The 212,951-nt window shown below is 39.6% G+C and overlaps 9 protein-coding genes and 2 long non-coding RNA genes across 17 annotated transcripts in view; 5 read left to right on the forward strand and 6 right to left on the reverse strand.

Moving 5' to 3' along the window:
- Nucleotides 1-1,686, reverse strand: part of ncbp1 (nuclear cap binding protein subunit 1) — a 14,171-nt gene extending 12,485 nt beyond the window's left edge. Inside the window, exons 1-3 of the mRNA XM_088344561.1 lie at nt 1,313-1,686; nt 255-343; nt 1-40 (exon numbers count right to left, since the gene is read on the reverse strand). The exon at nt 1-40 is cut by the window's left edge and continues 61 nt beyond it. Of these exons, the coding sequence (XP_088200687.1) occupies nt 1-40; nt 255-343; nt 1,313-1,346 (163 nt within the window). The 5' untranslated portion in view covers nt 1,347-1,686. The remainder of the gene's footprint in view (nt 41-254; nt 344-1,312) is intronic.
- Nucleotides 1,488-13,605, forward strand: tstd2 (thiosulfate sulfurtransferase like domain containing 2). Its single transcript, XM_088344563.1, has 9 exons — nt 1,488-2,261; nt 5,188-5,480; nt 5,552-5,660; nt 7,054-7,173; nt 7,488-7,593; nt 9,078-9,193; nt 9,267-9,425; nt 11,838-11,976; nt 12,048-13,605. Exons 1-9 carry the CDS (start codon nt 2,133-2,135, stop codon nt 12,278-12,280), a joined length of 1,404 nt encoding a protein of 467 aa, XP_088200689.1. The 5' UTR covers nt 1,488-2,132; the 3' UTR covers nt 12,281-13,605.
- A 5,445-nt stretch (nt 13,606-19,050) lies between these two features.
- Nucleotides 19,051-91,431, forward strand: fgfrl1a (fibroblast growth factor receptor like 1a). Its single transcript, XM_088343993.1, has 7 exons — nt 19,051-19,130; nt 43,895-44,167; nt 80,632-80,691; nt 85,404-85,697; nt 87,034-87,206; nt 89,262-89,442; nt 89,519-91,431. Exons 1-7 carry the CDS (start codon nt 19,052-19,054, stop codon nt 89,941-89,943), a joined length of 1,485 nt encoding a protein of 494 aa, XP_088200119.1. The 5' UTR covers nt 19,051; the 3' UTR covers nt 89,944-91,431.
- A 9,416-nt stretch (nt 91,432-100,847) lies between these two features.
- rnf212 (ring finger protein 212) lies at nt 100,848-108,457 on the reverse strand. Of its 2 annotated transcripts, none has more exons than XM_088344578.1 (14): nt 108,418-108,457; nt 107,767-107,892; nt 107,469-107,591; nt 105,527-105,588; nt 105,380-105,454; nt 104,920-104,976; nt 104,778-104,836; nt 104,650-104,703; nt 103,156-103,226; nt 102,710-102,770; nt 102,088-102,130; nt 101,946-102,000; nt 101,221-101,272; nt 100,848-101,134 (listed from the first exon to the last, which is right to left on the reverse strand). In XM_088344578.1, exons 3-14 carry the CDS (start codon nt 107,575-107,577, stop codon nt 100,999-101,001), a joined length of 834 nt encoding a protein of 277 aa, XP_088200704.1. In that variant the 5' UTR covers nt 107,578-107,591; nt 107,767-107,892; nt 108,418-108,457; the 3' UTR covers nt 100,848-100,998. The 2 variants fall into 2 exon arrangements, with proteins under 2 accessions (XP_088200704.1, XP_088200703.1); XM_088344577.1 differs by lacking the exon at nt 108,418-108,457 and adding an exon at nt 108,016-108,368.
- LOC148359340 (uncharacterized) lies at nt 107,579-166,173 on the forward strand. Of its 3 annotated transcripts, none has more exons than XR_015851412.1 (6): nt 107,579-107,703; nt 110,275-110,389; nt 110,855-110,946; nt 112,091-112,177; nt 112,293-112,390; nt 165,841-166,173. It is a non-coding gene; the product is annotated as an uncharacterized LOC148359340 (long non-coding RNA). The 3 variants fall into 3 exon arrangements; XR_015851411.1 differs by lacking the exon at nt 107,579-107,703 and adding an exon at nt 107,853-108,089; XR_015851413.1 differs by lacking the exons at nt 107,579-107,703; nt 165,841-166,173 and adding exons at nt 107,853-108,089; nt 113,710-113,936.
- On the reverse strand, nt 109,269-112,551 carry LOC148359341 (transmembrane emp24 domain-containing protein 11). The gene is made up of 5 exons (XM_088344579.1): nt 112,300-112,551; nt 112,080-112,171; nt 110,862-110,987; nt 110,635-110,781; nt 109,269-110,431 (listed from the first exon to the last, which is right to left on the reverse strand). Exons 1-5 carry the CDS (start codon nt 112,427-112,429, stop codon nt 110,282-110,284), a joined length of 645 nt encoding a protein of 214 aa, XP_088200705.1. The 5' UTR covers nt 112,430-112,551; the 3' UTR covers nt 109,269-110,281.
- Nucleotides 119,580-126,534, reverse strand: spon2b (spondin 2b, extracellular matrix protein). The gene is made up of 6 exons (XM_088343994.1): nt 126,458-126,534; nt 125,670-125,938; nt 123,943-124,166; nt 123,566-123,757; nt 122,791-122,977; nt 119,580-120,055 (listed from the first exon to the last, which is right to left on the reverse strand). Exons 2-6 carry the CDS (start codon nt 125,911-125,913, stop codon nt 119,877-119,879), a joined length of 1,026 nt encoding a protein of 341 aa, XP_088200120.1. The 5' UTR covers nt 125,914-125,938; nt 126,458-126,534; the 3' UTR covers nt 119,580-119,876.
- On the reverse strand, nt 155,128-180,472 carry LOC148359343 (C-terminal-binding protein 1). The gene is made up of 11 exons (XM_088344576.1): nt 180,327-180,472; nt 176,399-176,553; nt 168,108-168,252; nt 166,027-166,130; nt 165,858-165,960; nt 164,730-164,854; nt 160,099-160,188; nt 159,893-160,023; nt 159,541-159,668; nt 159,355-159,469; nt 155,128-158,397 (listed from the first exon to the last, which is right to left on the reverse strand). Exons 1-11 carry the CDS (start codon nt 180,364-180,366, stop codon nt 158,202-158,204), a joined length of 1,332 nt encoding a protein of 443 aa, XP_088200702.1. The 5' UTR covers nt 180,367-180,472; the 3' UTR covers nt 155,128-158,201.
- Nucleotides 180,473-184,213: 3,741 nt separating this feature from the next.
- On the reverse strand, nt 184,214-187,603 carry LOC148359344 (uncharacterized). 2 transcript variants are annotated; one of them, XR_015851408.1, is made up of 3 exons: nt 187,287-187,603; nt 185,641-185,767; nt 184,214-184,272 (listed from the first exon to the last, which is right to left on the reverse strand). It is a non-coding gene; the product is annotated as an uncharacterized LOC148359344 (long non-coding RNA). The 2 variants fall into 2 exon arrangements; XR_015851407.1 differs by lacking the exon at nt 187,287-187,603 and adding an exon at nt 185,878-186,380.
- maea (macrophage erythroblast attacher, E3 ubiquitin ligase) lies at nt 187,359-200,690 on the forward strand. 2 transcript variants are annotated; one of them, XM_088344564.1, is made up of 9 exons: nt 187,359-187,488; nt 192,571-192,753; nt 193,648-193,851; nt 193,922-194,044; nt 195,571-195,647; nt 195,709-195,817; nt 195,884-196,017; nt 197,481-197,676; nt 198,646-200,690. In XM_088344564.1, exons 1-9 carry the CDS (start codon nt 187,420-187,422, stop codon nt 198,739-198,741), a joined length of 1,191 nt encoding a protein of 396 aa, XP_088200690.1. In that variant the 5' UTR covers nt 187,359-187,419; the 3' UTR covers nt 198,742-200,690. The 2 variants fall into 2 exon arrangements, with proteins under 2 accessions (XP_088200690.1, XP_088200691.1); XM_088344565.1 differs by lacking the exon at nt 187,359-187,488 and adding an exon at nt 187,844-188,174.
- Nucleotides 200,691-208,301: 7,611 nt separating this feature from the next.
- Nucleotides 208,302-211,357, forward strand: LOC148359346 (heterogeneous nuclear ribonucleoprotein A0-like). 2 transcript variants are annotated; one of them, XM_088344568.1, is made up of 3 exons: nt 208,302-209,418; nt 210,528-210,605; nt 211,276-211,357. In XM_088344568.1, the coding sequence occupies exon 1, from the start codon at nt 208,379-208,381 to the stop codon at nt 209,291-209,293; it is 915 nt and encodes a 304-aa protein (XP_088200694.1). In that variant the 5' UTR covers nt 208,302-208,378; the 3' UTR covers nt 209,294-209,418; nt 210,528-210,605; nt 211,276-211,357. The 2 variants fall into 2 exon arrangements, with proteins under 2 accessions (XP_088200694.1, XP_088200693.1); XM_088344567.1 differs by having other exon boundaries at nt 210,528-211,357.
- Nucleotides 211,358-212,951: the final 1,594 nt, after the last annotated feature.

A 212,951-nucleotide genomic window follows, 5' to 3' on the forward strand; every position in this document is an offset into this window, starting at 1 on the left:
CAGCAAGACCCTCCAGGTTGCTTTCCAACGATGACTTGCTCTGACAAATCACATTTATCACAAAGATTTAGTGTTTACCACTTAGTCCACTAAACCTTATTTAAGTTGTACTCAACACTTTTCTCTTATCGCAGTTAGTTTTTGAAATGCAACTTCTGTGCACAACAAAAAAAAAATCAATAGCACAAGTCTGTGTTGGAGGCTACTGTATATGACCTTAGTTAGTATTAGGAACCTTAGCCCCAAATAGTTACCTTTTCTCCCACATTGCAAATCAAAGACTCTAGGCTGTCTTCTATCTCAGTGGGCTCGGAGGTTCTTCTCCTCTTGTGATCCTGGCCTCCTGGTAGTTTCACATAGGAAAAGCAACATTAAAAAACAAAACAAAAAAACATTGTACCGATCTTCTGGTTTAGGTTGGCAGGTTTTGAAAACAACTATCTACATGACTGTCACAGAAAATTGTAATTCTGTGATGAAGTTGTTAATACTTTGTACTGCAATTAAACAAAAATGCACAAATTCAACAGAAAACATAAACTGGATTAAATATCAATCAATCAGTTGCAATATTACTATTTTGATGTTTAGATATTGCTGACAAGTTGAATAGCCTACTTGTTTACTTTTTCTTGATATTCTAATATTTTAAGATAGGATATTTGAGTGTATGCCATAATAAGTAATATTGTAGCAATAAAAGACTTTTAATATTTCAGTTGAGTGAAAATGAATCTCGATTGTATAGCATTTGTGTTTAAAATACATTGCAGAAGATAAGGACATTTTTCGCAATATTCAGATTTTTAGAGACAGCCCGGTATACTGAATTGAAGAATGGACGTAACGACATGCTACCATATAATGACTTGAAGAGAAAATCAGTGCATTACTTCATTTGTTTCACTGCCATGTGCATAATACCCTTACTGGAAAAATCAACCGTAGTGATGATTTATTTGCAATCGGAGTATCAGCAAACTCCTGTTAGCAGGTCCTTATGCAATATAAGAACAAATATTATTTTTACTGGTGCTTATGCGATTATATGGACCAATAACCGGTTTCGTTTTCGGCTTGCAACTGACTCAAGGGCTAAAAACATTGATCGCAAACACAAGTGGGCCAGCATTCTGGCGACGTGTGTAGAGCTGTGGCCTAGAACAAGACGTAAAAGGACCTTTTTATTATTATTCTATTGTCATAAAAATGGAATAGGCACACATGGTTAGCGGGAAGAAGAGTTACAATAAATCCAAGTGGCTACTTGCTAATAGCTTCTAATCATTTACCCCGAACGAGTCAAACTTACCGTCGTAGGAGTCGCTATGTCGTCTCCTAGACATGATTTAATCCGTTGTTATAATTATTGAATGTGGTGAAATTCAAATTTGTTGTAGAGTTCAACTTGAAAATGCGCCGTTTACGAGGAAGCGCAGCGATAATAGCCTAGCTTAATTTAATTTTGCCAGCCCATTCAAATGATACACACTTCCGGTATCGAGAACGTGGAACGGCTTTTTTGTCTGCCTCGTTGCCCACAGAAACCCGAATTTAGTGGCAGGGACTTGTAAAAGAATACTCAGTTTGTGTTCGGCATCAAAAAAAATTAAAATATGTTTGTGACATTTTTAATGTTCGTAAAATAGCGCTTAAGAAGAAAATACAAATCGCGCGTAGAAGGCTTATTTCAGTGATACACGAGTGTAACTTTCACAGTGCAACTGCTTATTCTTTCCGATCTAGGCCATATGTTGTCAGTAAGCTACGAAAAATATAAAAAATGTAAATACTTTTGTAACCATTGACTATTTGAGTTTATTTATTCACTACTTAATTTTAATTTTCAAGTTATGATTCATCTTATTTAATAAAAAAACATCACGTGTAGCTTTAGTTAGTCAATATAGTACGGAATATACTTAATATATTTTAAAATCATTGGTCTTTTTAAATTATGTGTACATTATTGTAGATAAAATGTAAATTAAAAAAAATAATTCGACTCATCAAGTGAGACTACTGTACAGGGATTGCAGTGCAACCATCCATTCACTCCGCCCCTTCCTCGATGCAGTTTCCCTCGAGCGAAAACAAATGACAGTACAATATCTGCTTTAAAAAAAATAAACATGAATTTGGTTTGTTCAGAGTTTCTGGACTGCGAGCTAGGTAACTCGTGTTCTCCGATAAACGGAATAAAAGAGGAAAAACAGCTGTCTGCGTCTCTCAGAAGGTTCTACAGTCTTAACAAGAGGAAGGTAAGAAGAGAAACTCACAGAAAATCCAGCTAAGACTGGTCATTTGTAAATCAAATTATTCTGTCTTGATCATTCACAACGAATGTTATTTTCACTTAGCACCAGTACTGTTGAATTAACACCTTAGATTACAGAAGGGTTTTTAAGGGACAGTGTGTATTCAGGGTTGGGTAGGGTTACTTTAACTGGATTACTTTCAATTACTTTTGGATTACTCCAATACTAAATTTGCTAATGAAAGACAAAATAAACTAAATATGAATACAATTACTAAATTTTGTGCAGGCTTGGGGAGTAACAGAATACATGGAACGGCAAAAAATGATGTTAGCAAGCTGTTTGGATTTATTTTCATTTTGTTTCTGTCGCATTTTATGTTAGTTTTGCTGGAGATCAAAGCCAGGAGAGGAGGCTTACCACGTGTTGTGAGTCATAATTTTATTCATGTTTAGTTTCCTTTGTCTGCCATTAGCATATTTGGTATTGGAGTAATCCAAAAGTAATTGAAAGTAATCCAGTTAAAGTAACCCTACCCATCCCTGTGTGTATTATACTGCGCCCATTAGTCGTCGAAACAACAACCTGCATTCATTGAAAAACAACAAAAATACTTTGGTTTGAAAAAACAAATTACAAAAGAATTACAACCATATATGCACACACTCATAGGTTGGGAGATCTGGATTTACTTTACCCAACATGAGCCTGTACCTGCCAGCCTCAGCCAATTCCTCCCCTTATTAAAGATTGCCATTCTCCTTATTAAAAATAAACTATACAAACACAACACAGTATCAGTTTACTCACAGCAAGACACACTATTTAGAGTAAACACAAATGTAATGCAAACAAGTTCATTTAATTTACCAAATAAATAACACCAACAATTATTTCAGCATTTGTCTTAGTTCTTTCCACACTGATACTAAGGCAATCCGGATTAGAGACAAAATGTGCAAGACTAGATCAGTTTAACAAAAAACGGTATGAAATGTTCAAAACACGTACAAAATTCAGGGAGAACGTATAAGTTGACGGGATTGTGAGGCTCACCTAAAGGGAGCTGACATAATTGTGCTACGGGTGTCCAAAACCTGGCGAAAGTCTGGGCAAAAAGAGACATTGTGCGTTTTGATGACTTTGAGTTTCCTTTTCATTTTTAGCACCTATTTTCATTTGCACTACACAATACAGAGACATCTAGTGGTCAAAGGATACACACTGTACAAGGGAAGATTCCGCAAGTGTTTGATTTTCTATTTTCAGTGTAACACACACCACCTGACTCTGAAACTGAAATATCCTTTTAAACGCGGGCTTTACTCAGTTCCCAACATATTCATCTATCAAATAAGGAATGTATCACTTTAATTCCCTTGGCAATTTAATTCCCTGTAATCAATTAACCCATTGCCACTAGCCATCAACACCAATTTGTATTTTTCAACTACTGTATTTTCGGCACTATAAGGCACACCGTGTTATAAGGCGCACCTTCAACGAATGATATATTTTTAAACTTTTTCCATACATAAGGCGCACCCCATTATAAAGCGCTATAAGTGCATGCTGTTATAAGATCAGGTAATTGTGCAATTTTGTAATTGTAATCCTGTGCAGTCCTTCGAGACATTTTTGTGATTAAGGGCGTCATAAATAAATGTGACTTAACTTGACCTGGCTACAGTAGAGGATGTAGTTACGTTATGCAACCGTTAGATGGTGCCGCGCTAAAGGGAATGTCAACAAAACAGTCAGATAGGTCAGTCAAACTTTATTAATAGATAACAAGCAAGCTTTCCACAACTCCATTCACTCCCAAAATGAATAAACAGCCGTTTTATTATTTTCTCTGAGGTAAAGCATTTTCGTGACACATCTTAACATAACATTTTACTTTTCCTCCATTTAGTCAACATGCAAAAAAACGTCTGATACTGTTATGGTAAATTAAACGTTAGCGCAATCGCAATATAGTGACACTCGTAATGTGCAAAAACAACAAGTGCAAAACAATAACAGTAAAGCAATAACATAATAACTGTAAAATGTAAAACGTAATGGGTTTTACATAATTCACCCATGGAACCATTGTTCAGTTAGCGAGTTCCTAGGGGGTCTCTTAATTCTGCCGGCTCGAGCCACTCTCGTGTTTTTTTTTTTTTTGTAAGTTTCGATTGCAAGTTTAAATGTCATTAAAGGAGCTTTCGTTGGCACCTTTGTTTGACACTCCGCCTATGACTCCCGTCTCTGCCCGCTACAACGTAAACACACACCAAGTAGGACCACCTCTGAATTCTTTAATGTTAAGTTCCCGTGCCAGCCCTGTTGCCTTCCTTCGAATAGTTATTGTACTGACACTTCTACTTGCTGCTCTTTGTTCAACAACCCACTGTTGAAGTGTGTCCTCTAACTGTGGACATCTCGCTTTATTGCCACGGAAACTTTTTTTAGTCTTCCTTACTTGGCCATCGATTCATTAATGTTGAATTCTCTCACTGCTGCTCTATTCCCGTGTTCTACTGCGTGACTGATCGCCTTGAGTTTAAACTCTGCGTTGTAAGCGTGTCTCTTAATAGGAGCCATTTCAGGGTCTTTATACAAACGCACAAATAAAAGAGAATCGTTGTTTGATATTTCCCAGTATGCACAGCGCACTTCTTCTTCTACGCAAAAAATGGAGTCGGTGGCTGCTTACCGTAAGTTGGGAGACCTTGTAATTTAATATTGATCCATATATAAAGCGCACCGGATTATAAGGCGCATAGTCAGCTTTTTTAAAAAAAATCAGATTTTGTGTGCGCCTTATAATGCGGAAAATACGGAAACTGGAATGTTCCACCTTACTCAGGATACATTTCACAGACCTAAGTATACATTTTAATCATCAAACAGTGTTTGATGTTTGTTATGTTTCCCTTTTCAGTCGTTTTCAGTATTCGTGGCATCCAAACAGGAAGCAAATCCCGAGGGAAGAGGAAGTCTAACGTGGCGATGCTGTGGCAGCAGCTTCGCTGAGCATGCTGCCATTCACAAGCACGTTGCCAGGACGCATGCTGGGGAAATCCAACAACTGGCACGAGCCCAATATGAGCACATGCTAAGGCAACAACAAGACAAGGAAGAAAATGTTGCCAAATTTTATAATAAAAGTTTAGCGGTGGATGTCTCAATGTGGATACCAGATGTTAGTCACATCCCTGAGGAGAATTTTGAGAAGTACCCTCATTTTCAGTTTAGATGAAAATGTCACTCAGTGTGATTGCTAATTGCTATTTTTTATAATACAGAGGCCCTGGAGAGGTTCTGCTTTACTATCACTACTGCTGCTTGGAGGAGCCAGGGGTCATTTCTGCTTGGCAGCAAGAATTATGCCAGCGTCTATGTTTAACTGGCAAGGTATGAAGCCCTATTCAATTTATATTAATGATATATTCAAGTGTAAATACACTGCCCCTAAAAAATTTGGGGTCTTTTAGAAATTTCCCCATTTTTAAAGGATAGACCTGTTTTTTAATGAAGATAACATGAAACTAATCAGAACCACATACATTGTTAACATGGTAATTCACTGTTTTTGTATTGCAATATTTATATAGCTCTATAGAAGCCCTTATCCAGCAACCGGCAATCCAGTGTTCTAATAGTACATTTTGCTTGCTGTTTGCATTAGAGGCTGATTGATGATTCAAAAAAACCTTGTGCAATGATGTTAGCACAGCTTAAAACAATTGTGTTGGTTAGAGAAGCTATAGAACTGACGTCTCTTTTAGCTATGTTGTTGGGTATATAGCATCATAATGGTGGGTGTGATTAAACTTTCAGAATGGCCAGGAAAATAGAACTTTCGTGTAAATCTGGACATTCTATTCTTGTTCTAAAAATGAAGGCTATTTCATGTGAGAAATTGCCAAGAAACTAATCAAATCAAATTTATTTGTAAAGTACTTTTCTGGCAAAAAAAGCCACTCAAAGTGCTGTATAAAAATAGCATACAACATCCCCGTGGAGAAGCATATACAGATTAAAAATTAATAGACTTAAAAATAAACCTTGGGGAACCCCACATGTAATTTCATGGGTTCTAGAGGAACGTGCATCCATACCTACAAAGAAATGTCGGTCTGTGAGATAGGCAAAAAAAATAGTTAAAAACAGTACCAGCGATGCCCACCAGGTTTTTAAATATGTTTACTAAAATGTGGTGATCTACAAGGTCAAAGGCAGCACTGAGATCCAGTAGCACCAGAACTGTGTTTGTTAAAATTAATAAACAAAAGACCTCCCAAAATGGTCTGTAATACTTCTTTCAATTAATTGCACTAACAGAGTAAAAAGAGAGGTAGTCTGGCTGCATAACCAAGCAATAGGATAAGTACATTAGAGTCTATAGATAGAGAAATAGACATGTTACAGGTCCTCACCCAGCAGCTTGCTTTAATAGTCCCCAAAAAACACTAGTGTCAACATCTACAGTGAAGAGGAGACTCCGAGTTGCTAGCCTTAAAGGCAGAGTAGCAAATAAAAATCCATATCTGAGACTCAGCTACAAGTGAAAGGAAATCAACATGGGCAAAAGAACACAGACATTGACAACACATTTGATAAATGAAAATGTGACTTTTTCATGGAAAACACCAAATTGTCTGGGTAACCCCAAACTTTTGAACGGTTGTTTATAATGGAAGTCTTTTTTTCCTTATTTAACTATACTGTACTAAATTTGTAACAAAACTAGTACTAGATAAATGAAATTTCCTTTCATTTTAATTTACCAAGTATTATCTTTCAGGTGAGGGTAGCCAGAGAGGGCATTAATGGAACAGTGGGCGGCGCCCGCATCGCCACTGAGCTTTACATGAAAGCAATGTGTTCACATCCTCTCTTTCACATGGTCAAAGAAGATTTTAAGGTAAGGTATTTATCTACCTTCCAAAAAAATCAAAAACAATCAAGCAAACATGGTTTATTGTGTCAATGTTTTAAATAGTTATTTACTTGTGACAATTTCCAAGGTCGGTAAAGGGGCTATCTTTGCTTTTTACGAAGGTACTGTAGTAGGAACTGCCACCCATGGCCAGACCGTGTATGGTTTAATATATCTTTTTCCTTATTATGGTTGCCTTGATATATGAATTTACTGCATTCCTAACCTTTTTATCTACTCCTATCATTTATTCACTGCTGATTGTGCGTGTGTCCCTGTGCGTGCATGTGTGTAATCAGAGAAGCAGTGGTGGTCCTGAGTGTTTTACAGATCTGAAGGTAGGGGTTTTTAAGGAAATTGTCCCCATGGGATTAGACCCCGATGTCCTCTCCTACCAACTGGCAGGTACTATTAATATATCTTGGTAACCTGAGACGTTTTGATTGTATAATGTTGGCCTGTCTTACATTTGAACTCATAAGCACCAATTCCAATCAAGGTGGGATGATTTTTAAATCGCATGTAAACAGACTTCAATAATTTGCAAGTTTCGTGCAATTTTGTTCAAACGGAACAGGAATTTTGTTGTTTTGTTTTTGTACATATAATATATGTTGCCTGAAATATTTTAAAGATGAAAGCTGAGACTACTACTACTAGGAGTCACCCAATAACACACACTGTTCCTTTAAGTGTAATTTCCCTCAACTTTAAGGTATTTTGTCGGTTTCTATATTCAAATTGATTTTAAAAATTCGTGCTAAAAGCCATTTTTATCCAATATGGCAGATAATAGATAGGGTTGCTCATTTTACTGATTATTGTCTTCTAAAATTATGAAAATGATACTCTAAACAAAACCCTTTGACAGTAAACATGTTTGCTTATTTTAAGTATGTTTCTTATTTTATTTGAAAAGCAAGTGCAAAATGCAGTCAAATCAAATTTGAAAATCCCGCTTCAGTTTGGCAAAATGTGGTCCACAGTAAATCTAATAATGTGTCGTTTGTTAGGATAAATTTCTACTTACATTTGAATCATAATGTGTTTGTGATGGAAAAACTCCGTCACTGCAAGACATACTACAGCATATGCGTAGTGCCTTGAAAGGGACTTTGTATATTTATTGTGGAAAAAAAGGTCTACTGATGTAAATTTATATAGCGCTTTTCAAGTCAATGATGACCTCCCAAAGCGCTTTACAATTTGCTTCACACTTTTCCCTTTTACACACTAACTAACCGACAGCAGCGTCAGCCATACAAGGGAACTACCTGCTATCGGGGGCATCAGGGATTCACTGTCTTGCCCAAGGACACTTTGACATATAACTCGGAGGAACCGGGAAGCAAACTTGCGATCTCTTGATCCTAAGACGAGCGCTCTACCTCCTGAGCTAATACCGTCCCAACTGGTTTAAGTGATAAGCAAAAACACATGAACTATCATATACACGTGTATTTTTTTTGATACTCATAGGTCGAGAATTTTGTATTTATTTTACATTACATGAGGCTCACCTCGAGGGAACTGAGATGATTGTCGACTAGCTTGCTTCTAAGCGTAATTCCAAAAACCTTGATAAAGGCTTGGCAAAAAGATGAGAAAATAGTGCAACTTGGCCACTTGGAGTCTCCGTATTTTGTAATCTTCCTTGTGGTCTGTAACACTCGATTTTGGTGTGCGACACACTACAGCGACAAATAGCGGTCAAATATTACAAAGTGTCCTTTTTTGAATGAAGTAACGCATGTCATAAGAGATTTGCGGTCCTGACCAGACCTTAAACAGCAAATAGTCTTACCGTCTTGAAATATAAATCAATAATATTAAACTGATATTCCAACTTGTGGAAAGCTTTTATGTCCTGAACTTGTGCTGCCACGCAGGAATTCACCTGGAGCCTGAAGAGTTTCACAAAGAGGTGAAAGACTTGTTGGCTAATGAGGGTTTGCACGAGGACACCATCCTGCTGGACTGCCGCAACTTTTACGAGAGTAAAATTGTATGCGGCAACCTCAATTTACCCTTTCTGCCATTTGTATGTCTTTTTTTTGAAAACACTCTTCCCGGAACAGGGTCAGTTCTCGCACTGTCTGGCCCCAGACATCCGCAAGTTCAGCTATTTCCCAGACTACGTGGACCAGAACCTGGAGCTCTTCCGAGACAAGAAGGTGCTCATGTATTGCACAGGGGGCATCCGATGTGAGCGAGGATCTGCTTACCTCCGATCTAAAGTGAGTTGATCTTATTTACAATTATGGAATATCATGAGTATGAGGTAAATCCAAGCAGGTTAGTTGGGCTTATCTATGATTTTTATTTATTTTTCCCCCTTAAAGTGAAAGATCATTTTAACTGGGTCATATGTTTATTGTCTCATCTCATCTCATCAGCCGTACCGCTTATCCTCATTAGGGTCGCGGGGGGGCTGGAGCCCATCCCAGCCATCTCCGGGCAGTGGGCAGGGGACACCCTGAATTGGTTGCCAGCCAATTGCAGGGATGTTTATTGTAGTTTGCTTTATTTATTTAGTTTATTAATAATTTCCAATATTAGAATATATATACCTATCCCATAGGTTAACAGTTGAGTGCTTGTTTTTAGTGGAGTAATAAAAATGGGTTCTGACACACTGTTGAAGTTATGCCTTGTTTCTTGTTAAAGTGACATTGTGTATTATTTAGCGCTTCCTAATGGTTAAAAAAACTTAATACATTTGAAAAAATATGTACACACATATACAGGGAGTGCAGAATTATTAGGCAAATGAGTATTTTGACCACATCATCCTCTTTATGCATGTTGTCTTACTCCAAGCTGTATAGGCTCGAAAGCCTACTACCAATTAAGCATATCAGGTGATGTGCATCTCTGTAATGAGAAGGGGTGTGGTCTAATGACATCAACACCCTATATCAGGTGTGCATAATTATTAGGCAACTTCCTTTCCTTTGGCAAAATGGGTCAGAAGAGGGACTTGACAGGCTCTGAAAAGTCAAAAATAGTGAGATATCTTGCAGAGGGATGCAGCACTCTTAAAATTGCCAAGCTTCTGAAGCGTGATCATCGAACAATCAAGTGTTACATTCAAAATAGTCAACAGGGTCGCAAGAAGCGTGTAGAAAAACCAAGGCGCAAAATAACTGCCCGTGAACTGAGAAAAGTCAAGCGTACAGCTGCCAAGATGCCACTTGCCACCAGTTTTGCCATATTTCAGAGCTGCAACATCACTGGAGTGCCCAAAAGCACAAGGTGTGCAATACTCAGAGACATGGCCAAGGTAAGAAAGGCTGAAAAACGACCACCACTGAACAAGACACACAAGCTGAAACGTCACGACTGGGCCAAGAAAAATCTCAAGACGGATTTTTTAAGGTTTTATGGACTGATGAAATGAGAGTGAGTCTTGATGGGCCAGATGGATGGGCCCGTGGCTGGATCGGTAAAGGGCAGAGAGCTCCAGTCCGCCTCAGACGCCAGCAAGGTGGAGGTGGGGTACTGGTATGGGCTGGTATCATCAAAGATGAGCTTGTGGGGCCTTTTCGGGTTGAGGATGGACTCAAGCTCAACTCCCAGTCCTACTGCCAGTTTCTGGAAGACACCTTCTTCAAGCAGTGGTACAGGAAGAAGTCCGCATCCTTCAAGAAAAACATGATTTTCATGCAGGACAACGCTCCATCACACGCATCCAAGTACTCCACAGCGTGGCTGGCAAGAAAGGGTCTAAAAGAAGAAAAACTAATGACATGGCCTCCTTGTTCACCTGATCTGAACCCCATAGAGAACCTGTGGTCCCTCATCAAATGTGAGATTTACAAGGAGGGAAAACAGTACACCTCTCTGAACAGTGTCTGGGAGGCTGTGGTTGCTGCTGCACGCAATGTTGAGCGTGAACAGATCAAAGCACTGACAGAATCCATGGATGGCAGGCTTTTGAGTGTCCTTGCAAAGAAAGGTGGCTATATTGGTCACTGATTTGTTTTTGTTTTGTTTTTGAATGTCAGAAATGTATATTTGTGAATGTTGAGCTGTTATATTGGTTTCCCTGATGAAAATAAATAATTGAAATGGGTATACATTTGTTTTTTGTTAAGTTGCCTAATAATTATGCACAGTAATAGTCACCTGCACACACAGATATCCTCCTAAAATAGCTAAAACTAAAAAAACCCACTCCAACTTCCAAAATATTTAGCTTTGATATTAATGAGACTTTTGGGTTCATTAAGAACATGGTTGTTGTTCAATAATAAAATTAATCCTCAAAAATACAACTTGCCTAATAATTCTGCACTCCCTGTATATATATATATATATATATATATATATATATATATATACACATAAACTATCATATGAATGTGCATAATTTTCATAAATACCTGTACGGTAAGAAATTAGTATTTCTTTTACATAACATGAGGTTTTAGAGCACAAGTTAGCCCCCTAAAATCACTCTTCTTCCCCCTTGTCCCCCTTCCCTGCTTCCTAATGTGTTGTGAGTCCCGAACAGTCCTGATGAAAGTAAGATAAAAGCAGATGGGCGCTGCCCCAATAAAGGCTTTTTGAACTCAGTTACTTTTAACTTTTTAAGGACACATCAATACACACAACATGTTTAACAAACTGTATTTCTGTTTATTTAGAATGTATGCAAAGAAGTTTACCAGCTGAAAGGTGGAATCCACAAATACTTGGAACGTTTCCCAGACGGCTTCTACCGTGGGAAGCTCTTTGTTTTTGACGAGCGCTACGCTATCTCCTTCAATGATGACGTCATCGCCGGTGAGCGGCGCCATGTTTCCCTCACCCGGCCCGACGTGTTTTGGTACTGCTCAACCCATATCTGTCTTTAGTTTGCAGGTATTGCGGACACCCTTGGGATTGCTACCAGTTGTGCACGACACACTTTTGCTGCCAGCTTGTGCTCTCCTGTCCCTCTTGCCGCTCTAAAGGACAAACCACCTGTTGTCCCGGTTGCCTCACCGGTGACACGCAGCGCAAAGAGGGGTGCGATTGCACCGACGGACGTCCCAGGATCCCTCAAGACGTCACTCGTAATGACGAGCAAGTTCACAAGGAACTCTAGGTAGAAAATAGCCCATCTGTTGTGCAATTTAAGGGAATTTTGAAAGTTTTTTTTGCTGAAGTGAGTCATAACGGCCGAGGACTTTCAGATCCAAACAACTAAGATGTGGTTTGTAGTTTCTGTGGAAAACACAAGGAAAAATGGCAAAACAATAACCCTCGTAAAACCCCTCAGGTTAAACCACAGCACAGACTGCGAACCATTTATGATGGGAAGGAGTTGCTGACACAAGAAGTGAGCACAGTGTGGTTCCTCTGATGCTGTGCTTGTTTTTCCAAAAAAACAAGGTTGTTAAATAAAGAACAAAACAAACGAAAAAAGAGGAAATTGTTGCTTTAGTTCAGAAGGAAATGTGTACAGTAAGATGAAAACGATCTCACTGGGCCCAAAAAGTGTTGATTACTGAGAACAAGACATCTATACGTGTTTATGCTGATTACAGTTTTCAGTTCCTGTGAAAGGGACTGTGTGTATTATTTAGCGACTCCTATTGGTTAAAAAAACTATTCATCCCCAAAAAATGATATTTCTAAAAATTCATTAACTATCATATAAACGTGCTTGTTTTAAATAGTCGTAGGTTGAGACATTTGTATTTTACCTAATGTGATCTTCACCTTCAGCAGGGGTCGGCAACAGGCAGTTCTATAGTCGCATGTTGCTCTTTGGCTTCCCTAGTTGCTCCCTGGTGCCTTTTCCAAAATATTTATTAATGGAAAATGTTTTGGGTTATTTTGGTCAAAAACATGACGCAAACATTTTTCACATTTTCCATACTCTAAGGTCAGTATGTATTGTTTTTTTTTTTGCAGTTTAAAACCTTTTTCTTTTTAATTTTTTTTAATTTTGGTCCAATATGGCTCTTTCAACATTTTGGATTGCCAATCCCTGAAATAGCTTGCACGATTGTCCGCTTTCTCGCTGCTACAGGAACCCCCAAAAACCTTGCGAAAGGCTAGGCAAAAATATTTAAAAATAAATCTTGCTGTTTAGTAACTCGGAGTCTCTGTAGTATGGATTCTTCCTTGTGCGTTTTAGCACTCATTTTTGATTGCACACACAATACGGCAACATTTACGGGTCAAATAATACACACTGTGCCTTTAAGTTATCTGAATTTTTTTTGTGCAACATCCCAACATTTACTGTTTGGAGTACTTTAATGTACAGAGTATGACAACTATTCTATCCACAGGTGAAACTCTAGAAAGCTACAAGCCTGTGTTATGTGTTGTACGAATTGAAATGGCATGTGGCCTCATTGGTTTTCACAAAGATTTTAGAAAATAAATTACATTGGGGTATTTTTACAATAAATTACTCAATTTGAAGGCAAAATGTATGTTTTGATTTGTGTTGTTTTTGTCTGACCTCCTGGTAGACTGAAAGGCTGGGGAAAAAAGCACCTTTGTGAGCTTCTGATTACTTTCATTCATGAATTTCCCTTCTGAATGTTCTACAAATCGAATCCAAATATATTTATATAGCACTTTTGGGTGTTTGGGCAATTGGGTGTGTTTTTTTTTTTTGCTATTTATTTCCCTTTTATTTTCTGTGTTATTGTATGTGTGTGTGTCTTGCTGTCGGTCACCCCTCTTGAGGGATATGACCAAGGTAGATAGATAGATAGATAGATAGATAGATAGATAAGAATGCAACTCAATGTGCTGTATGATAACATTTGATATATAATAAGAAACCTCACCACTCCCCAGCCAACATGACAGAACGTCAACCACTTAGACACGCACGCAAAATGGGTAAAGAAATCAAATAAAACATGAAGAGGGTAAGAACATGACTTGAGACTCACAAAACACTCCAATGCCCCCTGAGATTCGATCTGCAGCTTCGGTGGAACTGTTTAAATCTAGGCTTAAAAAACAACTTCTATAGCTTATGAATGACCCATATTTCATGTTTATGCAACATTCATTGCAGCCTGGTCATCCTGGAAGGGGTATTACTTTATGTACGGTCCCTTCTGAAGGTTTCTTCATTTTCTCCATGTTGAGGTTTTTGAGTTTTTCCTTGCCCTCGCATAGGTTTTAGATCAGGGCATGGTGCAATAATAGTCTGTGGTTTGCAATCATCTATGGTCTGTGCAGCCCTTTGAGACTCCGTGTGATTAAGGGCTTTACAAATAAACATGACTTGACTTGAGTACTTTTTCAGAAATTAGTACAAAAAGAAAAAGAAGAAGGAAAAACAAAGTCAAATCAATTGTTACATGTGATCATCTTTTTTTCATTGGATTCTTAAAATGTAAGATATTTTGAGTGGATATTTGCGCTATTAGTCATTACATCACATTTGGGAATATTCCTTGACACCAGGCTTCCTGCGGATCCTTGAAATGTCTTAAAAAGCATTAAATTCGTATTTCTAAAAAATAAGGCCTTAAGTGGCATTAAATGTCTTAAATCCAAATTTCAAAAGTCTTACAAATGTGAACCTATTAATGGATTTATTATTTGTTTGAACTAAAAAGATTTAGTAAAAATGTAACTTTTTCAGGCATGATATAAATGCTAATGAAAGTAGCAGAATAGTTCTATGGACTTAGTTGGTATCTGACAGTTTTGACTAAGGATCCATGATGTACTGTAAAAATCATTTTTATTTATTGTTTTCCATGTCAAAAACTGGATGTTAAGAGGGGACTGTATGAGAGTGTGATTGTGCTGACTGTGTTGTATGGTGCAGAGACTGAACGCAGATTTGAGAAGGAAATTGAAGGTTTTTGAGATGAAGTGTTTGAGGAGTATGTTAGGAGTGACAAGATTGGATAGATTGAGAAAGGAAATTGTGAGAGACAGAACTGGAGTAGTAGTGGAACTGAGCAAGCGTGTGGATACGAGAGTACTCCGTTGGTTTGGACACATGGACATGATGGATGAGGAGCGAATGTTGAAGAGGATCTACAGAGCTGAAGTAAATGGAAGGAGACCAAGAGGAAGGCCGCGATTGACGTGGATGGATGGTGTTATGTGTGCACTGCAGGAAAGAGGTCTAAATATAATGGAAGCTAGAGCTCTTGTTGGTGATAGGCAACAACACCTGGAGAGGTGTTGTAAAAGGATAGTGGAATTGTGGACGCGTTCTAAAGGATGGGTTGGGCACCCGTATGATGCGGCAAGGGTAAACCAGTGAAAGCTTTCGGGCCCTGCTGTTGAACAGAATAGTGTGTTGTGTCACCCTGACCCGAGTGACACGGCCGCTTTCTTGTGTCCCGTTTCATCTGGACGGACGAAACCATGACCAACTTAGGTGCCGAGGTGCCTAACTTGTTTGGGTGTTTCTGCATTTGGGTTGGCCATGGTCCAAAAATGTTTGTGTGTTTTTTTCCCTTTTATTTTCCTTGTCTTTGTATGTTTGTCTTGCTGTCGGTCACCCCTCTTGAGGGATATGACCAAGGTAGATAGATAGATAGATAGATAGATATAGTTGTAGGAACACTGGAAACGTCACCGTGTTTCTTATTAATGACACAAGATGGCGACATTTGCGCTTTCATTTGTGAGATTTTGAACGCGTCCAGTGATATTCATACAGTACTATACTAGTATCACTAGTACATAGTATACAGATTGTTCAATTATTGCATCTTGAAAATGTAATCATTTTCTCATTTTTTTAGAACCCATGCAATCTGCAGTTGAGCGAATATGTACCTCCCGTATTTAGGAACATTGATTTTTCTAAACTGTTTAACAAGAACTTAATTTCTCGACAAAAAAATAAATATATAAAATATGATGTTGTAAGGACCATTGTATAGAAATTGCACATGGTTGAGTGTCGGAATGAAACGAAGTACAAATCTGTCCCTTACGCGCCTGCATCCTAATTGGCCAAAAAGGTGATTTGCCTTACCTCTGATTGGCTGAAAGTTCCGTGTGTGGGTGGAGTCGCCTTCTCCAGAATACTCCTCTGTTTTCCTGCCTGCGGCTCAAAGTTTCAAGACATCGAGTTGTGCACCCGGGGCGTTTTTTAATGTAGTATTCCCTTTGTTATTATTATTATTTTTCTTCATATAGATGCTCAACATATTTCCAAGGAAAAGGACCAACGCTATTGCTGGATTAAACCACTGACGTCATTATTTTTTTCCGTTCATCTTTTTATGGCAAATTGGATTAGTTGATTTTATCACCTATCGCAGGAATACGCAATTTAAAAAAGTAAGTGTCATATATGTATATACACACAAACGTTTTTTGCAAGTGTCACGTCTTACTCGCATGCTGCATGCCATTTTCAAACAGGTGGTCCAGATACAAAATGTCACGTATTACATCGTTAAAATCAAAACAAAAGTAGGATTCCCTTGTCATTAGTCAATTCTTTTTCTCTTTCACTGATATTACTGAGAAGATGTGTGAACATATAAAGATGAAACCAGATTTCGTTGTGTCAAATTTAGACTAATGTGATACCGTGACAGGTTGAGTCATGGTATTACGACTTTCAAATAGTTGTATTACTGTATATTTGTGAAAAGAAAAATTTAAGCCGAAAAGTGTGCTTTAAATAGGTGAGAAATAATCCTAATTATCAGCTATTTTATGTAAATGAAGAAGAAATCAGTCAAAAGCATCAAGTGAGTTTTACACCTGAACTATGACTGTTGTGGCAGATTTCCACTAACTTCTATGTTTAATGAGCAGAAATAAAAACCACTCTCCCCCAAATTTATTGGTGTGCTGTAAACCTTACAAAGTACCCTGATAAGAAAACAAGTCATGAGGAAAAGAGACTGTCTCTCTAGACAGGTGGATGCCATAAATCTTGCAATACATCATAAATGTTGTCATTGTCGGATGTGTCAGCTGAATTTGACAGCTTTATATACACGCAGTCTCTTCAGACGCATGCAATTTGCTTATAAAGCTCTAGAAACAGACATAAGGTGTATCCTGATGTTCCCTCTCTTGCTTTTTAACTGTCTTTGACTTCTAAGGCCATGTTTACAGAGAGTGGTAATTGCCGGAATCTTTGGTTTATATGAAAAACTGGTGGATAAAAAATGTTGTCATAAAATATCTATGGAAACGTACTAATAAGACACTCAAAAAGTCACAATATGGTCTGTTTTAAATTATAATCATGTCGGTATAAAGTTAAGGAACAAATTATTAAAGTGGGAACCTGCACACTCTTGCTGAAAGAAAATATTATTAGAATAATAACAGTTCTAAGCAGTTATATTTAATCTGTTCTATTTACAGAAATGGTCAAGTTAGAGGAATTAAGTAATTCCATAAAAGTGACAGTCTGTATTTATTGACCACTAGATGTCGGTGACTGTGTAGTGCAACCGAAAATGAATGCTTAAAAGGGCAATAAGTGACCAAAATGTACCATTATTTATTCTAACCTGTAATATTTACAGAAATTAGTCAAAGAATGAAGTGATTGCATCAAAAGGTCAGTGTGTATTATTTGACCATTAGATGCTACTAAACTGTGTAGTGCAACTGAAAAAAGCACATGGAAGTATACAAACTAGAAAGACTAAAGGTGACTAGAAATCACCTCTTTTATGTACTTTTTCGCTCTGATTTTCACAAAATCTTGTGGGTACTCTGAGGACCAAGATGGCGAAAAATTATGTCAGCACACTGTAGGCGAGGCTCCATCCATGATTATCCATCCATTATTAGCACCACTTATAATAATAATAATAATAATAATTTCCTTTGTATTGTCATTCTTTGTAACAATGTACACAGAACGAAATGTCGATACACCTGACCCGTTGTAGCGAGTCGATGCAGCCGCAGCCAGAGGGCGCCGCCATTATACCAATTAGGTATGTCTCGGTCGAGGCGCGAACCAGCGACCTCCCAGTCTCAAAGCGGGCACACTACCATCTAGGCTACTGAGCTGGTATCCTCAGTAGCGTCGCGGGGAGGCTGGCGCCCATCCCAGTCATCTTTGGGCAGTGGGCAGGGGACACTCTCAACTGGTTGCCTGCCGGTCGCAGGGCACACAGAGACCGACAAGTCACTCGCTCATTCACACCTAGGGACAATTTGTACCGGCCAATTAATCTGACATAGAAGTTTTTGGAATGTGGGAGGAAACCGGAATGCCCGGAGCAAACCCACGCAAGCACGGGGAGAACAAGCAAACTCCGCACAGGAAGGCTGGTAGCTGGATTTGATCTCAAGACCTTAGAACTGTGCCGCCGACGCGCTAACCACTCATAGGCGAGACTCATCTTATGTTAAAAAAAATCTAAAAAATGTTTAGACCTGCAAATATTTTCTAAAATGCACATTTTAATGTTTATTCATTTAGTTTTTAATCTATCATTTCTTTTACCACCAGGAGGGGCTAAATGATACACACTGTCCCTGTAAGAGAAAACATGCTTACCGCTATAATGATAATAAAACAACAATAGAGCTGCAATATTAACATATGCAGTCACATTTTGCACAATAAATGTGGAATACACAAATACTGATTTTAGAGGTTCCTGAGAAAATAATTCCACAAGAATGATAACACTCCAGCGCTTCCACAACACGTTATCATGCTACCAAGTGCCACTGAACTTGCTAACCTAAGTTAGCGACTGACACAAGCGGATTGCCTCTAGTAAGTAAAACAAACATGACTTGCAATTTACTGTTGTTCTTCTTATAAAAAGGCTGAAAAAGGTAAAAAGAAATACACGATTGAAGAGAACCTTTCCATTTACAAAGAGTAGAAAATGATGAACACAATCACATCAAAGCACATATTTCTTCTAGGCTGAAGATGTGTAAGACTTCTGTGGTGACATCACTGTTCCACCTGCTGCTGCTGGACTCCATCTTGATGTGCAATGCGGCCCGAGGTCAGTAAGGTTAAAAACTCAGATATGTGCATCAACATTTTGGCCTTTCATTGTGTCACCATATGCCATACAGTACGTGTGACACTGCCTGTGTGGTCTTGTTAAATGAGAGGTGGGTGGGCAGCGAAGATACCACAGCTGTGGTCCCTAGATTAGGCTTCCTTAAAAAGTTTGGCAAGGGGGCAAGTACACAAAATAATGATAATTTGTTATAAATTGTTTGTATGCGATGTCGTGATTTTAAGTGTCGTATATGCAGACTGGTGAAAATGATGACATTCATCATCAGTGTTTCTTAGTGGGAATTAACCAGCAGCCCACTACATAATGTTAAAATGATGGTTAAAAAAACAGTGGCCCTGTAGGAAGGTTAGATCTTTGCATTTTGTGGATGCATGGAATCCCTACGTCAAGAATCAAACAAGAAGTGCACAGAGACCACGCCAACACACTTTTTGTGAAAGTCTGTTTACTTGGTGTGTTTTCATTATTTTTTCCTTCACTGAACACTGTTTCTGTACTTACCCACCATTCAACTTAGTATACGTAATCTGCACAATGACCTGTTCGCACAATCTCATATCTTGGTAGATATCTACCTACCTACCTACCTACCTACCTACCTACCTACCTACCTACCTACATACTTACCTACCTACCCACCTTCTTAGTCGGTCAACAACCTACAAACCTTTACACCTGCCTACCCATATTCTTCCTACATACCTTTCTAAATACCTACCTTCTAAGTCTGTCAGCAATCTACAAATCTTTCCACCTGTTACCTACCTACCTACTAAATCTCTCAGCTACCTACCTACTGAACTACCTATATAGTTACTGTACGTGCCTTCCTGCCTACATACCCACCCTCAAAATCTTTTGGCAACTAACGTACCAACATAGTTACTGAACAAACAGACCTACCTACCTACCCACCTACCTACCTACCTACCTACCTACCTACCTACCTACCTACCTACCTACCTACCTACCTACCTACCTACCTACCTACCTACCTACCTACCTACCTATCTACCTACTTACCTACCTACCTACCTACCTACCTACCTACCTACCTTAGTTATACTGTACACTGTTCTTAGTTTCCTATTGAAACACATTAACAAAATAAACCATTCCTGTTACACATCTGAAATTATTAGCTACCTACCTATTGACCTACCTATATAGTTACCGTACGTGCCTTCCTGCCTACATAGCCACCCTCAAAATCTCTCGGCAGCTAACGTACCGAATAGTTACTGAACAAACAGACCTACCTACCTACCTACCTACCTACCTACCTACCTACCTACCTACCTACCTACCTACCTACCTACCTACCTACCTACCTACCTACCTACCTACCTACCTACCTACCTACCTTCTTAGTTATACTGTATACTGTTCTTAGTTTCCTATTGAAACACATTAACAAAATAAACTATTCCTGTTACACATCTGAAATTATTTTGATTACCGGTATTTAATTATTTCCTGGTGTTTTCTAAATTATTTTATTTTACTTATTGATCAATTATATAGCATTGGCAATGAAAACATTTCTCCACTGGAATCACTGTTTGAAAAAAGCTATAAGGGCGACAGTAGCTCAGGAGGTAGAGCGCTCGTCTTGGGATCAAGAGATCCCAGTTCGAATCCCGGCTTGTCCGTGTTACATGTCAAAGTGTCCTTGGGTAAGACACTGAACCCCTAATACCCCCAATAAGCAGGTTAGCGTCTTACATGGCTGCAATACAAGGCCGTTATTGGGAAATGTGAAGCACACTGTAAAGCGCTTTGGGAAGTTATTGACTTGAAAAGCGCTATAGAAATGCAGATCATTTCAGATCATTTCATTTCATATGAGCCCCTAAAAACAAAACAAAATAAAAACCACACAAGGGCACCTCGTTCAGCTGAGAAGACGCTTAGTATTGGGCGGAAGCCACCAATGATTGCGCCGCTGGTGATTTTTCTCACCGCAACAAAGGGGCATTCAGCCAGGCGGTGTGCAGCCACGGGACTAAAAGTAAACACAGGGTCATAGATGAGCAGATCAGATTAGGTTGTTTGCAGGGCATTTCCTCCTCTTTCGTGGAAGCCAAGCAGGGAGGAAGTGACGCCGGAGGCCAGGAAGGACGCAGGGCAGTGGGAGAAAGCAAACAGGAGGCCAAATGACCAGGAAAGCCCCTTTCACACCGGCTTCTCAGCTGGGTTGATGTCCAATATTTAAGGGAATTAGCCTTTTGTTTACGGTGATTCATCCCTAATAACGATTAAGGGAGCCCAGAGCTGTAATAAAAACTACAAGAAGCACTGCTATCCACATTTCCGTGGCAGGTTAGAGAAAGGTTTGGAAAATGTGTTAAGCAGGAAAGGAAGTAGAAAGAACAAATTGTGTAAAAAAATCACTCAAAATGAAAAATCATCCCGTCCACGACCTTTAAAGTCAGTGGGCGTCTTGCTCGGAATGTTAATAGACGTCAAGTGGTGGCAAATGGGATGCGTTTTAAAGGATTCCAAATTGTGCGGCAGACATTTGGATGGCAGGTGTGCGGCCCCAAAAGGCCCACGTTTGCTTTTTACATCAGGGTCTAATGAGAGCAGCTCTGCCCCCTTTTGAAGTTTGCTGAAGTTTTGCTGCTTCGGGTTCGTTTCACTTCCATATGACGGAGGTGCAGTGTATCTTTGAAGTAGATAACGCTGAGATCTAGTGAGTGGCAGTGTTATGTCAACTATGCGCATAAGATTGGGTTGCTGTGTATTTTGAATAGAAGAGGACCCAACCTAATAAGTCAAACTATATGCAGGTCCACCTTCTAATACCCCCGTAACAGTTTCATCAGTATGCTTGCAACTCCCTATTGTGTTGCTCAATTAAAATCAATGGTGCGCGCATCGATCCAAAGTACTTTGATCCGATCGATTGTCTTAAAATCGATACTGTGTTTCCATTCTAACTATCACTATTTTGCGAAGACCCTTGCAGTTAAGGGATCCATGAACTGTGAATTGTGATAACAATGTTGTTAGTGGGTCATATGATTATACATACATTATAACTTTCAAATTCTATCCCATTGCGGCTCCCCTTTTTTGCACTTCTGGTTTTAATTTAAAAATATTGTGGACCTACAAAAATACCCCCTTATATATATGGCGAATCAAATTATAAGGCACTTGCGATCAAAACTAGTTAAAAATCGTATCTCATAGAACATAAATATAAGAGATCTGGATTCACAACTTGAATGAATTGATTTATTCATACATAGTTACCGTATGTAGAAGGATTTTGTTGGAATTATGCATTTCCGAATTTATTTACCATATTTCTTGCTTTAAAGGCGCACTGCAAATTCTTGGTTTTTGGGTGCAGGAAAATATGGTATTTTGGTTATCTTGTTGAAATTGATATCCAGTATTTGTATTTTTGTTACAGTGCTTCTTTTTTGGTTTGACTCTTGACTTTTGTTCTCAAGCAGTTATTGTCATCGAAGTATTATTTCTATTTTGCTAAAGATATTTACATCGTATTGTTTACACTTTTACCTCATTTTCAAAGTATTCTCTTACATTGCTGCTTTTTCTTTTTTTGACTCTCTTGACTTTTGTTCCGAAACAGTTGTAATTGATGTCCAAGCCAACGTATTGGTATCAGATCAGCATCAATCAATACTTCCCTGTATTTACTTGGATCAGATCGACAACAACAATCCCAGTTTCGCCCACCCCTACTGACAACCCAAGAAACCCCAATTTCAGAAAGTTTGACAGACGTTCCATAAATTCATCCATCCTTGTCTATGCACACTTGAGTAGAAATAGCAGTACAAAGGTGGTTATATTACTCTGGCTGACTGGTTAATTTCATTGTTGAAAATGTTTGGTTTTGGTATTTTGTATGGATGTATTACATACCTTCAGAATCTGTAAAAACGTATAACATTCCTGATATTGGGTGTACTTACTCTTTAACTTAAACAATACAATTTGTTTAAGTTAAATTCCAAATTACTGCAGGAAGTCTTCAATCTTGCTTCCGTAAGAGTTGTAATACAACCCAATTGATTCCCTAATTGATTAAGAGCCCTATTTCATTGTTTTTCCCTTTCTGTGCTTCTTGTGTGGGTTTGTTTGTCGCTTGGGAGTCACGCTGCCTTCCGGATGGGTTCCCGTAAAAGCCCGACCTCAAGTCAAATATAGGATGTGGCAGACAGAATTAGAAGCTGTCTGTCATTGTTGTGGTACAGCATGGCTGACATGTGCTAGCTTCCGTCGCGATCCAAGCCATTACCCCCACAAAATCCAACCTCAAATCCTCAAATCCTCACCCTCGCCGCCTCAGTGCCAGCTGCTGATGTGGAATCCACACCACCGGAGAATGTGAGAGGAGTGTGAGAGATGTGGGGGTGGTTGTATGTTGGTGGGCCCACAGAGACCGCAGCTCTCAAGGCGTCGTACCAGGCCCACCAAACTTTTTTTAAAGTCACCCCCCCACCATGTAATGGATAGAATTCTTTTCCCATGTTTAGGTACTGTATTTTCCGGATTATAATATGCAACTAAAAAACAAAAATTGGCCAGAAATGAAAAAATGTGACTTATGACCCAGTACAATTTATATACAGCAAAAATACAATGGATAAGATCGTAAATGCATACAGTATTCATATGTTTTTGGTATTTTTGCAATGATTGATGAATCAAAACGCATTGCTCATCAAAATTGCAAATTACTGGAAGCAACAGCAATCAAACCTGGGTTGCTGCGGTGCGAGTGCTTACACTTTACCAATAGACCACCAGTGATACAGATGACGCAAAACAGCACAATGAGGAAAAAAACTTTGGTGTATCTGATGATGAATCGGACTTTGCGTTACTTATATCTATCAGGACTTTCTATTTTCTCCATTCTTTAGCATCGGTTTTTGTAACAATGAAAAAAAAATAGTGTGATAAAAAGTAAGATAAAAATGTAATGCCTTTTAATAGTTCATCTGTATCACTAGTGGTCTAGTGATTAGGTTACGGACCTTTCACCGCCGAGACCTGGGTTTGATTTCTCGTTTCATACGTTTTGTCGACTGATCAAACATTGCACCAATACAGATGCTACTTACAAACAAGATATGTACCGGACGATTGTTTTTAAATTGAATTTGTTCTTAAGTTGCTTCAGTGCTGTTTAAGGTTTGTATAAGTGTGTTTAGGGCTTGTATAAGTAACCTGTATTGTTTTGTACTAAAAAATGAAAATCTCATGAAATAATGTGCTCTATAAAGATAAATAAAGTTAAGTTACTTACATTTGGAAGATGGGCTTCCAGAAGTCTTACTCCGTGGTAGAGAGTGGACGAAAAAAAAAGCGGTCCAACCATTTTCTCAACCGCATCAAGCTTTCTTATTCCACTTTAGTTTCAAAAGAAACAGCTCACCTCTTCTTTACACTTTACAATAACCATATTAAGATGGATGCACGAGGTATTGAACAATAAAAATGTCAATGTTCTTAGCGCACTGGAGATACAGTTTGTTTACACACAAACTAAGAAGAGGAAGCGGATTTCTTCTTCAGGGTGGATGCTGGGTGACCTCTCATATCGCCACCACATGCCGGTAGCGGCGGAAACAAGCACTACAGTAATGTCCTGTACTCGGAAAAAGGTGCACACAATACAGAATTTAACTTACAGCAATGTCCGGATATTTTTTGTCATCCTGAAAAAATTGTTCATATGTACCGTTTTTCGTAAGTCTAAGTAGGTGAGCGTATGTATATATACCGCAAGTGTACAATTAGCGCAACAGTGTGCCTTTCAATCCGGTGCGCCTTATTGTGCGGAATATACGGTACATTGCTTTGGTTGATCCATCAACCATTCTAATCATTATGGATGTCATTCCAATCTGAATGCAATATTTTAGGACAAAATACTTTTATCTGGAACTGGATGTTAAATGGGGGCTACACGACTTAGTGTCGAATTCTGCAGAACTTAGCCAAACTACTAAGGAAGTCTCAAACAATGTAGGAAGAAAGCATTTGAACGAAAAAAAAATGATAATGAGGTACTGTTAGAATGAGTTTTAATTCTAAAGGTTATGGATGGATCGTAAATTGGTTTGGTCTGTCAGCTAGCTGGTTGTTTGGATATTTGGTGTTATTTGCTGTCAGTCAGTAAGTAGTTTGGTTTGTTTTTCGGTGTTTAAGTTGTTTCGTCAGTGTTTGTATTTGTTGTTTGGTCAGATGGATTCTCTGAATTGGTTACTCTCTCTATTGAAAGTATTTTTGGATTTATGGTTGGCTAATCTGGTACATTTTTGCTTTGTTTATTACCTGTTTGAGTATTTACTGGGTTCTGTTTTACTGGTACCAGACAAATGGGTTGTTAGTACTATTAGGTAGTTGGTTTGTTGGTCTGTTGGTGACCTTGGTCAGTTAGTGGCTTGTTTTTGACATTAATATTGGTCAATTAGTAACTTAGTTGGTGAGTTATATTTTATTTCATAGGTTGAGTTCCATTCATCCATCCATTATCTGCACCCCTTATCCTCAGTAGGGTTGCGGGGGTGCTGGAGCCCATCCCAGCTATCTTCGGGCAGTGGGCAGGGGACACCCTGAACTGGTTGCCAGCCAGTTGCAGGGCACACAGAGACAGACAACTCACTCGCTCGCCCATTCACACCTAGGGAAAATATTGAACCGGCCAATTAACCTAACACGGATGTTTTTGGGATGTGGGAGGGAACCCGAGTGCCCGGAGGAAACCCACGCAAGCACGGAGAGAACATGCAAACTCCACACAGGAGGTTTGATCTTACGACCTCAGAACTGTGCTGCACATGCGCTAACCACTGCGCCGCCGTGCTGCCCAAAGGGTGGGTTCCTTAATTCTGAAATTCTGTCTTAGTTGAGTTGTTTAGTAGATATATGGTTAGCTTGTTACCTATTTTTTGTTACTTTGTAATCTGGTTATATCATTAGATGTTGATCACTTTGAGCCAAAATGCTAAAGATGGGGTGCATCGTTTGAGGTGACCTCAAAAAAACGTTTTTTAAAGTCTTTTGGGGCAGCACACTTCAGGTAGGAGGAATGGGGCGAGGAATGCTGGTGGTGAGAGACGTTATGTCCGTCCTTGCGTTTTTTTTCTTTCGTTAGTGTAGCATGGTAATGGCAAAGTAAGAAAAGGCCTTTTTTGAGTACAGTAAAGCAAACCGAAACCGCCAAGAAAGATGAAAAAAAGAGTTTGCTTAAGCGCGTCTAACAAATGCAAGCACTTGCACGCACATTATAAACAAGCTGATGGAGGTTAGGATACAGTGATGACACAAAAACAGCAAAGATAATACTTAAAATTAGAAAAAATATATGGCAGTTGAATAACCACCCCAAAATCTTTCCCAGATTGAATTTTTTTCCCCAACAAAATAGAAAAATAATCATTAAAATAAGCATAACTGTGTCTTTGTAAAATGAAATGAAATGATCTGCATTTATATAGCGCTTTTCAAGTCAATGACTTCCCAAAGCGCTTTACAGTGCGCTTCACATTTCCCAATAGCGGCCTTGTATTGCAGCCATGTAAAGCGCTAACCTGCTTATTGGGGGTATTAGGGGTTCAGTGTCTTACCCAAGGACACTTCGACATGTAACACGGACAAGCCGGGATTCGAACTGGGATCCCTTGATCCCAAGACGAGCGCTCTACCTCCTGAGCTACTGCTGCTATCTTTTAACTATTTTATGCAGCATAATCTTTAACAGCCTAATCAAACAGGTTATAAATTATATTTCCCCGAATAGTAAAACGAAATCCAGATAATAAACAATGTTATACTTTTTTGCAAAGAAAAAAATAATCAATATCCTCTGGCATACTTGACAAGGTCTCACGGCTTACTAGTGAACCCCGGCACACTGGTTGAAAAACACTGGGTTAGCTTATTTAATGTATTGAAAGCGTTTATTTCGTTTGGTTGGTCAGTTGTTTGGTTTGCTGTTACTTGGTTGGGTAGTCAGTTGGATAGTTTTATACATGGCTGGCTAAAAGTTATTTAATGGATGGGCTCTTTTATTTACATGGCTGGTTGTCTGCCAGTCAATTAATGACTGTGTCTGAAAGATGTGCAGAAAAAGCAGCATGCGTGTAATTGCGGAAGCCTCTGGCTTGAGCTGTGTTAATAATTCCTGATCAGCATGTGCTCAGTTTATTATTATGTGCCTGTAATCCTTGTGTTGTACTGGCCGCGTTGTAGTCTCCGCAGGACACAATGGCTCCATTCTTTATCCAGTCTTCAGTCATTCTTCTGCCAATGTAATCCCCATGGCCACTTATGCGCATTAGCGCGCTCTGTGCATCAACTTTTAGTGAAAGGGGTGGAGGTGGGGCTATCAGCGGAGCTGCCTTGTCCAATTCATACATCCGAAAAACAGCGCTAAGCGCCAGCCACCATTGTTAGAGTATCCATTTATCACAAGCGGAGCAAATATGGAGGCCAAACAACAACAGAGAGCGACTCCTCAGTCGATTTTGCTGATAGCATTGCCGTATCATTCCTCAAAAGTCAGTAGAAAAGGGTCTCAATTATGATATGCATGGCATCAACCTTGTGAGGGTGGATGCGAAATGTTGGCGATCTATGAGGAAGTCAGAAGCTCCATACCAACTACACATAGAAAATGTAAAGCAGGGTATGTACACTTTATTGTTTATTGTGAAATTACAACATTTTTATTTTTAACGAAAAATGAAAGAAAGGTTTTGTTACTGTTGACATTCATTATATTACCATAGTCATTGTGTGCTATTGTTCGGACTCACAATTTTCTGGGTGGGAAATTTGTTTAAAATTTACAGGTGCAGAACTTTCACAATCTGCAAAACTTGAGCACCAGAACATTGTTACCCTGGGCTGGATTTATCAGATTTAAGTTAGTATAATGAAGCTATCATGAAATTGAAGAAAAAAAACTTTCATTTTTATCTCCAAATAACACATTCTGAGTCAGAGATCTCGAACTCGTGGGCCAGGGGCCAATTGCAGCCCCCAGGTGATAGTTTAAGGCCCCCACCTTAATATGCAAGTTAAATGGACAGTTTGTTATATTTTTCCACTAGATGTCGCTGTATTCTTTTGTGCCACTGGAGACGAATGCTAAAAGCACAACGGAAAGAGACAAAATATAGAGACTATAAGAGACCAAAATTTACCTTATTACCCTCAAAAAGAGGATAAATAAGAAAAGGAAAAATAAAAAAAGAAAAGCATGAAAATAAATAAGACAAAAAAGAGAACATTAAAAAATAAAGTAATAAGACAAAAAGTAAAACTCAAGCAAAAACGGAAAATACATTTCAAAAAAAGATAAAAGTAAAAAATGAAAAAAAAACCAGGAGAGAAAATGCATTTTTTGTCTTTTTTACTCTAATTTCTTTCTTTTTATCCTTTTTAAATTTTAGCTCTCTTTTCTCCTACTTTTCTTTTTATTCATTTTCCTTTTTTGTCCATTTTTAAATGTCTTCTTAAACAAATATTTTTCCCTTCTTTTCCTTCTTTGAGAAAGGGTAGAAATGTAAAGGGCGCTTTTTGGACCCTAGCTTCAGCGGCCCCCAACTCAATTGAGTTTGAGACCCTTGCTCTAAGCTCTTAAAATGTTTTTTCTTAAATGTTTTTTTTAAATCTTGGTCTTACAGGGTTAAGGTTGTCAAAAGGCATGTGCCAATAATGTGAAAAAATGCTCACGACTTTAAGATATGTGGTGCATAGCACAGTGGGGGGTAAATGTGAAAAAAAAACATCTTCTGATGTGACAGGTCACTAAGCGGGAGAGCCGCTCTTTGTTTGGATGCTTTTAACTCTGGCGAGACGCTAAGTGAGCCGAGAAGTTTGGGCTCGACCACAGATTAGGACAAGACACACGCAGATCAACAGTCACAGCTCAGGATTTTCAAGGAATGCGGGAGGTGGGCACGGTGTGTGTTTGTAGGTTTGTGTGCATGTATGTGTTGGGTGCAGGATTGGAATGTCCATCTCCACACCCAGACAACCAGAAAACCCACACTCAGACACTCGCGTACACTCACACATAGACACACATATGCAGGTGGAGGATGAGGGAGTCAGAAGATTTAGTGCTAAATCATCATTAAATCTAAATAAAGGTTTCAAAAAAAGGTGCGAGCAGAGTCCTCTTGTAAAAATGTCACAAAATACTGCAAACAAGAAGGATAGGGATGCATTTTGGGTAGTGCGTTATGCGTGCAGAGATCCGCCCACCCCTACCGCTCACCCGATCAAACTGCTCTGGGTGCTTGGCTGGCGTTGTCGGTTGTTTACAGTTGTTCTGTTGGTTTTTATCATAAAGTGTCTCAACAGTGAAAATAGATTGTTTACTGAGCTTCCATCTAAAGAATCCCATAGAGACGTAGAGCCAAAAGAGGTATGTCGGTGTAAACTGTTGTTGAATTTTTGCTCTATATAACTTTGCAGAACAAAAGGCTTATTATGGTGCTTCAGCTTCACATACACTGAAATAGGAAAATTACAGAGAAGATTATTTTGGCCCTTTTTCTATCTCCCAACCAGATGTACTGTCACGATTTGGCAATTGCCCTCACCTGCGCTCACTCGTTCAGCCCCAGCTGCCAATCTTTCCCGAATTGGTCCCCCTCTTATTTAAACTCGTCTCGTTCACTCCTGGACAGTCCGTCTGCGAACTTCAGCACATGCAAGACAAGCACTTTTGACTCCGGCTCCCGTTTTGATCCCGACCTGTTTCCTGTATCAATCCCCGATCCAAGCTGCGTTCTCCTGTCCCAGCTACCCGTATCCTGATTCTTTTTCCTGTATCAATCCCCGATCCCAGCTCCGTTCTCCTGTCCCGGCTACCCGTATCCCGCCTGATTCTGTTTCCTATAAGGATCCCCTATCTCTGGCTTCCCGCTTGTCCCGGCTGCCTGACTTGTTCCAATCTCCGACCATGCTTCGTTTGCGAGGGGTTTCCCTAGCGAGCACCAGATTGCTGTCTTTTTCCTCCCGCGCTGACTTCCCCGATCTCTTAATAAAGCATTGTGTGAAACGTAACGCATTTGGGTCCCCTGCTTGTACAGGTCGTGACATGTACTCAAAAAAAGAGCCATATCTGGCTCACAAGCCATAAGTTACCAACCCCTGACTTAATGGGACAATGTGTATTAATTGAATACTAGATATCTTTCTATTGTATTGTGCAACCATAAACGACCGATAAAACGCACAAGGAAGACTACAACCTACGGGGACTCAAAGTTACCAAAAATCTAATTTTTTTTCTTATCCTTATTTTTGCCAGCCTTTCGGAGGTTGTTGGATTTTAGGCACCCGTAGCAGCAAGTTGGCTTGCAGTTATGTGGGCTCATGTAAAGTAAATGCAATTTTCTTCGACTTACAGGTTTTTTTTTAAATCCACGTTTATATGATAGCTTATGTATTTTTGCTTATCATTTAAATCATTATAGTTTTTTTTTTGATTGCTGAAAGTTTTGTTTTTACCACTGGGAGATGCAAAATAAATACACTGTCCCTTTAAAACAAGCAAACAATAATGGCAACTCTAGTAAATTATTTGGCCCAATAGCTTTAGTCCTGTCAAGGGTTGGAGATAGAAAAAACTATTGACGCTCCCATTAAACATATTTAGTATTAATGCAATTCTTCAGTCAAAGTGAAGATGAATTATAGAAGTAATATATTTCAAAACTTCCCAAGCATCGCAAGCATTGAGGTTAACGATACCATGACAACAACAGCGTATGTGGATATGAGCTTTTGCGTATTTGTGTCCATTTATAGCTGTGTGAAGTGTGTCACGATGTATGTTTTACTGAGTAGTTGGAAGAGCCTGTGCCCCTGTGTAGAACTAAGTGTGTGTGCTATCACTTGTGTTAATGAGTAATAGCATCTGACTCCAGAGAAACTGATAAACCTCAGGTCGAGGACATGAACATACACACTCCCTTGGTCCAAATGCAAAAGGCTGGAAGGGTGAAATTGTCTTGTAGAGTTACTCCTGGCTTGACCCAATTTACATTTCACTGACTCACTCACTCACTCACTCACTCACTCACTCACTCACTCACTCACTCACTCACTCACTCACTCACTCACTCACTCACTCACTCACTCACTCACTCACTCACTCACTCACTCACTCGCTCACTCACTCACTCACTCACTCACTCACTCACTCACTCACTCACTCACTCACTCACTCACTCACTCACTCACTGGAAGTTTGGCTCTTACTCTGATGCAATTGGAAGTTGAAGGTCGCCGTGACCGCCACAAACTCGTTCTTGGCTCTAACATTGGTTTGAGGAACTAACCAGGGGTCTGAAGCTCGCAGCCCGGGCGCCAATTGCGGCCCCAGCATGATTTTTTGAGGCCCCACCTTAATGTGAAAGTTAAAGGGACAGTGCATACTATTTTCCCAAAAGATGTAGCTGTATTCTGTCGTGCCACCGGAAACAAATGCTGAAAGCACAACGGAAAAAGACAGAAATGCGGGGATTAAAGTGACCAAAACGCACCTTACTACTTTTGAGAAGAGGAAATATACAAAAAGAAAAAGGAAATAAAGTAAGGAAAGGAAAAGACATAAAGATAACAAAAAGAAAGGACAGGAAAAAGAGGAAAAATGAAAGAGGAAAAATACAAGACAACGAGTAAAATCCAAGCAAAAATGGAAAAAAAAATGGAATACAAAAAATTAATTATTTTTCTTCCTTTTTGTTTTATTTTCCCCTACTTTGCTTTTTATTCTCACGTTCCTTTTTTGCCTCGTTGTCTAATTTTTTTGTCCTTTTTTATTCCTTAATTTAAAAAAAGTTCTCCCTTCTCTTTGTCTTTCTTTGTGAAAGGATGGGCAAAAACATGAAGTAAAAGGATGCTTTTTGCTCGTGTTCAGTCTCTGTAGTTTGTATTCTTCCATGGACTCATTTTTGGTTGTACTACACATTATATCGACATCTAATAGACAAATATTAAACACTGTCCCTTTAAGAACAGAGGAATGTTTTTATGAGTGCTGTTTTTGTGGAAAACCACATTTGGCCCAACCTCACCCGTACCCAAGCTTCAGCGTCCCCCAACTCAATTGAGTTCAAGACCCCTAAACTAAACTAATCTTAATACTGCAACTAAGTCAAGGATGCTTCTATGAAGGACACACCAAGTCAAGTCATGTTTATTTGTATAGCCCTTAATCACAGAGAGCCTCAAAGGGCTGCACAGACCACAGATTATTGCAAACCACAGACTATTATTACAGCATTTAACTTGATAAAGCTTGTGTGACAAAGTTACGCGTCTGGGTCCACCGTCTGTTCAGGTTCTGACAAATGGTTATTGAATGTGTACATAATAAAGATGAATCTATTTGGCCCATGGGCAGTAGTTTGCCCGCCCCTTATCTTAACACAACCTTCCGTAAGCTTCTATATAACGTGCATGTTAGAGTACGTTACAGAAATTTGATATGCGCAGTTCTGCACTTTAATTATATTAAATTATGACTCTTGGTCATGTGTATGTTTTCTCACAATGTTTTTCACTACTAAATTGTTTTTAGTAATATATGGTAATGCGTTTGCACATGCTTGCATGTATACTGGTTACGGGTGGACGATACTGGGAACCTCTGTATAGATCCGATCCTAGTAAATACATGGTAGCATCTCATCTCATTAGCTGCAGCACTTATCCTCGAAAGGGCCGCGGGGGTGCTGGAGCCCATCCCAGCAATCATCAGGCAGTGGGCAGGGGACACCCTGAACTGGTTACCAGCCTATCACAGGACACACAGGGACAGACAACTCACTCGCTCAGTCACACCTAGGGACAATTTGGACCGGCCAATTCGCCTGAAATGCATGTTTTTGGAATGTGGGAGGAAACCGGAGTGCCCGGAGGAAACCCACGCAAGGACGGGGAGAACATACAAACTCCGCACAGTAAGGCCGGGAGCCGGTTTCCTCCCTCATTCCAAAGACATGCATTTCAGGTGGATTGGCCGGTCCAAATTGTCCCTAGATGTGAATAAGCGAGCGAGTTGTCTGTGCTTGTGTGCCCTGCGATTGGCTGGCAACCAGTTCAGGGTGTCCCCTGCCCACTGCCCGATGATTGCTGGGATGGGCTCCAGCCCCCCCGCGACCCTACTAAGGATAAGCGGTGCAGCTAATGAGATGAGATCAGAAAAATAATTTAAAAAAATATATATCTCATCTCATCAGCCGTACCGCTTATCCTCATTAGGGTCGCGGGGGGGCTGGAGCCCATCCCAGCCATCTCCGGGCAGTGGGCAGGGGACACCCTGAACTGGTTGCCAGCCAATCGCAGGGCACACAGGGACAGACAACTCATTCGCTCATTCACACCTAGGGACAATTTGGACCGGCCAATTATATATATATATATATATATATACTGTATATAAAACCCAAAATTTTCCTTTCGTGGTGGCCCTGGGGAAGAAGCTGTCCATGAGCCCATCGATTTATGCAGCAAATCACAAACTTGGTTAGTTTATCCGAGGGGTCGGCCAGTTTGCCAGCTGCAGTCGACTGAAATGACATCATTGTTTTTAATTGCTGTTTGGAACCAAGTGAAGAGATTTAAGGAAGGACTGATTGACTCTGAAGGAAATGCGCTACAGTAATCTGAGTTGTAAAAAGAAAGACGCCGATAACTAGCCGACTGTAATAATACAGTACAGCGTTAACACAGGCAAGGGACTGCGTAGTTTTTTCGTTATCCATCCTTGTGAAACTACACCCCCCTATCTCCCTGGCTTCCCCAGTAACGAGGGAAGTGTGGCCGTTTTGCACTCCACAAGCTGCTAATAAAAGCGGAAACGGCTTTTGGACATGTGTGTGAGCCTGGTGTGACCCATTAAGGTTGTATGTTCGAGTGCAGGCATAATGACAACTCGCCTACGTGCACAAACACACACAATCACCCTCAAAGCCTAATGTTAGCTGTCACATTTTACTAATAGGTAGCAGTTAACCTGCGTGTGTTTATGTGTGTGTGTGCATGAGTAGGTATGTATTTTGAAAGACAACTTAATGCAGGGCTGTCGCTTCAGGAGAATGAGTGTGCGCAATGCATGCATGCGCATGCGTAGATTTTACGAGACAACCTAAAGCGTAGCCGTCACTCAACTAAGATAATTACCTTTGCGTGTACTTAAATGCGCTTCATACAGACTAGACTAGGGGTCGGCAAGCTTTCCTACTTAAAGAGCCATATAAAAGAAAAATATTTAAATTTTTTTGGAGGGGGGGGAAGAGCCACACCATATATTTTGAGACAGAATTCAACAGAACCGCTTAACCCGCTCTCCAGACAAAAGCTTATCCTTCAGCACATTTTATGTCACTGTGTGACATTTGATGATTTGATGAAATGAATGAAATAAGAATGATGCTAGAGGCTGTGTCCCAAATATCAACAAATATACCACTTTGAACTTGCCTCCCTCACGCAATTGCTTAATATCGTTGAGGTTCGTTTTGACCTTCATTTTTTTCATCAATAATGGTTTCAAAATTAGGTGCATGGAGAGTTCACCAGTCTGGCAAGTGCGGCTGTGGTTTGAGCTATTCTGACCCTTACCTATCTGTAGAGCCCCTAATGCTGACTTTACCTTCATGTTGGTCCAGGGCTTCATTAATGATCCCCTCCAGGAAGATGTTAAACAAATTTGGAGATAGAAGGCAGCCTTGTCTCACACCAACTGTGGTCTAAAACCACTGCCATTCACGTACATCTGTTCAATGGTCTGAACCAGTTTCTGGCCCATGTTGTATTTCCACATAGTGGCCCACAAGGCAGCTTGCCATACTCTGTCAATTTTCTTCTTGACATCCACAGAGATGTATTAGAGGTTTCTTTGGTGTTTTTGAAACTTTTCAAATAGGATGTGCATATTAAAATTCTCTGTTACTCCTTCCTTCCTTAAAATGGGCCTGGATCCTTGGAAATGATGTTTTCAGCCCGTGGTTTCAGTCTGTTCAGTAGGACCCTGAAAATAACTTGTGGCTGGTGAGACTTGATATGTTGTTAACAGGTGGTTTCATGTCAATCTCCTAAATTATTTGGTCAAAATGACTAGAGGCCTGGTACCAGAGACTACTGAGATCACATGGAAACACATCCCCAATTGTGCCGGTAGCTAATTTTTTTTTGCATTTCTTAATGTCCCACTTTGTCAGTTGCACTTTTTCCCTCTCATACGCGCACGCATAGACAAAACTCCCCGTCTGCCTTTGCAGCCAAGAACAACAATAGCGATATGATGGAGCCTCCAGAACCTTCCAAGTCTCCTGGTTGCTTAATTCGGTACAGCAAATTGGCAACATTTGATACAAATTTCTTCCCATCTATGGCACTTTGCTCCACACACAGACTAAGAGCTACAAGATCATTTGTTCAGAGGGACGGCCATGGCGGCACAATTGACTCACTATGGGATGGCAAAAAAATGCACTCATATAAGGAACCTATCAGAAACTAATGCAAGTATAAAGCAATGTTGAACTATAGTTCATTGATGAATGCCTTTTACTTTAAAAGTTTTTATTTGTTTGGTCACTTGTTCTCAGGCTCACATTTGTGAGTTAAAAATCTTACAATACAATATTTTTGGTCACTGCTCAACAGCTCACCTGTCAGAACCTTAACAGACAGAGGACCCAGACGCGTAACCTTTTTTTACACAAGCTTTATTTCATGGGAATGGGGCAGTCATGCACGCAAACACCTGCTTATTGGGGTATTAGGGATTCAGTGTCGCGAACACAAAAGCCAGTGATTCGGCGATCGCTGGGCGGGAGAAGTGAGACAGAGAAGCCAGGCGCCGGGAAACAGGAAGCCAGAGGCAGACGAGATTGAAACTGGACAGGACAGACGGGATCGATACCAGATACATGATACATGAGAATATACCGGACAGGACGTGACAGACGGAATCGATACCGGATACCAAGATACTGGACAGGACGTGGTACAATGCATATGGAAAAATACAAACTAGGGAGCCTTAATATTGACCAAACCATTGACCAAACTTATTTGGTTTGTTGATATTTTCATTCCATTTAACTTTGACATGTCTGCAATTAAGATAACAAAATACAAAGGGAAAAATTAGCCCAACTCCAGTCCTCTCGTCTTCGGTCTGCACAGTAACGCATTAAAACAGATGTACACGTGCAATACTCTCACACAAAAATAACACTTGTGCATGCTCACAGGGGCTCAGGGTGACACAAAAACATCTTTCAAGGTGCTGGAGGATGTCACATGGAAAAGGAATAAGAGCCAAATGGACTCAACAGATTGGAAAGTTGTAAAAGGCAACCACAACAGACTTCCATTTCCTGCACACACACATGCACGGAAAACGTTTAGGCAAAAAGATGACTGGAAAAAATGCACGACGTTTGGGGGAAGAAAAGAGTATATTAAAAAAATATTTATATACAATGAAGGCGTTGGCGTCTAGCATCTTACATTATGGAAAATTATATTCAAAAAACATTTCATGAATTATATAGATTCACCTCAATAAATCCAATATGAATTAATTAGGTTTAAATGTGGTGTCCTTAATGTAAAAACATTTACCTGCTTATGCCATCTTCTACCTTAAATCATCATTGTAGCTTCTATAAAGCCGCTTGTTTGCACGTGCAAGTACTTGACTCGCTTAGAGGCGCTCGAACACACTCTTTTTTTCGACTTTTTGGGGGTTTGGGTTGGCATTTGGACTTTATCTTAAAGAGTCCTTTTCTTACTTTCAACATTTTCATTCTAGATCAGGGGTCAGCAACCTTTTTGGTGTGTAGTGCCACTTGTTCTCTCCGTACTTGCGTGGGTTTCCTCCGGGCACTCCGGTTTCCTCCCACATTCCAAAAACATGCCTTTTCCGTTAACTGGCCGGTCCAAATTGTCCCTAGGTGTTAATGAGCGAGTTAATTTTCTGTCCCTGTGGGCCCTGCGACTGGCTGGCTACCAGTTCGGGTGTCCCCTGCCCACTGCCCGAAGATAGCTGGGATGCGCTCCAGCACCCCCGCGGAGCTACTGAGGATAAGCGGTGCAGATAATGGATGGATGGATGGATGAATGGTAACAACATTTGGAAAGGCCTGTAGCCATTATGACTTCAACTTTTTACCACACAAATTAACCAGAATCAACGATTCTTCATCAACTATAAACAATCAAAGAACAAGTAAAATGGTCAGCTACTATACCATTCATCAATGATATCTTGTTGCGGAAAATATCAAACCTTGAAATAACAGCAGCAATGGAGAAGGCATGCATGCGTGCACACGCACACACACGCGCGCGCACACACATGCTTTAGAATATTCGCCATCAGTCAATGGTTTTCCGTGCTTTGCTATTCAGTGAGCAATTTGTTAGGTAGCTTCAGTGGTGGTGTTTTTAGCAGTGACAAATGTTTTCAGGGTCTGTGTTTGTTTGCCGCCTTGAATTCGTGTCCATGTTTCGTTTCGTAATGATGCGCGAGGTACAACTCTCTCGAGGCATAATGCACAAAACAGCACGGCCATTTTTGGCACAAAGCCTCATTCGCCTGTCCACGCTGGCTGGAAAGAACGAGATGTTTTGAGGAGCCGTCATAATACGTTCATTTATCGTGTACGTGTGTTTCGTTGGCTGGGTTAAAACACGGATCTCTCCTCTGCGTGGCGCCGCGCAAACACGCACTGACACACGGAGGGGTGCTAACGTAAATGGTCTGCATTTATATAGCGCTTTTCAAGTAAAGCTTCTAAATAACACGGTGCGCAACTGAAAATGTCTAAATTTTAGGTAAATGCGCTAGAAAAAAAAAATTAAAATTATTATTTTGCTGTACGCTCGCGTGCCACTGGTTAACCCCTCACGTGCTACTGCTGGCACGCGTGTCATAGGTTGCTGACCCCTGTCCTAGAATAAAAGAAACCGTGGGCACATGCGTGAAATCACAGCTTTTATTAGTACTCTCCAGACCCAGTCTAAACAAAGGGCTGGTTAAAATAGGGATTTTTCCACTACCGCTCAAGTTTTTGTCATAGACAGCCCCTGTTAGACTGTGCACTTCTGAATCAAACAGCTATGTTCTGTACCTCATTTGTGCCTGGAATATTCTGTAATAAAACCTTCAACGGAACTGCTCAGCTCCAGCGCTTGTTTTACCTGTCTCACAACCAGAATGTCAAACAAACATGCGGATGAAGAAAAGTTATTATTTTTCAGGATATAACATATTTATGGAAAATACATTCTTTAATGTCATGAAAGCATATAATATTCCAAATGTTAATTTTTCTCAAAGGTTGTCACGAAGCCGGACCAGGGAGGCAGGAAGGGTGAACTCAATTGCGTAACGATCAGTTACTTTTATTTAGAAAATAAAAGTTGTCCAACACGCAGGGACAAAAACAAAACAAAAACAGACTTACAGGCAATCAGAAACTTAGAATAGGAAATACTCACAAAACAAACTTAAAGGCACTAACTCAAACAAACGGGCATGACAGGTCTTCCTCGAGTCAAACAAAACAGAACAGAGCAAAACAGAGCAATGCAATGCAATGAACCAGCACCCGGCAGTCCCCAAACCAGCCCTTAAGAATCCCAAACGTAATTAGGACAATCTGTGTCAGCTGGTGTCAAGGGGCGGGACCAGCTGGTTGTCATGGCGACCATGCAGGACATGACAAAGGTTTTAATTCTTTTTTTAAATAAACAAAATGAACATATTTGAAAATTTCTGAATCGTCAAATATTTGAAAATTCATGTGTAATAAAAATTGATGGTCAAAATATCATTGACATCACATGATTCAGAACTTTTTTAGGCCAGCAAAGGAAGGCATTGCAGGCTCTCGCAGTCTACCGCTGATTAAAAAATGTATTTCTTTTGGAATCATATTGCTTGTAAATGTCATTGCACTATTGTTCTGGTGCACTTGAATGGAATTGTCTTTATTATCATTGATATCAACGTTGTAAAACATTGTACGCAACATGATTAGCCATGGTACACTAGGGTAAACATGTATTAAAGACTTTAAAAACAAAATAGAGAGAAAAGACTGCCAAGATACAAAGCAAAAAAAAATATTTACAACATAGCATTTGGAGCCTAAGTTGTGATTGTGCAATGTTTCTGAATGAAAAAGAATAGTGCATTGTAACAATGGTCACAAGGTATATATTTTTCACAGTTTCATGCAATAACAATTAGCAGCAACAAAAAAACAAAAAAATAACCCAAATAAGTCACAGGATAAGTTTTCACAGTTTCGTGCGCTCATTTAGGATGGTGATGGCCCTCCTGAGCCTCTTTTTCTTCTTTTGAGGGACCTGTGGAGTCTACCAGAGAGCAACAGGTCAAAGTGGTGATAGCCGGAGTGGAACGCACCTTTTATTATTTGTATTACAAATAATTCAGCCACTTTGGCCCTCACCTACAGAACGGTCTGCCAAAGACCATCAGGTCTGCGGGGACCCTTGATAGTTTTACAAGGAGGCTCAAGACCCATCTTTTTAATATTGTTTTGAATTGATCATTTTTGTTTAGCTTTGATTTGCTCAACTTCTAATCTTTTACAGTATCATACCTAAATTTTACTTTAATTTTTTATGTTTTGTTCTGCTGTTTTTTTACTTATATTTTTATGTTTCAGTGTTTCCTCATTCCAGAGGCCCACACTGGTAAAGTGTGGTTAAATGGCTCAAATCCCGCAGCCATCTGCCGTCCCTATCAGTGTAGATAAGCCTCCCTCAGGTCCCTCTCCTCACATGGCTAGTCTGTGCCTTGCCATGATTATATTTTATCTCTATCACTATTTATTTTGTTCTTATTGTTTTTTAACCGGGCAGCATGGCAGCGCAGTGATTAGCTCGTGTGCGGCACAGTTCTGTGGTCATGAGATCGAACCTTCCTGTGTGGAGTTTGCATGTTCTCCCCGTGCTTGCGTGGGTTTCCTCCGGGCACTCCGGTTTCCTCCCACATTCCAAAAAAATTCATGTTACGTTAATTGGCTGGTCCAAATTGTCTCTAAGTGTGAATGAGCGAGTGAATTGTCTGTCCCTGTGTGTCCTGCGACTGACTGGCTACCAGTTCAGTGAGAAGAATAATGCTAATTGTAATTCACCCTGGTCAATCCTGGAGGGGGGATTGCCACGTGTGAGGTCCTTTTTTGGGGTTTCTCTTTTTTCCTCACGCTGAGGTTTTTGAGTTGTTCCTTGCCCGCATGCTGGTTTGAGATCAGGTAATTGTGCAATTTTGTAATTGTAATCATGTGCAGTCCTTCGAGACATTTTTGTGATTAAGGGCTATATAAATAAATGTGACTTAACTTGTCCCCTGCCCAATGCCCGAAGATAGCTGGGATGGGCTCCAGCATCCCCGCAACCCTACTGAGGATAAGCGGTGCAGATAATGAATTAATGAATGCATTTTACCATTTTGTGTGCCCTTATTACATGTTTTGTGTTGTTCGGATTTGATAATGTTAATTGTATTGCAAGGATCACTCAGATCTTAGGCCAATCTTCAAATACTACCTTTGAAATATTTTTTCCTATTCATTCTGAAATTCTTTTTATCTTATTTCCACTTTTCAGTTTTTTTATTTATCCCAGGGTGCTACGTCTAATGTGGTTGTAAACAATGTTCACTACATAGTGAAGGAAAATCTAGTTTTAATTCACTTCTTATGATACTTATAGTAGGGGAATAGTTGCACTATCCAAAAAGATGACGGATGTACTCTCTGTGAAATGGTGTTCATCGTGTGTTCGAACACACAAAAAAAAAATGAATGCAAAACTGAGATGGCATGAGTTTTGTTTAAGGAGGTTGCGGCCTTTCCTTCTTCTCACTGTCGAGAGGTTAACTGTCCAAAAGTGAACGGTTCACTCAGAGGTCCTGCTCCTACCAAGCATTCGAGTATGTGAGTGAGTGCGAGAGAGTGCGTGTATTAGGATAAATCACTCCGGAGCGATAAAGCGAGGATATACGACGAGTCCGGAGAGGGAGAGTGTGAATGAGCATGACGAGGGGAGTGATGTCGAGCCAAAGTCTCATGAGGGTCATCTTGTTGAAGGGGGGCTGCTTAAGGCATGTTTGGGGGGCTGTCGTAGGGAATGAGATTTCAATCTGTTGGGAAAAAGAAGCAGAGGAAACGGGAGTAATATGTGGAACACTACCAAAAAAAAAGCAGGAAAGTGGTGAATGATAATATACATTTAGCTAGTAGTTACGCTTTTTTACTCTCGCCTGACATAGTGTACTTTTATTTCGAGTGCAAAATTGGGCTCAGTTTCAGTCTGCTACCTTCACAGAACATCTATTTTTTTAATTCTCTATGTTGGGAAACATTTTGATTAAATGAGGAAAAAATGTAAAATACTGAACAACCCACTTAATACGAAGTCACATCACATTGTGTCAGGAATGCCCATGCATCCATCCATCCATCCATCCATCCATCCATCCATCCATCCATCCATCCATCTATCCATCCATCCATCCATCAGATAAGATTTCAATTGGTTGGAAAATAAATGGCAAAGGAAACGGGAGTAACATGTGGAGCATTTACATGAAAAAGCAGGAAAGTAAAAAGTAATGTAATGTACTTTTAGCTAGTGGTTAGGCTTTTTCTCTCTTGTCCAACGAAGTGCACTTTTATTTCGAGTGCACACTTGGGTTCAGTTTCAGTCCTCTAACTTGACATAGCATCTATTTTCTTTATGTCGTTTAAGGGAAAAGATAATGTGTAGAAAAAATATGAAAATACTTCACAAACCACTCAATGGATGAATTCATCCATCTATTCATCCATCCATCCATCCATCCATTTTCTTGCACTTATCTTGGGCTGGGTTGCTGGAGCAGCAAGTGGAGCAGAAAACAGAAGATAGTTTACTAAAACCAAAAATTAAAATGTTAGGTACAATTTTCAAAAGTAAACCAAAAACATGTCTACAATATATGTAAAAGTAACACAAAGCCCTACTTCACACAGTTTCATATAAAACATAAAATATAAGTCTTTATATTTGAAATAAACCCAAATTATTTAAACATATAATTCAAATGGGAAAAAAACGCTGAAAACATTTATTTGACTTTTTTTTTTTTTTTGACATTACCTCACCTTGATTTGGCTGACATTATTGTCCCCCATCCTTCTGCTCCGAGTACCCCAGAACACTAAAAATCTTGTGAAAGACTTAGCGATAAAATAAAAAGAAAAATGGTAGGGTTTAGTCTTTTTGACTTTCGGTATTTTGTATTCTTTCTTGTGCACTCTTTTTTCTGTTGCATGACCCAATATAGTGACATCTTGTCCTCAAATATTAAAGTGTCCTTTTAACAAGCTTGATCCAACACCGCACTGCAAGTCCAATTTAGGAGCAAATTAAGAATCCTTTACAAAGAACAGGTAATCAAACCTGTAAACTTTTTACCAATGGGCAATCAAATCTATTGTGTCGGCTATAAGCCACCCTGCTGAGAAAACACATCACATTGGGACAAACTGAAACCCAAGTGAGATATTTTAGATCATTTTATCAGGACATAAAGATGTCTCAAACCCACACCAAGCTTTTTTTGGAGAGCAATAAGAGTTTGGTGACAATTTTTCCGACAAACCTGTTTTTTCCACATGCTCGTGTGTGTCAGCGTGGTCGGCCATTGTTGAAGGAGTCGTGAGAAGACGCCAGCAAGCCTCCCCTGCTCCCTTCTCTTCCTGTCCTGCACTTCTTTGCTGTATTTCATCTCAACTCCGTCCACCCCCTGTTTTTCCCAACCCCGCACTCTCACTCCCTAAAGTTCCACCATCTTCGGTCAGTTCTGCTGGATTTTTTTTTAATATAGCAATGTTTAACAATCATTTTTGCATTTCCCTAACGGTTATGTACAAATAAATAAAATAAGCTGATTTTCCAACATTTTGGAGGTTAGTCAGTAAAACACTTTATGGCTGCAGTAAAATCTTGGTGATTTATATGGCCATGATTACTTTTGGATGCTTGTGGTTGTTCTTGGATTCTACCATTTTACACCGACACTTTTATTCAGTATTTAATCATATTAGTTTCATTGGCTTGATCATGCTCACTTTCTCCCTGAAACAGAAAAACACACGCACGCACATTTGGATGGGAAAAATAAAACAAATGCAATACTGCTCCAAATCCAAGAGTCCCTCAGCTTGACTGCAATTACATGAACAGATGAAGACAAAGCTTGATTTGGACTAATATTCATTCAATTTACTTCTCAGCTTGTTAAAACATAAGAGAAGAAACAAGGTAAACATATTTTGAGAAAAATATAAAAAGAAGGAAAAGAGGTAACTTTTGGGGTAGTAGGATTTGAATATCTACATTGTATCGATTTGAAAAGGATATCGAAATCTCGAAAGATCATTGGAGCATTATACTATAATTTTGATTTAAAAAGTAGGAAAAAATACAATATAATCTGGTGCACATTATTGTGCAGAGAATATGGTAATGTCTGGGTGAAAAGTCTTCTTCACAGTTTTCTAAACTCTTGACAAAGCAAGGTTTATACAGTTAGTTCATCAAGTGATGGAATGCGGCAGCCCACAATTTTATGTGCTTTGATCTACTCTCTGATTTTGAATTTCTTTGCCTTCATCCCAATGTTACAGGCCCTCCCAGGGTATCTGAGCGCGTGATCCACCGGCAGAGCGCGCGCCTAGGCCGCACCGTCAAGCTGCCGTGCCCGGTCGAGGGCGACCCTCCGCCACTCATCATGTGGACCAAGGGCGGGCGCAACATCCACAGCGGCTGGACACGATTTCGGGTGCTGCAACACGCATTGCGCATCAAAGAGGTGGAGGCGGACGACGGAGGCGCTTACGTCTGCAAGGCCACCAACGGATTTGGTAGCGTCAGCGTCAACTACACGCTCATTATCATCGGTGAGTTGAATTGCATTTTGGGAATTTGGATTTTATTCTACAATATTAAATGTTAAAACAGCTTCCAGGTGCTTCACCTGGACAGCATTTGTTCCCAGTTTGCTTTTTGTAGTCAGCAGGTTTCATCCGGCAGTGCATCTTGACATTATAATCTTTGAAAACAGCCACAGTCTCGTGGCAAATTAGGCAGACACAGGCAAATTAGGCAGACACAGTTGTTTCAGATTTTTTCCGAGTCATACCTAAGATGGTAGGTGGTCCTTGAGGAAGAACATTATTTATAAAATACAGAGGTTGCCAAACTTTTTGAATCTGAGAGCAATTTTTTGTTACTGATTAGTTTAAGGGCTACCAGTTTTACATGCATTTCTAAAATAGCAACTTATGTTATTACTATGTAGTTACAATTTTATTTTTATGTTATTACCGGATTTTAGTTACTATAAGTAGGAATAAAATAAGCACAGCCAACAATTAAAGCATTTTTTTAAGACATTGTTCATGTCAATGAGTTTTTATGCCAGTTAGAAATCAAATTTTCCTAGAAAATCACTTTGACCTATCACTGATGACTAAATTTCAGAAACAGTTTGCAGGCTACTCTGGTCCTCTCAGGACGCTACTGGTTGGCCACGGCTACCACGTTGGAGACCCCTGATATAATATATACACTGTACTCACAATATTTCAACTTTTTCACCCACAAATCAATGCATTCAAATTGAACAGCAGTGGAAGTTATTTAGCAAAAACACTACACATCTCCTTGTGTATCATTGGCGTTAATGTCAGGTGGCTGAAGTTTCCTTTAATTCTCGAGGCCGATACCAAGTGAATGCATTTTGCTTGATTACTGAGCCAACCACCAATGACAAGATCATAAAAATATCAACACAGATGTGTCGCGATCTGGCACGCTTCTCCACAGTATAGTTGCCTTGGAAATATACGGGTTATATTACGCCAAGCAGCTCTCATTTTTTAATTTTTTTTTATGCAATAGTAAATATGTGCTTGTCTTTGTCATTGCTATCTTAAATAGTCACATGCTCTTGCAGTTTGCCCTTATATGTGCCCCGCCTAAAATATAAGAAATGGACGCAAATTAGTTCATTTATATGACTGTTTATGTGTTGGGCTTTAAATCCGGTGCGGCTCGAACAAAGGCAAAATTGCGTTTCATTCTTAAATTTGAGCTTGAAGCTTTTAATTTGGTGCGCTGTAGTCCGGAACTTACGGTAGGTGGTCCTTGAGGAAAAACTGTGTGTAAACAACAATGACAACATTGCTTTGGCTTCATTCAACTTTTGCGGTTGTGCTGGCGGGACAGTAGCATTGCGTAATGTCATGTTGTGAGCGCTCCCCAGAGGTGATGTCACCACCAAGCAAATGTCTTGTCTCACATGTTTAATTACTGTGTGTGACACAACACGCACACAAACAGTTATGTACTGTGAAGTGTGGATGAAAAAAGTCCACTCACACCTTGTTAAATGAGTTCTGTAAGATACTGAACTACTGGAGTGTCCCTACGCTGGGTGGAGCCAGGCAGAGGGGCTAGTTTTTACCTGAAGTCACTGGAGCGACTTACTGCAGGGCTGTCCAAACTTTTCAGAAAGCGGGCCAGATTTGGTAAGCTGAAAATGCGTGAGAGCCGACTATTCAGCCTTGCATTCTTTAAACAGTCTTTAATAAATTCACCTCCCCGAGAAGGGTTTGCAATGATTGGCGATTAGAGCCGCAACCTCGTAGCTCGCCTTTTTAGCATTTTCATTTGACTCACAGTGTCTCGCAAAAGTGCTACTGTGATGTTAAAACAGCTTCCAGTTGCTTTACCATTTAACAGCATTCGTTTCCAGTTTGCTTTTTGTAGTCAGCATGTTTTATCTGGCAGTGCCTCTTGACATTATATTCTTTGAAAAAAGCCTCAGTCTCTTGGCAAATTAGGCAGACACAGTTGTTTCAGATTTTTGTGGGGAAAAATATTCCAATTTCCACCTGTTCTCAGAGCAGCAGCCCTCACAGTCAACTTTCCTTTTATTATTTACAGTCGGTCTTATATTGTTTGACCAGCCTTGGGGGTAGGGCGTCTGTCGAGACTGGGAGGTCTCTGGTTTGAGCCTCGGTCGAGTCATACCTAAGACTTACTACATTGGTACCCGTTGCCTCCCTGCTTGGCGCTCGGCATTAGGGGTTGAAATTGAGGGGTTTGGTCACCTAATGACTCCCATCGACGCGTGTTGCAACACATCAGTTGGGTTGAGCGAGGAGGCTGGGAATTCTCTCCTCTGTATCAATCTCACAAAAAGAGTCAAGAATGCAAGAATGTGAGTGTGTTCTTGACACTAGCCACCTCCCATTAGGAGGATATGGCTCCGTTATATACATACATACATTTACAGTCGCCATGAGAATGTGGTGGGCTAAAATTCTGGTAGCCGAGGTTTCAGCCAAAATCACCCTTCCTCCTCGCGCGTCCTCACAAATGAAATATGAAAATTCGGGTTTGCTTCGGCCTTGGTCCCATAACCCCTTGGATGCTGACTGGTTGTGTACACAGTAGGTAATGGTCACTGTTCTCTTGCGTGTGAATTGATTTTTTTTTAACATTTGACCAAGAACACGTTCTTTTGTTGCTAAATTTTGCAAGCTTTGATAAATTACGTAAATTATTTGTAGTACTTTCTAACTGTGACTATTTAATGGAATTGTTGCAAATGGCACAGCACATTCACACATGCAGTTCATGCCTGAGGGAATTTTGGGGGCAACAGCTGCCATGTTGGACATCCAGGCACGCAGCTGCCGTCTGTCCGTCTTGACTGCTCTTTGGTTATCCTCTTTTCACTTAAAATCCAAAACTGAAAAAAGTTAGATCAGCATAATTTACGTGACTCGCATTATGTTGTGTTTGGAATTTGTTGTAGTTATCGACTCTTCACGGCTATTGAAACAATTTATGTGAATTATTGGTGAATAATTAAAGAAAAAAAAATTGCATTTCTTGAAGTACATTTAGTGGTCAACTGCAGTTATTTTTAACATTTCAACAACTAACAGTTGTTCTTTGAACTGCTTGTTTTTAACTTCAAATAAGTTTGTCAGACACAGTCTGGATTAATGCTCAAGCTCTCCATTTATAGCAAAATATATACATAAAAATGTACAATGCGTGGCATCAAAACTATATTGGCTTGAATGTTACTTGAAGCTCATCAAAATGAGTAACACTACGTTTCTTACAATTGTCCAACGTGCTCTTGCTATGTTCTTGCGTCACCGATCTACTGCCTTGATACGCAAGGTATACTTTGCAAACCTTGCAAGTATTCTTTTTATCTGCAATATTCAGGCTAAAATAATGTACATAATTTTGACTCTGTCATTCCTGTATGTTAACTCTCAAGACAGAGACGCTATTGCGCATAAGAGTTTCTGGCGACAAATCAACAATGAATTTCATTTTTTCTATTTTGTCGACTTTATCGTTGCAGCACTAGTTAATAATATTTATTAAATATTCGTCATGAACTCTCGCCTGCGTTGTATTCACTCCTCCAAATATATTTTCTCCCTCCTTCGTTACCTTGACTTTCTCTATACGCCATTGGTTCCATCAACATTATCTTAGTTTTCCATCTCAACTTCTACTGTTGCATTGAAAGGCATTTTTCTTGGCCAAGCGAGTGCAGACGAATGCATAGCCGACCTGAGTTCTGTGAAAGCTGTAGAAAAATTATAGGACATATGAGGCCACATTCACAAAACTTTTTCACACCATTCCACGTTTTCCATTTAAAATAAATGAAGTTCTTCATTTTTGCGATTCAAACAACTCAAAACTGCGCATCCCATTCAGAGAGCTTTGGATAAAATACAAACTAAAGTCTACTGTTGGTGCCTGAATATTACTGGCTTCTTTCATTTTATTTACAGGTTTTATATTGTTGTAGTTGTTTTTTTACAAAAGAAATACATCTCTTTTTGCCTGTTGTAATTGAAGATGACTGACAAAGCCATAAGAAAATATAGCTTTATTTATCTGATCATGTTGAAGTAAATTTCGTTAGGTTTTCAATAGGTTTAATTAGGTTTACCAGACGAGTGGTTCTCAACTGGTTTGACTTGAGGAACCACCATTCCACCCTTATGACAAGCTGTGACTCAAGCCAACAAAACAATTCCACTTCTCAAATATATCAAATGAAAGGAATGTGCAGTTTAACCCCTTAATGTTCTTGTGAAAATCCCAATCCAAGACGTGCCAAAGTCAAATGAATGCTCTTCTTGAACCTTTTAGAGAATATGGACGGTTTTGGTCTCTTTTGAAAAGTAAGACTCTAAAGTTTTTTCCCAGACTAAAATAATTGCTGAAAGTGCATTGAGTAATCAGAGTTGGAACTCACATAAATGGAAGGTTTTTATTCTCACCTGAATTTATTTTTGCAATTAAATGCCTACGATTGAGTATAACATGGGTATCTTAGCTTGAAAACAGATGAGACCTGGCACCTTGTCAAATTTGATCACAACCTGGAAAACCAAATATTGTATTTCCAAAGGTGGCCATTTGGAGACAAGCAGTTTACAAAACTAAAACCTTTGCAAGTTTATATTTTACTTTGGCCAATTTAAAAAAATGTTTTTAATGTAAAAGAGTTGTAAATGTTTGACTTCTCTTTCCAGGAGTCAGATCAATAAATGTGCACACTTGCGCGTAATAATGGTGCGTAAAAATGAATCACTGATTGCCTTGTGCACGATGTTTTCAGCTGTGATTTGAATACACCCCCGGAAAATGGCACAAAAATATGTTTGGATTTTCATTGGCCAACCAATGTGTCAATCATCGTCACTTTGGTTACTACTGGCTGAAGATATTTGGAACTACAATGGGTGATCTTCCTTTTATCAAACAAGCCCATATAGGCTAATGCGGGCTGAGGACCATGTAAAAAAGCCTGCCATTGGCCGAGAGAGTAGTCAATCAAAAGGTCAGAGTCTGACGGAAAAGAAGTGTATTTTTAAAGGGGAGTTTTAGAACAAAACAAACTAATTACAAAAATGAACATCGGACGAAGCAGACATGCTTTTAGGCGGATATTTTTTTGTCTGTCGGCATTATCGTATGTTTTGGAGTAAATATTTTACACGGTTGGATTCACTAGACTTTTGCAGATGTAAAGCCATGGTTGCGTACATTTAACAAATATTATGACGGGCAGGGGAAGTAATTGTTGAGTTACGCCAGCTTTATAGTTTTTGGGTATCTTGTTTTAGACTGATCTGGATGTTTCTGTAATGAGCATTTTTGGAAATAGCCATCGTACCTTGAATCTCAAGAGTTTAAGCTTTCCAAGGATATTTGGAATGACGAATTATCGTGACTAATGACATCGTACGGACAAGTATTTGTTTATCATTCGGCATTATCGCCATTTACTGTTTAATTGACCCTCCTTTTTTGACTTATTATTAGCATTATTTTACCAGGGCAAAGGCCAGCAACCCACTGAAAAGAGGCCCGTGATCCACTGTTGAGTCCCAACCCACCCGTTGAGAAACCCTGCACTAAATTGTACGTGTCATTCAAACACTTTTCAACATTCAGTCTAGCCTTCAGTTTACAGCCATTTTTATATATGGCCCTTGGTCCATTTAACGATGACACGCCTGGATTAAGAGTAAGTATTCTCCAAATTCCATTCCTTCTTGTGAGATAAAATTATTTAAAGTGAGAGATAATCTACAAAGCTTGCATTACTACTCCTTTCTTTTTTCTCAACAACTTTAAACTATATCATCCTCAAAAAGTCTATCGTTTTTCACTTTCTGGGAGTAAGTCTCACTGGCATTGTATTAATAAATATAGCTTGTCAAGTAGTTGAGTGATGCAAACCAAAGCAGATGTGCTGATAATAGTGAAGTGTGCCGAGATCAGGCAATGGAAAACGGTGACGGGGAAAAAAAAGGAAGTTAACAGCTTGGCGCGTGTGTGGCGTGCGATGATTTAGAAGCTGGCCTGTAACATATGACATGTGCTTTTAATCGGCGCTACATGAACGCTAAAATTCGACATCCTTACTTAAAGAACGTATTTCATCAGTAGAACTGGGAGGTTTTCGCAGAACTCTTTTGAGAATATTTTGTATTGTCCCAGCCTAAATGGGATGTCCTTTGTCAAACCTTGAAAGTGAGATGAGTCATTTTATGTGTCTTTTAAGTATTGTCTCTATCAAGTATGTGGTAGCAATGCCCAACTGAGTTCTAAACCCGTATACTTTTTTACTTCTGCGCCTAGATGCCTTTTTCTTACTTTTAGCAACGTTTTTCGGTGCAGAACAATTAGATAGGTGAAATTGCGAGACAGGGCTGTGTAGAGAGTGAGAACATTATCGTTTCCGCATTTTCTTTGGTTTCTATTTGTTAGTGTCTGATGGATCATTCACCGTTTATTCTATGACCGCTTAAAAGGTAAGGTGTTTTGAAACATTAAACATTAGAAAAAAATGAAAAATACATCAACTGTAGGCAATCCAATGGCAGTTGTGTACAGTCTGGCAGTTTGCCGTACAAAAACAGTCAATTTGAGAAACATAATACGGTTTCTCCAAAAAGTTCATTGCTGCAAGCACTACCTAACAAACCATGTATCCCAGCACTGCAGTTACACGCTCTGTATTACTTTTGGTACATGCACAACAGCACTGAGTGGTAATGACAATAAAAAATACGGTGGTTTTATTTCAAGAATATCAGGTGCCTTATTTTTTCAATAGGAAATGAAATATCCATAAAATGCAGTGCTTAATTCCAACTGACCTTGTATTTCAGTATCAATCCTGCTAGTTGCCCCAAACATGCCCACATTTAGCCCAAATTTCATCAATAAGCCCTTCGCCAATTTACTAGATCAATGCCTGTTTGGTTGGGCAATACAGTTTCCCTGTTGAATTCATTAGAATATGAATCCCTCATGAGGCGTTTTTTTATGCTCTCGCATCCCTGTCTACTGTCCCAGTTTTGTTCTAATTTTTCAATCGAGTTCAAGTCCGTCAACATTCACGTATTTGCAAGCGCATCACGATCGAGCGACAGAAGCTCAACGATACAGTCAGTGGTGGCGGCTTCGGGTAAAATAGTTCCAAATTCCGTACAGCTCCTTTAAGGATGAAATTATTTATTTAGTTTCGCAATCTGGCTGTACAAAAATAAAACAAGCCCAGGTGCGCCATCAAACTTTTGCTTTGGTCTACAAGGGGCGCTTTTTTTTCCAGCAGACGTTGATCCAAGTGATACTGCAGCTGTTTACAGGACAAAATCCGCCATGTTGGATCAGGTTGCAGATGAAGATCAGAGTTTCATACCATCATTATTTGTAAATCTTTCTATTCCTTTAGGTTTAGGTCCAAACTACCTCCCTTTTGAAATGATCTTCAGTTATTTTTTCCATCAATCCATCTTTGTCCCACCTCCTTCTATCCATGTCCCTGAACCTTCCTTCCCCGTTTTTAAAAAAAGAATTATAAGAGGTAAGATCAAGTTCCAATTCCAACCGCCCACCCTCTCCAAGCAATCATCTTCTGGTTCTATAGGCTCTTTGGTCTTACATTCCTTAATACCTCTGGTGATGTCGCACTTGGGTCCCACAGGTGTCCTTTACCCCCACATCATTGAGGTTTTTCCATGCTTTTTTCCACTAATCTAGTGCTTCTCAGCCTTTTATGGTGATCTACCTCCTGCAAATCGTTATCCAGTACCACTAGCCGTAATTCTTTGTTAGGGATGAAATAAAATAAACACTAATAAACAAGTAATCTCATATCACTATTTAAATTTCCGACGTTTTTTTTACCAAAAAGCAATGCTGGAATCTGGAAAAACTCATGTCAAGGTGGAGTTTGGGCTGGCTTGATGGGAAAAATAATTTTAACATGTATATATCACTTGCACTAACAAAACTTGCATTCATTCTCTAAAAAGCTATTTGGCCGCATTCAGCGCAACAGATGACCACCACTCTTCAGTAGCGGTCAAATGAACAGAAAACGGCAAGAATGATATGAGGCAAGTTTAATGGAGGGCAGAAAGGTGGTAGCTGGCGACAAAAAAACAGGAAAAGAAAAAGAAATGTGTTAAACAAGGACTGTTATAATTCACTTCACTCATCTTGCACTTTTTGCCTGTCATCTGTGTGTCCCTGGTTGTGTGTTGTGTTACGTGCTTGCAGAATTTAGCAGTTAAATGCCTTTAACGAGTAGCTCCTCACACTCAAATAAGCTCGTACTATGGGAATTCTGTTTCTTTTTCGAGAAACGTCTCTTTCAGCTCGGCTCGCTAAAATGAGACAACTCTTTCAGCTCCCAGAAGCCTCTTCAGATCCTTTGCGTTGCGTCTATCTATATTTTAAAAACTATTATGTAACATTACGCACATAATTACTTTTGGGGGACAAATCTAGCTAAAAAATAGAAAAAAGACAACAATGAAAAATGAAACAAGAGAAAAACAAAAAAATAAAGACAAAAAGGGAGACAAAAGAAGAAACAATAATAAAGGGGGAAAAGGAAGTAAAAGGCTAGAAGACTCAAAATAATATAAGGAAAATGAAAAAAGGAAGGAAAAGCAGGAAAAAATAAGAGAAAAATAGGAAAAATGCTGGAAAAAGAAAACATTATTGTCTTGCATGAAGGCAGAGGGCGATGGTGAGACCAAGGATTCTGATTTGGTGCGCAATTTAGCCCCAAAGGATAGAATTAGTGGTAGTATTAGCAAATCAAGCTATTCAGTATTTTTTTCTTATTACATGGACTTTTTTTCATAATGAAAGATTACCTGCCTAATGAGGTTTGACGACAAAAGATCAGCACATAGACTCGATTTATAAGTTAAGGTAAGATAAAACTTTTTTTCAATGTTACAGTTAATATATTGCTTTCTTGCTTTACAAATTAAATGATGAAGAACATATTGGTTATTTTGGTTGGAAATCTGACTGCGACTCACAAGACACGAACCTCACCCTGCTTCTTAATATATTTATTGTATTGGTATCATCCTGAATTTGGCAATATTGTTAAATAATTTTGCAATTATTTATATTTATTTAAAACTCTATCCCCTAGAGTCCTTTTTTATATCCTTTTTTGAGAACCACTGCTTTGATTACGTTTACAACAGTGATATAGTGCCCTCCCAAAAGACTGTTCCTTCCCAAAATATTTTCTCTCATTCTTATCAATACCTGAGGATTTAATCCCGATTGTTTATTCCCCTTTCTTTGGTTCTCCATCATTTCAGTCTACAGTTCCTTTGTCTCTATCAACGCTTACTTAAATTCTCATTCGTCCAGTTTGTTCACCAAACCCTCCAAGCAAGCATTTCCTGATTCTTCAGGGTCTCAATCCTTTGGAGCCCAGTCCTTATAAACCTTTTTCCACATGAGTCAAACTATAACCCGGCCATTGTCCATATGTTAGGATCTACCGTCTGTCCCTTTGTCTCCAGTTGCTTATTACATGATTTGTCCACCTCCTTCATCGCTTTTACTGTTGGCCCCACTCTCATGTTTCTTCAATTTAATTGAGGTATCTGATGCCTGTCTGGAAAGGATGTAAAGGTGGCCAAGGTTTGCAAGTTAATTGCTTTGAGTCACATGCATGCGCACACGCAGGCATACAAACACACATTTTTTATGAAATGATGCTCCCAAATGTATAAGTGTATGTAATTGCCTTGTGTGTAGAAAGGAGCTCAAATGACCTCACTTTCTCACAAACTCAGTTTGTAACAAGTGGAGTGGACCATCTGGACCACTCTTGACTAACTGTGCGTGCGCATGAGTGCAAGTGAACGTGAATGCGAGTCTAGCAGGATTCTTGTGCTCAGGTTACATGCAGTGTTGCCTCGCTAATGGCAAAAAAATGCAGCGGGCTATCGCGTTTGTTCAACTGCTGTCGGCACGCACGCCTTTACCTACGTTCACATGAACACCAAATGTTGCCAACAAATGTGCACAACCTTTTTTATTGTTTCAGTATGAGCGGGCGTTGGTTGTCAGTACCTGAGGTAAGATCATTTTTTCATGGTTTATCAAAGTGTGGTTTTGTATTAGTTAGCACCCCCTAGTGGTCAAACACCTTCATTTGTTGATAGAAAATCATTATTGATTTGAAAAAAAAAAATCAAAAATAAAAGAACTATCATATAAACTTACTTTTTTTAAAATACTGTTAGGTCGAGAAATTTGTATTTGTTTGACGTAACATGAGGCTCACTGAGGGAGCTGACATGATTGTCTTGCATCTTGCTGCTAAAGCCTGGCACAAACCTCACGCCAACCGCAGAATTTACCGTTCAGACTTTTGGCTGCAGAACCCCAACTGCGTCGCGCCCTCGCTGACCTGAAGACTTTTTCATCTGCGCCATTTTCAGATCTACTTTAAAATGTTTACATCACGTGTTTTCTGATTGGATCTGACCATTCAAGATGACAATTACCACAGAGTCATAGCAATTAGGAAGACGGGCAAATATTTACTACTGTTTCGAAAAAAAAAGGAAAAAAAAATGAATCAGGGCTGCATCGCGTAAAATATGAGCCCTATAATAATAGAAGACAGCACCAGGGCAACCATACTGTAGAGTATAGTGCCAGATTGCAACGCTATACGTGAAAAGTTCTCTATTTGTGTTGTCTTTGGTGCTTGCCACAGTAACAGACCATATTGCATTAGCCTTTCATCATTCCTCGCGGATAAAAGGAGACTTCAGTGACTAGACAATGATTCAGATAATACAGAAATAAATATAAATCTTGTCGCTGTTCAGTTCTGATGTATAAATTAATGACTATAATTGTGGGTGAAAATAAATACGGTGAGTACATAGTAAATGTAATTTGAGACACATAATACGGTATGTATTATATGAAAAATGTTGGCAAAAACATTAACAAATTTCTCCCCAAGAAGGCCGTCATTAATGTTCTAGGCGTTTTTTGTGTATGGAGCACACACGCTGTGGAAAAGGGCAGCTCACCTTTTCCTTGGTGCCATACACGCTTGAGGATTTTGGCGACCGACTGCCAAAATGAATCATGATCAAACATGTTTTATATTTGACGCCATTGGTGCTGCACTTTTTTGCTTAAAAAAAAACAAAAGTGAAATGCCGATCGCCAGGTCTGTGCAGAGCTTAAGGGTACTTTAAAAACAAAAAAGTGGTAAAAGGCCAGTCAAAAAATGAGAGGAAAAATGGTGCAGTTTATTCACTCTGAGTGTCCGTAGTGTACATTATTTTTTGCTCTTTGTAGCACTCGTTTTCAGTTGTACTACGCAACTCAACGACATCCAGTGGTCACATATTTCACAGTGTCCTTTTAGTCACTGTAGTTATTTAGTCATACCCTGCTGAAGCACACTACAAGAAAAGACTACTGGTACTCTAGGTTTTGACTGTAATTTTGCCTTGGTTAGAGACCTGGTCCTTGATTTCCCTTTGTAGTTGTTCTCTGATTGGTTCTTTGCTGATTGTTGCAGTTCCCAATTCATAGTCTGTTTCGAAAGACAATTTATTTCTGGGGAGCATTATTATACATTTTTTGAGCTGGTTGTTTTTTTTTTGTTAATTGGGGAGATTTGATCTGCAGCCTTAGTTGAACTCTTTAATTCTGGGCTTGAAACACTCATATTCTATATCTGATGAAGAACCTATATTTCAGGTTGATAATGTCTGTGTATTGTTTGTTGATGCAACATCCATTGCAGCTTGGTCATCCTAGAATGGGTAATACCTCACTTGTGGCCGCTTCTCAAGATTTCTGATTTACTTCATGCTGGGGTTTTTAAGTTTTTCGTTGCCTGCATGCAGGTATCAAATCAGGAGGTGTTGTAATAGTAGTCTGTCAGCCCTTTCAAATTCCATGTGTATAACAGCTTTACAAAAAAATAAGAATTTTGTTTGTGGTTACATGGATTCGGGCTTTTTTTCTTACTTTTTTGTTCGTTTGAGCGCTGGTTATCATTTTTGCCTTGATTTTGACTGGTATGTTATATGTTTTTGGTTCTGGTTTATTTGTTTTTTGACGATTTCGTGTTTTTTCCCTTGGAGTTTATGTGGTTTTAAACAAGCCCTGCATTTTTTGCTTTGTTTTATTTTTTGCTTTTTGTGTTCTTGATGCAGTTTTGGACCATTTTAATTATTTACTTTTTATGGTTAGTTTTTGGCTTGGATTGTAGACTATATTTTGCTTGGTTCTTTGGCTTTTCTACTTGATTCTTTCACTCGGTTCTATTTGGTCGTGTTGATTTATTAGCCTTGGCTATCAACCTTTTTTTGTTTGTAGTTGTTGATAGAAGTTTGACCAAATTCTACATATTTTTTTATGAATTTGTTGTCTTGATTTGTGATTGTTTCTAGTCTTGACCAGCACATAATTGCTGGCAATTATTTAATGAGTTGACAAGTGTTTCTTGTGCCATAATTTACCTATGTCGTGACTAACACAGGTGATCTGAAATTCCTTCCTACCCATTAAGATGTCCTGCCATTGCTCAGTGCACATGCGCACGCAGATGCAGAAAGCTGTGATGTTTGCTTTTAAAAGCGGTGAGCACTTACGAATTTTGCTTTTATTCAGTCTTATTTGACTCTCTCACTGCTTCAGAATTCTGTATAATAGTCACAAAGCTTTTAAGCCTGGTGTGTTTTTCTGTGTTAGCTTTCAAGAATGTTTGTTGACTATTCTAATCACGCAGTAGATGTATGTATGCCAACCCTCGTTTTATATCATCAGTCTCAGTTCTGTTTCCAATAATTCTGAGCTACAGTTTAGCGGGTTTTACTTGGTTATAAAGAAATCAAAATTGATGCAGTAAGAGGTTGGACGTCTCGAGAAGGTAGAATGTTTTGGCCGAACACTGGCACCAGTTCAGTCTAAGTTTTGTCAAATTAGCACAGTTTCTATCCTCTCGTCAAAACTGACAGAAGCTTCCATTATGGGTCAGATGGAGCGGAAATCCTGCAGCCACGGTGACGACGGTGAGAGGTAAACATGCTGGCTCCTACGAAACAAAGTGTGCTGGCCAAGTCACATTTCAAAAAATGTTTTTGAGAGTGTGATGGAGGCAAAGCTGTATGTCAGCACATACACGCACACACATGCGGATGCTTTGACTCAACACGCCTCTACGGGTGGACGGGGGGTCAGGCCTGCATTTCACGCATGTCTGTCCCACATCCTCTGGTTCTGCCTCGTTTCACATCCGCTAAAAGAGACGCTAGGCATTGCATGGAGAAAAGAAGAAAAGAAGTCAAGAATGGATTTTTTTTTCTCTCGGCGCTTCCGCAGGAGATGTCATCAGGTAAACTGCACAAAGCATGGACGGTTCGAGCTGGAACACGTTTGGGACATCAAGATACTGTCACTATCCAAACATTTGCTTAATCAGCACTGCAAATGCAGTAAAATATATTACAGTGGAAATCGCTTAAATGTTATGCTGAAGAGACAACTATAGAATAAATTATCAGAAAAATCCTTTCGTTAATTTGAAGGGGGTGTTCATTAGGCTGAGTGTGGCATCATCCTCCTCCAACTCCTCCCCTTCTTTTCTGAGAGGAAGATGCTTGAAGATGAGTTGCATTCCTTCCAGTCCTTAAGAAGCTTGTTTGTTGCCATGCATGTTTTTTTTTCTTAGCCCAGCCAAAAAAGTTGATTACATGAAGAGGAGTGCTATACATGCAAATGAAGACTTTTGATGAATTTTCCCTCTAAGCTGCGCACATGCTGAATTGCGCACTGCCCAGAACTTCTGAGCGCACAAGAAAATCTATCTGGTGCATAAAAATTCATTATAAAATAGAAAGGCAAAATTTGGTCAGAATTACAGTGCATGCGGCGTTTTGAAGTCAATATCAACACAAAATTGAAAAAAAATGAAAGTAAGCACGCGTGTCGGCCCGAGCCGGAGAGAGAATGCTTACAGTGTGTGATTGCTCAGACCCTTGGAAGCTTAGAGGGAACATTGCTCCGGGTTCCGTTTTTTTCCCTTTTATGAGCAGTTTTACGTCATGATTTAAGTAGAAAATTCCATTTTTGAAAGGGAACACCCTGCAAGATACTGTAATCCTGTAAACCATTGACTGGATTTTCCATCTTAACAAATGGTTTCCTTTTATGTATTAGCCACCTTATTTCTTAAATTCACATTGGATCAAGTAAGAAAATGTAAACTAGGGCACAATATTTTAGGTTGACATTTTCGCAGTAAAAGAAAATGATGTATCAAGAGATGGGACATTGCTATAGTTGTAAGACTTCCGTGGAAAGTCTAGTCCATCACTAAAACACCTAACTGCAATATTTTAAAATAAGTGGCCTTTCTTATATTTGTTTAGTTTGGCAATTATCTTTATATATCTGTGTTTTGCCAAGAATCCTTTGAAATAATTTTATAAAGGAGATAATGCTGTGGTCTATTTGCTGCCTTGAAGGTTATTATTACTGATTTATTAGCAAAACTACCATGCGTTGCCAAAATTCCCAAGTCATGAAGCCAATGTACAGCTTTAAAATGTTTTTTTTTAAACCAGCTTGTGTAATTTAACACACGGTCTTTTATGAGTAGATCTACAAAAAGTTTCAAAAATAGCAAGGGCTCAAAAAAGTCAGCAATTTGACAACGTTTTCGAACTTAACTGTGTTTCTAGCGAATTGTTGAATTGAACCACAACTACAGAAATTCAAGACCTCAAATTAGGTTTGAACTTTTGTCATTGTGTGTGGTCGGAGCATGGAGACACAGTTTGATGGTCACATTTGTACTGTGTTCAGTGGCGCTTTGTTTTTATGCTCGGGTTAGAAATGTTCTACAGATGTTTGGGAGTAGGCTACTTCATTTCTTTCTTCTTTGCCTGAAAACGAAATATGGGCTGCAGAAAGAAGGGAAAACAATATATGTGCAAAAGAAAGGAGGGAAAAGTGGAACGGGGCTGTGAGTCTTATCGGAGCATGTACAAGTGAATGAGGAAGCTTAGTGGCTATTATGCAGCTTGAAGGATTAGATGTGCTAAGCTATTGTTAGTGATGTGCACACACACACAAACACACGCACGCATGCACAAAAACCCCTCACTAGAACTTCTTGTGTGGAAAACCCCTCTGGTCGTACATTTTGGGGCAAATAAGCACAAAGTGAGATCTCAGACTTTACTGTTACACTAAAAGATTTGCAAATTATTTTATAAATATACGGTATTCGTGTATAACGCACACCCTACATTTTTGACGGAAAACCGGTACAACATTTTGTTTCTCTTTCTTTAGGTCAAATTAAGAACTGTAGGTCACAAATATTGTGATGAGAAGTATTGCAATGAGATTTGAACCCGGATAACGGGGGTGAGCGAGCTGATTCTTAATTCCGAGACCACTAAGGTTATACTGTCGATGATACAGGAAAAAGGCATTCAATTTGATCTCATCATCAGACTGTTTTTACAGTACCACGTTGCTAAATATGGGGGCCAGCATTTATTGGCATTTATTGGACTTTGAAAAACATGAAACAAATACATAATGAATTTTATTTTGGCATTGTGTTCATAGTTTACGTTGTCAAAAAAAATATTTTAATCATGGCCCCACTTATTCAACAACATTGTACCGTGAGTAAAAAATATTGTAAGTATAAGATAAAACCTAAATCATTTTCCAATGTCGCCTAGAACCGTAGTAGTCTAGTGGTTTTAAGAATTTTACTTTAACCACTGCGATCCGGGTTTGGGTTCCATTGCATCAAATATAGTGCAAATGTGGTCAGCGATATTTTTTGACTTATCAATCATTGCTCAAATATGGTTGTATAAATAATTTTTTAATAAAAGGTGTACCCAGTTATTTTATTGGATACAAAAAATACATGTTATACATGATTATATCTCAATTGTATGTTAATATTACATGTTTTAAATTAAACATGTCTGTAGTTAGATATGAGATAAATTTATCTGTATTTTTTGTTTTTGATTTTTTCATATCACAACTAAATGGTCTGCATTTACAAAGTGCTTTTCAAGTCAATGAAGACCTTACAAAGCGCTTTACAATGTGCTTCACACTTACCTATTCACACACACGCACACACTGATAGTAGCGTCAGCCATGCAAGGCAACTTTCTGCTTATAGGGAGCATTAGGGACTCAAAGTCTTGCCCAACCTGCAACTTCTAGATCTCAAAACGAGCACTTTGCCTCCTGCGCTCCTGCTGCCCTTAATTGAATTAAAATGTATGAGCTAATTAAATATTGTTTCATTGAAAGCAATTGTAAATGCAATAAAAAATAAAAAATGTGGGTGTGTGTTGAACACAAGGTTTTACAGTATTATTGTGCATCATTGGTTACAATGGGATTTTGTGTCAGAATGTGAACAGACAGAGGACCCAGACGCGTAACGTTCTCATATTAGCTTTATTTTATGGAAATGGGGAAGTCATGCGCGTGATCACAAACGCCAGTGATTCGGCGATCATATGGTGGAGAAGTCAGGCGCGGGAAAACAGGAAGCCAAAGGCTGAAGAGATCGAAACCGGACAGGACAGACGGAATCGATACCAGATACAGGATATTGGACAGGAAGGAACAGACGGGATTGATACCTGATACCGGAGCAAGGTACCGAACAGGACGTGAGGGACAAGATCGATACTGTATACTGGATACAACAGCAAGATACCGGACAGGACAGGACAGACGGGATCGATATCGGATACTGGTTACACGAGCAAGATACCGGACAGGACGGGACTGAGACGGATACTGGATACTGGAGCAAGATACCGGACAGGACTTGACAGACGGGATCGATACCGGATACTGGATACTGTAGCAAGATACAGGACAGGACGGGTCAGATTGGATCGATATCGGATACTGGATACTGGAGCAAGATACAGGACTTTCTTTAGTCATGGTGCCAGACACAAATGTTAATTTTGATGTGCATATCACATGTTACAATAACAATGAATTTGTCACTACAATGCTTCAAGTGGAATAGAAGAATGAAATTAAATTTATTGTAATTGTAACGTGTGAAACAAATATAATAAGTTAACATTTGTCTCTGCTACTGTGACTAACAATAGTGTGATAATGTGATAAAATCTACTGCTTTTTCTGATGTCTTGTGGTTAAACTTTGGTGCACTCACCACTGCGATCTGGCTTTGATTCCTGTTGCAATTACTTGCAAAATTTGAGCAGAGAAAAAGTAAAACAAAATGTTATATCAATTTATAATCAAAGATTTGGGTTGCACAATAACACACAAATAAATCCGTTATCGTTTAGCTGTAAAATGAATCATGTTATCAATAATACAATGAGTGGGTTCACACACATAGTTCACATACCACACACAGAGTACCACAGCACACACAGAGACGCAAACTCACAATCAATGGGGTCATCTCTTGACAGAGTTTCTCGTCCTCTTGAGTAGTTTTCGTCCTCATTAGTGCAGGGATCGAGTGTTCTTCTCGTATTGTGTTCGGAGGTCGCCAGGCTCCTTCACCGAGACAGTTGGAATGGACAATTAGCCAAGAAGATGAAGCCTGAGAAAGGGGTGAAGATTGCAGTGTGCCGCAAGAAAAGACCGTTTGAAGTTTTACAAACTTTTGTCGGCATGCATCAAAGAGAACAAACCCCCTCCTTTATTCAGCTTCTTCTCCATTGCCACCGACTGAGGAATCTATTTGTCTTTTAACGACGTTTGGGGGCTAATTGTTGCAGTACACGCTCTGCTTCAAATAAAGGATGATGCAACTCTCTCTCTCTCTCTCTCTCTCTCTCTCTCTCTCTCTCTCTCTCTCTATATATATATATATATATATATATATATATATATATATATATATATATATATATATATATATATATATATATATATATATATATATATATATATATATATATATATATATATATATATATATATGCAACAAAAAGCTAGATATTCGTGACACATAATACATGTGTGCCTGTTCACAGTGGCAGTTGTGCATCTCATTGTGCTCATGGACACTTTGAATGGGAGTTCAGGAAAGTCATAGCTCTTGGGAAAAAGCTGTTCCTCATTCCGTTTTGCTTTGATGCACCTGTAGCCCCTTCCCAAAGGCAGCAGGTCAAACAGCTGGGCACCTGGATGCAACCTGTCAACTAGTGATCCAAAAAAGAAATCCGCAGGTTTGAGAGTGTTCTCCATTCGAGCCCTGGTGCTGTGGAAAGCTCTGCCCTCTGAGATTTCATCTTCAGTCTCAGTTAAACTGTTTAAATCTGGATTTGAAACACACGTATATTCTTAAATTTATGAATAACATTACATTGATGATGTCTGATTATTGCTTCTTAATAAAACGTCTATTGCAGCCTGGTCATCCTGAAAGGTGGATTACCTTATGTGTGGCACCTTCGCAAGGTTTATTATTTTCTTCAGGCTGAGTTTTTCCTTGCCCCCATGTAGGTTTTAGATCAGGGAATGGTGTACGAATATTTTGTAGTCTGTACAGCCCTTTGAGACTTCTTGTGATTAAGGGCTATACAAATGAATATGACTTGACATAGTGTTTTGGGCTCTTTTGAGGCACCCAGTGGATGAGATGTCCATAAAGGAGGGGAGAGGATAGGCAATGATGCGCTGTGCTGCTTTGACTGTCCTCTGCAGCCTCCTGTCCACTTTAGTGCAGCTCCCGTACTAGAAAGAAATGCAGTATGTCAGCAGCAGGCTCTCAATATGAGTTCTTATGTATTGTTTATCAGGGAAGAGCATAGGACAATGCACTTTTAAACAAAATGTATAACAAAAAATAATAATTTAATTAAACAACCAGCTCAGTGGTGCTGGGGAAGGGCGCCCCCGGGGCTGGGAAGCCGCTGGTTTTGTGCCTTGGCCAAGCCTTGCCTACGACTTACCACCTTGGTACCCGTTCCCTCCCTGCTTGGCACTCGGTGTTAGGGGATGGAATTGGGGGCTTTGGTTACTTAATGACTCCCAACGACAGATGTTGCGAGACATCGTTTGGGTAGAACTATTGTCGCATCATTTACTGTACACAATTGTGTGCCGGCCGCTGATTAATCGGGGATAGGGTGAGGAAAAAGAAGAAGGAAGAAATATATTCTAATTTAGCAAACATTTTTTTCGAATGTAAAGAATTCTAATAATTCTTAAAAACGATGTTTTGAGGAAAAAAAAAACAATCTAGAGCAGGGGTCTTAAATTCAGTTACGCTTAAGAGGCAGAGCTGGAATCTGGGTGAGGTAAGGCTACATTGGGTTTCCCTCAAGATAACTTCTGATTAAAAAAATTCCACTGTTCTCAAATATATTTAAAATAAAAATAAAACATCAAGAATTAATATGAACACAGATCTATTGATCAGTTGTAAATTAATCCATAATTTACATTAAAAGGACATAAAACATAACGACAGTGTGTATTGACCACTGGATGCCGCGGTATTGTGTAGTGCAACCGAAAACGAGTACTAAAAAGCACAAGGAAGAATACAAACTATGGAGACTCAAAAGTGACAATTTTTTTGCCCAGCCTATTCAATGTTTTTTTGGGGGGTACCCGTAGCAGCAAGATGGCTGAAATATGTCTGCTCCCTCTAGGTGAGCCTCATCTTATGTAAAATAAACACAAATTTCTCAACCTACGAGTATTCTAAAACATGTAAGTTCATATCATAGTTTATGTGTTAGTTTTGTTTTTTTCTTACCACCAGGATCCGCTTAAAGATACACACTGTCCTTTTAAACTTTCATCATAAGGTGGGGGCCTCAGACTACCATCCTGCGGTCCGCAATTGGCCCCTGGGCTCCGATTCGAGACCCATGCTCTCGAGTAAGAAACCCAACGTAATCCATGTGGGGGTTGCCAGGAGGCCTTTGCTGAAATTGGAGGTGATAAAGATCTTTCTGCCAAGCAGTGAAAAACAATCTCTCAGATCCCTATTATAATTAGCTTTTAGTTTTACTTGGTTGGGATACGTTTTAGGATTTTATTTCATCGTAATCAAAAAGAGCTCTTGCTTCACTGAAAAAAAGGAAAGCTAAAATGTAATCTACCATCGTTATTATGGAAAAGTGATCAGAAAAGCAGCCAACACATGAGAACAGAGACTTCTTGTGCGTATTGGCAATCTCTGGTGAAAAATTCCCCCAAGCGCTGGTTGGTGTCATCTTAACAGGGGTCCGTTTTACTGAGGAGGTTCAACAAGTGTAGAATCTAACTTTGACTTGTGAGGTAGATAGCTTTTGTTTCCAGGTCTGCATATTTGAGTCGGTTAATTCAATTAAGAGTAGTTTTAACTTGATCCATAAGGAAAATCAGAATTCTGATCTCAATCTGAATTTTCATTGCATAAGACCGAACTTGGGAGGGATTGGTGCTGCTAGGCTGTACTTGCCCAAGACACACAACAGGAAGTGGACTCTGACGACCCAGCGGTTAAGAAATCCCTCAACCTTTCAAAAAATGCACCCACTGGTACTATGGCAACGGGTCAAGATCTCAAGTGATCTCTCTTTGCAAAACTGTTATAATCACTCCTCTTTCTGTGTTTTTGAGTGTTTGGGGCGGCAGTAGCTCAGGAGGTAGAGCACTTGTCTTGGGATCAAGGGATCCCAGTTCGAATCTCGGCTCGTCCGTGTTACATGTCGAAGTGTCCTTGGGTAAGACACTGAACCCCTAATACCCCCAATAAGCAGGTTAGCGTCTTACATGGCTGCAATACAAGGCCCCTATTGGGAAATGTGGAGCACATTGTAAAGCGCTTTGGGAAGTCATTGACTTGAAAAGCGCTGTATAAATGCAGATCATTTCATTTCATTTTTCATTATGACACCATCCCCTGATCTAAAACCTACAAATAATACACAGATGTTGTCAACATTAAATATAGGTTACTCATATGCTATAGAATAGAAGTGTGTTTTAAGCTTGGATTTAAAGATTTCCACTGAGGTTGCAGATCGAATCTCAGGGGGCAGAGCATTCCACAGCACCGGGGCCCGAATGGAGAACGCTCTCGAACCTGCGGATCTCTTCTTGGCTCTTGGGATTACTAGTAGACCAGCATTTTCAGAGCGAAGGCTCTAGACCGGAACATAGGGGAAAACTGTACTGTTATTAAGGCTGGATGATTAACCAAAATCGAATCAAGGCGCCGGCCTATCAGAAGCAGGTTTTAATGGCACTAGCCAATAAAGACCAGGCAAAGTTTGCAAGATTTGTGAGCGCGACTATGATAGGCTGGTGTAAGTGATCAATTGAGCAGCCTGGCACACAAGTGGCCACCATAACAAACGCCACAGCTCATACCTTTAGTGGCCCGCTACATGGAATAGATTCATTATTTAAATCGGACTCTGAGGAAAGTGAGAAAAGCGCACAGAAAAACTAATCACTACTGGGTGTCGCTTGGATATGTATCGCGTCCGGGAATCGACTGAGGCGGTGTCGGGAAGGAAAGCTAACAGCTAGGCTAACAACTTCTTAAACCGCCACTGCGGAACCTGGCTAGTCACCAAGGCCAGATCCATTACCCATGAAACGGATGACTTGGAGCTAGCACTTGTAGAAAACCGCTACATTTGTGACTCTTGTATTTTATTCATCATAAAGACCTTGCAGAAGTCCAGGTTTTCCAACGCTGGCATCCCTAAATAGCTTTCTTACACTGAAAGAAGTAGCTGTTTAATGTTATTGTACTTTTGTATGATGACAATAAAGACTATTTATTCAACTGCAATTCTGTTTTATTTTGTAGATCTGTAGTTATTGTTACAATTGTATACTCTCAATACAGAAGGACATCAACTCAAGGTGAGTTTGCGTGTCACTATTTTCAAGTTCACCCCAAAAACAAAACAAGCACAGAAAATGCCCTTTTCTTGTAAAATCGAAAATCGCATCGAAATTGCAATACTGATCTGAAAAATCGCAATTAGTTTTCTTTCCAAAATCGTGCAGCCCAGTTTCCATCAGACCATAACAGCAACTGCCCGTCTTCTTCAAGCAATATAGAAAACCCTACAGAGCAATGGAAAGAAACTTTTTGCCTGAGTATCACATGACAACTATTTCCCATATTTATCATCTAGGTATCATTGGTGAGGGTCTCTGCCAAGACAAGTAGCTGTAGTAGTGTTTGCGTGTCGAGTTGCCGTGTTGTGGTGATGAGCGGCTGTTTTTTTATTTGACATCGTTGTAAAGAACCGCTGATCAAAGAAAAGTTGTCAGCATGACGCCTCACACGCTAGCGTGCCGATTGGTCTTTGAAGTTAAAAACGAGGGCCGCACGTTCCCAAAGAGAGACCCACACACACTCCGTTCATGCAAAGTACGCACGCAATCACGGAAACCGGCATACTCACTTGCAAACACACTTGTGTTATGTTGACACTCGGGAAGCTTTGAAATGTGCTTCAGTGTGCCATGTTTAGGTTGGACAAATGCCCACTTCCCACCGTTCTAGACTTTTTGAAGTGCCACTCGGGACCCGGTTATGGCAAACTTGGTGATGGGTCAGGTGATTGTGCGACATGGGCAGATCTAATATGTATTGGCTTATTCATAAATTTGCATTCTTATGTATTGAACTTATTGTATTGATCCAAATAATACTTGGCAGCATCGATCGATACTGATCCAATATTTTTTGCTCAGAAATTTCATGATTATTGAATGATGAAACCCTCTCCCCTTGAGTTAGTATTTAGTTACGCTAAAAACAGTAAAATTACTTTAGGCACTAAAAATGTTTAATTTTTATTAAATACAAGTAAACTTTAACAGTATAAAACAGTAAATATGAATGTTTCTATTACAAATATTTTAAAACAAAACCAAGAGAGTTAAACCCAAAAAAGCAGCAATGTAACAAAAATACAAATGCTGTGCAACATGGGTGTCAGAACTTTTCAGGCGGGGCAGATTTGGTAAGCTGTTAATGTGTGAGGGCTGACTATTCAGCCTGGCATTCTTTGAATACTATTAATTAATACTACATTAATACTAAAACCCAACACATGAATGAGAAGCAAATTGGACACTATAAATTTTCCATGGGTGTGAACATGAGAGTTAATGGTTGTCTGTCTTTGTGTGGCTCTGTGGTGAACTGGCGACTCACGCAGCGCGTACCCCGCCTCTGCCCAGAAAATGCTGGGATATCCTCCAGCAGACCACGTGGCCCGAAGCCAGTGTTTCTCAATTATTTTCTCTTACTCCGCCCCCTCGGAAGAAGACATTTTCTCGCATACTTGCCCCTATAATACTCCAATTTCCACTTTTCCTAGAAGCGGCGGCCCTCACAGTCAACTTTCCTTTTTTAAAAAAAAAGAAAATTGTACAAATGTATTTTATACTGCGATCAACATTACTGGCAGGCCACAAATTATTTATTTTCTGGTGAAGGCCACCGGCCTCTAGGACTTAAGATTTTGGTTTGGAACTCACCTCAGCCCCAAACAATAGAAATAGCTATACTAATTGCAAGCTTACAACAAGTCAAGTCTTTTCTCGTTGCGTTTTTTTTTTTTTTTTTTTTTCATAAAGGAGGGTTACTTATCTACTGATGTTTTTATTCAAAAAGAGCAGCACATAGACGTCATTAATAAGTTAAGGTAAAAGTTTTTTTAATGTCTAATTGCTTAATTGCTAAAGTTGATTTATTGTTTTTTTAGGGATTGTAGCTTTGATTTTGAAAATAATTAGGATTGAAACGAATTTGCCTCTAGGTGTTGCTTGCGTTCCACCATAAATCTTTTTCTCTGAAGGATGCTAGAATTTCCTACACATATAAGAAAATTAAATTACGTTATTACTTTGAGTTTTTTGAGTTATGATATGAATTAGTAATCCGAAGAAAATAAATTCAATGAACCAGGCCGATTGAAATAGAACACACAATTTATCAACACAGAGAATTAATGATAGAGGGAAAAAGGGGAAAGGAAGCGCCGGAGATTATGGGAGTTATCAACTGCTAAAAGTCTGGAAGTTATTAGCACAAAAAGAAAGTTTAAGCTATAATGCTCGTTAATTTGGGGGAGATGCCCTTGTACAGAAAAAAGCACTTATTCCTTATGGGCCACGTGCTGAGCTCAAGGCCGCAGCGCAGGCCCGCAACGCTGCACCACGCGGCTGTCGGGAGAGACGAACAAGCCAGGCAGGCAGGTAGGAGAAAAAAGAGGACGAGCAATCGACCAACTACTCTCTTTATATGGACCAGAGATGCTTGACGAGATCATGCCTCTTTGGACATGGCCCCAGATATCTGAGTCCACCAGGATTGGATGACGGTGTTTGAATTTGCTAAACTTGTTAGAAAGCCAATGAAGTGAGAAATTAGCGCCATGTTCTGTGCTTGAGTATGTCCCTCCAATCGACATACTCAGGTACAGTGAGAGCATTATCTTATTAATACGTTGCCTTTAAAGTTTTAATTACGTTCAAAACTTCATGTTATCAGATTTTATTATGGTACATGGTGAATTGGTACGCCAGGGAACTGTCCAAAAGGGGACCCAGTCATTCCATTTATTCCAAAGTGAGTTATTTGAAACAAAGAATGTGGAATTCATTTTTGTGCTTGGCTTATTTGCTCTAAACCTTCTTGTTTTGCCATTAATTCATGAATAAGATGTAGGCTCATTTATTTGTAAATCTGACTGTGCCTCACCGCACGTCACCGCTTATCCGCTATCACTACTCGCCTATCCGTTACTGTAAATATATTCTAGTGCTACTACAGTCTCCTATACATTTTAAAGTATTGTGGATAAAATAGTGGTAACCTGCAAAAAGAACTTTGGAATCATTGCATTCGCTGACATTTCTAACATATATTGGCTAGCTTCCTACACATGCCAACAATTGTCCATTATTTTTCCTTCAGTAAAATATGATTACTGCCAAAGAATTTCTGCTCTGTACATCACAAAGAAAAGTCATCGGGGAGGCTTCTAAAAGGCCAATGTCAACATTGAAAGCTTTGAGGGAATTTCTGGCAGGTACTGGCGGTCTCCTAAACATGACAACAATCCCTATATTTCACTAAGAGTTTAAGATATAAGAGAGCTCTGGCAACTTAAAGTTGGATGTATATTTGCCAAGTATTAATTAGCGATGCATACTCAAGAGCTTAGAACAACATCGGAGCCGAACCGGCGAGAGGAATGTGACGTTGATTAGGGGTTAAAAGCGGCGAGCGGTCTTTGTGCTCGGCGGCAACCGTGAAAGATTGTTTGATTCATCTGAGCACGGCGCTGCCTTGATGTGCTCTTGAGTTACACACGCAGCAGCTGGCACACATACAAAAGAGAAAACGCACACTTTCATAAGACAAATGGCATATTTGCAAAAGTGGAAATAGAAACAAAACATGCAATCACTCACTGAAAATCAAGTGCACCACATTTCCACGCATACAGATGTTTGAGTGAGATGTGAAATGTTTTCAAGTTGGCACTAATTCATCAAAAGACAGCAGGCGGTGCTGCTCTGGTTAGCAACAGTTTTCGAGCGGGCCTAGCGGAGCGTTGCTATTTTCTGGCTTTGTGGCTATTTGGAAGTGATGCATAAGTAACTTCTTCTGAGAGACACTTTACTAGTGTTTGCAGGAATTACAGAGTTGATATAATTCAGATGTCCAATTATTTATAGTTCATCTGACAGTTCAAGTTTCTATGTGCGCCTTTGTGACTTCAAAGTTCAAAATAACAACGCAATCATGTCCATGCAACGATAACATTGCTTGAATTGTGTATTTGGACCAATCTGAATAATGTTTTTTTTCATGACTAGTCACCAGAGTTGATAAGTAGTGTCTTCATTGTCATTGGTAACAACGTAGTAAATATTGTTTACGAATTGACTAGATGTGGAAATCCAGGATGAACTCAGAATTGAAAAAAAAAGAACAACACATATTATTAAGATAGGCAATACATAAGAGATTACGGTACGTCGTTTTTGGATCAAGCTCATATCTGAAATTTCTCATACTGTATGGCAAATACTTTTCCCCATAAAAAAATAACTGAATCCAATAAGTCTGTTCCCGAACTCCTAAAATATGTTCCAGTCAACCGTAAATAACAAAGTAGGCCGTGCATTTCCCATCCCTCAGTAGTGCTACGTCTGAATCAATCCAACCATTCAGAACTATTTTAAGGCTATAAAACCATCACTGAAGCTCCAGCTGCACATCATATAAAAAGCATCGATAATAACCTCATAAAATGGCAATTTTATTTAGTAGTAAAGCCATTTTACTCACCCCAAAACATTTTTATTTTTACACAAATCCATGATCCTTTCTTCACTTAATAGTGGACAGGTGGTAATATAATTTTGTTTTTCTCTCAGTCATGTAATAAAGAAGCTCCACAGTTTCCTTTATTTTTGGATTCAGCGCTTTCATTATGCCCCCAAAATGAATACCTGCTCAGCCCCCATTTCCCAGCTGTGAATAGCTTGCTAGCTTTGGAGCAGTCCGACCTTTCCTAGCGATGTCCTGATTTCTGTTAATACTTGGCTTGACAGTAAATCTCTATCTCAAATCTCTATCTCAAAAACGCTATTATCAACAAAACAATATATTTTCATGTGCAGCTCATTCTCTTCAAGTTTAACCATGGTTAATGGCGCGATCACTTTAGTGCATTAACGCCCCTCTAGCCAATCATAGTTTGTTAAAACACTGACGTTTCTCAAGGCCAAATAGCAGGACCTGGCTGTGCCAATTCAAAATCCAATTAACTGCAGCGACAGGTTTATTGATACTTATTGAATGGGAAAGGGTCTGCAGAACTGATTGTGAAGACCTTTGGATAGATTGCTTACCCTGGCAGCAAATAATGGCTGAAATGTGATTGGTTAGAGTCTTAAATATAAAAGCAAAAATCTGGGAGAAAACAACTAGGAGAAAAGCAATGCAAGGAAGCTGATAGATGATTGGAATTATTGGATAAGTATTTATAAAATATCATAACATCACATGATCCAGATATTTTTTAAGCCAGCAGAGTAGGCCTTGCAGGTCCTGACGGCTCAACACTGATCAATGACAATCTAAATAAGAGTATATTCAGATTACTGTGCACGTTTACAAGGCTTAACAAGACCAAGGTAATCAGAATATTCCCTGCATGTAAACGTCCTAAATGGTGCTGCTATTTTCATTAGCAACATATCTGCAATGGGTTCAGCTTTCAAGTCTTTGATGCCCCTGTGTGAATGAGTGTTTGAACTGATAATAACGCATACCGATGGCTTTTAAAAAAATACCCGATATGGGAAGAGCAAGGCATCCCTTTGAGCGCGCATCTCCACTTTGATCTAAGCGACGTGATCTATTTTTGGGCTGTGACTTGAGTGTTTATAGTGCCGGATGGTTTGAAGTTGGAGCGAAAATCTAAATATAAAAACATAAAATCGGCGTGTCCTTATACCCTCCACTGGGAGATACATGGGCAAGCAGGGAAAACATTTTGCACCACCATAAAAAATGCTGAGAAACTATGTTGACTTTCATAGGACAACACTCCGAATCCCTTTTTAAAGCAACCATAAAGCATTTTTAAAGATGTTTATGACCACCCTGATAAGTCAGTAGAATGTTTGCCTTCCTTCAGACAGTTGCGTCCACCTTCACCCGTCTGAGAAATATTGCAGTACAATTGCAGGTTTGATTCAACTCCATAATAGGTACTGTAGTGGCAGTGATGGGTTTATTACTAAAAAAAAAGTAATTAGTTACAGCTATTAGTTACTCCATTTAAAGAGTAATTCAGTTAACCCCCAGATTACTTACAAAAAGTAGCGCGTAACTATGAATGTAACTATCCAGGTACAAATTACAGTAATATACTCACATACAGTGGAAGCCGGCACCCTTAAACTACTTTAAAATAGCCACATAATACAAGAAAGAGAAGAACACGTGTAATCCAACATGCGGAAAAAGTTAACCCTTCATAACACTTGGCCGAGACACTCCATATCAATTTTGTCTTTAGACCACTGAAAGATCTCGTTCTCCATTTCCCATTACTCTCCAAGACATTTTGTCTTTCTCCAGGTATGGGGTATTGCAAAAATAATTTTACAAATAAAAAGACCAAAATTCAGCATATGTTTACCATATATTAATTTCTCACGTTTTCCCCACTCATTTCCCATTAGTTGGTTGCCCCTGTATAAGACACGGCCCCTACAACAACCAAACAACCAAATGTACGCGTATAAGCAGACTTTCTCTTTTGAGTATTTTTCTAGTTGTGAATTAGTAAATTAGAGTATCTACGTACGTTTGGGAAAAAATCTACAGCAGGAGAAATTCAGTGTTCTCGTAATCTGCATGAAACGGTGCCACCATAACTGGACTTAGTTGTACTTTGTCGTAAAATATAAACCTCTTCAGAGATTGTTTCTAACAGATGATGGAATAAATGTGACAATGTAAGTGAAGCAAGAGTACTTAAGAATCAGAGGAGATTATAACTATTGATCTGCATTTATAGAGTCTCGGAGTAACACCAAGTGGTAACAACACTAGTAATAAAATGTTATGAATGAAGTGTAACAGTACTTGTTTACCAAGAAAAGTAATTGTGTTCCAGGAATGTGTTCCTTTGTTACTCGTTAAATGCTAGTAAGTAAAAGAACAATAAAATTTTCCTTTGTGATACGGTCAATGTACCCAGAAGACTATCATCGTAATTCTATTCGAGATCTCTTTCCTAACTAGTACACAAATTGTCAAAATTGATATAAACGTTTCAACAAGGTAGCATTCTTGTACAGGTTTTCAGCCAGATGTCGGTACATAACCTTGGGGAACATCTGGAATTTAAACTGTATGAAGTGGGTCAAAGTATACACACAAATTGTCTCCATATTTTCTGAATTTTAAACAAATGGTGAAGCCACAACTTAGTGTTATATTAACTCTCTGGTTCCCCACCAATTGCTTACGCAGATATTCATTATGTACAACTCTCTGAGAACATTTGTAAAATTTCAATCGGAATACAAAAATAATAGCGGTAAACATGTTATTTGTTAACATTTATTAATGCCTAGTAACGTTTGCCAATAATGACATACTGTAATAAGCATGTGAGACACACATGTAGTCTCATCACCTTCAAGTCATCCTAACTAGCGGATGTGAAGTAATGGGATGACGTCTTTATTCCTGTTATGCGTCCTCTTGGAACAGGTTTTTATTATTATTCTTGTAATAAATGATTCACCTCTTTAGGAGGTCTTCAATATGCCAAATGAGTATCCAATTTTTAGTGTTTTCACTCAGTAGCATACATGAAAAAGTTAAACAAATTAAGGGTAACGATTTTTACCAAGTAAGAAACTGTGTGGACATGTTTATTGGCATATGAGTTCCAAAAAACGTCTACTAAACGGCTTGGAGAGTAACGGAATACATATAACGGCGTTACCAAATCAGGATACAAACAAAAAGTAATTGTGTTTGTTAAAGTTGCAGAAAAAAAAGACCTAATCAAGTTACCGGTATAATCTGTAAAAATAATGATTGATTTGCACACCACAGGGGATAATATTGAAGTCCGGTGTACTTAAGTTTTAACTCTTTGTATTCTTTTCCTCATGCACATTTGTTTTTTTTACATTTGCCATGTCAGGTTGCGCTGCTCTCTCTCTTCCATCTCATTCAATTCACACATGCGCAGCACACTCAGGACCACCTCCACCTGGGGAGCTGCTCAAGGTGCCTGACTACAAAACACATACAAACAAAAACGTTGCAAAACTAACAGAAAAGTGCTTTGTAATTAAAGTGCAACTAACAAGACAACATCAACAAACACATAAAATAACATGATTTTAAACGATGAATGCAATTCAATGCCTAGAAGCATGTGCCCTCTTCCACAGCATCCGTTGGGCATCCATTGATTCACTTCATGCACTCATTTACACGTGTCTCTTAATTTGACATATTCATAATGCGCTCATAGACGTTTGTGTCAATCATAATTTCAATTACTGACTCCAGAAAGACAGAAAAAGATGACGAGATGTCCCAAGAGTGTGTTGGAAATTGAAAAAGTGAACTCTTCGTGTTCAAAACAATATAGGGTTCTTGATGTGCTCTAAATTGTCACAGTTGCCCATTGCCCTCAATTGGCCCCGCCCGTTTGGCGCCAGCTGCGGCTCATTGCCTGATTAGCTTTCCTCCTATTTAAGCTCAGTGCTCTCACTCACCCTTTGTCAGTCCGTCAACGAATCTTTGCACCCGCAAGACGTGTATTTTGACTCTGTCCTGTATCCTGCTTGTGTATCCTGCCTGGTATCGATCCTGTCTGCCCCGTCCTGTCCGGTATCGATCCCGTCTGTCCAGTATCGGCTCGTGTATCTGTTACCGATCCCGTCTGTGTCATCCTGTCTAATATCTGACTCCAATATCTTGTAGCGTTCCCGTCTATCTTGTCCTGTCTGATATCTTCCTCCAGTCTCCAGTATCCGGTATCGATCCTGCCTGTCTCTTCCTGTCTGATATCTTGCGCCAGTCTCCATTATCCGGTATTATCCCGTCTGTCTTGTCCTGTCTTATATCTGACACCAGTCTCCAGTATCTGGTATCGATCCAGTCTATTTTGTCTTGTCTGATATCTCGCTCCAGTCTCCAGTGTCCGGTATCGATCCCGCCTGTCTCACCCTGTCCGATATCTTGCGCCAGGATCCAGTATCGATCATGTCTGTCTCGTCCTGTCTGGTATCTGCTCGTGTATCTGGTATCAATCACGTCTGCCTCTCGCTTCCCGTTTTTCCACGCCGGTCTTCTGTCTCATTTCTTCCGCCTAGCGATCGCCGAATCACTGGCACTCTAAAATAAAGCTTGTGTAAAAACGTTACACGTCTGGGTCCTCCGTCTGTTCTGGTTCTGACATAAATGGGAACTAAAAGAAAGCATATTTTATCCGCTATGTGAAAGAGAAAGTTTTATCTTTGCTCAATACACTATACCATACACTATATACTATGCTCGAAAATGTCATGATCAAAAAGTTACTGAACCTTTCCCCAAACACACTACCATATAAGATTTTAGGCACTAAACAAGTTCAGTTTTCCTTTTAAATACATTTTCATCAGTATAAAAAATGAATACAAAATATTTCTCTACAACTGTTTCAGAACAAAGTCAAGAAACTCAAACCAAAAAAGCAGAAACGTAACGAAAATACAAATATAACAATATTTACACTGACAACCATAATAACCCTAACCCATTGCCCCAAATTTTAAAAAAAGTAGTCAAACTACAAATAGTGTATACAATACTATATTAGAAACCCTTAAAAATACCCACTAAAAATATTATCATAGTAATGGTTGTAATGGGTCCACAGTATGTATCCCAAGACAATAGTATAATTCCCAAGTACCTGCTCAATATCGATAACATCGATATTTGCATTGATCTGGCCACCTTTAGTCCCGACACTGATCCTGATACTTCTAATACTCTCAAATAAATGTAATGTCAGTGTGTAATTTTACTTTTATAGATGTTTAAGCAAAAGTCCGAGTGATTTTCGAATCGTGCCCCAGTAAACATGGTTGGAGGTCTGGAAAAAAGACTTCAAGACCATAATAACGGATCATTTATGTGCCTTTGTTTTCCCTCTATTCTTTTACGCAATCCGCAAATGTGATTATATGCACATTACAGTACGGGGTTACACACAGCTCCTGCACACACAGACTCGCAAATATTATCGCTACGTCCCGGCTTCCCGTAGTCGGGCCGAGTTGGCCACAACGAGACCAGTAAATGATGGAAAACAGATCCAACGTCTGCCATAAAAGTGTCACTCGTTAATCACACACGTAGATTTGCACACTCTCTAGTATAAAATAAAAGGTTTGTCGCACGGAAACAATGCAAGTCTTCCTCTCATCGCACTTTTTTTCCAGGAATGGCCGTTGGAACACGAGCACTCGGTAACAGAGTAGGATACTTCGTCCTTCCATGAGAATGAATATTTTCTTTTCATGCCTTGTTATGGGTAGGCCGCGGAAAAGTAGACTTGAATTGATATAGTATAGTTTTACTCAAAATAGTCTGGGTTTTTTTCACGGAATTCCTCAAAATCATCAAAGTTTGACCTCGGGCTCTCCACACTTTTTAAGGTTCGGTAAAAGAAACAAGTGTTTTGTGGTCTGGTGTTGGATTCGAGTTCCTAAATCGAGGGCACAGTTGCAGTCAGGAAGATATTTCAGATATTAGGTTCCGAGGCCACATGGATGCACACAGGGATCTGAGTATGCTCTTATTCGGACTGCAAATAGTCCAATTAATAGGGTTTGGTTCATCTGTTCATGACTGTCGTACTAATTCATGTACTGTAATCCGTCATTTTTTGCAAACGTTAGCAACACACAAAATATACAAATAAATATTTGTATAATAATACAAATAGTATTACAACTGTTTCAGAAGAAAAGTCAAGCGAGTCACCTTTAATGGTGAGTGCCTAGCACTGTCACGGACCAGGAAGGGAGACGGGACCCAATTGCGTTCGTTTTACTCAGCTTTATTTAGAATAAGGAAAGGGCTTGCACCCACGATCCGGTGATCGTCGGTCACGGGTAGCAGATCGCTGGGGACGCGGAAGTGGCACCTCCGTGTCGAGCGAAGGCAATGTCATGAGCGAGAAAAAACAGGTCGATGGCTGGGACGGAGGAGCAAAAACATAAAGGGGTCCAGAAAAGAGGTTGGCAACGGGAATCAGACGGAAAACAGGGCCGGATAGAGTCAGGAGTCACAAAAGCTTCCCTAGCGTGTAGCGTAGGTTTGCAGACGATCCGACAAATGATGACAGGAAGGTTGGGGTTTAAAAAGAGGCAGGGAGCCAGTCACCGCCCAGGGCTGTTGGCGCCAAGGAACAGGCACAGGTGCCTTGCATCAGTAATCATGACAAGCACGGAGGGATTGAACCCCTGACTTCCCAGTTTTTGGCCAAACACTTCACAAAGCCCACGTAGCTGATCCACAAGGCCTCTTGAGCTGAGGGTCCTTAAGACTTTAGACATGTCGGATCTAATGTTGTCCTGATTGGTAAAACCAGTGCTTGTTTTTTTTTCTAACTTTCCTGGGATCCTGTAGCGCAGAGCAACAACCCTTCCGAATACGAAAGTGGTGAACTTGCCATTACATTTCAGAAACCGATGAGGGTTTGGAGTGAGTGGGGAATTTTAGATCTCATGCATCACAATCACAGTCTTGCTGGCGCTTGATACCGTGTCAATGATGTCATACATATATGTTCACTCACCTACGCGCACAACACTTGCACGTTCGCATGCAAAAACATGCACACAAACGCACACAGACACGCACACACACATGGGTGTAATTAGTACATTGAGTCCATTCATGGCATCCGATCAAAGATTGGTAAAACCGGCTTTATGAAACACATAACTCCTTCAAGTTATAAGCACATTCGAATACAGTTTACACGCACACACACCTTCAGTGTATCTTCTAAAGCTTATTATTTAGTCTGGTTGGAGTGGGCTCACACAACTAAGAAAAATGTGTGTACATTGATTAGATGGAGATTTATAAGATCATGTCAGGGTCTGTTCACCTCAGAGGAGACATACGCCCACACAGATGAACACCCACACACACACACGCTCAAAATGCTTACCAAGCAGAAGTTTGCATAGTAAAAGCTTTTATGCAAGGAAAACCTGACCACATCTTACTGCTCAACACAGCTTTGTCATTTTCTTGGTTCCTACATGTAAAAATGTTCAATAATACATCCAACACGTTCTTGAACTTATTAACAAGCTCAAAGTTTCATCTTTTTTCTTTAATCGGATTCAATCTAAAGAATCTCTTGTCATTAATTCATGTAACTGGTGTTTTCATTTCGCACCAGGGATAAGAATTAAATACTTTTGTTTCTTGGTCAACCATGACCTGATTTCAAATGTTTATTGTTATTTGAGAACAAATATTTGAAAAAAAAATCATATCGGAACAATTACATCACTCTTTTCTTAAGGACCGTGTGCAAAAACCTTTTTGAAAAGCTTTTTACCTGATAGAAAAAAGAAAGACTATTTTGACTATATGGCGGCTACCCACTGACCTACCTACCTACCTACCTATCTATCTTACTACCTACCTACCTACCTACCTTTTTTAATATGGCGCATCTAGTCTTGTTAACCTAATTGGACCTTTAAATACTGTACATCCCAATATGATTAGATAAATAAGGCAGTATTTTTTAATGGCTCCATTAACCTTCTTTAGTTTTAAACTGGCACAAAAGGCAAGTTTCCTTTATAAGAACTCCTCATAACATCAACATTAAATGAAAGAAGCCAGTATTATTCAGGCACCATCTATAACCTGTAGTTTGTATTTTAGAAAATCACAAAGTTCTCTTTCAGTCAACTAAAATATCTTTCAAAATTGACTTGGATTGAAATACTTTCACTTAGAATGCTTTCATAGATAGATAGATAGATAGATAGATAGATAGATAGATAGATAGATAGATAGATAGATAGATACTTTATTCATCCCCGAAGGGAAATTCACATTTCCAGCAGCATCCCTGAGCTGAGAACAGTACAATAATAAAGTCAAAAGAATACAATATACAAATACCCAGTGTGACGTGCAAATGCCCACTGTAGCGTGTTATATAGAGTAACTAAATAGTGCTACACAGAATACATATTGCAGTAAGATTTGGTAATATCCAATGTAGGTGGTGTGGTTTAATGTGGGCCTTTACTCTGCCGGGTGGAGTTAAAGAGCCTTATGGCATGAGGAAGAAAAGATCTCTTCAGTCTGTCCGTAGTACAAGACAGTGACAGCAGTCTGTCGCTGCAACTGCTCTTCTGTCTGGAGATAATGATGTGTAGTGGATGCGATGGATTGTCCATGATTGACCTCAGCTTTTTCAGTGCTCGTCTCTCAGCTACTGTTGTTAGGCTTCATATATCAGAGAGTGGAAGCAAGGCCGTTACTGTCCTGAGTAGGCTGCATTTTTTTAAAGTTTCCTCCTTCAAAATTTTAGGGTTGTTGGTCCTTTTGCAGACATTTGAATCAACAAAAGAGCTCGTAACAAAATCAAGAAAGAGGGGAATGGGAGAAGAAGTACATACCCCATACCGCACATCTTCTTAGTGACTAAAAATAATAAAACATTTTTAACAGCATTCGACTAGACAAGTGTTGATGTTTCATCAGTGTACTTGTGAAAATGAGTAATAAAGGTGCTTCCTTAAATCTATTTTGCTCACGTTTTTTTGGGTGTCTAAGATGCTGTGCTGAAAACTTTACAAGTGTCATTGTCAACACTATTAAGGCCTGAGTAAATGGTCTGCATTTATATAGCACTTTTCAGGTCAATGAAGACCTCCCTAAGCGCTTTACAATGTGCTTCACACTCACCCATTAACACACACACTCACACACCAATGGGGAGTCAGCCACGCAAGGCACCTGCTGATTGGGGGCAGTAGGCATTGCTGGCTCATTGCAATACATTTTATGAGCCATAATTATTATCAATTACAAAATAAAACCTCATTTTATCTACCAAGTATGTATTGTCAATGCACCATTGATAGTCCGGAAAATATGGTACATTAATTACACCTGCCAGTAGTGTAGGACAAAATGATTGAGATTAGACACTTCGAAATATAACACGGAGGAGCCGGGAATCAAACCTGCGACCTCTTGACCCCAAGACGAGCGCTCTACCTCCTGAGTTAATACCGCCTCACACAAGTTCTCTTGAAATCACGGCATTTTGAGGTTTACATGTAAGAATCTTAAAGAACACGTCCGAAGGTTTCCAATGTCTGCGGTCTGGTGGTTCCAGTGTGGTAAGAGGGCAGCTAAGTCAAGTCATGGTGGCTGCTTTTGAGTACGACTCTGTGACCAAAGACACAAATACACAAAGACACACACATGTACACACAAAGACACGCACACATGCATACAGAGGTTGTATCCACATATCCAATGTCTCTAATATTAAATCCTGCAAGGACATGACCCTTTAGGAAAATACTGGCCCCCCTGAGACGAACTCGCACGCACACACTCTCACATACTGAAGTCTGGAGAAACGGTATTCATATTTTCAGACTTGTGAACAGTTGCTAGACGTTTTGTGGATGTGTTTTTGTGAGTATTCCTAGTAGCTGATAATTCTTTAAAAGCCGCCTATTTAAGTGTGGTTTAATCCGTTAAAAAACGTCTCTCATCCCTCATTTCATCTCATTATCATTATGTTTTTAAACTTAAATATTTTATACTTTTGTTCAAGATGTTTTTTATGTGTTTTCATTCTAGATGATTCCCAAGCTGGATCAGCCAACTCAGACCACAATCCAGAACTTGCTGCGAAGCTGGGTAAGGACACCACCCAAAAATGTCGAAAAATATCCATATTTCACTTTATTTATTTAATATAAATTAAGTAAAATAATCATGTTTTTATGTACATTCTGCCCCACTTGCAGCTTATATTGCTTATTTTGAATGATAATTTGTGTATATATATATATATATATATATATATATATATATATATATATATATATATATATATATACATACATATATATACATATATATATATACATATATATATACATATATATATATATATATATACATATATATATATATATATATATATATATATATATATATATATATATATACATATACATATATATATACATATATATATATATATATATATATATATATATATACATATATATATATATATATATATATATATACATATATATATACATATATATATATATACATATATGGTAGTGTGCACGCTTTGAGACTGGGAGGTCGCTGGTTCGCGCCTCGACCGAGACATACCTAATTGGTATAATGGCGGCGCCCTCTGGCTGCGGCTGCATCGACTCGCTACAACGGGTCAGGTGTATCGACATTTCGTTCTGTGTACATTGTTACAAAGAATGACAATACAAAGGAAATTATTATTATTATTATTATTATTATTATATATATATATATATATATATATATATACATAAAATGTATGAAAAAATACCTTGAATACCTGCAGTTAGATACGGAAATAATACAATTTTCAAATAAATCTACCAATTGAATATTTTACCCATGTATTGCCATGATTACTCATTACACTCACCTGTGCCCGCTCATTTGGCGCCAGCTGCTGCTAGTTACTTGATTGGTTCCCCGTCCTATTTAAGCTCAGTCCTTTCACTCGCCTGTTGTCAGTCTGTCAGCGAACCTCTGTTTTCACAATGCGAGCATTTTTGACTCAATCTCCCATCGGTCCCGTTTTGTCACCCGTATTCCTCTCGTCTGTTCCTGATTTCCCTGTTTGTCTTCTGCTACGACCCGTTTTTTGACCCTGAACACGTTCTGATCTCCCGTCCCGGCTAACGTCCTATTTTTCCGTCTAACTACGCTATGATCTTCCACTCCGGAAGATCCACTTCCGCATTCAGAACACGCGCCAATCCTGTGAGCGGCTTGCTTCCCGCGTCATGCGAGCACGAGATCGCTGGCGCTGACTTTCCTCTATATTTCAATAAACCTGTGAGTAACGTTACGCATCTGGGTCCTCCTTCTGTTCTGGTCTTGACATGTATATTTTTCATCTTCCTATTTCATTGCATATAAACTAGTTTGTAATGCTTTTGGATGCTTGATTTTTATTGCCCACTTAACATAAAAATCAGGAAACAAACTTTTGATTATTTTACTATGTGAGATGTTCATATGCCCACCCCAAAATGCAGTGAGGTCAGGAGTAACATCATACCCAAGTACAGTACGTCAAACACAAAAACTCTTTTAGTATCAGATTCTGTCTTGAGTTTCACACAGCTCACTTGCTTGGCTGATTTGTTTTTAGTGCTGATTGACATTTATGTGATTGAGCGGAAACACCAAAAATATATTTTCCGCAATCCTCATCAACTCATGCAGCAAATTAAAGGCCGTGACGAATGCTTTCTGGACGTGTAAATTTTGATGGCATGCGCCTTCTTATGATGACGTAATAAGTAGAAACCACATGTTTTTATTCTGACCTGACTGTGAACCTCACATTCCATATCACCCCCTTTTGATTTAATTCACGTTCTACAACATCAATCTGTTGCTCGTTGCCATGTTTTGTTTATATTTGAATCGTTTGCAGCTCTATTTCTCATGTTTCGGATTAATTTCCAAACACGCTGCTCCCTTCTGGTTAAGATCATTTCGGGACGTCCAGTAGCGTTCTTCTGCGATCCGACAGGGACAAAGAGGGTCAGACTTGAAAGCCTTTTTGGGAATGTTTGTTGTGGGATCCAGCCCGGTGGAGAGCCAGTTCTAAGAAAGTGTCACATAATTCTTTTCGCCAGTTTGTTTACGCGGCGCTGCAGTAACACAAAGTTTCAATGATTCGCTGCTGGAGGCTGCAAACGGACGGCATTCTGGACTGTGGGCACAGTGAATTGAGCGTTTGTGGCTTAGTTTCCAAATTATTAATAAAAAATACTTCAAAACTGTTTTAAAATCTTTAAAAACATCCTATTTTAACATAATCCGTATTTCCTCATTTTAGCTCAATCTGGGAACAAAAAAATCTCGTATGTAAAAGAGCCACAGTACTTTTGAAAAACACAATAATTTAAATACATGACCCCCTTAGATCAGTTCCATAGTTGGGCGTGTTGGTGTGGGGTTAAGTCATGTCTGCACCCTTGGGGTGTCTGACCAGGAAAAATCGATAAAAGCAACGTGGGTCCCATCTCCAAAGGGGTCAGGATGTCTAGGGTCTCTTTAGCACGGGAGTTAAAATTGAACACGGTTGCCAAACCTGATCTCTAGACAAAAAGCTAAGTCTTCAGTGCATTTTATTTCGCTGCGGGACATTTGATGACTTCATAAAATGTATGAAAAAAATAATGCTAGATCCTGTGTACCATTTCAACAATAATCCCACCTAAAATGTGTCTCTTTCCCGCCGTTACTTAAGATCATTGAGGTTCATATTTACTGTTGTTTTTGTCGTGAATGATTGTTTCAAAACAAAGTACAAGCAGAGTTCTTTCGTAAAAATGTCTCAAAATACTGAAAACTAAAAGGATACAGATGTATGATCAGGTCACAGTTATAACCATGGGAATCGAGAGGATGTTATTCCTCCTTCATTCTATTTCATAGATGCAAATCTTCGAAATGTTTAATTTTTGGATAAATTTGTGCAAACTACAGACTTAAAACAATATTTAGAAAATGGTAGAAAGCCAACGGCACACTTGCACATGTATTCTGATGCATGTCATTGGATAAAATCTTACCAGCCTTGAAGGCACAACATTGCTGGATTGCTCCCGCCACAAATAAATGTAAATGTAAATGGTATGCATTTACATAGCGCTTTTCAACTCACCGAAGACCTCCCGAAGCACTTTACAATGTGCTTCACACTTACCCATTCACACACTGATAGCAGCGTCAACCATGCAAGGAAACTACCTGCTTATCGAGGGCCTTAGGAGTTCAGTGTTTTGCCCAAAGACACGTTATCATATAAAACAGAGTAGCCGGTAATCGAACTTGCAAGCTCTTAAACTCAAGACGAGCGCTTAACCTCCTGCAGTGGAAACATTGTGTTACACTCCAGGCCTAAATGAAATAAATGTCAAATATTGATTCATCTAGGTTGGCTAGCTGGCTATGAATACATATTGATTCAAGTCCAATCACATTTATTTGTATAGCCATTAATCCCCAAAAACCTCTAAGAGCATCACAAACGACCGTTACATCATCCCCTGATCTAAAACCTAAACAAGGGCAAGGAAAAACTCCAACAACCTCGGCATGAGGAAAATTAAGAACCCATGAGAATTGGTCGCGCATGAGGTAATTCAATTTCCAGGATGACCATGCTGCAATGAATCACGTAAGGCGCGTCAACAGACAATACACAGTCAACATCAACATTAAATCTATCTATCTATCTATCTGTCTGTCTGTCTGTCTGTCTGTCTGTCTGTCTGTCTGTCTGTCTGTCTGTCTGTCTGTCTGTCTGTCTGTCTGTCTGTCTGTCTGTCTGTCTGTCTATCTATCTATCTATCTATCTATCTATCTTTCTATCTATCTATCTATCTATCTATCTATCTTGGTCATATCCCTCAAGAGGGGTGACCGACAGCAAGACACACAGATACAATAACAAAGAAAATAAAAGGGAAATAAATAACAAAAACAAAACACACAAATTTTTTTAGACCATGGCCAGCCCAATTGCCCAAACACCCAAACAAGTAAGGCACCTCGGCACCCAAGTTGGTCATGCTTTCGTCCCTCCAAATGAAACGGGACACCAGAAAGCGGCCATGTCACTCGGGTCAGGGTGACACAACACACTCTTTTGTTTAACAGAAGGGCCCGACAGCTTTCACTGGTTTATCCCTGCCGCATTATACGGGTGCCCAGCCCATCCTTAAGAACGCGTCCACAATCCCACTATCCTTTCAACATTAAATCTAATGACTGAAATATTCCAATTTACAACATCGAGAAGCTTTCTGTTTCAAAATTTTGACCTATACAGCAAGCTCTAGATAATGCCATGCATCGGGTCCAGGCTCCAGTCTAATGGCTTAGAACGCATGCACCATGTTATATCCAGGCTCATCCTTCTCCCTCAAGGACATTAAAACAACAGTATGAGGTCACCATCACCCATAAGCTCTAGAATACAAGTGAGCCTTAGGTCTAGATTCAAACACTTTTACTGAGGTTGAGGATCTTATCTCTGAAGGAAGAGCATTGCACAGCACCAGGGCCCGAATGGAGAACGCCCTTGAGTCTACAGATTTCTTCTTGGATCTTGCAATCACTTGTCGACCAGCATTTTCCAAGCGCAGGAGCTGAGCACGAGCATAGGGCTCACTCAAATCAGAAATATTCGATGCAAACTTGAATGTGTATGTTAGCAAAAGGAAGCTTAACATCACTTCTTAAACTGACAGGGAGCCAGTGCAGGTAAACTTAAATTGGGGTGATATGAACATGTTTAATTCTGTGTTTGCCCCGCACAGTGCGTCCTCGCTTCACTCAGCCGGCCAAAATGAGGAAGCGTGTCATCGCCCGGCCTGTGGGCAGCTCCGTTCGACTCAAGTGTGCAGCCAGCGGCAACCCTCGGCCCGACATCGTGTGGCTGAAAGACGGCCGGCCGCTGACCCGTGTTGAAAACAGCGATACAGAGGAGAACCGGAAGAAGAAGTGGACTCTGAGTCTAAAGAGTTTGACGCCGGAGCATAGTGGCAAGTACACGTGCCACGTGTCCAACCGAGCAGGGCACATCAACGCAACCTATAAAGTCGAAGTCATACGTGAGTGCTACCACACGAAAACACAGAAAAATAATTTAACGTATTTTCAGGAAGACAAGGTGCACCTCAAAAGCCTAATTTGCTCAAAATTTGAACATGCAGTTTATAATCCAGTGTGCCTTATGAATGGACAAAATTGGAAATTTGTTATCATTTTTGTGTAATTATTAATGAGTCGATAAATGTTATGGTTGGCCACAATTGCATAACAATGGTGGCCACGGGGATCGAACCGGAGAGCAGTGGTAAGAGCACTGAATCCTGACCACCATGGGAAATAGATAGTTGCACACAATTGTTTCATATCGGAATCGTACAGGAATCGTACCTGGATCACAGAGGGGAGAGTGCCAGATCTTATCTACTGGATCACTATGGACACAGATGACATATGAAAAGGCATTTGGTCTTATCTCATTATCGCACTGTAGTCATGGTACCAGATATGTTATAGATATGAGAAAAAAAATTGGTTGACAATTTTGTTTCACTCTTCTTACCTCAATCTAAGCATTTTAAATGACAAAAGGTTTGAATACGTGCGGCCATGCGTTTTTTTAAATTAATTTTTAGGACAACTTTCCAAAATGTTTTTCCATTTGTTCAGTTTAGAATAACCAAATCACTTCCCATAATAACGTTCTTTTTAATCAGTTTAGAATCGGTTGCGACTTCTAAAGACTGCGAGTTGCCGAAAGAATACTGTATTTAAGCGGTCCGCCACCTTTTCTGTACCATGGACTGATTTAATTTCTGACAATATTCTTGCAGCCCAGCCCAATAAAAACAACAGCGTGGTGATGTGACTATCAATAATGTGATGATGAAATAAGACCTAGCACCTTTTCATGTGTCATCTATATCCCTAGTGGGCTAGTGGATAGGATCTATTGCACTACCCGCAGTGATCCGTGTTTGATTCCCGTTGTATCCAATGTAATGCAATTGTGAACAGTGATGTATCAGTATATACTGACTGATCGATCAACACACTAAAACGATACTTTGTTTATTCCGGGCAACCATTTTTAGTGGTTTTAATTCTATGCGCTTTATTGTCTGGTGCACCTTATGTATGGAAAAAACATATCACAAAAGACTATATGTAATATATGTAATAGTCTGTAAAAATAGTTTGTGGTTTACAATAACCTGTGCAGCCCTTTGAGACTCTTTGTGATTAAGGGCTATACAAATAAAAATGACATGACTATCTTTGGGGTGTGTGCTTTAAAATCTAGTGTGCCTTATAGTACGGAAAATACAGTAATTACTCAAAACATGCTTTTTTTCCCCTCCACATATGTCAATAAACACTTTATATACATCGACACAGAACGCACCAACTCCAAGCCCATCCTGACTGGCACACACCCAGTCAACACAACAGTGGACTATGGTGGCAGCACATCTTTCCAGTGCAAAGTGCGAAGTGACGTCAAGCCCGTCATCCAGTGGCTCAAGCGGGTGGAGGCCGGTGACGAGAGCAAGTTCAACTCTACCCTCGAGGTGCACCCCTGATGCTGCATTACATTGCTGAAATCTGATCAGAAAATTTGGTGTAACAATTCACAGCATATTAAGGCTCGAATGCACGGGTGTCAAACTCATTTTCACCAAAGGCCACATCAGTGATTACTCTTCCCTCAGAGGGTCAACCTGGAAGCGGTTTTACCACTTGTGGGGCCCCTTCTAAAGGTTTTTATTTTCCTCATGTTGAGGTTGTTGAGTTTTTCCTTGCCATCATGTTGGTTTAAGATCAGGGGATGGTGCAATTGTGGCCTGTGTAGTCCTTTGAGACATTTTGTGAATAAGGGCTATACAAATAAATGTGACTTGGGTTGACTGTTGTACCTTATAAATGTAACTACATTAATTTATGATCTGTAAAATACATGTAACTTCACTCTAGTGAAAAATAACTTACACTAATAAATGTATTACTTCAAGCCACAAATATTACAGTTGCATCAAAAAAAACTTTAGTCACTCATACAGGTACAATCTTCCTGGACATGTTTAGGATGATTTCTTAATCCAACTCATTGGCATTGAAATAGAAACCGTGTAGTGGCGCTGAGCCCTCACTTGGCAGCCATTTTAGTCAACATGCATGATGGGAGATGTATTTTTTCGACACATTTATTTATTTTTTCATAAAAGAAAAAAAAAGACAAAAAAAAAATCTAATGACGAAATCAAATGATTTGTTCAAATGCAAAAATAAATAAAAGAAAATCAAATGTACTGCCTGACCAATGTTAAAAACAACAAGGAATAATTACAGTTAAAACAAATAAGAACACTTATTTCACTTTCAATGTTTGATGAAAGCAAGGATAAATATACAGTTTTAGTGACTGAACAATGAGTATCAAATAGGATTAGACTAAGTACTTCAATATTAAATAATTCATGACAATATTGTTTCAATACTAACACTTTCTATATAATTCTTAGTTAATATTTAATGATAAAACATTTTTAAATATGTCTGAAATTAATTGATATAAAGGGACAATAAATACATGTAAAACTTGTATAAAAATATGTATCTATATATATACAGTATTTGGAGCTAAAGAAATGTATAGAAAAAAATAGAAATATATTTTAAGTAGCTTTTTGGGTGAACATTGGGGAAAAAAACAAGTAAAAGTATAAACAAGATACAATCATAACATTAAAGGGACAGTGTGGAACATTAGTGTCTCCTAGTGGTACAAAAAAACCTAAATTATATGCAAATTAAGGAATGGACTGGTTCCGACTTTGCCACGACCCAAGAACAGGCCAGGGACCATCAACCATGGTGAAGGCTGTCACGAATTGCGTCCTCATTGGTGCTTCGACGTCCCATGCGGTTAAGGGATCCGTGAACTGTGAACAAGTACCTTATGCGGGAAAGAGATACACAGTTGCTTCAGGCTTCCAGAGCTCTCTCTTATTAGAAAAGGGAATACGTTTGTGCTATGGGTGCTTTGGTCAAAAGACAGAGTTGCGTGGAATAGGATTCATCATTGAGACGTTTTTTGGCGCATATGGTATGAGGGTCTTTGAAATGTTTTGCGGTTGCGGCGTGGTGGCGCTTGTGGTGCTGGGTCCCAGAACAGAGAGCGAGGAGGTCATCAACTACCAAAGCGTGTCATTCGAACCTATGAACTGACTTTCACTAAAGGCGAGGTACTTGCAGTTTTATTCAAACGCCAAAATGAGGCCGATCGCATCAAACACGCACCAATAAAATACTCATAAATCATAAATCATCACACACAATAAAATCACCAATCTTTTGGTTACAATCTTATTATAATTCTATCTAGGTATATCATTGTCCTGAAAATGTAACTTTTTCTGAGGCAACCTTGTGGATGCCGAGTAGGGACTTCAATAATATGAGAGAAGGGGTGTCGTTCAAAGTTCCTTAGTTTTTACATTGTCTTTAGCTTGAACGCCGGGTGGAGGTTGTATCCGTAGCAAGGGCATCATCACCATATGTATAGTTCCGAATATCTATAGATATCGCTGGCCGCTAGATCCTAACTTTGTCTTTCCATCATTCAGGTGGGGGACCATCGCTACGTGGTCCTACCCACAGGTGACGTCTGGTCGCGGCCTGACGGTTCATACCTCAACAAACTCCTAATCACCCGTGCCAAGAAGGAAGATGCTGGCATGTATATCTGCTTGGGTGCTAACACAATGGGATACAGCTTCAGGAGCGCCTACCTCACTGTGTTGCCAGGTGAGAGACAAATCAAATCTCCTGTTTCCATAACCTTAAGTGTCCATGTGTTGAAATTCTAATTGCGTCTTTGCAGATGTGACACCTCAAAAGAACCTAGTCCTGACCGCGGCCTCTCCCAGCTTGCCATGGCCTGTCATCATTGGGATACCTGCAGGCGTGGCTTTTGTCCTGGGCACCGCCCTCCTCTGGTTTTGCCAATCCAAACGCACTTGCCCTTCCTCTTCCTCTTCTTCTACTTCCTCTTCTTCGTCTTCACAAGTCTCCTCCACCCTCCCTGTGTCGCAGCGCTTACCGGTGGCAGGGCGCGAGCGAGCGTGTCCCAGTGCGGACAAGGAAAGCCTGTCCTACGAGGACTATGTGGGCCATCAAAACCAACCTCTGACGTCCTCCAAGCTGTACCCTAAAATCTACACGCATGACATTCATACACACACGCATTCACACTCCCACATGGATGGGAAAGTGCACCAACACCAGCACATTCACTACCAGTGTTAGCAGAAGAGGAACAGATGACAGCCATGACACTTTAGTGCAGTAGTCTCAAACATGTGACCCGAGGGCCAGTTGCAGCCCATGGGATGATATTGTTTGTTCCCTACATTAATATGTAAGTTTAATGTAGGAGTTCGTTATGGGTGTTTCCTTTAGAGAGTAGATCGTCACCGCGGTTGAACTGAAGCTTCAAGGACGGTGGGTGCACCATACAAATTAGTTTGGGTGAGTTTCTGCCTTGCATTAAACACGTTTTATCTGCTTGACCGTCGTCATAAAACACAACGTTGTGGTGTTTGCTTTGACCCACGTCACAGAAGCTAAATGTTGGGATAAATTATTTGGCAAAAAGCCATGTTCAGAGCAGTTAGTGTTCAGAAAATTAAAGGCTAAAGACATCAATTGGAATCTGAATTATAATAATTCAATTTTCAACTCACATATAAAGTCTTTCCTGATTGATATTCCCACAAATTTTCTTTATATATTTTTTTATTTTTGAAAGTTATGATTTTTTTTCTAAAATATATTTGAGAGTGGTATATTTTTAGCAAACCTGATGCAGCCCGACCTCACCCAGACCAAAGTTCTGGCGGGTCCCACGAAAATCTGGTTTTTGACCGCTGCTTTAGCACATTTTAGAACACAATGAAGATTGTAAAGGCAGAGTTAAAAAAAACTTTGCGATCAAAAGTTCCTCAAAGTATTTTTGGAAAAGCTAACTTCCGGTACATAGGAATAAACAGTTCAGTCCATCATACATTTGTGTTTCCTGTATATAGTAAGATATGATTATATAGCATTTAGCATGCTTGTTAACCCCCATGGGGGGCTTGTACATATGTTTAATAATGCGATTCTGATAAATCAGTTTCATGCCAGCGTAGTACAAGAAACACACCAACTAGATTTGCTTCACCAGGAGGAGGCAAAAAAGCTGCTAAATATTGTAAAGCACTCTGTAGCGATTCATTGAGTACAACGCCACTAAATTTGTCGTTTTGATCAAATTGCCGTTCTTTTCACGTGTGGAAACCGTAAAAGTTCATGTCCTGGCCACAGAGTGCGTGCAATCACATAGAGCTCAACACATATTGAGTTCACATCATTTAAAACCTGTGAATAGATTTCTATTACCATCTGTTGTTATTTCTTTTCATGTTGTTTGAAGCTAACCAACTGCCATAACTACGGACCATTGCAACGTGTTAATACTGTATGCACTTACCGCTGGTATGTTTGTGAAAACATATATTTCAGAATTGGAAAAAAAGGTCAACGAAAGAATAAATACATTTCTAATTTATTTTGTTTGGGCATTACTGCACAAGTTCATCTTGTGCTTAAGCGCAAAAGGTCACTGTAAGATAATGTATTTATACCTTGTTGGCAGATGTATGTGGCAATGGATACTCATATGGACAATCCTGTACAGTTGATCTTTTATTGAATATAAATGTTGCCATTAATAAAAAAATATGTTGCATTCTTGATCCGAGTTGTTTGGTATTCCCCAATACCAGCCATGGTTTAGGATTCCTAATTCCAAACCCTAACTTGAAACAGTAGTGCTGTCTGAAATTCTCCCCACTCTTGAAACCTTGATTTAAATGTAACCCATTCTTAATATTTGCTTGTCACTTCAATGGAAAACCTTAAGACACTTCAGCCAAAATACTAACTTTACCCAGTCCTTCACTTTTTTGAAATTACCGTCCGTCTAGAAAGTAACTTGGTCTTAAAACCCTACACCTAATAATTCATTCAAAAGCCAGCTTTGAAGCTTCAGCCAAAATACAAACTTTAACCACTCTAAATTCTGAGACCTCTCTTGAAAATGTTTCTAGAAAGTAACCTAGTCTTAAATCCCAACTCGTACTTCTTAGTTTAAAACCCAGCTGTGACAATTCAGCCAAAATATTAACTCTACCCAGTCTTAAGTCCTTCATTTTTCTTGAAATGATGTCAAGAAAGTAACTCAGTTATAAAACCCTACTCCGAATCCTTTATAAAACCCAGCTGTGACACTTCAGCCGAAATACAAACTACCCAGTCTAAAGTCCAACACCACAACTGTGTATAGAAAGTAACCCATTCTTAAACCCTCCACCTAACCTTTGACTCAAAACCCAGTCGAGACACTTCAGCCAAAACACAAACTACTGTATCTGTGACGCAAACCCCTACTTAAAACTAATCACTGCTGCAACTTGGTGTTTGCATTCGTACCCTTTCACGTATTCTTTCCACGACTGTCCTTCATTTTTCCTGTTGTTGTTCTCCAGATGAAGACCTCTCATTGATCATGAGTGATCCTGGCTGATCTTTTGTCCATTGAGGTTTTGCGCACATCATCTGCAACCTGTCACTGATGATTATTCCCCGTCACACACAAATCAAAGCCAAACTTTTCCACTCTCGCTCCACTCTGCAAATCATTTTCTGTTCAACTTGAGAAGTTAGGCCTTCTCGTTTATCTTGCACATCTGCCTTCCGGAGGAGTCGGACAAAGATTCTGCTGAGCTTAGGACGTAAAAGGCGTCGACACTTCCGCAAAATCATCGCTCCACGCGTGACTTTTGGTCTTTCGCTGGTCTGGTTCTTTTTCTTTCTCCTGGGGTGATTCATGACTTTCCACAGTTGAATTATGACTGCTGCTGGCTCCGCCGTCATTTTGGAGAGCGTGACATCATCCAGTCACAGCGCTGAGGTGCTTTAGACTGGTTTCAATTATGTTTGTTATTTTTCAAAGGAAGAGGACGGTTATCTTCCAATGTCAGTGACATTAAAACAAAAGCAAATTGACAAACCAGTAAAAACACCCAATTTTCCAAGGATCAGTTAAGTTAAATACCGAGCAATGACTTGTCCAAAAACAGAAATAAATTTCACTAGCAAACAAAAAAATCTGTCTTAAGTTATATTTTCTTACAAGATGCTGCATTTCAAAACCATATTGAATGGAAACAATCTAGCGGAATCCTGATTCAAAACCTGATCTCATGCTTGATTATTGAAACCTGACTTAAGGAGATTATAAAAGACCCTTTTTTTCAATTATGCACAGAATGTGTAGTCTTCTTCCCACAATCATGCAGATATGTTGGAACATATTCCACACGCCAGGGGACTTGAAGTAGCTCGATTTGGCATTTTTCTTTTATAGCTGTGACGTCACCAGACAAAAACAAGCCTCTTAGCAATGGCAAGTCTCTTTGAAATTACAGATGACACACGTCCAAACGGCGATTGTTGTGAACAGCGATTGCATATAGCTCATTTTTGCTTGGACATCATGTAACTTTGCCTACCATGCCACTCGGGGACTTGTGACTGTTTTGTCCGAGTTGCTTTCTTCTTTCTCCAAAAGCTGCATAAGTTAAATTTTACTGCTGTCATTACAGTGTTCCTTCCTTTTTCCCTTCTCTGCCGTTTAGGGTTGGCAATTGTGGCCTTTGTGGTTTTCCCCGCACATCTTGGTATAATATTGTCCGGAGAGCTTACTGTTAGGTCGGGCTGCTGTTAGCCATGTTGGCAGTCGGTTAGCTGGCTAGCCTGCTGTGTCCAATTTTCTTTTTCCCCGGCTAGGATTATATCGGTTGCTGCATCCGTTTTTCATTGTTGGTTCCCTGCTAGTCTGGCTGCTTACTGCATGGTTTTGGTCAGCTAGCCTTATGATTTTCTGCCGATCGGTCCAAGTTAGCCTTCTTTAGCAGCCAGCTAGCCTGGTGTGTTCATTTGGTTTATTTCCAGCTGGGTTCATGTTTGTTGCTGTCGCCATTTTTTGTTTTTGGTTCCTAGGTAGACTAGCTGCTTACTGCCCACCGATTGTTACCGGATAGCTCTTTAAAGCAGCCGGCTAGCCTGCCGTGTGCAGGCTGGGTTAGTCCCCGTTTGCTCTATGTGTGTTAATTTTTTTCAGTTTGCCCCATTTTGGCTGCTCACCATTTGTTATACCATTTCTGCACCCAGCAGCGACACAACAGCTAGTCATTCCAGACAAAAATTACCAAAACAACCGTACCCTATTTGACTAATTAACACGTAAACCAATATGGCGACTGCCTTGCGAGGGTGCCGGTGTTACACAGATGACGTCACAGCTCACAAAGTCAAAGACGAGACAGGCTGCCTTCAAAATGCATTATTTTATCTTATGCCCTTTAAAGCAAACATTTGGAACAATGTTTAAAGCCCAGCGTTCAACCCTCTCAAAACCAACAAAAAAACACAAACAACTGATATGATATTCAAAGCCTTAGTAAGTATCACTTTACTTAACTCTGACTTGAAAAAACGTTTTATAACCCTAATTTCAGACCACAAGTTGGCACTGTAACTCTCGTTAAGTCAAAAAGCAGCTACCATACTTCGATGCCCCTAAACAGGTTTGAAAGAAAATAAAGGCACTGTCTAAACTATGGCTTGAGGGCCATTTGTGGCCCACAAAGCCGAAAGTTCTACTTGCTTTTAAAACATATTTATACACTGTAAAGCTTGTTTTAACATTTATAGACACACCTTGCAATATTTGACCACTAGATGGAGCTGTAATGAGTAGTGAAATTGAAAATGAGCGCTACAAAGCACAAAGAAGGATACAAACTATGCAGACTAAAAATGACCTTTTTTGGGTATAATTGGGTACCAGTAGCAGCAAGATGGCGGACAATCATGTCAGCTCCCTTTATGTGGGCCTCATGTTTTGTAAAATAAAAACACATTTCTAGACCTGTGAGTATTTATAAAAGAGTTCGTGTATTTTTGCTTATCATTCAAATCAAGTTTGTTTTAAATGAAGCTTTTGACCACTAGTACGTGCTAAAAATACACAATGTTCCTTTATAGATGTAAATGAACAATGAAAGTAACATTTTTTTATAATTAAAATGGAAACATTTAAAGTGACTTTAAAGAAAGCTATTAGAGTTTCTGTTTTTCTAACAAACCAAAAAAAAGCACATATCACATTTTTTTGTTTTTTTTTGTTAAAGTTGGCCTTGAATTGTTTATGTTATGTTTAACACCTCCGGCCCAGAGGAATTTGACTAAACCCTAATCCGATCGACATTGCCAGAATCTTATTGTAATTAAAACCAATACTCTGACTTAAATTATAATTTTTTTAAACCAAAAACGTCATGTAAAATCCTGTTTAAATCTCTCATCTCATCTCATTAGCCATACCGCTTATCCTCAGTAGGGTCGCGGGGGGCTGGAGCCCATCCCAGCAATCATCGGGCAGTAGGCAGGGGACACCCTGAACTGGTTGCCAGCCAATCGCAGGGCACACAGGGACAGACAACTCATTCGCTCATTCATACCTAGGGACAATTTGGACCGGCCAATTCACCTGAAATGCATGTCTTTGGAATGTGGGGGGAAACCGGAGTGCCCGGAGGAAACCCACGCAAGCACGGGGAGAACATACAAACTCCGCACAGAAAGTCTGGAGCTGGATTTGAACCCACGACAGGTTCCCATGACATGAACTGTGCCGCACAAGCGCTAACCACTGCGCCGCCGTGCTGCCCCCTGTTTAAATCAATAACTGGAAATCAAAACCTGACATTCTTAAAAACACAAACTCAGGTGTCAGCAAGGTAATGTCTATAGGCACCATGAAGCTTGTTATAAAATTACATGATGGCTTCCAAGACATGTTGTAAAACTAATATTTCCAAACATGTTCATAGAAAATGAAAAAAACCCATCTCTTATGAGAAATCCCAACCTAACTCCCAATTTTATTGACATCTTAATACTTGCCCACTTAGATAGGACGTCTCTGGTGTGAGTGTGTTATTGTAAAAACAAGCGTGCTTATGTGTGCCGTCATGGAGGAGATTCTTGTGTGTTTGAGTCAACAGCAGCTGTGGTCGCTAAAGAAAAGGAGCTGTCTAAAGAGCTTATTTCACAGCAAAGAAAAAGACCGTGGCTCAGGTGCTCAATGGAGGCAGTCACCATGACCGACTGGCACGCACACACGCACTGAGACAAAAAGAATGCCCTGCAAGGAAGGACAAGTCCAGTAAATGCTGGGGGAAAAGCTGTGCCCTCCACTTGGTTCTACTGGGGACCGCTGTAAACTTGTGCAAGCACTAATACTAAAGACTCAATGCATTCACATCGACATACACACACCTGGCTGCGGTTGCACTGAATCCTTCACTGGGCTACAAAGCAGACAGAACAGAAGCAGCAAAACAAAAACGACAAAGAAGCGGCTGACTTCCATCTTTCTTGCACCGCCGCTGACTGTTCCCCCCTGTCGTTCTGCCCTCGTGTGAAAGGGAAGGCTGGCAGAGAAAATGACTTTCAAGTCTGTCACAGGAGACATGACAACAGCATCTCTTAAGCTCACCGATTTGTCCCACCAAAACTTTTGACAGACAGTCATTCAGGAAAGCACGCATTCACAAGCACACCTGGTCAAAACACAAAGTAGTCAGAGAAATAACTCAAGTGTGGGAAAAGGAATTAAACACAGTAAAACTCAGTTAATCCGGATTCAGTCTATTAAAAATTTGGTTTGAATGATTTCTAATGTAATCTATGCATATTCCGGATTTTATAATCCGGATCTTCGGTTATTTCGATCCATTTCTATGTATTTTGCCGTGTCTATTCCGAAGTCCTATTCCAAGTCGACATGCCGTCCTTGTCGTCTTCTTACTGGAAGAGGCTAAATGGCGCACCTTTCCCGAAAAGTGTATGCCATCCGTTTGTCCATAGACAAACTAATTTCTCAATGCACTTGTCTTCGTGGGACGTCTTCCCGGTTATCACTGACGGAATCTATCTCATTGTGCTTCTATTAGAGTTGTGATCCATTCGTGCAAAACGACACTGAAGGAGACTATGCTGAGTGTCACATTTTAGTGTATCTTCTTCCGGTTAGATAGCAATGTGCTATTGTTGTTGTGCCCTGTTTTGAAGAGCTATGTCAATAAAGCTCCCATTTTATATGTGTGAATATAAACGCGTGAATTCTTGTTCAATCGAAACCAGATGTATTTTCAACTAAACATCGTTTTGAGGTCAGGGAATCTGAGAATACCAGACATCGGCTAGTCCGGATACTTGTATTATCCGGATAATTTTTCGCGGTTCATTTGAATCCGGATTAACCAAGTTTTACTGTACAGTACAGTAAACCATTGAAAATAAAATTTGGCTTCATACATTTTGTATGAGGCTTGGTTTGTCTCAACCTCTTAACCCCACTTGACCAGGGATTGGCAATCTAATATGTTGGAAGAGCCACATTAAACCCCCCCAAAAATGTCTTTGGAGCCGCAAAAAAAAAGGTTTTATACAACTCCTAGCAAAAAGTATGGAATCATCAGTCTTGGACAAGTACTCACTCCGACCTTTAATTCTGTAGAAGAAACTCAGATAAAAAGCATGAAAAAAATTATAAAGTTTTTCAAAAGTGCAACTCCTTTCCATTCAGAAACACTAAAATAAATTAATTTTAAAAACGTTGTGGTGGTCAGTAAATGCTATTTTATAGACAGAGCACAGGGAAAAATTATGGAATCACTCCATTCTGAAATAACAATCAAAACATGACTAGTATTTAGTTGCACCACCTTTGGCTTTCATGACAGCTTGCAGTCTGAGGAATGGAATGGATCAGTGACAAACAGTATCTGGTGCCAACTCTCTTTGTTTCCAGTTGCCAGATCATCTTTGGAGGTCGGAGCCATGCTGTGGACATATCTTTTCAAATTCCACCACAGGTTTTCAATTGGGTTGAGATCTGGGCTATTTGCAGGCCATTACATTGACTAGATGTGTCTCTCTCCAAGGAATGCTTGCACAGTTTTTGCATGGACCTGGTTTTTGGCATGATGCATTGTCATCTTGGAAAATGAGTTCATCATCCCCAAACATTTTTCAATTGAAGGAATACGAAAGATGTCCAAAATGAAAATGTAAACTTGTGCATTTATTGCAGATTTGACCACAGCCATCTCCCCAGTACCTTTGCCTGACACCCAGCCCTATATCAATAAGGACTGTGGGAATTTTGAAGTTTTCTTTAGGCAGTCCTCTTTGTAAATCTTATTGAAACGGCACTAAACAAAAGTTCCAGGAGTGAGTGATTGGATAAACGATAGGGATAATTTAGAGAAATTCTTGCTTCGCTGTCCGGTCAAAAAATCGGAGTTCGAACGCTGGTAATGCGTGAGTGCGTACGCTAGGGTGCGATGCTGAGCGGCATACGGGTGTAGATCGCTCTTTGCCTGACCAACTGTTATCGCGTGCGGACGTGCTTCGTTTTGCTTTCGCTTTTAATATAGGTGTACAAAGTGTTTTAGCCCCTAATTAAACCTCCGGAGAAAGTCAGTGCAAGCAGCAAAGTTGCAACAGGTGAAAAAAGAAAAGTAGTGCGTACAACTATTGCATTTAAGAAAGAAATAATAGCACCACCGTACTGCTGACCACCACAAAGGTAAGAAATCCTATTCATAATTATTTTCTTTTACCTTTTTTTTATTCCTACACGTTCATGCTAGCGTAATCTTTCGTACGGAAGATTACGATAACGCCAACGTACGATTAGCCTGGATTAGCTTTATGTTTACGTTAAACCTTCAAGGTAAACATTCAGGGTGTTGGAACAGAGCCCAACATTCAGGGTGTTGGAACGGAGCCTCCTTTCCAATGAACCGTTCACCACTTGTTGTGGAGACCCGGGTGCTAAATGACTTGTAAACGACCTGATTTTTTTATTTTTACACGTTCATGTTAGCGTAATCTTTCGTACGGAAGATTACGATAACGCGAATGTACAATTAGCCTGGGTTAGCTTTATGTTTAAGTTAAACATTCAAGGTAAACATTCAGGGTGTTGGAACGGATGAAAACGATTTACATTATTTTTAATGGGAAAAATTATTTCGGTGATCAAACAAATCGGTTTTCGAACAAGGTTCTGGAACACATTATGGTCGAGAACCGAGGTTCCACTGTATAACTTTCATAAAGAAGCCTTTCACACTTGTCTGCATGTTAAGCAAAAAGCGGATAATAAAACTCAACGTAAATTGAGTGTCAGAGCATAAATGTCTTCATCTAAGGACGAATATCTGTGCTGTGAAATCATTTGGTCCGTGTCACGTCTTGCCCACGCTGGGGGATTGCGCTTATTCACTCCCAACTCGGTGTGACAAAGTGTGAAATCTGGATCACATTAAGGAGAGACAAGTTTCTCTCTGTCACACTTGACTGGAAGGAGGGAGGTGAGTGTAGACGTGCAAATGTGTGTGGGGCACACGCTGTGGGAACACAGCGCTCAATAATTCCGACTGACAAGAGAATCGTTTTCTTTAGTTCTCTGAAGTGGGCCTGGCTCATTTGTACTGCCTGGAGCCATGCAGAGGTGAAGTGTGTGTATGTGTGTGTGTGTGGCATAGAGATTGTGAGTGACAAGGTTTTTGTGAGAGAGCATCTAGGTTTAGAAATTTGGAAGTAAAAGGAGGGACAGAAGAAAAAAGAACACCTCTTAGAGGCACACAAATCTCGGGCCATGCGGGTCCCACTACAGCAGTGGTCCTCAACCTTTTCTGTACCACAGACCGGTTTAATGCCTAACAATATTCTTGCAACCCAGCCCAATAAGAATAAAAATAAGCCTCAATCCACTGTGTAAATCACTAGACCCATAGGGATGTGGATGACAAGAAAAGGCATTAGATTTGATCTCATCATCATACTATTTTTACACATGGTACCAGAGACGAATGTAATGGAATGGAGAAAACAGATAGTCGTCCTAAAACATAATCAAACGCAAAAAGCATGATGAGGGGAAAAAACTTTTCGTTGTATACGATGATGAATCAGACTTTGAAGGAAATACAATAGAAATACAATGTGAATGTTGTTTTGGTATTGTGTTCATAGTTGTCAATAAATTATTTTAATCATGGCCCCACGTATTCAACAACATGGTATTGTGAGTAAAAAATGTGTGATGACGAGATAACATCTAATGCCTTTTACTGTGTCATCTTCATCCCTAGTGGCCTGGCGGTTATGATTCAGTAACGGACCGCGGCCCAGTGGTTGCTAACCAATCCTCATCAAATGATCAATCAATCGAATATTAGTATTCGACCCTAAATAGGTGAATCGTCATTTTTCTTTTTCAGATCCTTTTCCAATATTTTCTTTCAAAATCCACTTCATAACAGCTTGAACTGTTCTGAAAACTGTGCGAGCTGGGTGATTGTTTTGTGTTTATGTGTTTTTAACACCTGCAGAAAGAAAATGACGTCATCTAATACTTCCCGTTCTGATAAAATGTTCTCCAACTACCCCCACATCCGACACTGATTAGTTCACTCTTGGATTGCCAACACCTGTTAAGAACCGCTTTCAATGTGTCTTCCGCTTTCACTTCCGACGAACACAATGACCACGCATTGCAATAAATGTGCCTATGTCATGACCTCCAAACTCCTTGTGTGAGTAGAGGTGTGTATTAGTGAGCCACGGGGGAGTCCTTCGTCGCTAAGTGGACCTTAAAAAACAGGAAACGGAGCGCGGATGAGGAGGATCAGGACTTCTGACTCTCTACAATAGTCTTATTTCAGCTTGTCGTGCACACACATGCAGAGCACGTAAATCGCATGCACAGACACAAAACAAACACACACACACAATGTCACACCTGAGCTTACCTCGATAGATGCCATTCAGCAGGCTGACAAGCAGGGACAATAGAAGAACTGGAGGACGTGTCTGAGCGCATCAATCTGCTACCGCCATCAACTTTTCCTTCCTGCCATGACTTAGTGTGATATCACATTTCTATTTCCACACTCTTACGCTTTAACTTGTGAGACTGAGGTCATCCACATGCACACGTGCACGAAAGCTTTTACGAGGCCACCTTTGATGTGCCGAGATTGTAAACTGCATTTATTGTACATGTAAACACAATTTTGAAGCATGAATAGAACAGGTGCAGACACTTTCCCTTTCTCGATATAAGAAAGATGGGAAAAACTAAAGGCACCAAATGAGATGTGCATGCACCTGCATTTAGGAAGGAGGGTACGCCATGAAGGGCTGTGATGGTTGAAAGATGGGCGTATCCCAACTGGGTGTTTGTCCAAATGGCATTTTGGGCGTGTGTCCAAAAGACACTTTGGGCGTCATTGGCGTTGCTGGGCAGCGTCTACAAGGCCATGAGATTAAAATGGAAACGTCATAAGAACAAAATTTACAATACGGGTAATGCGGATGATTAAATATGATGCTCACCTGACTGTAGCAGAATGTGTCGGGTGGTTAGACTTCCTTCGAAGAACTTTGCCTGCAAGATACCCTGAGCATTACATACAGTCCATTTTTCTCATGGACTAGTGCATGAATTATTTTTCAGCGTTTTTCCTTACACAAATAAATGGCAATAGTACCCCCCATGTCCTACATTTAGTTGCTGCCACAGTTCTACCTACAGAGGACACCTACCTATTTGCAATAAGCATGCATGGGGTTACCATTAAAGTAGGGAGTTTTTGTTTAGCTTTTTCCCCCTTTCTACCAAACTGGATCTGTCTCAAGTTATAATTAAATGATTTACATTAACTAGTGCAACAAGACGTCAGTGTCACAATAAAATGTGCTAATTTCATGGTTAAGTAAGAAACATCCCATAAACTATAAGTAGCAGGAATAGCTTTGTAGTGAAAAACATTCCACATTGCAAGTACAATGCATCATATAGGAAACAAAGCAAAAATATAACTGATGTTTTAAAATATTTTTTTCAAGATTAAGATTTAAGAATTGCGCACTTGCACTGGGATGGTTGTACATCGATTTGTATAGATTAATTGCATGTTAAGACTATGTACCATGTAATTAGGTATATTATGGAAAATAAGTAGTAATCTTGGAAATATGATTAGGAAGACCAAATAATGACACCAGCCCTCAACAACAATAAAGAGTTGAGCATGGTCATACAAAAAGACATGACTTACCCATCCGACCGTCTTGTGGTGTACTGATTAGTGACAATCTGGTGTTACTTGAAGGCTGACACAAACACACACACATGGTGAGAACATGTAAGCATTGGCCCTTAAGTACAAAGATTAATGTGAATAATGATAATATACTTACTTTCTGGAAAAAACCCATCTTGTCATCCATGTCCATTTCAGCCCTAATGAGGGTGACATCAAAAACACAAATCATGCTGCATTGCACCTTCTGAGACTTACCGGTGTTCAAGACCTTTGCTAACTTGTTCATTTGAAAGTGGGAAATTTAATACTTTATTTATGCCCCATATATGACTCGTTAACTGAAACAAACATGGTCCTGAGTCTATCAGTAAAAACAAGCAAACAAAGTAAAATAAACGATCATGCTGAACCCAAACAAAAGGCCTGCGTTAAAATGTGCTGACTGCAGATTTAGTGTCTGCAACGGGTCACGGATGAAGTTTTAGCTTGGGTGCGAGAATCTAAAAGTCTTAAATGATAAAATAACATTTGCACTGTTAAAACTCAGTCAAATAACACCGTAGTCGATGAGGTCCTGGAAACCCAATAGGGATTGGTGACTAAAGCCAAGCAAAGCTGCGCTTGTTCAGGTGTGTGTGTGTAGATAGCTGTAGGGCTGAGCAAAGAACTACAGTGGCTAAAGCTAACATATTAAGACGCCAGGCGGGGCTAGGTTTTTGTGTGTGTGTAGATGTGCGTGTGAGCACACGTGTCTTAACGGGTTCGTAGCTTCTTACATGTTGCTGGATGAGGCACGTCTGGAGGGCAGGAAAGGAGAACCGAATGGGTTCTGCCGCACTTACACAAAGAAGAAGCAAAGAATAAGACAAACACTTAAACTACTCATCACACAAAATAGAAAATTACCTCCTGCTTGCGTAAAACACATTGTATTATTCAGGTAATTACAGCTGTTATTGTTCAGACTTGCCACCTTTTAAGTAATATAACTCCATGTGGGTGGTCACTGCAATGTAATCTCTGACTGGTTGCTTTTTGGAGTTTTGGGCAGCACCAAATTTTGTGGTGACCGAGCACGCCTGCTTTACAGTTGAAACTGACTTTTTTTGAATCAACACTTTCTCTAAATGTGAATGTGTGTGTGTGTGAATTGTTGGTTCTCAATACCCTCTGCAACGAGGTTGTAATTTTCCTTTTACAGAAACATTACATTTTTTTTTACCTTGTTCTCCGTGGGAACTTGCTGCCCTTTGGGAGCAGTGGCTCATCTGGGACATAGATGTTGACTTAGACCTAAAAGGTGACAAAAGATGAACAAAAAACAATTTCATAAACCAAATCTTAATGGAGTTATGCTTCATTTAGAACTAGAAGCAATGCATTCTGGTTATTATTGAGTTCGCAAAATAAGAGTAAAGAGGCATTGTGGACCCATTTTATTAATCTCAGGGGTCTGATTTTGCTACTTGGTGTCCATTAAAGATGACAGTACAGTTTACTTTTCCTCAATTAATGACCTTTCACGGCTTTCAGAAAGTATTAAACCATAAAAAAAGACAAAAGTAAATTATTGTAAACACAGGTCAACCATCTTTTTCAAACAACTTCATCATTTTCATTTAGGTTCTTGTTTTTTTCCTGGTAACAAAGAAAATAAAGTCTACATGCTGATTTAAATGGTATTCGAGAAGGAGACAAAGCAGGAAGAAGCTTTCTGCAACTATCAGGGTGGTGAACAAAGACGACACATTGAGGTGCTTCCATAGGCGCAAGGTCACCAGACGTGGTGGCGCAAGATGAAACCGGTACATAAAAGTGGCCGAAAAGCACACATTGATTCATCATGATGCTAATGATCAAAAATGGGTGACAACTATAATTTTTCAAAAAATGTTGGCAGTAACAAATCAACTTTTCTATAAATCTCTTGTTAAATAAAACTTTATGATGTACTGAAGGTTGAATATACTCACGTGAACTAATATGGTGAGGAACAAAGTGGTAAAAAAAGCATTAGATAAAGATTTGTGACACTGAGGGCATTCATTGATAGCCGGAACAATGGATTACATTAGTTTATTCATCCTTCACGATGGAACCCTTCCAGCTCAATTCAGACAATGGGCTGAGGAACCCTGGACTTAAATCAAATCAATATCATTATAACTACATCATGAAAACTAAACATTAAAATATATGATTTAGAACAAACAAACCAAAAATAAAACTTGAAAAAAACTAATTTTGTGCTGTTTGTATTTGTTTTGTAAGTTAAAATCAAGAAAAATATTTCCTGGGTCATTGTGACCTACTCATATTGCTCCTATATCATTCATTTGACAGGAGAAAACGTTCCCTGGTCATTGTAAGCAGCAACTAGCTACAAGACCAAGAACTTAAATTATTTTTGTGATTTACTAAAGAGCTAATATATTCATTTGAAAATAAGACAAAGATAATTCATCGAAAATAAGTGTTTGGGTAACATAAAGTGCTCAACAATAGTGTGACAGTGCCGCTGAGTGGTGAAAGAGAGCACAGCATTGAGTTTGAAAATAAAGGGATGGGCCCCACCAGACTGTACTTATATATGATATATATAGATATATATATATCATACTTTATATATAAAATCTACTTAAAGAAATCAACAAAAGGGATACCTGCTCCTCAAAACTATATGACATTAGAATGGTAGAGAAATGTAGAAATCTACCTTTGAAGTGCATATTCCAGTTTGGTAATGTAGGCGCTTTGCTCATTCAGCTTTCTGTGAAATAAAAAAAAAGGAAAAAATAGTGATACCACACTAAACTGAAAAAAATATGAGTGTATTAGACGGACTTGGCCATTTGCTGCATCTCTTGCTTCATCTTAAGCCAGCTCTCCTCCTCTTTTTCATTCTGTTTATATTCAAGAAATAAAACCAAAAGAGAATCTTTTATGACAAGAGTTTTCAGATTGTTTACGATAAGAAATAGCTCACCCTTCTCTGGTAGTATGTCAGTAATCTTGTACTATTTCTGCCTTGGAACATTAGAACCTGGAGAGAGGAAGCAAAGAAAATTACCATTATAACACATAGAAATTACACTAAGTACACTTACTTAATAGTAACATCATGCTATGCAATTCAATTAACACTTACAAAGAGATGAACATTTAAAATTAGTATAATTATGTTAAAACATGTTTTTATGATAACAAAAATGAACGTGGTATCTTATCCGACATTACCATTACAGAAACCCTATGCTTGATCAATTTGCTATTAATTGTCCATATGGCAAAATCCATTTTTCCTTGTACAGAAATTTTAATTAACCAAGACTTGTATATAGACTTTATGCCATTGACAGAAAAGGTTCCACTGTACATTTAAATCCCAAAATATTGGATCCCAAAATAGATAATACGATATCAAATGTGAAAAGAAATAAACAAACTTTTCTGATGTCTGTCAAATGATTGTTTGCCAGAATGTTGACATTGGAGAAGAGACTCTTTATTTCTGGGCTGCTCTGGAAAAAACAAAATAACTCTTGTTCAAGAGTCATTTTCTCTCCATATACTAAATTGGATGATGCACTTACTTGGTCAGTGAGAGGTGAAACTTGACATTTTTCATTGCAGATCAAACATTTGCCCGGCTTACCTGCAATAAATGTTATTAACATGAATATGATATCAAAAAATGTGTGCAAGATTGAGAAAATGACCTAAAGTAAAACATTTATAGAAAGCGCAGAATTAGGGATGGACAAGGATTGGTACAAGGTACACCGTTTTTTAAGGTATTAGCAATTGTAGTTGGAATTCAACTTGGGACCTTTGAACTGTGAGGTAGATATGCTAACCAGACAACCACCATGCCAACTATGAAAATTTAATGCCATGAATAAAAGATATTTCTTTAAAATTATCTTTGATTTTTTTTGTCGAAGTGAAGGAATTTTACGTACTGATGACATTTAAATGTGGTGGTACACATAGGGCATGTGGAAAATATTTTTAAAATTTATATTAGGGGAGAATACTTTATATTTTTCACCTTATTATATTTTATATTTGTATATTTTGACTACTGGAGTGCAACTCTAATTCAGTTGTAGCAGCACAATGTTAACAAGGATGATTCTGGTATCAACGAATACTCAAGATGCAAATGTTGGTCTGGTTCTGGAAAAAAATGCCATCATGAACATTACCAAGCAAAATGTTCACTTATGGCTACAAAATATTTATTGCAGCAATGGTGACAAACAAACTAAGGTATACTAAAGTTTTGCTCGGCAATAATATGGAGAAAATACACAAGAAAATCAACAGTATTTAGACTTTCCGTTTCATAACTTTACTGATGTTGTATAACAATTGCATTTGAATGGAAAACATTTAATAAATAACCTTCTCTTTGTAAGGAACTGGTTGTCAATTGACCTGCGTGAATGTCACAGATAGATTAATTTGCATTTTATGAGCATATGCATATCCTGGCAAACTTCAAATGCCAAACAGTTAAAATTATAACACTCACTTATATTTAGATAGTCAATACGATTTATGTTGAGGAATTTAAAAAATAGTGCTGGAATTGTAATTCCATCTTCGCAACATTTCTAAAATTCGCCCTATACTGTCTCCGTCAGATGCGGAGATTATAATTCAGGCGTTTGTTACCTCCCGTCTCGATTACTGTAATGCACTACTCTCCGGTCTCCCAAAGTCCAAAATCAAGAGCCTTCAGCTGGTACAGAATGCTGCAGCGAGGCCTTTAACTAAGACTCAAAAGTTTGATCACATTACCCCGATTTTAGCTAACCTGCATTGGCTCCCTGTTAGCTTAAAATGTGATTTTAAGGTTCTGTTGCTAGTATAAAAATAATGCATAGACTTGTTCCCCTATATCTTTCAGATTGAATTTCCCCCTATGTTCCGGTCCGGAGCCTTCGCTCTGAAAATGCTGGTCTCCTAGTGATCCCAAGAGCCAAGAAGAGATCGGCAGGTTCGAGAGCGCTCTCCATTCGAACCCCGGTGCTGTGGAATGCTCTTCCACCCGAGATTCGATCTGCAACCTCAGTGGAAATGTTTAAATCTAAGCTTAAAACACACGTCTATTCTATAGCATATAAATAACCTATATTTGTGTTGACAATATCTGTGTATTATTTGTTACTGCAAAATCCATTGCAGCCTGGTCATCCTGGATGGGGGACTACCTCATGTGCAACCCTTCTCGAGGTTTCTTCATTTTCCTCATGTAAGTTTTAGATCAGGGGGTGGTGTAATAATTGTCTGTGGTTTGCAATAATATGTGGTCTGGCAGCCCTTTGAGACTCTTTGTGATTAAAGGCTGTACAAATAGACATGGCTGGACTTGACTAAAATTGTAATCAGATCTGTGTAATGAAAGAACGCATCCAACAGAGGTCTCTGTTTACCTTAACGTTAACTTTGGTGAGGGCCTTAAATCGTTCAGTTTTTAACCCTCTTTAAATGTTCTTAAACAAATCTCGGAAGTTTTTATCACAGTACCTTTATGGTAACACACACTACATACAACGTGGCCGCAAGTGGTGAGAGCAATTCGACGTTCAGATGAGGGGGGAAGGAAGCAAGCGTTGCAGCAGACCCAGTGCGACATGTTGTTGTGCTTCCCTGTGAAAGATAAACGGCGCGGTCTCGTTAGCATGCTAATGGTTAATATTAGCTGTCAACCACGGTGTGACCTATTGCTTATATTTTTGGAAGCATTTAAAACAAACGTTCGGTATGATATTATATCATATTGTTTTAGACTACAATAGTTAAAATATTAAAAACACATACTTACTCGTTACTTCTTATCCTGTCGAGGTTCTAATTAGCTTCATCGATCGGCCAGGCCCAATCGACGAGTCTACGATTTCCTCCGAAGAAAGACCGCCTATTCGCCTTAACTAACCACTGCGTAACTTTTCTTTACCACAAAATAACATATCAACAAATACAGGATATTGTAAAACATGTATAAGGTTTAGTACATTTAGGAAACCAGGGTGCAGATATTTAGCTGTTAGTAAGTGCTGGCATTTAACAGTACCTATAGTTTCAAGAACATATGTCGATGTGGGGAAGGGTATTGTGAGAATTCCCAGAGTGAATCGGGCGTTTGAGGTAAGTAGCGACCGAAAATAGTGTAAGAAATGTGTAATAAATTGGGGAAAAAAATAATCTTTTATAGCTCTCTGCAAGCTTTTACAGTAAATACGTTAGAATTTCAACACGACTAACATGACTACTTTTTCAATTTAACCAAAAACTAACAGTGCTGGAAATCAAATTGGGCTTATCGGCAACTCATTAGAACCAACTGACCAACATGGCTTAAATTAACTTAAAACAAAAAGCGCATTGAAATTTTAACAGAGCTCGTGAATTGTAAAGTGTGGTTACTCCTGTTTTAGAGACAAATTGAAGAACTAATGTTAGGGTAACAGATTACCGCTCAATCTTCCTCTTTGGAATGCTTTTTATGTTCTCTCTCAATCACAAACACACGCTTGATTGACAAACTAATGTTGTGATAAGAGCTATTCATCTATCTACTTGAAAGTGCTTCTATAAAAAAAAGTTAATTCCACTTGCTTCAATATTTCTTTATCACTCAAACTTTTCTACCACGGACTTTTTAAAATTTCAATATTATCAGCGAAATTGATTCACAGATATGTCAGGACTCAGGTGTTAGCAGAGCTGCCACTGTTTACTCTGCCCTGACTATTATTCCTGCTTCAGTAGCTCATTTATCCAGTCAGAAGGCTCTCGGGGTGGATAGGGTCCGATACAGGAAGGGCAGAGAAGGAGATAGAGGCTTGGCTGCTTCTGAGCTGAAATAATCCCCCCACCCAATAAATAAAAACGCAGATACCAATATATGTCAAATACCAAAATTTCGCTGCTGATAATTAGCTTGTCTGATAATCGGTCAACCTTTAGTTTGAGGTAGTGCGTTTGAATTAAAATCAGTGTATTTCACCTGGGCAGACTTGCTGTATTGAGAAAATAGGAAGTCGTCCTAAAATATATAAACGCAAAAAAGCACGACAAGGGAAACAATTCTGGTGTATCTGATGATGAATCGAACTTCAAAGGACATGATCACATTACAATACATTGTCAAATGTATGTTAGTATTGTGTTCATAGTTGTCAATAAATTATTTGAATCATGACCACATGTATTCAACGTTTGTCGCTTTCAATGCCTAATTTGAGTGGTGAAAAAGTCAAACAAATTTCATACCGATTTTTATTCAAAAATTAGGGGGGCGTGTTATACACAAGAAATGCGGTCTTTCCTCCACACTCTTCTCACCTTTGTAAGCCTTGGCCTGTTTTAATGCCTGTTTGGGGATACAAATAGTTGCATCTGTGGAGTACATATGTGACATTTTGGTTACACTTAGGTAATGCTACATTGGCTAAAATCCCAAAGTTTTACTTTAAGTTCAACAATATTATGTTCTACTGTAATTATTCTGATAATATTAACTTGGTTATGTTGAACCAAATTGATGTGAGCATGATGAGAGTATTCTGTGTGGTTCTATACTGTGCACCCCTTTTTTAAACTAGGTTGTTGTACTGGTTTTGCTGAATAAATTTGTCATCAAGTTACTGAACTACTCTTGATGCCTCTGTTAAGTCTGAGTTGTTCAAATTAGCCAATGTCACTTCAAGAATGGTAGAGTTGCATTTAAGCTTTTGCATTTCAGACATTTTAACACTTTGCAGGGTAGTTTTTTTAAATGCAACTGTAATTGTTACACGCATTTTGTGAACAGCAGCAGACGGATGTAGAGTTAGTGTTTGGCTCCATAACTTTGTGCTAAGCTTTTCCTAGATGAAGCAAAATGGTCAACAAAATAGTTTGCTATTGGCTCAGCAGGTCATACTGAAGGATGAAGGCTGGCACAAACTCCTAAGATGGATCTCCTAAAATTGGCGTATTACAACAGGCCCATCAAACTGATTTATCGCTTTGATAAATGTTCTAGAAAAGTATGTCCTAGTCTTCATCATCAAGGAAACCACCGTTAACTGAGGAAAAAATCCACAATGTATCGAGTTAAAACATGAATATAATTCTCAAAGTCCACTCCTGATTATTGTTTAAGGAAGAGATTTCCAGTAGATAATGGTAGAGTTATGGAAAATTATTAGAATTTTTCAATTCAAAACTAAATTATGATCAGGAAGGTAAATAATCATAATTAATTATAAAAAATGGTCAATACTCGTCAAAACAATTCACCATGACTGACAATCATTGACAACAAATGTTTTCCCACGATTGACAGGCCGTGATCAGACGATCTTCTTGGCAATAAAGAAATCTTTGAGCTGCTTTATCTGCCAGAAACCGGCCACGACCAGGAGGAAGATCTGCACCAAGGCCCACCAGAGAACTGTACTGTATGTGTCCTCACTGATCTGACGGAAGATTTCTTCTTTTTCCTATTGGCATAAACAATACAGTTGGTTACCTACGAATGAATAATGGGATTTTTACCTGTTTGAGTTTGTTTTAGACACAATTTATTTTAGTGAGCTTCAAAAGAAGGGAATCAGGGAAATGATAAATCACATAATATAAATTCTGTTTGTATCATGGGGAATAAATAAAATCAGATTGTTTTGATTTTGTTTAATGGCAATACCCGTTGGTAATCCTGCTGCTTGGTGATAAACACCATCTGGTCAATAAGATGTTGCAGGCTGTATTCCAATGTTTGCAGAGTGTCTTTGGTTCCATCAGCCATTGGATTCATGACATGCTCACCAATCTGAACATCTAAATGCAATTTCTGCCAAACACCAAAAACATCATGATCCTTTAGTTACAACAATAACGCCTTGTGTTATTGTGCTTGTTTGCAGGCATTACCAGACGTTCTCCAGCAAAGACAGAGAAACTTGTGGAGTTGGTTTTGAAGCAGATGACATGCTGACCAGATGTGTGCGCCGTGAAGGTGAATTTAGAAAAGATGCCGTAGCGCTTGCTCATCAAGACCTAAAGTCCAGAAATTTCATCCAAAAATAATTTTTTGGCATGGTTTTTTTTGTCATTACAATAATTCTGCTTGACCTTCTAAATTGGGGTTTCAAATATTTTCACCAAGGTCCACACGAGAATGATGGCATACCTCAATCGGTCTGATGTAATTTATAAATGGAACTAAAAGTAATTTGTATGTAAAATAAATGTATCTACTCCTTTATTGTAAGTAACTCTGAATTTATTAAATATTCAAGTCACAATCGTTGTAAAAACAGTTGTATTGAAAAAATTGTTACTACACATTTATAATATGTTCTAAATAAAATACAGTGATACCTAAACATGAGCTATAAGAATTTACCACTGGAGACAAGGGCTTTAAATTTATTAGTAAAATTGTATTCATCTTATTACTGTATTTTTATGTTCAATCACTCTTTGGATCTATTGTTAGTTAATAGGAAAATGTGTTTTATAGCTATTAAGGTTAACTTTTGGGAGGCTGGGAACAGGTTACCGTAACTTGTTTTCAGTTGTTTACTATGGAGAAAAAGAGCTCGTGATACGAGCAATTTCAGATAAGACAAATAAATATCGCATGCAGGGGAATCACTCTATAAAAGAAATAAAAAAAATATTCTTGGACATTTATTTCTAAATTTCACCTTGTTGGTATTGAAATTGAAATACTGGTGCGTTTTCCCTTTGCAGATATCACAGTCAACAGTCATTGTGGGAAATGTAGTTTTTGATCAAAGCATCCTTTTGACCACGCAAAATTATGTGGCTGGCAACAGTTAGCCCATAGGCCAAAAGTTTGACACATTTGCTTTTAATCCTAAATACGAACTGTACAACAACGAGGAAATTATTGGTCATACATATTCATTTTCAGCCCATCACATTCAAACACTTAAGTTCTTTCACAATTACTTTTTTGATTTAGATTATTTTGGTTTGCATTGCATCGTTACCTAATGTTAATGTAGTCATGAGTTTGGTTTGCTGATGTGGACCAATTAAAAGTGATCAGAAAAAAAAACAGTCATATGGCAAATAGTTTCAATCATTTGACACTAATTGAAAGTGCTTCCTCCACTCTACCTCATTGTTAGGGTCCCTAATTGTCACTGTGACACCAAGGTGAGGAGAATGGGTGGAAGACTTCAAGTCCCAGGGCTGCAGCAGAAAATATCCTAAGGGTAAAAAACATACCTTCACCTGAGCCTCCTGCCATAAGTCAGCACATTTTATAAGACACATTCATTTCTTCTCATCTGTCTGTTGATTTTTGGCTCATTCTTAACCCCTCCCCAGAACTCACCCGTCACCATCAAGTCCTCGGGAATCTCCTCTATGATGCATCGCTCCTCCTTCTCATCTAGATCAAAATACATGGAGGCAGCCAGTGTCAGGTAAGCCTGTAGGAAAAAGACCGGCCATAGACACTTCATTGTCAGTCCACAATGGGCTATTAAACAAAATTTGGCAAGGGGGGTCAAATAAAACAGGTCTGTAAAAGCAAAATGGGTTTTCCAAAAGTCTGCAGTATGTATTTGCTGGAGACTGCCTTGGAGTGAGAAAGTCACAGGTGTTGCTTTGCGTGACGTGACATTGGCCTGGTTATGTGAGTGGCCCACATACAGTCGAGGGTTTTGTCATGGTCAACCATTCTCCAAAAAGATTCATGTTGAGCTGTTGTGAGATTAATTTTGAAACTTGCTGAAATAAATTTTGGGATTTCACTGTAGGTACACGTCCCCAAATCTCAATTTTGAAGGAATTTAACTACGGTATTATTATTTTTTTTTAATGTCCAATACATTTGATAATAATAATAATAATACCTTTTTTTTCTACACCCAATGTTGCTGTACATAGAATATCAAACTGTGATATCAGTATAAACAAAAATACAATAAAAAAGAAAAAATGAATACTCCAAAAAAAAACCCACATTAGAGTATAAAAGTTGAGTGTCATTCACAAAGCAGCGGAGATACATTTTAAATTTAAGGTACATATGGCCTAAAGCAGGGGCCGGGAACCTGTTTCCTGCGAGCCATGTGTGTCTTTTGACAAGTGGACATATGCCTCAGAGATAAAATGTAACAATACTGATTGCCCAAAGGGTTTTGGCCCAGTATATACAGGTCCTTCTAAAATAATTTGTGTATTGTGATAAATTTCATTATTTTCTAAAGTATAATGATACAAATTAAACTTTTCTATATTTTTGATTTATTGCACACCAACTGAAATATTTTAGGTCTTTTATTGTTTTAATGTGAATGATTTTGGCATACAGGTCATGCAAACCCAAAATTCCTATCTCAAAAAAATAGCATATAATGAAAAGGTGCTCGAAACAAGCCACTGACCTAATCATCTGAGTCAACGAGTGAACTCTCCACACTTGCAAATGATTCCTGAGGCTGTTAAAAACTCCCAGCCTGGTTCATTACTCAAACCACCATTTACACCCTCAAGCAAGAGGGTAAGACACAAAAATAAATCTCTGGGTGAATAGGTTGTTCCCAGAAAGCTGTATGTATCCAGGCACCTCAGTGGGAAGTTTGTAGTAAGAAAAAAGTATGGCAGAAAACGCCGCACAATCAAAATTATTGACTGATTTCTGAGGATTTTTTTTTTCCTGCACAACCTGGCAACCGCTTACAGTGCCAAAACCACTGGTAAATGGTTTGCTGACCACAATGTTACTGTGCTCAATTAGCCTACCAACTCTCCTGACCTGAACCCCATAAAGAATCTGTGGGGTAATGCGAGGAGGAAGTTGAGAGACACCAGACCCAACACTATGGATGAGCTTGGAGCCGCTATCGAAGCATCCTGGGCCTCCACAACACCTCAGCAGTGCCACAGGCTGAGTGACTCCATGCCTCCCCGCATTGAAGCAGTCATTTCTGCAAAAAGATTCCTGACCAAGTAATGAGTGCATAATTGATAGATAGATAGATAGATACTTTGTTCATCCCCGAAGGGAAATTCACATTTCCAGCAGCATCCCTGAGCTGAGAACAATAGAGAACAATCGAAAATAACACGGGAGCTGCGAACATTATTTTTTGAAGGTTTATAACACTTTTTTTAGATGGTCACATGAAATATGCTAATTATTTGATATAGGGACTTTTGTTTTTTTCTTACTATTTTTGCCAAAACCATTAATATTAAAACAATAAAGGGCTTGAACTACTTCAGTTGTGTGTAATTAATCTAAGATATATAAAAGTATATTGTTTTTTAGTACATTACAGAAATTAACGAACAGCAGTTTACTGTTAAGTCGTATCACCAACAGACCCTGTTTTGGCTGTAGATTGCAAGAAAAATGCTGTATATGGAAGCTCATTAAACAATCTATGTTCATTGTTGAGGCACTTTATAATGAAAAACCACACAACAAACCATCAAGTCCTTAGGAACTACCTTAAGGCTCTAGCAAAGCACCTAGAGCACTTTGATTGGGTGAGCGGTAGAATTGGCTGAGCTGTACACAGTTAGTGCGCACTCCTCTTCGCCTAGTGTCTCCCGCGCTGATGCTAAATACGTCTGTATCCTCATTTGCAGTATCTTCTGACTTTTTTACAAAATAACTATGCTAGCATCTTGTTTGAAACTTACTTACAAAAATGAGCCTCAACACTATTACCTAGCTGCAGGAAGGAGACACATTAAATGATATTTTTATATTGCTATCGGACACAGGCTATTGTTATTTCCAGGGTTAGGTAGGGTTACTTTAACTGGATTAATTTTAATTACTTTTGGATTACTCCAATACAAAATATGCAAATAAAAGACATAAGAAACTAAATATGAATAAAATTACTAAATTTTGTGCAGGCTTGGGGAATAACGGAATACATGGAACGGCAAAAATGATGTTGGCAAGCTGTTTGGATTTATTTTCATTTTGTTTCTGTCGCATTTTATTTTAGTTTTGCCAGAGATCAAAGAGATCAAAGCCAGGAGAGAAAGCTTGCCACGTGTTGTGAGTCATAATTGTATTCATATTTAGTTTCTTTTGTCTTTTATTAGCCTATTTGGTATTGGAGTTATCCAAAAGTAATTGAAAGTAATCAAGTTAAAGTAACCCTACCCAACCCTAGTTATTTCTCAGGTTTGATCAAATCATCAAACATCACAGGGTATTATAAAATGTGCTAAAGAATTAGCTTTTGCCTGGCGAGTGAGTTTGGTGGTTTTGTTGAATTTTCTCTTATAATGTATTGTGTGGCTCTATCTTTTGCTTTTGCTTTTATGGCCAAACCCTTCCCAACCGATGGCCTAGGCCCTAGGGGGAGGAGTAAGGTTTTAAAGAGGAGGGTCCCCGGGACAGAGCCCTGGGCTACACCTGTGATAACTGAGAAGCACTTGAGTTGAATGAAATGAGTAGGGTCTGTGGGGTAAAAATACAACTGTTGGAGGGGGGTGTGGGTTAACTGAGGAAAATCTCCTGAGAACGATTTGTTGGTAAATGGTATTGAAGAAGGCATTTAGGTTGAGGGGGATAAAGATGTAAAGTTTACATCTTTACCCCCCTAACTTAAATGTAAAGTAAACCATTTCCATGTAACTTACAACTACTAGATTTATGTCTAAATGACCTCAAGTCAATGTTGTCAACTGACAAAACTAAAACAACATCAACTGAATTATAGTAATTAATTTACTCACAAATATCCCTGCTTCTCCAAATGTTTTTCTTAAAGTGAGTTTGCTGTAGTTAAAATATAATGTATAACCATTTACTGTTATTTACAGGTTGTACAAAATACACAATTATTATAGTAGATTATTGTGCTATGCTATTCAAATTTCAATGTTATTTTCTCGTGGATTTGGAGTTGTACTTACTGCCTAACTCATATTTTTTGGATAGGCTTCCTTGTTATAAGTTTTATGAGACCTTTGTAAATGTACACATCACTGAGTTGTGCAATTCTAAATTGCACCATTCAACATGTTAGAAGACCAAAGGCAGCATACTTGTCTTACATGAGGAAATGTATAATGTTAACACCCACATACCCACAGAGAATAAATTATACTCTCAAAGTGAGCGTCTGCTAACGTTTTCAACGTTCTCTTTTGCTGAAGTCAAGTATCGCATCACCATGTCCTCCCACACTTACGTGCGAATGCTAAATCAATATTTTGTCGGGCAGCCATTTTAAATTAGGATAAATCTGTCATTCCCAAAACCTGGAGAAAAACTTGTCTGGAATTTGTAAGTGTTTAAATTATTTTAGCCTTTAATGCAATTCTAGGCCAGGGGATTCAAACTCAATTTACTTGGGGGCCACCGGAACTAGGGTCTGAACGAGGCTTGGACGCATTATATTTTTCCTCAAGAAAAGCGCTGTTGAAAATATTCCACTGATCCTAAACTTTCTTTTACGCAATGTAAAACAAAACATGAATCAATCGTTGATAAATAATAGAACAATGCCGGGTGGCTAAAACAGAAAGCAGCAAGAGAGAAGCCCAGCCTGCCCAAGATCTTACCACTGAACTGAAAGCATGCCTGGACATGGTACAATGGGCCTAGTGTCAGTGCACTCTTAGTTGCTTGTACTATCTCTAGAGTTCTCATTATGGGTCAATCCATTGAGTTGTGTCCAACTGCTTCAATGCTGGCAAACCATTTTTGGTGGCAAATGTAACTGAAGTTCAGGTGTGCCAGTAGTCCAATACACCAACAATGTGTTAGTGGCATTTTGCTGTAACACCTAAATACTTTCTAAGTTTGACAAACAATTGCTAGCCAGCTCACCGACAAGCCAGAGGTCAATGTGAATTGTATAGTATTTGTTTAGACAATAAATTGCGAGTGATGTGTAATTATGAAGCCCTTTGAACATCGTGGAATGTGAATCCCTGTGAGATTACTGTTGATATGGCATGTCTTAGGAGAGTGTAGAGGATAGTTTAGGACCTGGAAATCGTATCCACTCTCCTTCTGTGGCCACTCATTTTGTCGTTCACTCATTTCCCCGTCCGTCATCATTCAACGCCTGCAGATGTGTGCGATTGCTATTCAATCTGTGTTTTCCAAGTGCGTTGAAAAGCAAAACACATTTGTGTCTGTTTAACATATTTCAGGTAGTGTAATTCAGGGAATAAGCCATATTTCTCTGTTACTGTCTCCAGAGTATCTGCTTTGGACATTAAATGGGATTATCTAATACTTTGTTTCATATGAAGCTGCAACAAGTGTGATTTCAAGGCTCATGAAGAAGAGCTTTTTGTTTCATATAGGCATTGAGTACATACATCTAACATATGGTTGCTCACTTCAACTGCTTTTCCATACATTTAATATGTTTGAATATTTACAGCATGCTGTAATACTGCATTTGTCCTGTGTCCTCTTGAGAATAACTTTGAGCAGTTTGACTGGGTTTGAATCTAGGGACAATTACCGATTAATTCCCTTTGTACTGTATAGATTTTGATATTTGGCAAATAGAATATTGCTGTATTTTTTCATATTTGAAGGGTACCTGTTTTCTATCAAAACCACTGGTGATGGACATTTCAGTCCATGTTAATGTTTGACAAGATAAATACTGAGTGGCATCGTAGATTTTTTGTTGTCATTTTTCCTCTTGTTTTTGTTTCCAAAAAGAAGAGATTAATTCTGCAAAAGCAGAAATAATGGCAATATACACTCATTTGTCCACTGCTGAATTGTCCTTGGTTTGTTTGTTTTGCCTGCCTTTGGCGTTTCATATTTTTTTTGCAAAGGTGCATGTCCTGCTGCCAAATACAATTTCTGTTTGTGATTGGTCTGCGGAAGTCAGTGTCCTTAGTACAAGAGGTTACTCTGGATTTTATAATTCACATGCAATGTCAGTCATGATGCGCTAATTAATCTTGAGTTGCACTAAACCTACCATTTTTATTGTTTATATATATATATATATATATATATATATATATATATATATATATATATATGTGGTTAGCGCTTGTGCGGCACAGTTCATGTCATGGGAACCTCCTGCGTGGGTTCAAATCCAGCTCCAGACTTCCTGTGCGGAGTTTGTATGTTCTCCCCGTGCTTGCGTGGGTTTCCTCCGGGCACTCCGGTTTCCTCCCACATTCCAAAAACATACATTTTAGGTGAATTGGCCGGTCCAAATTGTCCCTAGGTGTGAATGAGCGAGTGAGTTGTCTGTCCCCGTGTGCCCTGCGATTGGCTGGCAACCAGTTCAGGGTGTCCCCTGCCCACTGCCCGGAGATGGCTGGGATGGGCTCCAGCCCCCCCGCGACCCTAATGAAGATAAGCGGTACGGCTAATGAGATGAGATATATATATATATATATATATATATATATATATATATATAGATATACTTACTGTGCGGGGTTTGTATGTTCTCCCCGTGCTTGCGTGGGTTTCCTCTGGGCACTCCCGTTTCCTCCTACATTCCAAAGACATGCATTTCAGGTGAATTGGCCGGTCCAAATTGTCCCTAGGTGTGAATGAGCGAGTTGTTTGTCCCAGTGTGCCCTGCGATTGGCTGGCAACCAGTTCAGGGTGTCCCCTGCCCACTGCCCAATGATTGCTGGGATGGGTTCCAGCACCCCCGCGACCCTACTGAGGATAAGCGGTGCAGCTAATGAGATGAGATGAGATATTTAGATATAATAAATATGATTGAACATAAAAGGAGCGCAGTGAAAACTTTTTAACATGATCCACACAGCCTACATATATTTTATATTATTGTTCTCAAGCTTGAAATAATCATATTATTTGTAAGCAGTAATACAGAGTCAAAGCAGTAGCTAAAATATCCATCCATTCATCCATTATCTGCACCGCTTATCCTCTGTAGTATTGCGGGGGTGCCGGAGCCCATCCCAGCTATTTACAGGCAGTGGGCAGGGGACACTCTGAACTGGTTGTCAGCCAGTAGCAGGATACACAGAAAAAGACAACCCACTCGCTCATTCACACCGGCCAATTAAATCTGACATGCATAGTTTTTGGAATGTGGGAGGAAACCAGACTGCCCAGGGAAAACCCACGCAAGCACAGGGAGTACATGCAAAATCCGCACAGGAAGGCTGGTCGCCGGTAGTTGGATTTGGACCCATGACCTTAGAACTGTGCTGCGGATGTGCTAGCTACTTATCTGCCCTGCCGCTGTGGCTAAATTAGTTTTAATTAAATTAGTCTTTTTCAAAGACAATACATCCTGGTTGGGAGATTTGCATTTGTTTAAAAATCAGGACCAGTCTTTGCATTTTACACTACGCTAAAATATCACTAGAAAACGAGTATTCCTATTACTTACAGCAAGGAAATTAAACTATTCTTCATTATAGAGATTTGTACCTCTTTTGCCGTCATCAATTTCTCCCTCCTTTAAAAAAAACACCAGGGTATAAAGGGGTATAAATACAATTTTAATACCAATACACACATACCATCATTTTAATACGAGTACAAAAATATTTTCTTCATGAAGCCTGTAAATTAAAAGTATGCAAAAGATTAGGCCTACTAATGACAATGTTCATATTTTTACAAGACAGGTTTTAATCCTGTAAATAAATACATTTCGTTCTTCCAATCAGTTTGCCTCAAACTTATTATTTTGCATTTGATAGCCTGAAACATTGAATCGGTGTCTAATGGGAATTAAACCAAAACTTCACCTCTTCATTAAACTCAGATTCATCTCTGGGGCTCACTTACAGTATATTTACACTGACTCAAGAGGTTCATGACCTAAACAAATGAACTGCAGATCTTCTGATGTTGTATCTCCTCTTACGTCTTTTCCGCCCTCGCCGCTCTTTGCAGTTCCTCCTCTCTCCGCTACCCTTACGCTTCTTCCCCTGTTTCTTTTCCATGCCTAGTCATAAGCAGTTGTCCGGCATGCATTTCCGCTCCTCTTCCAGAAGCGGGCAAGGTGCTCCGTTGTTAGCGTGCTGCATAAGTACATAGCGTGTGCGGTGCTGCAAGCCCGAATCGCCGCACTTGCCCTTGCACAGGCCCCAGGGAGACCATGCTGACACCTCACAGTCCAGTGGCGTTTCTGCATTGCAAGATAACACACTTTAGTAAAGGTGTTGTATATGGATGTGGCAACTTGCATGTTTTCCAAATTTCTCAAGTTTGATTCAGTGGTTGTACCTAAGAGCAGTGGTCGGCAACCACACGTCACGGAACATTACCGGCCATGGGCCGCATGGAAAAAAAAATCCTCTCATTTTTTCGTCTTACTCTATTTATCTGTGTACACACCATTTTTTTCACTCAAAAAGAACCTCAAAATCTGGGTGTATTTTATAGCGAGGTTTTATGCTAGTATGCCACCACAATTCAGATTCAGATCAGATTCAGATATGCTTTATTGTCATTCTAGTACACGTGTATACAGAACAAAATGTCGATAAATCTGACCCGCACAGTTTCCTTGAATGTACAGATATATATAAAATGTTGTATTGAGTTGGAGTATTGAAGTACTAATAATATACTAAATAATTATGGCTATGTATAGTATTATACAATAATGCAAAGTGTGCAAGAGTAGCAGCTAACCAGATGTGCAAAATGGGCAGTCAGGTAAACAATAATCAGCAATGATTATTCAGTGGAAAGATATCGCTGACCTAATTTCCCCAGGATTTAATGCATTAGAAATCGAACCAGGATCCTTCACCATTATCCCAATTATACGCGGACACGCCCTTCAACTAGATATATGTCTTATTTAAACAGAAGTCTAGCCGTAACCCTTTTAAGGCTGTCACAAAATCTGCAAAGCACCAAGGCAGGGTGAATCAAACAAATAATCATATTCTTGCCAGATTATTAAGATAAAAACATTGCAAGTATGACAATTATAATGTCCCTTGTGATTAAGGGCTATACAAATAAACATGACTTGACTTGACATCTGCAGCTTTTCAAATGTCTAATTTTTGGTTTATCTTTCAACAATTAGGTCGCTGGGTATAAATGAGCTTTGACTAAAAAAACAAAAACAAAACCTGAGGTATGAGTCAAGTTACTGAGCCAACACAGAAGGACGGATGAGCTGTTGGATGATTGTGTCAAGACTGATCCGGCTTCATATTGTAGGTCCTTTAAGGACATTGGAAAGTGGGCTAAAGTTTGAGGTACTCGCGGTCAAACTTGGCCTTGAATTGTGGACATCTATGAATATTTTACACACTACCAAGTTGATTCTAATCCTCTGTGAATGTCATCTGTTTAACTTGCTGAAAATACTTGGGAAAAAATGATGGATAAAACTATGGACATGACATTGCTAGCTGTTTGCAAGAACTATTCATGATAAATAATGCCATTTGGATTATTTGTTTACATGTTTGACAAAATATTTTCGTCAAGTCAAGCCAAGTCACATTTATTTGTATAGCCCCTAATCACAAAATGTCTCAAAGGACTGCACAGGTTACAATTACACCATCCCCTGATCTTAAACCAACATGCGGGCAAGGAAAATCTCAAAACCTCAGCTCGAGGAAAATAAACCTTAAGAAGGGGCCTCACAAGTGGTAATCCCCCTTCCAGGTTTACCAGGGTGCAATATATTTAGCATTGGGTAACCATACACAAAACATAGTGAACGTCAACAAAAAAAAACCCCAACAGGTAACATGTTGAAATTTGTCAGAAAGTACTCCAAAAAGTCCATAACAGCAACAGTGTCTCAAGTGTAAATTTTCAACCATCAAGCCTCAAATATGAAATTCTTAACCAAGATGTTTTTATTGACATTAACAATTGCTGGGCTTGTATTATTATGATATCGTTGTCAGATTTACGAGACAGGTCAGCTTGAACTTGGACTCTGAGCAAGCACTGCTGGAAATGTAATTTTCAATATGCTTCTTTAATTTTTTTGGGTAACTCTAAAAGAGTTTCTTATTACTGAGCCCTAACCCTAGATGTTACTTCAAGAATCACAAACTGTTTCATTACTCCTGTGAAACGTAAAAAAAGAGTATTCATTGTCATAGCCCTCCCAGCCAATCTCATCAGGACTGCGGTGTGGTCGTCTTGTAAAAAGATCTGTATTTTTCCGAAATTCCTGCTTTGGCTTACACCTAGTCGGACCACAGGGAGTCATAAATAGAAACCTCCTGTGAATCAATACACTGAATGGACCGTCATCTCATTATTAGGTATCCTGTAGAAATAAAAGCATCTGGCCCGAATTTTTGAGAGCTGACCCATATTGTCTCTGTCATGTTTTTTTAAGACTGTCATTGGTCTTCCACAACATGCCATGTGTTTTTTATTCTTTGTGATTTACTTTGGGTTTTAGTTTATATCTTAATGGTTCAAAAACTTCCAAGTAGGTCAGCATGACCTTAATCCCTCAATCTCTAGTGTTTTGTAAGCGCAGCATTTTACCTAAAAACTGATAGATGTGGTGTATATAATTTTTTCACACACTGTTTCGCCTGGTTGTCAGTATTTGGATTGTGACTAACTAATAAAATGTGTGGGTTTTTTTGTTTTTGTTTTTTTTTCCAAAAATATTAGCAGGCTCAGTTTGTTAAATTTAAATAAAAATGGCCATCGCATAATGTATTCTGGGGGGATTCTAGCTCCTTAATGGATTTTTTTATGTGACAAAAAAATCTGCCAAATATGAATTACATCCATACATTTGCATTTCTTTTTAAGAAATGTAATAAATATTTGATACTTAATTGTATTCTGATAACTTGTTTGCATGTGACCAAAAAAATAAATCTAAACCCATGTCTGATCATTTACTCCTGAACTTACCTATGATGTTGTCATCAATCTCATTCCCTGTGTGCAGCAGGTTGGACTGGACAAGCTTGGCAGGAAGGTTTCTGATCTGATTGGTCTTCTTTATTTTGGTCAATGTTACCTTGGCAATGGGTGGGAGATGCTTCAGGCGGGGATAATAGAAAGAATTTGCGGGGTGGCTGGGGAAGGATGAAGTAATCTGCGAATACAAAAAGACGAGAAATAATTTAGGATGTTTGAAGAAACGAGAGAAATAAGGGTTTTATGTTCAACTCAACCATTTGTCTAGTTGTATGTAGTTGGTAAATCCTCAAGAATAGTCCATCTTTAAAGGGCAAACTAACCTGCCTGCCCAAAAGGAGCTGAATTTTTAATTAACTACCACCATATTACAATGGCTCCAGTGATTTTTTTTTAAATTATCATAAAATGTTCAACTGTTTTGACCTGATGAGAATGGTAACATCATGGTGAGCCTGTGCTTTGGTAAAGATCAAAGGTGTTGTACGGAGTTTAGAACTTTTTGATTTGTGTCATCATTGCAGCCTCTGTCAAGCTCCTTATGTTGTGCGTGTAAGTGCGTGCATTTCTCAGAGGCTTGAATAAACTCTTCCTTTTTCATCTTTTTGAGAGAAAGAAAAACTACGGTGTTGAGCATTAAGTCACTCACAATGTTTTTTAACTTTCAAGACACACATCGCAAACAACGCACCCCACCTTTGAATAGAAATTACCTGTGAATGTTTTTCTTAGCATTAATGTCTTTGCCCACCATTGACTGTCCTACCTGGGTAATTTTGTCTTGAGGCATAGTCTCAAAGTTGGGTGACGAGAATGTGAAACCGCTGTCGGTCCCAGCGTCATAGGGAAAAAGCTCCAGAGACACACTGTCTTTCCAATGGTCACCACTGCACAGTTCCACGCTATCTGCTCCCACGAACCAGTCAGGGCTTGGAATGAGGCGCACAATGAATGACAGCTGTAAAGTGGAGAAATGTAAAAAGGCTATGTAATTCGTACATTTCATTTTAAGATAGAACATTAAACGAATGAAACTATAATGACTTGTTTAAGCAGCCAGTGTATTGTCATTAACCGAACCGCTGGCATCGTCAGGTTCAAACTGATGTAATATTTGGCAAACCAAGTATGTGAGGGACTCACGTGGGAGTGTCTGGCATAGACCTCAACGACAGTTTTGCTCTGGCCAGTCCCTCCAATGACAGCAGGCGCAGAGAAGATGCCGTAAACACTCTGAATCTCTTCCTCGGCTTGCTCCACTTCCTTCATAAGAGTCCAAGCTTCGCCTTTCTCCGTGAACTCCCTCACACCATTGCTGGCAAAGCCATTACGCTGCCACATGTGAAAGTCAGAGCTGTGGGTCACGCCTAAGGGCAGAAGGAGGGAAGGAAAGGAGATAATCATCAGGTATTATTTAGTTGACTTTACTGCCTACAATTGTAATTTACCATGATCTTTGTAATAAACTGTTACTTTTTAAAGTATCATACTTCGGAATACATATGGTTTTTCCATATCTGTTGGATACGAAATTAGGTCTGATGCTTAGCACACAATTGTTTTCAACTGGAGGATTTGCAGTATTTTGCCTGCTAATTCGTGTTGTCATGACATGTTTCTTGTGTTTCTTTCACTCAAACAGTTTCATGAAGATTTTACTATTTGTTTTAGGTCTGCCAGCAAGTAGTGTCTTTGGAGTGACAGCTAAACAGCCAGCTCATATAGCCACATACCTCTCTCAGTGGAAAACTAGAATTTATGTTTACATAGAATTTATGTATTACGCAAAATTTACGGTTGGTAATAGATTTTCATTTTTATTTTTGCGTCATTAGGCAGCTTCGTCCCCACCTAATTCAAATGTACTTGTGTACTTGTATTGTAATTAGAAATGAGATTGTTCTGCAGGTGTTAAAGACCCACCCAACCTGAGCCCTACCAATTACCTTGATTTGCAGGACCAAGCCCAAAGCAAACCAGAAATGTATTATTTTATTTGTGAGGACTTGGGAAAAGGAGAGGTGATGTATAATAACAAATTAAAGCCAGTCGTTTGAGATGAAATCTAAGTTAAACAAGACATTATAAACATTTACTTCTTTTAGAATTCTTTGTCTGCAGAGGTTACAATAAATTACGATTTTCCAGTATTTACTGATTTTTTTTTCAAGAGTTGACGGGAACATTCTAAGGCCCTCAACCATTTTGACAGGTTTAAAATTAGGCCATAAATGGCAGCAGCAGTAAGTCCTTAAGAATCTAGAGCTGCACTTTAAGAGGAAGAGAGGCAAATAGACAAAGAAGATTAATGGACAGTTTTTTTTTTTTGTTTTTTTTTTTTAAATTTAGTATCCACACATCATTTTAATATCCATTGTTCTAAACACATATCTATTTTTCTAATGTCTGAGAGAGAAGCCTGGCCTGACCAAAATGTAATGATTGACATTTTAGGCTTGAAATCCGGGTCGGTTTTGGGCTTCGGATTAAGATTTTATGTCTAATTCTAATTGGGTTGACACAAATTCTATGTATTTTAGGATGCCTGGAAATTGGATAACCAATTGAAAGATACTTTGCATTTTCTCGGGTATTGTTAATAGAGCCTTTTCGTACTTTTCATACTTATTCCGTGCATAATATGAAGATTAGTGTTTATGGTGACTCACCAAACTTCGTTCCCATACCCCAATTATAACTCTAAAACCCTAAAACCTGAGTCTATTCAACACTGATAGGGTTACCAAATAATGTAATTATTAAATTTTAGTATATAACATGACTGGCTTTTTGGCTGAAGTATCAATTAGTATGTAATGATTTTGAGAGAATATAAGACGGTACACTTGCGTTTGGTGCACATTGCTCACCGACAAGGTTGGACCATTGTGCAGGGGGGCGGTAAACAGGATACTGCTTGGGGAACGCCGCTTGTGTCCACTTGCCGGTAAAAGTCAAGTTGTACTGTGCTGGTTCTGAGGCGGTACATATGGGGATGTCCGTCGGCACTGGCATCGGATGGACTCCGTTATACAAATTGAGTATAGTGACCACCATGAAGCGGAGGATGATCTTGCTGGCAGAGGATATACTTTCTGACGTGTCCATGATCATGATGCGGGTTAAGCAGGAAAGCAGGCTAGGTAAATGACAGGAATGGGAAGTCACAAATATACTTTAGTCAATATTCATTTTTTATATGTGATATTGTTGTCTGAAATTGCTGACGATCACATTCACTGCTTCATGCTGGTATCAAGTCAAGTTTCTCCAGTCTTTTGATTTATCTCTATGGAGGTGATAGACAATGTCACATTCACATTTTTAATGCTGCACACAATATTTGTGACTAATATTTCTTATTTTAGTTCCACTTCACTATGTATAGCATCTATACATGTACAATTTTCATTCTGCACTGCACGTACACTTATATTTGTCTGCAGTCACCACATGCACATCCCGTAGATATGGGAGCAGATTTGTTCTTTAAGACATTCATCTATGTTCAGCCATCCCTCTTTAAGCTGACTTCATACATGCTTATATCGTTGGCGCAAATTCTGCTGCAATGTAAGGGTCGGGAGCTCATATCATCTGCATGCATTTGACTGTGTGTAGCTACAATATACAGCACCGGTTGTCGCTTTATACTCACTGTTTTTGAAGAGGGTTCCTAATGTATGAAGGGTTGAGGAGAAGGAGAGGTGGGGGTGGAGAGCAGTAGTTGTGGCTGCCGGCAAAAGTGACTGCGAAACTCCAAGTGCAGTTTCACCTTTTTATGTATTTTTGGGAACTTCACCCCTCCTTCACTTCAGCATCATTCATTCCCTTACCCCTCCTTTTTCAAACCTAAACATTATTAACTACATCCCATCTGCTTGTCAATTACATGCCAACTGTGCAAAAACAGGCCTACAAGCTTCCCTCATCAGTTGGGAAACCCATAAAGCAACTACATAGTTCAAATTTGGTTTAAACTGGAAAATCAACCTCAAGCGCAACCGAGTTAAGTGAATATACTACAATAGATACATTTTATTGTGACAGCATGGTGCTAGATGAAGGAGCTATTCATGTTATGGAAACCTAAAGAGCATACTGATTTTGATATTAAAAATATTTTCATTCTACTTGTGAGAGCCATCTTCCATAAAGTAATTCCTTGCTATATCGCTGTTTACTTTTCGTGGTGTTGCTAATAATTGGTGCAGCATCTCCAATCATGCGGACCCTGTTCCAGTCCGTCGTAGTGAAGAAAGAGCTGAGCCAAAAGGTAAAGCTCTCGATTTACAGGTAAAACCACGTTCCTACCCTCACCTATGGTCACGAACCGCGGGTCGTGACAGAAAGAACAAAATTCCTTTTACAAGCACAGGAATGGGTTTCCTCGGCAGAGTGGCTGGCCTCTCCCTCAGAGATAGGGTTAGAAGCCCAGTCACCTGTGAGGAACACAGTGTAGAGCCGCTGCTTTTCTGCGTTGAGAGGAGCCAGCCGAATTGGCATGGGCATCTGATAAGGAAGCATCCTCGACGAATCCCTTGGGAGGTGTCCTGGGCATGTTTCACCGGCAGGGAGCCCCGGGGATTACCTAGGACGCGCTGGAGAGACTGACCTAAGCACACCTCGGGATCGCATCAGAGGAGCTGGATGAAGTGGCTGAGGATAGGAACGTCTGGGCTTCTCTGCTGAGGCTGCTGCTCCCGTTATCCCAACGCGGATAAGCTGTAGATGATGAATGGATTGTTTTGCTACTTTGAGGGTTCTCATTATGCATTGTGTTCTGCCTCTTCTCTACCTGTGCGTCAATATTGTGGCGTTTTTTTAAATTATTATTTGGGGCACATGAATGCCAACCCTAAACCTATGTTCTTGCATGTCAGTGTATAAGGATCTTATTGCCATAAGGAAAGAAAAGTGACAACACAATTTCTACCCCACATTTTCGTTTTCCAATAAATTCCTTACGATGGCAACAAAGTATGATTTAAAGGAAAAAGGTGGATCATGTCCCGAAATCATTATGAACGCTATAGTGCAATATAGCAGAAAGATTATTTTTAAAGTTTGAATTTGACAGTACTGAAGTTATATGCAAAAAAAGGTATTAATTACGGTACTTTTATTTGTAAAACAAATGCCAGAGCCTGTAAATGGGGTTTGTTACTTGTGTTTTTATTTGTAATAGAGTGTATAATTAACTAATTAATTATTTGATAAATAAAGGTTTGTACTTCACAGATTTTGCCTATAACAGTTTTTTTATCGTAACCCCCAGCAAATAACGGGGGATTATTGTACTCCCATTTTTTTTAATGTAGTTCTGAAACCTAACTCTAGTTCAACAAATCCTGCTCTTTAGGCCGATTCTCTTAATACTCAGAGTCTAAGACCCACATGTCATCTATTTGATTTTCCCTCCACGTGGATATAAATTTCATGGCAAAAGCAGACTATTTAAGGCTGATTTAAGTCTTTTAAAAAACGCCTTTCTTCATAAACTTTGAAAAGTATGTCACATTTTAGCCAACTCATGCCTTGAATGTGGACAGAAGATGCCGTGTCTCCGTTTTACAGCGTGTAATGTTTGACTTCCACCTCAACAGGAAGCCGTGGACAGCAGCTGCTCTTTTCTCCACCCTCTCTCCCTGGTAATCTTTTAGCCAGGTGTATGTGTGCATGTGTATATATGGTGGCTAGGTGTGGTGCTTGGCTCAAGTTGGTGCTTTGGGGTGGCAAACAACACTATACGCTCACGTGCAAACACACAATATGCCAGCATGCTGATTCAGCCCACATTTAATGTTTTCCATATGGTCACGTTTCTTTCTTGCAAACACGTTGACACACACTGCGGCCAATGACTCCCATATATTTTTAAGATTTCCACAAATTGTTGTTAGAACTGTGGTCTTTAATCCATTTTACCTTGTGACATACGGTTAGTGTATGTATTTCATCTACTTTTTGACATTGTGCAAATTTGCATATTCCCCAAGTCTGCGTTATTTATGTTGACATAACACACAAAAAATATCAGCCAGCACTCAGCAATTTCATTCATATCATTTTCTGTAATTGACAAAGCCCACCAAGTTTTAAAGTACTTATGGCTTGACATGGCCACCATAGAAAACTCTGAGAATTAGTGTGACAGTCTTACCCACTCTGATCGTTGGACAACATATTCTTTGGTTGTTTCTCAATGTATATATTTATATCTGCTTTTGTGTCATTTAACAACTGCCAAAAGCTGAGTCTCATTAACTTTCAACTTGACTAAGAAACATGAAAACATTTTTTAATATATATCCAATTACTCAGTAGCAAATTACTGTAGTTGTACAGGTTGATTTATGAATTAATGATGAAAAATGTTTTGAAGTGGTTTATCCTTGTATCATTATTTAAAAAAAAAAAAAGAATCTGAAACGAAATATTTATTGTCATCGTCAAAGACCAACAACACTTTTCATGGAGCATTTAGTTATCTTATAATTAAAAGAAAACGCAAAATTCACAGATACATATCCGGGATAAATATCCATAGAAAACAACCGTAAATCAGTCTGTCAGGCCTTATTCACCAAGATCCTGACCGCCTCCATCTAGAAAATACAATTTCCTCTCTACTGCCCTTTATAGAAAACAAAGACTGCCCATTTAACCGCATAAACGCATATTTAAGGCTGGCAGAACAACCTTTCTAATATGATGATGTGGTAACTTTAACAATTTCAGGAGCACTGAGATGGACGTTTTCACTTAGTTTTGGCAACTCCCACCAAGTAGCAGTGCATCCTGGTTTCACCCAAAAGCTTGTCTCTCAGACACGGTTTGCTGTATTTTACCTAGAGCTTTCACATTTCTGTCTTTTCTCACATAACCAAAAAAGGTTAAAACTGTTAGATAAAGTAAACATAAAAATAGTAAAAAGTACAGAAAAAATAAAATAATATAAATTGATCTTAATTACCATCTTCCCTCCCACTAGAAGTCAATATGGAATGGAGCTGTCCCGATCAAGATTTACTATTTGCTTATACAATTTCATTTCTTAAGTTATTGTTTTTCAGATAGTGATTTGATATAAAATCAACCACTCTTTTTTTTGCCCTTATTTACTCTCACATCTATTTAAATAAAAGAATCATACAGTTATTTAAAGTATTTTTTAAATCTCCGGTACTACTCTATGATTGCATTTTGTGTGTTGTTTTGAAGCAAAACATCTGAGAGCCTTTCATGAATTTAGGTCAAGAAGCACTTGGAGTGCCTCGGGCCACGCGAGTGAGGCATGTGGCTGTTAGAACTTGGCGGCGGCTGGTGGAGGATGTGAATACACGTTGTGGCGGCAAGATGGGCGGGCTGCCAATATAAAAAATGATATCGCTAAAATACAAGTATGAAAAGGAGACTTGTCGTCTCTTTGGTTGTTGAAAGAGCATTTTCAACAAATCCAAGAGTTTCGTGGATAGATCTGTTCATTTCAATGCTCACAAAGTCTCATGTGTGCAGCATTGTATTGCCGAAAAAATATATATATTCTTTTGCTAACAAAAATAGCACCACCTCGGGAAAAAAAATCTGACAGGTTACATATCGTAAACTAATTTCCAACAAATATATATTAGTTGCTCACCCAAATTGCATTATAAATTGAAATTGCTACGATTATCAAACCTCTCTAAACATTTAAAATGCACAGCTTATTCTGTTTTTTTTTTTAATTCACTAAAAAAGAGGGAAATATTACCAAACAGTACCAACTCCCAGGTAATAGGAAATTATTTGTAAGATGACATTTGTTTATATGCCAAAAGTTTAAAATCGTTGTTATTTCATATATTTTATCAAATCATCTAATGTCACACAGAGAAATAAGATGCACTGAAAATTAACTTTTGTCTGGAGAGCGGGTTTGGCGGGTCTGGCGGTTTTGCTGAATTCTGTGTTAAAATATATGATATGGCTCATTTTCAGTACAGTATTACATTTATTATTTAACAATAAAAACAGGTTTATAATACAGTAAAATAAGAACAATATTACTTAAAATCTAATTTACTATGTATGTCATTTTCTCCTGAATGTTTTATATTAAAGTACAGTTTAATAGAGAAAAAATACCATGGACAATTGTTTTCGGAGGGGGGTGGGTATCCATTACAAATCACATGCTGATAAAATCAATTCAGGATATTTCCAAACAGATATCTTTTTTAATTAGGCACCCATCGTGTAGTGTTCCTTCCAACAATTATGCAAATATGTTGCAAATTATTGCAAATATTACACACCCCGGGGGACTCGAGACATTATGTCTCAAAGTTGACCCATCTGGCTCTTTTCCTGTAGAGCTGTGACATTATTGAAGGAACTCAACATAATCAAAGCGGCGAATCCCTTTAACACGACATGTTAGGCGACTTCCAATACAGACAGAGATTAATTTCCGCTTGGAGTCAGGGGATAGTGGCTTTTAGTTTGTGTGTTCCGCTACGTGTGTCGTGGTTGGTACAATTTTGTCCGGCTAAGTCCTTGTTAGCGTTGGGATTGCTGATTGCTTTCATGTTTATTTTGCTCCTGTTTGGCGCTCGTTGGCTGGCCACCCTCTCTCGTTTGACTGGCTAGCCAGGCGTTAGCTCTGATTTTGCTGTGTCCCTTGGTTTGTTCCTGGATGTTTTCCCATTTATCACTGCACCATTTAAGATGTCTTAATCTACACACCTGGTGATAGCATTAAGCCTTTTCCTGGCTCATACCACTCCCAGCATTTTGCTAGGGGCCAAATCGGCCCTAATTTCAGAGTAATTTCCTTTGCTGTGTGGGAGCAATCATGAGCCAATCTGGGTTTTTTTCCTCCCGCACACATATATGCACTGTACAGTTTTCGAACATTAGTTGCATTTTTTCGTGGAATAAAGCAAGTGACTGATGCTTTTCCCAAACCCTACCAAAACGGACTGACACTGGCGTTACAGAAAACCCTGTCGTTGAAAGCTTGGGTCATCAATCATGACAAAGTCAGTGGCCCCGGCAAACAAATTTGAGATTGTCTAGAGCAAAGGGATTTATATCTCAAGAATTATGGTTAGGTGTTCTTTGGTTTTGGGGTATTATGACTACAGACTATTAAATCACAGGGTGTAAAATTTCTCCATTAAGGGTAACTATTGACTCTGCTTTTTGGAGTGCACCCTGACAGACCAACGACACTAATAATAAGTCATTTAAAATCATCTGAACACAGAAAAATCTGAATAGCTTTTTTTAAGTTGTGGATATGCTTGTTTACATTTTGGCAATCTGTCTTCTGTATGCTGTTTGGCACATTACTGGAAAAAAGTCATTAGTTACAGTTACTAGCTACTTCATTTAGAATGTAATTGCTTTCCACCTCAGAATACAGATATCCAAAAGTTACTCTGAAAGCAAGGCTCTATTTACAAAATCAACGCTTGACAGTGCTTGTTATTGAAAAAGGAGTCTAGCTCCAGGAACATGTTTCTTTGTAAATCGTTACTCCCAACACTATATGTGGCCAATTATGTATTACTTGACTCACTTTACTTCCCTGGCTTTGTCATGACGTGCCGTTTCTATGATTGAAACACTAATATTTCTCAGTGCTGTTTAAGAACATATGCCGTGTCGTAACTGTGGTGTCGTGTAATACACTCCCCTTCCTGCAGTGTCGCTTTATACTAATGTGCAGCCTTGTACTTGTGCTTGAGAACTACCAAGGAAGAAGTTAAGTAACACTCTATGAATGTACCGTCCGTGTATGTCTCTGAATCCTACTACAACCCTACTATATACACAACATATTGGCAACAAGGATGACTTGGATCGGAATTTCACAACCCCCTGCTTTGCTTGAAACCCCGGGTGAGCCTACGATGTTGTACATCACGTGGATTCAGATGTTCGAAAATTACCTGCTAGCATTGACTGCTAACGAAATGCCGGACAAACGAAAACGCGCACTACTGCTGCACTGTTTAGGCACAGAAGGGCAGAGAATTTTTCTTTCCCTTCCCGACACTGGCACTTCTTATAAATCCGCCTGTGATGCGCTAGAAACCTTCCTTGTACCGAAGATTAATGTCGTTGCTGAGCGTACCAAGTTCCATCGGCGTGCTCAGAGACCGGGCGAGACCACTGCTCAGTTCATTGCCACATTAAGGGAATTAATTACTAACTGTGACTTTGGCACGTTTGCTGATGATATGATTAGGGATCAATTCATTGAGAAGATGTCCTCTTCGAGAATCAGAGAACGCTTGCTGTTGGAAACGGACTTAAAACGATCACTATTGCTACACAAATCGAATCTGCTATGTCAGAAGCTAATGCTATTGCTCCTGTGCACGTGCCCGACGTTCCTGTGAAGCTCGTGCAACAAAGAGATAAAAGGAATCAGAGCAGCACGCATACACAGCGCTTGAGAGATAAAAGGAATCAACACAAAACCTGCTACCGTTGTGGCTCCAACTCTCATTTAGCAAATGACCCCAAATGCCCTGCTAAAAATGCAACCAATGTGAAAAAATTGGACATTTTAGTAAAGTGTGCCGCAGCGCAATTCCTACTCGATCAGTGAGAGAAGTTACTGTCCCAGACCTTACTGTGTGTCATGTAGCCCCTACAGCTGCAGTCCCAAAGCGCCTTACATGTACAGTTGCTCTCCATGCGAATGATGAACAGTCAATTACTACTGACCTGCTTTTGGACACTGGTTCAACAGTCTCAATTCTGCCAGAGAGAATTTACAGACATTCATTCATGCACGTACCCCTCTCAAAGCCTACTGTACGCCTGGTGACCTACATGAAGAAGCCAATTCCAGTGTTGGGCTGTCTTCAACTTACTGCATGGGCAGATTACAACAACTGCCACATCGGAGATGAGTCGCACTGTCAACACTACAAATGCTTCAGGCGTTGCTACAGGTTTTATTCACAAAGTTAAAGTGCGTGCTGACGTCCCTCCAGTCCATCAAAAGCTACGCAGACTCCCATATGCCATGCATGACAAGGTGTCGGAGGAGCTGACTAAACTGGAAAATGATGGCATTATGGAGATGGTGGCTGCTGTGTCTCCTGATTTTGCTGCAGTCACTGCTGATGAGCTCTCCAGTGCGTGTGAGGAATGTCCAGTGCTACAGAAGGTGTGACACTACATGCAGAAGGGATGGCCTCGTACTACAAAAGGCCTTGACCCCCTCATCGTGCCATACTTCCGTGTGCAAAATGAGCTTGCCGTGCAGAACAGTGTCATTGTGCGTGGCAGTCATCGTGTTGTGATACCACAACAGCTACAGGAAAAAATGATCCAACTTGCTCATGCTACACACTAAGGCAGGGGTCGGGAACCTATGGCTCGCGAGCCATATATGGCTCTTTCTATGAGTACCTATGGCTCAGAGACCAATTTGATTGCATGCAAAATTTCTACATCTTGTTCAAAACCGGGAATGTCTATGCTATTCAGGTACACGTAAAGCCAAACCAAAGCTAAATGCAAAGGAAACACTTCGCAGTATATATAGGGCACGTTTTTCACTACAATTTACAGTCAAGGTGTCACACAAAAAAAGGGGGAAAAAAAACTCGTTTTGGCTGTACAACACTAAAGAATCCTTTATTTAAAAGTTCACTATATAATCTGTGTTCAGTGTTCAGATACTTTATGATGAATCCACAGAACTGTAAATACGCCAAAACACCGGAAGAGAACTTAGTCATTTGATTGGGTGAGTGGGAGGGATGGGTGGAGCTATGCAAAAAGTACAAGCATTCCCTCCCATCTCTCGCCAAAGGTAAGCACATAAGGCTCCCTATTCTCAGAATGTTGTGACGTTTTTACAAAATAAATGCTTGCATCTGGTTTTGAAACCAATATGTATGAAAAAAAGGGTCAAAAGGAGTTTAACCGATCTTGAGTAATTGCAAGAAAGAGACAAGTTTAAAGTGGTCTGTTTGTTGAATTTGGGACAGGGGCTCTGGCATTATTCTCTTTTCATAATTTTTATCAAATCATCAAAAATAAGTGTGCTGAAGACTAAGCTTTTGTCTGGGGCGCGGGTTTAGCAATTTAGTAAATTTGTCTCATAATATATGGTGTGGCTCTTTCCCAAAATAAAATTAATATTTTTTGCTTTTATGGCTCTTTGAGTCAAAAAGGTTCCCGACCCCTGCACTAAGGGATCGTCCGCACAAAACAAAGACTGAGAGACTTGTACTGGTGGCCTGGAATGGATTCTCACGTTGAGCTCGCCATCAAATCATGCACCACCTGCTTGCAGCATGACAAAACCGCAACCACACGTACTGCACCATTACAGCCTGTGCCTACCCCAACTGCTGCCTGGGAAAAGCCTGCTGATTGCCGCTTCGCCATCACCCTCATTGACTATTACAGCCGATGGCCTGAGATTGCCTTCTGCTCAAATGTTACTTCTGCCTCTGTTATGACTTTTCTTTCCATTGTGTTTAGCAGAGAAGGTAATCCACAGGAAATTGTTACTGACAATGGCCCTCAGTTCGTGTCGACCGAGTTTGAAGCATTCCTTAGTGACAGGAACATCACACACCGTCGTAGTTCTGTGTACTACCCACAGGCCAACGGTGAAATTGAGCGTTTCAACAGTCTTCAAGGACTGTCTGCAAACAGCCAACATCGAAGGTAAACCACTGAAAGCCTTCTTCACTGAGTTTTTACAGACTTAAAGAGCCACACCACATGCCGTGACTTCAGTGTCCCCCGCTGAACTTTTGCATGGTAGACCACTGAATACAAAGCTTCACATCACAGGTCTTCACTCTATGCGTCCCACTGCTGACAAAGGCAACATGCTACAAAACATACAAAACAAACAACGGAAGTCAAAACAATACACCGACAAACGTCGCGGTGCAAAATCACCCAGCTTCCAGATTGGCTCTGCGGTTCGCATCCGCAAACCTGGAATCATTGCCAAAGGACACTCAAAGTTCACCAAGCCAAAAGGGTCCAGCCACTTATCTGCTGTCTGATGGAAAGGTGTGGAATGCTTTCCACCTTGCCCATTCTTCCACCTGTGCTACTGCTTCAGCGCCACAGCCTGCTGATGCTGATGCTTGCCTCCTGCCAAGCAACCAAGGTGCTGAGCCGCCTGAAACTGAAACTGTGCCCTCACCACATCCCTCTCCTAGTGCACAAAGAATACGACATGCTCCTGCATGGCTTCAAGATTACGTGACTTAAAAAAAAAAAAGATACAGAAAAGATGTGGTGATGTTCAAAAAAAAAAAAAAAAAGCCATGATGAATGTTCATTGTTTTAAAAATTGTCATGTTTGTTTATGATGTGATCTTCATACAGTCTGCTTACGTTTACAAGGTTTACACACTTTTGCTTACCGATATTGACAGTATAGTTCCTTACATTATTGCTTACCTTTGATAAATATTTACCTCTAATCTGGTAATGAATATTGAAATGTACTTTTTCTATAAACTCATACTTACCGAAGAGTTATTGCGTATTTCAGATTAATGCTACGGTTTGTGTCCTATTCTAACAAAAAGGGAATATGTGGTGTCGTGTAATACACTCCCCTTCCTGCGGTGTCGCTGTATACTAATGTGCAGCCTTGTACTTGTGCTTGAGAACTACCGAGGAAGAAGTTAAGTAACACTCTATGAATGTACCGTCCGTGCATGTCTCTGAATCCTACTACAACCCTACTACATACACAACAGTAACATTCCAAATGATTGCTTGTAGTAGTAATAGTAGTTGTACTTGGCAATGTACCATCAGACAGTGTCTAAAATATTTCTTAAGTGATGAGATAAATTCCAGGGACAAATTTGTCTTTGCTTTGGTGTGTGTGACATACATGACTCGATCAAAAATTGCAGTCCCTATAAATGCAGATGAATTTCTTTTTCTTTACAGACATTCACTATTATACACACTCTGGACTGCTGCCAGACATGTAAGCACTACCACGTTTTTTCTAAAAAGTAAAGTACCATTAGTGAACCATTTTATTTCACATTTACCTTCCAAAATCCGGCAGCTTCTCCAATGTTCAATGAGGCCTGGGAGACTTGTTTTAAGCATTTGTTTTGGATTTTGAATCAAACACCCTGCGGGGGTGCATACTCGGAATAATTTTGTTCCTGTGAAAGGGTCACTAATGCATTTACGAAAAAAATGAACAGTAGCACTGCAAATGCATATGATATACATTTGACAGAGGTAGTATGTTTGTCAAACAAATCCTTAGTACCTCACACCTGTTTTCTTCCGATGCTTCTTCTCTGACCGACTCAGACATGATCTCTTTGTGTTTTTTGCATTACCTGTGCCTTTTGCAATGTAGGGAGGCAGCAAGCCCCCGGCCGGAGGTATAAAGAATGTGATTTATAGTATCCGTAAGCAAAAGTTAAAGAAAAAAAACTTCATCTTTCAGTACTTGAAATGTTTTCAGAGAAAGTATTGCCACATTAAAACAACAAATGGTGGACAACAAATTAAATTGCTGAAACTGCTTGGAACTATCCTTTTCACATTATTCGAATTTATTTTGTTTGTTTTAATACACTGTATATATTTATATTACTTTTTTTGTTTCTTTATATATTGTTAATCTTAAATGGATATCCCTTCTGTTTAATGCATCTTAACTATTGAAAAAGTTGTTTAATTTGATTTACAGGTGAATTATGTGTCTCACGCTTTTGTTAATCCTTTGGGTTGCAAAATCATAGGCAGACTTTCAGAAACTTTTTACTGTTTGAAAAACACAAAACTCATCCATCCTCCCTCAATGTGTCATGCACCATGAATTTGCAGTAGCTGATAGCGCTTGCATAACCAAACTGAGTACTGCGAAAAACCATAGCGTCAAAGTGGATATTCGAGAACATGAACTTTGTTAAAAGTCAACGGCGCTTCTGTTGGAACATTTGTTTCTCCTGGCCGTTAATAAATGTGAACGACCTTCATGGCTTACATCATTTATTAGGTTGGCCATCTTTTCTGCTGGAGCGGTAGCCTTGGACGTCAGCTTTATGACTTTGGATCTCTTCTTTATAACCTTTTTTTCTCAACTGTCATTGGCATCAAAGAACAGACTCTGTGGCATAGGTTTCAATCTGGTTTTAAATTCAAATCAAAATGTTTTGGTCTAGCACTGTTGAGGCAACAAATTACTACACAAAGTGCTGTTCTATATCCGTCTTTGTCATTAGCTTTAGAGAACATACTGTGGCAGAAAATGTATAGGGGTTTTTAAATCAAATCAAAATTCACTTGTACTTGTAACTCAGTATGTTGTAAACATTCAATGTACAATAAAAAAACCTCCCTTTGCAGGGTTACAGTAACGTTTAAAGATGTTGACCTCTAACAGCAATACACTGTCGTGTGTTTTCTGTTGGAGTGTACTGTACAGGGAGTGCAGAATTATTAGGCAAGTTGTATTTTTGAGGATTAATTTTATTATTGAACAACAACCATGTTCTTAATGAACCCAAAAGTCTCATTAATATCAAAGCTGAATATTTTGGAAGTTGGAGTGGGGCTTTTTTAGTTTTAGCTATTTTAGGAGGATATCTGTGTGTGCAGGTGACTATTACTGTGCATAATTATTACAAAACAAATGTATACCCATTTCAATTATTTATTTTCATCAGGGAAACCAATATAACAGCTCAACATTCACAAATATACATTTCTGACATTCAAAAACAAAACAAAAACAAATCAGTGACCAATACAGCCACCGTTCTTTGCAAGGACACTCAAAAGCCTGCCATCCATGGATTCTGTCAGTGCTTTGATCTGTTCACGATCAACATTGCGTGCAGCAGCAACCACAGCCTCCCAGACACTGTTCAGAGAGGTGTACTGTTTTCCCTCCTTGTAAATCTCACATTTGATGAGAGACCACAGGTTCTCTATGGGGTTCAGATCAGGTGAACAAGGAGGCCATGTCATTAGTTTTTCTTCTTTTAGACCCTTTCTTGCCAGCCACGCTGTGGAGTACTTGGATGCGTGTGATGGAGCGTTGTCTTGCATGAAAATCATGTTTTTCTTGAAGGAGGCGGACTTCTTCCTGTACCACTGCTTGAAGAAGGTGTCTTCCAGAAACTGGCAGTAGGACTGGGAGTTGAGCTTGAGTCCATCCTCAACCCGAAAAGGCCCCACAAGCTCATCTTTGATGATACCAGCCCATACCAGTACCCCACCTCCACCTTGCTGGCGTCTGAGGCGGACTGGAGCTCTCTGCCCTTTACCGATCCAGCCACGGGCCCATCCATCTGGCCCATCAAGACTCACTCTCATTTCATCAGTCCATAAAACCTGAGAAAAATCCGTCTTGAGATTTTTCTTGGCCCAGTCTTGACGTTTCAGCTTGTGTGTCTTGTTCAGTGGTGGTCGTTTTTCAGCCTTTCTTACCTTGGCCATGTCTCTGAGTATTGCACACCTTGTGCTTTTGGGCACTCCAGTGATGTTGCAGCTCTGAAATATGGCAAAACTGGTGGCAAGGGGCATCTTGGCAGCTGTACGCTTGACTTTTCTCAGTTCACGGGCAGTTATTTTGCGCCTTGGTTTTTCTACACGCTTCTTGCGACCCTGTTGACTATTTTGAATGTAACGCTTGATTGTTCGATGATCACGCTTCAGAAGCTTGGCAATTTTAAGAGTGCCGCATCCCTCTGCAAGATATCTCACTATTTTTGACTTTTCAGAGCCTGTCAAGTCCCTCTTCTGACCCATTTTGCCAAAGGAAAGGAAGTTGCCTAATAATTATGCACACCTGATATAGGGTGTTGATGTCATTAGACCACACCCCTTCTCATTACAGAGATGCACATCACCTGATATGCTTAATTGGTAGTAGGCTTTCGAGCCTATACAGCTTGGAGTAAGACAACATGCATAAAGAGGATGATGTGGTCAAAATACTCATTTGCCTAATAATTCTGCACTCCCTGTATATCCATCCACAAAATGCACCCTCAACAACTTTTAGTCTGAGATCTGTGAGGCGATTTAAGAAAACATATTGGCTCCATCCCATTACCCGCCATTACCACAATTTCATTCCTGGCATTAGCAAAGCGTGTCCACACTGAGGGTAAGAAAGTCCCATGCTTCTGCAAGGGATAAAGTAATGCAAAAAAGTTATGGACACATACCCGCTTTCACCAAGTCAGGTCGGGAGCCCAGTAGCTTAGGCTTAGCTACGCCAGCTTATCAATACAGTCAGGCTGGAAACAATATTGGGAGAGAAAGAACCGATTATATATGTTTATGTTATGTTGTGTCATGGAACATACATTTTTATGAAAAGCACAGTGGGACAGGAGAGGTGGTTATAGGAATATGAGAAAGAATAATCAAGTGTGAAGTGCAGTACAGAAATCCCTCGGGGACCACCTGCAAAAAGTAAAAATATGTTTCATGGGTAATGGATATGTCGTTCGTGACTAGCCAGGTCGGGTAAGTGTGGCTTGTGAGAGTTTTTAGCCTAGCCGTTGCTGGACCTGCAGCCTCGCTATTGCTTTCTTTCCCTGACGTAATAATTCACAGAGCACCCACTGGTGGTCACAATTTCTTTGCGCTCTTCAGACTTTCCTCAAAGTCTGATTTGATTGATAATTTTCTTTTTAATGTAACGTGCTGATAAAAGCTTGACAGCATGATTGCTGTTAAGATTGTCGAGAAGGGTTGTTCAAACCTCACGTTGTTTGTTTGCTGATATTAGTGTCAATAAATTTGTTCAAACCAAAAAAAAAAGATTGTCGAGAAGGGTTGTTCAAACCTCACATTGTTTGTTTGCTGTTATTAGTGTCAATAAATTTGTTCAAACCAAAAAAACAGAAGCCTATCACAGTTGTGCACACAGACAGTCACGCCCACCCAACACACACACGGACACACACACACACACTACACACAATCTGCCCCGTGTGCTCTTTGTTGTCCACAATGAACGATACTGTCAAGAACCAGAACAGGATCAGGACCCAAACTTGTGACGTTCTCACACAAGCCTTTTATGTTACGGGAAATGGGGAGTCATGCACGTAAGGCAGCGGTCTGGCGTTGAAAGACAGGAAGCCAGAGACCGACGAGATCGATTCCAATTGCCCGTGTTGATATCGGACAGATGGGGTCGATACCGGACAGGACGGGAGAGACAGGGTAGATAATGAATCAGGATATCAAAAATAAACAGGACAAACTAGACAAGAACGAAAACTGGAGAAAATAATAAGCAGGATGAAAATAGACGGAAACTAAACTGAAAACCGATATTAAACATGACAGAACAAACAATACCGTACAAGAAATACCAACAGGTGTAAGACTGGACGAAAGGAAGACTGAGATCACTTGCGCTCGTTTGAAAGGAAGGAAATGACAAGGTGGAATTCTTCGATCCGTTGGTAGGCGGATTGACGGAACTTGACAGGCGGGAGAAGGCTTGGCGGGAATGGTCGCGGACAGGCGTAATCGTAGTGTTGATGGCCGGGGCTGGAGAAGAAGGGCGTCGTAGTATTCGGAAAAGAGTTCAGGAGTCAGACGGGCAGGGCAGATTACAGAAACGGGTCGGCAACGGAGATCAATCGGAAGAAAACAGGGAGCAGGCAAAGAGTCAGAGGTACGGGCTTACTGAGCTGAAGGCAACAGGTAGCGTGAGTACAATCAGACAAAGAGTTACCGGAAGCTGGGGATTTAAATGTACAGGGTGCACCAATCAGTTGTCCTGGCTGTTGGCGCCAAATCCTGAACACAGGTGTTCCCGATCCGGGTGATTGTGACAGAACCCCCCCCTCAAGGGACGGCTCCAGAAGTCCCCAAGGAAAAAAAATATTAATCCGATAGGAAAGTGCATAATCCGACAGGCAAATGAACAATCCAACAGGCAAAAGTATAATCCGACATGCAGGAACATAATCCGACAGGCTGGCCAGTTAGAACTCCTCTGAACGGACCGATGCTCCATCGTCGTCTTCAGGCGGCGTAGTCGATGATGGACTCGGCGGAGATGTAGTTGTTGGCCGGACACCACTAGGCCGACCACGGCGAGAAGCAGGTTGATCTGGAAACTGGCGGTGGAACTCGGAGATGAGCAAGCGATCCAGGATCTGCCGGGTGGGGATCCAGGATCGTTCCTCCGGGCCGTATCCCTCCCAGTCCACAAGATATTGGAGACCGCGTCCTCTACAACGAGAGCGGAGCAGACGTCGCACGGTGTAGATAGGGTCACCATCCAGGAAGCGAGGGGCTGGGGGAGAGGGACTTCAGGTACCAGAGGACTCTGGCGGACAGGTTTAATGCGGGAAACATGAAACGTCGGGTGAACCCTCATGGTGCTGGGCAGGCGCAGGCGGACTGCCGATGGACTAATAATTTTGTCCACCGGAAACGATCCCAGGAATCGGGGGGCCAACTTCTTGGACTCCACCCGGAGTGGAAGGTCCTTAGTGGACAACCATACTTGCTGGCCCACCTGGTACGTTGGTTAGCCCCCTTTGAATAACTTTGGACGGCCCGAAGAAGAGCAGCCCGTGCCTGAGCCCAAGTGCAACGACAGCGACGGGCATTTGCAAGAGCCGACGGACAGGAAACCTCTTCCTCTTGGTTGGGGAACAAGGGTGGCTGGTAGCCATAGACGCACTGGAAGGGAGACATGCCAGTGGAGGAGCAGACAATAGACTTGTGGGCGTATTCCACCCATACCAGCTGTTGCGCCCAGGAAAGAGGCTCACGGGAAACCAGGCAGCAGAGAGCCGTCTCCAGTTCCTGATTGAGGCGTTCAGACTGTCCATTAGATTGCGGATGGAACCCGGACGAGAGACTGACCGAGGCCCTCAGGAGACAGCAGAACTCTTTCCAAAATCCCGAGGCAAACTGAGGACCTCGGTCTGAAACAATGTCTTTTGGGATTCCATGTAGGCGGAAGACATGCAGCTGGACCCCCTGCGCCTTCTCCTTGGCGGATGGAAGTTTGGGCAAGGCCACAAAGTGGACCATTTTGCTGAACCGGTCCACAATCATCAAAATGGTTGTCATCCCTTCCGAGGCAGGCAGCCACTTAAGTAGCACTCTATGAATGAACCTGTCAATAATGTTAAACTGTTAAAACAGTTAAATCAGTTTAACGTGTCCCATTACCTTCTAAACTTGAGTATATTGTTCTGATAACATGATAAAATATACCAATTGAATAAATACCTCAAAGAATTGGATAAGTATCCCGAATTATGCGTATTTTAAATAAGAAAGATTGGACTTGGTTCGGTTTAATACGAATTTGTAAGAAATCATTTTCGGTTTGAACGTGATTCGTATGTCATGGACCAGAACAAGCACTCGGATCCAATAGCGTCAGTTTTATAGTTTATTTGGACAAGGGTCGGTGGAGCAGGCTTGAGACGTTGGGTCTTGGTGGCAGAAAGCCTCTTTGGACGGAATGGCAGCTCCGTGGTGAAACGCGTGACGAGCAACGTAGCAGGTAAGTCGGTGGCCGGGGCAGGATCGTGGGTACCTTGAATGTTGGAGGCTCACTCATGGAAACGAGGAGTACACTCGAACGTCCATCTCTGGACGCTGACAGCTTAAGTAGAAAGCTTCCACCAATCAGGAAACGCAATCCAGCACGCCAGCTGATTACCTCAGGTGGCTCCAGTTAGGTAATCACGACATCGTAAGCAGGTATAGCTACTTGTTATCAACCTATCTTTTGTATTTTTCAGGTAATTGGTTTCTTCTGTGTTGTTATGTTTCCTTTTTTTTTTTTTTTTTTTTTTTTTGGTTGCACCGTGGATTGACTTAGCTTTCTGCCAAAGGGTTTTCTGTAATATTAATCTTCCCTATCCACATTTTGGTCATTGAAGTAACAAAGCATTCTCTCTCAACTGCATTCAAGGTCATGGCGTTGATAATTTACTCAGCGTGTGGAAATAAGGAGACAAGAGAGGCTAGTGTAGCATCACCGCGGTCTAAAACACAGACTCTATCGAGACGTATACTGTTTAATTCCGGACAAAATATATTGCTTATGATTCAGAGCGGGAAAAAAGTGCAAATATGTGAGGCCATCTCTGAGTATTTTGGCTGTCAAATGGTGATGACAGTATGAAAATGAGATCATTCTTCCAAAAGACTGAATAAACTCACTTTTGAACAAAGATGGATGACTCTTGCGGCATGCGTTGAAACATTTTTTTACATTTTCCATATGACGTATTTTAAAAGCACTTTTTGATTTTGAATGTGTTCTACAGAAGGTTAACATATGGGGAATCAAGCTATGAATCAATGCAATTGACTGAATCTCAAGACTGAAAAATTGTCACGACCGGAACAGGCAGTACACCCAAACACGTAACGTTTCACACAATGCTTTATTGGAGAATCGAGGAAGCCAGGCGCGAGGAAACAAACAAGAGCGATCCGGTGCTCGCTGGGTAGGAGGAGCAGAAGCCCTCGTAAACGAAGCAGGTCGGGCAGCCGGGACGGGAGAAAGGAGCGTGGTCGGAGGGCGGAAGCAAGATGGGCAGCCGGGACGGGAGAAAGGAGCGTGGTCGGAGGGCGGAAGCAAGTCAAGCAGCCGGAACGGGGATATAGGGACAAGTCAGGGTACTGGAGACGATCGGGAAGCCAGGGACAGACGAGCAGGAAACTGGAACAGGCAGCCAAAATCAAAATGCTTGCCTTGCATGTGCGGAGGTTCATTGACAGACTGACAAGAGGTGAATGAAAGTGACGTGTTTAAACAGGAGGATAACTAATTAGGAAACGAGTGGCAGCTGCGGCTAAACGAGTGAGCGCAAGTGAGAGCATTGGGCAAATCATGACCAAAAATTATGCAACACCATGATGGGACGCTTATGTGTATTTGTCGAATTAACTTGATGTTGATTCAAAAGTGTTTTGGATCTCAATATCAAGAGTGGACCATATCTCTAAAATTGGTTTCCTTAAACAGGACCTGTAATTCTTGATCCTTTAGCTCCTGGTGTCAAGTATAGCTTCAAGGTACATTATGTAATATTTGACCACTATGTATGACTCTATGGTATTGTGTGACTGGAAATGAATCCTACAAAGCTCTAAACTAAGCACAAAACTAACTACAGAAAGTCCATTGACCAATCAGTAGCCTTTTCCTTTGATTTACCAGGCTAATCTTGTTAGCCAGGGTCTTGTCTGGATGTTTGCTAGCCTAATGTCATCACACACGACTTCCAGTATTGCCTGAAGTATTGAAGTAAGTCTATCATATTTGTTACACATTTATTCGGTACTCATTTATCCCTAGAGAATACATTAGAAAACGAAAAGAAGGATAGCGTTTGAAAATAATGAAGGGAATATTTTTTTGGGGTGGGCGACCAACATAAAAAAGGAGAATAAAAAAGGAATCATCGTTGCCTTCCAGACTACACAGACACACACTATTATTTTTAACTACACAGTAAAAATAAAATGAGCTTCAATAATCAAATACAACTTTCTCGACCTTTGATTTCTATCTATCTATCTACCCTGGTCATATCCCTCGAGAGGGGTGACCGACAGCAAGACAAACACATACAAAAAGAATAAATCAAAAAAGGGAAAGGGTAGCTTTTTTACCTTTGATTTAGTTGTGAAAATTTCCTTAGTATGATAGTTTATGTATTTCTGCTTAGTAGCCAAATCAATGTTCTTGTTTTTTATTTTACTGAATTAAAATTGTTTTGAACTACGAGAATGCACTAGATATTACATACTGTCCCTTTAAGAAATGTTCCCTTCACAAGGAATATAACATTATTATTCATTATTAAGTAGGACTATTAGGTATCACGTCCCTGAATTTTTAGAAGCATAAGACATTTCTTTTAATGTAGTATTACGCATCATTGAAATGTGTGGCAGACACTCTGCAGTGACAGAACTCACAGCCCGTGAAGAAAAAGGAAAAAGCTGACTCAACTTTTTATTTTATTTTTTAATGGGCGAAGAACTGATGAATAAAAACGGAAAAGTGAGAGTCTGGTACAATCATTATTTGAGGTTTTTACAGTGACTGGAAGGAAATCAGCTATCATTTTGTAAGTTGGTAGTGTTTGGTAACACTATTAATTATGATTCTAATTTTTCCATTTCATTCAGAATCCATAACTGCAACTTTATTTGGAAAGTGCTCCCAATGTGTTGTCATTGTTGCACTTAAAACAGAAGAAGTGGGATGGAGGAAATTCTATTTGGAGCAGTAAAAATGGCCAAAATGCAGATTTCAAGTGGGGGATTTTTTTAAGGGTTATTGTTCTGTCTTCTTTATTCATTATCCACTATCCGTTATCGGTCAGTTCATAATACGCTGCAAAGCCTAGGAGCCGGGACTCTTACTCTCAGCCAAAAGGCCAAGCTAAGGTCCTAGCCTTAAAGCCTTGCTGCGATCATTGTGAATGCACCGTTCCCGATCTAACGATTACGGCACTTACTTCCTTTACAGATTTCAAGTAGAGAAAGACTGTTACGTAATTGCAGTGTTTGAAATAACGTCTGCCCGGACGCCCGGGGCGTGCATCTTTTACGTCGGGCGTACAACTTACACAACGATGTCTGCCCGGGTGGCCGACAGCTTTTTTGGGGGGAAAAAAATCGTTTTTATTTTTTATTTTCTTTTTCTTATTTTTTTCAAATCAAACGTTTGCTTTATTCCGGGGGGTGGGGGTTGCTATTATTCGTCTTATTGCATTTCAAGTTAGGAAAAATGGGGCAGGCAACTTTCTGGCTGGGCAGGCAACTTTTCAGAGTTGATTGCACTGGTGTCCGGTAACTTTTTGTCATGGGTTTCAGACACTTCACTGTGGCTCTATCATAATTGTGTAAAACATGCTTTAGAATCTTCAGACTTTCTTTTAGCTTTTGTTATAAAATACAAAATTGGGAACAAGGTCTACAGTATTCACCTGTCCAACAGCTCTCCATCACACTTAAGATTACCGCATAACACGACAGTTCTTCTTTTCCTTCCCTGAGTTATTGATGACTTCCTGACAGTAGTCAAATGTTCTAATGTTTGTTTCCATAGTTGCAAACATTTTCATTACAATATGCTGTATAAATTATCTGCTCCCATTTTTGTGCCTTGGGTTTCTCGTTTAATTAAGTAATCATGAAAAGAATTCCGACAGTTATATTAGCAAGAAAAGGGGGGTTGGTTTAAGGGTTATTGTTCTGTCTTCTTTATTCATTATCCATTATCCGTTATCGGTCAGTTCATAATACGCTGCAAAGCCTAGGAGCCGGGACTCTTACTCTCAGCCAAAAGGCCAAGCTAAGGTCCTAGCCTTAAAGCCTTGCTGCGATCATTGCGAATGCACCGTTCCCGGAGGTACTGAAAGGGGGTTTTCCACACACATATCATATTTTTTTTTCTTTAATTCTTCCTGTTTCAAAATCATCCATCTATTACAGGGGTCAGCAACCTTTTTGGTTTGGAGTGCCACTCTCGAATTTCCGTATATATCTGTGTGCCAGATTAATGACTCGCACAACTTTTTTTTAATAACTAACAGAGCTGTAATTTTACACCAGTCCAAATATACAACATGAAAATACATTGAGGAAAGCGCGGCAACTGAGTGGTTAGCGCGTCCGCGGCACAGTTCTGAGGTCATGAGATCGAACCTTCCTGTGTGGAGTTTGCATGTTCTCCCCGTGCTGGCGTGGGTTTCCTCTGCGCTCTCCGGTTTCCTCCCACATTCTAAAAACATGCATGTCAGGTTAGTTGGTCGGTCCAATTTGTCCCTAGGTCTGAATGAGCGAAAGAGTTGTCTGTCTCTGTGTGCCCTGCGACTGGCTGGCAACCGGTTCAGGGTGTCCACTGCACACTGCTGTAAGATAGCTGGGATGGGCTACAGCACCCCCGCGACCCTACTGAGGATAAGCGGTTCAGATAATGGATGGATGGATCGATGAATATACATTGAAATCGTATAACTGACCAATTTATCTTCTACTATTCTTGTTCATCAATAAACTGAAAAAAATGAATGTGAGCAACAAGTAGAAAGGCCTGTAGACATCTATGACTTCGACTTTTTACCACAAGAATCAACCAGAATCAACCACGTACCTGTCAACCTATATGGTTTTGCCGTACAAAGTACGTTTTTCATGCATTTTAAGACGAGTACGACGTACGAAGAAATCTGTACGGAAAAACGCAAATTTGTCAATCGCGTGCGTCTGCCGCCTTGGGATTTCCCATTATGCATCATTCCGAAAAAAAAAAATGGTGTACGATTATTTTGTATGGGAAAATACAGACATGGGGACTTGAGACTTAGTGACTTGGACTCGAGTCGACTCGAGTCGCTGTTTTTATGACTTGTGACTTGACTTGGACTTGGCAATCTAAGACTCGGGACTTGACTTGTGACTTGACTTGCCCAAGAAAAAAATACTTGGGACTTACTTGGGACTTGAAGGTGAAGACTTGAGACTTACTTGAGACTTGCACATGTGTGACTTGGTCCCATGTCTGGGAAAATACGACAGTTTGTACGAGCATGGAGCCGTGGAGGTTGACAGGTATGCAACCATTCTTCATCAACAATGTATTACAATAAAAAAAACAAGCTATATGGACAGTTAACATACCATTCATCAATGACATCTTATTGCAGAAAATATCAAAACTTGAAATCACAGCAGCAAGGCAGGAGACTACTTGAAAATGTGTGCAACAGAAATAACCACTGAACAGCAGCACCCACGCACGCACGCACGCACACGCACAAACACACGTGCGGTTCTTTAATATATTCGCCATCAGTAAATGGTTTTCCGTGCTTTGCTATGCAGTGAGCAATTTGATAACTTGTGTTTTTAGCAGTGAAAATGTTTTCAGGGTCCGTGTTTGTTTGCCGTACCTGGACACAGCGCGTTTTAACGTCTCCGCCTTGTCAGACTCATGCTTGAATTCATGTTCATGTTTCGTCTCGTAATGACGTGCGAGGTACAACGCTCTCGATAATGCACAAATACGGTCATTTTTTAAAAAAAAAGCCGTAGTCATCCGTCCACGCAGGGTGGAAAGGACGATTTTTTTTCCGCTGGAGGAGCTGTCATGATTCATTCATTTATCGCACACCGGTGTTTCTGTGGATGGGTTTAAACACGGATCTCTCCTCTGCGAGGGGCCGCGCAGACACATGGAGCACATGGAGCAGACACATGGAGCGCCGTGTTGTTTAGGGGCTTCAGTAGAGCCCCTAAACAACACGGCGCGGAACTGAAAGATTACGATAACGCGAACGTACGATTAGCCTGGGTTAGCTTTATGTTTACGTTAAACATTCAAGGTAAACATTCAGGGTGTTGGATTGGATTAAAACGATTTACATTATTTTTAATGGGAAAAATGATTTCGGTGATCGAACAAATCGGTTTTCAAACAGGGTTCTGGAACGGATTATGGTCGAGAACCGAGGTTCCACTGTACTTATTTTGGGTACCCAGAGATTCTGGTGTGACATTTTTCAATAAATACAAATTGCATATTTACAGAAATATCAAGAATGAACACCCAAAAATAATTCTTAAATATTTTTCATTCTCCTATTGCGATAAATACCAATCAGCGTATGTACTTTCATTGCTAAAGTAATCCAACTCATTCTGTTTACTAAGTAATCAGTTTTCATAGGTATTGGCGCACCCAAATTTGCCAGAATTTTCAACCTGCGGACAAAAATGATATTTGTGCAATTATTGATCGGTCTATGGATTGAATCGGGTAGCACTGAATCCTAACCACAAGTCAATAGGGACATGTATTGTTGTTCACAATCAACAGATCGGACCGAGAGCGCTAAGCCACCCCAAACAAAGTTACGGTATCCATGTATCACACGCAGAGAAAATAAGGGTGACCGGAACAATAGCGAGCAACTCTTTGCTCTCGATTCGTAATAGAATAGCTGTATTATTTATCTATCAATAAACGTATCTCTCTAAGACTGTAGAGAAGGGTCTCAATTATTATATACAGAGATATATTCATGGCATCAAGGTGTCCAAAGGCGCTAATAACCTTCTAATGTTTGCGAACAAAGAGGAAGTCGTCATCCCCGTACCAACTTCACATCAAAATTAATTCTGATTTGTCTGCTCTGGTGGACTCAAACTGCAAATATAAAGCAGGGTATGTACACTTTATTGTTTTCCCTTCAAACACACCTTAATGAGTTTGAGATATGTCACCTGACTCTTATTTCTTGGCGCATCTAATGCTTTAAAATAAGCAAAGTTTTCTTTAGGTTGTCTTTGTAGATCACTTTATAAGTTCATAACCTATGACAGAACGAACCCATTCAGGATTTTTTTATGGTGTGTCCAGGTTTCTATTTCAGGGTAATATACCAAATTAACGTAGCAGTGAGGAGCTTGAGCATGCCTTTATTAACTTCAAACAATTCTCCAAATTAGTTTCGGGCTGAGGAAAAGGGACAAACCTTACCCCTACCAATCGTTCCGGATACCTCTGTTCGACGTTACAAGTTCCTCAAACACTCTCACTGGTTACAAAGCTACGCCCATAACAAAATAAATTCGTAAGTAAAGGTACCACTCTATGAGTGTTTGGATCACATGTGATACGAAGATCAACGACCTAAATCCGCAGCCACCGGCCTTCGTCTTCCTTATGTTTTGATTGACTGAGAACAAGCACTATTAATTGCATAATATCCAGCACAGCAGGAATTGAACCTGCACTGCGGCGGGGGGAATGCTGTAAGCTATCCACTAAGCAACCGGTGATACAAACAACCCATGGAAAGGCATCAGGACCTAACTGATCATCACACTATTTACCAGATATGATAAAGTAGAGAGAATGTTGCTTCACTTTTTCTCAACTAAAACTAAGAATTGTATCGAACAAACCTTTTCAATAAGTGCGGCCATTCATTTATTTATACATTTTAGAACAACAAAATCACTTCCCACATTGCTGTTCCCTTCATTCAGTTCAGCACAACCAAATTAATTCCCACAGTTATTTTGTGATCATCCATTTCAGAATTTCGTGTGATTCGTAATGAACTAACAAGTTGGCTTTACCACGGACCAGTTTAATATCTGACTATATTCTCGCGGCCCGGTCAAACATCAACTATTTGGTAAGTGACTAGAAACAGTGTGTTGATGAGATAATACCTAATGGTGATCAATGAGGAAGTCATGTGTCGTCTGTATCCCTAGAAATTTAGTGGGTAAGATCTGGCGCACTCTACACTGCAATCTTGGTTTGATTACCGTTGCATCCAATGATATGCACATGTGATCAGTGAAGTATTCCGATTGATCAATCAATGCGCAAATATGGCACCTTTTTATTAATGTAACCCTTGCCTTTACTGTTAAATTAATTCCATTAAGTCCAGTGTGCCTTGTATATGAAAATAAAATCACTAAAAAAAACTATTTGTTGGAGTGTGCGCCTTATAATGGGATATGCCTCATTGTGTGGACAATATGGTACATTTGTATTTCGGAAAACACATTTTGGGCTGTTTTTATCCATAATTTGGGATCCACGTGCTCTCCAAGACATCCATCCGCGTCTGCTTGTGTGTTTATGCACTTGTGGGCTACAGGGCATCTGTCACCTATCAACCTTCAGCTCCTCCCAGACCAAAACGCACGTGGGCAGAATCTAAGCGCAGGAAACTCCAGAAGCCTGGCAGCTGTAAGTGGGTCAGCACCTTCCTAGAATTGTGTCAGGCACACACACAAAACACGTTGAGGGAAAACGTGACCTGAAAGCAAGCCAGCAGAAACCACACAGTCTACCTCTTTATGGTGGTTGTTGCCATTTTTATGAGCTTATTAAACCTACATATTGCATGACACAGTAAATAAACCCACAGCAAAGTTTAGATGGTGACTTTGTGCAGAATCGGGTTCGTCAAAACACTCGGTTCCTTTTTGTATTTTTTACATCTTACTTGAGATCGATCTTATTAAGATAAACTTAAGTTAATTAAACATTGTCAGTCTAATTCTAAACAGAAAGTAATAACTTTCAGTCTTGTTTTTTTCATATTTCATGTTTTTCAGGGTTTTTTTGCACACCTCTTGGTTGAATTAAAAAAATATTATTTTTCTTAGTTTTTTGAAGGTCACCATTCACTGGAGAGTTGCCAACACTCAATTTTGAAGGAAAAAAAGTAATGATGGTCTGTTCTTGTTGTGATCTTATGATTTTTCCATTTGTAACATTTTGTTACGATAAAGTAAGAGCACCCATTTATTTAATTATTAATTTCCCATTGGGAGATTTGAGATTTATTAGTTAAAATAAAGCCTGGACAGGAAGTTATTATCTTTGCTGGAAGTGTAGGTGAAGCTTGGTTTTAAGAAGCAACTGGTCTCGCAACCACAGTAAGCAGCCGTCGACTCGATTGTCCCCCAAAGACGAAGTAGTGCGAGGTGCATGCTGGGATACATATACCAGTGTTTCATTTCATAACCAATGAGTCAATCATCATTTGAATCGGTCACTATTAGCAGAAGTTATTCGCAAGGAATAGAGGCGGGTCCTTTTTACCATTTGCAGGCTTGTATAGGTTAAACAGGGTAAAACAAAGCCTGCAATTAGGACCAAAAACTATTTTTTCGGGGTGCGCCCTATAACCCAGTGCGCCTTATAGTGCGGAAAATACGGTACTTATGTGACTGGTTTGTTGACGTTGCTACTGTAGCACCTTATAGTCAGGTGCGCCTTATCTTTGGAAAATATATGACAAAAGACAATTTTTGGGAAGTGCGCCTTATAGTCCCGTGCGCCTTATGATGCAGAAAATATGGTATACCAACAGCGACACACGCGGTGAAAAACACAAACAAAAAGCCGCAATCGCCTACATACAAGCAGAAAATGTCTGTTCACAACAAATGCTCTCTGTTTTGGAGGACTTGTTAATGGGATTCATCATTTTGAAAGTGTTTTTGTCCTTCAATGATGTTAAAGCCTGATGGATCAACTTTGAGACTACATTTCTCAGGTCCCCCGGGCACATGGAATATTTTGCAACATATTTGTATTATTGTGTATATATTCTGTAAGAAATTTAAAAAATATATCTCTTTTGAAACACCTTTTATGAACAAATTTAAATCATGCTTTGCGTGGTGTGACAAAATATTTTTCCCACCTTAGCTTGACTGGAGGTCTGTAAACTTCAAAACAGAGCAATTTGTACTTGCCGCAGTGACCTGCCAATAATGAACTTGGCAGCCAACCTTGTGTAAAAAGTTAAAGCGCTTTAGCACTAACACAATTGATTTGCATTAACTCGTCCTTTTTTGGAAACCCAATTCTCTGAAGTGATGGCAACTATTACAATCACCTTCCCACATCTCAAAACCGGCAATTGTTATAATATTGTCTTACGGTAACGATTATTTGACAGTACACTATGATTTTCGAATCCCTTGTGTTCACTATTGGCAGATCTTCCATTCCATCTGTTTTATTTAGAGCTTTTGATCTCCAAGGCCTCTTTGCACAGTCCTTCCTTTGAGACGCTGAGTAAACGACTATTTGCTTGCATCTGGTTCCCATTGCGATCACGGCCTTTTATTTTTTTAGCTAAAAAGCATTTTTGACTTTCCAGCTGTTGGTAACCCTTTTCCACTGGTCGGAGGTAACCTGGGTGGAGGTGGGTCATTAAAGGTGCTACACCATGATGAATATTGCCTTTCGTGTGTTCTATCTCGACTTATTCCATCAATAGGCAGCTAAAGGATTTGAGCGATATTCAGTACATGTGATAAGAGTCTTTTACATTTCCTCAGCTGTTTTACCAATCTTTACTAAGTTGCTTTTAAATGTATTTTATGCGTCATAATTGAACCTATTACAAAGTAAAATGGCTGTAAGGCATGAGAGAATCACCCGCTTTGAGATGCAAAACCATTTTGGGGTTATATTTCCCTTTTAGGCAGGCTCATTGGCACATGAGAATGGAAAACCCATAGAGTAAGATGGAGTTTTTCACCTCCAGAGTGACCTGACTGGTTGTAAACGATTGTGATGCTGGGCTGTTCTGCCCTGATAGAGTAGAATGTCTTTCTGGGGAAGCTGTTGCATTAGCAAAACCGAATTGCCGAGTCAGCTTTTTTTGGCAGCTGTCACACCTGGGGTAACTTACCGGACTGCCTGTTAAAGATGGTGTTGATATTCAATGTTGTTCTGGCCTGAGAGAGTAGAATGTCTTTCTGTTAAAATATACTGAGTCAGCAAAACCAAAGGTGTTGAGTTGACGTTATTTTGCTATTATTTTCCACAAGAAGGTCAACCCTTCTAACTGTCTGCAAGACATTGTGTTGCAATTAAATGTTGTTCTCCCGGAGGAGGTGAATGTCTTTCTGGAAAAACTGCTGAGTCCGTTTTTGAGTATTTTCACCTCTAGAGTGATCCTCCTGATGACTTGTGAAATATTGTGATCTGGCCAAAATTGTTCAGACCTGAGAGAATAGAAAGTCTTCCCTGGGAAAGTTGCTGAGTCAGCAAACCAAAAATGCCAAGTCAGCTTTTTGGGGCATTTCCCATATCTGGAGTAACCTACCTGACTGCCTGTAAAATACGGTGTTGATAGTCAATGTTTTTCTGGCCCAGGGAGAGTCGAATGTTTCTGGGGGGTAAATGCAGAGTCATCGAAACAAAAAGTGTTGAGTCATCTTATTTGGCATTTTTCACATCTAGGGTAACCTTCATGACTGTCTGTGAAAGATGATGGTCACACACACTAATAAACAAGCATATATACTGTACATACTTAAATTCCAGATAAAAACACTTGCTTTGCTTTTATTTTGCTTTTAATGGAAGTATGGTTTTGGTTTCTTACCTTCTTTTTGGCCTTGAATCATATTTTTATTCAACTCACCAAAACAACCCAAAACTGTCCAATACATGTGTCTCTGGTCCAACGAATAGCTTAATGTGCCTGTGTGACCAACTGCATGTAAAACCAACCCCCCAAAAGATCCCAAACCTACTTTTGACATTTTTATTTACTGTTTGTGAGGATAAAATACAAAACCATTTTAATATGTATAGGCAAGTCTGTCTTGCAATCACTGTAAAAATTAGTGATACTTTACCCTAAATTCTGTGCTTATGTTTGTCCCAATAATTTTGTGTCAGTTTGTTTTAACATGTTTTTCCCAACACTGATAATCACTGCATTTTTATTTCCTCTGGATATATATTTCCAATTAAATGAGAACACTGACCAATAAAACCATATCATCCAGTTTTATTTTCTTTTAAAATAATTCATACAAATGCATACAGTCACAAACATATCTTTCATCAGGGTTTTTCACCAAAAATATTTACTGTAGAATATAGACTATATATGTAGTGTATATTGCTACACCTACTACTTAACCATAAAGACAAATAAGTCAGTAACAGTAAACTGTGTGTCACTACCAGGGAAGGAATTTCATTGTTGATAGCAACAGGTTAATAGCATCTGTGCATTTGTTTGAGGAAATATTAATGGTGACAGGCATCTTGTGAGGAATGTGCAGTCCACAGGAACTCAATGCAGAATTCTAAAGCTTTAGAAAATACACAAAAAATGACCCAGTAGAAACTTGGCACTCATTTCAGGTTGAAGAATACCATATGGTCATTTTGAAATGTCCATCCCTGGTCGCTACGCTCGCTACCTCAACGTCACAGAGATCAGGTAGGCGACAGTGAACTGTTTACTACTCAAAGTGCTGGATCTGGAGTGGGGTCCCGCAAGCACAGTCATTTGGCCAAACTTCCAGGCCCAGGAGTGCAACTCCTTTTCAGTCCAAAATGCACATCGTCGTGGGATACTATGATTGACTTGACCAATAAAATTTTATGTTGCTTGCGTTGTATTTCATATATAGCTTTGGTGTGAGATTTTGGTGGAGTTTGGGTAGTCCTAAACTAACAAGAAAAATCAGACAATTATTGTTACCCTTGTTAATACGTAGAGCAAGAATATCTAGTGCCATGCATTACAAATTTCAGTAATTTTACACTTGTCTCAAAAGCACCAGGGCTCATTTTAACCAAGACCCTCTGTTCACACATGTAGTGACAATGCCTCCAGGAACCCATCACCCATATTCACAGCGCTGCTATTTAGACACAGATCCAGAGTTACATTGACACATGCAGGCAGAAAACATCACCACAAAATGTTCACATACGACCACGAAGAGCACAGGGGTGGCCAGATGTTACACTTAGTAAGGACCCATCATGAAATGTTAAAGGGAGTGTTTGTGCTATTTACTCTGGTGCTCTAAAAGAAATGCTTAAAAGTAGGAAGTTGGGGATTTTGATGTTATTTGAAGGAGGCAAATCTTGTGCTGAACTGCTGTCTTTTTTGCGGAAGCCCTGGATCACCAAAAAGATACATACTATAACGGCTAATCCCCATTTTTTGTAAAGATGGTATGTTGCGAACCCAACTGGTATTAGTGAAATTCTGCAATGTCAACAAACTATTAAAGAAAAGAAATACAAATCAACATTTTACACTATGTGCTTAATGTGCGAGTCATTAGGGATACAGGTTTCATATCAGGGGATGTTATAATGGCGGTCTGTGGATCCCTTTATGACTCTTTGTGATCAAAGGCTATACAAATAAATGTGCCTTGACATGCAATGTAAGAAGATAATGGCAACTCTTATTTCTTTACATATTTTAGGGTGCGGCTAAAATATCAAACCAGGGTTACAGTTGTGAATTCAAATTTCAAGGCGGGTTTCTAGAATCGAACATGGGCTGAAATTAATATTTCAAAAACGAGTAATGGGCCAATGAGTTGTCTGTCCTTGTGTGCCCTGCGATTGGCTGGCAACCAGTTCAGGGTGTCCCCTGCCTACTGCCCAGAGATGGCTGGGATGGGCTCCAGCCCCCCCGCGACCCTAATGAGGATAAGCGGTACGGCTAATGAGATGAGTTAACGTGCTAGTAATGGTTAAATTTAAGGTTTCAAAAAGGTTCAGTGTTCAAACGTTCTCTTTTAAACCAGTTGGTTTTCAGCCTATGTTTTGGATTTGAACTTTGAAGGTATAGTTTTAAGCCCGGTTTAAGTTTTCTAACAAGTGAAAGTTTTAATCTAGGTTTTACAGCCAAGTCAGGTAGGGTGTGACATCATGATTTTAAGACCAGGTTACGGTTTCAAATTTGGGCTTCAGCTGTATTTTTGCAGTAGTGTTTGGGGCGACATCCAAGTGTTCAAGTTTTAAGGATTTCAAATCAGAGGTTCAGCCTTAGTTAAAAAACAAAACACCGAAACGAGCTGGTGCCCCTATTTCCACAATAACATGAAATAAGTATGGTCTAACAGGGTTGCGGTAGGTGAACGCACTGTAACAGCGGGCACCATGCACTTTAAAATTTGCTACAGTACAGTGTATCACTTCCCGGTTTCTCAACATCAGAAAAAAACTGACACAAACTATACAAGGATGCAATCTTAGAATTGCACGCTTTTGTACAAAAGAGAGCAAGTCCAAGCACTTCACGTTGCGGCTGAAGGTGACATAAAGAAGCACTAAATGGCAGGTAATGGGGTTAAACGTAGAACAACTATTAGAGTACCTGAGATGGTGCGCTAAAAAGCTGCCTCTGTTTCAGAATGGCTTGTAAAGTAAAAAAAAATTCAATCAGATTAAACATGTTTTTCCTGTATCTTCTGGCCACTAGATTAAAACCATGAACCCCAACTTTTAAACCTGGTATTTTAGAGTTTCATTTGAACCAACTTGATCTTTTTTCCCTTGTAAAATAATGGGTATTGGCTTTTAAGGGATTGGAAAAATTGTCTTTAAGCTTGTGACTGGTACAATTAAAGGTACAGAAATTACTTTTTTTTTTCTTGGATGCCGAAAGAATGTTGTGTGATAAACATAAATAGTGACCCTACAGTGAAAATGATTATTTTAGAGTTTCATTTGAACCAACTTGATCTTTTTTCCCTTGTAAAATAATGGGTATTGGCTTTTAAGAGATTGGTAATATTGTCTTTAAGCTCGTGACTGGTACAATTTATGTACAGAACTTACTTTTTTTTCTTGGATGCCGAAAGAATGTTGTGTGATAAACATAAATAGTGACCCTACAGTGAAAATGATTATTTTTCTTTGCCTTTTAACAAATGACAGTCAACCCTCTTTGTTTGCATTTCATGGCCATTACTGTCATTGTCTTCGCTTTCTTCTAAGTGTCAGCAAGCGACCGGTTGCCAATGTCCTGTACATTTTGGAATCAGTAGTTATTTATCGGGTTTTGTCTTCCCGCTGTGCTTCTGGACTACAGTTGTTCGTTTGGATGCTGTTCTCTGTCGCCCTCTGGTGGCTTAACCGTATTATGTCCGGGCGATGGGGTGTGTGGAGGGTGTGCGACTGCCGGTGGTAGGGGGTGCGCGACTGGCACCGCACTGGGCACAATTCCCTCCACTGGGGGCGGGAGGCCGCCGGCGGTCATACTCACAACCCCAGGCGGGTACCTAGCAAAGGAAGAGAGTAGGTAAAGTGAATACTCCAATTGAACCAAGTGCCGTGTTCCTGTTTTGGGTGCGGTGAGTAATCTAATTTCCAAATAAGAGATAGGGTTTTAATTCAATTTTTCAAGCATTAGCTAATGTTTCAAGTTGGGGTTTTCAGACAGAATAGGGGTCTGAGTTGAGGATTCCAATTGGTATTTAGAAAAAAGAAAAAAAAGATGCGGTCTGCACGTAGGGTTCCTATTAGAGTTTCATGTGCAGTGTTTAAAACAGTGTTTTAAAATTGGGTTTTACTGGCTACAGGAAACTTCTAAGCATCAGGTACATAGCGCATGTGACAAACGAACATTGCACAACACCATAAGAGGGCACATTGGACCGTACAAAGAACTGTCGTCAAATGTGTGCAGACGAAAACTAGTTGTGTGATCACGTCACTTTAGGACTGACCTAGGTCAAACTTCAGGGGCAGGAGGAGAGAAAGACCGAGAAAGAACTGGGCCGAGAACCTTAAGCAATGGGCGGGTGCCAACTTTGCAACAGCCCAAACTTATGCCAAAACAGTCAGCAGTGGAGAAAGCTGTCCATAGTTGCATCTTCAGTGATGCCCAAATGACCCAGGAGGTTAATGAAATAATGACCCAAACCCTTAATTGTGACCCAGTGTGTAAAGTGAGGGTTTGTCTTTTACATTGAGATTTTATAGCCGGGATTAGGGTGTTAAGTGTGGGTTTGAAGCCTGTGTCAGGATCTAACCTTTTAGTTTTACAGTTGATTTTTTAGCCTTTAGAGTATAACTATTGCTGACATATACTGTAAATCATAAATACTTGGCTCATGTTGCGACTTGCAGAGCTGAGTGTCTTTGTATATTTTAATATAGATGTGTTTTTGTACAAATTTGATCAATCTCAAATGCTCTTGGGTTTTACAATATTGATGGTGACTGTGTCCCTTCACCTGTAGGCTCCGTTAAGTTCTGGGTGAACATTGGGTGGTTCGACTGCTGTCCAGTGGTTGTTCTGACTCAGGAACTCCTTGTTGACACAGTTCTTTAGACTGTCCGGAATACGACCTGAGAACAGACACATTCTGTTTTGATTGCACCTCTTGGAACTGTAAACTGGGGATCAAGACTTTCTTTACCTGTGATGGCTCTTCGGATCTCCCTGGCCGCCTCCTCTCGCATCTCCAGCGAGGCCTGTTCACTGTACCAGGAAGCGTGAGGGGTGCAGATTAAGTTGGGAGCGTCCTTCAGAGGACCCTGACTGAAACTACAAAGGTAAACACATACAGTAAAAGGGCTGAATCCTGTTATTTCCAGGGCTGTGTTTTAATACAACGTTAATGATAGTGCTTCTCAAAAGTTATAAAGAAAACTAACAAAGTCCTCAACTATAGTGTAAATATTTAAAAAATAGTTTATCTTCTTTATATATTACTATAATAATTTCTAAAGTGCCTTATCAAACAAATTGTAATGACTGAAAAAAATTACCTGAAAGGTTCTGTCTCGTGAACGTCCAGGGCAGCGCCCCGTATCCTTCCGTCTTTCAATGCCTGTGCCAGGGCCTTCTCATCCATCAGACCCCCCCTTGCCGTATTGACCAGGAAGGCCCCCTGGCGCATCTACAAAAACACACGCCCGTCCACTCTTATTTTTGCTTGGAGAAAGCTGGAGTCAAAGAATGTTGCCTTCAGAACCTGCTTGATGGTAAAGTCGTTGATGAGGTGGTGGTTATGTTCGTTCAAGCTGCAGTGAAGCGACACACAGTCAGAGTGAAAAAGGAGATCCTGTGGGGGTAACCATGAGATAAACACTCATTAGAAATAATAAATAATAATAAACCCTCAAAACGGTTTTAATAGAAAAACAAAGGTAATGTCATTACCCTATGCCTGTAATCATCAATGAACATGTCCGTCCTTTTTTAAACTGAGTTTTCCTTTGCTGCAGTGCCCTTTGTAGGAATTCACGTTCAATAACACAAGACGACATCCACACATGATTGGTTCATTCCCTCCCATAATGGTTTCCAAGTGGTTGGTAATGCAGGGGGGACGCGGCTCAGGAGAAGCTCGGGCGCTCCCAAGCTGACCTCCTGTCCCACTGACCTTTTTTGCAAACTCATTTTCATATTGACAGGAAGGGAGATTGGTCGCTTGAGCCTTGGACTTGGTCTCAAACAGGCATGGTTTACTGCTGTTTTATTTTTTGGTGAAATCTGGTATTTTTGTGACATCGTTCAAATTTCCAAGTTAATGTGACTTGAATGTGATCATGTATGTCTGTGTGTACGCCACAAGTGTCTTGCATGCGCAGAAGAGGACACGTGACGTTACACGGATTGCGCTCGGTGTTTGCAAAAGCACTTGTGGATGTTAATGGCAGAGCGTATACAGCCATTTTAAAGTTAGTGTGGTACTGGAGGCAGCACATGTACAACTGTATCATTTTAAGAAGATTAAGAAGAAAGACAGCCAGGATTCCGACTGTGGCGTTTTGTGGGGCAGTGGCAGCTACATCTCCCTGCCGAGTCACAATGCAGGTCACATAAACGCGTCTCAACAGTTCACACAGCAGTCTCATTACAAAAGATTAAATATGTATTGGATTTAGGACCACATATGTTAGTAGCATAGGTCTGGTGTGAAAAAACCCAGATAAGTGCCGTTCTGATGGAATTTAATAGGTCGGTAACGAGTCGCATTTGCGCAAAAAATATCAGATTTTTATCAATTGTGAACCTAGATTTAGTTATCAAAGCGGCCGATCGGAGCAGTGGCCGTAAGGTAGTCGGTGCCTGCCGCGGCGGCAACCCTCAGATCCGTTGGTGGTCACCGGCGGTGAGGGATGCCGTCAAGCTGAAGAAAGAGTCTTATCGGGCCTTCCTGGCCTGTGAGACTCTAGAACAGGGGTCGGGAACCTATGGCTCGCGAGCCAGATGTGGCTCTTACTATGAGAACCTGTGGCTCAGAGACAAATTTGATTGCATGCAAATTTTCTCCATCTCGTCCAAAACAGCTACTAATCCTGTTTAGATACACGCAGAGCCAAACCAAGACTAACAATTGAGCAGTACTTCGCAGTATATATAGGGCACGTTTTTCACTACAATTTACAGTCGAGGTGTCACACACACACACAAAAAAAAAAAAACTCGTTCTGGCTGTACAACGCTAAATAATCCGTTATATAAAACATCACTATATTATCTGTCTTCAGTGTTCAGATACCTTATGATGAATCCACAGAACAAACTGTAAATACGCCATAACACCGGAAGAGAACTTAAAGTTTTTTGATTGGGTGAGTGGGAGGGATGGGTGGAGCTATGCAAAAAGTGCAAGCACTCCCTCCCATCTCTCGCCCTACGCCGTCTGCGCCATAGATAAGCACATCAGGCTCCCTGTTTGCAGAATGTTGTGACGTTTTTACAAAATAACTGCTTACATCTGGTTTCTAAACCAATATGTATGAAAAAAAGGGTCAAAATGAGTTTAAACGATCTTGAGTAATTGCAAGAAAGAGACAAGTTTAAAGTGGTATGATTGTTGATTTTGGGACACGGGCTCTGGCATTATTCTCTTTTCATAATTTTTATCAAATCATCAAAAATAAATGTGCTGAAGACTAAGCTTTTGTCTGGGGCGCGGGTTTAGCAATTTAGTAAATTTGTCTCATAATATATGGTGTGGCTCTTTCCCAAAATAAAATTGATATATTTTGCCTTTATGGCTCTTTGAGTCAAAAAGGTTCCCGACCCCTTCTCGAGAAGCAGGTATCGGCTGGCCAAGCGGAATGGGGCTTCGGTGGTTGCCGAGGCAAAAACTCGGCTTCCATGCCCAACTTCCGAACGGCTTCGAGGGAATTCTGGTCCACCATCCGGCGTCTTAGGGGGGGAAGCGGTGTGCCATCGACACTGTGTATAGTGCCAGTGGGGCGCTGCTGACCTTGACCTGGGACGTTGTGAATCGGTGGGCGGAGTACTTCGAAGACCTCCTCAATCCCACTAACACGTCTTTCTCTGGGGAAGCAGAGTCGGAGGACTCTGAATTGGGCTCTCGCATCTCAGGTGGTCAAAAAGCTCCTCGGTGGCAGGGCCCCGGGGGTCGATGAGATCCGCCCGGAGTTCATTAAGGCTCTGGATGTTGTGGCCGTGTCATGGTTGACACGCCTCTGCAACATTGCGTGGACATCGGGGACAGTGCCTCTGGACAGGCAGACTGGGGTGGTGTTTCCCCTTTTTAAGAAGGGGGACCGGAGAGTGTGTTCCAACTATAGGAGTATCACACTTCTCAGCCTCCCTGGAAAGGTCTATTCAGGGGTACTGGAGAGGAGGGTCGGCCAGAAGGTCGAATCTCGGATTCAGGAGGAACAGTGTGGTTTTCGTCCTGGCCGTGGAACACTGGACCAGCTCTACACACTCTGCATGGTCCTTGAGGGTGCATGGGAGTTTGCCTGTCCGGTCTACATGTGTTTTGTAGACTGGGGGAAGGCATTCGACCGTGTTCCTCGGGGGTGGGGTGGGGTGGTGGGGCGCTTCGGGAGTATGGGATACCGCACAGTCTTATCCAGGCTGTGCGGTCCCTGTATGCCCGGTGCCAGAGTCTGGTCCGCATTGCGGGCAGTAAGTCGGATTCGTTCTCTGTGAGGGTTGGACTTCGCCAGGGCTGCCCTTTGTCACCGATTCTGTTCATAACTTTTATGGACAGAATTTCTGGGCGCAGCCTTGGTGGGGATGGAGTCCGGTTTGGGGGCCTCAGCATTGCGTCACTGGTTTTTGCAGATGACGTGGTGCTGTTGGCTTCCTCAGGCCGTGATCTTCAGCTCTCGCTGGAGCGATTCGCAGCTGAGTGTGAAGCGGCCGGGATGAGGATCAGCACCTCCAAGTCCGAGACCATGGTACTCAGTCGGAAAAGGGTGGTCGGCTCCCTCCGGGTTGGGGGTGAGATCTTGCCCCGAGTGGAGGGGTTCAAGTATCTTGGGGTCTTGTTCACGAGTGAGGGTAGGGTGGAACGGGAGATCGACAGACTGGTCGGTGCAGCGTCTGCCGTCATTCGGACCCTGTACCGGTCCGTCGTGGTGAAGAGGGAGCTGAGCCGAAAGGCAAAGCTCTCGATCTACCGGTCGATCTACGTTCTTACCCTCACCAATGGTCATGAACTTTGGGTTATGACCGAAAGAACACGATCCCGGATACAAGTGGCCGAAATGAGTTTCCTCTGTAGGGTGTCTGGGTTTTCCCTTAGAGATAAGGTAAGAAGCTCAGTCATCCGGGAGGGACTCTGTGTTGAGCCACTGCTCCTCCCCATCGAGAGGAGCCAGTTGAGGTGGCTCGGAAATCTGATAATGATGCTTCCTGGACGCCTCCCTCGGGAGGTGTTCCGGGCATGTCCCACCAGCAGGAGGCCCCGAGGGCGACCCAGAACACGCTAGAGAGACTATGTCTCTCGGCTGGCTTGGGAACGCCTCGGGATCCCGTCGGATGAGCTGGAGGGGGTGGCTGGGGATAGGGACGATCGGGCTACCCTTTTAAGGCTGCTGCCCTCGCGACCCGACCTCGGATAAGCGGAAGACAATGGATGGATGAGATTTAGTTACCCCCCTTATGGTAACTAGTCAATTGTTATATTGAATTGAATCTCTGCAAGTGAAGTCAAAGGTGAACCACATGACTGTCCAAGGAAATATCCTCAATTGCACACGGATAGCGAGCATAGCACAGTAAAATAAATCACATTATCAAATACATGCATTTAGTTTTGTTTCAGAAGGAAGTAAAATTTTGCAGTATTTACTTTGTAGCACAGTTTCGCTTGGTGTGGATTTGGAGCCACGTTTCGATTTTAATATATGACACAAAACCGTTAATTTTAGTTAGAACACCTCATATTATTTAATGTCATCAAACCTTATGACCCAAACTGATTCACTTGTAAGGATTATGTGTAATATTTAGTGCCTTCAAGTGGTACAAAAAACTTTTACCCGGTTAAAAAAAAACATTGTTTTGAATACTAGGCAAAAATACATGAACTATCGTACCATTTATTAATTTTTATTAAAAAAGAAAAAAAATCATTAGTAGAGAAATTTGTATTTTTTTACGTAGTGGAATCCATACCTAAAATGTTTGGCGTCTTGCTGCTTGCTGTGGCACTGTTTTTTTCAACAAGAGTGCAAACTATTGATCAGATATCACTCACTGGGGCTTTCAGTTACAATCAATTTGACACAAATGGGAAATACAACTCATTGCGATAACATAAAAGAAGAGACACATTTTGCATGCATTTTGATAATTATACCATGTAAAATGTCAAAAAAATACCTGTAGTGTTGTGACCCTTTGAAGGCCCAAGGATCTTTCCACACCATCAGCCAAATAAGGATCGTAAAAAATGACGTTAAAGCCAAATGTCTTAGCTCGTAGGGCTACAGCCTGGCCCACACGACCTACGCACACAGATACAGACACACACACACACACGCAACTTTAAAAATATGTGACTGGCGACAGATGACTTCTTGTAAGTCACATATATAGAGTGGATTTCATTTTGAATTAAACGTGATTGTTTTTGGATGAAATTTATGTTTTTTGTTCTTTTCAATTGATGTTCTCAGGTATTATATATTCCCATGATTCTTGACTGCATCTGCCTTGTCTGTATTGCATGAAAAGGGAATCTGAAATTAGCAGTTTGTTTCTGCTTCTTGATTGTTGTAGTTAAAAATCAGCCAGTTTTGTTAATATTGACGCAAAGTTTGCCTTCAATGCGGGTTAATGTGAAAGTAAGTTTAATCAGCAAGACATGTAAAAGTACAAACATGCATGTTTATTTGCCATGTGTTATTTTACATCGGTTTCTACTAGAATGCCCATTTTGCCTGATATGAGACTTAATATGTTTAATGTGTGTCATGTAAAGATGATTTAAGTTGAGACACCAGTTATTGGTTGCGTGAAGATGTTACACTGTGTTAGTGCTTTATAAACCTCTCTGTGCTTTGAAATAAGTATGTTGCATGTATAAAATATAACAGGACTCACTGATATGTTTATTCTGTTTTTAAAATTGGACACCTGCAAAGAATATTTATGTGCATGGCTATTTGTTGTTTTGCCTAATACATTATTATCACTATCTGCCATGTTGCGATTCTTGGATACCCACACCTTTTAGATCTGCTACTGTAAACTAGGAAATTTAGCAAAAGGAAAGGTTAGAACGGGTTGAACTTTCTTATCTAAGGACCTCTTTCTATGTTCTCCTTGCAAGTTTAAAATCCATTGATGTCTTCTCACCTTATTTTGACTGTCTACAAAAGTTAAAACTGGCCATTTTGGTCTTTCGAGCCGGACTTATCTTTCACTTTTTTTAATTTGTAGCATATTTTTACTATTGTTTGATGGGCTCTGTCCTTTCCCCCCACTAAAGTTTGCATCTTGACTGACCTAGCCCGATGAGTCCCAGCGTCTCCCCTCTGATCCTCGCCGCTCCTGATGCCACCTCACGGATTTGCTCCACACTCTGGACTCGCGTACCCTCTCGGAGAGCCTGTCAATGTAGCAGGTAGTGATTTATGCCATGTTTCAGTGTTTTTAAAAGTCAAAAGCTACAAACCTGATGAAGCCATGTGGTGCGGCGATACAAGTTGAGGATGTGACACAGCGTGGAGTCAGCTGTTTCCTCCACTGAGGCAGCTGGCATGTTACACACAACAATTCCTGTTGGAATAGAGTGGGACATTTTAGCTACAGCTTTATGAAATCCTGAGCCAATTTTCAGTTTTTTGGTGATCAATGCTACAAAAACCTTCGAATGGAATATCATTCAGGGATTAATTTAATTCTACGTAACCGTTGTAAATGTGAGCTTTCGTACAATATTATCCATGTCCTTTTGTCTGAAGCATGGGTGTCTCACTCAATATACCTGGGGACCAGAAGAGTTAGGGAACGGGTCAGCAATGTGGTGCCTGCAGTAAATTGCTAAAACATTTGAGTACTGCAAATAGTTAAGCAGTGATGGGTCATTATGATTTTCTTAGAGATTTTATTTCTTACTGGCATGTGGAATCATAGCCATGATCAGTGTCTCTAATTATATGACCAATTATTCCAATATTAGTTTGAAAATGGCATACATTTTATATATGTAAATAACTCAGTGCCCTTCTACAAGGCAGATGTTTTAGGGGTTGACTATTTTAACCGGTTTCTAATAATTACAACCTGGTAATAAGACAATAAATCCTTAGTAACAACATGATACGATGTTTTTTAGAAATGCATATCAAATGAGTAGCCCATCGCACTAATCTTTGACAAAAAAATTACTTTCAACTTCAAAATTTGGTGACTCCTGAGCAGGGTCTGGTTGTGGTACATCAGGTTTTACACAAGAAAATCTGATAAAAACATTCTACAAATACAATTATTTTTCTACACAAAATTAAATAAAGATAAAGAAAAAAGGAACTAATAAAAAATAAACAATTCATTAATCTACTCGTGAAATTATAACAGTAGATAAAAGAAAGATTTAGGACACCACACACAGTTGAGGAGTTGAGAAATCATATACATTATAAAACTATTCAGATTCAAATACATGTATTCACAGCCTTTAACCTTTAACTTTCTGCACATGAATTAGGTCATGGTTCTGTGATACTCTGGGTGACCTGAACCATGTGCCTCCTGAAATGAAGCAAATCTAACAGGGCTCTAGTCTACACAAAGTTTTTACCAGGTCATGCTTCCGGGATACTCTGGGAAACCTGAAGAATTTCATTCCAGGATGCACAAAGACCTCTAGTCTATAAAAATCTTTTTCACTAAAAGCACCGTTGGAGTTCATGTATTTAGTCGCACAGCACAGGACTTGGTCCCCATATTTCTTTTGGAAACACAGTATAACCCCATCCAGTTGTGTTTGATTAAAATGTTGATTTAAAGTGTATCTGCAAATTAATTAATGATAACATTAAATTAACGTACAACCTACTGTCACTAAGAAAACAGTTAATCTATTTGAAATATTATAACTCCAATAAAAAGACAGCTTAGTGTCTGAAACCATTCAAGTCATACTCTTGTGACGTGTCGTCAAAAAAATTGCACACACTCTCATGTTGCCTTTAGTAGCCATGGTCAAGCCGATAAAACATGCTTAACATACTTGAATAAAAGGCAAAAGCTTACTGAAAGTTATGTGCATGGTGCATTCAATTGACCTTACTCCTCAGTTCGACAGAGATGCCTAGTTAGCAAGGTGGTATAATCCATACTAAACTCGCATGATTCACTCTGACATTAAACTTTAATTTTGAGGGAGGGGCCTCAAACTTTTATCCCATGGAACGACTTTATGTCTTTGAGCTCCCTGGTTTCACTAAAGGCTCAGCTTGTTAACCCAAGTGTCCAAAAAGTGTACAGTACTCAAAATCAAATGCCTTATCAGTACTTCTTATAAATTTGGCCAAACCCAACTGAAAACACCAGAGTCTAATCCCTATTCAACAAACACAGTAAATATCTGAATTTGTGGTTGGGGCTAGTGAAGATACATCTTTGTGAAAGACAGGGAATTAATTATTCCAATGATGGTTGTAGATAGATTCTGAAGGAATGTCAGACATATATAGATTTAATATCAACCTTACAGAGTGTCCGAACAGCCAAAGACAAAAGGATGCTCACCAAGTTCACCCGCAGATTTGATGTCAATGTTGTCGTAGCCACTACCGATGCGCACTATGATGCGGAGAGCTTTGAACTTCTCCAGGTCTTCTCTCATCAAAGTAATGGTGTGATACATCAGTGCTCCCACAGCTTCATTCAGCACCTGCACCCACAAAATGCTAGAATTGCTACAGGATCGCATTTTGTATCAAGTATCAACCAGATGAATGCTTTTCAATTTTCTATAACAGGATAACGGCGTTGTCTTGATTTGTTGCCAGTGCCCTCTCAATATCCTGTGTTTTAAAAACACCTGCCTGCTTCGGTTGCCTGCACTTCCTGAATGATGTCATGGAAACGCAGACGAGCAGGCCAAACAAAATCAAAATCTTCTCTTCCCTTATTGATGCCACATTGAAAAAAATCTGCAACCAACATTAAATGAGGCTGACTAATTCAACATAGAAACACTCAAATAAACGTCAAAAAATCTTGCCTATGTTGAGGCAACCCCCTTGTTTAATTTTCAGCTCGACCATTTCATATGAAAGAAGCTGCGTCTCTAAGTGGAATAATTGTTCAATAGATCTTTGATAATTACCTGGTTAGTTGTTCAACATAAAAATATCTATAATGAAATAAAGACGTGGACTTCAACTTGACGTTTCCCATTTTTCTTTGAAAACAACATTTAATCAAACTTTAAGGCTGCAACAACTATTCAATTAAATTCGATTGAAATGGATTAGTAAAAGCATTGGCAACTAACTAGATCATCAATTGGTTGTATCACATCTTTTGTGAGACACTAAGTCAGTGTTTTTCAACCTTTTTTGAGCCAGGACATGTTTTTTACATTGGAAACATTTTGTGGCACACCACTAACCGAAAATGACACTTGACAATGACATAATATTTGCAGAAAATGATTCATAAATGTTTTATAAAGTTGTAAATTTTAAAAAGTGACATTGGATTATTTCTCACGGCACACTGATGTGTCGTGGCACAGTGGTTGAAAATCACTGCACTAAGTTACCAGTACGTTAAATGAACGCAAAAAAAAGAGTGTACACTGAGAGTTGAAGTACCACTTTCGTCCGGCAGAAAGCGCCAAGACCATTTTTTTTCTAAAGTCTTTTATTTTTATATTGCTTCATTACAAACAAAATTGCCTTGAAAGTTTTAACTTTGTACTTATGACTGTTTCATAATAAAACAAATTTAACAATTTTAGTGCTGCAGAGGTGCAGACAAAAAAATAAGTAGTATAAAAAGTAGTAGATAAAAAGTAAATAATAATAATATGTTTAACTCTATACAAGGGGCAGATTCCTATGCATAATCTTTATCATTTTATTATGGGAATGAGTATCATATTAAAGTGTACCTGTATTGCCGTTTCTTTTTTTATTTGAATGATAAGTCAAAAAAAAAATTATGATCTGGATAATGTGGTAGGAAAAGAGTATCATACATATTTGATGTGTAACATACATGTATATGTATTTTCGTATATTGTCAAGTTAATTGACAAACACTTGGATTTTTTTATTGTTTAATATTATGGAATGGTCTGTCGTTTTATACGCTAGTTGTCTATCCGTCTAAACTTCAATAATTGAATAAAGAGGAGTAAATTAAAAATGTCTTAAGCAATCCAATTCATCAAGTAATTAATCGACCAATTAATCGATTATGAAAATAATCGGTAGTTTTAACTCTACAAGCAATATTCCAACCAGAGATTCCACTCCAGTGAGCTCCATTTATCACGGTATCTCATATCTGGTGGGCTTGACCTGGCCAGTGTGATTATTGAAATGATCTGAAATGATCTGCATTTATATTGCGCTTTACAAGTCAAAATGACTTCCCAAAGCGCTTTACAGTGTGTTTCACATTTCCCAATAGCGGCCTTGTATTGCAGCCATTTAAGACGCTAACCTGCTTATTGGGGGTATTAGGGGTTCAGTGTCTTACCCAAGGACACTTCGACATGTAACACGGACAAGCCGGGATTCGAACTGGGATCCCTTGATCCCAAGAAGAGCGCTCTACCTCCTGAACTACTGCCGCCCCGATTATTTTATCCCTTCCACCATACATTTCTAATTTTCTAAATATGTAAAAAACAAATGCAAGTTCTTAGGTGGGCAGCACGGCAGTGGTTAGCATGTGTGCGGCACAGTTCTGAGGTCATGAGATCGAACCTTAGTATTCACAGCCTTTGCCATGAAGCTAAAAATTGAGCTCAGGTGCATCTTTTTTCCACTGATCATCCTTGAGATCTTTCTACAGCTTAATTGGAGTCCACCTGCAGTAAATTCAGTTGATTGGACATGATTTGGAAAGGCAAACACCTGTCTATATAAGGTCACACAGTTGAGTGTGCATGTCAGAGCACAAACACCAAGCATGAAGTCAAAAGAACTGCCTGTAGACCTGCGAGACAGGATTGTCTTGAGGCACAAATCTGGGGAAGGATACAGAAAAATTTCTGCTGCTCTGAAGGTCCCAATGAGCACAGTGGCCTCCATTATTCGTAAATGGAAGACATTTGGAACCACCAGGACTCTTCCTAGAGCTGGCCGGCCTTCTAAACTGAGCGATCGGGGAAGAAGGGCCTTAGTCAGGGAGGTGACCAAGAACCCGATGGTCACTCTGTCAGAGCTCCAGCGTTCCTCTGTGGAGAGAGGAGAGCCTTCCAGAAGGACAACCATCTCTGCAGCAATTCACCAATCAGGCCTGTATGGTAGAGTGGCCAGACGAAAGCCACTCCTTAGTAAAAGGAACATGGAAGCCGTCTGGAATTTGCCAAAAAGCACCTGAATGACTCTTAGACCATGAGAAACAAAATTCTCTGGTCTAATGAGACAAAGATTGAACTCTTTGGTGTGAATGCCAGGCGCCATGTTTGGAGGAAACCAGTCACCGCTCATCACCAGACCAATACCATCCCTATAGTGAAGTATGGTGGTGGCAGCATCATGATGTGGGGATGTTTTTCAGCAGCAGGAACTGGCAGACTAGTCAGGATAGAAGGAAAAATGAATGCAGCAATATATAGAGATATCCTGGATGAAAACCTGCTCCAGAGCGCTCTTGACCTCAGGTTGGGGCAAAGGTTCATTTTTCAGCAGGACAACGACCCAAAGCACACAGCCAAGATCTCAAAAGATTGGCTTCAGAACAGCTCCGAGAATGTCCTGGAGTGGCCCAGCCAGAGTCCAGACTTGAATCCGATCGAACATCTCTGGATGGATCTGAAAATGGCTGTGCACAAACGTCTCCCATCCAACCTGATTGACCTTGAGACTTATTGCAAAGAATGGGCAAAACTGCCTAAAGATAGGTGTGCTAAACTTGTGGGATCATATTCAAAAAGACTTGAGGCTGTATTTGCTGCCAAAGGTGGATCAACAAAGTATTAAGAAAAGGCTGTGAATACTTATGTAAATGTGATTTCATAGTTTTCTATTTTTAATAAATTCAAAAAAAGTTAAAAAAAAAAAAACGTTTTCACATTGTCATAATGGAGTATTTTGTGTTGAATTTTGAGATAAGAGATTAAATTGATACAATTTGGAATGAGGCTATAACAAAATGTAGAAAAAGCGCTGTGAATACTTTCCGGATGCACTGTATATATAATATTTTTTATCATCTTTTTTTTTTTTTTTTTTTAAATAACAAAAATCACCATTTCACCACATGTTGACAATAGCCCTTTGGCCAATTTGCTCTTGGCCATCCGTGAGAATTTAAGCCCACCCCATTTCTGACGTGATGACTGTAAATAAGAAGAGAAAAGTTGACTGTGAGGGCCGCCGCTTCCAGGACAAGTTGAAATTGGAGTATTTTTTCACCGAAATCCGAAACAACTGTGCCTGCATAATTTGTCAAGAGACTGTGGCTGTTTTCAAATAATATAATATCAAGAGGCACTGCCGGCTAACTGGAAATGAATGTGTGAAAAGTTGAAGCAGCTGGAAGCTGTTTTAATGGCCCAGCAGCGCTTTTTAACGAGACCCTGCGAGTCAAAAGGCGAGCTACGAGGTCGCGACACAGATTGCCAAGCATGGAAAACCTTCTACGGCGGTTGAATTTATTAAAGACTGCCCAAAGAATGCCAGGCTGAATAGTGGGCCCTCACACATTTTCACCTTACCAAATCTAACCCGCTCTCTGAAAAGTTTGGACACCCTTGAGTTACGCATGCAATGCCAAACACAAAAATGTTTTTTTCCCATTTTTGTGATAAATGTGTAATGCTTAAAAAGATCCCATGTCATCCATGGTGATAATATGTAAGGTAGTCTACTAAAGTAGACTGAACGATAAAGCATAATACTGAAAAACTTTGGTAGGCTTATCTGGGCCGCCTGAGAACAGAAAGTCTGGATTTGACCTCAGAGCCAAACTTAGTTTGACATCCGTTTACTGTTTTTTTGCAGTAATCCTGTGTGTCCTGTTAATGGTGTCAAGTGTTAGATGATCATCATTATTAAATGTTTCAATAATGCAGTACTGAAAGGGAGAATATGGCCTGTCAATATAGGGGATCAAATGATCAAGAAAAGGAAATGAAACATTGTGTTAAAGTCTGACGTTCTTGGATTTGTGCTGTGATTGAATTGTCTGGCGCTGCCAACTTCACCTATAGCGTTGCCGGAGTGTCAACAGCACACGTTTCAATTAACATGTCAAAGCAACTGCTTTCTGGTGAGATAACAGGAGCGCCATCTGCTCGTGCTGTACTGTGACCTACTGAGGACACTCGTTGAAAAGGGGGTGAAGAGAGAGTACATATGGCAGTTAAATTGTATTTTGGCGTACTGGTTATCCTGATTTCAAATGGGTAAACTAAGTACAAGTAGTATAATTAGTTTTTATGCCAAGTAATGGGTTGAAATTGACTTATTAATGTATTCAAATGGCTGGGTATCACCGAGTCCCTGGGTGGTGTGGCTGAACCAGGGGTGCTTGTCATGCCGATCGTGATCCACCGGTAGATCATGGGAAGGAGTATTCAGTGCTATTTTGAAAGTTAGAAAACACTTCCATTTAGCCGTCAAGTACAATATGTCAGCAGTACTGCAGTACAGTTTTATTATGTATTTACAACAGAGTCATTGGATCAAAACATAGGCCATTAAAATAGACCGTCGTGAACTAGAATATTGTTTATTAATTTCATTAAACATATTTTTTTAATTCAGGTGTGCTTTAAGAAACATTGTTTGGTTGTTTTTTATGATAGGCTGCCATTTAATCTTCATTCACTTTAGTTAGTTTTAGGTTTAGCTAAGTAATGTAGAGAAAATCCTCAAAACATTCAAGAATAAGTATGTTTTTCATTTTTTGTGCTGGATATATCTGTTTTATTTCGCCCCCTGGTGCTGTAGAATGATCTGCCCACTGATATTCCAACTACAACCTCGGTGAAACTGTTTAAATCAAGGCTTAAAACACACTTCTATTCTATAGTTTACGAATGACCTATAGTTTACGTTCACAATATCTGTGTATTATTTGTTATTGCAACAGCCATTGCAGCCTAGTCATCCTGGAAGGGGGATTACCTCATGTGCGGTCCCTTCTAAAGGTTTCTTAATTTACCTCATTTGAAGTTTTGAGTTTTTCCTTGCCCTCCTGTAGGTTTTAGATCAGGGATGATGTAATAAGTCTCTAATTTGCAATAATCTGTGGTCTGTGCAGCCCTTTGAGACTCCTTGTGATAAAGGGCTACACAAATAAACATGAATTGACTTGACTTTTACTGTACTTACTCATACAGTGAGTAGCTCGCACTGAGAAAGAATGTGAGCAGCCCTGGCTAAAACGGAAGAGCTCTTGTATTAACACTGTTAGTTATTGATAGGTAGCACATGCTCATGACTTTGCATAATTAGGTTTGTTCTACACTTGTGGACAAAGAAGAGAACTATTTGCATTCAGCAATGTATTTGCAATACATGTAACATGCACAGATCTGGCACACTTAATAATACCCTTGGTGGGGAAGCACTGCCTTGAACGGTAAAAACATAAACCTTTGTGTGAGCTTTCTACATAGAAATATGTGGTCAAAATAGCCCAGTTATTATTTCACTTTCAATTTGGACATTGACAATTGAACATTCTGTTCTGTGGAGTGACTGGCCAGTGGACTTAAATGCTCTGGTGTAAGTGCTGCCAAGCACGGTGAAAATCGAATGAAATCTATATTTACCAAAGGGAGTAGTATTGAATTAGATGGCCGAGTGGTGACCTTCATTTATTTTGGAAGTAGTCATTGTTCCAACAAGTCAAGTTAGATTAAGCCTGCTTTATTGTTAAATGAAGTACTGTCTCCACAAGTGAAAACAAAAACAATTGAATCTTGATGAACACTTTATTTAAGAAAGATGACATGTTAAATTAGCCATTGGTGGCTCGTTTTTCCGTCTGCATACGGAGTGGTTACTATCAGTGTTCCCTCTAAGCTGCGCGCGTGTGCAATCGCGCACTGCTCGCACATTCTCAGCGCACAAGAAAATCTAGCCAGCGCACAAAAATGAGGGCTCAAAATTTCTATTTAAGAAGCGACTCAAGTCAAAGTTACAGTGCATTAAGGTAAAAATTCACGGGTTCCCCTGACGTTGTGTCCGAAATGCGGTATTTTGAAGTCGAGTCGAAGGAGAACGAAGTTGAGTAAAGTTAGTAGAGTTTGTCGGGGAACAGGCTTCTTCGGCTCGGCTCACTAAAAGAAACCGGCTCTTTCGGGTCCTAAACGGCTCTTCGGGTTGTTTTTGCTTCTTTAACCCCAACATGACCAAATATTATGTAAAATTATGCACACACTGACTTAAAGGAAGGGGGAATAGAACAAAAAATAAAAGAAAGAAATGTAGGAAAAAGTAATCAGAACAAAAAGAAAAAAGTAATAGCTCGGAAAAAATAAACACAATGAGATTTTTTTAAAGGAATTTTTAAAACAGTAGGAAAAAAAAACAGAAAAAAGAAGAAAAAGTTTGTGTTGCATTCAAATAATTTCCAATTATATCAAGTGAATCTTGTTGCCAACATTGTACTTCCACTAAAAAATGTGATTAAGTACAGTTCTGTATCTTACAACCGACTAAATAAGCCCCCAAAGATTTTAATTTTATGCGACAAAATATATCAGGAAATAAAAAGAAATGGATATCTTGTGAAAGAATTGTAAGAACAAACGATTTTTGTAGGCCGTACAACCTTTGCAATAGTACATGAGTCAATTCATTCAAAAGAGAAAAATAATTTTGCATTGCCGGAAACTCAGCAAAATGTAACTTGATGTCAGGTTTTGGACATGTTTGATAATGATTTAGTTGCCACACTTGGGATTGCTGTTGCTCACTGTTGTTTCAAGCGTTGCTCACCAACGCTCAGACCCGTGGAAAATTAGAGGGAACATTGGTTACTATCCTGTTTGGGTGGGGTTCTGACTACTCTCCTCACACATCTAGTTATCTGGCTTGGTGTTGAAGTGGTCCTCTATCAGGGATAAGTTGATCAATTTTGTATTTTGTATTGTATTTGTAGTCACAGCATATCCCATGTTGTAACAATGACAATAAAGGCATATTCTATTCTATTCTATTTAACTGATTTAACAGTTGTTAGCTTAGTTGGTAGCTTCATCCGTCTCCTAAAGTATCAAAGTCACAAGTATTTTCATGGCTTCGGGATAAAGTGGTGAATATACCAGTATAATTAAACTTATAATATTCAGATTTGAATTACTATTATTTTTTTATATTAAAAGCCTAAACAGATAACATTTTGGGATCCAGACAATTCTGGGAGTTTAGAATATTCCAACTGTCTGATTAAAGTTTGTTTGATGTGTAGTTTCTTTTGCTGGCTCAATATGTTGAAACAACAGAGTCAGCAGGGGTGCTGCACTGCTAGTGTTGGGAGTAACGTAAAACTCAATTACTTCTCTCCGTAATGAGTACTGTAACACATTATTGATATTTTCTAACTCAACTGACGTTACAACATGGTGCGTTACTCCGCTATTTTTTAAGAGTAGCTTGTGAATTACAACGTTTACTACCCTTTTGGCTCTTGCTCCTTTGCTCATGATGTCACACACAGCCCTCCTTCTGCCGCCAACACAACTTTTAACATAACAAATGAACAAATGTTAATACATCTATCTATAAAATACAGTTATGGTGGCACTGAACACAAACTAACCCATACGTTGATGCCTTGTCCTGGATCTATTATCCCTTGATCTAGCTGTATGGGTCAGATTGTCTTGTGAAGCGACACACCTTCTCGTGGATCTCTTGAGTTGACTGGGCATCGCAGAAGGCTACAGTGGCGACGTCTTTCAGTACTGGCATCTCCACTGTGCAGTCCCGCCCGTCCAGCAGAGCCACTAGTGGGCGTGGGTGCATGGGTCCGTTCATGATGGGTGGCCTGATTCCTGTAACACAAAACACAGTCAATACAGTAAGTTAACGAGATACATGGCAGTGATATGTAACTTACAATAACAGAGATACAATGAAGCGGGAGCAATTTATTACCTTATTCTCATTCTTAACACTGCTCTGCCCCATCCCAGTCCAAGTAGTTAATCTCAATCCCATGATTCAGGATCCCACTGAAGATAGCTGTCTTCTGATTTTCTTAACATTGTGGCTTCTACCACACTGGACGTAAACTGCTTTTCACTGGATTTTTTTCCTTGAGAGTCTATAATGTCTTTAAGATTGAGGACCCACTGGTAGAAATTCTACTATGAGTAGGTAGTCCATTTGAAAGCAAAACTATGTTTCATTGTGCAGTCCCAGGTTATGATTGATGTATTTGGATCATAATGTAGCCTATAATGGCAAGTTTTTAATTAATGCTTTCAAAAATATCCAGAATTCTGAGAGGATGAAGGTTTTAAATTATGGTTTTAAGCCACGATTAGTGTGATGATTAAGCAGTAGCAAGATAAGCAGAGGGTTTCAAATGTGAGTCGTTTTATGCTATAGAGACTTAGCTTAAGGATGTGTATTTAATTGAAATTAATTGCATGTCATTGTCTTCATTGTCATTGATAATCATAACGGGATTCAGACGTGACAATCCAGGATAGATATATATAAGACAAAAATATCATAATAGTATTAAAAGAGAAAAAAGAAAGATCAAATAACAATAGAATTGATGTTTAACATTTACAAGGTCACTCTTGTAGACTGGCCTAAGTTGTAAGCGCATCAGAGTAAAAGTAGTCAAGATTTCAAGGTGAGCATTTCAAGTGACAATTATGGTTTATTTATTGTTCATAACAGGAATTAAATTTGCAAGACCGGGGGTAACAGTTTCCAATCAGGGTTTAACATAAGATTTTTTATTGCATTATGATTATCTGAATACCCTTGTTGTTTTTCTTAAAGAAAAGGGCCAGAATTTAATTTTAAGGTCTTTTTGGGGGCGGTGATTCAATCCTGTTTTTAAAAGAGTATTTCACAAGGCAGATGATTTTAAAGAATGCTTTTGGGCAAGGGTTAGAGTAAGAAAGTACACTTCAAGCATGATGGGATTTCGGGTACAAAGGTAAGGGGTTTAAATTCGGGCTTTGAGACAGGGTCAGATTGTCAAGTAGGATTTAAAGTTGAGATTTGAATTTGTTTTAGAAATAGGTTAGGGTTTTAAGGCAGTGTTTTAAAATGAATAATTAAAGTCAGATGGATGAGATTTGGCTTGTTTGGCATAAGGAGCATTGAGTAATGAAATCATAGGTTTTCATCTGAGCGCCACTTGTGATTAAGAGGCTAATTATGACATGACTTTTTGCTCGCTGCTTCCAAGAAAAGACAGAAAATGTTGTGTTGTGGTAGCAGAGCGCCAGCTCAACACAATCTCAGCCTGACATCACTTTCTTATCGTGACATAGGATGCCAGTGTGAAACCTGATCTGACAATCAAGATGCTCACATTCAACTCTGCTGTGTTGAAGAACAGTTGTGTGCTGTAAAACGTGTTGCTGAGAGAATGACCAGTCCACCAGAAAACATCAATATGAAAGGTAACTCAACTCTGACTAAATACCTTGAACCTGCTCTCTGTGTACAGTATACGTATATACAGTACATATAGAAACAATTGATGCTCGGCTTTCCTATTCCTTGAAACCAGTATAAATGTTTGTTTTGGGGTCCATAAGGCAATGCAAGCCATTTTAGGACCAGAAGAAAGGAAATATTTGACATTCCAGCAGCAAGTGATCCCCCCTGGACTAGCAGTTGAGTCATTGAACTTCACATTCAACCAGGGTAACCATCTTGTGCTTTCCAAAAGAAATATAGTTCACAATTGTGATTGTGTTGATATTGTATTTCCAAGTATGATTTCTTTTTAAGCTTATAAGTTACAGTTTCACATTTCTGAATGATGGAGGGCTCAAATTTTAGGTTTTCCAAACTGAGGTTAGCAACCAAAAATGTTGAAAGAGCCATATTGGACCCCTCAAAATCCCCCACTACGTTTGGAGCTGATACCATATAATTTTCCATTAACAAAGGAGCCACAAGGGGTATAAATAGCTGCACGCGGCTCAAGAGCTGCCTTTTTCTGACCGTTAGGGTTTCAAAATATAATGAGAGTACTGGTTTAGGGTTCCTAACTGAATTTCTATTAATGTGAAAAATAGGGTTGGATATTAGTTTAGCCTTCAAAATACAGTCCCAATGCAAGGGTGCAATTTGTTTGATCAAAGTATCAATTTAAAAGGTTTTAAATTAGTATTAGTGTTTAAAACAAGGGTCAACAAATAATGACCAGGTGTTGTTTTGCAAATTGTGGTCTCAAATCCTGATGAGAAAAAAGGGTTGTGTTTTCAAAGTATGGTTTTAAGTCTGGATTAGAGTTTCAATTGGCCTTTACAGTTATAAGTGAGAGTCTCAATTTAAGATCCGTACGAATAACAAGTTTGAGTTTCCAGACCCGGGTAACATTTCAAATCATGCTTAGGAAGCTGAACACAACAAGTTGTTTTATGGCTTTTGGGAATTTCAAATTAGAGTTACAGATGAGGATAGGGAATTTAAAATTGGGGGTCACACCTGGTGTTGTTGATATAATTTGAAATGAACTGTCAGTAATGTCATTGATATAAATATTGTAAGACATTGTATGCAACGAGATGAAACATGGCACTGAATGGTTAACATGTAATAAAGACTATTAAAGAGAAAAATAAGATTAAATAATTCTCAGGATAAATAGACAAGAATATTTACAAAGTGCTTAGAGACTGGCCTAAGTTATAAAAAAAGTCCAATGGGAAAATCAGAACGGTAGTGCAATAACAGAAGTGCGATAACGGATACCAGGAACAATAGCGGCCACAAAAAAAAAACATTTAGCAGCAACAACAAAAATGTCCAAATAAGTTGACAACATTTATATTTACACTGTTTTGCGCTTTTTTAGGGTGGTGATGGCCCTGGGGAATAAACTGAATCTGAGTATGCAAGTCCTTGTTTTATTGGACCTGTAACAACTATCATAAGGCAACAGGTCAAAGAGGTGTTGGCCGAAGTGAAAAGAATATTTCATAATATTGATGGATCTGCTGGCAATATCCTCCAGAATGGGCAGAGAGCAGCCAACAATCTTCTGGGCTGTGTTGATTACTCTGTTGTTTTTTGTCGTGCAATTATGAAAGTATTTCAAAGTAGTGTTTTTGTGTACTGTTGACTTTTTTGAATTAGTAAAAGATCGTTGAATCAAGTTTCCAAATGCGCCTTAAAAGTCCAGTTTAGAAATTCAAGTCACATAGCTAATTTTAAGAGGATTGTGCTTTGTGTCCTTTATTTACCATATCTAAACCTTTGCCGCCTAAATTATGGATCGTTTCTCTTTTGGCCGAAATTGATGAATGGCATATCTTATGACCTTGGACTCTGACTCCCCAGGGGAGACGAGGGGAAGAAAATGCGGTGGTCCCTAGAAAAAGAGGCCGGGCCTTTTAATTCGTATACCGGTGCTACCTTCACCCCCCTTTGGTTTTCTAGAACAGCGTGTGCGCGCCCGTCTCGCTAGGTTTCATTTTTCTGCCATTGCCCACAAACACACATTCTTGTGAGACTAACGCAAGATAGTGTAGTGCAGGAGAGTGAAGAGGAGGAAAAAACAGAAGGGGGAAGGGAGGCGTTTGCACACACACATTACTACAAGCACACCCATACACATATTTACCTAGAGGCATGCCTTTGTTGAGGAGATGTGAGCTTCCCATGGTTTTCACATGTAGAATCCTCTCAGCATATGGCGGCGGCTTCCTCGCCTCCCTTCCTCACAAACACATACACATGTGCTTCCCCCTAACCCCCACAAACCTCCCCTCTCTCGCTCTCGCTCTCTCTCTCTTTCTCTCAACCCTTCCGTTTGGCCTCCTCAACCCCTCCCTGGCGGTTTTTCTCCCTCAACTACAGCAAAGCCCTCCCTTTCTGCCTATGGCAGCAAAGAAGTGCAGGAAGAAAAATGTGAAAGAGATGGCTTGTGTGCGCGGGTTGGTTCGAACCAGTAGAAAGGGGGAAGAGCCAAAGCTCATCTATTGTCCCTTGAAGCAGAAAAAAAACTAGTTATACAATGCCAAGGGAGTTGAGAGAAGACTGACTTGTTCCTTATCGAAACTTCTTTTAACCATTCTTGGGACATTACATACTGAATAAGAGTGTCAAAGGAAGACTAACTCTTGTGTTAAATGACTTGGAATCAAAGTTTTGAAAGGTCACCTTAAACATGTAACATAAAGCATGACATACTCATCTCATCTCATTAGCCGTACCGCTTATCCTCATTAGGGTCGCGGGGGGGCTGGAGCCCATCCCAGCCATCTTCGGGCAGTGGGCAGGGGACACCCTGAACTGGTTGCCAGCCAATCGCAGGGCACACAGGGACAGACAACTCATTTGCTCATTCACACCTATGGACAATTTGGACCGGCCAATTCACCTGAAATGCATGTTTTTGGAACGTGGGAGGAAACCAGAGTGCCCGGAGGAAACCCACGCAAGCACGGGGAGAACATACAAACTCCGCACAGGAAGTCTGGAGCTGGATTTGAACCCACGACAGGTTCCCATGACATGAACTGTGCCGCACAAGCGCTAACCACTGCGCCGCCGTGCTGCCCGCATGACATACTGTATATTATTTAGTTATTCTTGTGCCATTGAAATAAACTCCCTGCAACAAATGTGTTCTGTGTGGAAGTGTTTGCTTAGCTTGGCACTTTTGAAGCCAATGCAATTTCCCCCCCCTAATTTTTCCCTCAGAGACTAAGCCACACTTTAGAGGTGAACAGACCATCAATCCGTTTGCAAATAGGTGCTACTGAATCTTCCATTTAAATAAGAATGTGTAAAGACAAAAGAAACTGTGTACCATATTTTGCATGCTAAGAGTCACAGCTAAAAACCCCAAAGTGGCCAGAAATTTGAAAGTGTGCCTTATATATCGCAGAAATTGATGGATAAAGTTGGAAATGCATACAGTATTTTTAGGTGTGCATTACTACATGAGGATTGCAGACGCAAATTGCAAATTGAGATTTGAACCCGTGTCGTGGGGATGAGGGCGCAGACACTTTAACATGCGACCATCAGTGGTACAGATTACATATGAAACAGCATTAAAGCTTATCTCATTGTCCCATTATTTTTACTCTGTGCCAGAAGCAATTATTTGCTTAGTGCTCAGTGTTCTGAATTCTAAAACAAGCTCTACAGTTCTTCACCTGTTCGTCAAGAATGTTGCAAAAGACAGAAAAAAGAAACAGAGAGTATATTAACAAAAACATATACAAGATACTTTACGTGCTTATATGTATTAAACCGCTACGTTATTGACACACAAGGACAGACACGTAATTGCTTCTCAACAGTCAAAAGTTAAGAGGTTAACTTGTCAGAATGCAGAACAAAATGCACTATGCAAGTCAGTGTTTCTGGCACTGTGAGTAAAAACAGTTTGATAATGAGTTAAGCTCTAATGCCTTTTTGTACAATCTTTGTAGTGGTGAAGTGATGAACCCTTACCGCCACGTTGCAAACAATGTTTTGCGATTTTAATCAGCGACACATTTCAACTGAATAAAGAGCACAACGATTATAGAAGAATATGCACAGTGAGTCTTATTATACAGTAGTCTCAAATTATTTTACCTTATAATTTATCCGGTGTCCCTTGTAGTGTGAGAAATATACTTATCTGTTATAGAATCATTCCAAATATCTAAAGTAGACATTAACCAAAAGATTTTCTTTACAATATGACCAGAATATTATGGTTGAAAAAAGAATGTTAAAGGGACATTGCTTATTATTTAGCAACTTCTAGTGGTAAACAAATGTCATTCATAAAAAAAAATTAAAAAAATTAAAACTAATCAAATCGTATTAATTTGTATAGTCCTTCATCACAGAAAGTGATTGCACAGACCACCATTTCAACAACCCCTGATCTGAAACCTACACGAGAGCCAAGAAAAACTAAGAAATACCTCAGAATTAGGTAAATTATTGGGGATTTTTTGTTGTGGCTGAATGCTATTGCACCACTTTTCATTGCACTAACGTTACGATGCACTATTATTATTATCATTATTATAACTTAGACCAATATTTAAAGGGATTACTAATGACCTTTTTTTAAATCAGGCACAGAATGTGTAGTGTTCCCCCCCAAAATCATGCAGGTATGTGTCAAAATATTCCACGCACCACGGGACTTGAGAAATTAAGTCTCTAAGTTGACTGATTGACCTCATATCCCCGAGAACTGTCAGGTAACCGGAAAACAACCAAGAATCAAAACAATGGCGGGTCCTGTTGAAAAACAGACGGCAATTGTAGTACAGCGGTTGCATAGTGCTCATTTGTTCTTGGTAAAATTGGTACTTTGCTTACCATGTCACTGGGGAACTTCTAACTGTTTTGACCTAGTTGCGTGTCTTGATCATCAAAAGCTGCGTGTAGTAAGTTTACCTGCCGTCGTGTACACCGTGCGTTCCTTTTTTGCCTTTTAGGTAGGGGATTGTGATTTGTCCTTAGTGTTTTTCGAAGTGTGTCTCACAATTAATATAATATTGTCCAGATAGCTCCCCATTAGCGTCAGGGCTAAGGCCTCTAGTTTTGTTTGGTCCAGGTTAGCCCCATTAGCAGTCTGCCAGCTAGGCTAGCCAGCTGTGATCATTTGGTATATTTACTCCTGCGTTTGTGTTTGTTGCTGTGGCTGTTTTTTTGTTGGTGGCTCCTGGTTATCCTAGCTGCTTATTGCATGGTTTTGCTCGGCAAGCCTCCCGTTTTTCCGCCAATCGGTCCCAGTTAGCCCTTTTTAGCATCGGGCTAGCCTGCCATGTCCTGGCTGTTTTAGCCTCTGTAAGCTCTCTGGGTGTTATTTTTGCCAATTCGCCACATTTAGGCTACTCGCCATTTTATGTACCATTTCTGCACCCACCTGCATCACAAAGCATAGGCATTATCCACAAAACTACCAAAACATTGCTTAAAATACTCAAAACCTCTTTGACTAATTAAGATATAAACTAGTATGGCGACTGGCTTGCTAGGTTGCTGGTGTTCTTCACGTGACGTCACAGCTCAGAAAGTCAATGACGAGACAGACCGTCTTCAAAATGCATTAGCTTGGAAGATAATTGGAATATACCAATCAATATATAGAGATGTTATACAAAAATACATGTACTATTTTCTCACATTATTTATGTTTCAGGATTTTTGTATCCCTTTAAGCACTATGTGGTAAATATTTTTTTATATTTATCTTGACAGTCTTTTATTTTATGTTTCTCTTTATATTATTTATCAAATGTTTACCGTGGAGTGCCTTGTCTGATTTCATTGCGTGCCATGTTTCACCACGTTGTTATCAATGACCATAAAGACAATTCAAAAATATTTCAGAAACCTTGGGAAGGGGGTAGCACATGAGTAAATCCCCCTTCCATGATGAACAATTTGTATTTAAATAATGTACAAAAATACCTTAACGATCACAGATTTTAAATGCTTTCAGGTTTAGAAATTTGCATTTATTTTACAAAACATGAGCTTCTAAAATAAACTGGCATCATCGTTGGCCATCTTGCTGCTCTGCATACCCAAAAACCTCAAAAAGTCTGGGAAAGAAATGAGAAGAAAAAATGTTATTTGCTCACTTTGAACCCTGAGTAACTGCGATATAATTTTGCAAAAAAAAACATGAAATAGTAGCCTAGATGTCCATGCAGAATGGGTACGGTCAGAATGCAGCATTACGACTCATGACCAAGTGAACTTAAAATATAAAAGTTATAAATCAGGGCTTCATTCCTCATTCTATATCAATGATATAACATACAGGTTAATAAATTTGGGGTTAAAACAAAACAAAAATCAATATAATTACAGTGAAAGTGATTTCATGAAGGCTAATTTGACCCATACGTAGAGTAAAGCTGTTACCTTTGTAATCCATAGCACAGACCTCTAAGAATGTGCACAGCGGCTGTTGAGTTGTTTGTATTCTACTTCAGTATTCGCGCTTGCATAATGAAACCAGCTTAACTACACCCAAAACAAGATCCAGGAAGTCTCTGCCCTACTGCCAAAGCAAAGGCCACATGTGCGATGTAAACACATCAAAGCAGACAAAACTGAAAGGGGTAACAAAGCAGTAACACGCTCCAAGGTAAAGTTCCAAATTAAAACTCAAATTAATCATGTATCTTTGCATTTTAAATTGTAAAGAAGTCATCTCTCAACTGAAAGGTCAGGGCAGTTTCCAGCTATCTTTAAGCAAGACAAGGAACCGTTGCTCCCCAGTGTGTAAATGAGTAGTTGAACAGAAAGCACCTTGAGCAACAGGAGTGGATAAGTGCTATAGATACATTTAGTGTCAATTACAAGGGAACAACTAAAATATACACCTAGTCATTCATTCAGTATAAAAAAAATTGTGAATATGCTTGATGGCTGTGTTTTGCTGCTGTTGGTGTCGGTGGATTTGTTCAGACCGAGGACAATCGACTTTGGCCTGGACGGATCTATTGACACTAACAAAGATGTTATATAATGAAATTGTGAATATGTTTGATTTTCGAGAAGGTTTGTTCAAACCTCACTTTGTGTTTGCTGTTAAAAACGTAATATTGGAATATAATATTGTGAATGTGCTTAATTGCTGTTGAGATTGTCATGATTGTTTTCTGTTTTTAGTGTCAATAAATTTGTTCAAACCAAAAAAAAAAATACTTTGGCCTGGACGGATCTATTGACACTAACAAAGATGTTATATAATGAAATTGTGAATATGTTTGATTTTCGAGAAGGTTTGTTCAAACCTCACTTTGTGTTTGCTGTTAAAAACGTAATATTGGAATATAATATTGTGAATGTGCTTAATTGCTGTTGAGATTGTCATGATTGTTTTCTGTTTTTAGTGTCAATAAATTTGTTCAAACCCAAAAAATAATAGTTTGGGCGCACACGTTTTTTTGTGTACTCACTGCAGTCATCACCTGCATGCAACCCCCTCCTCTCCTTGTTTGTTTCTTGGTCTTTCCTCATCTTGATGAGCTTTGCTCCTCCTCTCTCAGAGGTGCTGAGGTAAGCAATGTACACAGCACTCACCAACTGAAATTCATAGCATGCATAATAATACATGCAGTGCACGCAAAAACAAAGTCATCAACGCACACACATAGATTGTTGATATATTAAATGGCCCTATGCTTATGAAGTACCTATATTACATGTTGACAATATCTGTGTATTATTTGTTGTTGCAACATCCATTGCAGCCTGGTCATCCTGGAAGGAGGATTACTTCATGTGCGGTCCCTTCTCAAGGTTTATTCATTTTCCACATCTTGAGGTTTTGAGTTTTTCCTTGCCCTCATGTAGGTTTTGGATGGTGTAATATTAGTCTGTAATTTTCAATAATCTGTGGTCTGTGGAGCCCTTTTGTGTTTCCTTGTGGTTAAGGGCTATGCAAATAAACAGGACTTGATTTGCCCCTACGTCACGGTCCGAAGCCTACGATCTGAGAGTGCCGGTCTTCTGGTGATCCCAAGAGCAAAGAAGTGTTCTGCTGGTTCGAGAGCGTTCTCCATCCGGGCACCGGTGCTGTGGAATGCTCTTCCCCCTGAGATCCGATCTGCAACCTCAGTGGAAATGTTTAAATCTAAACTTAAAACTCACTTCTACTCCATAGCATATGAATAACCTACTCTTCTCGTCGGCTGAAAAATAGTCTGTGTAATATAGTGTAATAATCTGTGAAGCCCTTTGAGACTCTTCGTGATTTAGGGCTATACAAATAAAAATGACTTGACTTGACTATGCAGCACTGTAGTTAGTATCAGCTCATTTTCAAGCCTCTTTTCGATTTCTCCTTTTGGGCACAAAAGAGGTCTGATGGACGGCTGCCATGGGACCGCCTCTGACAAGGTTTTACCGTGTCCATTATGTGGGGCTGAGCGCTTTCACAACGTGGTTTTTAGACATGTTTAGAGTTTCAAACGAGGTATTGGACTTGGGGTAAAATTGAAAGATATAAAGCTGTTTTCCGCTCAACTCATTAAAGAGAGCCGGCTCTCAAACGGCTCACTTGCTTTGATGCATTATATCACGAATTATTATGTTGTATACAGAAGTTAAGAAAAAAATGAAGTATAAAAGGATAAAATGAAAAAAGACAGGTCTGTGGTTATCTCTTTAATCAGTAAATTACCAACAATAATTTAATACAGACAATTAATTAATAATTTGAATAAGAAAATGTATCATTCTATTTAATTATATTTGCATGTATTTTTTCCTTCTACAGTGAACGTCCAAGCCATTTAACTTTTTTTCATAACAAACCTCATTCATGTCGAGCAACTCAGTATCCCACAACAAAATGTATCAGATATATTGTAACATACATATATATATATATATATATATATATATATATATATATATATATATATATATATATATATATATATATATATATATATATGTAAGATTTTTTGGGGTATTTTGCAAGGGAAAATACGACAGTTTGTAAGGGCATGGAGCCGTGGAGGTTGGCAGGTATGTAGTTTTACTGCGTCAATATGTTTCGCAATATGCTGTTTTACAATAAGTTAACTGTATTGATTACCCAAAATAAAGCGTATTACAGGCACCATTCCTCTAGATGGCGGTAGATAGCAAGTGATGCAATGCTGACGCATTAGAAAAAGACGAACGAAAAAAAACACAAACAAGCTGAAAGCCCCAAGCATAAAACCAAGATGGCGGTCCAGGAGACAGCGTCCCAACTCTCCATGGCTCTCAAAGTACAAGAATACCCCACGCTTAAGGTAAAAGGCCGACGCCATGTTGCGATGAGACTTAAGTGGGCGCTTAGTGACTGGGAGGGGGGAAATATCGTTGATTTTTGACAAAGTAATGCCAATCTTGTCGATATTAACACATTAGCCTGGCATAGCCCTTTACAAATATCAAAATTCTCATATTTTCCTTACATTACAGGTGTCGAACTTTGTATGACAGCCTTTTGTGTACTACTGTTCTCTAAATTATGCAATAAGTACTTTAAAATGACAGTGTAACACGGCTTCACCGCTTTATACAACATGGACGACGGAGTGGAATGTGTTTCTTGTCGTAAAATGGCGTCACGCTGAAACGTTTTGACAGTCAGCTGGTAGTTGAACCAGAAAGCCATCGAACCGTTTGCAAGGATTGAAAGATCAAGCTTGCTTGTCAATAAATTTGTTCAAACAAAAAAAAAATACAAATCCCAGGTGGTTCCGCAGATACATTGAAATTGTGATTGGGGTTTGGTGGGGTTGAGAGTCAACTGAGCTCCGGTTTAGGGGGGCTAGTGGGCGCCCCGTCCTTTGCAAATGTTCCCCTTCAAAATGGCCAGCGAGAGGAAGTGAAAGCAGCATCTCTCTCGCTGCCACACCAAACCCAGATTACCTCCCCCATCATCTTTCTCCTCCCATCCTCACCCTCTGCACACACGTCTGCATCTCTCGCCGTGAGTAGAACCGCATGCATTTCATGCTAAATAAGCCTTTGTATGTTATGTTGAAGGAGGGGTATCTGTACTGTGCTTCGATGCTGCAGTCAAGATGGGATGGCGAAGATAGGATCCATTTTAAGTCTAGAAATGTCAGAAAATATTTGGACATGAATGGCCACATCTGCAGGCTTGTTGCGGGAAAAATGTCGTCACATATGCTAATCTGCATTTTTCCACGTGTGTTCTTTTTATACTGTGACAGAGCCACTTAGTCTTTCTCTAATCTGCCTGCTGATTCACATTATGAATACGTATTTTTTTCAATCAAATGCTTCTGTAGTGTTCCTAGCTATTGTTGGATCAGAGAAATGTGTGGGCTGCATATAGAATATGTAAGTAATGAAGCCCTTAATAAGAAACCGCATTTATTTTGGTTCATTCGAAAATTTTGGTAATTTGGCACTTCTATGTATTGGAAAGGGTTATACTTTCACTAAATAAAGCACCCAGTTCACTATTCAACTCCCTTTTTGAGCAATGATTTACTCCTAAAATTGGATGACAGTGACCATAGAAGCCATGTGTAATGGTCTTGATCAAGGGTCTTCAGTATAGTGCCCATGGGCACCAGGGTGACCCCTATGGGCAGCTCAGTGCCCATGGACCTTTTCTGAAAATAAAATGACCCAGCACCTGTAATTTGATTTTTCTAGTAAAATGCTTTTTTTTTTGTGATTGACTCCGTATTTAACCCTACTTTCAATATTTAACCTGGCGATAAGATTAACATGATACATTGTTATTATCCCCCTAAAATGTGCCTCCCTCCCGAAGTTACTTAAAGGTGGGGTGCGTCATTTCTCTATTAATTATGTGTAAACAAAGCCCAACTAAATTCAAAGAGCCTTATGGTTTATTTTCCACTCTGCTTTATCTCCATTTTAGCAGAGCTGTTCTGGGCAGAACACATTAGGTTTGAGGAATGGGGGGGGTGCTGGACAGTGGCGTCATGCTTGTGTTTGCAATTTTTTTCTTTTTGCCAGTGTAGCACGAACATAAGTGAGAAAATACCTGCCGCGAGTAGAGTCCATACACCAACTCAAACCCCAAGAAAGATAAAAAAAGATGAGTTTATTTAAATATGTCTAAGAAATGCACATACTTGCATGAGTGAGCTCGCTGACGCTGTAATTACACAATCTAGGAGATGGCGGCAGAGCATAACAAAGTTACAAATTCCGGAACTCCAAATACAGCTTCTTGAAGATGGTTGATGTTCATATTGTCGGTCATTTTTGTCACAAATAATGGTTTCAAAACGAGGTGCGAGCAGAGTTCTCGACACCTAAACAAGACCCTTTAATTATACTGTACTCAGAAATTATTCATGTCCATTATAAAATGTTGGAAATTAGCACATCATTTTGTATTGGAAAACATTATAACTTGATTTAAAAAGCACTCATTTCAATATTATTTAAAGTAAAAGTATGTGAGAAGTGCAACATGTACAGTCTTTCTACTTGATTGATTGGTAATCTCCCCCCTGTTCATCCAAATGTGTTACAATGAATTTAAAATCTGCAACTTTACCATGCAATTGAAAGGGCAGTAGCATATTAGGGCTGTTATGAAATTAAATTAAATGATCTGCATTTATATAGTGCTTTTCAAGTCAATAAAGAATTCCCAAAGCGCTTTACAATGTGCTTCACATTTACCCATTCACACACACTCGCACACCAATAGCGGCTGTGCAGCCATGCAAGGCGCCAAACTGCTTATTGGGGTAACACGGAGGAGCTGGTATTCAAACCTACGATCTCTTGACCCCAAGACAAACGCTCTACCTCCTGAGCTACTGATGGAAAAAAGCAGAAGCTTGAAGGATCAGAAAGCTGTGGTATCAGAATATGCTCATTCTGGCACTTGTGTTTTTATCATTCAAGAGTCATACTTGGGACCCCAGTTTCAAATATCAGGAAAATGTTTATTGTATACTCTGGATTATAGAGGGCACCTGATTATATACCGCACCCACCAGTTTTTGTGAGAATTGACACTTACATACAAATCGCACCTATGAATTATTTGTAGGCAACTGCATTGCATGTTTAACCACAGACCATCCTTTAAGTTCCACAATTGTAACTTCATAGATAGAATACAAATGCAGAACCATAATTGACATCACAATTAGAAAATGATACCCGTAATTAAGGTATGATGCAGACTTCTAAAGTTGGGGTCCAGTTGAAAGTAATCCAAGGAAATAAAATGTATATTTCCAAAGTTAAGGGTGGGAAAAATATATATCCACTATTGTCCGCTGCGACAACAGACAGATCTACCGGTAACTCAGCTTTACCACATTTCCCATCAGGCCGTGTTTTGTTCGCCCCTTATTTTTGATTCGTCCGTAGAACACATAACAGAATGAATCTCTAAAATAAATACATTACAAAAATATACAGTTGCAAATACATATTATACATGGTTACACATATTTTCGAAGAAAGACGGTACACCGAGAGAGTTTTCAAAGCTTTAATAATAATAATATAACTTTCATCCCAAACCGTGCCTTTGAAAGGTACCAACACGCTAGTAGGATCACGCTCGCAATGTATCAAACATACCTGTGAAAAAAAGGTGCCCTGTAGATGTGAAATTCATGGTAAATCGTCTTGAACTTCCATGCTTACAACTATTGCCCTCAATGGCATCTTCCTCAGTTCCGGAACATACCTTGACTTTACAGAAAATATTTGCTAATTCTTAGGGATTACAGTCTTTCTTGGCGCACATGTTCAACTGGTCGCAGTCCTACCTTTGAAATTCCTGCACCGCTAGTGGCTGGTAGAAAAATTCCATAAATTAGCAGCTTCATGAATAAGCCGCAGGGCTGAACATTTGGTGAAAAAAGTAGTGGCTTATAGTCCGGAATTTCCTAATACTAATTCAATCAAGTCTGTCGTGACATTTATAGGTGGGTTGCGTCATTTGAGGTGTCCTTAAAAAGTTGGTAGTTAAATATTTTCACATCATGTGTGTGTTACAATGCCCAACTGAGTTTAAAGAGCCCTTGTCCTTTATTTAACCACTGCGCCTGTCTGTTTTAATATTTTAATCCCTTAATGTTCCTGTACATTCGCCTAAAATCCCAATCCAAGATGTACCCAAAGTAAATTGAATGTTGTTTTTGAACCATTTCAATAATATGGACGGTTTAGTCTCTTAAAAGACAAGACTCTGTTTTGTCCCACTGAATAATCACTGCAAGTGCTACAGTGGTTGGATGGGTGGACGGTACCCTTAAGCACTAGGGTTGTAGGAGCTTCTCTCCCTCCAGGCCAAAGAATCTTTCCATCTGGTCTCAAATCGGGGACCTTTTGCGTGTTACGGGAATGTGCTAACCACCGAGTAATCTTAGTTTTAAGACAATGAAATAGTAGGTTTTTATTCTCGCCTGATTCTTTTATTTTACAATCAAATGCCTGCAAATGAGTGTAGCATGGGCATCTTAGCTGGAAAACAGATGAGACAATAGATTCATGCCTTACTTGGTACATTTTCCAATCCGAGAACTAACAATGTATTATACACCTTTTTCTAAAAATAGTTTTATGTGTTTCCAAAAGTGGCCATTTGGGACGACCACTTTACTACACTGAAACGTTTGCAAATTTGTATTGGCCAATTTTTGAGACATTGTAAGAGTTGTACTTTTTGACTTCTCTTTCCAGAAATCAAATCAATGACACACTTGCCTTGTGTGCGTTGTTTTCGGCTCTGATTTGAATACACCCCCATACAATTATGCTTGTATTTTCATTGGCCAACAAATGTGTCAATCATCATCTGATTTGGTTACTACTGGTTGAAGATAATCGGAACTACAGGAAGTTATCTTCCTCTTATCAAATAAGCCCGTAAAGGCTAATGCGGGCTGTGGACCATGAAAAAAAGCCTGTTCTTGGCCGAGAAAGTTGTCGATCGAAAGGAGAGAAGGTAATTAATTTACTGGGAATAATTTCACGAGTCTGTTTATTTTCAAATGTAGGAGGTTTGTGGTTGTGCTGAAAAGTGACGTCATGCTCGTCGCTGCAGGTTTTTGTTTATACGAATTTATCAGTATAACATAAAAATGGTGAAAATAGGAAAAGGCCCGTTTAAAGTACAGTCCAAACGACAACCTCAAGAAAGATGAAAAAAAGAGTAAGAAATGCACGTACTTGCACACGCATCATGAATGAGTTCACTGAAGCTACAATGAGGACACAAACCAGGAGATGGCGGCAGAGAGTAATACATGTACAAATTCTGTGCAACTCCTTTAACAAAATGTTTATATATTCTGTGCTGTTGCAAGTTTGAGTCACTCAAACATCTCAGTTTTTGTCATACTCAGGTTCCCTACGAGACGTTGAACAAGCGCTTTCGTGCAGCCCAAAAGAACATAGACAGGGAGACGAGCCACGTGACCATGGTGGTGGCTGAGCTAGAGAAGACGCTCAGCAGCTTTCCGGTGGTGGACTCAGTGGTGTCCCTGCTGGACGGCGTGGTTGAGAAGCTCAGTGCACTGAAACGAAAGGTAACACAAACATTTTTTGGACGCGACCATAGGTATGCCCAAGTGCAACGTTCCCTCTAATCTTCCATGGGTCTGAGCATTCACACAAAGTCTGTAGGCATTGCTTGGAATAGTCAAGTCATGTTTATTTGTATAGTCCTTAATCACAAAGAGTCTCAAAGGGCTGCACGGACCAAACCACAGTCTATTATTATGCGATCCCCTGATGTCGCAACCAAATTATTATCAAACATGTCCAAAACCTGACATGAAATTAAGTTGCCTTCTCCTGGGATTCGGGCAACTGTAGTTTTTCAAATTTAATGTTATATTGAAAAGGTTGTAAGGCCCACAACTTTTACATGGGATTTCCTTTTTTTTTTTTTAAATACATTTTGTTGAATTCTGTTATGTAGTTGGTTAATCACATTTTTAGAGGATGTACAGTGTCCACAAAAAGATTGACTTGAGATATTTGTAGTTTCTGAATGCAACACAAGATTTTTCAGCAACCTACAACCAAAGCAAAAACATTTTTCATTTAGTCTCTCATGTGAACAGTCATTCTTCTGTGACGTTTGGGAACACAACCGAAGCTAAAAATGTCAAGCTGTTTTAACACCAAGGTCAAACAGAAATAACGTGTTTAGCACTCGGTACAATGGCAGAAACTCACTTTAAATGTGCTGGATACATTTGCTTGTGCTCTGAGAATGTCTGGGCAGTGCGAAATTGTGGGCAAGCGCAGCCTGGAGGGAACATTGCTCAGGTGGCAAACTTAATCAGAATCTTTACTTCTTCCATCAGCAGTACTGAGTTTCAAAATTGAGATACTATATGCATGCATTGTGTTGTTTCTTCCCTCCTCAATCGCCACCTCCCCCCCACACACACACCACACACACACATTTAAAGGCTGCTGAGTCCATCCAGGCAGAGGATGAGAGCGCAAAGCTCTGCAAGCGGCGCATCGAACATTTGAAGGAGCACAGCAGTGATCAGCCGGCCTCTGTCAATCTTTGGAAGAAGAAACGCATGGACCGCATGATGGTGGAGCACCTGCTGCGGTGCGGATACTACAACACAGCCGTCAAGCTGGCGAGACAGAGCGGCATCGAGGTTTGCTATTTCGATGTTGAATGCCCTTCGCAAGTCGTCATGTGTGCATAATCAAGTTTTAATTTTTCAGGATCTAGTTAACATTGAGATGTTTCTCACGGCAAAGGAGGTAGAGGAGTCACTGGAGAGGCAGGAGACGGTTACTTGCCTGGCCTGGTGCCATGACAACAAATCTCGTCTGCGCAAGATGAAGGTATTTAGTAAGGCTTTTATGTATCATTTCGATTGATTTGTATTGGACAGCATGGCTCTTGGAGGGTTCCAGTTTGGCTAAGTGTGCTGTATATCTTTACACTTATTGTTGACCTTAACTGTGACTGGTTATTCTGAATTTCAATGTTAACTCAACTCAGTTCACCATATCATGAATACTTAAATTGCCTAGAGCTACAGAAAGATAGCACCATCCATCGCTTATCCTCAATTGGATTGCGGGGGTGCTGGAGCCCACCCCAGCTATCTTCAGGCAGGGGCCAGGGGACACCCTGAACTGGTTGCCAACCATTCACTCGCTCATTCACACCTATGGACAATTTGAACAGGCCAATTAACCTGACACGCAGGTTTTGGAATGTGGGAGGAAATCGAAGTGCCCGGAGAAAACCCACGCTAGCACAGGGAGAACATGCAAACTCTGCACAGGAAGGCTGGTAGCATGATTTGATCCCATGACTTCAGAACTGTGCCGCAGACGCGCTAACCACTCATCCGCGGTGCCAGAGAGCAAAATATTTTAAAAAATATATACTTCTTATTTTTTTCAATTAAGATAACCTGAAACTAATCACAATTACAAACCATACATTGTTGACATGGTAAATGACTTTTGCTGCAAATGACTGCTTTCTAATGCATTATCTACATCGGTTTACAGAGGACTACTTACAGCAACCATCACACCAGTGTTCTAATAGTATGTTGTTTTTGCTAATTGTGTTAGATGGCTATAGGTGATTAGAAAACCCTTGTGCAATGATGTTAACACAGCTGAAAACAGTTGAGCTGGTCAGAGAAGCCATTAAACTGTCCTTTCTTTGAGCTAGTCAAGTATATGTAGCATCACATTTGTGGGTGCGATTAAACTTTCAGAACTTTTGTGTGAAACTCGACAGTCATCTTTGTTCTATTAAATGAAATTGCGTACTACTATCAAAGAACAAAACTGACAGACTCTAACCAGACTAGAAAGAAAAGTGGAGCACAACCGAGCAAAGGACAAGCCCATTAAAGTATTTGGTTTGTGAAATAGTCGCTTTACAGGTCCTCCACTTGCAGTTTAATATCTGCAAAACACCAGTGTCAAAATCAATAGTGAAGAGGGGACTCCAATATGCTGGCCTTTAGAGTGGCAAAGAAATATCCAAGACTGTGATTAATATGAGTAAAATAACTTACTTATTACTTATTTATTTGATAAATAAAAGTGATTTTTTTTTTTCATGAAAAAAAACAAAATTGTCTCCTTGACCCCAAACTTCTGAACGGTAGTGTATGTTTTTATATGCAAGTATTTGATACTAGCAATGTTTATAACCCAACTTAAAATCATGCCAAAAGATGAACATATGTGGAAGAAAATAATTTGTTCTCCCAATTTCCTGTCACGTTTTTTGTTTGTTTGTTTTTTTGTTTTTTTTTTACATGTACTCTGTTTCTCCACAAGATGTCATCAATGTCATGTTGCTGCAGCAATGGTCTGATTTCTATTGGGTTGTGCAGAGTTGTCTGGAGTTCAGTCTGCGAATCCAGGAGTTTATCGAGCTCATACGACAGAACAAACGAATGGACGCCGTTAGGTACTTTCACACAAATCAATGTACATTGCTATTTTGGTTAACACACATTTTGTTTTGGCAGACATGCAAGAAAACATTTTAGCCAAGCTGAGGGTGGTCAGTTGGACGAAGTACGTCAGGTGATGGGAATGCTGGCCTTCCCCTCTGACACACACATCTCACCGTACAAGGTAAGAAAATTGTACTATAAAACATGAACGTGACCTGGTCCTGCTTAATTTAAGTGGCGCTCTCAGGATCTGCTAGATCCGGCTCGTTGGAAGATGCTGATCCAGCAGTTCCGGTACGACAACTACAGACTTCACCAGCTTGGCAACAACTCTGTGTTCACCATCACCCTTCAGGCTGGGCTGTCTGCCATCAAGACGCCGTATCTTTCAGAGTTAGACATATGCTGCAAATCTTTGCTATTGATTAGAAGAGAAAGAAAAGAACATGCTCCATTAACCCAATGTTCTGTGTGAATATTGCGCATGTTTATAATGTACAGTTGGTTAACCTGCTTATCTTTTGACCATGTTGCAGAGTGAAACTCACTAAAAAGCCACTGGCAGATTACCAGTCTAAAAGATCAGTGATTTTAGGAAGGGATTGACAACATTACATTGTTGCTGACTTGACTTGACTCATGGCCATTTCATGTCTGTGCAGTAAAATGTGCCTATTATTATTATTATTATTATTAATGTGTGAATTTCCCTTCGGGGATAAATAAAGTATCTATCTATGTATCTATCTAAAAGTCATGCCTCTATAAGATTAAATGCTTGAAATAATAGTATTTAGGGATGCACGACATATTTTTCTCACCCATAAAATCTTGCTTCAATGGACTTAGAGACGAGCAACTTGTTAAATTGTATTATTATATATATTTTATACTGCATGCTATATTTAGAATAGCACAAACAAAACTCCAAATACGTTTGTGTATTTTCATTTATGTTTACACAGTAAACATGTATGCAAAACATAGTATTGGAGAGAAGAGAGCTTGACTTGTGCAGTCAATGACACGTACTTGCATTATTTGTCAATGGTAACTACGATATTGTTATGACCACCATGATGCTGGCATATCTGCATATGTTTATAATGGTGTTCATTATGTGAAAATATGTATTTTCTAAATGTAAAAAAAAAAGCTACAAATCCTATTGGAACATATGTGTTGGCCAAGAAAAATATATCACTGATTCTTATCATTAGCATTATATAAGCTTTATTCGTTGGTTACTATAATAAATCTAAATTCTTATACAAATGCTGGTGTTTAAACGGGAAACTACGTTGGGCAAACATAACGTTTGGGCAATTACGCATATAAAGGCCTCTCGGAGGTTAAGGTGAAACAACTTTATGGCAGCGATGACATGCTAAAGGAGAAAAATAAATAAAAATGTGTACATTACATTTTATAGAGATGGCTATTAAATTAAAGTAACACATTCTGTCATGATTAAGACACTAGTCAGCAGGCTTTTGTTGTTAAAACAAGTCTACAAAAAAAAGATTACATTTCAGTCAGGAGGTAATACAGAAGAAGTAAGCGTCTGTCTTAGTGTATTATGTGTGTGTTAAATTTAAAACAAAGTGTTTCGCCTAACCAATTTTTTTCGACATATTTAAATTGTAAATTTAGTACTGCGATATCACAATAATAATACTCGTGATTATCAGAATCTCATAATGGCCCATGTAGAAAACCACTAGATAATCTCTGAGCAATACTTTGAAACATCCAGTAAGGTGTTTTAATGACTTAAATACAGCCACAGAACTGTTAAAATTGGCTGCACATAAAGAAATGTGAACCTTAACCATCCCTTCCAGTCAGTGCTACAAGGAGGATGGGACCTCAAAGAATCCTGACTGCCCTGTTTGCAGTAAATCTTTAAACAAGCTGGCGCAACCTCTGCCCATGGCCCACTGCGCCAACTCCAGACTTGTGTGCAAGATCTCCGGCGAGGTCATGAACGAGAACAACCCCCCAATGATGCTACCCAACGGATATGTCTACGGATACAACGTGAGCGCATGCATACATTCAAAAATTGTACCCAATCGATTATGAGGTCACAATGTTGAAAAAAATTGTAGAAAAGGGACTATTATCATTGGCTTTACTGTTATTATACAACAGAGATAAGCGCACGCCTAAAAAAAAAATCCAGCCTGGCACGACCCGGGCCTGCGGGTATTAGAGCCTGAGTCGGACCAATTAACTTGATTTGTAGGACCAATCCTGAAGCAAACTTTACAATTCATATTTTATTTGTGAGGACTTGGGAGGAGGAGAGGTGGTTTATAATAATAAATGAAAGCCTGTCTTTTCTTACAAAATCTAAATTCAACAAGACTAAATTTTTTACATCTTCTATATTTATGTGTCTGCAGTCGTTGCGTGAAATGACAATTTTTCATTATTGTTGGATTTTTTAAGAGTTAAGGGAAACATTTTTAAGGCTTTCGGTCATTTAGACAAGTTGAAATATGGGCCATTAATCACAGCAGCAGTATGTCCTTATTAATCTACTGCAGCACTTTGAGAGAGAGGTAGAGAGACAAAAAGGAACAATGATGGGTGGATAATAGGCCGACTGGAAGCAGTTCTTTGAACTGAAATTGCAAGTTTGTTACAGTATGGGTAATAATGAGGCGAATTCTGTTTTTGGCAGACTATGGTCTCCTGGCCAAAACTCGGTCATAAAGCGCCTCAGCACACTTCAATGTTAGTTTAGCAACATCAAAGTGAGTTGTGATAAGGATATGATTTAATCACTTTTTTTGCACATCATGGCCCACGCTACTAGCTTAAAAAAGAAGAAAAAAGAAAGAAGCCCTGCCTAACCCAATTGAAATGCTTGACATTTAAGGCCCAATCTCGGCTGAATTTGAGGTCGAGCTTGGACTCAGGCTGATCTTATCTCTAATTTATCCTATGTTTAAGTTGTTTATTACCAAAACTGTATGTTTACCTTTTTGTTTTTTCTGACAGTCCCTGCTGTCCATCCGCCAAGACGACAAAGTCATTTGCCCCAGAACCAAAGAAGTGTTCAGCTTTTCTCAGGCTGAGAAGGTCTACATTATGTGATCATACCCTGCTACAATGAAACACGACAGAAGGTCTCTTTCTAGCCCACTAACCATGAGCCCCTACCAGTCCATATGAGTCTCCAATCTCTGTCGCCAAGATGCTTCCATCAAAACTGGCATCTGTCTCGAGAATCAGACTCGAAAATGTTTGCCAGGTAGAAAAATGTGTTCTGGCTGGAGAATGAATACCTTTGCTAAGATTGCATTCATTAATGTAAATATTAGATAGATTTTGTCTTCAGCTCGTTATGGGGCTTCATCTTGGGGTTTGGTGAAGGGGTAGAGGAGGCAACAAGTCTGTTTTCCATTGGTTTAACTATTTTCTGTTCTTACTAAAAGACTACTTTCTACAGTTGAATACCAACTTGCTGGAAGTGTCTTTGACAATAAGGCTGTCGTCTTCCTTTTTGTTTTACGCCTCGGGTAGGGTAAGACAAGATTTCATTTTCACCTTATGGCTTAAATTCACTGTATTGTCCGCACTATAAGGCGCACCCCCAAAGTATTTGGTCTATATTAAGGCTCAACAAACTGTAACGCACATAAAATTGAGACTAAAGTGATGGCTATCGTGTAACTATTTGGCTCTTTAAACAATTATGGGAAACAATAATAGTCAGTTGGTAAGTATCACTGATTAAGATTGCTATATATTGTTTGCAATGGGAGTCAAACCCAAATCGCCGTAGTGAGGTCATAGGCCCTTTACCACTAGACACTAGTGGTACATGATCTCATTATCATACAATTTTTTACTCATGGTGCCAGAAACACTGATTTGCATAGTACATTAAGAACGTTTAAACGGTATATCCACTTCTTCGCTTGTGCATCAACCTCTTGGTTTAATATGTCTATGTACGTAAAAGAGCTTGTATAGTTTTGTGTTGAAAGATTTGGTTTTCTGGTTCTTCCGCAATGTTATAAATGCACCACTGAAGACATGGCGAGACTGTTTAACCTATCAGAATGCACTTTGCAAAAATGTGTTTCCTACACTTTGAGTAAAAATAGTGAGATCATGAGATAAGCTTCAATGCCTATTAGTTAGTCATCTGTACCACTGGAAGTCCAGTGTTAAGGCGTCATTACTCTTTGGTTCGATTCCCGTAGCATACAATGAATTGTGATTTCAGCCAGCGATAATTATCGAGTGCTCAATCATATCTCAAATAAATGTTGTTTCTGAACTCACATCTATCGTTACTGTATGCATTACTAATCTCACCCAATGTAAGGTGTACTCGGTTACAAGGCGCACATTCAAATTTCTGGCCAATTTGAGGTTTTAGGTGTGCCTTATAGTCCAGAAAATACATTATTTATTCACAATGGGAGGTAGGAGAATGGCTAAAGAGTACACAGGGTCCATTACATGTATTCACAATCTAACCAGTGTTATGAATGCAGACAAATTGTTGAGATATTTCAAAATGCGAAGCTGCTGTTGAGATTTTTGAAACATCTCTAAGAGCACACAGTTATTTTCCAAACTAGGTGGGGAAGTCAATGTGAAAAAAAACACTTTGGTTGAGCCATCTGGTTACTTTTGATGTGTTAAGGAGTTGATTCTAGCATAAGTGTTGGAACATAACTTGGACAAAATAACTTTCCAACCTAATGTCCACAAAGTGAATCTTTATGTTAAATGAGAAATAACAATTTGGGATGTTACACTTTCCTTCATCAATGTCATTTAGATATTATGAAAATGGTAAGCACATAATTCAGAATTGTCATTTAAAAAATCCCCACCACTTAGAGGTAAACTGGACTTTCAATTCGTCTTTTGACTGAAGAACTGTGAAAAAAACTAAAAGTTGTTGCCTTGTGTCCGTTTCATGACTTCAAAAACATTGTCTTGTGTGTTTCTGTCCTTAGACTTAGCTGAAGATGATTGTTTTATCATCAATATGACTTATAAAGATTTTACCAGTCTTTTTTAAACGGGCTCTTTTCTTTGTGTTTGTGTGTGTTTTGTGGTTGTACCTTGCGTCTTGTCTTAACTTTGCATATAGGTGTGGCAATGAAAGCCATAGAGATGCTAATGTACTGAAACCTCAAATTTTGTTGTTCCAAAGTCAAATGAATATCCCCATCGCATTGATAGTACTATTGAGGATATTTTGGAAGTGTTTTGAACACAGTGAGTAAAGTCAAATGTGTGAAGTACTGAGAGAGACATTCAAAATTGCTGTGCATTCAACAAAAAGTCAGTTGTACTTATTAGATAGATAGATAGATACTTTATTCATCCTCTAAGGGAAATTCACATTTCCAGCAGCATCCCTGAGCTGAGAACAGTACAATAATAAAGCCAAAAGAATACAATATACTGGACTGTCTCAAAAAATTAGAATATTGTGATAAAGTTCTTTATTTTCTGTAATGCAATTAAAAATACAAAAATCTCATACATTCTGGATTCATTACACATCAACTGAACTATTTCAAGCCTTTTATTATTTGAATATTGCTGATTTTGGCTTACAGCTGAAAAAAACTCAAAAATCCTATCTCAAAATATTAGAATACTTCCTCAGACCAAGTAAAAAAAATAATTTTATAACCGCAAAACTAAATCAAACATTTGAAAATGTCCATTAATGCACTCAGTACTTGGTTGGGAATCCTTTTGCACGGATTACTGCATCAATCTGGCGTGGCAAGGAGGCAATCAGCCTGTGGCATTGCTGAGGTGTTATTGATGCCCAGGATGCTTCGATAGCGGCCTTCAGCTCATTTGCATTTGTAGGTCTGGTGTCTTTCATCTTCTTAACTATACCCCACAAATTCTCGATGGGGTTCAGGTCAGGGGAATTAGCAGGCCAATCAAGGACAGTGATGCCATGGTCAGTGCACCAGTTACTGGTGGTTTTGGCACTGTGGGCAGGTGCCAGATCATGCTGGAAAATGAAATCCTCATCTCCATAGAGCTTTTCAGCAGATGGAAGCATGTAGTGCTCTAAAATCTCTTGGTACACAGTTGCATTTACTCTGGACTTGATGAAACACAGTGGACCAACACCAGCAGCTGACATGGCTCCCCAAACCATTGCTGACTGTGGGAACTTCACACTGGATTTCAAGCAACTTGGATTTTGCTCCTCATCAGCCTTTCTCCAGACTCTGGCGCCTTGACTTCCAAATGAAATGCAAAACTTGCTTTCGTCTGAAAAGAGGACTTTGGACCACTCTGCAACTGTCCAGTGCTTCTTCTCCATAGCCGAAGTCAGACGCTTCTTCCGTTGTCTTGGGTTCAGAAGTGGCTTGACCATGGGAATACGGCTATTGTAGCCCATTTCCCGGACACGTCTGTGAACTGTGGCTTTTGATACCTGGACTCCAGCTTCAGCCCACTGTCTTTGAAGCTCCCCCAAATTCTGGAAGCGGCTCTTCTTGGTAGTGTGCCCGCTTTGAGACTGGGAGGTCGCTGGTTCGCGCCTCGACCGAGACATACCTAATTGGTATAATGGCGGCGCCCTCTGTTGGCTGCGGCTGCATCGACTCGCTACAACGGGTCAGGTGTATCGACATTTCGTTCTGTGTACATTGTTACAAAGAATGACAATACAAAGGAAATTATTATTATTATTATTATTATTCACAATTTTGTTAAGGCTGCGGTCATCTCTCTTGGTTGTGCAGCGTTTCCGGCCACATTTTTCCCTTCCGACAGACTTTTTGTGGATATGCTTTGAAACTGCACTCTGTGAACAGCCTGCTCTTTGAGAAATTTCTTTTTGTGTCTTACCCTCCTGATGGAGGGTATCAATGATGGTCCTCTGGACAGCAGTCAGATCAGCAGTCTTCCCCATACTTGTGATTTAGTTTACTGAACCAAGCTGAGTGTTTTTAAGGCACAGGAAACCCTCGCAAGGTGTTTCGAGTTAATTAGATGATTCAGGTGATTAGTTGAATAGCCTACTTGTATACTTTTTCATGATATTCTAATATTTTGAGATAGGATTTTTGAGTTTTCTTAAGCTGTAAGCCAAATTCAGCAATATTCAAATAATAAAAGGCTTGAAATAGTTCAGTTGATGTGTAATGAATCCAGAATGTATGACATTTTTGTTTTTTTAATTGCATTACAGAAAATAAAGAACTTTATCACAATATTCTAATTTTCTGAGACAGTCCAGTACAAATACCCAGTGTGACGTGCAAATGCCCACTGTAGCGTGTTATATAGAGTAATTAAATAGTGCTACACAGAATACATATTGCAGTAAGATTCGGTAATATCCAATGTAGGTGGTGTGGTTTAATGTGGGCCTTTACTCTGCCGGGTGGAGTTAAAGAGCCTCATGGCATGAGGAAGAAAAGATCTCTTCAGTCTGTCCGTAGTACAAGACAGTGACAGCAGTCTGTCGCTGAAACTGCTCTTCTGTCTGGAGATAATGCTGTGTAGTGGCTGCGATGGATTGTCCATGATTGACCTCAGCTTTTTCAGTGCTCGTCTCTCAGCTACTGTTGTTAGGCTGTCCAGCTCTTTGCCCACAAAAGAGCTCGCTTTCCTAGCCAGTTTATTGAGACGATTTATTGTCATAGATAACAACATAGTCAACATTGTTCACAATGAGATTCGACGTAGCACTCCAGGATAAACGTGAAAAAGCTTAAAGGGACGGTATGTATTAAAAAAAAACCTGAATTTGTTAAAATGTATTTTGATTCTAATAATAACCTAAATATATTAAGTATCACAAACATGTTTTATTTAGGTCAAGAAATAAGCATTTATATTGTGGACCATGAGCTAAACAAACTAAACTGCCTCAGGACCAGGTCAACTTGTTGTGGTTGAATGAATATTGAATTATTGTGTTTACCTGAAGATCCTGAAGAAGAACGTCCTTCCATCACTCGTGCCCTTAAATTTAAGCGCTCCTGGATCCTGTAGCAGGTCAAAGATCCAAAACACACAAGCAAGTCCACCTCTGAATTTTTTTTGGGTTTGAACAAATTTATTGACACTAAAAACAGAAAACAATCATGACAATCTCAACAGCAATTAAGCACATTCACAATATTATATTCCAATATTACGTTTTTAACAGCAAACACAAAGTAAGGTTTGAACAAACCTTCTCGAAAATGGCTCAGAAAAAAACAAAGGTTCCAGAGAGGCTAAGTTAAAGTAAAGGCCATATTTAAATTCAATTCAGATGCTGTAGTGTGACCTTAAACAGAAAGTTCAGGCCAAAAAACACTACAATTTGGCAGATTTGAAACAATTTTGCAAAGAAGAGTGGACCAAAATTCCCCCACAGCGTTGCGAAAGACTAACAGCAGCTCCCGTGTTATTTTCGATTGTTCTCGATTGTTCTCAGCTCAGGGATGCTGCTGGAAATGTGAATTTCCCTTCGGGGATGAACAAAGTATCTATCTATCTATCTATCTATCTAACAATAATAGTAAACATTTGATTTATTTTGATCGCTGCCAACACGCTTTTTGGCAATTACCTTGGCACATAGGGTCATAGTTTTTTAGATTGTGGCTTTATTAAATGGAATCGACTTTTCAAAACTACATTTATATTTTCTTGGGTTGTCTCTGTGTGATATTAAAATTGGTTTGATGATCTCAAACCTTTGTAAGTAATAAATATGCAAAAAAAACAGTAAACGATACTGTTTGCTTTGTGACTCATCGGTTTTTTTTTGTTGCTAAGTGTTATTTCACTTTTCATTCTACGACTGTAACAATGAACCATAATTTTCATCTCACTATAATTGCAATTTAGCCCAGTCTCCAAGCACTATTTTGTAAATATTTTTAACAATCTTTAATGGTTTTTTTTCTCTTTAAAGTCTTTATTACATGTCTTCCATCGGGTGCTATGTCAAATCCCGTTGCTTACTATCTCAATAACAATAAAGACAATTCAGTTTAGAATTTAGGTTACATCCTTGAGGGGAAAAGCTATAGGGTATGATGTGCTTTTTAGAAAATGGTACAGGGTCATACATTTCAAATGGGAGATTATCTAGTTAAAGAAGGATGAACAAATTGTCACTTATTGTAAAAAAAAAAAAAAAATATATATATATATATATATATATATATATATATATATATATATATATATATATATATATATATATTTATATTTGTTATAAAGGAAGCAAGGCGTCTCAACAATTCTTTGATCAAAAGGACGCTTTTTTTTAACAAAATAGGGAGGTGTCGTTCACGAACGGAGCGGCTTAATGAGCCAGCTCATTGAAGTAAAAAACGGATGAAGAGGCATCCACTTTATATTTGTTGTGAAGAAAAAAAGGTTAAAATAGTTCAAACTGTTTAAGGTATTTTACAACAATTATTAAATACTTCTTTTAGATGCGAGGGATTGTAGCTGTCTGGTGATTTTTTTTTCCTGTTTTAGTGATTGGTCACTTGATAATCTTACACAGCTAGTGAGTACAGCCAAACTGAGTACTTGCCTGTTTGACCCGTTTCAGGACTCTCTCTAAAAAAAGACCTTTTTGGGTCCTTGGTGCTTCAGTTTTAAATATTATCAACATATTGCTGCCCTCAGTTGTTTTTCCAGCGGCTTCTAATCCGCTGTTGTTAAAAATACACTTAAACAACCAAACCTTGACCTGAAAAGCCTGCATAATACAGGCCTGTGTCAAACTTGCTGTTTCCTTCTGAAGTACTTGAAAAAGTTGTGGCACAGCAGCTTAATGATTTTATGACTGAGAATAATATTTTGAAATTTATGCAGTCAGGTTTCAGGGCTAATCACTTTATTGAGACAGCCTGGTTAAGGTAACCAACAATCTCCTGGCAATGGACTCTGGAGCTTCATCACTGTCGGTGCTGCTGGACCTCAGTGCTGCCGTCGACACTAGACCATAATATCTTACTAGATTGGTTGAAAAAAAATGGGTCTCTCTCAGGAACAATCCTCTTATGGTTTAGATCCTACCTCTCGGATAGAATGCCTTGTGTTACGTATGGTGAAATAACCTGAGTCCTTTATTGTTACCTGTGGTGTTCCGCAGGGGTCAGTACTTGGTCTCCTTTTTTCTGCATCCACATGCTTCTGTTTTATTTGCAAGTATAATATCAGTTTTCATTGCTATGCAGATGACACTCAACTGTATCTTCCAATGGAAGAATCCGTCCTACTTAATTGTGGAAATGTTGAGACCTGCCTCACTGAGATAAAAAGATGTATGTCACTTAAATTCTTGCGCATCAACCCCGAAAATAATGAAATGTTATTTAGATAGATACTTTATTCATGCCGTGACTTGTTCTCAAAAACTGCTCTAAATATTGACAAATGTAATACCACCCAGAGTGACTTAGTAAAAAAAGCCTGGTCATCCTGGAAGGGGGATTACTTAATGATCCGCCCCTTCTCAAGGTTTCATTTTCCTCATGCTTAGGTTTTGAGTTAGATCAGGGGATGGTGTCATTATAGTCTTGTGTCTGTAATAGTCTGGTCTTTTCAGCCCTTGGAGACTTTTGTGATTACGGGCTATACAAAAGTAAAGTAAAAAAAACTTAAAGTAGTCATGTCTCGTTTGCAAACGTAACTGAAAACCATATTCAGTGTTGTTGACTTTAAATTGCTTATGTATAAAAAAGGTTAAAATTTGTATTTTAGTGTTTATTTTTGGTATAGGTGTAAATATTTTAATGTATCTTACCTGTGTTTCTCAGGGATGATATGTCCCACAATTACCAGTGGCTTTGTTTGCTTGACTTTAAAGTTGTTTAGTATAAAACTGTTAAAATAAGGTTCACTCAAGAGCAGGGCTGTCAAAGTCAATTGCAGAGAGGGCCAAAACCCGAACCACACCCTTTGTGGCGGGCCCAACAAGATCATTAATTATTCAATACACTAAAACTTGACTTTTAAAAAAACATAAATCTGAATTTAAAATAACATATTTTTCAAGAATAAACAAACTTAAGCATTAAATAACTTAAAACATTTTGCTTTCCATAAACATTTCTCCTGTCACAACTATACAAATTCAAAATGTGAAAAAAATGAAAATATAAATAAAAAATGTGCTTTTCACTTTGGGAATTTTGCTTTAGTAAGGAACATATGCTGTGTCCTCATATTATTCTCTAACTCTTCAACTTTCTGCATCTTCTGCTTTGCATTCAGGTTCTTCAGCTAACTCTGATGTTTTGTCTTATAGTTCCATTTTACATTAAATTCCTTAATTACAGCCACATTAGCTCCACAAACAAAACACAGATTTACCGCTCATGTCAGTTAACAAATATTTAGCCTCTCATCAGTTTTGAAAGGCTCCGTTTTCCGAATTTAACTTTTTCTCTGCCTTTGTGACGGTTTAGCATCCGCATAATACAGAGCAACAGAAATGACACCCTGCTTTTCTCCGTTTAGCCTTCCGTTACATCGTGATGAAAAGCGTCTGCACTCGTCAGGGGACAGCTCATTCGATTGATGCGGGAACATTTTCAGGAAGACTTGTGGCGGTAACAGAAGTGCTGCATTGTGGGATCTGTAGTTTGAGAGTTATCGGCGTTTCATAGAACAGGCAAATGTAGTAGATGTATATGAAATGGTTTCACAGGCCATAGAATTGTATGCCGGGACGGATGTGACCATGCGGGCCGTGAGTTTTTCACCTATGCTTTAGAGTGAAAAAATAAATGCTATTATCATTTAGCAGAGTAATGGATTTTAAAAAAAAATCCATCCATTATGTGCAGATGTTATTTTCAGTAGGGTCGCGGGGGTGCGTGCGCCCATCACAGCCATCTTCGGGCAGTGGACACCCTGAACTGGTTGCCAGCCAGTCGCAGGGCACACAGAGACAGACAACTCACTCGCTCATTCACCCCTAGGGACAATTTGAACCGGCCAATTAACCTGACATGCATGTTTTTGGAATGTGGAGAAAACCAAAGTGCCCGGAGGAAACCCACGCAGGCACGGGGAGAACATGCAAACTCCGCACAGCGAGGCTGCAGTAGCTGGACTCTAACCCCGAACCTCAGCACCGTGGGGCTGCGCGCTAACCACCCAGCTGCTGTGCGGCCCTTTTTAAGATCAATTCATTTTCTGAATAGTGTTACATTATTATTGGTAATCAGTCTCGGTTGTCCATCAACTCAATTACCACCAACACCATAGCATGCCAATTAAAGTAAACCACAAAACCTGTCTTTACAAAAAAGGGATTGCTTGCATTTTTCTTCCTGCCCCCCCACCATTTTTTTCTTTTATTCTTATTTTGCTTACTTTTTCTATTTGTTATACTTCACTTGTATTACTTTTTCTTTTTTCTATGACATTTTCCGTTGTCTTTTTCTTTTGCTTATTTTAATTAACTTGTAATTGTTTTTTTTCTCCCTTTCCTTTTTTAATTGTATTTCCCTGCCCCGCTAACAATTAATTTAGTTTACCTTATTTCCTATTTTCTTTTTTTTTTCCTCCAGCTTTTTCCTTTCACTGTAACAAAGAAAAATGGAGCGAACCGAAAAGGAGGCGTTACTGAAGTGGTAGCGAATGTGACGTCACTATGCCCGAAGTATATAAATATAACTGCGTCGCAATATAAGCTTCCATTTTGAGAGCTGACGCTCAAAGAACAACCAACCTTGCGCTTTAAGTAATCGCGAATTCCAACATGTCCGAACAGCTTTGCAAGCTCTTTGTTGGCGGCCTCAATGTCGACACCGACGACGAAGGCCTCCGTAAATATTTTGAGCAGTTCGGTACGCTCACAGACTGCATCGTGGTCATCAACCAGCAGCTTCAACGCTCCCGCTGCTTTGGCTTCGTCACTTACTCGACCCCCGAAGAGGCCGACGCCGCCATGGGCGCTAGGCCGCACAACATCGACGGCAACACGGTCGAAGTCAAGCGCGCCATGTCGCGTGAGGATGCCAACAAACCCGAAGCTCTCGCCAAGGTGAAGAAAATCTTCGTGGGAGGACTCAAAGACGACATCGAAGAAGAACATCTTAGCGAGTATTTCTCCCAATATGGCCAAATTGAGAAGTCTGAGGTGATCTCTGAAAAGGAGACGAACAAGAAGCGAGGCTTCGGCTTTGTGTACTTCACCGACAACGACTCTGCAGATAAAGCCGTCGTGATTAAATTTCACACCATCAACGGACATAAAGTAGAGGTGAAGAAAGCTCTTACAAAGCAGGAGTTGCAAGGATCTGGTCGGGGCGGAATGCCCTCGAGAGGAAGGCCAGGCCGCGGCATGAGGGGAAATCAAAATGGCTACGGCGGTAGAGGAGACTACGGCGGAAACTACAACTACGGAAATGGCGGCGGAGGCTACAACGGTGGCGGCGGCGGTGGTTATGGTGGTGGCTACGGTGGACATTACGGGGGTGGTTACGGCGAGCAAGGCGGCGGATACGGTGGCGGCAACGGCTACAACGACTTCGGCGGCGGTTATGGTCAACAGTCCTCCGGCTATGGTCCCATGAAGGGAGGACCCTTCGGCGGCCAGAGAAACGCGGCTCCCTACTCCCGCGGCGGTGGGGGTGGCTACCCCCGGGGAGGCTACGGCGGCGGTGGTTACTAAACTACACAAATCCCCTTCCTCAACATCCAGATTTACACCTCCATTCCCGGATTTTGGACGTCAAAAGTCAAAAATCAGTAACCGGGGGTCGTCCCCACTGACGAGGCCTCAAAGCCCCCAAACAGGTAGGAAGGTCACTTCCGCCCCCAAAAAACTGATTATAACAAAATAGGACATTTAAACTATAACTAAAAGCTATCAAAACAATTATGTACAAGTTTCCTCATCTCACTTGACGCTCAAATAAACCCTTACACGTTCCCCAGTTGTTACAAAATTGAATGTAGACTTTTTATACATATTTTAGTTGCGTTGTTTTACTGGCGTGGGTACATTTTATTTTGCTGGTTTTCCTGTAGTTGATGATGCCATTTTTTCCCCCCAACCTTCGAGGACGTAACCAACTACGCCTTCATTTTAGCTGTCTCGATCATTTAGTCACAATTTGTAATCCCCCGTTTTCCGCCTGTAGAACAATATCCAAATGTATGCTGTGTACCTTCATGTACTTGAGAGAAAAAAAATCATTTACTGTTTTGACAACACTTTTCCTGTATGTTCATTCATAAATAAAAAGGTTACACCACATAGCTTAGTTTTACTTATTGCTCAAGTTTATCCACAGGTCAGCTTCTTAGTTACACGAGGCCTTTCCGCAGTTTAATTTCAGGTGGGTTCATACAAAGTCTGCCCACAGCCAATGCATGTAGGCTATGTAGGGTTTGACCATGTTATTTATATGTGATAATTGTAACGCGCATATTATCTTATGTGAAGACTTTTTATGCTTATTACTGTTGATTATCCCTACATTTAGGTGTTCTTACTCGTATTCCAGTAGGCTACACCAGCCAAAATAGCCGTAGCAGTTTGTTTGTAGGCTACATCAGGACCCTCTTGATTACCTGGGGTCGGTTGTGATAGGAGTCTGAAATATCTCTTTAGGATATCCACATCCATCCAACTAGGTATGTAAAATCAACCTGTCTTATATATGTGTTGGTCATGTATGGAAGCATATATCCAATCCTAGCTAATCCATATGTCAAGTAAAAAAAATGCTGGTGGGAGGCTTAATTCAGTTTATGAATTAAGGGGAAGGGGATCTGAATGTTCCATTTAAAATGAAGTATTTCTCAAATTAGCAACAACCATGGTGACGTTCTGATGTCTAATGAACTACCTGCCAACGCACAATCTCACCCTTTTTCTCTTTCTTATTTTTCCCCTCAAGGTTGTGATGGTAGTCGGAACAAAGAAGCCCCAAAATTGTTGGTGCTGTTGGGTCGGTTGGTGCTCGGTGTCTGCTCAGGTGAAGTCCCTTTCTTTTGATTTGTGCGGGTGCTTGAAAACCTTGACAGTACTTGAATTTTTGGTGAAATGCTTGTAAATGCTTACATTGTTGTCATGTTTCTCTGAAGTAGGATCCTATAGCAACACATTAAATGAAGAAAAATGGTGGAAATCTGCTTAACATTGGCACCGACACTCAAGTTATACTTGCGAAGGATTGACTGTCCCTACATTTAGACATGACCCGTTGTCCGTAAGAAAGATAGGAACATTTGATGCAGCATAGGCTAAACAGTCACTAGCAAACACCATTGCATTTGGTGGACACTTTCTATGCCCTATTCGGTGAATGTTAGCTTCTGGTATAATTGTTTTCTGTGAATATATCTGTTGTGTTTCCTTACTTGGTGAGCTCAAACAACTATTGTTTGTAGGGATATAGGAAAATTGACCTTGAAAGTTGCGTCATGTGCTCATCGTTTAATCAAGTGTCTAGGTATGCAAATTCAAAGCAGATTTTTTAAAAAAATGTTATAAACTCTTAATTTGCAGGTTGTTTACCATAATAGTTTTCTTTATCAACCAAATCATACTTGTATATATCTTGTAACTGAAAATCAAGATGCCCTTTGATGTAGTGTCATGTTGGGTTACAGTCTGTAATTTTATTTTCACTGTTTTTATTACAGATTATGGTGTTCAAGGAGATCATGCATCATAAGACACCCTCTTTAATATATTTTAAAAAATAAATTATGACTTTTAAAATTATCCTTGTATGTCAGTTATTTATAATTACAATGGTGGGTTGTGGATTTGAGTGTGCCATGTGAGATGTACATCCTGATACTTGAGTAAGTGGTAGTTTTCGTGTGTGTGTGTGTGTATTCAACCAAGATATAAGATTGTGTTGTATATGATGTCATAAAGGCGTTCATAGGCTGTAAAAATCGCAAGTGGTAATATCAAAGGAAGCTGTGTGACAACTCAAGAATAAAATGTCAAGACCAGTTCAATGGATTAAAAAAAAATCAAGCAATAATAGTGTGAAGTATGTTAAATAAGCTTCTCAATGCAATCAGTTGGAAATTATGTAGAATAGAATATACCTTTATTGTCATTGTTACAAAATGGGTGAACATATTGTGTCAACGAAATTGGACGTGGCACTCCAGTTTATTTATTATTTCTAAAGATAAAAGATCAAAAAGGATTAAAAATTTGGATATAGATGAAAACAAAATGCACGAGAAAGTGTGGGTATGTAAAAGCAGAAGATATTTACATTGGATGTTTACTTACAGGGGATCGTAGTACAGTGGGACCTCGCTGCTTCGACGTTTGCGGGTTCAGAGCTTCGCAGGTCTAAAGAATAAAATAAAAAAAACGTGGCCGACATCATGTGGGGCCGCGCCGGACCCTTCCCGAGCGAGAGTGGGCTCTGTTCCGACAGCCTCAGTGTTGGGCTCTGTCCCAACACCCTGAATGTTTAACGTTAAACTTAAGGCTAACTTAAAGCATTTTTGACGAGGCGTCGCTACTTGGCGGATTTTCGCTTATCGTGGGTGGTTTTGGTCCCCATTAACCGCGATAACCGAGGTCCCACTGTAGTACCATTTGCGGCGGGCTCCAACATGTTAGCTGCTCCAAGACCACCAGAGTAATCCGTGGACTGGTTGTGAAAATATATAATTGTGATATTCTAAGAATTTTTAATTCTCACTGGCGCAATGTTTAGTGGTTGACACTATTTTAAACTGATTCGACCTGGTAGTAATTGAATGGCGTGTCAAAAATGTAAATGCATTTCTATAGCGCTTTCCATGTCAACAAAGACCTCCCTAAGCACTTCACAATGTGCTTCTTCCCCATATTTAGTTTCAGGGTAAAATAGTCACCATCTGGATTTCACCAACTGATTGCAGTACTGTCCTTTTGTGTGCTGTTTAACAGACTAGTGTTAAATCAGATGTATATGTAAGTGAATATTAATGTTGGACGGTATCACAATTATGAAAGATGGCACCATGTTTTAAATCATAGTAGGGTCTATTATAAAGATTAGCAAGACTTCACCAAACTTAAACAAAATTTGGTATACAAAATACAGAATAGTGTTTGACATTGGTTGAATTAAACTACATATAATTTTACTCGTGAAACCCCATAAAAAAACAACAGTAATAAATATGGGACTATAATTATTGGTGATAATTATTGTGTATCTTTTTGTTTACTTAAAAATAACGCAATAGATACTGTTTTAATGTACTTTCAGCCCCAAGAGAAACAAAGTATGGCTAGAAGACAGGTTCAAATTTGTAGATTCTAATAGTATGTAAATATTGAAATATACAGAAGTGGT

Source organism: Urocampus carinirostris, chromosome 9 (assembly GCF_059441175.1).
Source record: "Urocampus carinirostris isolate Australia breed hairy pipefish chromosome 9, RoL_Ucar_1.0, whole genome shotgun sequence".
NCBI lineage: Eukaryota > Metazoa > Chordata > Actinopteri > Syngnathiformes > Syngnathidae > Urocampus > Urocampus carinirostris.

What these genes read in the sequence shown, in the direction of transcription:
- spon2b (XM_088343994.1), bottom strand. Translation starts at nt 125,913, where the DNA reads ATGATCATGGACACGTCAGAAAGTATATCCTCTGCCAGCAAGATCATC. An exon ending in TCTATGCCAGACACTCCCAC is followed by an intron (nt 123,758 to 123,942) that starts GTGAGTCCCTCA and finishes TCCACTTTACAG; the next exon opens with CTGTCATTCATTGTGCGCCT. An exon ending in CTCAAGACAAAATTACCCAG is followed by an intron (nt 122,978 to 123,565) that starts GTAGGACAGTCA and finishes TTGTATTCGCAG; the next exon opens with ATTACTTCATCCTTCCCCAG.
- LOC148359343 (XM_088344576.1), bottom strand. Translation starts at nt 180,366, where the DNA reads ATGGGAAGCTCACATCTCCTCAACAAAGGCATGCCTCTAG. An exon ending in CTCAAGAGATCCACGAGAAG is followed by an intron (nt 168,253 to 176,398) that starts GTGTGTCGCTTC and finishes TTGTGGGTGCAG; the next exon opens with GTGCTGAATGAAGCTGTGGG. An exon ending in GATCCGAAGAGCCATCACAG is followed by an intron (nt 159,470 to 159,540) that starts GTAAAGAAAGTC and finishes GTCTGTTCTCAG; the next exon opens with GTCGTATTCCGGACAGTCTA.
- rnf212 (XM_088344578.1), bottom strand. Translation starts at nt 107,577, where the DNA reads ATGTCGCACTGGGTCTGCTGCAACGCTTGCTTCCTTCCCCCCTCATCT. An exon ending in GAGATGCAGCAAATGGCCAA is followed by an intron (nt 104,704 to 104,777) that starts GTCCGTCTAATA and finishes TTTATTTCACAG; the next exon opens with AAAGCTGAATGAGCAAAGCG. An exon ending in ACCACAAGACGGTCGGATGG is followed by an intron (nt 101,273 to 101,945) that starts GTAAGTCATGTC and finishes GGTATCTTGCAG; the next exon opens with GCAAAGTTCTTCGAAGGAAG.
- LOC148359346 (XM_088344567.1), top strand. Translation starts at nt 208,379, where the DNA reads ATGTCCGAACAGCTTTGCAAGCTCTTTGTTGGCGGCCTCAATGTCGAC.
- maea (XM_088344564.1), top strand. Translation starts at nt 187,420, where the DNA reads ATGGCGGTCCAGGAGACAGCGTCCCAACTCTCCATGGCTCTCAAAGTA. An exon ending in AAACGAATGGACGCCGTTAG is followed by an intron (nt 195,648 to 195,708) that starts GTACTTTCACAC and finishes TTGTTTTGGCAG; the next exon opens with ACATGCAAGAAAACATTTTA. An exon ending in CTGTCTGCCATCAAGACGCC is followed by an intron (nt 196,018 to 197,480) that starts GTATCTTTCAGA and finishes CATCCCTTCCAG; the next exon opens with TCAGTGCTACAAGGAGGATG.
- fgfrl1a (XM_088343993.1), top strand. Translation starts at nt 19,052, where the DNA reads ATGTGTAAGACTTCTGTGGTGACATCACTGTTCCACCTGCTGCTGCTG. An exon ending in CTATAAAGTCGAAGTCATAC is followed by an intron (nt 85,698 to 87,033) that starts GTGAGTGCTACC and finishes ACATCGACACAG; the next exon opens with AACGCACCAACTCCAAGCCC. An exon ending in CTACCTCACTGTGTTGCCAG is followed by an intron (nt 89,443 to 89,518) that starts GTGAGAGACAAA and finishes GCGTCTTTGCAG; the next exon opens with ATGTGACACCTCAAAAGAAC.
- tstd2 (XM_088344563.1), top strand. Translation starts at nt 2,133, where the DNA reads ATGAATTTGGTTTGTTCAGAGTTTCTGGACTGCGAGCTAGGTAACTCG. An exon ending in CCTCTCCTACCAACTGGCAG is followed by an intron (nt 7,594 to 9,077) that starts GTACTATTAATA and finishes GCTGCCACGCAG; the next exon opens with GAATTCACCTGGAGCCTGAA. An exon ending in CTGCTTACCTCCGATCTAAA is followed by an intron (nt 9,426 to 11,837) that starts GTGAGTTGATCT and finishes CTGTTTATTTAG; the next exon opens with AATGTATGCAAAGAAGTTTA.
- LOC148359341 (XM_088344579.1), bottom strand. Translation starts at nt 112,429, where the DNA reads ATGAAGTGTCTATGGCCGGTCTTTTTCCTACAGGCTTACCTGACACTG. An exon ending in TTAGGGACCCTAACAATGAG is followed by an intron (nt 110,988 to 112,079) that starts GTAGAGTGGAGG and finishes TCTGGACTTTAG; the next exon opens with GTCTTGATGAGCAAGCGCTA. An exon ending in AGCAGCAGGATTACCAACGG is followed by an intron (nt 110,432 to 110,634) that starts GTATTGCCATTA and finishes TTATGCCAATAG; the next exon opens with GAAAAAGAAGAAATCTTCCG.